The sequence below is a fragment of the Myotis nattereri genome (assembly GCF_964212035.1).
Source record: "Myotis nattereri genome assembly, chromosome: 3".
NCBI classification, from domain to species: domain Eukaryota; kingdom Metazoa; phylum Chordata; class Mammalia; order Chiroptera; family Vespertilionidae; genus Myotis; species Myotis nattereri.
Genome location: NC_138077.1, coordinates 178,256,257 through 178,520,527, shown reverse-complemented (window position 1 = coordinate 178,520,527; position 264,271 = coordinate 178,256,257). Strand labels below are relative to the sequence as shown.

Sequence of the window (264,271 nt, the reverse complement as noted above, 5' to 3'; positions counted from 1 at the left end):
TTGGGGCTTCCAGCCCTGGAGGCTGCGGGGACCGCTCCTTAGCCGCCGGGCGCGGCTGCTTCCTTCCCCTTCTCCTTAGGTGGCGCCTTCGCGAGGGGCGGGCGAAGCGGTCACGCCTTGGGTTATCTTCCGAGGGGAGGGGTGGGTGGGCGCCCCACGGCCCTGGCTAAATCGCCCTGCAGCTGGGGGATTACGGGCCTGGCTAGCGATCTTCCCCGTTTCCCAGTCTGCGGACGGCGGTGGGGAGGGCTGAAGGGGGAAGAATGATGGAGGAAATAGCTATTGTAAAGCGTCTAGCGCCCACTCTGTGCCGGGCTGTGTTGCAGGCCCTGGGGTAGGGTGGTGAGCAAAGGAGATGGTCCTGCCTTCATGGAGCAGCCAGTGCTGAGGAGCGGCGACTGTTGCCGGCAAAAGCCTAAATATGGTGCCATTTACACCTCGTCTCTTCTGAAATTGTAAGAAGTGTCAGAGGTTTTTATTTTAGAAGCCAGTTTACCAGGTGTGGCAACTGGCGCCACGCAGCTATCCACTTCCTTCTTTTACCTTTGCTGTAACATGCACTCCTAGGAGGTCCCCTGGGGCCACTCTCCCTCCATCCAGTGGCTTTGCTCAAGCTGGCACCTCTGGAATGCCGTTCCCACCCCCTTCACAGACCTGACGTCACACATCCCCAAGGCAGCTCAGGGCCGCTTTTAACATTACGCTTTTCGTCACTTCCTTCCCCTCCAAGGTGCCGCTAAAATAGTGCATCTGTGTCATGCGTGACTCACAATTTTTTGGTCTCTACCTGTTTCTCACCTTCACAAACTGAGCTTTAGAACAATCAATGTCTGATTCACTTTTATATTTCCAGTTTCCAGCATAATGCTTGGTGCATAATAGACACCCCAGTGTTTGTTGACCAAAGAATGAATGAAGAATGTAGGCAGAGGCTCACATACTCAGTAATGATCAAAGTCCAAATTGTGAGAGGTTGTTTGCATTGGGCTTGGCATGTGACTAAACTGTGATGTACTTTTTAAAAAAAATGATTTTAGAGAGACAGAGAAATATTGATTTTTTCCACTTTTTTATGCATTCATTGGTTGATTCTTCTATACGCTCTGACTAGGGATCAAACCCACAGCCTTGGCACATTGGGATGATGCTCTAACCCAGGGGTGGGCAAACTTTTTTTTTTAATAATTTTTTTAAAAATATATTTTATTGATTTTTTACAGAGAGGAAGGGAGAGAGATAGAGAGTTAGAAACATCGATGAGAGAGAAACATCGATCAGCTGCCTCCTGCACATCTCCTACTGGGGATGTGCCCGCAACCCAGGTACATGCCCTTGACCGGAATCAAACCTGGGACCTTTCAGTCCGCAGGCCGACGCTCTATCCGCTGAGCCAAACCGGTTTCGGCGGTGGGCAAACTTTTTGACTCGAGGGCCACAATGGGTTCTTAAACTGGACCGGAGGGCCAGAACAAAAGCATGGATGGAGTGTTTGTGTGAACTAATATAAATTCAAAGTAAACATCATTACATAAAAGGGTATGGTCTTTTTCTTCGGCCCGCGGGCCGTAGTTTGCCCACGGCTGCTCTAACCAACTGAACTACTGGGGCAGGGTCAAATTTTGATGTATTTTAAGTGTGAAACACAGTGGATTTCAAAATCCACTTAGTACAAAAAAAGAGAATGCAAAATATCTCTAATTATTATTTGGATTGCGTGTGAAGTGATAACATTTTGATATATTAGGTTAAGGAAAATATAGTATTAAAATTGATTTCACTTGCTTTATTTACCTTTTTATACTTTTTTTAAAATCCTCACCCAAGGATATTTTTCCATTAATTTTTAGAGAAAGTGGAAGAGAAAGGGAAAGACAGAGAGAAACATCCATGTGAGAGAAACACGTCGATTGGTTGCCTCCTGCATGCGTCCTGACCAGGACCTGGGCCAAGGAGGATCCTGCAACCGAGGTACATGCCCTTGACTGGAATCAAACCCGTGACCCTTCAGTTTGCAGACTCTATCCTCTGAGCCAAACCAGCTAGGGCTATTTACTTTTTAAATGTGGCTACTAAAAAAAATTTAAAATTTCAGATTTGTTTACATCATTTCTATAGCAGCTCCAATCAAGAGGACGTATGTGATTGGAGTAAGAGGTGAGGCACTGTGAAATGCCTTTCCTCTGGTTCTGTCAGAATTCAAATGTTGGAACTGTTAGGGCTTTGCTTTGCAAGCTCAGCCATCCTGAGTATTACTGGGGAATGAGGTAACCTGGAGAGTAAAGTTCAACCTAAAAATTAACATTGGACCAAAGTGTTCAGTGTCTTGTAGGAGAAACAAGAGGAATGACTGGTAATCAGAAGAGCTTCACACTTGGAAAGAGAAAGAGGAAGCCCTAGGAAGAACACAAGACTGATCTTTAGGGGACAACTCACCAAAAAGAAAAGGAATTAAAAAATACTCAGAACAATTGTTTATGCAGCATGAATGTTCTTATTCTCCCTTCCTGCCTACTCTATTCTTCTCTCGCCACAAACTCCAACCATTTGGGTGGCTATTATCTGGGCAAGACAAACAGTTACCATGAGTTGGGCCAGTTAATTCCTTTTATTTTTAACATACAGTAAAGTTGTTTATCTTCGTGTACAGTGTATGAATGTTAGCACATGTAAGGGTTCTTTTAACCACTAACACAATGAGGATACAGAATAGTCCCATCCCCCAAAAAACTCCCTCCCCAACCCCTTTGTAGTCATACCCTTGACTCAGAGTTGCTACTCATTGCCTCAATGACATCTTGGCAGACACAGTTCTTCCCGTCCTCTGCTTACTCTGTGTTGCCCAGATTAGCTTTTCTGGTGATGGCCAGAGTGGCCACCATTCTGGTGTTCCATCAGATATAGCAACATTCAGCAGAAGACGGAGACTCTGTTTAGATGGAAAGTAACTGTATCCACAGCACACTGATTCAGTGATTAGTGATGTGCAGAAATTGTGCAAAGTAATGGGGATATAGTAGTGAACTAGATACAGTCCTTGCCATGACAGATAATTGTGGGACATCTAGACAAATCAACAGGTAATGATAAATCAATGTGTTCAGTACTCTGAGAAGAAATTATTGGGTACTATGAAAGCACATGAAGACACACACACACACGGGAAGTCTTCTGAGAGTAATTGATTACTAAGCAGAGTCACTATAGGATGAATAGGAGTTAGTCAGGTGAAGGATTTGGGTTTAAAGGAGTCAGAACATGCCAGGAGAGGAATACTATGTGTGAAAGCCCAGAAGAGTGTGAGGGGATGTGGTATTTGGGAACTGAAAGGAATTTATACTGTACAGTATATACAATGGGCACTGTACAGGAAAGCACAGAGAAGAAAGTAAAAAAAACAACCAAAAACCTCAAATTTCATCATCCAGACATAACTGAACTTCACATATTCATGAGCATCCTTCTAAACCTGTCTATAGATGTACACACATATACATATATAATTTTATAAAACAAGATCGACTCAAATTGAGCTTTACAATTTACCTTTTAGAAAGTTAACCAGCCCTACCTGCTTTGGCTCAGTGGATAGAGTGTCGGCCGGGGGACTGAAGAGTCCCAGCTTTGAATCCAGTCAAGGGCACGTGCACAGGCTGCATGCTCAATCCCCAGTAGGGGGCGTGCAGGAGGCAGCCAATCAATGATTCTCATCATTGATGTTTCTATCTCTCTCCCTCTCCCTCTCTCTGAAATCAATAAAAAAAATAAAAATAAAAGCTCTAAAAATAAATAAATAAAAAGTTAACCATATGCTATTGACACTTTTGGATTCATTTTTTGTTTTGTTTTTTTGTTTGTTTGTTATTGTATTCCAATGTATCAATGTATATTTGTGTGAGTATATATAGGAGTTTGTGTATGAATACAGGTGTTTGTGTATATGTGTGTGCATGCATGTGTAGCTTAATTTATTCAATTAGTCCTCTACTGAAGGACATTTAAATTGTTTTCAAAGTTTTATGATGACGAGCAAAAGTTCCAGTGAATTTTCATTATCATACATGCAGGGTGTCCCCAAAAATGTATACACATTTTGAATAATTATTAATTCCAATGGGTTAAATCTGAAAAATAAAGAAACATCAATTGAGCTATCAACTGTTAAAGTGTTTTTCTGGGGTGTTTCTCAGCACCTAGAATGGTTCAGGAATGTGGAGAAAGGCTGTGAGTAAATTAATAAAGAGACTTGACATGAAATATAAATTTGGAAGGCATTTTGGGGAGCCACAGGAGACCTAGCTTTAGTAACCAAGTTCTCTCCATCTCTGGACCCCTAGCTCTTTATTATCACAAATTGCCCTAAAGCAAAGCAGATATACATATCAAAGGTAAGGTTTGGTATACAGTAGGCATCGCCAAGTTGGGGGAAACTGCCTTAGGCTGTCAGGCAGCAGGTAAAAATATATGCAAATCTTTAGGTTTGGGGAAATGCTTTCAGCTATTCCAGCAAGCAACAATATCATTAAGCCCTGCTGAATATAGAAGCCCATCAACCTTTTGAGGACTTCTTGCATTTTATTATGCCCTGCTGGAATTAGCTTCCAACAGTGTTTATACATTTTTTTTTTTGGCACACCCTATATTTTTGAACTTACAATTTTTTTTTCAATTGTTTTCGATTTTTTAAAAATATATTTTTAATTTCATAGATGAAGGGAGAGGGAGAGAGAAATAGAAACATCAATGATGAGACAGAATTATTGAATGACTGCCTCCTGCACATCCCCTACTGGATATAAAACCCACAACCCGGGCATATGCCCTTGACCCGAGTCAAACCTGGGACCTTTCAGTCCGAGGCCGACGCTCTATCCATTGAGCCAAACTGGCTAGGGCTCTTGTTTTCAATTTTTAAAATATTTTTATTTTTGTTGATTTCAGAGAGAAAGGGAGAGGGAGATAGAAACATCAATAATCAGAGAATCATTGATCGGCTGCCTCCTGCACGCCCCACACCGGGGATGAGCCCGCAACCTGAGCATACTAGTATGCCTTGACCGGGAATCCAACTGTGAACTAAGCCACGCTGACAGGCTTCAATTTCTTTTCTTATTTTAAAATCTATTGCCAAACCACAAGATATACAAACAGCAATCTCCGCACGTCCTTACTAACAGTATGGTGTCTCGCGTTTGTTCAGACAGTAGGACTTTCAGACACAGTGGCTGGCTACGCCATTTGGCCTCTCCGCATCTCCCACAGCACACGTGGAAGTAGTTTGCTGAAGACCAGCCAGCCACCACTCTCCTTTGCCAGCTGCTACAATGTCTAGTTCTCAGTGCTTTCTAGAGAGGAAAGATTGAAGCTGATGTTTCAGACTGACCAGTCTTGGCAAACGAGAGGCAGTCAGCAGAAATCGGGGGAGGAGCCATTTCTATCGCTGGCCTTGTTTTCACACTTCACTATGGTTCCCAAGGGCAGTTCTTGCAGCTCCTTTTGGCTACAGCCTCCTTTGTGCTCGGGTCAGCCACAAACTTTCTGACCAATGTTCTCATTCATTAAAAAAAATCAATGAATTAACCACTGAATATCCATTGCACAGAGTGATCATAAAGCCCCCACGCGTCAGCTTGTGACCCATAATTTATTTGTTTTAATATTTTTAACCTCTGCCTGCCTTGTGCCCAGCACATGGCCAGTGTCCCAAAGTCAACTGGTCCCCAGCTTGATTCTTTTTTCTTCTAATTTTTAAAAAATTGAATTGAGAGAGAGAGAGAGAGAGAGAGAGAGAGAGAGAGAGAGAGGCACCAATTTTTAACAAAATATATTTTATTTATTTTTTTACAGAGAGGGATAGAGTTAGAAACATCGATGAGAAAAATATCAATAAGCTGCCTCCTGCACCCTCCTACTGGGTATGTGCCCGCAACCAAGGTACATGCCCTTGACTGGAATCGAACCTGGGACCCTTGAGTCCCCAGACCGACACTCTATCCACTGAGCCAAACCGGTTAGGGTGAAGCACCAATTTTTTGTTCCACTTATTTATACATTCATTGGTTGATTCTTGTATCTGCCCTGACCGGGAATCAAGCCTACACCCTTGGTGTATTGGGATGATGCTCTAACTAACTGAGCTACCCGGCCAGGGCCCCAGCTTGATTCTTGAATCAGAATAACTTCAGTTTCTTCTAACAAAATCAGAATATCCCTTAAAGAATACTATTGGGAAATAAGCATCACATACAAGCAATAACATCTATATGCCTTCATTTGTTTAATGATCAAAAGTCTTTCCAGCAGCTCACTGTTAAAAACCCCAGGGAAGCCGAGTAGAGGGAAGATTAGCAGTACCAATCTCATTCTGATAGTTCTGGTTTGAAGCCCAGCTCTTTCATATATTAATCTTGGCAAGTTACCTAATTGTTCTAGATAAGTTCTGGCTTGCGGTAAGTTTCCAGTGACTATTATCTACCATTACCATTTCTCAACAGAATGGGGCAAATGTCCCTGATCATTTACTAAGCCTATGCCCTCGTTCCCTGGCCGAGATAAAGGGTTCCTAAGTCACAGACTACTGACTTAAATTGATGTGTAAAATCAAACCACTGACTTAATAAGCCTGGTGGTCTGACATTCGGAGGTGGTGGGTGGAGGAACAAGTTGCCACACAGAGAAGGGACAGCTGATGGGTGAGAGGGAACTGCAGAGGCAGCAGGGTGGCTACACAGCAACAGAAAAGCAGCCTGGGTCCGTTCACTGAGGGACAAAGTGTCCTCTCTCAGTGGCCTGCCAGAGGGCATGGTTGTGGGTTTGACAGCTCTTTATAGTAATAGATGTGTATAATGATCATTAGAAGCATCAATAAAAAGTCGAATATGTCTGAGTAAGCTGTTCAGCCAGGCAACGGGGTGTGTAATGTCTTTTTAAAAGACACCTGAGCTTAATTAACTTTGGAAGAGAAACCACTTAGTCTAAACTCTTTCCGGCCCAGGAGCAGCATGTTCTCCAGTTAAGAAGTATATGGTCCAAAAGGATGTTTAAAAATCAAGGACCATTCTAGGGCCAACTTGTTATTTTGTCATGTAAAGAAACCAAGAAACAAACCAACAAAAGAACCACCACCTACTGTCATTATCTTTCCAAAAAAGAAGGGGAATTTCAATGTCAGAAAAAGTCTGAAGGTCACAGTCTTGGCATAAAGGGCAACCCTTCGAGCTGAGAGCATGAGGCACTGAGAAACACTGGGAGCGTTCCACAGCTTTTCTGACTGTGTTGTGACTTTGGGGAGCATGGTTGTGGACCAACCAAACGGGCCTGGAGTTCAGAAAGTGCTGCACTCTAAAGCTGTGGTTCTCAAAGTGCGGGCACCGGGCCAGCCCCAGCAGCAGCTCGAGAACTGGTTGGAGATGCAAACTCTCAGCCCCGCTGCCCCCCAAGCAAGCATTCTGGATGTGATCCCAGCAACCTGTGTTTTAACAAGTCCTCGCGTGATTCTGACACACCCAGGGCTGAGAGCCACTGCTGTAAATTGTCCCTTCTAGACGGATTGCACCCACCTTTTCTGGAAAACCGCCAGTGGCAGGATTCCGCCACCTTGCAAAGAAGGCTGTTCCCATGTGAGCCACCACAGTGGCTGAGTTTGCAGGGGGTTAGAAACTCCTAGACTAGGCTCCTTGGTCCTGTTCTCTCCCCTTGAGAACATAGAATGAGGCCTCTCATTCTATCCAATCTCACGTGACAACACTGTATGCGTCTGATGGTGACTATTAAGCCCGGCCACTGCTCTGACTGGCTCCCTGGTGCCTTGTTCTCTAGTTCTCTTGTCAGCCTGATCACCCTCATCTGGAAGCTTATTATTATTATTACTAGGGGCCCGGTGCACGAAATTCGTGCACTGGGTGTGTGTATGGGGGGGGGGGAGTGTCCCTCAGCCCAGCCTGCCCCCTCTCACATACTGGGAGCCCTCAGGCGTTGACCCCCATCACCCTCTGATCACCTGATCGGCCCCTTGCCCAGGCCTGACGCCTCCGCCAGAGGTGTCAGGCTTGGACAGGGGACCCCCATCTCCCCCCGATCACTGGCTCTGGCCCCCGCCCAGGCCTGAGGCATCTGGCCCAGGAATCATGCCTGGGCAGGGGACCCCCATCTCCCTCTGATCGCTTGCTCCACCCCCCGCCCAAGCCTGATGCCTCTGACCCAGGCTTCAGGCCTGGGCAAGGGGACCATCATATCCCCCCAATCCCCGGCTCCGCCCCCCACCCAGGCCTGATGCCTCGGCCAGAGGAGTTGACCCTCAGCACCCTCCGATCACCAATCACCGGATCGGCCCCTTGACCAGGCCTGAGGCCTCCGGCAGAGGTGTCAGGCCTGGGCAGGGGACCCCCAGCTCCCCACGGTTGCAGGCTCCGCCCCTCCCCAGGCCTAACGCCTCTGGCCTAGGCGTCCGGCCCGGGGCAGCGGGGACCTGCAGTGGCAGCGGGGACCCGCAGCTGCAGTGGCCCCTTGATCGTGGGCTCCGCTTTAGGCCCAGGCAAGGGACCCCTAGCTCCTGGGACTGCCAGCTTCGACCGTGCCCAGCTCCCATCGCTGGCTCCACCCCTACTTCCTGCTATCACTGGCCAGGGCGGCAAAGGCGCCTGATTCTCCGATCATGGCTGGGGGGCAGGGCAAAGGCGGCCCCAGGGCCGCCTTTGCCCTGCCCCCCAGATCTTAGCTCCCCCCTGGGTTTCCGATCACTTTCAGTGGCAGGGGGCTTCTTCCTGCTTTCCCTTTCGCCTCCCTGCATTGTGCCTACATATGCAAATTAGCCGCCATCTTGTTGGCAGTTAACTGCCAATCATAGTTGGCAGTTAACTGCCAATCATAGTTGGCAGTTAATTTGCATATAGCCCTGATTAGCCAATGAAAAGGGTATCGTCGTACGCCAATTACCATTTTTCTCTTTTATTAGTGTAGATTATTATTATTATTACTAGTGGCCTGGTGCATGAAATTCATGCATGGGAGGGTGTCCCTCAGCCCGGCTTGCACCCTCTCCAATCTGGGACCCCTCGGGGGATGTCCGACTGCCAGTTTAGGCCTGTCCCACAGGATTCGGGCCTAAACCGTGAGTCAGACATCCCTCTCTCAATCCAGGACTGCTGGCTCTTAACAGCTCACCTGCCTGCCTGCCTGATCTCCCCTAACCACTCTGCCTGCCAGCCTGATCACCCCTAAATGCCCCCCCGCTGGCCTGACTGCCCCCAACTGCCCCCCCCCACTGGCCTGCTCGCCCCCAACTGTCTCCCCCTTCCCCCCGCCGGCCTGCTCACCCACAACTGTCCCTCCCTGCCGGCCTGATCACCCCTACCCGCCTCTGCCTCGGCCCCACCACCATGACTTTGTCCAGAAGGATGTCTGGAAGGTCTCCTGGTCTAATTAGCACATTACCCTTTTATTAGTATAGATTATTATAATCATCATCAACTACCATTTACTGACTACTTGTGACTATCTGCCACACACTGCCTGGTATATTCCTTTTCCCCCTTTTTTAATCTCAACAACTCTGGGAAGTTGGTCTGCTACCTACATTTTACAGTATGGAAATAAGTTCAGGGAGGTCAAGTAACATCCAATATCACTCAGTTTGTAAGTAGCTGAGCCAGGATTCCACACTCAGTTCTGGGTCACTCCAGGTCTCATGCTATTTCCACTATTCCAGGCTGCCCTTAAATTTCCATCAAAGTCTTATTAAGTTAGGAGAGGCTGAGCCAGGAAGAGATGGTCATGAGTGCTATTTCTCTCAAGAAATAGCAACATGTGGGAAGAGCGTGGACTCTAGAGTTAAGAAATCGGGGTTCAGTTCCATAGTCTGCAGTTACTAAGTATACGACCTTGGATGTGTTTCCTATTCTCTCTGAGCCTCAATGTCCTTGTCTGTACAATGGGGATAATAACAGCCTCCACCTCATAGGGCCTTAATGAACAGTAATGAATTAGTGCTGATAAAGCACTTAGCAAAGTGCCCGGTACATAGTGCTCGGTAAGTATCTCTGTTATTATTACCAAATAGTTGTACTTAGCAGTTATATAATTATAACATAGAGGAGCTATATACAGACACAGGTGCGTTACAGCAATATAAATCAGTGTCTCCTTTCCAGCTCCACTCCGCCCCGAGCTATTTCTGAACCTGGACTATCTCAGGTACTTCTTAACCAGTTCTCTGTCTCCAGCTTCTGACATATGCAAGCCAGCCTACACGTGCTAAAAAATTAATCCTGCTAAAGTTCAACTCTAATTATGGTGTCATCTCCCTGCTAAAGCACCATCTTCAAATGAGGTTCAAGTTTCTCTTCCTTCATGGACTCTGGTTCCAGCTGAAGCCAGTTACGCCTTTCTTCACACATGGAGTTCCTCCTGTATTGTCTCTGTCCACAATGGCCACCGTCTCCACCTTACCCTCCATGGCTCTCTGTCAAGCTTTTTCAATGACCCAGTGCTATATTTCTCTCATGAAACATTTCCTACAACTTCCAAGGAGACTGGGCAACTTCTGGCCTTTATTTCCTGAATAATTATTTTTGAAGTCACTTGGCCTTTATTTAATTTAATTTATTTTTTATATATTTTTATTGATTTCAGAGGGAAGGGGAGAGCGAGAAAGAGATAGAAATATCAATAATGAGAGAGAATCATGGATTGGCTGCCTACTGCACATTTCCTATGGGGATCGAGCCATAATCTGGGCATGCGCCATGACCTGAGAATGGAACCGGCGACTTTTTGTTCATAGGCTGATGCTCAACCACTGCACCACACCAGTCAGGCTGGCCTTTATTTATTTATTTTTTCCTTAATATTACTTTGTGCAAGTGTTCTGCTCTACATGCATTCTTTTTTTTTAAATTAAATCTTTTATTGTTCAGATTATTACAGTTGTTCCTCTTTTTTCCCCCATAGCTCCCCTCCACCCGATTCCCACCCCACCCTCTGCCCTTACCCCCACCCCCCACCACCACCACCACTGTCCTCATCCATAGGTGTACTATTTTTGTCCAGTCTCTTCCCGCACCCCCCACACCCCTTTCCCCCCTGAGAATAGTCAGTCCACTCCCTTTCTATGCCCCTGATTCTATTATATTCACCAGTTTATTCTGTTCATCAGATTATGTATTCACTTGATTTTTAGATTCACTTGTTGATAGATGTGTATTTGTTGTTCATATTTTGTATCTTTACCTTTTTCATCTTCTTCTTCTTAAAGGATACCTTTCAGCATTTCATATAATCCTGGTTTGGTGGTGATGAACTCCTTTAGCTTTTCCTTATCTGTGAAGCTCTTTATCTGACCTTCAATTCTGAATGATAGCTTTGCTGGGTAAAGTAATCTTGGTTGTAGGTTCTTGCTATTCATCACTTTGAATATTTCTTGCCACTCCCTTCTGGCCTGCATAGTTTCTGATGATAAATCAGCTGACAATCGTATGGGTACTCCCTTGTAGGTAACTAACTGTTTTTCTCTTGCTGCTTTTAAGATTTCTCTTTGTCTTTTGCTCTTGGCATTTTAATTATGATGTGTCTTGGTGTGGTCCTCTTTGGATTCCTTTTGTTTGGGGTTCTCTGCACTTCCTGGACTTTTAAGTCTATTTCTTTCACAAGGTAGGGGAAGTCTTCTGTTATTATTTCTTCAAATAGGTTTTCAATATCTTGCTCTCTCTCTTCTTCTGGCACCCCCATAATTCAGATGTTGGCACCCATGAAGTTGTCCCAGAGGCTCCTTACACTATCTTCATATTTTTGGATTCTTTTTTCTTTTTGTTTTTCCGGTTGGGTGTTTTTTGCTTCTTCGTATTTCAAATCTTTGACTTGATTCTTGCGATCCTCTAGTCTGCTGTTGGAACTCTGTATAATATTCTTTATTTCAGTCAGTGTATGCTTAATTTCTAGTTGGCCCTTTTTCATAACCTCGAGGGTCTCACTAGATTTCTTGAGGGTCTCACTAAATTTATCGGCGGTTTCTAGAAAATTCTTGAAAAACCTTGTAAGTGTGGTTTTGAACTCTATATCCAGTAGTTTGCTTTCCTCCATTTCTGTCATTTGTGACCTGTTTCTTTGTCTCTGCATTTTGGCTGCTTTCCTGTGTTGATAGAGTGGCTTTCTGTGCTAGGTGTCCTTTAGGGCCCAATGGCTCAGCCTCCCCAATTACCTGAGGTGGACACTCTTGGTGCACCCCTTTGTGGGCTTTGTGCACAGTCTTGTTGTAGTTAAGCCTTGACTGTTGTACATATCACTGGGAGGAACTGACCTCCAGGCCAATTGGCTGTGAGAATCAGCTATGTCTGCAGTGGGAGAACTTCTGTGCTGGAGACACCCTTCTGGGGCAAGACTTGCTTCAGTGGGGCTTTGGTGCTCACTGAGTCTGCCCCCTGAGTGTGTTCCTTACAGATCTGAGGAGTTGTAATCTGGATGGTCCCACTCTGACCACTGGGTACACTGGCTCTTGGATCTCTAAGGAGGTGCTAATTTAGCCTCTGCCTGAGGCTACCCAGCAGGAGCTATGGAGAGATCTGCAGATTCCTCTTCTTTGTTTGGGGTTTGGAGGTGCCCAGATGAGGCCCAGCTGTGAAGCAATGCAAGCTGGTGTGGGGCCTTGGGCCTTCTTTTGGAAGTTCTGGGTCTCTCTGACCCAGCTGCAGTTTGTTAGGTAATATTCAGATTGCAAAGGGCCAAGCCTTTCATATGCAAAAGCCTCTGTGCACAGCTTGGGTGGGGCAGGGTCTCTGGGGATCAACAGAGCGGAGCAAGCAGCTATGGCTGCTCCCCAGTCCTACCCTAAGAGGCCCGGCATCTCAGTGTCCTGGTAATCACTGCAAGCACCTCTGAGAGAAAGCCGTCCTCGAGTTCCGACCAATGCCAGACAGTTCATTTTCTCCCCGTATGAGTCTGGGTCCCCAGAGACTCACCCGGAACTGGAGTTCAGAGCAGTCAGGAGCTTGAGACTCCCTCCCAATTGAAAAAGACAACTGTGTCCTCAGTTGCCAGCCCTTTCCACGTGCACTTCTGTACCTCTGCACTTTACTTCCGCACCTCCTCTGAGTCTCAGTGTGCTTTTCTCTTTCCTTCTAGTTGTAGAATTTCCACTCAGCCAGCCTTCCTGTGGTTCTGGATGATGTCCGTTTTGTCTTTTAGTTGTATTTTTGAAGTGGTTGTGCGAGGCAGCAATTTCCAGTGTTTACCTATGCTGCCATCTTGGTTTTCTCTGGCCTTTATTTTTTGAATTATAATAGTATTAGGAAAATAACTTAGATTTTGCCACCAGATAGACCTGGGTTCAAATTCTGAGTCTTGCTCTTATTAGTGTATCATATCCCTGAGGTTCCCTTATATGGGAATTGGGGATAAAATCCCCTTCACGTGTGTCTATGAAGAACTGAAAGAGACTAGGAAACAGAAGTCCCCCAATTCCAGCGTCTGTTCCCTTCTCCCCGGCATGGGTACCGTGATTTATATCCCCTATTTGTTAAGAGCGGGAACTTCATCTTCATCATGTTGGTACCACCTGCAGTGCTTAGGACAATTCTTTATATACAGATGTTCAATACATACATGTTGAAATGAACTTTCTGCCTCTTACTAGCTAAGTGGCCTCAGTTTGCTTAACTTCTCTAAGTCAGTTTTCTTGTCCTTAAAATTAGTGACATTAAAATTAATCTTAATGTTTGTTCCAGCTAAGTCATTCTTTCGTTTATTCAACAAATATCAATTGAGCACCTATCATGTGTTAGCTGGTCTGCTAAGCGGTGCAGATGAAATGTAGATAGGTCAGATGTTCTGTAATTAGAACTTTGGTCCCAGAGCAGGAGTGTGGAATGGTACTGTTCCTTTTTTTTAAAAAACAATTTTAACTTCTAATTGATTGATGAGAGAGAGAGAGAGAGAGAGAAAGAAACATTGATTTGTTGTTCCACTTATTTGTGCATTCATTAGCTGATTCTTACATGTGCCCTGACTGGGGATGGAACCTGCAACTTTGGTGTGGGCGATGCTCTAACCAACCGAGGTGCCCGGCCAGGGCAGAATGGCACTGGTCTAATGTTGACATTGGAGAGGAATGCGTCTAGGCAGCCTGGGAGTGTTGGAGCTCCCAGGCATAAAATACACTGTCATCATCGATGGGAGCATTATTGTTTCCCTTGCTTGGTGCTTCATAGGAGGCTGCATATTAGTTGGGTACCAGGTTTTGTTTTGTTTTTTAAATTGATTTCAGAGAGAAAGGAAGAGGGAGAGAGAGATAAAAAATCAATGATGAGAGAGAATCATTGGTTGGCTGCCTCCTGCATGCTCCCCACTGGGGATCAAGCCTGCAACCTGGGCATGTGCCATGACTGGAAATTGAACTACAATTTCCTGGTTCATAGGTCGATGCTCAACAGCTGGGCAGGTTTGTGTTTTTTTAAAAACAGCTTTATTGAGATAAAATTTACATATCATAAAATGTGCCTGTTTAACGTGTACAATTCAATGTTCTTCAGTCTATTTACAGAATTGTGCAACCATCACCCTATCCATTGTAGAACATTTTGATCCCCCAAAGAAACTGGCTTGTTTATCTTTCTGACACAGGCCTTTGCCCAAGTTAAGCCCTACCTTTCTTCACCAGCCCAGTAATGTGCTCGGCTCACTGTGGAGATGGCAGGGTTGAGAAACTAGAGTGTGGAAATATAGCTTAGTGAGATCATGGATAATCACTTGATAAATCGGCTTAAACACACCACCACCAGCAGAGATCCCCAGCTCAGCTGCGTGATCGTGCTCAGCTGAAGGAACCTTCTGCACACACAGCTGTCCTATCAGCCCTGCTCAGCCAGCGCTCCCTGCTCTGTGTCAGCAGATTCCTCAAAGCAGCAGTCACCTAAGAGGGCGCCATCCCACCCTTCCTGTTTATCTGCATCTCCTCCCCCTATTCTCCTCCTTTGCCCCACCTCCCTCATCCAGACCATTGTCCTTCTCTGTCCTGTCTTCCACAAAGCCTTCCCCTGACCCTGCCTCCCTCACCATCCCCTCTCGCTTCTCTGTTTAGTCATGTTCCTTGGGCAGGTTGCTCAGACGTCTGCCCCTTCCCTCCCTCCTGTTACCTCAGCAAGCTCACTGGCTCCTATGCCCCTCTGCTAAACACCCAAGTCCAGACCACCAATGGCTTTAGAAGGGCCAGACCCAGAGGCCCTTTTCAGTCTTCTTTCCTGCCCTCTGGGTCACCTCCCTTCTCCAAGCCCTGTCCGCCTGGGCCTGTGACCCAGCACCCTCCTCCCACCCACAGAAGGGCCTTATTACAAAATGTGTGCTGCTTCCACTGAGAATCAGTTTTGGGGGTAAAGAGCGCAGTTGGAGAGCCGCCAGGGCACCGTGTGTGCACGGGGATAGGTCGCGGGTCTAGTCAGGTTCCAGGGGAGAATGAGAAGCACCTGGTGAATGGGACGGTTCATTGTCCATGAAAATGAGGTCAATGGGGGGCAATTTTCTGATGAAGTAAACATAGGGAGGGAGCCAGCCCCAAAGGCTTCTCGGAGGTTCAGAGTTTATGAGGAGCCTGGTGACTACAGAGGGGCCATCAGCTCACCAACGCCAGGACCCTCCACGTGCCAGGCCCAGGGCTGGGCACCGGGTGCAGACGGGTGGCACAGGCTTGTTGTTTGGAAGCGCACAGTACACGGAACCAATCCATTTGACTCCGAGGGACTTCTGGGTGCCGGGCCTGGGCTGGTGCTGAGGTTACAAAGTGAATTAAAGTCAGCTCTGCCCTCAAGAAAGCAGAATTTAATAAGGGGCAAATGAGACCAAAAGAACAGCAGGCATGCAAAGCGTAGAGGACACCCTGCTATTTAATGGCTTTGCTGCCCTGGCCAGTGTGGCTCATTGGTTAGAGCGTCATCCTGTGCACCAAACGGTGGTGGGTTCGATTCAGGGTCAGGGCACATGCCCTGGATTCAGGTCGGTGAGGAGCTAGGAGAATTCCTTGGCAAGTAGAGTGGGGAAACTGAGACAAGTAGCTGAACAAACTGGTGGAGCAATTTACAGCCAGATACAGAAGGTCACCATCCTAGAGATGACATCTAGGTCTCAGTTGTATTTCAGCTCCAGGCCCAGAAAAGCAGCAAACCCAGGTGGGCAACGCCAGGACCAGCTGCAATGACTAATGACCCTCTGCCCTGGCGTCGACCAGTCAGTAAAACCACGACCTGAAAGGCACACCTGGCAAACGGATGGTTATTCTGCTGAAACTCTCCCCTGAGACCTTCCCTAAAATTCCCGCCTATGAGAGAGAGATCAAAGCCCTCAAGACAAAGGACCCAGTGTGCCCTCTCTCTCTGGGGAGCATGCCCCTGCCTTTCCCTTTCCCCTCTTCTTCCCCCACAGGCATGTATCTCCTAAACTGTAAGGGACCCCACAAGATTTGCCACCAGGGGAGCAATGGGCAGCGGCAGCTCGTCCCAGGCTAAGCCCTGAACCTGTCTCCAAGTGAGTGCCTGGTGAGCTACAGCAGCCCCACCTCGGCCCGTTCCTTTCCTATAACGTTTTTAGAGAGCCAAAGCAGCCCAGCCCAGCTCTCCTGTGGCTTCTTCTATGCTAAGTCCTTTCTTGTTTCGCTGTTCCCAGCATTAAAACACGTGCTCTCAATCACCTGGGCTTGTTTTGTGAAATCTTTCCTGCACAAAGTCAAGAACCCACATACTGCCCTGGCCAGTTTGGCTCACTGGATAGAGTGTCGGCCTGGGGACTGAGGGGTCCCAGGTTCGATTCTGGTCAAGGGCATGTACCTTGGTTGTGGGCACATCCCCAGTAGGGGGTATGCAGGAGGCAGCTGATCAATGCTTCTCTCTCATCAATATTTCTAACTCTCTATCCCTCTCCTTTCCTCTCTGTAAAAAAATCAATAAAATAGGTATTAAAAATAAAAAAAGAACCCACATACTACCACTGGCCCTAGGCCAGTGGTCGGCAAACTGTGGCTGGGCAAACTGCGGCTCATGAGCCACATGCGGCTCTTTGGCCCCTTGAGTGTGGCTCTTCCACAAAATACCGACTTCTGCGCATGGGCCACGAAGTTTCCATTGCACTGTACGTGCGCACCCGCATGTGGTATTTTATGGAAGAGCCACACTCAAGGGGCCAAAGAGCCACATGTGGCTCATGAGCCATGGTTTGCCAACCACGGCCCTAGGCAGACCCTCTCAGGGCCAGGTTCCCTGTCTATAACACATACAACTGACCCCTCTGAGTCTGGGGACATCACCAGGCAGGGCTTTCCACATCTGAGGGTGATAGGGATCACGCTAGTGGTGGCATTGTTGGGGCAGGCCCCTGCCACATGGCCAAGTGCTGGCAGTGAGGGAAACAGAAGTGATTAAGGCAGGGCATGCACCCACAGGGACCTCACCTTCTGCTGCAGGCATCTCAACCGTCCGCCAAACGTAAAGCCCGGGGAGTGGGATATATGCAGATCTTGCCCTGGCCCAGTGGCTCAGTTGGTTGGAGTATCATCTCATGCACAGGAAGGTCACAGGTTTGATTCCTGGTCAGGGCACATGCCTTGGTTGTGGGTTTGACCCCAGTCCAGGCAAACGATTGATGTATTTCACAATGAATTCTCTCTCTCTCTCTCTCTCTCTCTCTCTCTCTCTCTCTCTCTCTCTCCCTTTCTAAAAATACATCCTATCTAATAAAAGAGTAACATGCAAATTGACCATCACTCCAACACACAAGATGGCCACCCCCATGTGGACACAAGAGGGCCACCACCAGATGGCCAGCAGGGGAGGGCAGTTAGGGGTGACCAGGCCTGAAAGGGAGGGCAGTTGGGGGTGATCAGGCCTGCAGGGGAGGGCATTTGGGGATACCAGGCTGGCAGGGGAGCAGTTAGGCATTGATCAGGCTGGCAGGGGAGTGGTTAGGGGCAATCAGGCAGTCAGGCAGGCGAGTGGTTGGGAGCCAACAGTCTTGGATTGTGAGAGGATCGGGCCTAAACGGGCAGTCGGACATCCCTCGAGGGGTCCCAGATTGGAGAGGGTGCAGGCTGGGCTGAGGGACACCCCTCCTCCCCCCCGTGCATGAATTTTGTGCACCGGGCCTCTAGTTAAAAAATAAAATCAATAATGCAGATCCTGACTCAGGAGTCTGGGAGGGACTGCAATTCTCATTTCTGACAAGCTCAGGGATACGATGCTGCTGGTCCTGGACATACTTTAAAGAGCAAAGCAAAGCGTGAGTGGATTTGTATTAAAGATCTTCTAGGTGCCACGCACTGGGCACTTTAAGAAATAACTTCTTTACATATTACTTTTGACATCCCTTTATATACCCATTTTGTACATTTTCCCTCTTTTGTCACCCCTCTCCTTAGTCATTATAGAGCTGGGAATTGGCCCTGGAGGGTTTCTGCAGAAAAATGTCCATTGCTCAGATTTCCCTCCTAGGAGGCTGACTCCGGTCATAGTGCAGAGAACCAGTGCAGGGGCCAGGAGTAGGGGTGGGGGGCCAGCGAGTGGCCTTTGAAGTTGTCCAGGGCAGAGCTGGTGGCTATGACTAGGGCAGTGATGGAAGGGAGAGAAGTTGAGAGGCGCTCACAATATATTGTTGTGGTAATTAGGGGTAAAACCGGGAAGGAGGGGAGACTCCAGGGGGATTCCCAGGATGGAAGTGGGTGCCATTGATGGGCATGTGAGACTGGGAGAGGGTGGGTGGGGCAGAGAGGGGAGAAGTGGCTCTGTCAGGAGCACAGGACAGGGCACCCCCAGGGATCAGGCTTTTGGGTCCACCAGGCAGCCAGCGCCCACCACAGAGCGTGGCACAGCACCTCACTAAGTGTGTGTGGAATGACTGAACACTGAACTGGGCCCCAAGAGGTGGCATAGCAGGAACCACCAGCTGGACAATTGACCCCATTGTGCCTGAGCGTGTCTGGACTGTGCCGGGGCCTCTGCCCTGGGTCATTAAAGACCATTTGTGCCTGGCTGGCGTTGCTCAGTGGTTGAGCATAGACCCAGGAACTAAGAGGCCACCAGTTCAATTCCAGGTCAGGGCACAGGCCGGGCTGCGGGCTCGATCCCCTGTAGGTGGTGTGCAGGAGGCAGGGATCGATGCTGTTTCTATCTCTCTAAAAATCAATACAAACATGTATTTTTAAAAACTATCATTTGTGACCTGTCTATGCCTGGCTGACTGGGCTCCTGGCTCCAGGGAGCAGCCGTGTGTCCTGGGAACCACAGTGTAATGTGTCCTCAGTTGTCCAAGCCCCGCAATTAGAGGTACGATGGCAGAGCTCACCACAAGGTGGCGCTCATAGGCTTTTTTTATTTTTAATTTTCATCCCCCATAACAGGATGCTTTTTGTGCTGCTCAATTTAGTCTTCACAAGTTGGGGGGCTGACTCCACGTGCTGTCACGGCCTGGGAAATACAGGCTAGCACCCCCAGACCAAAGTAAAGGTCCTGATTCAACAACTCAGTTTGAATGGCAGCCCCCAGAGGCTCAATAATGCAACTCGCACTGGCTGTGTGACTTCGGGCAAGTCATCTACTTCTCGGAACCCCGGCTTTCCTAAAATAAAATAATAGGGATAACAATCATTCCTCTCTCATCCAGTTGTTGGGGAAAGTAAGAGCAAATGGAAGCAGTGCTGTATTATGTTTTTCATCAGAGCCCCTGCAACCCAGCCCTGCACACCCACTTCCAACCGCTGTTTAGAGTCCCCATTGGCACCTGGCCCTGTGCTGGTGGCGGCTGGCCAGGGAGGCAAAGATGAGTGTGGGGCAGGGATGGCCTTGGGGGATGGATGACTCATGAAGATTGTGAGTGATGCCCTTGAGGTCTCACAGCCAGTGTGTGGACCCTGAGTGTCCTGACCACCAGCCTGAGGTGACAGGAATTCAGAACAGTGACTTCGGCTCTCCCAGGCAGAACGAGATTCCCTCTGATACCTTCCCAGTGCCTGTTAACACATTGGCATTAGGCTGGATGATCCTGGTGAGTGAAGCTCCGGCTCAAACTCCAACACAGGAATGTACAAGAAAGCAGCGTCAGATTGCTTCCAGACATGGCTTCCTGTAGGTCTGAGCCTTTGCAGAAACCATAATAGGAAAAAAAGAAAGACAACAAGCCATAATAAGATCATTGTCCACCGGAGACTCAAGGTCTCCGGATGGCGGATCACGTGACGCACTTTTCCTTGAATAAAATGCCCAGGAAGAGTTCCCCTCTGTGTAGACAGTGGGGTCTGCTTTCCCTTCTTGGGAAAGAGGCACCAAGTGAGCCTGGCTTTTCCTTGATGTCTGCTCTGTCAGGGAATGACAGGAAGTCAGATGTGGCTGTCACTACCAGCTCTTTGCAGGTACCTGATACCAGTGGCTCTTTCAGTCGCTTTTCAAGAAGGTCTACTCACCCAGAAGGGGAGCATTTTGGTGAGGAGCACAGACCCTGGAGCCAGACTGTGTGGGTTCAGATCTCAGCTCAACTACTTACTAGCTTGGGCAGGTGACTTACTAGCAACTTTACTGTAGCTCAGTTTGCCCATTTGTGAAGTGGGCTGCCATGGGAATTAAATGAGTTCATTGTGTAAAGTGCTCAGAACAGTGCCTGTCACGTGATAAGTGCTATGTAAGTGTGAACTATTCTGTGACTTCTTTCCCTGCATCGCCTTGCCTTGCCTTGTGTTGATGGGATGCAATAGTGAGCAAGGGACATGAATATTTATATTTATACTAGAGGCTCGGTGCACAAAATTCATGCACAGGGAGGTTGGGGGGAGTCCCTCAACCTGGCCTGCACCCTCTCCAATCTGGGACCCCTCAGGGGATGTCCGACTGCCTCTCGCAATCCGGGACTGCTGGCTCTTAACCGCTCACCTGCCTGCCTGATCGCCCCTAACTGCTCTGCCTGCCTGCCTGATGCACCTAACACCTCTGCCTGCCTGCCTGATTGCCCCTAACTGCTCCCCTACCAGCCTGGTCACCCCTAACTGCTCCCCTACTGGCCTGATAGCCTCTAAGCACCTCTGCCTTGCCCCGTACCTGGGACGCAGGTTTCCCTCCCTCTGGCCAGCTGCAGGCACCCAGGACCCAGGAAGGCTTTGCCCAGTCTGGCCGCAGCCACAGGGGACAGTGGGTGGGCAGCTTCACCCGGGCCACAGACACAGGTGCCTGGGACCATGGGGCGGGAGGCTTATCCCTCTCCCGGGCCACAGCCCCAGCCACTGCCACCTGGGACCAAGGGGTGGGCGGCTTGTCCCGCGCCACAGCCCCAGCTGCTGGTGCCCAGGACTATGGGCATGTGGCTTGCCCCTCTCCTGGGCCAGGCCACAGGCGCAGGCACAGCTGCAGCTGCAGGTGCCCGGGACTGCAGGGCATGTGGCTTGTCCCTCTCCCAGGCCGCAGGTACAGGCGCTGGCACCCAGGACCATGGGGTGGGCAGCTTGTCCCTTTCCCAGGCCACAGCCTGGCTCGTCCCCATTCCTCTCTCACGAGCTCATTTATGCCTGGCTGGTCCCTACTACTCTCTCCCTAGTGTTGGGTGTCTGAGCTGTTACGCATAATGGCGTGAGGGCATGATGACCATTTGCATCTTAGCTCTTTATTACATAGGACTAGAGGCCTGATGCACGAAATTCATGCAAGAGTAGGCCTTCCTTCTCCTGGCTGCTGGCACTGGCTTCCCTCTGGCACCTGGGACCCAGGCTTCCCTCACAGCCCTGGCTTCGTCCAGAAGGTCACCCAGTCTAATTAGCATATTATGCTTTTATTATTATAGATATTTTAAATATGTTTTTATTAATTTTAGAGAAAGGAGAGGGAGAAAGAGAGAGAAACATCAGTGATGAGAGAATCATTGGTTGGCTGCCTCCTATACACTCTCTACTGGAGATCAAGCCCACAACCCAGGCATGTGCCCTGATCGGGAATTGAACCCTGACCTCCTGGATCACAGGTCTACGCTCAACCTCTGAGCCACACTGGTCTGGCGGGACATGAACATTTATAAAGCAGCTTTATAGCTGAAGCATGGTAAGTGTATAATCAGTGACACTCTTAATAGCCATATAAAGCCGTACTCTCATTCTTATTTGACCCAGGAGGAAACAGAAGTTCATTGTGAGGAAGTGGCTAGTGCCCGGTCACCTCTGCTGCAGAGCAGCGACCACGTCCTCAGCCCCCAGGCCGGGCCCTCTCTGCTGTCCTCCCTAGCTTTTGCCCCAGTCGCCTAGGCCCTCAGCTGCCCCTCGGTGCCCCCTCACCCTAATCTGTGTGACTGGGAGTCAGGAACTGGGGTGTTAGAGTAAATAACACTGGCTGCTCTAACAAATGACCCTCAAATCTCAACACTTACCAACCTGGAGATTTCTCACTCCCGCCCAGTGGAATGCGGGTCAGATGTGGTGAGGCGTCTGCTCCACACAGTCGCTCGAGGACCCAGCGTCCTTTCATCGCGTGACCTTGCCACCCTCAGGGGCTCATCTGTGAAGCGAGATCTCCTGCCTCCAATGTCAGTGCTTTTCCCACGTCCAAAATTCTTCCAGTGCTACCATCTCAATTGGAGAAATTGAGGCCCCAGAGATGAATGGCATGGCCAGGGTTACTCTGCAGACGGAGGGCAATTTGGGAGGAAAATCAGAGTATTCGGGCCTGTCAGCAACTTTAGATATGGTCATGTGCCCCCCGTCTCCCCCATTTAATGTTGGGAAACCAGGCCCAGAAAGGGGAATGAGTGGCGACATTTCTTTCAGAGTCTGGCTGGTGTCCCCACCGGGGTGGGTGAAGTTGCCATTCACTGAGCAGTGACCACGGGAGTCAGAAGAGCTTGGGGGGTGAGAGAGGGGTGGGAGATGGTGATTTGGTCTGAACAGGCTGAGTGTGAGGTTTTTATGGGTTATCAGCCATTGGGTGAGTGGGCTGGAGTTGGGAGTGGATTGGCACAGGAGGCAGGAGTCGAGGCAGGAAACGGAGCTCTCCCCAAATCCTGGCAGAGCAGTGGATGACTCCAGAAGATCCCGCGACCTGTGAAGAAAGCACTGACTCTGAACAGAGTCCAGGATTCCTATTGGACTTGGATGGGAACTTGCCCATTAGCGAGTCCAATTCGGAAGAGGCGGAAGAAAGAGAACTACGCCCCAGCATAGCGTCCCACAGCTTGAAAGGACCCCACTCTTTACCAATGGGGAAACTGAAGCTGAGAGGTGGGAGAGACTTGGCCAAGGCCATAAGGCCCAGACCAGGCCTGCTGTGTGCCTGGCCAGCTCCTCCTACCACATTTCAGCATATTGAGAACAGCTCTGCACACGGACAGCCAGCTTGCAGTAGCTTTCCCAGGATCTCTGCAAGCAGCTGGCTCTTGCCCAGAAGCTGAGCCCTTTCATGTGTCTGCCTGAGCTCCCCGCGGTCACCCCTGGAGTCAAGGCTGTCGCCAGCCCTCCATCCACACACCTGCCCAGCTCTCAGTCCTTTGTCTCCGATGGCAGACGGGATTTCCTCCTCTCACTGCCTACAGCTCCCCCGCTCCACAGCTGCTGGCCCAGGCCCAGCCCTCCCAGAACAGAGGCCTCAGCATAACCTTGAACCATCTCCTCTGGGCAGAAATGGCCTCCCGAGGAAGCGGAGGCCTTGAGGTTCTAAAGCCTTTCTTCCCACAGAGGCAGTTCCCTTGCTTAGACCGTGAATGCAGAGGGCACAGCAGCTCCTGGCCTCTCCATGAACAGACTGTCTCCAGGCACCGAATTCCAGGAGCCTGCAGGCCACTGGAGAGGGGGGCACTGGAGCGGAGGGCCAAGGCCTTGCAAGGTTAGCTCAGGGGAACAGCACGTCCCTGGCGGATGCTGGAGCCTGAAAGTTCATCCTGGCACCCAGGTTAGTGCGACCCTGGGCCAGTGGGAATCTCAGGGGATGCTCCATAACCTCACTCACCCACCTTCAAGTCACGCTCACACATCTCTGTGAAGATACCAAAATCAAGTATTTATTGAGCACCTACTGTGTGTCAAGCCTCTTCTAGGCACTAGAATTTTTTTTGATAAAGCGATAAAACAAAGGTCCGTGCTCTGAAGAAACGACTACTTTGGGAGAGGAATGGGTAAGAGAGACCTCTGTACTAGTATGTTTACCCAGGGGCAGGACGTATAGGTGTCGGGTGGGCCTGAGTCTAAACCTGCTCTGGTCTCTGATCTTGGGTGGCTATTATAACTTCTCTGAGCCTCATGTGGAGATAAAAATGTCTACCTTATCCTCAGTTGGTTAAATATAGAGTGACTGTATAATCCAGCAAATCTGCTCTGAGGCTGTATTCCCAAGGGACATGAAGACATTATATCCATGCAAAAACCTGTACATGAATGTTCACAGCATCAGTATTCATAGTAGCCAAAAAGTAGAAACAACTCAAATGTTCATCAACTGATAAATGGATAAATAAAATGTGGTATGTCCTACGCTGGTTGGATGGCTCAGTTGGTTGGAGCATCATCCCATACACCAAAAAGTTGTGGGACCAATTCCTGGTCAGTGCACATATCTAGGTTGCAGGTTCAATCCCCAGTTGGGGCACATACGGGAGGCAACTGATTGACGTTTCTTTCTCATATCGCTGTTTGTTTTATTCTCTCTCGCTTGCTTCCTCTCTCTCTAAAAACCAATAAAAACATATCCTTGGGGTGAGGATTAAAAAATAATAATAAATAAAAAATGTGGTATGTCCATACAATGGAATATAATTCAGCAATAAAAAGGAATGAAGTACTGATACATGCTACAACATGGATGCGCCTTGAAACAGTATGCTAAGTGAAAGAAGCCAGATACAAAAGATCACATGTTATATATTTCCATTTATATGAAATGTCCAGAATAGGCAAACCTATAGAAACAGAAAGTAATCATTAGTAGTTGCCTAGGGCCAGGAGGAATGGAAGACCTAGATGGCTAAGGGGTGTGAGTTTCTTTTTGAGGGTAATGACAATGTTCTAAATTTATTATGGTGATGCATACACATCTCTGTGAAGATACCACAAGTCACTAAAGTGTGCATATAAATGCGTGAGTTTTATGGAACATGACTCGCATCTCAGTACAGCTGGAAAAAACCCTTCTACTATGTAGGGGTCTTTGAGAATTAAATGGCTTACCTAGCATAGTGTCCGACATTCGGTAGATAGCCGATGGATGCTAACTGTTCTCCTGTTGATAATCCTTAATAGGCTGATTTATACGAAAGCTTAACGGTGTGTCTGTTGTCAACATCAGAATGGCGCAGCCTTCGGCAGTCGGTGCTGTGGCTCCAGCAGATGCTCCTTCCTCACCCCCAGCCCCAGCCTTTTCGTTCCTGTTGAAATCCTGTCCGTATCACAACCCAGCTCAGAGGCTGCCTCGGCGAAGCCCCGTAGCAGTTTACCTCGAAGTCCCGGGGGATTCTCTGTAGTAGCCCCAACAACAGGCATTCAGAGGCCAGCTCTTGTCACGATCTGGCTTGTTCCAAATTCTTTGTGAGCATTCACCCCATGTGTCCTGCCCTGTGGGTCCAGCACGTCCCCTGGCACAGAGGGCATGGTCCTGTGGCTAGTGTTTACACACACATACTCTGTCTTCCCTGGCACAGCACCTGCGGAGGGTAGAATTCTCAGATAGCCCTCATGACCTTTGCCCTCTGGTTACATGGCAAGAGGAATTTTGTCCATGTAATTAAGATTACTAATCAGCTGACCTTAAGACAGAGAGATAGGTGGGCCTAGCCTGATCACAGGAGCCCTCTAAAAGCAGAGTTTTCTTCCACTGATAGCAGAAAATGCCGTCAGAGAGATTCACCCCTGGAGACAGATTTGACTTGAGGGAGGTTCTCCATTGCTGAGGTGGAGGGTCCATGGGCCAGCACCTGAGAGCGGGCCCTGGGAACTGAGAGCAGACACTGGGGGACAACCAGAAAGGAAACGGCGCCTCAGTCCTACAACCACGGGAATGGAATCCTGACAATAATCTGAATGAACTGGAAGCAGGATACTTCCCCAGAGCTTTTAGATCAGTGGTTCTCAGCCTTGGCTGCACATTAGAATCACCTGGGAATCTTTCTAAAATCCTGATTTCTGGGCCTCCTCCTCCGGAAATTCTGTTTCTTTGTTATGGGGTGGGGCCACAACATTAGTAATAAAGAAACAGGATTTCCAGAGGAGAAGGCCCAGAAATCAGGGTTTTAAAAAGATTCCCAGGTGATTCTAATGTGCAGCCAAGGTTGAGAACCACTGGTCTAGATAAAAGCCGGCCCAGCCCACACCTTGACTTGATTTTGGTCTTGTGAAACCCTAAGCAGGGAACTCAGCTGACCCACCTGGATTTCTGACCTATGGCACTATGAGGCAATAAGCACAGCTGACCCTTGCACAGCACAGTCTGAACTGCGTGGGTCCCCTTACATGCAGGTTTTTTCATCTTGTGAACAGACAACAAACGTATGGTGCCAATAAGTACAGTACACTACCCTACATGTATTTTTTCTTCCTTATGATTTTCTAAAGAACATTGTAGTTTCTCTGGCTTACTTTATTGTAAGATACAGTACATAATACATATAATACGCAAAATATGTGTGAATCGACTTTTTAGGTTGTTGGTAAGGCTTCTGGTCAACAGTAGGCTAAGTTTTGGGGGGAGTTAAAAGTTATTCCTTATTTTTTCAGGTTTTAACACTTTTTATTTGCATATTTTAAAACTGTGCATTCCAATAGTTAAAATCATTTTAACAACAAACAATAATGGCACTCTGATTAATCTGCATTTTGCAGCCTGCAGGACACCTGGGCCAGCTTGGTTTTTACTCTGGATTTCACTGTTGTCCCACCCAGCTCGTTCCTTCACCAACACACACAGTTCCCTTCCCCGCCAGCCAGCCAGGCAGAGGGGAGAGGCAGGCGCGGCCTTCGTTGTCAGTAGTTCTGATGTGAGAAGGGGCAGCACAGTCACTTAAACTGACCCAACCTCTGTGCAAAAGTTATTCCTGGATTTTCAACTATACCGGGCGTAGGGTCGACAGTCTTAATCCCCATGTTATTCAAATGACAATGGTGGGTGTTATATTAAACTAATAAGTTTATGATAATTTGTTATGAAGCAATAGAGAATTCATATGGCACCCGCCTGTAGAGAAAAGTTTTATCACCATTTTACAAGTGATGATGCGGCCACTTGCCCAGGATTGCACAGCCTGTCAGTGGCAGAGATGAGAGGCTAGGGTAGGGATCAGCAGACATGTTCTATAAAGGCACAGATAGCAAAGATTTTAGGCTTTATGGGCTATATCAGTGGTCGGCAAACTCATTAGTCAACAGAGCTAAATATCAACAGTACTTCTTCAAAATAGACTCGCCCAGGCCAAAAACCGACTTCTGCGCATGGGCCACGAAGTTTCAATCGCACTGTACGTGCGCCCGCACATGGCATTTTGTGGAAGAGCCACACTCAAGGGGCCAAAAAGCCGCATGTGGCTCGTGAGCCGCAATTTGCCGACCACGGGGCTATATGGTTTATGTCACAACTCCTTAATTCTAACATTGTAACACAAAAGTAATATGTAAAAAATGAGCTTGGCTGTGATCTAATAAGATGTTATTTATGGACATTAAAATTTGAATTTTGTAAAATTGTCATGTACTATGAAATATTCTTTGTGGCGGGCTGGCACGGCCATGGCATACTCAGCCCCACATTGGGCGCCTTATGTGCCGCGCCAGCTCAGCCAGGTTCAGTGAGCCCTATTGGGGGCGGTGAAGGATTGAGAAAAGACAGAGAAGAGAATGAAAGCTGGGTCTGGGTGGGACACTGCCCTCTCTGATGGAGGGAGACAGCGCCACGGACTGCAAGCCGTCTCTTTATTTTATAGCCAGATTTCACAAGGCAGAGTAAGGGCGTGGTCAAGATGTTTACAACATTCTCGTGGGTTTCCATCCTACTCAGTTACATGCACCTGAACTCTATCAAGCCCACATCACTCAGGCACATGGGGCCATGTGTTCGGACCATAGTTTCAAGCTTACAACTATAGCTGTTGGCTATGATTGTGCTGGGAGGGCTCTGCCCTCCAAGCTGGGACTTGCATGTGGCCATGAGAGGACTGTGTCCTCTCATTAGTCCGAGGCTTGAACCTGTCCAAACACTGTATCCGCTCTCCACAATTCTTCTGATTTTCTTCAACCATTAAAAAAATGTAAAAAATCCTTCCTAGTGAGTAGGCCACATGAAAACAGGCAGTGAGCCAGATTTGATCTGTGGGACATAGTCTGCCAGCCTGTTATACTTCAGGCAATTCACTTTCCTTTCCTGGGCCTATAAAAACAGAAGTCAGCCCAGCCAGCCTGGCTCAGTGGTTGAGCATCGAACTATGAACCAGGAGGTTAAAGTTTGATTTCCAGTCAGGGCACATACCTGGGTTGTGGCTCGATCCCCAGTCGGGGGTGTGCAGGAACCAGCCACACAAGGATTCTCTCTCAGCATTGATGTTTCTATCTCTCTCTCCCTCTCCCTTCCTCTCTGAAATCAATAAAAACATATTAAAAACAAAACAGCCCAGCCGGGTGTAGCTTGGCGGTAGAGCATCGACCTGGGAACCAGGAGGTCACTGGTTAGATTCCCGGTCAGGCCATATGCCCAGGTTGCAGGCTCGATCCCCAGTGGGGGGCATGCAGGAGGCAGCCAATCAATTATTCTCTCTCATCATTGATGTTTCTCTCTTTCTCCCTCTCCCTTCCTCTCTGAAATCAATAAAAATATAGATATTAAAAACAAACAAACAAAAACCCAGAAATCAAAAGAGACCAATGGTTTTCAAACCTGTTCTCCCCCTAGTCTCCAGCCCCTGGATACCATCCCCCTAAAAAAAACCTGACACAGAACTCTAGCATCAAAAACGGACCCAAAGGGCACATGCTCTGACTGGCTGGGACGGGGCCAGGGTCTCTGCCTGCTCCTGCCCCTCCCACCCTCTGCTCCTCCTCTGTCAGAGACATGCTGGGAGGTCTGGTTTAGAAGTGACATGGTAGAGTTTCTGAGACTTTTCTATGGCATTCGGGAACACAGGGCTGACTTTCCAGAATCTCCGAGTTATTGTCTCTTATTTCTTTATATCATACTACTGCCCAGTGCACAGATTCGTGCACATCGAAAGGACATTAATTAGAAGAGATATTTTAATATTGCTATTTGCCCTTTCTTTATAATAGAAGTGTCAACCAAATTCACAACCAACAATGACAGATGGAAACATACATGTGCGATTGGCACCAGCAAGAGCTTTATAGGTATCGTGCATGTGAGAGTCAACTTAGCCTTTTATATATATACTAGAGGCCCAGTGCACAAAAATTTGTGCACTCGGGAGGGGGAGGGGGGTTCCCTCAGCCCGGCCTGTGCCCTCTCGCAGTCTGGGACCCCTCGAGAGATAATGACCTGCTGGCTTAGGCCTGCTCCCGGGTGGCAGAGGGCAGGCCCAATCCCTAGGTGCAGTCCCTGGTAGGGCTCAGAGCAGGGCCGATTGGGGGGTTGGGGCACTGCCCCCTGTCACACTCAAGGCAGGGTCGATGGGGAGGTTGTGGCGCCACCCTCTGTCATGCACAGAGCAGGATCAATCAGGGGGTAGGGGAGCTCCCCCCTGTCACTCACAGAGCAGGGCCGATCAGGTGGTTGGGGAGCTCCCCCCTGTCACGCACAGAGCAGGGATGATAGGGGAGTTGGGGCACCGCCCCCTGTCACACACAGAGCAGGGCGGATCAGGGGGTTGGGGCGCCACCCTCTATCACCCACAGAACAGGGCTGATCAGGGGGTTGGGGCGCCGCCACTGTCACAGTCAGGGCAGGGCCGATGGGGAGGTTATGGCTCTACCCCACCCACAAGAGCAGGGCCCGTGGCGGGGGAGGGTTGGGGCACCGCCCTCTATCACCCACACAGCAGGGCCGATCAGGGGGTTGGGGCGCCGCCACTCTCACACTCAGGGCAGGGCCGATGGGGAGGTTATGGCTCTACCCCGTCACACACAGAGCAGGGCCCATGGGGGGGGGGTTGGGGTGCGGCACCCTGTCACACACAGAGCAGGGCCTGTCGGGGGGTGTGGGGGGGTTGGAGCGCTGCACCCTGTCACACACAGAGCCGCAGGGTGATCAGGGGGTTGGGGAGCTCCCCCCTATCAGGCACAGAGCAGGGCTGATCAGGGGGTTGGGACGCCTTTCCCTGTCACGAACAGAGCAGGGCGGATAGGGAGGTTGTGGCCCCGCCCCGTCACACACAGAGCCGCAGGGTGATCAGGGGGTTTGGGCGCTGCCCCCTGTCATGCTGATCCTGGTGCCGGGAGGCATAATGCACTTTTACTATATAGGATAGAGGCCTGGTGCACGGGTGGGGGCCGGCTGGTTTGCCCTGAAGAGTGTCCTGGATCAAAGTGGGGGTCCCCACTTGGGAGCCTGGCCAGCCTGGGTGAGGGGATGATGGCTGTTTGCAGCTGGTCACACACCCTTCAGGGTGGGGGTCCCCACTGGGGTGCTTGGCCAGTCTGGGTGAGGGGCTGAGGGCTGTTTTCAGGCTGGCAGGTGACTGAAGCTCCCAACTGCTCCTTTTTTTCTTTTTTTTTTATTCTGGGCCAGCTTTAGCTCTGGCTCCAGCTCTGAGGCCTCTGCTGCTGAAAGCAGGTATCTGGTTTGTTTGGGTTCTATAATCGAAACTCTGTATCAACTCCAGCTCTGAGATACCACTGGCTGAAAGCAGGTTTCTGGGGTTTTGTTTAGCGTCTATATTTGTAACAATGTTTCAAACTGCAAGCTCAGAGGCTGGCAAGGCAGGCAGGGAACGTTGGTTTCCTCTGTCACTGAAGCAAGCAAGCCTCATGTTAGCTTCAAGCTGCCTGGCTGCCGGCCACCATCTTGGCTGGCAGTTAATTTGCATATCTCCCTGATTTGCCAATGGCAAGGGTAGCAGATGTACGGCTAATTACCATGTTTCTCTTTTATTAGATAGGATATATATATATATTAGAGGCCTGGTGCATGAAATTTGTGCAGGGGGGGGGGGCGGTCCCCTCAGCCCAGCCTGCACCCTCTCCAATCCAGGACCCCTTGGGGAATGTCCAACTGCTGGTTTAGGCCCAATCCTGCAGAGATCAAGCCTAAACCGGCAGTCAGACATCTCTCTCACAATCCGGGAGCGCTGGCCCCTAACCCCTCTGCCTGCTGGCCTGATCGCCCCTAACTGCCCCCGCCCCTCGCTGCCAGCCTGATTGCCCCCTAATTGCTCCCCCACCAGCCTGATCGCCCCCTAACTGCTCCCCACTGCCGGCCTGATTGGCCTTAACTGCCTCTGCCTTGGCCCCTGCCACCGTAGCTTTGTCTGGAAGAATGTCCGGAAGATGTGCAGAAGATGTCATCTAATTAGCATATTACCCTTTTATTAGTATAGACTAGAGGCCTGGAGCATGAAATTCATGTGCGGGTATGATCCCTAGGCTTGGCCTGCAATCAGGGCCATCTTCCCCAGTTGCCTGCAGCTGGCCCCACCCCCCGCTGCCACCCACTCCTGGTCCCCCATTCGCCATTGGGTGATCAGTGCCTGACAGCTGGGTGAATGGACCAAGAAATGGTCAGTACGCCTCATAGTGACTGGTCCAGCGGTCGTTCTGGTCATTCTGCTGTTAGGGTCAATTTGCATATTACCCTTTTATTATATAGGCTAGAATAAACTTGCTTAATTAGACCTGCTTTCTGATGTAACTAAACTTTTTCCATCCCAGTGAAGCACCCCAACTTCTCTTTAAAGATATTCCCACCCTAGATCTTGACCAGCCTTGGCTGAAGAGCTGGCAGACCTTGAGATGCCCTCACTCCCTGAGTCTTCTTCCCTCCCTATGGGAATGAACTGTGCTCTTGGGCAGGGGACAAAACCACCCACCGCTATTGTATATCCCATGCTGTTCACGACTTATATTCATGGTGGTCCTACTACGTGCCAGCTTTGAGATGGCACAGTGAGGGTGGGGAGGGGGGGGAGGACATGAAGGACATGAGATGTCCATATGTGCCCTCAAGGTGCTGTCTATAGAGGAGCCAGACATGTAAGTGAATAACTAGAATGCAGTGAGATATGGGAAGATGTTCATGATGAATTCCGCGAAATGAAAATAAAAACTATTACAAAGGGCATGCCATATATGACCAGATTTTTGTAAAATGTGTACCCTTAGAAAAAGTTATATCACCATGTTACAGTAATTGGTTGTCTCTAGGATGTGGTCCTGCAAAAGGATGCTGGATCCCTGTCCTGGAGGCGGGGGGGGGGGGGGGGGGGGGGATGCTCTGCCAGGAAGATCATGGTTTCTCTCATTGCTTCTCTTCCACTTACAGATATAATAATAATAATAGCCAATATTACTAAGTACTTACTATAAGCTGATCACTGTTGCTAAGCACATTGTATAATAACTCAGTTAACCCTCATAACAACCATTAGAGGCCTGATACCAGTGCTTATTGCTTCTCCACATGTGGCCGTGGGCCCGAGAGGGTGGGGAGGTGGGGCAGGAGGGTGGGCAGAGCTTGTGCAGATGAGGCTGCATTTAGGGAAATGTTTTTCTCTCTTTACAGGGCTGGCAACTGTTCTTCACAGACTGTGAAGGGGGATATTCTGATAAGGGTCTGGAAGATTCAAAACGACATGGTTTTTGACACCTCCTCTCCCCACCCGACTCCCTACTCCTTACGTATTGACTGTGCGACTCTGGGCAAGGCACTTGTCTCCCAGCCTCAATGATTTCACTGAGTGATAATTTACAAGAAAAACAAATATAATATTGTACATCAACTGTAATTGAAAAATAAAATTATTTTAAAAAATGAAAACCAGCTGGCTGGTGATGTTTGTAACAAGTGGGTGCACCCCCTAGAAGCAAAAGCTGGTGACAATTTTCTCCTCTGAGTCTCCAACCTGGTGCCAGGGAATATCTGAGGCTGCTTGTTCAGAAAGGGTCTGCAGTATATCCAAGCCCGTGGGGCTCCCCAGAGAGCCCCCCCCCCCCCCACACACACACAAAAGGTGGGGAAGAGGAAGACGGAGCCAGGAGAACGAGCCAGATCCCTAGGTTCCAATCGGGACCTAGTCCCAGTGACCCTGGCCCTGCTGGGTCTGGCTGGGTCTTGAGCCAAGTCACACCCAGTCCATGCTCTGAGGGAGGTCACCACTGACTAAGGAGACTCTCAAATAGAGCCATTGTAATTTGAGAGTGCACCCTGCCAGCTCTGTGGGGACTCCCTGGCATGGGTGAGGGGACTCAGGCCCTGCCCTGTCCCTGCCTTATTAGAGCAGCAGGAAAAGACAAAACCAAAAACCCAGACAGACCTAGGCTGGCCTGGGAATCAGCTCCCTCTGACCCACATGAACTTGTCAAGGTTTAAGCAGCCTGTGACTTTGTTCAGGCTTTGCACCTGCTACTCCTCCAGCCTGGATGCTCTGCCCCATTCCCACCTTTCTAAGATAACTCCAGTGTCCTCCCATAGAAGAATGCACACACACGCACGCATGCACACACACACGCACAGCTGGTCCTCCCTCCAGACACCCCAAAAACCAGCCCACAAAAACTGCTGTTACCCTGCACTTGCTAGATGCCCAGTGCTTAACCTTAAGTGCTTAACTCATTCAGTCCTCACAGTTTTTAAAATAGATATATTTTTTATTCATTTCAGAGAGGAAGAGAGAAATGGAAACATCAACGATGAGAGAGAATCATTGATTGGCTGCCTCCTGAACACCCCACATTGGGGATCGAACCTGCAACGGGGCATGTGCCCTGATGGAACGTAACCTCCTGGTTCATAGATCACCGCTCAAACGCTGAGCCGGCGGGCCCACCCTCACAGATCTGAATCTCAGGCCTCCTTTTACACAGGAGGAAGGTTCAGAGAGGGGAGGTCTCCCATCAGGCGCCTGCTCTCAAGCCCCATTCTCCCAGGAGCTTGGGCAGGAGCAAGGGAAGCACCACACGCGGGCCTTTATTTCTGAGACTGACTTCCTCCAGGTGAGGTCTTGCGGGTCTCCCTTAGCGCCGGCTCTCAGACTGACCTCAGGGAGAAGAAAAATCCAGTTAAGCCAGTTGCCTAAACGTAGTTTTCGGTAGAGCACGTAGGCCTGCGACTTTCCCGCGTTGGGTCGCAGTCTCCCTTGCTGTAAAGTGGGAGTGAGAAGGGGGGAGGCGGGGAGCTCCGGAATCCTAGATCCCTCTCTGGCTGGGCATCGGTGGCTCTCAGAGCAGCCGTCTCCTTCCCAAGCCCTTTCTCCCCACTCCCCCGGGAGGGGGGGCGGTGGTACGTAGTGGGGGCAGGACAGCCCCGAGGCCAGACGATTCCCTGCTGTTCCAGGTGGTTCCGGGTAACAGCGGCCTCGGCGCTCCGGGTGCAGGAAAGCCGTAACCCTCGCCAGCCCCACTCGCGCTTTCGCTTTAAGGCCGGGCGGGGCGGCACCGGGAGCCGCCCCGGAGTCGCAGGAGCTGGTCCCGGAGTCTCCGCCAGCCCCGGCGGCCCGCACGGACGCGGATCCCAGGAAACGTGCGGCGGGCCCCGCCCAGAGCCCGAGCCCAGAGGGCAGGTCCGCAGTCGGCCGAGCCAGGGCCGGGGCCGGGCGGTCACCTCGCCGGTCCTGGGCGAGCCCCGCGGGGTAGCCGATGAGCTGCTGGTGCGCGCAGCCGGGGACCGCGCCTGCGGGTGAAGCCGGCTTGGCACCTGCGCTCGGGTGCAGGGGGGCGGCCGACCCGACGGACGCGGCTGCGGGTGGGAGACAGGCGAGATCCCGTGACGAGACTCGGACCCGACCTTAGCGCTTCTGCGCGGCGCCGGGAGGGGGGCTCGGGACCGTCGCCAGGGCCACCCCCTCCCGGCCGGCGCCCCCTGCACACCCGAGGGACTGGCTTCCAGGTGCTCGCCGCTCTCCATCCGACAGCCACCATGCCTCTGCCCCCCGGGTCCCCGCGCCTGGACCGCCCCTGACGCCCGCGCGCGATGGCTGCGCCCCAGGTGGGTACGAGCTTCCTGCTCCCGCTCCTTCGGGAGCATCCAGGCTCCGCTGACGCCCAACCCGTCGGGTCCCTTCCCCTCACCCTGACCGACCGCGGGGCCTTGCTGGGCAGTCTGCACCTCGGCTCTCCTCCGTGTGCTGCCTCGCTGAGCGGCCTCGGTTTAGGTGGAGATGGCTGGGCCACTTCTGGCTTAGACGACATGGTTCAGTTCTTTACAGCAAACTGGCACCTACAGTTCCCTTCTTGGTAGCAGGACAGCACGGTGTTATTGGGCCCATTTCACAGGGGAGGGAGGGGGGCATGGAGAAGCGAGGTAACCCGCCCAGGATCAGAGCAGGGCCATTCTCTGTCCAGCTCCCCTGGCCTCACCGTGCTTCACATACAGCTTGCCATCTTGCCACCTCATCTTCACAACTTACTCCTCCTCCCCGGGAGGTAGGAATTTGAGCTCAGAGACGTTGAGCTGCCTGATCAAGGTCGCAGAGCGGACAGATAGAATGGCCATAGTCAGCGGGGCCATCCATCAGATGCAAGGAAAGGCCCCCTCTGGCTGGTGGGAGGCGAGGGTGGCAGCAGCCGGGAGACTTCGGGGAAGATGAGGTGTTGGGCTGGGTCTTGAAGGGGAGGGGCTGTGGAATGAGGGCCCTGGATGGGGACAGAGGGCTCCCCAGTCTGGGAGAGCAACAGGTGTAGAGGCCCCCAGGTGGCAGGAGCTGGGATGTGTTTGTGTGTGGGAGGGTGAGGGAAAGGGAGGTGAGCGAGGGCGCCTGCCTGGCAGGCCGAGTGCCGGGATCAGGGCCTCTCTGGGGTTGGGGCTATTCCCCTCCAGGCAGGGAGTTCTTTCTTCCTCCCCCATCAAGGTACCATCTACACAAGTGTGAGAGGTTGTTACCGGGCCCTAGCGGGTCTGCCTAGGGCTGGCCAGCAGTGTGTGTGGGTTTGTTTTTTTTTTAAATACATTTTTATTGATTTCAGTGAGGAAAGGATAGGGAGAGAGAAAAAACCATTAATGATGAGAATCACTCATCATTGATCAGCTGCTTCCTGCATGCCCACTATTGGGGATAGAGCCTGCAACTTGGGTATGTGCCCTGACCCGGAATCGAACCATGACCTCCTGATTCATAGGTCGATGCTCAACCACTGAGCTACACTAGCCGGGCAGTGTGTGGGTTCTTGACCTTGTGCAGGAAAGATTTCGCAACCAGAGTCCAGGTGTTTGAGAGTCCTTTATGAGAGCTGGGTTCAGGGAAACACGGAAGGGCTTAGGATGGAAGAAGCCACAGGAGAGCCTGGGCGGTGCTGCTGTTGCTCACTGGAAAGTCCGAGAAAATGGGGCCTGGAGACAGGTTGCAAATCTCATGGGGACCCTTAGAAGTTAGGAGATGCACTCCTACAGGGGAAGAAGAGGAAAGGGAAAGGCGAGAGCTTACTCCAGGGAGGGGAGCACCGCTGGGTCCTTTGTTTTGAGGGTTTTTAAAGGCGGCGAATTTAGGGGCTGTCTTAGAGGAGATTTCAATAAAATACTCATCAGCTTTTCCACGACCTTCTAGGGTTGTGGTCTCTACTGATTGGTCAGCACCAGGGCCGGGTCATTAGTCATTACAGCTGGTCCGGGAGTTGCCCACCAAACACTGCTGTTTTTCTGGGCCTGGAGCTGAAATACAGTGGGGCCTTGACTTACGAGTGTCCCAACTAACGAGTTTTTTGAGATACCAGCTGTCTCTCTGCCGGTTTTTTGCATTGAATTGGCAGAGTAATTTGAGTTAACGAGCTCCATAACGAGCTCGGTCTCGGAACGAATTAAACTCGTAAGTCAAGGCCCCACTGTACTACTGAGGCCTACACACTTTCTCTAAGGAGGTGACCTTTTGTATCTGGCTGTAAATTGCTCGGCCAGTTCATGCAGCTATCTGCCTCAGTTTCCCTATTCTACTCGACAACCTCTACTTGCTGTCTGACTTTGTGGGGAGGGTAGTCAGGTTCTTTTCTTCCCCCATGAAAATGCCCGAGCTGGAGGCAGGAGGCAGTTGCCCCAAAGACAGATCCACAGGCAGAGAACTGCAGGTAATTTGCAAATGGCCCAGGGGGATTGGGGTATATTATAGATTCTCTCGTTACAAGTATAGATTCTGTCTCCTACATGTGCATGCACACTCATACACCCACACACTTTAAAAAATATATTTTTTTATTGATTTCACAGAGGAAGGGACAGGGAGAGAGACATAGAAACATCAATGACGAGAAAGAATCATTGACCAGCTGCCTCCTGCACACCCACCTCCACTGGGGACTGAGCCCGAAACCCAGGCATGTGCCCTGACCAGGAATCAAACTGTGACCTCCTGGTTCATAGGTCGACACTCAGCCACTGGGCCACATCGGCTGGACCACACACACTTTCTTTTTGATAACATGGGTGGATTTATTTCTTAACCCCACACAATTTAATATCATTTATTAATTATTTTTTTAATTGATGAGAAAGAGAAAGAGAGGTACCAATGTGAGAGAGAAACATTGATCGCTTGCCTCCTGTATGCACCCTGACCAGGGAGTGAACCCTCAACCTACGTATGTGCCCTGATTGGGAATCAAGCCTGCAGCCTTGGGGGCTCCAGCCAACTGAGCCACACGGCCAGGGCACCACACACACATTTTAAAACACATTTTGGTACATACTCTTTAAAAAAAAATTAATTTATTTTCTACTATAATTGACATACAGTATTACATTAGTTTCAGGTATACAAAATCGTTATTCAACATTTACCTACCTTACAGAGTGATCACCACAATAGCTAGTAACCATCTGCCACTGCACATAGTTTATTACGATGTTATTGACTCTATTCCCTATGTAGTAACAGGAAGTTTGCACTCCTCAAGCCCCTTCCCCTAACCCCCCCTCCCTCCACCCCTCTGGTGGGAACAGGCCCTTTTGAAAGCTGAAGCTTTACCTACTGTATCTTGAACATTGTGCACACCCCTCTGCTCCCCCAGGAGCATGCCTTGGGGTAGCTGCCCCCCAGGGCATTGTCTGATGTACCATGTCAGGCTGGGTAAACTCCCATTTGGAAGGTGTTTCTGGCCATTGAAGTCTCTCTGAGGTCTGTGAGTTCTCTGCTTCTCTGACTCAGCTTTTGGGAGGGGAGTTCTCCTCGCAGCCTTCTGGAGCACCTGCTCCTTGTACAGATGAGGCAGCAGGCCCAGAGCAGTGGAGAGGCTCAGCCCAGGGCGCAGCCGGTGAGCGGCAGTGTGGGGACCAGAGCCAGGCCTCTGCTTCATGGCTGGGTGCTGAAGCAGCTGGGATCCTCTGTCCTCCCTCACCCAGCTCTTCCAGCTGTGAGCAGGCTTTTCACACAACAAATATTTGGCCAGCAACACATTCCCCCTCGTTTAAGGGAATTTCTTCAACAAATCTTTATTTAGCAGCTATTATGTGCTAGGCGTTGGGGGATGGAGCAGTGAACAGGGCCAATGTGGACAGCGAAGGAGAAGTTAATCACGGGCAGGTAAGAACTGTGGCCCAATAAGGCCCAGGGGATTGGGTATTTAAAGTGTCACCGGCAAAGGTTTCTTGGGTGGGGCTGAGCTGAGCCTTGAGGGGAGATAATGGGCAGTTACCAGGAAGAGAACAGCATGTACAATGCCTTTGGGGACCACACAGACGCATGTTTTAGCTTAGCCCCAGTGTTTTTTTTTCCTGTGCATTTTTGTGGTTTTTTTTCCTGTGCATTTTTTCTTTACCTAGTTGAGATAACACTATTTGGGTAATTAGTTGAAAAAAGTAAGATCTCAAAAACATTTCCCTCCTGTTGTTAAACATTTGTGCTGAGCTTGATTTTTTAAAATAAGTCATTAGTAGTCCATCTAGAGCAGTGGTTCGCAACCTTCTGGCCCTTTAAATACAGATGCTCATGTTGTGACCCAACCATAAAATTATTTTCGTTGCTACTTCATAACTGTAATGTTGCTACTGTTATGAATGGTAATGTAAATACCTGATATGCAGGATGGTCTTAGGCAACCCCTATGAAAGGGTCATTCGATCGCCAAAAGGGTCGCAACCCAAGGTTGAGAACCGCTGATCTAGAGGTTGTGCCATGGTTTACTCACCATTTCCCTAGAGTTGGACATTTTGGCTCTTTCCAAATTAGGATCATTATAAATAAGGCCACAGTGGGCAGTTTTGTGCACAATTTTGCGTCAGATCATGCATTTTACCTCCAGACGTCTCAGCGCCCTCCTTCGCGCTCGCTCCTTTCCTGTCCTGCAGTGCGTGTCTTCCTCTGTCAGGTGGAGGCGACACTGTCGACCTCTGGGGATTGTGACTGGGTGAAGTGAGGCACGTGTAGCCAGCCAGCCCGGTCCTGGCAGGCCTGATGGAGCCCAGGGGTGTTCCTCTTCTCCCTCCCAGCCTGTGGAGTCTTATACCCACTGGGCAGATGAGGCCTCTGAGGCCTGGAGGGGCCCAGAGCAAACAGCGTCACGCTTACTGAACTCCTGCTCGATCCCAGGCGTGGTGCTAGCAACTTCAGACACATTCACTGTGACCTTCAGAACAGCCCCGCAAAGTTAGGAGCATCATCTCCCTTACACGGATGAGGACGCTGAGGCACAGAGAACCCCAATGACCTCTCCAAGGCGGCCCAGTGACCTCAGGTGGAGGAGAACTAAAACCCAGGTTCCCAGCACTTGGCAGGCTGCTTACATGCCCGTTTCTCCTCTTTCTTTCTGCATGTCCAGAACTGTGACAGGGGCCGAGTGGCCTCCACCCTCCGCTACTGTGTGTCGGTCAGCGGCACAGTGTTTCTGATCGCCGGGACGCTCTGCTTCGCGTGGTGGAGTGAAGGGGATAAGGGTGTTCAACCCAGCCAGCCGGCCCCACCCACTGGGTACCCTGCGCCTGAGGCCCCCAGGTCCCTGCTCAGGTCCATCAGCTTCATCTGCTTTGGGGCAGGCGGCTTGCTGCTGCTCCTTGGCCTGCTGTGGTCCATCAAGGCCAGTGCCTGGGGGTCACCCAGAAGTGACCCATATCACCTCTCCAGAGACCTGTACTACCTCACTGTGGAGCCGTTGGAGAAGGAGAGCTGCAGGTTAGCGGGGAATGGTGGGGGCCAAAGGTTGGGGCCATCGGTGGGGCACCATTCTGTCACATGCATTTGCTCAGCAAACTCTCATGGGGTTCCTCCTCAGGACCAGGCTTTGTCTATGCCTTGGGGACTTGAAGGCTGATCAGCACAGTCCTGGAAGAGTTTAAAGCCCCATGACAGAGGTAGAGTGGCTCCCCACGGAGTAGTTAGAGCTGTGAGAGAGGCATAGACGCAGTCCTGTGGAGATATGGGGAAATCCAGGAAGGCTTCCTGGAAGAGTGGAAAGCTGAGCTCAGCATGGTATGGGGCAGAGTAGCACAGTGGTTAAGAGCCCAGGCGCAGGCGTCAGACTGACTGGGACCCTCTCCTGGTTCTACTAACTCAGTGGTCAGCAAACTGCAGCCCCTCGAGTGTGGCTCTTCCACAAAATACCATGTGCGGGCGTGCACATATAGTGCGACTGAAACTTCGTGGCCACACTCAAGGGGCCAAAGAGCCGCATGTGGCTCGCGAGCCGCAGTTTGCCGACCACTGTACTAACTAGCAGTAGGACTTTAAGTAGATCATGCAACCCCACTGAGCCTCAACCTCATCTGAAATAAAACAGGAATAATAACAGCAGCAATAATAGCAAACACCTGTATAGTATTGACATGGGCCAGACACTGTTCTATGTGCTATTCATGTATTTACTCTTTTAATCCTTATAGCACTCCTCTGAAGTAGGTACAGTTATTTACTCCATTTATAGATGGGAAACGGGGGCACCACGATGTTACTAGTAAGTAACTTGCCCAAGGACACCCAGATAGTGTCTGTCAGGGCCAGGACTTGGACCCAGAGTCTGTGCTGTTACCCATTCCCTAGCTCAGGGGACACAGGGAGAATTAAATGAGATGATGTGTACGTAGAACTTAGCCCAGTGCCTGGCGTACAGTAGGTGCACAGTAAATGTCAACTTTTCCTCAAGAGGCTAAGGTGGCGAGAGGCAGGTTAGGCAGGCAGAAGAGCATGTACAAAGGCTCAGGGGAGGGTGGGGGTGGGCAGAGACAAAAATCTTGCACTAGACAACATTTCTCAAGCTTCATTTTCATTTTTACTCCCTCTTAGGAGACTCTTGAGGCATTCTTTTCTCAATCCTCCCCTGTGAAGTTTAAATACCACAGTTACATTATATACTAGAGGCCCGGTGCACAAATTCGTGCATGGGTGGGGTCACTCAGCCTGGCTGGTGATTGAGGCCTATCAGGGGGGCCGTCTGGCAGCGGGGAGGGACTGTGGGAGGTTGGCGGACAGGGGAGGCGGGGAGAGAGAGAGGTTGGCTGTGGGAGCGCACTGACCACCAAGGGGCAGCTCCTGTGTTGAGCGTCTGCTCCCTGGTGGTCAGTGCGTGTCATAGCGACTGGTCAACCGGTCATTCCAGTTGTTAAGTCGCTTAGGCTTTTATACATATAGATGTGTTTATGTTCTGTATGTATATCTGTGCTTTATATCACCAATACCAAGAGCCAATGTTTGCCTGGTTGAGTAAGTGAATTATGCCTGCACTTATTATGTATTTATTCATTCGACCAAGTATTGGGTGTACATGTCAGGGGCCTGCGTACATCTTCTCCAGCCCTCTTTCCCCTGCAAAGTAAGAACTGGTGCCCTGTCCGGCCGACAAGGCTCAGTGGTTGAGCGTCGACCTATGAATCAGGAGGTCACGGTTTGATTCCCAGTCAGGGCATATCCCCGGGTTGCAGGCCCAATCCCCAGTGTGAGGCGTGCAGGAGGTAGCTGGTCAATGATTCTCTCTCATCATTGATATTTCCATCTCTCTCTCTTCCTCTCCCTTCCTCTCTGAAATCAATACAAATATATTTAAAAAGGGGTGGGGGTGGGGGGGAATGCATGCTGAGTTAAGGAATGTAACAGATTCTTCCCACTGCTGGCTTGTGAATCCTTGAGGTCAGAGACAATGGAGTATTTAACAGGGCCACTTAGTCCAATGGCTGGGCCTTGGTTTGACCTGACTGTTAGACGGGCAGGGCCTCGGGAGCTCTCCAGCCAAACTCTTCACTTTTTGGATGAGAACCTGGTTGCAGAGAGACCGGTGACTGGTCACACCACAAGTTAGTGGTCAGCTGGAACCAGGCAAGGCCTCAGGGCCCTCTGGCCCGGAGCCTGGCCCTCCCCACCCAGGGTGGCCTGAGTGTAGGGGTGGATGTTGTCTGTACACACAGCCATGTTGGCCCAACAGGGCCCGGGCCACAGCTGCAGGTGCGGCCACCCGGCCTTCACTCCCAGCCGGGCCAGGGAGGAGGCCCTCCCAGGAGGCCGCGGAGTGCTCCAGGTTGGAGACCCGTCTTAGATTCAGAACTGGGTGGCTGGAGGTCAGGGAGCTGCTGTTGTTCATGCCCTGCCACCTGGGAGGCCAGCATCTGGCCCCCAGCGGGAGGTCACCCTATGGCTCCTGTCCCAGGCACCTCACTCTCTGAAGATAAACCCAGGTCAGAGAGGCCTTCTGGGCTCATGGCTTAGCCAGGTTTTTTCCTCTCTTGGACCTCATTCTCCATTTATTTTTCTACTTGTTATTTCACACATTTAACAATATTTACCGAGTACTGTGTGGTGGGCCCTATGCAGGGCACTGAAAACGCCACACGGGACAAAACAGATAAAACTCCTGCCCTCTGGGGGTGCCCATCTTACGTGTTAGCCCCTAACTAGGGTGGCTAGACAGGATGCACCCCAGGGCCACCCCCCTCAGTGAGCACAGCAGAGAACCCTTGGTCCTATTCAGACAGGAGGGTTGCAGTCTCTGCCCTTTTCTTTGACAAGCTGTGTGTCCTTGGGCATGTTACTTAGACTCTCCGAGCTGTGTCTAATTCCTCATCTGTCAGCTGCGGGCAGCAGACCTTTTCCCTAGGAGTGTGGTAGGTTCAGAGGAGATGACAAGTGGGGAAGTGTGTACACTTTCAAGTTCGTGCACACATTACCTTTTGCTGCCATTAGGATGCTTTATAGTTTACAGTGGATGCTGTGCCCACTAACTGATTTGAGTCTTAACTGCTCATAAGTGGAGCAGCTTATGAGGTAAGTGTAAGGATTAGGCCCATTTTACAAATGAGAAAGCTGAGGTTTGGAGAGATTAGGCGCTGGGTGGGGAGAGGTGTGATAGATGGAGTTGGCTGAGTTTTGCAGCCAGACAGAGCTGGGGCTTTGCTGTCCGGTTGATGTGTGACTTTCACTTATCTGTGCAATGGCTGAGAGATGTTACCACCCAGGGTTGTCATGAATGTGAAATAGATTAGAGGGCGTAAGTGCCCGGCAGGTAGTATTTCATCTCTTTTCCTACCATGTTTGCCTGACTCAGCTGAGGGCGGGGACCTGGCGCCAGGCCAGGTCTTTGGCCCCAACCAGACTCCAGAGAGTGGTGAGCCCAGCCCCGTGGAGCTCCCTGTGCATGGGACCCTAGTGGCAGCCAGCCCCACGCCCCTGCAGGGTGCCACATCCAGAGCACCATGGACAGAGCCTCCTCCGCAGTGTGTGCTATGGCCACCCCGCATGGACACTTGGCCTTGGGTGGGCCCAGCTGGCCCAGTGGGTGGCATGAGGGCCACTCCAGTCTGCCCTCTAAGCATACTTCCTGCTGCAGGTTCACCTCACCTATGCCCTTCCCTGCCCACGGTTAGCTGCTGGGGTGGCCCCACACATACCCAATGCCTGTGTCATGTCCTCAGGCTTGGAGAATTGGGGCGCGGCAGAGGTGTGGCTGAGAAGTGACCAAGGCAGGAGAGGTGGGGCGCTGGAAGCCTTCTTACCTCCATTTTTTCTGAGTGTTGTCAAAGCTTTGTCCATTTTTCTCTGCCTTGAATCTGTAAAATGAAAATCGTCCCCCCCATTTTACAGATAAGGAGAAAGAGGCTCAGAGAGGGTTGTGAACACAGCCTAGGTCACACAGCAATAGAACCTGGCTTGCCTGCCTCCAGGAGCAATGATCTTCGCCTACCCTCACCTGCAAAGGATGCTCAGAGTGCAGAGAAGGATGAGGTCTCTTATTCGCTTCCTCTGCTGCGAGGCTCCCGGGCTGGCTCAGAGGAGGAGGGTCTGTGAGAAGTTTGGAAGAGCACTGGATGGGGAATCCCAGCTTTGCCTCCCGGCTGGGCCCTCCATCACACTGCCTGCTTCATGGCCTGTCTGTGGCTGGAGCAGCAAGCCTGCCTCCCCGTGGGCCACTCTGAGGGCTGCATTGGGCTTGGGCTGAGAAGACACGTTGCCCAGAGACACGCCATGTCCCCAGCGGGTGATGGGTGCTCACATGAGGGGCATTCGCAGGTCCCAGCTTGGAACCTCCTAACCCCTGGAGCGAAGTCCCCTCCACTTCCTCTTCTGTCCTCTGGGCCAGCCTCTGCCATCGGCCACTCCTTTGTCTAGATAGGCAGGTCCACTGTGTGGACTGAACGGCTTCCGCACCCGCTGCAAACTGGTGACCCTGGGCGAGTGACAGCCTTCCTGCGGGAGATCTGGGGTGAGCTTTGCTCCCCATACCCCTTCCTCAAGGAGACCTTTGAGACTTGGTGGCTGGCGGCCATTTACAGAGCATGTGCCAAGCGGTTCTGTGGGAGAGGGGCCATTACTGTCCCCATTTACGGAGGGGAAACTGAGGCCCAGATTAATGGAGTTACTGACCCTGGTGGCCCACCAGGAATGTGTCAGAACAGGGAGTTGAACCAGCCAGTGCCCAGACTCACAGCCAGGCCTCGAGTGACTGAGGTGGGAAGGGACTTTCAGGATCACCTAGTCAGCCCCTGTATCTGACAGTATCGTCCCCAAAGCAGACGCAGGCCTAGGATCATTGACACTCCCCCCCACCCCCCCACCCCGCCTCCATAGTCCTCAGGGGGGAAGGGAAAGGGACTCCCCAGAGGTGACCCACTGGGGCCCTCTGAGGGCTGGTTCATTCCCATCGGCACTTGTGTGGCTGGGGGTCTGTTCTTGGAATCCAGCTGCAGAGCCTGGTTGGAGGAGCCTTGGGACTCGGTCTCTGCCTCTCGTCCCTGCCCGGTGGGTCATTTCAGGGATTGGAGGCCGGTCTCAGGAAAGCCAGGCTGCTCGGACCGGCGTGGCTGACTGTATCTCCGGGGTGGCCAAGCAGAGGTACTCCCTCGGCGCACGGACCACATCAGGGCCTCAGGCGTCCAGGCGGGCACGAGAGCTGAGGTCTCCCATCCTGCTCTGAGCATCCACAGCTCTGGCTCTTGTGAGAGATATGACAGCCGATCGGGTGTGGCTCAGTGGTTGAGCGGCGACCCAGAAACCAAGAGGTCACTGGTTTGATTCCCAGTCAGGACATATGCCCGGGTTGTGGGCTTGATCCCCAGTAGGGGGCGTGCAGGAGGCAGCTGATTGATATTTCTCTCTCATCATTGATGTTTCTCTCTCTCTCTCTCCCTCTCCCTTCCTCTCTGAAATCAATAAAAGTATGTTTAAAAAAAGAGCTATGACAGTAAGCCAGGAGCCCTTCTGCCTGTGGACTATCACTCAGTCTTTCAACAAACACCCCCAGGCATCTGCCCTTAGCTCCATGACCCTCAAAGTCAGTCCCTGCCCTAGAGGATAACCAGGTGGCGTCTGTGTGGGGGCAGGAGAGCACTGTGGGCGCCCAGAGCACTATGGGAGCATTGCTGGGGGAGCTAGCAGTCAGGAAAGCTTTCCGGAGGAGTCCCGGGGCAAGTGGGGACGAGCAGCAGGGAAGGGTGAGGCGGGTGAGGATTCTCCCTACCGAGAGCTGCAGAGGCCTGGTGAGCACGTGGGGGAGGCAGGGTGGGTGGGATGGACAGCTGAGGTTGGCAGAGCAGCTCATGCCAAGCTCCAGGTGTGTCCATGGGGTCCCGGGGGACTCGCAAAGAAATTGGCCCAAGGTAGGGCCCTCCGTCTCTCTCCCTGGCACGCAGTGGCTTTGCTCCTGCCCCTGCTAACAGCCTCTGTTCTCCTGTCCCTCCAGGACCCCAGAGCTGGTTGCCATCCCCACTTATGAAGAGGCCATGCACTGCCCACTGGTTGAGGGCCCCCTGGCACCACCTGCGTACCCCACGGAGGACGACCTGCCGTGCAGCGCCTCCGGGGCTGCCCTGCTTGGGGGCCAGCCCGCCTCGCCTCCGCCCAGCTACAAGAGCGTCATCCCTGCTGCTGCTGTCATCCCTGGAGAGACAGTACCAGCTGGTTCAGACCACAGTGGGAGGAAGGGAAAGGCCCCTCGCAGGCCCTGAGTGCAGAGACAATGCATGAGCTGCGTCTGGTGTCTGGCACGGTGCCTGGCTCACAGCAGGCGCTCCATGGACGCTTGCCTCTCCGTGCTGTTTTATTCGTCTGTTGCTGTGTAACAAGAGGCTTAAAGTAAATCCATTTCATTATCTCTCCCGACTCTATGGGCTGCCTGGGCCCCGCTGGTGGTTCTTCTGCCCCATGTGATGTGTGTGGGGCTGCAGTCTCGGGGGCCCGGCTGGGCCAGAGCGCCCAAGAGGGTGCACTCCTCCGGCCGGCGGGTAGAGCTGGCCGTCAGCTGGGAGAGTTTATTGTGCAGCTGAGAAAAGTGGGGCCCTGAGGCAGAGCCAGGACTGGCCAAGGTCACACTGAGTTTATAACCAAAAGGACATGGACTCTGCATTCAGGCCACTGTGCTGGTTCCCCCATGGACCAGCCGAGTGACCTTAGACAGTGGCTTTTCCTCTTTCTGCCTCAGTGTGCTCATCCATAAATGGGAATTGGGAATTACAGTGGCATCACCTTTGGCCTCAGCTCAGCTGAGAGGATTGAACCAGATGATAGCGGCTGACATGAAAGCTCACACTAACGCAGCTCACACATAGCTCAGTGCTAATGCATCTAATAGATGCAGATGTCTCAGCCCAGTGGCAGGTGTCTATGGTGAATGTAGTGATTGTCAGAGTTGTTCACAGAGGTAAGCCCCACCCGCTCCATCAGAGGCAAATTCAGCTGCTGCTCCCATATCTCCTGTGACGGGGCCGGTTACCTCCCCTCTCTTTCTGTCCAGCTACAGCATTCATCCCTACATCTCTGTACCACCCCCTTCACAGACAAGAAGGCCAGCTTAGAGAGGTTAAGTAACCTTTCCAGGGTCACACAGCAAGCAGGGACTCCGAGTCCTGGGGCTCAGCTGCATATTCACTGAGGGCAGACTGTATGCTGGGCTGCCCTCTGCCCTGGTTTTACATCCTCAAGCTTTGCTCTGCTGCAGGTGGTGTTCCCATTTAACAGGCCTGGAAACTGAGCCTAAGGGAGGTAAAATCACAGAGAATAAAGGCAGAGCCAGACCTTGAGCTGCTCTCTCTCCCTCTCTCTCCCTCTCTTTCTCTCTCTTTACACACACACACACACACACACACACACACACACACACACCATATGCATCCCAAGGAAACGGGTGGGGATTTATCTCTCTCTCTGAAATTCCTAAAGGGTTAATAGGATCCCAGCTGGGAAGCAGAGCCCAGCCTCCCTCCTACCCCAAAGTGAGGCCTCTCCCCCAGGCAGGTGAGTTAATGAGTTGCAGGTTGGCCAGGAGGCCCCTTTGCCTGGTGGGAGCTGGAAGGCGGAGGGCGGGGTGGGCTGGAAGACTGGAAAGCCCTTTTCTGCTTTTCTCTCTGTACCAACTCACCTGCGAGAGGCCCCAGCAGGGGCAGTGACTTGCTCAAGGTCACCAGCACCTTGGAGGGTGAGTCAGAGCCATGGAGCCAGTCTCCTGTCAGGCAAGCCACCCGACCCTTCTGAGCTGCAGTGGCCTCGCTGTGAACTGGGGACCCTTGTGCTCCCTGGCAGGGCATGGGGTGGAGAAGCCCTGTGAGGCCGCGTCTGCCATTCCACAGCCCTCAGTAGGCACCAGTTTGCTTCCTGGTTTCTCTCCTCCTGGGCCCGTCTTCACCACTCCTGTTGGTGTGCTCACCACTCAGAGGCCACATCCGGTGCTTGCCACGAGGCCTGGGATGTCAGGGACCCTCAGAGCTTAGGCCTGTCCCCCACGTTCCCTCAGCTTGCCCTTCGGGTTGGCGGGTGACCCTGACCCCTGCAGCTCTCCACCCCAAATCAGTCAGAAATTTCCCAGCTGTAAATTTCCACACCACCCGCCCCCCCCCCCCCAGCAACTAATTAGTTCCAAAAATTGTTCTCTGTAGCTTTGTCCCCCTAAGTTTCTGCCAGAGCCTGGCAGTCGCCCCTCACTACTGCCATCTCTTCTTGCTTCTTCTGACCTGATCTCAAAACCAGAGGATTGTTGTAAAATCAAAGTCTGATCTGTCAGTCCACTGCACACCCCGTTTAGAGGCGCTCTGTTGACTCCTGAGAAAGATGTTGGAGACCTTCGCATGACCCCAGGAGGTTCCAGCCTGTGCTTCCTTTCTAGCATCCCTCTCCCCTGGAAATGACGCCCATCCCTCCATTCCCAAATACGAATCCAGAGCCTACCCTGTCCCAGCCCCCGAGGATACTACAGTGAACAAAGTCCCCATCTGGACACTCGAGTTCTAGGTGAGGGGAGACAGACAAGAGAAGTAAGTGATGTATATAGTATGAATGATGGCAATGAGTTCTATAGAGAACAGGATGGCTGGGGAGGACAGGGAGCACCTGGGGAGCTGGTGCTATCACCCCAGGAAAGACCTCACTGGAAAGCTGACATTTGGATAAAGACTTGAAGCAGGTGAGGGAGGGAGCCGTCACAGATCTGGAGGAAGAGCATTGCAGGCAGCAGGAACAGCAAGCGCCGTTTACCCTCCCTAGGGTGCCTGTGCCTTCCATGGAGAGCACGGAGCCAGAGTGGCTGGAGGGAGGGAGAGGGGAGGCATGGCAGAAGATGGGCTGGGCGGCATGGGCCAACTGTATAAGCTCTTCTAGGCCATTTGAGGTCTTTGGCTTCACACTGCTAAGACAGAAAGTCATTCCAGGGTTCTCTGAGCAGGAGTGACAAGGTCTGACCTGGCATTCTGATCGGAACAAGATTTCAGGGGGCATGGGTAAGAGCAGAGAGCACTTAGGGGACAGAGATGCGGGGGCTCAGACCAGGAGATGAGCAGTAGTGGGGGGAGAGAAGTGATTGGATTCTTATAAGTTGGAGGTAGAGCCAACAGGATGTAGGTGTGAGAGGGGAGGTGAGGCTGTAGCCAGGATATGTAGGCACTGGCCCGGAGAACAGGAGAAGGATGGAGTTGACCTGGGAGGAGTAGGTCTGGGGAGGGAGGCGAGGAGCCTGCAGTGTAGGGCAAGTGTGTGCATAGCATTTGGAGTTGTATCTCCAGCCCTGGTCAGTGCTTACTTGCCCTGGGCTTTTGCACATGCTGCTCTCTGTCTGAACTGCTTTTATTGCCCTGACAGAACTGCAGCTGACTCCTCAAGGATCCCTTGTGTGACTCTCCCCCTTCATTCCTCACCCCAACCTCCAGTCTCTCCCCCCCCCCTCCTTGGTGCACATGGTGGACCTCAAGCGTATCTCAGAGCCCTTACCATATTTTATCCCAGAAGGAAGGACCAGTGCCATCACTCGCTGAAACCCCGCGTGTGTCAGAGTGCCTCATACCTGAGCGTCCTGCACAGAGCAGGTGCTCAACAAGAGACTGAGGGGGCTGGTTTGAATCCTGGCTCTACTATTGACAGGTTCTGAGACCTTGAGACGCTCGCCTTTCCTCCATGAACCTCAGCATCCGCGTCTGTCCATGGGTGTGATCTCTCCCCTCCCTGCTTCTGAGGATATTGTGAGGATCTTAAATTCCGACAGAAAGGAAACAGTGGTGAGCGCGCCCCCTGCTGGAAGAGGACAGACTCCTCAACCTCTCCTCCCCCACGTTGCAGGGGAGGGCGGTGAAGGTCAGAGGCCACAGGGAGGGGAATGGGAACCAGGGGTGGGTAACCCAGCGCTGTCACAGCACCATGCACACCTGTTTGCCCCATGTGCCTCTCACATCGGCTCTGCGGAAGAGGTTAGAGTAGACCATTTAGCTGAGCGCCTACTTGGCCCAGAGCTTCTCACTCCTCACATTTAAATTTTTTTTAAAGAGGAGATAAGAAGGAGAAAGGAGGCGGGGTCGTAGAGAGGAAAGGAAAGGTGGGGAGCGGAGGAGAGTGCTCTGGTGACGGGGAGGCCTCTCGGGAATGGTTAAGGACCAGATCCATCTATATTGGGGCTGCGGGTGTGGGTCCCGGTCTCTGCTCAGCCACAAACTCAGTTTGGGGAGATCTTGGCCAGTCCCTTCTCCTCCCCGGCCTCAGTTTCCTCGCCTGTGAAACGGGCATAATAACTCCTCTCCTGCTTCCCTCTCCAGGGCGGGTGGAAGGACAGGGGCATGAGCCAAAGGGTGTGAAAGCGCCTTGTTGAGAGCATGCTACACCGCCACAAGGGGGCGCGAGAGGCTCCTGCTGGACCGGGACCACAGAGATGCGTTCCCATCGCCCCTGAAGCCAGGGCCAGAGAGCGCAGGCTGGGCCCCTCTGGACCTGGGGTGCTCGCTGCTTCCCTTCCCCGGTCCTCTCTGTGAGATCATGATAACAGTGTTTCTTAGGTGGGTCCTGCCCTACTGATAAGCACACATTTTCTCCTCCATTAGGTCCTGCACAATAACAATACCACCCTCAGTCCTCACTCAGGTGACAAAACTAAAGCCAAGCCAGGCCAGTGTGGCTCAGTGGCTGAGCACTGGCCCATGAACCAGGAGGTCACTGGTTCGATTCCAGTCAGGACACATGCCTGGGTTGCAGACTCAATCCCCAGTATGGGGCATGCAGGAGACAGCCGATCAATGATGTTTCTATCTCTCTATTCCTCTCCCTTCCTCTCTCTCTAAAAATCAATAAAAACAGATATTTAAAAAACTAAAGCCAAGAGTGGAGCCACCATCTCGGGCAATCAGACCTGGACATGACCTGGTGGATCTCAGCCCTTCTCGGAGATCCTCGGCAACCTTTCCCGGGAGGCTCTCCTGAGCTCTGCGACAGGGGCCTCCTCTGCAAACTGCAGGGCGCACACCCGCTGGGATCTCAGAGCGGATGAAGGAGAAACCGCTGCTGGGAAAGGTGTGCGTGGGCAGAACAGCAGGCAGAGGGTCTGGTGTGAGTGTAGGTATGGCGTCTGGAAGCACAGCTCTTATTGGGGAGAAGGGGGACGGTGATGACAACAAGTAGAAAATCTCCAACCTACTAAGCCAGGACGCCAAATAGAAGCAAGGATCCCACATTAGCAATCACACTCTGTACAAACGACAAGGTAACGTTTCCTTTTAGAGACACTGACAGTCCTCATTTTCCTACAATCCTGTAAGGGAATTTGGTTTTTCCCAGCAGTCTCTCTCCAGAACTGGAATCCCACCATTACAATGTCCTTCTTAGAACTAAGGCATCTTCCTAGATTAGAAGGCAAGGGAATTGCTGTCAGTCATTCACACCCTACAAGGGCATCCAGGCACCTGAGCCTTTCTGGGAGCCGCTCACAGAGGAATCCGGGGAGGCCAGGCTAGCAGACAGCTCTGTCCTGGGAGATGCTGTAATTAGCCCCATTTTACAGAGGAGGAAAACGGAGGCACAGGGAAGTCACTTGATCAAAGTCACACTTCCCCAGGGTAGAGGACCCAGAACCCAAGCCCAGGCAATGTGCCTGCCCCCGGAGCCCGAACGTTTAGCCCTCCTGCTACAGTGAGGGAGTATCCCAGGGTGGCTAGGGGCATGGCCTCTGGATTCGAATCCCGGCTGCTGTGCCTTTTCTAGCTGTGTCACCCTGGCAATGACTTGTCTGTGCACCGGTGTCCTCATAAAGTCTGTGCCTCACGGGGTTCCCCTTCAGTGGGTACTATGTAACATGGTTAGGACCGTGCCACGCACGCAGCCACCATCTGTAAATATGGGCCACTGTTCCTGACCTCAGAGGGGCACATGACCTTGAAGAGTCCAGAATGCCTCCGGATTCTAAAATGCCAGCCTGTGGGATCCTGGAACCTCCCAGTGGCATTCTGATGTGTTCGGGCTGGGCACCGGACCCGCCTTCCCAGGACTGGACGGTGTGGGCCGCCTGTCCACCCAGCTCAGCCCCACGCAGGCAAATGAGGTGATGTCAAAGCCCTGGCCGGGGCCCAGCTCCTGGAACCACCCCTCTCCCTCCCGGCTTCTCCCTCACTCGGAGCCACACACACACTCCTGCTGGGCCCAGAGGGAAGGTGAAGGAGTGAAGGTGGTGGTGGTGCCGGGCCCATTGAAGCGTAGCTGTCGCCTGGAGAACTGTGGCCCGGGAGCTGCGGCGGAACCTGAGGGACCTGCCCCCTCTGCAGCCCTAAGTCCGGGTTTGCAGTGATCCCGGAGCCTCATCCCTCCGGGTGTGAGGAGCGTGGGTGTCCACGCAGGATCGCGGGCACCCCTCGGCGGGCAGCGAGCAGACCGCGGCCTGGCAGGGCGGCCATGGCAGACGAGAAGACCTTCCGCATCGGCTTCATTGTGCTGGGCCTCTTCCTGCTGGCCCTGGGCACGTTCCTCATGAGCCACGACCGGCCCCAGGTCTACGGCACCTTCTACGCCATGGGCAGCGTCATGGTGGTCGGGGGCGTCATCTGGAGCATGTGCCAGTGCTACCCCAAGGTAGGCGGTGGTGGGGGCAGGTCAGCTGGGGGCCAGGGGCCAGAGGGCACGGCTGAGCCTCTATCCCAGGCATCATGCCCATCTTTGAATCTTCTTTTCATACGCCTGCTGTGCACTCCCTTTCTCTCCACTCACCCATCATCTGTCCGTCCATCCATCCCTCTCTGATCATAAGGATTGATCAGAAGCCCCCCTGGATCTGGAGCCCTGACCTAGGCCCATGAGGAGACACAGTGAAACCCAACACACAGTCATCCATGTGCTTGGAACCAAAGTCAATGAGCGATTGCCGCCTGCCAGGCAGTCCTGCATTCACGGTGCAGCGTGGGCCTCCTGGGAGCCTTCTGTCCCTCTGTAGTTCCATTTTACAGTGCAGCCCAAGGCTCGGAAAGGTGAGGTCCCACCGCTCCCCAGGGTCACACTTTGGAGCTCAGATGTGTGTGACTTGAGGCTACCGCTGCGTCCCAGGGCTGCTGAGAGCGCTGGGGGTCCGGCATAGCCTGATGCCATGGGGTGGTTAGCGCTCTGTCCTTTAGTCACAGTGCCCTCCCAGCCTTGCGAGTGACTTAGCGATGGGGAGGGCATTGGTGTGGGAGTCCGGGTTCTAGTTCCAGCTCTGTCCGAAACTCTCTGTGTGACCTTTGTCACTTTCTTACATTTGCAGAATGGAGCTCCAAACTCCTGTTCCTCCCAGCTCAGAGAGTTATTCTGAACAGAGAAGAGATGGGACATGGGAACGTTTTATAAACTGTAGGGCATTCTATTTAGGCGAACGGCCGCCACCCTTACTGTTATCGTTCCTCCCAACAACCCTGTAGGGTGAGCATGTCAGGAGTTGTAAGCCTTTAGTGCTCAGAGAGGTTGTGCGGCTTTTCTGAGGTCACACAGCTGGTCAGACAGACCCAAGGAGACAAGAAGAGGAGCATGGATTCTAACTTGCTCTGCCTCTAACTGCTTGGGAGACTTTGGTCAAGTCCCTCCCCTCTGTGAGCCTCAGCTTCTTCATTTGTACAATACATGAGTCAGGAATGGGGGTGGGGAAGGGGGTGCATCTAAGGGCCCTGCTGGTCCAGGCATCTAGGGCCCTAGGCCCCAGGCAGCCCCCACCACCTGCAGTCTCCTCCTCACCTCCCACTTGGGTGGCTGTGCTGGGGGGTGTCCAGGGGAGGAGGCAGGAGGGAGGAGGCTCCTGGGGGACTGGGCCTGGCTCTCCCCAGCCCTGCCCCCTCCACGGGCCAGCCCCAGGCTGTCAGAATGTTTGGTGCTGGGGCGGTCCTGGCTGGTTTGCAGTCATTTTCTCAGCAGTTTACAGTCAACTCGCCTTTGTCTGTGCAATGCCCTGAGCACAGGTCACCGGGAGAAGAGGGACTTGGGGCCCGAGCCACCTTCATAACCAGCTCCATCCTCCTGCTCCCCCCCATGATGAGCTGGACCCTGGGGACAGCTGGGGCGCAGAGGGTAGCGTCCTTGCTGCCCTCTCCCCCTTTACCAGAGGTGGCTCTGGGGTAGTGGGCAGTGACTGGTGGCAGCGGCTGAGGGAGGGGGAGAGGGAATATTGCTGTGTATTAATGAGTAACTGTTGATAGGTCCACGTGTTCCTTGCTGTGGAGGCAGCAGTGTGGGGTGGAAACACGGTTTAGTGTCCAACAGGCCCAGATTCAAATCCCGCCTCCCTCCCGCCCCACTTCTGTGACCTTGTCAGAGGGAGTCTCCCTGCCTCCCGAGCCAAGCCGGAGGGACCAGTGGGTCCTGTATGTAGGGGACCCAGCCTCACACCTGCCACACCTGGTTCAACGCATTATTCTCAGGATTGGTGTGTGTGGCCTTGGGCGGTCTCTGTGTGTGTGCAGGTGTGGGTTTGTGTGGGTGTTGGATCCGGCACATGAAGGGAGGGAGGGAGGGAAGTGTGATGTAAACCAGACATGGACGCCAGGGGGGAGGGGGACTGTCTCCAACACTGGCTCCTAGGTGCCTGAGCTGTCAAACCCTCAACCAATGCTGGTGCCCATCCTCCCCTCAGGATGCTCCCTTGCCTGATAAATGGGCATTTCTAGATTAAAAGAAATATAAATATAAGGGACTGTGCTACCGCAATTAAGATATGGGGGTTAGAGGTAGCCAATACCGGCATGAATTAAGCTGTCCCTCTCTGTGAGGGGCTGGGGGACTCACAGGGAAGACAGTTTTCTGCCTGATGGGGAGGGAGTGGGCTTCCCAGAGAAGATGAGCTGGGCTTTGTGGGCTGAGTAGAAGTTCACCAGGCAGAGAAGATGGGAAAGACATTCCAGGCAGAAGGAACAATGTGATCAAATACAGGAGGAGAAAGAGCAAGGCGTGGGGCGGGGGGGAGGGGGGGGCAGGCAGCATGGCTACAGGGGGTGGGGTGGGTGATGGAGGAACGCAAGGAGGAGAGGGAATGGGGCTCAGCTCTGCAGGGCCCGTGATGCCACGCTAAGGAATGCGGACCTTGCCCTTCAATTGATGGGACAAGGGAGGGCCGGGATCAGCTTTGTAGTTGAGAAAGTTATCAGGCCGACATGGGGCGGAGGAAGGTCCAGGGACAGCCAGACCAATGGGGTGGCTCCTTCTCTGGCCCAGGTGAGAGATGATGATCTCCTGGACCCAGGCAGGGTTTGAACCCAAGACTAGGAACCAAGAAGACATTTCTACTTCATCAAATGCATATAGTACCTGCTGTGCTGGACATGGCGCTGGACTTCCATCGAGGTTGTCTCACTGAATTTCTCAGCCGGGCTTGAGAGAGGAGGAGAAATCAGGGAGAGTCTAGTAGGTGCGTCAGTGTTAGCTGAGATGGGGCAGGGAGCTGAGAAAAGGGGGGGGGGGATTGGCAGGAAATGCAGTCCTCTCCCTGTCCAGCTTCTGCCTGTGCCCATGGGTCCCCCCTCCCTACTCCTCCCTGTTCAGCTGGAGCCCAGGCCCAGGCCCCGATGGGTGGTTGATAGATCTGCCCTCTCCATGGGCCTCCCTCCTTCCCTCTGCTCCCTCCTTTTGGGGATGGCTCTGCCTAAACACAGATCTGTCTGCACTCTCGGCTGAGAATGCCTCCCGGGCTCTCATTGGTTCTGGCTAAAGACTGAACTCCTTCATCTACTGTTCTGGGCTTTTCATGGTCTGATCTCCCCTCCCTACTCCCTAGCTTCAGCTCTGCGTGTCCCCCTCTCTTAAAAGGACTTGTGTTCTAAGATGCTCCAGTCTTTCCCTCTCCTTCAGGCTTTTCACAATGATGATGGTGATGATGATGGTGATGATGATGGTGATGGTGATGGTGATGGTGATGGTGATGGTGATGGTGATGGTGATAATGATGGTGATGGCGGTGATGATGATGGTAATGATGATGATGATGGTAATGATGATGGTGATGATATGATGATGATGATGATTATGATGATGGAAGTGATGATGGTAAGTGTGATGGTGATGATGATGGTGATAATGATGGTGATGGTATGATGATGATGGTGATAATATGATGATGATGTTGATGGAGGTGATGATGGTGGTAGTGGTGGTGATGATGATGGTGATGGTGGTGGTGATGGTGATAATGATAATGACGGTGATGGTATGGTGATGATGATGATGTTAATGGAAGTCATGATGGTAATGGTGATGGTGATAATGATAATGGTGATGGTGATGATGGTGGTGACGATGATGATGGTAATTACTATAAAGAGGAAGATGGTGACTGGGTCATGAGATATTGAGGCAGAGGAAGGGGCAGCTTCTTCAGAGTACAGAGCCAGCTGCCAGATATGGACCAAGTGCCAGGCACATTCTGAGCACTGGATGAGGACCTGATAAATGACAAGATGTGAGCAACTCTAGGGCAGGGACGTTTGTCCCATTCACTCCCTGCTGACCCCTCGGGCCTATAAGAGCGCTTGGCACACAGCAGGTGCTCAATACTTGTTGGGTGAATGTAGAGCCAGGTGGGAGCAGGAGCCCAGGGTTCCATCCGCCCATTGTTGCTGGCCATGAGCAGACCCCTCTCCTGTGAAAAGGGGAAGCCTTCCCCGGTGGGCCTCTCTCCCCGGGCATGTGGGGAGGTTAGGCCATGCTCTGGGGGGAGCAGCGGCCAAGGGCATGGGTGGGCAGCTGCAGAGAAGCCATCTCCCCTTTGCCCTGCAGATCGCCTTTGTCCCTGCTGACTCTGAATTCCAAGGCGTCCTGTCCCCAAAGCCGCTGGGCTTGCTGGAGAACGGACTCACTGCCGAGATGAAGAGGTAGGTGCTGGGCCCTCTGTGCTTGGGAGGGGGGAGGAGGGAGGAGCAGTGAGCAAGTCTCCCCTTAGGGAGGAGAGTGAGGGAGTGGGGTGGAGGGTGGACAGTGTCTCCTCCCCTGGCTCCAGGCCTTCCCACTCTACTAAGAGCAGACTTTTAGAAATCATGGATTGTTCTGAACTCTCAATTCCGTGAGGCAAGCATTATCATTCTGATGAGGAAATGGAGGGTCAGGACTTTATCCTGTCTTTCAATGAACTAGTGGCAGACCAAAATCAAAGTCAGGTTTGACCCTAAGTCCCAAAGAGCTGTAAGGGGCATGAGGATGGCCCCGGCACAGCCCAGGGCTCTGCCACTGTCCACCGTGTGACTTTGGGAAAGTGATATGCCTCTCTTTGCCCCTCTGTAAAATGGGGATATTAATGGTACCTTCTTCCAGGGGGTTCCGTGAGATAATAATATAAGCAAAGTGCTAAGAACAGAACCTGGTGCATGGTAGGCCCTTGGTAAGTGTTTGTCATCATTAGTAAGAAGAGTCTCCCTTGCATCACAGGTGACTCAGACATGCTGCCCCCACCTCCTCCTTCAGTCCTCACAGGAACCCTGTGATGGGGAGCGGAGGGGTGTCCAGCCTTTCATACAGACGTGGAAACTGAGGCTCAAGAAGTGTAAGCACAAGCCTCAAACCCACAGGCAGTCGGTGACAGATCACACCAGCCCTGCTTTTGTCTCTGAAGGCGGCAAGCCGTGGCTCGCCAGGACATGGCAGGGAGCCCATCAGCCTGGGAGAGACGGGGGACCGGCCGCCCCTTCCGGCCCCCGGAGGCTGTAACTCCGTGCTCAGGAGTCCTGGTGCAGATCCAGGGTCCGGCTGGGCTCTTGAACGCTCCCTGCTTTGCTGGGGGAAGGAAGTCCAGGTGGCATTTTATGTTCTGACACAGAGCCACCAAAAGTTCTGGGGAATGAGATGACAGACCCTGGGTGGGCATGGGGCCAGCCTCAGGACCGGTCGCATGGGGAGAGCAGCTGTGACAGAGCCCAGGCTCGTGCTGCCCTGAGTTCCGGGCTCCTTCCCGTCCCTTCTCAGCCGTGGGACCCTGGCAAGGGACCTAGTCTGTGCGTTTCACTGTCTGGAGGGACTGTAGGGAGCAGCAGGAAACACGATGTCTGAGCCCCAGCACCAAGCCCGCTAGTCTCCGTGCCTCAGTTTCCCTCAATACCTCCCAGAGTTAGGGAGAGGATCGGATGAGCTGTCTGACAGAGCCCGGCAGGCAGAGAGCAGCTAAGGACTGCTGCTATGTCCTCATTGGAAAAACGAGAATGATTATTCTGCTTAAAGGTGTTCAGAATAATCATCCTCATTTTCCCAGCGAGGACACAGCATAGCCTGTTGAACCCAGTCACCTCCGTCCACGGGACTGGTCTTCCTTTTGCGGTTGCTCCTGGGGGCTAACTTCGGAGATTCGGGGTGAAAGGAGCCCTGGGCTGAGGGGCCGAGCTCTGCCACCTCCCTGCCCTGCTGGGCCTCAGGCTCCCCATCCATGCACGAGGCACATGATGGCCCCGAGGGCCTCTTGGAGATCAGGGAGGACCAGGTGGCCAGAGCAGGGGGGCCGGGGGACAGCTCTGATGTCTGCCGAATGAATCCTTGCCCACCTGCCTGTTCTCTCTCCTGCCGTCTGCCGTGCCCCCAACTAGCCCCCAGCCCCCCTACGTCAGGCTGTGGGAGGAAGCCGCCTATGACCAGAGCCTGCCCGACTTCAGCCACTTCCGGATGAAGGTCCTGGGCTACAGCGAGGATCCCCGCCCCCTGCTGGCCCCTGAGCTGGGGCGGCAGCAGCTGGAAGCTGGTGACAGAGGGGAAGGTGGCCCCCGCGATGCTCAGGCCTGGATGGAGGCTGCTGTGGTCGTCCACAGGGGCTCGGATGAGGACGAGGGAGAAAGAAACCCAGCTCAGAGCAGTCCCCGGTGAGTGTGCAGAGCGCAGGAGTGGGGATGCTGCCCACTTCCGGGGTGAGGAGCGGGATGTGGGCCATGAGGGGTGGTTGGGTACATATGGGAGTCGAGAGGGCAGTGGGGGTGGGGCACCCAGAGGACGGCAGGTGTAGCAGATGCATGAATCTGGGCTTAGACGGGTCTGGGTTCAAATCCCAGCAGCACTGCTATATAACCTTGGCAAGTTTCTCACCCTCCCGAGCCTCAGTTTCCCCACATGGGAATAATCCCTCCCACCTCTGAGGGGCGTTGTGGAGATGGAACAGTGCACTTAAGGGTCAGCATACCATAGACCTCTGCACTGCCTGAATGCTTGCCCTGTGTGGCGGGGGGCATGGAGCCGGAGGACCTGAGTTCAAATCCAGACCCTGCCCCTGATATGCGCGTGACCTCGGGCAGGTCACTCCCCACCCCACCCCGCCCCTGGGTGTTTATGAATTGGGTTCCTTATTCATCCATGTATTTACTCCTCCTACCACTGTTCCTGGGCACCTGCTCCCTGCCAGGCCTGATGGCCCCCACCCTGCAGGAGCTCTTGGTCCAATGGGGGAGGGAGCAGAGGGGGACACCTAGTGAGCTGGGGCTGAGGGCCCAGAGGAGGGCCCTGAGTGACTGGGGAAGTGGAGGAATGGCCTGGTTTGGATGACATGATGACGGCTCATTTCTTGAGCACCTGCTAGGTGCCAGGCATTGTGCAAAGTGCTTTGAACACACGACCTGCTGTAAACCCCAGAGACCCCAGAGGGGTGAATACTCTTATTTCCTCCACCTTACAGGGGAGGAAACTGAGGCCCAACCAGGTGGGCTCACCTGCCCTGGCTTGCAGCCAGTGGCGGAGGTTTCGACCCAGGCAATCTGACTCAAGCTGCCCTTGCTCTCTCTGGCTTTGTCCCTGCAGCGTCCCAGTCTCTCCCCAGGGTCCTGCACCTTTGGCTTCCTTCCAAGATGAAATGGATGTGGGCTCCAGTGAGGGCGGCAGCCCCAACCCGTCTCCGCCTGAGCGGGAGGAGCCTGGCCCCCCGCCAGGGGAGCCCTGGGCCTGCAGGTGCCAGCTGGACCGCTTCCATGACTTCGCTCTGATCGATGCCCCCACGTCGGAGGACACACCTCCAGCGGGACAGTGGCGGGGCGCAGCCCTCCCCAGCTACTGGCAGCGGTCCCCGAGGACGAAGGAGGAGGACGAGGCTTCCGACTCAGGTGCAGAGGAGCCGGAGCAGGAGGAGGAGGACTTGTACTATGGGCTGCCGGACAGCCCTGGGGACCCCCTCCCAGACAAGGAACTGGGCTTTGAGCCCGATGCCCAGGGCTTAGATGGAACTGCCCCTGGGTGCTAGCCTGGCACAGCCACTAGCCCTGTGTGACTTCACAGGGCCTCAATTTCCCTCTCTGCAAAAGGGGGTTCCTGGAGGTTCAGATGAGACAGTGGGTCCTGCAGCACCTGGAGGACTGTAAAGGAACACGCAGGGAAGGGGCGATGGTTTTCGATGGATCATGGCCACTCCGTTGTTATTTTGGGGGGTTAGGGCTTTAAGGTGAATGTGATTCACTTAGACAATCGGCAGCAGCTGGGACCTCGGAGCCTTCTCTGCCCCGAGAGCTGCCTCTGAACAGGCGCCCCCTTGGGGCTACGCTGGCTCTCCGATCCCCGGTGAAGGCCTCTCAGGGTGCCCGTTCCTGCTGAGTCTTTAGTCTGCCTGGTACGCCACGTGATCCGCCTTCACCCAGGGCTAACCGCGTGTGCCCCCACGTCCCTCCTGTGGCTCCTGTTTTATGGGATCCAAAACCTTCCATGGCTGACCTCTGCTGACCTCCCAACTTACTCCCCCACCAGGCCATGCCACACCCTCTGCTCCTCAACCCCAAGGCCGTGTCCTACCACACACACACACACACACACACACACACACACATGCACACGCACATGTACATACATGTGCGCTGCTACCCATGCCCTTCTCTGCCACCTCTCTGCCAGGAAGCCCTTTGGTCCCTCGTCTGCCTAGCAAACTTGTGCTCATCCTTCAAACCCTCGCACAGATATCCCTCCTCTGAAAGCCTTTCCTGCTATCACCGCCTCTGGGGACAGCGTAGTCCTGGCTCCTTCGCGCCACCTTCGGGTCTTGTACGCTCATCACTGGACCATGGCTGCTCGAGGCCAGTGCCCTTGCTTGACTTACATGGTACCTCCTGTGCCGAGTCAGTGCTCACTGAGGGGTAGGAACTGACCAGAGCCCAGGAAGCTTTGCAGAGTACGTCCTCTCCCCGACTTCCCTAACTCTTAGACTCCCGCCCCTTTACTCTCTGGCGTTCAAACTTCCAAATGGCCTGCATAGGAGTCACAGAGCCAGGCAAAAAGCCCCCTGAGTAACCCACGCCCTACAGAATACATATGCAAAGGTTTAGGACTGTGGGTTGGAATGAAACTTCCTGGCTTAATTCAATTTGATTCAGGTGGCATTTACTGAGCATCTACTATGTGCCAGACACTAAGCCAGGATCTTTAGGGAGAAAGAGACATGAACTGATAGCAGTTCTTGCCCTCAAAGGACTCACAGTCTAGTGAGCTTGGTTCTTGTAAGTTAGGGACAGAGTGCAGAGCAGGGGCCGAGGGGGGAGCAGAGAAATTAAAACATTGGCACAGCAGAGTGACATGGGGCCAGCGAGTGTGCGGCAAGTAGCTCAGCTGCTTCAGCGGCCCCTGAAGATGCCACTGTTTTATAGCAGCAGCATGGCGGTAGGGCAGAGCAATGCTATTAGCACGCTGAGCTCGGCCATGTCCCCCAGAGTCCCCGCACAGGGACCCTGAGATGCTTCAGAGGAAGGGGCAGTGGCACTACCTCAAACCAGGCCCACGGACTTAGAGCTTGCACTCGGGCCTCCTGGGCCAGGGAGACCTCCTCCTGGGCTGGGCCTCTGCGTCAGGGCTGGGGGACCCACAGTGGGAAAGGGACGCCCTCTGTGCTGGGTCAGATGGGCACAGCCCCTTCTACCTCCCCCGCCCCCCCCCCCCCGGCTTCTTTCTGGATCATTGTACCTCCAGTATAAAAGCCTGGGCAGTGAAAGGCATATTGGGCACCTCCCTGTGCCATAGCGGGTGTTCCCAGCCATGACCTGGGCCGGCTGGGCGAGGTGGAGTGTGTTTCTGTGCTCTGTTTACTACGGTGGGGAGGGTGACCTGCACCAGCACGGATGGCTAAATAAAACTGTTTGCAACATTTAAAAGGGTCACTTTCATTCACCTGCACATTCTTTTATGTAAAACCACCCGTTCCCCTCTGGCCAGGATAAATGAGGCATCATGCCTGGCGGGCACCGTGGGCGCCCTCTGGAAAGTGTACACCAAACACAGCGGGGTGGCCATGTGGGACGCTGTGTGCTGTGGAACTCGCGTGGCCCGTGTCCCTGAGTCACCATGGGGGGCATTCGCCAGGCCTTACCAGAGAGCCAAGAGCCTCTCCTGTGAGGCGACCAGCAGAGAGATGCCAACCCCATCCTAGGAAGTGGCGCCGAGGGCGTGGGGCAGCGGACAGAGATGGCAAGACTTGGGTTTGGGCTGCAGTCCCGGCTCCCCCGCCACCTTGCTGTGCGATGGGGAGGCACCATGCCTGGTCTGCCCAGGACAGTCCTGTGATGCCCGCGTTGTTATTAGAGGGGCCCCTTCACTCTTACCCCATCTGGATCCGCTCCATCTTCGCCCGACTCTGTGACCTCCGGCAAGTCAGCCGCCTTTGTGGGCCTCCGGTTCCTCATGTGCACAGAGCGGGCGTGGGCCCTGTCTTTGACCTTGGCACGGGTTCGGCGGTAGGGGTGTCTGACGGAACCCATCTGCCAAGGCCTGCAGGAGCCCACCACGAGCTCTCCTGTGGCTCATAGTTGGGTCGAGACGCAGTGCAGTGAGGACACCCCGTGGGGGCCTCTCTGTGGGGGGTGTGAGGAAGGACGTGTGGGATTTGGGCTGGTGCGAGGTGATCGGGGGTGTGAGGAAGTGGGGCTCTGCTCCGGACCGGGTACTGTCGGGAAGCAGGGCTAGTTCTGTGGTGCGGCACCCGATGCATCTCCTCTCGAAGGGGAGGACCAGCCCGAGCCGAAGCTGTAAGTGGCGCGGAGCAGCGGCTCCTCCAGCCAGGACCGGGGATGTGCGGTCACTGCTGTGGCTGTGACAACGCTCATGCTGCCTGTGCTGGGCTGCAGCTGCCGAGGGGCCTTGAGCATCACGGTCCCAGAGTGGCCTTGTCTGAAGCTGACGTTCTGTGAACTTCTCACAGTCAGCAGAGCAGCAAGGCCTCTCTGAGGGCCGGCTCCTGGAGGCCAGGCTGCTCCTCAGGCCTCTCTGCTGGGCGGGTCCTCTGGCTGGTGGCTGAGGAGGCGGGGAGTTAACTGTGCTGTGCATTTTAATTTGAGAAGAAGGGTCGGCAGCTTTTGAAAGTTTGAAGAGCAGCGCTGCAGGGGGCTCTGCTCCCCTCTCCTCTGACCGTTTCAAGCTCTGAGGCCCATGTATTCCGCCTGAGATCCCACCCCTGTGCCTGCTCCCTTGGCCTTGCTGCCTTCCAGTCCCTCTAGCTGGCGGATTAATAGGGGGTGAGGAGGGTGGGGGAAGGGGAGGTCTTCCTGCAGGTCCCCAGGAGGGCGGGGCACAGCAGGGCTGGAGGGGCCGTCGCAGTGAACCCCGGATTCCAACTTTCAGCCCCAGGCTCCAGGTCTGTGTACCATGGCAGGAATTCCTGCTCTTTTCACCCTCCGGTGAGGTCAGAGGGACTTTGGAAGTTTCCACTCGGGGAGGAAAAGGCCCTGGAGACATGGAGGGGTGGCCCCTGCCCTTAACTGGGCAAGAGAGTGGTCCTGGGGCGGGAGCTTGGGTTCCCGCCGACTGCTTGCCGTGACCTTGGGCATGCCACAGCCCTTCTGGACCTGTCCCTGTCCCTGTCCCCGGCGATTAGGTGGAGGTGGACGAGGTTCCACTTCTCCTCCCGGCTGAAGGGAGGCAGCCTGGGCGACAGGACGGAGCTCTAGGTTTCTGTAAAAGGAGGACTTGGTAACACTGAGAGCTGCCCAAAGAGCATCATGGTTCAGAGAGAGAGAGAGAGAGAGAGAGAGAGAGAGAGAGAGAGAGAGAGAGAGAGAGAGCTCACACAGGAAAAGGATTGTAGCCACATAAAAGATCTGTGACTCCATAAAAGAAACAAAAGAGCCCTGGCCAGATGGCTTAGTTGGTTGGAGCCTCGTTCCAGACACCAAAAGGTTGTCGGTTTGATCCCAGTCAGGGCATGCACGGGAGGCAACCGATGTTTCTCTCTCTCTCTCCTCTGATTTTTCTTTCTCTAAAATCCGTAAGAAAACATATCCTTGGGTAAGAATTAAAGCAAACAAACAAACAAACAAAAATGAAAACATGGTCAACCTCAGATATAATCAAAGGAATGCAAATTAAAACCAGACACCAGGTTTCACCCGTGGCACTGGCCACACTTTATAAAGATGACAGTAACAGGTGGCAGAATGGGGAGAAGCAGGGCTCTGTCTGACATTGCTTTGGGGAACAGAAGTGATCCAAGTGTTGGGGGGTAATAGGGCAGCGTGCGGTTAGTGCCCCCACATGTAGAAACTTCTCTAAGGAAACAATCAGCCAAGATGTACCTCCAGAAGGCGTTTACTGTGGCCTTGTTCACGATGGGTCCACCAGAGGGATAATCCAAACAGCCAGCAGCAGGAGATGGACTAACGAACGCCCCTGCTATGCCAGGGAATGGTGCACGGCCATTAAAACGATGACTCTCCTCATTTCTTTTTTTTTTTTTTTTTTTTTTTAATATATTTTATTGAATTTTTACAGAGAGGAAGGGAGAGGGATAGAGAGTTAGAAACATCGATGAGAGAGACACATCAATCAGCTGCCTCCTGCACACCCCCCACCGGGGATGTGCCCACAACCCAGGTACATACCCTTGACCGGAATCGAACCTGGGACCTCTCAGTCCGCAGGCCAATGCTCTATCCACTGAGCCAAACCGGCCAGGGCGACTCTCCTCATTTCTTGATGTGGGAAGACGTTTATGATATGCAATTAATACAAAGAGAGATTATAAAGTAGGATGCAGCAAACACTATTAATTCCCTCATTCCTTGATGATGACGTGCCCGCTCCCAGGTCGTAAATTAGGATTGGCCCGAAGCCAGTGACCCCAACCCGGCTCGCCGCGGCCAGGCTGGCCAGTGAGACCTGAGGAGAAATTTGTTGGGGTCACTTCTGAAGAAAAAAGCAGAAGGGATTAGTTTTGCTGGCCTTGCATACAGACTCGGTGGCTGCAGCTGTCTTGGAACCTTGAGGAAAATGCCGAGTTTCGCACAGATTTGGGGCCTGTGAACTCATGAACCAAAGTCAGCAAACACTGGTCTTCTAGCTCCGGGAGAAAGTTTAGCCCCTGTTTGTTTACATTCAGAAAATAAAAATGATTCTGCTTTTTATTATTTTTTTTAATAAGCAAAATATTGGGCGCCAGGAAGTCGCTCCCTGCACTCAGGGAGCCTGAGGGAAGCCGTTGGCCACCTGTGGGCAGGCGGGAGCAGACTCAGACAGCAACGGAGGCTGGGCTTGACCCACCCAGGTCCCCTCCAAACACTGTGATTCCAACTGAGGAAGGAGGCGGGCAGACATCCCAGGGAAACTCGGAAACTCGGCTTTGCTAGAAGAGGTGGGACTCCCCCTCCACAGTCCTCTCCCTCCCACCCCCTCCCACAGCCCGAAGGCTCTGCCTCTCCCTCTGGGCTTTGAGGCTGGAACCCCTGACCTTGGCATGCCCCTCCGCTGCCAGGACGCCCCCCTGACCGTGGCATGCCCCTCCGCTCCCAGGATTTCCCCTGACCTTGGCATGCCCCTCCGCTGCCAGGATTTCCCCTGACCTTGGCATGCCCCTCCGCTCCCAGGATGCCCCCTGACCTTGGCATGCCCCTCCGCTCCCAGGATGCCCCCTGACCTTGGCATGCCCCTCCGCTCCCAGGATGCCCCCTGACCTTGGCATGCCCCTCCGCTCCCAGGATTTCCCCTGACCTTGGCATGCCCCTCCGCTGCCAGGATTTCCCCTGACCTTGGCATGCCCCTCCGCTCCCAGGATGCCCCCTGACCTTGGCATGCCCCTCCGCTCCCAGGATGCCCCCTGACCTTGGCATGCCCCTCAGCTCCCAGGATGCCCCCTGACCTTGGCATGCCCCTCCGCTGCCAGGATTTCCCCTGACCTTGGCATGCGCCTCCACTCCCAGGATTTCCCCTGACCTTGGCATGCCCCTCAGCTCCCAGGACGCGGGGCCTCACACCCTGAGGTCAGGCCTCCCGGCCTTTACCTTCAGTCGCTCTGCCAAGCTGGTTCTCAGGGCAGATGACCAGATGACCGGAGGAAGGGCTGCGTGCGTGCGCCAGGATGATCTGGGGGTGCGGGCCTCAGGCCCCAGGACAGCGGGCAGCTGCAGGGTCTGCAGGTGGCGCTGACGGTTGGGCAGCACCTGTATTGGCCGTAAACACAGGTTTATAACAAGCAACGCTGCCATCTCTTCTCACAACAAACCCGGGATTACCTCCGTGAAAGTGACCCTGGGGAAGCCGAGGAGAGGGAAGAAGGCGGCAGGGAACGGAGGGGCAATGACTCCAGGACAGTGCTGACTCTCACCAGGCAGCGGCCCCGCCCCCGCGCTGAGGGGACACAGGCTGTCACAGTCAGAATCCTCCCGGGTGCCGGGTGCCGGGTGCCGTTCTTAGCCACTGGCACGTTAGCTGATCTGATGTTCGCCGGTGGCAGTGCCACCAGACAGGACCAGAGAAGCATGGCCTGGGAGGAGCGGGCAGAGGCAGCACCAGGACAGGACCCCTTAAGGGGTGGGGAGCCTGGGCATCACCGTGGTCCATGCCAGCGCTCACTCCCGTGAGGAACCTGGGGATCGCTATGTCACCCCTTCCTGTGCCTTTAGAGCAGGGAGGCCGGTCTGGGCAGCTTGCTGTCCCCAGTGACTCCAGTTTCTTGTCTCTCTCCCTTTCCTGCCTCCTCCTCCCTTGGGCCTCCTCTCTGAATGATGATGCCCAAGCCATCTGCCTGAGCGTCGGTTTTCCCATAGAAATAACAGGTGCCAGTCAATGCCGCCCACCCCCTCCCAGGGAGCACCTTTGCTCTTCCCTGCCTGGGGTAGGGGTCCAGACCCTGCCCTTATTCTTTTTTATTTTTATTGATTTCAGAGAGGAAGGGAGAGGGAGAGATAGAAACATCAATGATGAGAGAATCATTGATCGACTGCCTCCTGTGTGCCCCCTACTAGGGATTGAGCCCGCAACCCAGGCATGTGCCCTTGACCAGTATCGAACCCAGGACCCTTCAGTCCGAAGACCGACGCTCTATCCATTGAGCCAAACCACCTAGGGCAAGACCCTGCCCTTATTCTCTGTGGGCTCTACTCCCGCCTCAGCTTCCTCATCCTTACAACGGGACAGCAGCCCCGGCTGCCCGCCTCACAGGGCTGGTGTGAGGCCTGGGAACGCGGTTAGGGAGGCTATGGCTGGGCTGGGTCCCAGGGCTTCTGGCCCTTCTCCCAAGCTCAGATGGCTGCCTTCCCTGCACCATTAACACCCTGACCAGGAAGTGGTGGAAATATTTCGGCCATAGGTGAGGCCCAGCGACCCTGCAAGCTGCCAATGGCACATTCCTCCTGGTTGCCACCCACACCTGCCGGGGGCCCTGAGGCTGCTGCCGGATTCTTTCCTTGCACCCTAGACCTCGGGGCACTTCGTGCAAATTGGGTGCATGCCTTTGGGGTCTTTGGATCCAAGCTTCCAGCGTGGTGATGCCATTGGGTGTTTGTGTGGAGTGTGGCTGCCATCTGACCCCTTACGCTCCCGTCCTTCCTCTCCCTGCATGCGCGAGTCTCTCCCATTGCTTGTGCTCTGAGAACGTAAAGCATTTTCAGAACTGTCCTCTCATTTGGTCCCACATCTCCTTGGAAAGGCCAGAATTACTGTCACCATTTTACTGATGAGGCTTAGAGAGGGGTAGGGACTTGCCCAGGGTCACACCATGGGTTCAGTGGCAGAGCTGGGATTAGAACTGTGTTCTGGATCCCAGTCCCAGGTCCTGTCTCATCTGCTGCCCAGGCCTGTCTGTCCTGGGAGTACTTCCTGGAGGAGGCGACTCGGTGGCAGGTTCCAAGGATGTGTTATCAGGTGAAGATGCTGGGAAGGGCACTCGAGAAGGGAATAGCATGTGAGGAGCTTGGGCCCGGGTGCCTGGTGGCTGCAGAGTGGAGTTGGGCATTGACTAGTCCAAGCAGTGCCCCATTTGCATGGGCTAAGTCTGCGGCTCCCCACTTTGGACTGTCCCAGCACCTCCCGGAGCTTATGAGGTGCGATTCCTAGATTTCAGGCCAGTAGGAGGCCTCTGCGCTTCTCACAGGCCGGTTCCCCACCCCCACCCCACAGCTCTGCTGCAGGGGGTCCCGGGCCACTCTGGGAGAAACACAGCAGGACTGAGGAGGTGGTCAGGGTGGTGGGGTTGGCGGAGGTGTGGCCTGAGCCCCAGCAGTAGCCGTAGGAGCTGGACCTTCCCCCACACCCCGACGCGTAGCACTCCACCCACTTCCCTTCTCTTTTTTAACTTTTTTTTTTTAACCCTCACCTGAGGATATTTTTTCCATTGCTTTTCAGCGAGAGTGGAAGGAAGGGAGGGAGGGAGGGAGGGAGGGAGGGAGGGAGACATCTACAGTTGTCCTGGAAAGTGCCCTGACTGGGGGGTGGGGAACAAACTGCAACGCAGGCACATGCCCAGGGAATCGAATCTGAGACCCTTTAGTGCCTGGGGCCGATGCCCTCACTACTGAACAACACTGGCCAGAGGGACCCCCCTTCCCTTTTCAGTTTTCTCCCCAATTCCTGTTACCAGCTCACATGCTGCAAACTTGACTTGTTCATATGCTTTACTGTACGATGTGAGGGCTGGTGAAGGCTGGAGTTTGCTTATTTTGATGTTACCCAGTGTCTGGAAGTGGACCCAGCACATGGGAGACGGCAATGGGGACTTTTGTTCTGCTTTATCTTCATTTTTAGGGTGGAAGAGAGCTGAGTGTGCTCAGAGGCTGGCAGGAGAAGGGGACAGCGGGCTTCGGTGGGTATAGACAGAATGTCCATGAACAGTTCCTGGAGGAAGCTGGGGGAGAGGCCGGGCCCTCAGCCTGTTGGACGTCCCCTCCCTCTAAGCTGGCAGGGAGAGAGCAGGTGCCTGGTGGACAGGCAAAGCCTGAGGTGGGTGCCATTGGCCTCCACTTTCTCCATGAAGTGGCACAGGCCACGGGCCCTGGGAAGAGAGGCTGTGGGTGGGGCGGGTCTGGAGTAAGTCCTGAGTGGGGCCATGGGAGTGGCTCCTGAGTGGGGCCCGTGGGGCTGGTGAAAGCTGGTGCTCTGGTCATGACCCTCTCTTGTTCAGAACCTCCCAGGAGCCCTACCCACCGGGAGGGGGCTCAAGAGACAGAAACCAGCCTCCCCCCTAACATCCCAGCTGCGCCATCACTACTTCCTGGACGTGTCACACAGTACAGCTGTGCCATAAATCCGGAATTGCTTCCTGCCTGGATCCAGGGCCCATCAACTGGGCTCCCACCGCACGTTCCCTTCCTTCCTTCCTTGTATGATCACCTCTGCCCCCTTCACCATAAAGACTGGTGCCCTTACAGCCTCCCTGTCTGCTCTCCAAGGACAGGGCAGGGTCTCATTTGTCCCAGAAGGAGGGCAGGCCACCGGTGACTGCTGGGCTCTGTCTGGTCTGGATGGTTAGAATCTGGGTTCTCAGGCCATGCACTGGGTGCCCTCTGCTGGCCCAGCTGGGCATGGCCCCGGCGCCCGAGCTGCTGGAAACTCCTGGGAGAGGCCTTGTTCCCTGGGCCCATCTCCTCGTTCCTTCCTTTCTCCCCGAAACCCTCACTGTCCTCAACGTCCCAGTCTATCTTCGGAAATACCTTTGTCTTCAAACACCTCTCAGAATATTCCTTTCCCTTCTTGCTCCCAGTCTCCCGTCCCCCAAGCACACTTCTTCCTTACTGCCTGCCTCCCACAGCCCTGCACTGGGGCCAAGGTGCCGTAGGGCCTCCCCGCTCCTCACTGCCTCTTGCAGGTCCCTGTCCTTCTGTCTCCATAGGTTCTCAATGTGGAAGCCCCCACCCTCAGGTTACAGCCCCTGTGCACGGGAGGCCTATAGCCACGGTCACTTTCTCCTGCTCCGCGCTCTGCACTCCCATTTCCTCCACCTCCAAAGACCTTGCCTCCACTCTTCTCAGCCCCATCCCGCCCCCCACGCATCATACTCTTGACCTGTTGCCGCCTGTAGCTGAATCTCCTCCAGAACCACGATTTCAAACACCCACTTCCCTTTTTCCAACCCATTCCCACACCCCAACTCCCACATTCTTCATCAGCACCTACCACACCTACACTGAGGGTGCTGCCTTCACCTCCGGCTCTTGCTCACCTCCCCACACGTCTCACCTCTTCCCACCTGACTCCTGGGTGCAGCCTGGTGCCCACCCCTCGCCCCTGCCCTCGAGGTCCCTGCCCACTGTTATCCTGCTCCACTGGGAGAAGCCTAGCCGCTCACACCCGCCTGCCCGCCCGCTCTGCTCGGCACCGGGGAGTCACGCATGCTGGCCAGTCTCACCGGAGGCTGTCTACAAACCCACGCTTTTCCCGAGCCCCTTGCTCTTCTCGGCTTACTTCAGTCTTGATTATTTTACAGGCGAGGAAATGGAAACACAGAGGAGACTGAGTGACCTGCCCCTGGAGCCCCTGCCCCTAACCCCCAAAGATGAGGCTATCCTGTCTACTCCTTTCTCCTCAAACCTCTGAAACCTCCCCCATCCTGCCTTCCAGCGGATGCCTTGCTTCATATTTCAATGTGAGTTAGAGAATTAAGAGCCTCCAGCCGCTCCCGCTCCACATCCACGCGGCGAGACAATGAGACTTCGGTTCTTGAAGGAAAGACTTCAGTCAAGAGACAAGTGTAGGAAAGCAAGCAAGGACTTACTGGCCGCAGCAAAAACACACTTAGGACAGTGAAACCAGGGAGGGCTTAGACAGGGGTGGGCAAACCTTTTGACTCGAGGGCCACAATGGGTTCTTAAACTGGACCGGAGGGCCGGAACAAAAGCATGGATGGAGTGTTTGTGTGAACTAATATAAATTCAAAGTAAACATCATTACATAAAAGGGTACGGTCTTTTATTTCAATAGTTTTATTCATTTCAAATGGGCCGGATCCGGCCCACGGGCCGTAGTTTGCCCACGGCTGGGAGAAGCAACAGGAGAAGCAACTAGGCTGGGCGGCTGTGGCTCACTGGGAAGTCAGAGAAAAGGGGGCCTTAGAGACAGGTTCAGGGGTGAGCCTGGGATGAGCTGCTGCCGCCCATTGCTCCCCTGGTTGCAAGTTTCATGGGGTCCCTCTGAGGGAAGAAGGGGGATGGGAACGGCACTGGCGTGCCCCCCTGGGGGAGAGCGTAGGCTGGGTCCTTCATCCTGAGAGTATTTATCTTGCTCCTGCAGGTGGCAATCGTAGGGGAGGGTCCAATAGCATATTCACCAGCTTTCCCAGCTGTGCTCCCTCAGGGTCCTGATCGCCACTGATTTGATTGGTCACACAGGGCAGCGGGTCATTAGTTATTGCAGCTGGTCCTGGCATCGCCCACCTGGTTCTGCTGTTTTTCTGGGCCCGGAGCTGAAATACAGCTGAGGCCTAGGTGTTACTATTTTTGTTGTTGTTAATCCTCACCCCAGGAGATTTTTCACTGATTTTTTTGAGAGAGTGGTAGGGGCAGAGGGAGGAAGAAAAAGAGGGAGGAAGGGAGAGAGAGAGGGAGAAACATCATTGTGAGAGAGACACATCGAATGGTTGCCTCCAGCACATGCCCCCACTGGAGCGGGGATAGAACCTGCAACCAGGTGTGTGCCTTTGACCGGGTATTGAACCTGCGACCCTTCCGTGCACTGGCTACCACTGAGCAACACTGTCCAGGATGAGTTATCTTTAGGGAGGAAAAGGTTAGGGAAGGAAAGGTTACGTGGGGGTGGGGGTGGGGGGCGAGGTCCTTATTTTCCCCGTTTTGCCCCTTGCTAGGCACCCAGGGCTTTGTGCCCCGGGGAGTTTCTGTGCCTGGCCCATCGTCCTTGCTCTGCTCATGTCTGTCTAACTGCCAATAGCACAGCTACCTGCACTCGGCCCCCCTCCACCTCCACCTGTTGTGAGGATGAAGTGTCTGGGCCCATCGCAGGGCCAAACCCTCCACATATGCACCAGACAGCATCCCTCTCGCCTTCCGAGACAGTCTCCCCTCCTGCAGCTTTCCTCTCCCCACTGCGCCGTCCCGTCACCCCCAGGCTTGCTCTAGGTCCGAGTCTAGGATCCCTCATCAAGGGGACACTCTCTTGGCCTCAGGCTCCCTCTGGACACAACCCATTATCTTTGCTCCCTTTATAGGAACATTTCTGTCTCCTTGCTGGCCATCTTCAGTTCCTCTTCCTGCATTCTCTCTGGAACGCCCTTCAACCAGACCTTCCCGTGGTCTCTCCGTTGCTAAATCTGATCCCCGGGCCCCGTCCTTGGACCCGCTAGGTCAGTGTCCACCCGCTCCTTACGTGGCCTGTGGCCACAGGTGACGCAGTTGGTTACCTCCTCCTCCTGGTCACGCGCCCTTGGTGGCCTCCGGGTCATCAGCTTTGCATATCATCCATATGCTGACCACGCCCAGCCCAGCGTCTCCCTGGTGCGGCATCAGGTCTGGTGAATGGCTCAAACAGGCGACCAAGCCCCGCAGCTGCCCACTGAGCATCTCCTGGCCGCACCTCCCCGGCCCAGTAAATGGCGACCCTGCCTTCCATCCACCTAGGGCAGTGGTTCTCAACTTTGGCTGCACATTAGGATCACCTGGGAATCTTTAAAATCCTGATTTCTGGGCCTCATCTTCCGGAAATTCTGTTTCTTTGTTACTAATGTTGTGGCCCCACTCCAAAACAAAGAAACAGAATTTCCGGAGGAGGAGGCCCGGAAATCAGGATTTTAAAAAGATTCCCAGGTGATTCTAATGTGCAGCCAAGGCTGAGAACCACTGACCTAGGACAAAACTTTGAACCTCCACCCGTCTCTTTCTCTCATGTCCCACATCTAAATTGTCAGGAAATGCAATAGGCTCTACTTTCAAAGTTTGTCCAGAATCCAACCCCTCTCACTGCCCCGGCCTCCCTGGGTCATCCCTGGCTCAGTCTCGGATGGTTTGTCTGCTCCTGCCTTCTATTTTCTAAATAGCAGGATCTGAGTCCCAGGCGGCCCCCTGTCCCCTCCAAGCTGCTCCCTCCGTCTCTGGGCAGGTGCATCTGCTGTTCCCTGTCTGGGGTGCTCTTCCTCCCTCCTCCATGTCCACATTCGATCTCCTCCCCCTTTTGCTTATCTCCCCAGCGCCAGCCGCCATCTCAGGCACTGCATGTGAGAGTCATTGTGAGCTGGAGGGCTGCACGGGGCAGGGATTGTGTCTGATTCACGGCTGTCACCCAGTACTTGGCAATTAATTAGATCAGACATTAAGTATACATGTCAGGCTCTGGCCTGGTGTTGGGCACCCCAGCAGGGTCCCTGACTGAGCCGAGTTCCCAGTCCCAGGGGGGAGACAGACACATTGCCTGACAGTGAGATTTGCAGGTGGCCATTTATATGTGTCACCTCCGATGCAGCCCTTGCTGTATTTGGTAGGAAATGCACTCACTCAGAGAGCTGCAGCCCCGCTTCCCCCTTCTCTACCCCGGGACCCACTAGCTGGCCCAGGTCATGTGCATGGGAAGGGGTCAGGGCCCGATGCTGTGGTCCCAGGTCTTGGCTGAGCTTTGAAATGGTTCCCCCTCCCCTCTCCCTCAGTCCTCCTCAGCCCGGGCCCAGGGGACAGAGGATACCTCTACTTCTCTGCAGCTGTGGCTCTGGCACTCGATGTGGGGTGCCCTGTGTGGGAGAACTTGATCCCTGCCTGGATCAACCTCTCCCCAAACCTGAGCTGAGTGGGAGGCTGAGCGCAGCAGGGCTGCAGGGGCTGGGCTCCCCTCCCCGATGGACTCCCTGCAGGGATGCACCCCGCCATTAATGCGGACAAGCTGTGCACAGTATCCAGTCAGCTGCTCCCAAGATGCCAATGCTTGTGGGCGGAGCTATCTTTTATTGAGCCCCTGGTTAGTCTTGCACAGAAGAGGAAGCGATGCTCCCACGGGCAGGGAAGCAGGCACTTGACGGCAGGAAGTGTCTGTCAGTCAGGAGGAATGAGCATGAAAGGTGGAGATGACCCCTCACCTCCTGCCCACTTTGGAGAAGCCCCTCTGCTCTCCCTGATTAACGGAGGATGTTTCCCACACCTCTGGGGGTGCAGGGTGGGTGGTAAGCACTGATGGGGTGATGCTTGCCCAGCATTTCAAAATGTCCAAAGTGCCTCTCTGCCCACGCGGTCACTGGGTTTCAGGGCAGCCTTGACAAAGGCAGGGCTGATCTACCCGTTGGATAGATGAGAATATTGAAGCCACAAAAACAAGCCCATGCCAGCTGCCAAGAGACCTTGGTTCAAGTCCTTCCTCTTTTTCTAGAGATCTCCATCCGTGCGGTGTCTCCATCGGCCCCTGGTCCTGCCCTGAGGACTTGCCTCCTAGAAGATAGCTTTTGTTGATAAAATTTCTAGCTCTCCTAACCACACCTTGTGCCCCCAGCAGAAGCATGTGCGATCCTCCAGGGGCTGGAGGTGTTTCCCAGGTGATCGCAGGCCATATCTGTTACTCCCAGCGGCCCTCACCTGCTCTGGTCCAGGCTTTGCTGTCCGCCAGCATCTGCCTCTAGGGAGACGTCATCCCAGGGCTGACTTTGTTTGAGTTTGCAGTGGAGGGTCATGTGGTCCCCACACCTTTTCACCCACTCCTCCCACCCACCCTGCACAGTATTTATTGCCTCCCCCACTTTAGGTAGGAAGAAATTGGGAGGCACTCTCAATGGCCAGGACATGAAGTGGTGCCAGGATATAAACTCAGATTTGGCTGTCCAGCCTTTTTACTGTACCAGGCTGGGCACCCAGCTTTGTAGATGACATTGAGGCTCGGAACGGGGAACACAGATCTGAGGTAGCACTGAGCGAGGGCAGGGCACTGGGCGACCGGCACTGGCCAGATCCACAGGGACGCTGTGGAGAGCCCTCTGAGGCTGGACGCGGAGGGCAGCTCTCCCTCCTTGAGCTCCCACGCCCACCAAGCAACAAACCAGCGTGCATTTATTTTCTTGGTCTCTGTTGTAATCAGCTGTTTTACAGCAAGAAGCTTTTCTAGACCTCTGTTTGGCTTTGGTAACTTGAAGATATTTATTCTGGGTTTTGTAGCATTTTTTTAAAAATATATTTTATTGATTTTTCAGAGAGGAAGGGAGAGGGACAGAGAGCCAGAAACATCGATGAGAGAGAAACATCGATCAGCCGCCTCCTGCACACCTCCTACTGGGGATGTGCCCGCAACCGAGGTATGTGCCCTTGACCGGAATCGAACCTGGGATCTTTCAGTCCGCAGGCCAACGCTCTATCCACTGAGCCAAACCGGTTTGGCATGTAGCATTTTTATTATATGGTGACTTTAAAAAATGAAAGCAACTTTTGACATGATGCTTGCCTGAATTTGCCTGTTAAGGATGAGGCCTTGCTTGTGGAATGGTTGAGTGAATCAAGCATTTGATGAGTACTTGAATTTTATGCCTGTCCTACGGTTAAACCTGTGTCTTCCCACAACTTCCCTGAGTCCCCCAGCAGCTGCCCCCAAGATGTCGATGCTTGGTAACGTGCCCGATAGCGTTCTAGATGCCCTGTCCGTATGCACCCCTGAGCCCTGGGTTCCCCGTGTCCTTCTCATTCTCCGCTCCCCAGCACCTGGCAGTCAGTGTACATGGGATAAGTTAGTTGTATGAGTGCCTGATGCTTGTGTAACGAGTTGTACTATGTCCATGATCACTTTTTATGATTAGAAATTAAGAACAGTCTCAGAACTTTCCAGTTGTCAAAGGAGAATCATCCCATTCAATGTGGAACCTACCGTGCCTCCCCTCTCCACAAGTTGGTGAGTATAAGTGGACTTGAACAAGGCCTACCTCTAAAGAGTCCCTACCATCCTATATAATAGAGGTAATATGCAAATTAACCCTCACACCCTCACAAGATGGCTGCCTATGACCAGGCCGGCAGAGGGGTTAGTGAGGGACAACCAAACAATTGAACAGCAGGCTGCGTGGGGCAACCAGGCTGGTGGGGGCGGCCGTGAAGGGTGACCAGGCTGGCGGCGGGGGGTGGGGGGGGAGCAGTTGGGGGCAACCAGGCTGGTTGGGGGGGGGCAATTAGGGACAACCAGGCCGGCAGAGGGGGGGCAGCTGGGGGTGACCAGGCCGGCAGGGGAGCGATTAGGAGTCAGCGGTACAGGATTGTGAGAGGGATCCCGGATTGGAGAGGGTGCAGTCTGGGCTGAGGGGACCATCCCCCACTCCCATGCATGAACTTCGTGCACTGGGCCTCTAGTAAATAAGGGAATCTGCCTGCAAAGGAAAAATCCTCCCAAACTAGTTTCTGACAATTCACATCATGGAAAGTATTTGAGAGCTGTCAGATGCCAATGGCCTGGGTGCCAGGAAAGAACTTTATCTCCGGTGTTGGTAGCTCTTTCTGTTGTGTAGAGAGCCCCCCACCCCCCTAGATGGCACAGAACCAAGTGCCAGTTGGCTGGGTAGTTACACCCTGACAGCCTGAGATCACAGAAGGAAACGGTTGGTTCTTGCAGATGTAGGCAGCGGGGAGCACTGGGCGTGGCCACAGAAGAGGAAGATCTGGAGCAGCCAACACCCAGGAGAGGGGAACATGTGTGCAAACACGGGGCTTTAGGAGTGAGACAGACTGTGGGTCCAGCAGGAAACCCGCTTGACCAAGGACATTTCTGCTGGGACCACCTGAGACCTGAAAGCTATGGGGAGACGTCTGTCAGCCTCAGCCCAAGTTCAGCATGCTTCCCCAAGCTTTCAGAACCCTAAAGTGGCCAGAGGAGAGAGGCCAAGGCTTAGAAAAGCTTGGGCTCCCTCCCGATTCCTTCACTCCCCCATGATGCCAGAGTGGACCTACTCACACTGCCAGGAGAAAGTACGGAAGGAATCGCGGCAGTTTACACCAGGCCCCTGCCCTCCCCGCGTTCTCTGACATGCGCAGAAAGAGGCCAGTGAGACTCCAGCTCTCCATTTTTGAAAAATTTATTTTATACCCTTAGAAGCTAAGAACTCTGCCACTCATGAGCCACACTTAGAAGATTCTTCCCTGTTCATCTACTTCCTTTTGAAATTTATAAACAAGATCCTGTACACAGGAGGTAGCAGAGGACAATTCCAGTCTGCTGGTTCCAGCTCAGAAGGTAACTGCACACACCTCAATGTTAGCAGGGGGTGAGGGGGGCAAGACAGGGCAATTGCCAGGACATGGCCTCCAGGTCCTACCACTCGTCCTTGCTGCCAGGGACCTTGAGGGAAGCCACGGGCATCCCACTGGGATGCTCATCTGTTTTCCTCCCAGAATGCCTCTGGTGTGACGCAGCATCAACAGTGGGCCTCGCCAGGGGAGCTTCTTGAGGACACACAGCATTGAGTCAGTTGTGCAATTCCTACTTTTTGAAAGATTTATAAAAACGTCTTCATCCAAAAAAGTTGGCAATAAAAACGACAACTCTTCCAAGGTAGCCTGTCACATTGTCGCTTTGTTGTATATTAAAAAAGTCATCAGCAGGTTTGCAGGCTGCAGCCGTTGGCAATCAAGTGGTTACTGGCTACGTGAAGGGGCAGTCATTGCAGCAACAAGAGCAAAATTAACAGAGCGTGTGACATGATCTTGATGCGGTCCTGACGAAGCTTTACAGTGAGGACAGCAGGTGCTGGGGTGCGGAAGGCGTTGTTTCCATAGGAAATAAGGGACTAGAAGTGGCGATTTCACTCCTGAATTTGGGCTCCTGAGTGCAGCTGCCGGCGATGATGTCACCACACATCTCACCACCGGCATGTCAATGTCATGTCCCACAGTCTTTCTGTGAGGATGGCGGTGGAGAAGGGGGAGGGCAGGGTAAGGAAGACAGTAGGGTATGGAACAGTCACATACTCAAAATCAGTTTTAAAACATCACATTCAAAATTGCAAGAACATCAGAACCATATAAAACTGCCTCTGACCATTTTTCTGAGGGCACAGTTCTTTTTTTTTTTTTTTAATATATTTCTTTATTGATTTCAGAGAGGAAGGGAGGAGAGAGAGATAGAAACATCAATAATGAGAGAGAATCACAGATTGGCTGCCTCCTGCACACCCCCTACTGGGGATCGAGCCCGCAACCCAGGTATGTGCCCTTGGCTGGAATCGAACCTGGGACACTTCAGTCTGCAGGCTGTCAGTCCGCAGGCTGACGCTCTATCTACTGAGCCAAGCCAGCCATGTGAGGGCACAGTTCTGCTCTTAAAAGCCGGCTCCTCCATCTACCGGCTGTCAGCAGCAGCTTTAGGCAGGTGCAGGGTCACACACTGGCCTGGCTGCACAGTACCTCCGTCGGCCACAGTGCCATGACTGGGGCTGACAGTGCAGAGTGAAGAGCTGACTGTCCAGCCACGTGTCACATGATGCAGAAGCCACCAAAGGCACTTGGGGCTGGACACACCTCTCTGACTTGGCAAATCTAACAGCGGCAACCTGGCGCTTCCTAAGGCTCCCCTAGTTCTGCGCATGGTGAGTTGAAAACAAGGTAGAACATGTAACTAAAGGCAAAACAGGGTTGGAAAATCTGTGTAGCAACTCAAAATACAAAATGTACAAAATATATAGAATGTTAAATATGCAACCCCACCCTGGGACAAAGGAGCTGGCACCCAAATGTTGTTAAACTTGGGAATTCCAACTAAATGATGCTTATTCAACTGCTTCCTAGTTATTTCTGGGAAAATAAAACCTGCTCCTATCTTTTCAGTGTTAATCACTCAAGCTGAAGAGAAACAAAGTCTCAAATTCCTTGTCTGCATTAAAATGATTAGAATCTCACAAAGATTCCTCAATTCAAATATTTAACTTCATATACAACCAGTACCCAGGGTTTCAGTAACTGTTTTAATCCAAAGCAAATAAATGATTGCAGATCACATGATTTAAGACTAGTTTATTCAATATGTCTCCAAGCATTAAAAAGATGATTTCATGAAGTTAAACTCAATAAAATTATACCTTAAAGTGCTTCTTATTTTGCTGTTTTTAAATTTTATTTTGGGAATAACTTACGATTTCTTTAGTGACTGATGTCAAGAATGTGCCCTGGGGAACAGAACTTCAATTATATCAGGAAAAAGGCCTTGAATAGCTTAATAACCTCCCAATTTTCAATCCTGGTAACATTTCATCAAGATCCAAGTTTAAGCCCAGGGCTCTCTCATCCAAACCCATCTGCAATTCTGTACAAATAGGGAGACATATTAAATACAAAGGTCTGTGTAAACTGAATTCTTTACTATTTTACAATGAAAAGAATTTTATCACATATCTTTACATAACCTTAAATTTGATATCCCTAATCAATGTTACTACAAGATTAAAAATTTGCCCCACACAGCTAAAGGCAGATTTCTTTAAAAAAATAAAAATAAAAACGAAAAGAATTTCTTCTATAGTATCGTAGAGAAAGCCACAGCTTTACCCTCACTCACTGTTGTATGTTCATGTAACAAAAGTCTTGTCACAGTTTATTTCGTAAAATCGCCACAGAAATGTTAACCCACATGCGGATCTGCCTCGGGGCAGCTGATCCACAGGCCGGCGCTCTCCCCCTCAAAAGAGCCCCACTCCTGGCCACAGCGCTTTCCTCACACACGCTCCTCAGGCCGTGGCAGGCTCTTCCTGCCCACTTCCAGGTTCTTCTAAAGGGTTCAAGGTGCGATTCTGGTTTCAAACAGGTGCTAAGCATCCAGTAACTGCGATGTGACTCCCCATCGTGTGCTGGACACGCTCCTCTAGGGATCCACGTCGTCAAGGTCACTTCTTAACTCGCCAATCATCATAGGCGATTCTGAACCCTTACAGGAAGAAAAGGAAATTCACCCATTGAGAAGTTAGAGAAAAGGTTATTTTATGCTGACTGTGTTCTGTAGTTTAAACATGTCCTCATTTAACAACGTAATGTTTACCAAAGGGCAATACAACAAAGCTATAACACCTTATATTTGCAGCAGATTATGCAAAACTTAAATTTCTATGTTCTCATGTGGTCACTGAAACAAGCCAGCGCCTAGCCCAGCCGCAATGCTGCCACACAATGGCGCAGACAGCTCCTATTAGAACTCTGCGGACCTGTGGGCTGAACCAGGGAGAGGCACTACAGCCCCGACATCCAGGGCCAGAAACTGTGCCTATTGGTCAAAGATGGCTCTAGGTCACGCCTGGGCCTGAATTCTGCCCCTCACCAATCCTGTGGCCTCTGGTTTAAACAGGGTGGAGAAAAAGTAGGTTTACAGTTGTGAATATGCAAAAGTTTACTCTTGTATTATTTATTATTATATTCCACAGGAACTGTAAACCTACTGTCGCCCACCCTGTACACTAAGGGTTCTGAATGGTAACCATGTATGCGTCTTGAGACTGATCTAGCTGGGGCTGGGGGTGGGAGAAGCAGGGAGTCTCCCTGCAGAGGGGCGTGTACGCTGAGGGGGAGTCAGACAGGGGTGAGTAGGGGTGGAAGGAAGAAGTACACTTGATAAACAGAAAGGCCATTGTATCTAGAACTCAGAAAATGAGAGGGAGAGGAAAGCAGGGGCCAAATCAAGGAGGACTGCTGAGGATCCGGCCTCCACCCTAACAGCAGTGGAAGGCTGCTGAACGGTTCGGTGAAGGCAGGAGAGACTCAAGAGTGGCGACAGGCAGATTTTTACAGAGACCCAGGAGTCTAAGGTGCTTACACGACAGAACAGATGGATGAGGTCTTTCAAAGGTCAATGACAAAGTGTGAAAATGCCTGCAGCTTGAGCCGCCCTGTACGCAGGGGCTGTGTGTGAGTAAGGAGGCGGAGCAGGACCAGCTGTGGGCGGGGCTGGGTGTTTGCATTTGGCACTTGGAAGAACCACGGCCAGGGCTGTGGGCAGGGGCAAGAGGACAGAACTGAGGGACATTTCCTGGTGGCCCGGAAGAGGCTGACATGGAGGAGGCTGAGAAAGAAACACCCGAAAAGCTGGCAGAGGACTCAGATGGCGGTGCCATGGAAGCCACAGGAGAGTGGTTTAGAAAGGAAGACCTGGTCAGTGGCACCAGATACTGCTCCGTGGTCAGCTCAGATGAGGACTGGAAATGGAGGCTGCTTGTCACCCCAGCTGCTGAGCAGGGAGAGGCTCAAGAGTGAGTGAGAGATTAGAAATTACAGGTAGTTAAGTTTTGACTATTTTTTTGAGAAGAGAGGCTACAGAGAAGAGGAAAAGGGCAGGGATAAAAGGGAAGAGGAGAGTTCTTTCAAAAGGATGGGAGACAAGTGTATCGGAACACCACTGGGAGGGATCTGCGGAGAGGAAGAGGTTTAAGATACCAAAGACAGAGAAAAAGACAGAATACAGGGTTTCTGGCAAAATGGCAGGGTGGGGAGCCCTCCCCGTGACAGAGGACAGGGGCTCGAGGGGCTGTGAGGCTAGGAGCGGCAGCTGCAGGAGCTCCTGTCTGATAGCTTTTTTTTCCTCTGCAATAAGGTAGGCGAGCCTCAGTTTCCCTTCGGTAAAATCAGGCTAACAGTGACCTCACAAGACTGTCAATGAGGATCCAAGAGCTTAAAAAGAAAAAAGACTCTACAACATCCACAGGGTTCATTTAATGAGGCCTCTGCCAAACCCTGTTATGGAGCTACAAGGGGACTGCCCTTCTGGAAGGTCAGAGTGGAGGGAAGAACAGACATGTCATCACATTCACACCTGCTCCATTATTCTGCACACAGATGTTAAATAAACATTTCATTCCCTTTTTACTATAGTAATTAGTATTAGAAATGTTGTTGGTTTTTAAAGTCAGCGTACAATTGTTCTTTGACTCCCCAATAAGTAGGTAGATTTCAATGGCATGAGGCCCCTCCTCTCAAGGGTCCACGCTTCCTGGAGGCTGGTGAAAGCAAAGGCTGGAGGCGATGTTCTCAGCCGGCAGTGAGGCCGACAAGCTGGAACGAATCCGCTGTGGCCTCCTTAGAACAGCCAGCCACACACTGAGGTCAAAGCCTGGCATGCCTCCCACATGGTAGCACTGCTCCTCCCTGTGGGCACTGGGAGTGGGTCCTGCGCAGAGAGCACTGAGGATGGAGCTGGGGCTCCTTTGCTCTTGTTTATGAAATTGGTTTTGGGCAACTCCAGAGCGGGCGCTGCCCTTCCACATGGGGACACCATCATACCTGCTGTAGGTGCCTGTCTCCGTTCTCATTCGCAGGGCTGCTCTCCGACCCATTGCTGCTCCCTGACTGTTCTTTCTCATTCAGCAAAGCGGTGGCATACGCTAGTGTGTCCTTCGGGGTTCAAACAGAAGGAAAGGTCAGGGAGTGGGGAGTGGCAGCGACATTGCCAAGGAAGACTACCCTTCATTTTGACCTTTAGAGGCACCAGGAGCCTTAAGGGTGGTGTCTTCATGGCAGCCCCCAGAGCACCCCTCAACTTCTGGGCCATGTGGGGGCTGGACTGACCCACCCATATGGCTTTTCTTCTATAATTTGTGAACTGCACACCAATGTGTTATCTTTTCATAGAAATTCAATCATTTCTTTTGCCCCTTCTCATTTTCAACCTATACCTCCTCTTTCTCTGAGGCTGCTGTTTCTGAGAAACATACTAGAAATCCTACCTAAGGGACTTCAAGCCGCACAAAATCAGAGGACAACCCTCACCTGAGCTGAAATCGTCCGCTGAAAGGTCTTTCCAGTTGATGTTTCATTAGAGACATTGCTTTGCGGTGTCCAATAATGTTCTGACATCTGAGACAGGAGGTCAGAAATGCATCAGAGGTGACAAACAAGCCCACACGAACCCACGATTTCTACCATTAGATAGCAGAATATAAAGCACCTACAGTAGTATATATGTCTACCCAGCCCTTCTATCACATCAGGAGAGTCTTTCCTGGAAAATTTCACTTGCACTCTCAAGAGCTCGTAAAATTCTACTTCTTACACAATCTTCCCCACTTTCTCACCTATAAAGCTAAGACGCATGTATTAAGACGCAAATTTAAAGCATAAAAATAGGTATCAACGGTACTAAAAAAGGTTTGAAGACTGAAAATACTTTGAGACCTGTTTCAAATTAAGTTTGAGAGTCTTCCCTGACAAGACGTGCTCCTACTATTCCTACGTCAGAACCAGAAGGCTCACAATGCATTACCTTCTTCTGCAGCCACTGCACAGCCCAGCTCCAGTGGTGGGAGTTCTCCTTGAAGTACTCTTTGGCAGCAGGACACCTGGCCATTGGAGATTTCTATTAGCCAAATGCTTTCTTTGCAGAGGTACTTATTTAATTTGCAGCACCCTTTTTATTTTGAAACACAAATGCTACTTTCACTAAAGTTCAGTGGTCTTTATACAAAAAGAAATGAAAGGTAAGTATGTAGTGAAAAGTCTCATCTATCTCTAACTCATCTACTCAGTTCTATTAAAATTCAAAATTGAAGAATGAAAAATAAAACCCCCACAGCAAATAGGGCATTTAATAAATGACCTCTTGCTAGAATCAAATTAATCTTAAATATTTGTGACCTGAATAAGGAAGCATATTATATTTAAACATGATCTTATAGCCACCCTCTCTTTTTCTATTTTTATCTGACTTTCTGGGAAGCTGTCCTTCGTATTTGAAGATAGTGCTGATGGTGATGTTGCCACTAGTGAGTGTATATAAAACAGATGTGTGAAGGATATGAAAGTATACATAGACACTGGAATCTGGACTGTCTGCTGGCAGCAGATATACTATGTGGCCCCAACACTACTTGGAAATGCCATTCCTAGGCAAGTACTTAACGATAACATGCTGCCAATATCAAGCCTAATTAATGAACGCACAATTGTGGCTGGATGATTGCCATCTCTTTCCACAATGCTATGTCATATGGAAACGTATGTTCATGCATTATTTCAGTGAGGTTCTCATTAATATCTGTTTAGGATGCTCAAATACAGCAGATTAAGCCAAACAGATTTCTCATTCTTATTTTGGTAAAAGTTCGGGGACAGCAATACCCATGCCTAAGAATCAGCAAAAATCTGGAGGAAAATAAAGTAAGCTATGAAGAGGGCTCCATCAGGTAAGACTCAGAGATGGCAGTGGAGTCTGCTCAATACCCCTGGTCATCTTGCAGTTACTCTGATCTTTTGTTTGCTCTTGTACTAAGTAGGGAACTAATGTAGCAAACCACTAAGGTCGCTTGTAACATCGAGAACCTTTGCATTTCGAGTCTACTGACAGATGAATGGATAAGCACAATGTGGTCTATCCACACAATGAAATATTTAGCCTCAAGAAGGGGGAAAATTCTGACATGCTACAACACGGATAAATCCTTGAGGACATCATGCTAAGTGTCAAAAGGACAAATACTGGATGATTCCACTTATATGAGGTACCCATAGTAGTCAAATTCATAGAGAAAGTAGAATGATGTTTTCCAGGGGCCAGAGGGTGGAAGAATGGGGAGTTACTGTTTAATGTTTAATGGATATCGAGTTTCAGTTTGGGAAGGAAGATTAAAAAGCTCTGAAGATGGGATAGTGGTGTTTGTTGCACAACAATGTGAATGTACTTAGTGCCACTGAACTTAACCTAAAAATGGTTAAAATGGTAACTTTTATGTTACGTACATTTTACCACAACTAAAGCAAAAAGAAAAGAACCTTTGCTTGAAGCAGACAGCCTAGCTCTGACAGCACCTGTGACGTGGGACATACAACAGTCCGTAACCTCACAGCTATTGCAAAGACTAATGAGAATACAGGCAAAGTATTTAGCACTGTGTCTGAATTAAGTGTAAGCAACTCTAATAGGATTCTGTCTCGAGAGACTGTTAGGAAAGTGGGGACCTAGAGCTGAAAGAGCTATAGCTACACTACGAAAGCCTCTCGAATGGAGGCTCACCCACCTTGATTCCCACCTTTCCTGCACAAGCATTGTGTGTTAGCTTTTTCTCTCGGGTTCTGTAAGGTCTGTTCCTCTTTTAACACATTGCGTACCACACAGAAATCTCTAAGACATACGCCAGGGACCGCACGTTTTTGGGCAAACTGCACGTTATTTAAATCACCATAATGCACTTTAGGTGTTATTTTTCAATAATTATAACATTTTTATGTACAAAAACAATTAAACAATTAAAGCTCCTAGTACTTTTTTAATGTATGGTACTGCATAAAACATTTTCCTCTATGAAGAGGGACCAAACAAAATTTACATAAGTATCTAGATTCGCTCCTTTTTCCATGGGTGTGAAAAACGAGAACACTCGTGAGCGGTCCGTAACAGATGGCGCGAAACACGAGAAAACTCCTGAGCGGTACGAAACGTGTTAACACTTCCCTTAACATCTCTCTGAGATCACCTGCATAGGTTTCTGTGCCATCCAAGCAATCACGCCCTGACTGAGGCACACTCTCCAGGTACTAACACAAGGCAGGTTTTTTTCTGGTCATATTTGACTTGTAACCACTTCCTCTTTTCATTTTTGAATCAATACTTACTTTTGAGCAAGAGTTACCAGAAATTTGACACACTGGTAGCAGCGACTGCTGTCCACATGATTACTGTGGTGCATCAGAGCTGAAGGGAGAGAAGAGAATATTTGAACAATGAACCACTAAAATGAAAATGGGTCTCCTGTTCTGAAAACTTACAACAATCTACTCTGACAAACAGATAAAGACCTAAATTAAAAGCATGGTGCTGACTCAAGAGGATCCCCTAAATTCTAAAGGGTAGAAATACTAAGTAGTATTCAAGAAACATACGTGGTGGCGCAAGTTTGACTTTTAGGAGAAACAGATGGAGCTAAGATTTATATTGGCTGATTATTCACCTAGAGACCTCCAAGCTTTTCCGCCCACCACTCTGCTGACAGAGAGTAGTTAGAACACCGTTAGTGTGATAAATGGAAACTTACCGTCTTAGTTCAGTTCACCAAAGAGTCCCTGCTCTGGGCTTTGGGGATTGAAAGATGAATAATACCTGGCCCCGCTCCAGGGGAGTGTACCCCTGGTCTGGGAGTTCAGAGCCTGGGTGGAAGCTCTGAGTAGAGTCCACCATCCAAGGGGTGGTCTAGAGCGTTGCAGCCACAGAACTTTTTAAACTTACGTTTCTTTTCTAAAATAAAGGAAGCCCTAAATCTTTTCTTAATACATAACCAGAATGTGAAATGACTCCGATTAACTGGAAATACAGGTGGATGGTGGGAGTTGGAGAAGACTATTTTTAACCAAACCTTTTCTAAGAAATTGCTCACTAAAGCTACTTCAGCCTTCTCAAAAGAAGAACTCTGCCCAAAACCTTTTATGAACAGTCAATAGAAATTTGGATGCATTTATACCATAGGCGAAAAACAATCACATTTCCTGAGTTTGACAACATCCTGAGCCTGAGGTTTTAGTTTTCCACTCCAATGGCTATAGGGTGGAATGAAAGTTTCTTGCCTTGGAAAGTGCCTTAAACTTGTTGAAAAGTCACAGCACCCTTGACTCTCTCCTAACCCAGTAAGGACCCCAAGTTGCACTTTACTGACTAAAGGTAGGAGAGTGTCTAGGATGATCAGGTCACTGGTTTTAATTCTCACGACCAAAATGAGGGAACCCAATGCCTTAATCAGACTTCTGTTGGATTCCTCACTGATGTATGCCAGGGACGCGGGGTTGGTGTGGGAGATGGACTGGGGAGGCAGGAGGCAGACCCATTAGGGAGGAGACTGGCTATCTGCACATTCACTGCTGACACTTCCCGTTAAGGCTGGGCATACTTGCCTAGTAGTCCATTTTCTGTCTCAAACACAAATTTGACTCGCTCTACTTGTATGGGATCTTCAATGACCTGTGAGAGGAAGGAAACAAGTTGGTAAATGAAAGAAGAACTTAGGTTATAGCCACTGGTGCCTCTTTTTTAAAAAATAATTCAATGGGTTCTAACTTAACAAAACCCAATACAAATATCATGTCACTGCCATATATCTCAACATCTTCCATTTTAAACTACAGATAAAAAGCTACTGAGTAATATCTGAAGATCCATTTATTTCTTATCAATGTGCTCTTACCGACACCTACCGTTCTCTGTGGGTTATAAGGACGTACATTTCATGATCCTGAGGGTGAGAGGTTTACAGTTTAACCTGTTTACCAAACTGTGTCAGTTTTGCTACAACACAGGCTCTGCAAGTCCACAGGCGGGAACTGTCTTACTGTCACTGTGCATCTAGTGCAGTGGTTCTCAACCTTCTGGCCCTTTAAATACAGTTCCTCATGTTGTGAGCCAACCATAAAATTATTTTCGTTGTTACTTCATAACTGTAATGTTGCTACTGTTATGAATTGTAATGTAAATATCTGATATGCAGGATGGTCTTAGGCGAACCCTGTGAAAGGGTCTTTCGACTGCCAAAGGGGTCGCGACCCACAGGTTGAGAACCGCTGGTCTAGTGCCTCACACCCGATTGTGCACAGTGCAGCCAACTCGACAGGTCTGTTGCTGAGCAGATGAACAATATGCAGCCCTGCTTCTGAGGAGCAAACCTTCCAAAGTTTGTAAAAGCACCAGGAGAAAGGACCAGGCTTTCTATAAATGGCATTCATGGTGTAATTCCTTATTTGGAAGCACTGATTAAATGCCTACCCTGTGCCAAGGCCCACAGGCCTACACCAAGTCTTAGGGACCTAAAGGGAACCCTGTCCTCCTCCCTCTCTTTAAGGAGCTTCTGGGCTAGTCTTTCTCACTAGCTCACAACCAGTCCCCAAATTCTACTGATTTTCTTTCCAAAACGTCTCTTGACATGTCCTTTGTCCCCTTCGACGCTGGTCTTGCCTCAGCACAGGCCTTGTTATTTCACACTCAGATTACTGTCATACACTTCTGTGTAAGTCTTCCAACACTGACCCTGCTTCCTCCTTCAGTCCATCCTTCAAAGCAACTGCCAAGGGCATCTTTCTAAAACATAAATAAGGCCACAGAACTTTCCTGCTTAAAACCTGTCCATGGCGCCCGTCACTGACAGCAGAGGTTGCAAACTTCAATGTCTAGAGGCTAGGATGACAAGAAATGAGCAAAATGGGCAAAGTAAGAGACAATAAGGAGCAGCGAGGGCAGCAGGGAACTGGAGGTCCTGTGCTCCAGCAAAGAGGGCAGGCTGCTGCTGCTCTAGGTGATGGTGGCCTGCAGGACATGGGACCAATGTGGCCAGGTTAGCGGCTTTCTCAAGATAGGCTGTATCTAGAAATCAGAAAACAAAACCACATGGGCCATATAAAACAGGCAAATGGACAGGACGTGCTCCCAGGCTGCAGCGTGCAGCCACTACCTATAGAAAGAGGTCCCCTCACTGGTCCCTGAGCCTTGCATGCTCTGGTTTGGGCTTCTTTCCCATGCCCCACTCAGCTCCACTCCTAGTCACACACCTCCTTCCAGCTCACTGAGCAATCAATCCAGGGGTCTGGTGGGGGGAAGGGGCTAACTGCATGGCTCAGATCCTGGCTTTGTGATTTATCAGAGGTTGGTCTTAGGCAAATCACTCCACTTCTCCAAGTTCTAATTTCTAATGTGATACGGTACTTTGTTGATTATAACTGAATTTCCCCCATTTTTTATATATCCAAAATTGAGATGTACCCTACAGTCAATTACACTTCAGTTTCATGGCTTGTAAAAATATTTCTAGTAGTATAAAGACAATCAAGGGTACCTCAGATATGAGTGAAATATAGAGCCAGCAATTTCCCTGAGGTTACTGTGAGGTTAAACAAGGTAATACTTGTGCTTAGCACAGCCCCCTAGCCACAGCAGAGCCATCCACTGCTCCTCTGCTCTCTGTACGACAACTGCTTGTGTACTTGTCTAGCTCCCTCACGAAACCACGAGCCCCTATAAGGTAAGGTTTTATTACCGCTCACCTGTAAATCAGTATTGCACAAAAAAAGACTGATATGAGGAGGATTTAGTAAGTGCAGGATAAGAATGGAAAAACAATACAAGGACAGGCAACTTTTAATTTATAAACAATGCTGGCTAACACATGCCTAAATACAAGTAAATCAGAACATGTATGACTTACCAATATCTCATGCAGTAGTTGGAAGGTATTCTTTAACTCGTGGGGTGGAGCTGTTTCTAGTTGGTTCTGAAATGTTTTTAAAAAGAAAATTCCAGTAAGTCTTCAGCAGAAAGCACATTGGTGTGTCAGTCAACAATGTCAGACTCAGCCCTAGTTCCACCACTATCTGGCTAACCTTGGCCAAGTCAATTCTTCTCTTTGGGGGCCTCAGTTTCCCCAAGTGCTAAATCTGGGAACTGAAACAAACCACCTCCTCTGTGGTCCTCCCAGCTGCAACGCTCCGTGGTTAGGAAGGAGAGAGGAGGAAGAGCAGAAAGAAGAGAATGTAAAGTCACTAAAGAGGTCCCCATTTTAATTTCATTGATACATATCCTATTTTGTTTTCCAGAATATGCTGCTGTTGCTATGAGAATGCAAATGAGTATGCTCTGAGATAAGTATGCTGAGTGGAGTATGGAAGAAAATCTGGTTATGAAACAGAAAAACCTGCCAAGACAGACCTGTGAAGAAAGCAAGATTCAGAGACTCATTCCTGTGTGCATTTTAACAGCCTCACACAGATACGTGGATGGGGCTTAGGACCCTGCATCACCACACCACACTTCCCGGTGTCAGGGCTGGCATGAAGTGAGCATCTCTCTCCATGCCTCACGGACTCCCCACCACCTGTGAGGTCAAGTCACACTCCCACTGTGAGAGGAGAAAACTGCCTGAAGTCACAATCAGTGAACATTAAAGGGAGGAATGCAGTCACCTCTGATAGGTCTGCACAGAACAGGCTCAGGGCAGAACATTTTCATAAGAGTCTGAAGACATAACCCACTAACCAACCACCTGCTACTTGTCAGCACTACCTGTATAACTATTATAAATCCTGGTGCAGGTAACAGGGTGTTGCAGAAATTCTGTGGGCAGAAACAATACACATGGTATGAATTTACAGAAAGAGCCTGGAAGGACCCATACCAATGTGGCATATTGGTACCTGGGGTGGGGAGGAGAGGGGCAAGAGTGGTTGGTGTTGTCGGAGAATGCAGCCATGTATTATTCATGTTATTAAAGATTAATAACTAATAAAAATGATCTGTGTAGGCTTACAGGTTTTTCTAGTAATCCCTAGAAAGGCAGTAAACAATATGATTAAGAGCACAGCCCTGGAGCCAGACTGCCCACATTCAAATTCCCACTCTGCCACTTACTAGTTGAGACCCTGGGCAAGTTACTTACTCTGTGCCTCAGTTTCTCGAACCATAAAATGCTGACAATAGTATCTGCCTGATAGGACTACTTGAGAATTAAGTGAGCTACATATGTACTCTGCTTGGAACAGTGCTTTGGCATCCAGTAAGTGCCACAGCGGTAGCAGTAATTAGCATACTGACCAGAGCTTCATAAGGAACTGTATCACCTTTTTAGTTGAGAAAACCCTACTTCTGATTTTTAAAATGGGGAGGGCATTTAATATAAAATTGGAAAACATTTACATAGTAATGGTCACACAGCATTATTAACTATTAAGTATTATTCTTAACAGTTAAAAACTGAACTGAACGCAAATGTGTTGCAGGTAAGAGAATGGTCAGGTCAATCATGGTAATGAGAGGATGAAAGATGATACCCACAGATACATTTTAGTAATATGGAAAATATTTATAATGTTAAGCAAAAACCCCCCACAAAATCATAAAGACACTAAAATCCCAGTTATGTTAAAATACATGTGTAGAAAATAAAAGGGAAATGTAAGGGAATGTTCATGGTGATTGTCAGTGAATGATGGGATATCGAGTTCTTTTCCTTTTTTTAAGTCCTCACTGGAGGTTTTTTCCCCCACTGATTTTTAGAAGTATAGAAGGGAGGAGAGACAGAGAGAAACATCGATGTGAGAGACAGACTGATTGGCTGCCTCCTGCACTCGCCCTGCCTGGGGCCAGGGATTGAGCCTGCAACCGAGATACAAACCTATGACCCTGAAGGTCTGAGGGCCGATGCTCTAACCACTGAACAAACTGGCCAGGGCTGAGTTGTTTCCTTAAATGAGCCTACATTATTTTTATGATTAGGAAAACCAATGACGGTATTAGAAGCAGCATGCTAACTGGGAGTGAAGGCCACCAGCCGTCACCAGGCCAGCGGAGCCCTACCTTAATGAAGTGCAGCATAGTGAAGGAGAAGTGCTCGTTGCAGAAGCAGCAGTACACCACCATCTCCATGAGCGCCAGGAGCGAACCCGTCAGCTCACGCAGAGCAAACATCACCTGGTGCGAGGGATGAAAGGAGAAGCGCTCCTGTCAGCTAACTGTCAATAGGTTCTGGCTTTGACTGAAACAGACTCAGATTTAATATCATCAACACTGCCTCAAAATAGGGCTGCTTTCACTGCTAGAGCTCCATGGATAGATTTCAGGGTGTTTAGGTCTGCCTGACATTTAACACAATTTTGTGCAAATGTGCACCTTTTTCCTGAGTCACTTTCATCAGATTTTCAAAGGTAAATGCCCTCTCAAATGAAAGTAAATACTGATAGATTCCCAAAATACACAATGTTCAATTTAAAAAAGATATATAGCATAGCACTGTTAATGTAGTTACAAAACCAGTATGACACATGGATTCATATCTATGTAAATCAAGTTACGGAAGGAATGGAAGATTACATTCTCAAGAGGAGGCAGCTCTGAGTGGAAGGGGAGGTGATGGGACTGCAGGCAGGCCACACAGAGTGCTGTGAGCACCCCACTTCCATATTCCTGAGGTTTAAAACACGTATGTGCCTCAGAGCTGTAGTATTTCAGGATCGGGGACACATATGAGACTGGGAACAAAACCTCTGATATTAAACTGAATAATTGTGATTGGTGAGGTGCCATTTACCTACTGGGACCTAGAGGGGTAGTTGGGCCGAACCTGGAGGTCCAAGTCCATTTGAGAGACTGAAAAAAGGACTAATAACATTCTCTTCAACCGATTATTTCCTTCTGACATATACATAGGAAGAAAAATTAATGTGAAAGAATAATTTCTTCTCCTAACAATACCCTTTTTTATCAAAATATAACTAATAACAAATAACAAAAGGTGTTTTTCCTCAATGGGAGAAATAAAGAGAAAAATGGCTTTAGGAGAACAAGGACATACCTCTAACAGGTAAGGTTTTCCTTCAGACAAGAACAACAAGGCTTCTACTTCCTCGTGGAGGGGCAGCAGAGGGCTTGAAGGAGCAATGCTGATAGGTGGCCGTTGTTTAAATACCCCAGGAGCTTCAGGAGACCAGAGAAACAAAGCCTGTCTCACTTGATGCTATTTCATGAAACAAGACACCTACAACGCAAAGCCATTCATTCCCGCAAGCTTCACACACACAGCTGCTGAGTACTCACAACATGCTCTCAGTCCGGGGAGGAAGCCAGACTTGGAGACAGGAGAAATGTTTACCTTCTTATTTCAATGTCTGCCTAAGTTGTAGGTGTGACTAGTAAGCTCTCTAGACAATCTTTCAAAGAAGTAAAAATATAAATCGTATGTGGAAAAAATGACCAATGTGACTCTGAATAGACACTGGACAAGACCCTTGTGTTTCTCAAACACCACCTATGCTAAGCAGAATTGACCCACATGGAAGGAGTTATTCCTTTTGCTAGAAAAACAAGAACTCACACTATTTTCTTAGACAAACCTATCTCAACTCAAGTTTAGGCAGCTTTGTCTTTTTAGATGAATGAGTCAGATTTAGGAAGCAAACTCTACCTCAAACCATCCAAGTGCTCCCCAAGTCCCTTTAGAGCAGTGGTTCTCAACCTTCCTAATGCCGCGACCCTTTAATACAGTTCCTCATGTTGTGGTGACCCCCAATTTCATTGTTACAAATTGAACATAATTAAAGAATGTGATTAATCACAAAAACAATATGTAATTATATATGTGTTTTCTGATGGTCTTAGGCGACCCCTGTGAAAGGGTTGTTCGACCCCCAAAGGGGTCGTGACCCACAGGTTGAGAACTGCTGCATTAGAGGGTCAATAAACATTGCTGGATCAGAGTGATGGACTGTGATTTTTATCTCGTTTCTGGTGTTCAGATCTTACTGGTCATACAACACTGAAACCCAACCACAGCCTCTGGGTCAGAGGCTTGCATTCACACACTGGCTGCTACTCCACTTACTGGCTGTGGACTTGTGCAGTTACTACACCCTCTGTATCTTAGTTCCTCATTTATAGAAGGGGTAATATCCCTCTCACAGGTTTGCTGAGGGGATTATAAACACAACTGATGAACTAAAAGGACTATGGACAGGCACAGCACACAGAAAACACTGAATATTTTTCAGTGGCTTTGGATAACTATATAGGACAATTTGCGTCTCTGCTCTATTAAATGAGGACTGAACTACTGCATATAGGTGACCAAGTAGTAAATGTTACCAGCTACATCATATATTCAAATGCATTTCAATGACTTAATGTACAGCTGAAATAAATTCCTTTGTTTTTACAAAGTACTTTAATACTTATCTCATTAATCCTCAATATACTTGTGGGGTTATATTTTTAGTATTTCCATTTTGTACTGAGAATCAGAGGGCCAGATGGCCTGGGCAAGTTCACACAGCTAGGAAACTAACCCACACAAAGGCAATTTTATCACTACATCAGTTGTGCCAATTATGGTAATGAATGAACTCCGAATTGGTCTTTGATTCTAAAGGCTTTTTAAAACTTACATACCCCTGTCCCCAAATAAATGATTTACTTTCCCTTGTGACAAACTAGTAAAATAAAGTGAAGTTTAACAGGAATTAAAACAATATCAAATAGCCAAATGAGGAACAAATAATACCCATTTAATTGCTAACATTACCCTCGATGCACTACTGACAAATTCAGTATCATTTCATTTTTCCGATGAACTAAAGATATGTTAAGCTCACCAACATTCCTCTGGGAAGAGACATCTGAATACAAAACAAGTAATGCCACTGTGTTGTGAAGATTCCCAAATTCTCGTGCTTGTGCGGAACTCCATCGCCGTATCTGTGGTCAGAGAACATGAAGTGGACGTTTGTGTTTTGATTAGAAATAACATGGCGAGGGAGGGAAAAGACTGCTGGTTCATGATAATTTGGGTCACAATTATTTCTCAATATTTGATAGCAAAAGAGGTCAAAGTACAAAAAGCCATAGGTTTTGAGGTAGCTTAACAGTGTTTTCCCCTCAGACACATTAACTCACATTCTGAAATGAACCCATTCGTGTATTCGAAGTTAGGTATTGAGTGCTCACTATGTGCCAGGCAATTTCCCTGTGCCTCAGTGTAATGGGGAAAACCCATGAGGCTGGTGGCCTGGGGGCCCAGCCCTCTTGCCCCCCGACCCCCGCCCCACCCCCCCCTCCGCATTTACTATGCTGTGTGGGTGTGGGAGCATTATGGTAACACTGCCCAACCTCTTGGTGTAATGGTGGAGATAACCTACCTGCTCTGGCCACTCAAGGCTGTGAAAACCAAATGAAACCTTAAAAGTGAAAATGTTTTCAATGCTATGGGATCCATAAATGCAAAACAATAGGAGTCCCTGAAGTCGAAGAGCTTGAGTGAAAAATGCAGATTGTAAATTTTAACGTGATATCCTTACACTGAGCAGGCTATGGGGCCAGAGCGAGAGAAGCACGGTGGAGACTGGAACCTGAGGAGGCCGGAGCAGCATGTCTGTCCCCCCTTATAAAGGAACGAAAACTCCTATGCGATCCGTTCCATTCAGGGGACACCGGAACTGGGTCTGAATCCCACTCCACAACACTTTAGCTCGGTGACCTTGAACAAGTCACTGAACTTGTCTGTGCTGTAATTCTCGCCTGAGAATGAGGATGAAAACTGCCTAGTTTATTGAACTGTATCAGTGACATGGCATATCAAAGGACCAGTTGTGTCTAGTATATAACAGGAGCTCTATATAAATAGCATTCATCATTACTGCACCTTCATTTTAAATCTATCAAACAAAAGAAATATAATGAATGGGAGAAACACACCAATATAGAAACTTCAACAGGAGAGCCATTTTTCACATATACCTAACTCGATTATTACAAAACAAGCTCCCTCCATTTTCTGAATATGAGCAGTAGTAAACCTGCAGCAGGATATAACAGTGTATAACAGTACAATTTCACATTTGAACTCTGGCCTTGTTATCAGCATTCCAGAAGTGACTGCCACCCGAACAGCCTTGCTGGCAGCACTAGACTTGCAGGGTTTTGAATCCCCCCCCATCAGGACCCATCTTTGCTGCTATACTTCATATTTTAATTGATACTCTAGTTAGTCATTTCCATGGGTTGTTATTATTAGGGAATTCTGAGAAAAGCTGTAAAAATAATTGAACTATAAAGAATTTTAAAGTCGATATAGTATTAGTACCTGGACTCTTATGAGATTAAAAATATTTATCACCTACACAGAGAAGTAAAGTGACTACAAAACCATGGCTACCGAGGGGGCTGGCAAGAAGCATTACCTGATTGTTCTGGCGACTGGCCCCCAGGAGAAAGCTGATCATGTGTCGCAGAGCTGAATGCCGCAGGAGGAGGTCTCCAGCCCTAATACCTTGCTGTCACAAGATATTGAGAACGACAAATTATATTCCTATCCAGACAAAAATCAGTTTTAAAAACAGTTAAATGAGAAGTTTTAAGAAGTCTTAAAATGCTATAATCTATAATAATCTATAATAATAAAAGCATAATATGCTAATTAGACCAGACGTCCTTCTGGATGAAGCCGGGGTTGTGAGGGAGGCCGGGTCCGGGTGCCTGCCTGTGGCAGGAGGGAAGCCTGGGTCCTAGGTGTCAGAGGGAAGCCGGTGCTGGCAGTGGGGGGAAGAAAGGCCTACTCTTGCACCAATTTCGTGCAACAGGCCTCTAGTTTACATATAAAAATATTTGTTAAAAACCTAATTAAAAACACTCTTTTGAGTTCCAATAGCCTCACATTGCTTCACAAAGGCTACAGAATATATAATTAGATACTAGTTTTAATGCAGACGTTTGCTGTCAATGAGTGTACACCTACCTGTATCCAACTTCCTGCAAGTAATATAATCCCTGAATTAAGATTTTAAAGAATAAACAGCCATAAGACCGTATCATATAAATTCAATATTGACCAGTCTGTATTTTTCCATGTATAAAATTCCTTTAGACTATAAATTTTCTGTTATGAAAATATATTAGAAAAAAATCATTTACCTTTTGTACAAAAGTGTTGAACAGGAAAAAGTACTGAGCACAGTTTTTACAATTTTCTGGGACATCTTTATCCAACAGAGCAAGTAGTACCTCCAGTAACTGGTGAAGGCTTTTTAACTGGTCAGAGGAAAGATGAGATTACATAAAGAAAAACCATGTAAGACAGACATTTGCAACAGGATTAATTTGAAGTAAGTCACCAGAAGAACAAAAGGAAAATCTGGTTGATAGAATCCAGTCTCAGATTCAGATGGATTTATGCTTTGGAGAGCAAAAACAGAATGATTCAATTTTACCTGCTAGGGGAAGAGTGGTACTATAGAAATACTTCAAAGGAATGCCTAGTTTTGTCTCCTAGATTTCAGAGTCAAGGGCGTGATTTTACTGCCTAATGGGCACATTTTCGGTAGATCCAATTTCTCTGTCTCTTAGAAAAAGGGTGGGGGTGCTTAGAGGAAACCTATTTCTGAGTCCCTCCCTCCACTACGCTACTTCTTTACATAATCACAGATGCAAAGAATAAAAACACAGACACAGGCATAGGGGCTAGAAACCAAGCCAATGGAGCAGATGGAGAGCACAGCCTGACAGAATGACAACGGCAATATCCACTCAACTGGGAACTTACTTGAAAGCCCGCTGACGCCTCATGGAAAGCTTTGAAAAACATTTTATTTATTTAGAAACCATTTTGGTTATCACATTGCTTCTTCTTTCCCTCCCACCCAACTGCTTTTGGACAAGTTCCTAGAAATTCATCTGTGATCTGAGAATGAAGACCAAGCTTACTCTTACTATTCCTGTTGATTTATTTCCTCTGAAGATGGTGTCCAGAGACTTTTAAAATACTCCCAACCATCCTGTCACATCAGTATAAGTACAATAAAATCTAGCATTTACATAGCACTTAACTTTCAAAGTACTTTCCAATACAGAGTGGATGGCAAGAGGCACCATTTCCATTATGAGGGAAAAACTGACATAAAATGCATCAGCTGGATCTGGATATTCAATAGAATTTACTGAGGCAAACGCTTCCATGTTTACGCCCTGCACCACCACTCCTTCCCTTCCTACCACCCGCAGTCCTGCCTCCAGAGGTCACTGGGGCGATGGTGTGGCCTGAACCCATCTGTAGGGAGACTGCACTAACTCTATCGGTATCTTTTGTCTAGGTTGGTGCACGGGAGGAAGGAGAATGAGAAGGTCCTCATGCTAAATGTCTTACAAAACTTCCACAGAGTATTTCAGAGCAATGGTCTCCAAACTGTCCTAAGCAACTCCCAATGATCTAGTTTATATGTTCTGCACTCAGGTAAGGTTTTGTTTGGAAAATGGTTCTGCTGTTTAAGCTGATTGAAAACCAATGCCTTAGAGTAAACCTCAACTTCCTTATAAATCCTGAATTGAGAGACAGTCTTCTGGGCCCTTCCTAACGGGCATATTCGACCTCTTTGTTCATTCTGGACTGAGCAAAGCTCCCTGGGTCAGGCAATGTTGAAGGAACCAAGTGCTTGGGTGCCAGGCACTGTATCTGGATTAAAAATCTCCCTTACAGAACACGCTCAAGGTTGCATCACAAAGTTAACAACTGTATTTGAAACAGCAATTTTTAGAATCTGCATTTAGTTCATTGAGACACACTGCCTCCAGCCAATGTTTAAGGAGCCAATTAGTTTTGAAAATAACATTTTTCAAAGTTTTCCATGTAGTGTCAGCTGTTTGAAACAGCAAACTTGGGATGTAACTGCTGTATTTGCTAGCACTTAACAGATTGAATAATCAGACTTACAACATATGTCATTTATTTCCCTAGGTCTTAAAATCTTTGGGGATTGAGGATGGTAATAAATACCCTGGCTTGTTTTGGCATGTGTAGAATTTTGAACCAGAAAATATGTTACAGAAAATCGGGTTAGAAAAAGAAGAAATCCAGAGGAACAAAACAGATTAGGGAATAATGAAAACCAATGAAGGGACTATTTTGGCCAATAACCCTGAACGAATGGCAGTATTTGGTTTGGTTGCCAATTGTAGGTTTAGGTCATAAAAACAGCTCATGAGGAAAGAGACAAAGCCAGGGGTGGCCCAAAATGTCTAAGGATCTAGACGAGAGCCTCTAGACTCAGGTTAGCCTCAGTGCAGAGATCAAATACAAACTATTGAGAGAAGACTTTGAAAAGAGAGTGTTCTAGAGAGAAAATTCTGAAGCAGACCAAAGCAGACCTCAGTTCTTGGCCTACCTTGGTTTTTGGGGTATGAGGAGGAAAAGTCAGAATGCCTTCTACTTGGCATTCATCACAAAGTCAGTTCACAGAGGGTACATTTTATGTGGAGAAATTACCAGCTTGCAATCCTAGGTTCTCTTTCTTATTATGGCCATTTTATACTTTTGGTAAAAACAGAATGTATAAATAGAAATTTAAACATGAGGCTGACCTTGTCCTGATAAAACAAGGCACTGTCCAGGGTTTTCTCCAGAATGGTGGCCACAGCGACTCGCACTTCTCTCACATTGCACTCCAGCAAGAATATCCTAAAATATAGAAGTGTGGTGTAAAAAAGCAAAACAGAACTCTGTAAGTCAACCTTCCCAACATGAGTCCCACTTGCAATCCAAGAAACAAAATTACTCCAAGATGTTAGTTCAGGTCTTCTGAGAGCTTTGGTACAGCTCGTGGCCACTGTGGAGGAGGAAGGCCAAACAGGAAAGCAAGACCCCTGAACACAGAACAGTGAAGCCCTTCCTTCTTCTTCCTCTCTTCCCCCAAAATGAGTATCTGTATAAATATAAATTGAACACTGAACAAATAATCTAAAATTTTATGAATTCTGTTCATTCAGGAGCAGCTCTCCTGGAACCTCTTCAGTTTCTCAGAATGAGATACTAAAGCTTGGAGCCAAGATAGCACCCCTGGAGCCCCCTGTGCACCAGACTGTGGGTCCCTGAAGAAAGGGCCTTGTATTTTGGGTTTTAGGATGTGGCTACCTGTGAGCACTTGGCCATCTGCACACATGCTCTCCTTGCATTCTCCTTGAATACCCTGAGTCTAGTCTAACAGAGATGGTTTGGAAAGAATGATTTTGAAGTGACCCAAATAATTTCCTCACTGCTTCACTGGTGAAGAAAGTTTAAAATCAATTCCAATCAGAAATATAATTTCAAGTTGAAATAAAAAGAGTTACAAGAAATGTCAGCTCCCAATCACTGGAAGAAACACAAATTTCTTTTAATTAAAAATCTTGACACTTACTTTATCAATTCTCGTCCTTCAGAACCAATAAAATATTCAACTAGCCACTGACAAGCATCAAAACTTTTTGAAAGTAATGCTTCAATCGTGGCAATCCATTCTTCAGTGTCAACCCTTTAAAAAAAACAAAGAATATTAGGAGTACAGTCCCTGCCAATAACCCCATGGAGTATCACTCCATTGTAACATTCTTTAGAACTTTTTTGGACAGTGAGTAGGAGTTAAATACTCAGTGACTGTAACTAACATGGCTCCATCACCCGCGAAGCCAGTGCTTCGCAGTCTTGGGTATTTTGTGTGACTTATCCTGCCCCCACCCCCCACCCCATAAAAGAAAAAAAACTTCAATTGCCAAAAAAAAAAAAGCCTGAACATTTTGTTTTGCTTAATTGACATTCACAAAATGCCTACATTCTATGCTTTTATATGTTAAGTAACCAAACAATTCCTTAGTCAATCCTATGCCAGACATGACAAGAAACATTTCTTCTTTTTCAATCAAATAATAAAGCCTGGTATTTAATATAGTTTTTATTATTACACATAAAAATGAAATGTCATTATATTTGTTATCATCTCAAGAGTTTCTTGATTGCAAAATCTTTCTAGAAACCTCTCCATACTTGTGCTAGAGAGAGGAGCTTGAGAATGTCCATGGTCTTCTGTTAACTGGCCTCCCCACCCTGAGTCTCCCCTTCTTGCTCCAGGTACATCCTACAAACTAACCCAACTATTCTCCATCCTTCAGTTTCTCAACCACCATTAACTCAGAGCCTGTAAGGTGTCAGGCACCTTACCAGGTGCTAAAGATAAAAACCAATGGGACTAACATGCAATCAGAGCTGAGCTTCTATGGCATGCCTCTGAACTCACTGACCCCGTTTAGGAACGCCCCCCCCCGCATCGCCCACTGAACAAAGGCCACTCCCTTCTCTGGCACTCAGTGAGCTCATCCAAACCCAACATTCGTCTCACCTCAGTAAGTTCCTTAAATGCACGAGTAAAACACGTCATTCATAGTTCTTTAAGCAAGTCTTATCCATTACTCAGGTTTTTCCCTTCCACCAAGAATAATAACTATCTCCATACTTTTGCCTTTCAAATCATCTGAGAACACAACTGTCTTTAATACCAACCCCATCCCACATCTGGGTATGATTCTGCCCAGTTTCCAAAGTTGTACAGCATTTATGCCTTGTATCACAGTTACTGCTCTGTTGAATCTATTTTTTTCTACTAGATTAGAAATTCCTTATAGATAGAAGCCATTAATCATCTGAGTACAGTTGGTAGTTTCCAACTATTTAAAACAATGTTTTAAAAAGCTGAATTCAGAAATTTAGCTTTAATTGATTTAATTAGTGCTTTTTGCCATGACAATCAAAACATTTCACTTCTTACCTGAGTTTTTTCTTTGTCCGTAGATAAGTTTGAAAAAGGAATTGAATGGCAAGCTGTAGGCTTACCTTTGCCATGCAAGGATAGCATGGATGCTTTAATTTAGTCTGAGTGGGGGAGAAAAACAGAGAGGATACTTTTTCTTAGAAGTTTTATAGATTATTACACATTGTATGAACTAAATGACACATGATAAAATTCAGTACTAATAAGAAAAATCTAGCCAGCCATTATAGAAAATGTTCCAGTTAAACTTTAAGAAAGGTTAAGAAAGACAACTTTATTTTTTTAAGTCCTCTCAAAAGTCTTTATTTATATTAAAAAAATTTTTTTTTGTTGATTTCAAGAGGAAGAGAGTGGGAGATAGAAATATCAAGGATGAGAGAGAATCATGGATCAGGTGCCCCCCCACATGCCCCTTACTGGGGATCGCGCCTGCAAATAAGGCATGTGCCTTGACCAGGAATCAAACCATGACCTCCTCGTTCATAGGTTGACACTCAACCACTGAGCCATACCAGTCGGGCAAAATAGAGTCTTTGGACCACAAGATGTTAAGTAATCTATCAAAAGACTGATAAAGTTTTCCTCTTATTAGCAAATTATAATCATGGTACTCAAGAAAGAGAAATACTTGGAAGTGCTAGTAATGTCTAATTACAAATTAGGAATAATTAATCTCCACAAAGCCCAATATCCAATGATATTACCTAATAGCTACTCTTAGAGTCATCATAAAATTCAAATAGCACTTTAAAAGCCAGTATGTGGAAACCCACACCCATCTACAACTTGCATGACATATTACAAATACTGCCTATATTTTAATATAACTCAATAAGTTACACATTTGTGAGAATATTTTGCATTTCATCTAAAGGTTAACAACTGAGAGTGAACATGAGTCACTGAACATTTTAGCTGAAAGTTGTTTAATTATAATTCTTTCTTACTTTAGTAACAATCCATTTGTTACTAAATCCAGTTCTGAATTTTAATCCTATCTCTGAGACACTAGCAGGTCATTTTGCCTTTTCTGAGCCTAATTTTTTCCATCTGAGAAATGGGAAAAATAGTACTTACAGCATTCAATGATGCTAAAGACAACACAAAACTGAAATAATCACTACTGTACACATCTCTATTCTTCATAAACTTGAGGTTTTCATCTCGCACCATCTACAAAAGAAAATTAGCAATTGTTTTAAAGAAACGGTAAAATATTCAACATGTAAAAGACATTTTTAGTGATATGTTCGGTAAGAAGGATTTGTAACTCTACTCTCAAGCTCTGAATTTTTTTAAAGAGAGGAAAATCTTCATATAAGAAGTTGTAAAAAGATTAATTACTATTCATTAAATGAAATCCTTTTGGAAAATTTAGGAAAACCACCATGTGAAGGACAAGTGAAGTCTAACCTATTATTCTGGGTAGGAAGGAACAAACACAGCTTTCCCAAGTAGACTCCATATTCTTCTTAAATTCTCTGCTGTCGCTACTCAGCTCCTGTTTACTTAGTTTAGAAAGTCTGAACTGGTAGTTAGACAGTTCTGAATTTTAATCCTATCTCTGAGACACTAGCAGGTCATTTTGCCTTTTCTGAGCCTAATTTTTTCCATCTGAGAAATGGGAAGAAAACCTTCCATACCACAAGAATGTTTTAAGAATTATGGATTTGTTTTAAAGTGTGTAGCATAGAGTAGGTATTCAACAATTAATGGTCATCACTGACATATTAGTGTTACCCCAAAAAAGTTATAAACTTTAACTTATTTTTCTCTCCAGCTACAAGATAATTTTAGCTATGTGGTTTTTGTTTTTTTTTTTGTTTTTTTGTTTTTTTTTTACTGCCCATGCCTTCTATTTATTTATCTTTGGCATCCTATAGCCACATGGGAAGTGGTGATGGCGGGGTCAATCTTGAGTTTGTAGCCACCTTTATGACCTGATATGAAAGATTTGTGACACACGAGGGTAAGAAGATGTTGCACTAGAGATACAGCTAAGTCCACAAGATGACCAGCTGGAGTTCTTCTGGACCTACGAGACGGATTTAACACTATCTGAATTTTCTCTCTAAGAATTATACAGTTCTTACCTGATATATTCGAACAGGCATTTTCTCCACAAACAGTCCTTTCTTCTCTCCTTTTTTAACCAGTTTGGTTAGAATAGAGAGCCGGTCATTGTTAGGCCTATGGGGCCTAGGGGATGACTGAGGTGAAATTTCTGGTGAAGAAGGTGCTGATCTAAGAGACAGAATCAGAAAACTGACTAAAGTGGCGATTGTTTTAGTAGTTCCTCAAACCTAACAAACCTACAAAATCTGGGTACTGGATTTAAAAATAAATTGTATACTCCCCTAATTCAATAATTTAAACTCAAATTCACAGAGAATACAATAAAAAAAACTTCCTGACTGAAGTGCTTACTATGCTTGAATATAAAGTTTATTCAATACATGCTGGAATGAAAAAAATATCACTTCTAATAAAATAATTTATACACATTTTTCTAAAAACAAAATAACTTTTTGCCAAGGGAACAATGACCAGGTAGCAATAAGAAGAAAAGGGATAGAGCAGTTTAGTTATTTTTTTAGAATTTCTCTCTAGCTTAGCAAATTACACTTAAATACCAAACAGTATAAAGATCACAATATCCCCTACTGAATTCACACAATTACACAGAAAATAAACTCACAGAGAGAGATCCTCAGCTTCCTGCCGCACAACGCTGACTCGACTTTTCTTTGGTAAGACTGGGGAGTTCTGATCAGATACCCGTTGGTAGAAGAGCATATAGGCATTCCAGTATCTTCGGCGAACATCAGTATATGGATTTGCTTTATAACAAGACATTAAGAAAGAAGCAAGTAAATAAAAGTTTTCTTGTCTTAATCTAAAACAAAGGACCCATAAATCCAGCAAGTAACTACTTAGTGAATTTGTTAAATGCAAAGTGTAGGTAAAATGTGTGTTTTTTTAGAGCACTGCTTAGAATTACTTGGAGGGTGATATAGAGGGGCAGTGAGTAAAAGAGTTGTATGGTAACACAGTAAGGGAAAGAAGGTAAATATTCCAGGCAAGTCTCAATTTAATAAAAAAGCAAGTAACATCCTAAATAAAGAGGCAATATGCAAATTAACCCTCACACATCTCAAGATGGCTGCGCCCACAGCAGAGGCGGGGTTCCTGTAATGAGCAATCAGCAGGGACCTGAGGCTGCGTGGTGCTGGACTGGGGCGGGGGACCTCAGGCTGCGCCCCCTGCCCGGCAGGGCTTGATGGGGGATCTCAGGCTGCACCCCTGGCCTGGCGCCGGGCCAGGGGACCTGAGGCTGCGCCGCCTGCCTGGAAGGGCTTGACGGGGGTGGGGCTGGCCAAGTCTGAATCTCGCTCAATGGGGGTGGGGCCGGCCAGGTCTGGGTCTTGCATGATTTCGAGGTGTGCACGGGTAGGTGGGAACTTGACTCTGGGTCCTGTGGCGTGCCCCAGACTCTGACAGGAGGAAGATTTTCATATACATTTTACTAACTTTTTTTTATCTCTGACATTTCTGTTATAAAAAAAGGGCAAATAGCAATATTAAAATATTTCCTCTAATTAATTCCCTTTCAATGTGCACGAATTTCATGTACCGGGCCATTAGTCTATACTAATAAAAAGGTAATATGCTAATTAGTCCAATGTCCTTCTGGACAGTTAGGGGGAGACCAGGCCGGCAGGGGGGCAGATAGGGGGCAACCAGGCCGGCAGAGGACCAGTTAGGGGGTGACCAGGCTGGCAGGGGGGCAGTTAGGGGGTGATCAGACCAGCAAGCAGAGGCAGTTAGGGGTGATCAGGCAGGCAGGTGAGTGGTTAGGAGCCAGTGGTCCCAGATTGCAAAAGGAATGTCCGACTGATGACATCCCCCAAAGCGTGCGGGCCGGGCTGAGGGACCCCTCCACCTTGTGCGCAAATTTCGTGCACCAGGCCTCTAGTTTAAAAAATAAGTTCTGTGGCATAGGATGGGATTATAATTGGCCTCGCTTAATCATTTATGTATAGAATGGTCAAATCTACGTAAATTTTGGTACCAAAGGCTACCTAATTAAAGGCTACCAACATTAGATGCACAACCACTATGGTATGGTATCAAAATCTAATACAGTGAATCTAATATAAGTAGAAATTTTAAAATGCTCCCAGAATATTTCAAAACCAGATTTCAGAAATGGTAAGGTCTCTGCAAAATGTTTTTTCTTTAAATAGCAAATTCTGACTGAATTTTGTGACATATTTTGGCTCATACATTTTAAAAAAATACATATTTAATTGATTTTTCACAGAGAGGAAGGGAGAGGGACAGAGAGTTAGAAACATCGTTGAGAGGGAAACATTGATCAGCTGCCTCCTACACACCTCCCACTGCGGATGTGCCTGCAACCAATGCACATGCCCTTTGACCGGAATCGAACCTGGGACCCTTCAATCCATAGGCCAATGCTCTATCCACTGAGCCAAACCGGCCAGGGCTGGCTCATACATTTTCTAAGGGTGGGGTTGTGGAAAGACTCCTTTGCATATTAAGTGTGGCTTTAAAAGCACAGGTGCTAGAAATGTCATCTTTAATTAATCATACCTCTATAGAAGTGAAAAGGAAACCTGAAAATTATTTGTTTTAAAATATATTTTTATTGATTTCAGAGGAAGGAGAGGGAGAGACAGAAACATCAATGATGAGAAACATTGATTGGCTGCCTCTTACACGTCCCCTACTGGGGATTGAGCCCACAACCTGAGCATGTGCCTTTGACCGGAATCAAACCCGGGACCATTCCGTTTGCAGGCTGACCCTTTCTCCCCTGAGCCAAACTGGCTAGGGCAGAAACCTGAAAATTTTAGTGGATAACTACTTCTTTTGAAACTATTTTTAAGGTTGGAATTCTCTTTGATATTCATTTTACTTACACCTCCACCCCATATTTCTCCAAGGCTGTTTTAAGAAATTATTAAAAAAAATTTTTTTGTAAGCAGTTTGAACATTTTTACTCTGGCTATCAAAGAGCTCATGGACCTATATAAAGTAGTGGTGTGTAAAAAGAGTGAAATCTCTTCTATTTTTATGTAAATAAAACTGCTTTCCAACTTGATAGAAAATCCTAACTCAAAAAAAAAAAAAAGGAGAAATTTATGGAAAATATCCATTTGTAAATACTTACTTTGATCATAAACTTTTGGTCTATATTCTCCTCCAAAGCATTCATATTCCAGGGTCTCATCATTTAGGTCAAATTCTTCTATAACGGTGTCATTAAATTTATACCACTTTCCTTTTCCACATCCCCTAGAGCCCACAGAAAAAATAAACATTATAATAAAAAACAAATATCCCATCTCCAGTATTTATTTCTTTGTATTGTCTATAAATATAGCAGGCGATTACCATTTGAAAATACCTAAGAAAAATATAGCAAGTTATTCTAATTTCTAAAACAACTTTGCAAATTGAAGCATAAAGACGGTTACAATTTTAAAAATGCAATATTAAATAAGACCAAAGAACAATGCAAAGCTTCTTTGTATAATAATGGTAAGTGTGGGTGATAAAGTAGGGCAGGGGGAGCAGAGGACAGATATACAGGAGGGCAGGGGAGTGGAGGATAGATATACAGGAGGGCAGGGAAGTGGAGGAGAGATATACAGGAGGGCAGGGGGGTGGAGGACAGATACACAGGAGGGCAGGGGAGTGGAGGATAGATATACAGGAGGGCAAGGGAGTGGAGGATAGATATACAGGAGGGCAGGAGGGTGGAGGACAGATATACAGGAGGGCAGGGGGGTGGAGGAGAGATATACAGGAGGGCAGGGGGGTGGAGGACAGATACACAGGAGGGCAGGGAAGTGGAGGAGAGATATACAGGAGGGCAGGGGGGTGGAGGAGAGATATACAGGAGGGCAGGAGAGTGGAGGATAGATATACAGGAGGGCAGGGAAGTGGAGGAGAGATATACAGGAGGGCAGGGGGTGGAGGAGAGATATACAGGAGGGCAGGGGAGTGGAGGATAGATATACAGGAGGGCAGGAGAGTGGAGGACAGATATACAGGAGGGCAGGAGAGTGGAGGACAGATATACAGGAGGGCAAGGGGGTGGAGGAGAGATGTACAGGAGGGTAGCGGAGTGGAGGAGAGATACTGGAAGAACAGAGAGGGACTCTTGGGAGAACCCCTTACCGCCTATCCTTAATGAAGGAATAGTAGTGGCCCGCATGTGCCTGCCCACTGTGTACGATGACACCGACAAGTTCATAGTTTTCTGTGAGGGCAACTTTCTTTCGTGGAGACCCTCCACCTCCCTGATCCATATTTCGCCCATTTTCACCAACTTCAGAAGATGAATCTTGGCGAGCCATTCCTGAAACTGTGTACGGCTCCATGTTTAACATCCAGGGAAACTATTAAAAAAAAGCAAAGGAGCACATTCATGTTGATTAGTAACGTAAACTGCCATACCCAATTAAGTCAGACACAAAGAAGGGGATGAGTGTTTCCTACTGTAAGCTAGGACTACCTCTCCAATTTAAGTGCAAAACCTCCAAATGGCTCACAATCTGGGAGCGTACAAGTGACCTCTCCTTGAGCGTTAAGGAAAGCATCTGACGTCATAGCTGACACCAGGTGCCTCTGCACATGAGGGTCACTGTTCATGGTCACACACAGTTCCACTGGCAGCAGCTGATCAGACGAGGGCTATGTACTCCTCAGAATGCTGAGGCTATAGCCTTTCACACTTTACATGAAATTTGAAAATATTAAAAGAAAATGATAAAAAGTGAGCGAGGCAGTAACGGTTATAAAAAAGTTACCTTTATCTGTTCATCATATTTAATGGAGCGTCCACTTTCCCAGTCAAATCCGAATCTCATTAGGTGAATGACCAAGACACTAGGTAAAGACTTAATACAGGTCCTTTTGACTGTTATTCTCTAAAGAAAAGCAAAACCCAATTAGCTCCTTGGAGAAAATAAAACAGCCAAGTAAATAATACAAAGGTCATAGGTTTCTCCTTACCACCTGTGTAAACACAAGGGATGACACAATCTAACGGAAGTAACAACAGAGCTTAAAAGTGATCTTAGATAAAGTACATGGAATAAAAGATTAAGTGAGTTTTATAAAAAGGGCACGTGAAATACCTTTTCTTTACACTTTTCACAGTAATAGGCATTACTTCCCTCTAGAACTTCTCCTCTAACAAACTGGTCCAAAGAAATTTCCAAACTCTGACAGGAAGTAACTCCTAGATTGAGAGCCATGAAAGCTTCCTCTCGCTCATATCTGATTAGGAAATAACAGAAAAACCATGATCAACAACGAAATTTGAAAAGCTTTAAAGTATCATAATACCTGAGATTAAACACAAAACTATTCACAATCAGTGAAATTAACCATAACTTTCCTCATCCTTTAAAAAGTACACTACCAAATTAAAATAACCAATTTGACAATTCAGAATTGCTTAAAATTATGAATTTCAACAAAGAAATTGAAAGCAAAGAAATCTAATTCAATAAACACTTATAGATGCACTGAGAGAGATATGTGCAAGTCTCTCAACAAATGCAAAGTTCATAACCTACTAGAAGAATCACTTAATTATAATAATCATTTTTTAAAATATATTTTTTATTGATTTTTTACAGAGAGGGAGAGGGATAGAGAGTTAGAAACATCAATGAGAGAGAAACATTGATGAGAGAGAAACATCGATCACCTGCCTTCTGCATACCCCCTACTGGGGATGTGCCCGCAACCGACGTACATGCCCTTGACCAGAATTGAACCTGGGACCCTTCAGTCCGCAGACCAACGCTCTATCCACTGATCCAAACCGGATAGGGCTATAATAATCATTTTTTAATGTTAATGATATCTTCACTAACCTGTGAGGACAGTCTTTACAGATTTTCTGATCAGAATAGATGCCTTGAAAAGTATTCTTAAAAATTTGGTCTCTTCCCATTTTCTGTTGGAATAAAAAGTTCATATATTTTCAGTTGATACACCTAGAATTTATAGGTTGTTTACACAGAATTTTATTTAGAACAAACTAAGCTAAAGCACAGATGTCAATGCAACCACCAAAATAAAAGAAGTCATCTTGGCAGTTTAATCTGGGAACTAATGAAAGGATTATAACCCATCAGACCCACTGCTACGAGTGATCAGAAAAGGCGGAGGAGAGAGGTCAGTCAGAGTTGCTGACAGGCCAGCACTCTCCAAGACCAATTCCTTCTTCCCATGCCTCACTCACAAGGCAGTACCGACTCTCCACAATCTTTTCTTTTCCTTTGCAGACAATGCTATAAATTTAGAAAAAGTGCCTACCGCTGAGAAGAGAGGCACATGCTGGCAGTAATGGGAGGCTGTCTGTAACTTAGAAGGCAGTACCACTTAGGAAGTCTGTCACATGTTTAAAACTCTGGGTTTAAACATCACCACAAACAACTTTTAATCTAGTCCTTTTGTTCCCTTTGCCAAAGCGAGACAGCTCTGCATGGGGCCACCAGTGCTTACAGCACTTCTCTGAGGCCAGGTTACTTTAATGCATGCAGGTAAGAGTAGGCAGATACAAATGATTATTATTATGGAGTGTAGACTGAGAATCACATACTTTATCAAGTGTTAAATGAAATAAGAAGAAATGTATAATTTTAGTGATCTGTATATGTTTTGATGTTCAAACCCAGAAGAAATGATATATAGTTGTTGTATGCAAGATGATCAATTTCTGACTTGTCAGTTTCACAGCAGTCCCAAATCCTAAACCACTGCTCTTATACTAGTTTGAGGGGTTAGAGGGAAAATAAAACTTTGTCTACCTTGAGATATTCATCCATCTGATCAATGAGGCTAGTGAAGAACTCATATGCATCCTGTTGTTCTCTCACATAAAGTTCTTTGTTCCACATTTTGAAAATCTACGTAACAAGAATTAAATGTCATTAAAGGAAAAGTAGCAACTTCTGAATATGATAGAAAAAGGATGTCAAAGAGCACTTAATGCTTCTGAAAACTAAGTTCACTGTTAGGATGCAAACGTTTTTACTGAAGTGAGATGAGCTTGTGTTCAGCCACTCATGCTTTTCTCTGGTCCCTTTACCATCCTAACAAGTCTATGAAACCACAGGATGAGAGCCAAGGCCATGAACAGAGAGCTTCTCTCTTACAAACTAACCCACTTATGGGGGAAAGTACAAGCTACTCCTCCCGTGAAACATAGAAAAGCAATGTTATAAAAGAATGTTCTTTATTTAGAGGCATTAGTGAAATTGGCATAGGTTCTGAGGAATGAGTTGAACAAATACTTGAAGGAGCTAAAATAAGAATCATGAGAAATATCCAAAGTAATTACGATGAGCAAATCCATAGAAATTACAAATGACTATTCTAATAACTTGAAATCAAGGACCAATTTAAAGAATGGTATAGACAGCTCTTCTGTAGGTTCTGGCAATGGGATTAATCTAGAATTAATAAAGACAAGAGACAACTATCACTAGAGAAAGAATGTAGCCAAATTCCAAATATTCAACATCTTTAAATCTAGAGTTACTAGTGAAATACCTTCCAAAAGTTCTCAGGTACATAATACTGCAGCTTGCTTTCCATCAAATGCCCAAACAGAGACTGCACTTGGTAGAATACACTATCATCTGGATTGTCAGTGTCGTCATCCACTGAAAGTAACGCCTGAAAAGACACGAAGTATAAAGTTAGAAATACTTAACTGTTTTACAGATAACCTTGACTTATGTACGTGGGAGTCCATACACTATTCTTTTAGAATGCTACGTGTTTGAATGTGACTGTAAAAATATTTCTAAAATACTAAAAATGTTAGCAACTTAAATAACTTAGGAGTTCAAATATCACATGTGAATTAGGTCAAACCCATCTGTCAAACAGGCAACATATTACTGCAGCAGATGTATAAAAATGTGCGACTACTCTAGCATTATTTCAGGAGCCACTGAAGAATACTTAAGTATTCTAATTTTAGTAACCCCCAAATTGCACTATATGAATGTGGAGCAATTTTCAGGCAATGTACACATTACTTATCACACCAAACAGGCAAGAGGAAGGAAATCACCTCAGGGAGACCAGGCTGCATGTACAGCTGCTGGAAGACGGCGTTCATGTAACATGTGGCGCCACCATTCCTCAGACCCACAAACCCTGCACTGGACCTGCTGTCCACCGGGGGGAGGTACTAGGAAGGAGAGGAGGAGAAACAGGAGAGAATTAGTGTCTGCTATCAGCACACGTCCTTATAGCTCTAATATAAGGGGGAAAGAGATAAACTCAGATTTATCCATCCAGCGTACTGTGAGTCAAGCTAGCAAAACCTGTGTTCATGAAGTAGCTCTGCAAATGCTGACATAATTATAAGTATACTATCATCTCAATGTTTCTTTTTAGTTCATAAAGTACACAGCATATAAGCCAGAAACTATGCCAGGATACGAGAGAGAGCTCAAATGTACCCTGATCTCAAAGGAGCTCACAATCTAGTAGGGTAGATAGGCATTGATCAAGTAAATATACTAATACATATTTACAAATTGAGGCGATACTCTGAAAAAAAGGATTAGGGTTCTATGAAGTGTTTACTCTGAAGAATCCTGATCAGGCCAGTCTAGATGGCCAAGGAAAGCACATATTCCTTCCCTTCCTTTCTGAGAAGGGAACACTCTTCTACTCAACTTCCTCTAATAAGCACACAATTAAATAAACAGGTAAATGCCTTAGCATTTTACGTAAAGATGTTTGTAATAATGTAGATCCCAGTGCAGCGCTTTTCTATGCACAAATAATCAAGAAAGGGCATCTTGGATAAAGTTCACCATGGCACTTCTCCAAGTGGAAAGGTACTGTAATGACATTCTCTTAAATGTTGTTACAGCTGAGTCTCTCGATTCTAATGCCATGACCAGACCCACGTTATCTGCAAATACCAAGCATCTGTATCCATGTAATACCTAACCAACTGACAGGACCCTGTCGATCTTCTGAATGGAAAGGAACATATTACATACGTTTTATTAACATTCAACATACACTTAGAGCAGGGTGATTTCTAAGATCTAATTACCACTGTAATTTGCTTGTAGTCCAAAGCATAGATTAAAAAAAAAAAAAGTTTAAAAATAAGAAAAATTGGTTTATAACAGTGCTAAAAATATATTTATATAAGGCATTTTTCATTATGCTGCTATAATTCCTGATTTATGAAAATAATAAAATTTCCATTTTAATCTGATTACATACATGTAAAACCATGCATCACATTTTACTCTGCAAGTGCCATTTTCTCTATTTAGAACGCCTGTTTCCACTTCCTTTCCTGCCTACACTGTATGTTTCATAACACTCAGTTCAAGTGACTGTGATGTTAGTGGAGAATATACAAGCAGCTATACAAGTGCCCTACCACTCCTGGTCCGATACTCCAGGGCACCACAACTTGCTTCCCTCTTGCAATCCCAACATATAATGTGCTGCTCCAGGGCTCCATAGGTTTGCCCACAGCTGGACTGACCTTGCCATCTTGCTTCAATGGGCTCACAGTCTTTAAGGCTCTATTTTAAATTTCACGTTTTCTAAGAAGCCTTCCAAAACACCACCACCTGGTAGTAAAGTGTCTCTCTGTTAGCAGAGTTTTCCACACATACCTCTATCTTAAATTTGATCCCATTATATTGAAATTACCTGCTTATGGATCTGTCTCTTCCATTATACACTGATCTTGAGGGCTGGGATCAATCTTTAGTTTTGAGCTCCAAAAGCCCAACACACCTCTTGGCAAATAGTAAACTCAATCAATCTTAGTTGAATTTAACTGAACAAAGACTGCAGTGTGACAGAGCCAATGCTTATTTGTCTCTAGTGTCTTGCCAAGCATAAACGTACTCAAGAAATAGGTTGAAATGCTACTTTTTACTGAGAGTAATTATTAACCGACTTGAAAATGTATCCTCTTTGATTAATTAAAAGGGTACCATTAAGTAATACATCATAGACTCTAGTTGACTTGAGTATATAAACATGATAAGTAAAAGAGTAATCCTGACTTTCTTTGTGATTAGAAAAATGAAAACATAGTTTTAAAAATTCTATGTTTAGGAGACCACTCTAAAAAAATTAAGTGCACCAAGGTCTAGAAAACGTACATCAAACTCCTTGGTAAGAGCAGGGTCCGGTTGATGATGCATGGAAAGTAGCTCTTTTGTAATAATTTGAAGATTTGGAAGTGAGCTATCAGCCAACATTACAAGGACTTCATAGGCTGCCAATCGGCTATTCACTGTACTACACCTAAAAACAAAAGACACAAGTCAATTAGTCCAAGTCAATTTTTGCAATGAAAGTACAAGAGCTGTAATTCCCCAAAGAGTTAGGTTAAGTCAGGTCTGCTGGCAGAACTCTAGAAATCTAGTGGGAGTGCTGACTTAACAAAGGCGGAGGCCATGAGTACTGGAGGGATGAATATGGTTTAGAGCTAAATATCTTCGTGGTCTGATGAAGAAGTAGCAAAATCTGTCAGGTATGATTCCAGAGTATTCTTATCTATGGGATATAACAGTAAAAAGAGAGGATAGTCTGAAAATTTTATCAAAATCACAACATGGAAATAACTATTTTTCAATTAAAGTAGATAGCAAGAAAGGTTTCTGTAGATATCATCCTGAAATTCAAATATCTAAAGGGCAGAAAAAGAAAGCTATGGAAATCAGAATAGATGCCCATAAACATTTTATATGTGCCTACAGCTAAAATATTTTTCAAGGACACTAATCAACTTTCTATTTTGCAGAAAAAAATGGAGACAAAAATACATAATTTTCTCAATCAATATGTTTAGACTGCTCACCTTTAATGATTATAACTTTGGGGATCAATAGTAATTTCTCACTATCACCTATGCCAACCTTGCAATACTATGATCACAGGTTAGGAAGGATACACAGAAAAGAGGACATACATCCATAAGCAGGTACTGTGGAACACTCTATTAATAGAGAGACACTTTTCTTTTCAGGTGGAGTGTAGAAGAAAGAAACACTTAGGAAGTGGAGTGTAGAAGATGTGCTCAAGAGGGGGCGGTGAGGCTTTCAGATCAGCACTGAGCCAGCCACTGAGGCACGGACTTCTGGGTTGCAAAGGACAAGAATGAATAGGAGGTACCACATACACAGGCTAAATATTAAGAAGTTCTTTTGCTGTTAGTGTGATATGAAAATGGCATTACTGTGAAAGAGTTTCTGTGTATTTTAATCTCTTTCTGGCTTTATGATTCAGGAAAATGCTGGGAGTAATGGGGATAAATGAACACCATTCGGTGCACTGAGGAGAGATGAAACAAAATGTTTCCTTTTCTATTCAAGGCACTATATATTATTTAAAAAATAACTCCTTGTGGATGAAGGCTTTACTTTTAATAAAGTGAGAACTCACGAATAAAAATTTCTGTAAAATTAAAAATTTATTTTCTCTGTTCACTAAAAATTAATGTACTCATATATTTCTACTGCTTTCAGAAAAGATTCCCATGGAGTTAGTACCAATCTTCTAGAACAGGTTGGGACAGGACTAAGGTTTGGAGTCACTCCAATCTGAGGGACATTCCAAGAGTCCTAATGAAGGCTTCTTACCTAAAACAGATTATGCTAATAAGGGATCTCTAAGTGGAGAAATATTCCCACATAGGATTCCTTTAGGGTTCCATAAAATATTGCTTATTATGCCTTGCCCATTTTATTAACCACTGAATTATGTAGGAATTTTTTCCACTGGATAAATGCCAAATCTTCAGTTTCCTCAGGATTACTCAAATAACTCTGATTTTCATGAGAATAGAACAAAGTTAGATTCAGAGCAAATAACCTCCTATCTTTAAGAGTATCCCTGAAGGGTCCCAGGTTCGATTCCAGTCAGGGGTATGTACCTTGGTTGCGGGCACATCCCCAGTGGGGGGTGTGCAGGAGGCAGCTGATTGATGTTTCTCTCTCACTGATGTTTCTAACTCTCTATCCCTCTCCCTTCCTCTCTGTAAAAAATCAATAAAAATATATTTAAAAAAAAAGAGTATAAACACCACCCATATAGGGTTAGTATTACAAAAGGATCTTCTACATTTCTACCCACAGAAATTAATATGAAAGTTGATTCCAAAATTACCACTGTAACCTATCACAAACAGTTTTAATCATCAGGAACAGTCACTACTCAGCAAACCTCGAGGTTCATGCACTAAAGCACCTATACTTTTCTTCTAGAAGAAACCCTCTACACTCAGAACCTGAACCTACTGACTTTCACTTTGGACTAAATTCTGACAAATTCAGTTTCTCTTGGAATTTGTTACTGACCAAATTAACCATGTTATTACTTATTCTCTTCCGATGGAAACAATGGTACCAGCATACTTGCTCAGCACGTGCTGTGTGCCAGGCAGGCTTTATCCTAAGTCTCTTTACATGCATTTCTTTGTATAGTGGATAAGATCTTATAAGCTATGCACACTCACAAGATAAAAGACAAACTCCAAGTTAAGAAAATCTTTTTGGACTAATGTTTTGAATTAGAATTTTTACCAAAACTGAACACAACGTGCATTTTCCATACTTTGGATGAAAGTCCTGTTGACTGATGGCGGCACTGCCAGCTGGAGAATGACTATTTAAAATAATTCTAGAAGCTCGGAAAAGGAAGTCATCTAACAATGGTTTAATGAGTGATGAACCTGGAATAGAGCATAATATTCATGGTGAGGATGAACACATATTTTAATTCAAAGATCCTGTCTTGCACTTCATATCAAAGGCAAAGGCACCTAAGCCACTCAATAGCAGGGCATTCAATTTAGTTTAATGCTTAATTTTTGGCAGAGCTCTTGGTGTAGAGGGGTGGGGATGGCTGGTAGGGTCAGGGTACAGGATATAAAGATAGACAAACGAGGGTACCTTCCTTTATGAACTTATAACAGAGTGAAAGGAGTCGAACTTTCATTTTAGAAACACAAATGCCAAGAACACCACAAGATAGATGGTTTGACTAAATAATTCTAACTTTGGGTATAGGGAATCTACTTAAAGGGTTTTGAAACTTTTAAAATCTTGCCTTCATTAGGTAAAAATAATCTGCCCTTCTCACCCTGGTTTAGAATCACTCTTTTCTATGTATCCCCAGTTGCTAAAAAGATTTTTTTGTAGAGCTTAGTTTGTGTGATAAATGTGGTAATTAATGTTTTGATTTGTTTTCTGAATATAATTATAATACTTAATATATTTGTACAAATTACATATGTAACTCAGGAGACTCATCCATCTTCTAGGGGTAGTGGTTGGGGGCTGCCTCCCTAGAAGAAAATTACTCTTAAAAGAAGTAAGGTATACAACAGATTATATTTTATAAAGTACTCAACAGCAAAAATAGAAAAACCTACTTTGAATTATAATTTTTACTTGGTATTAAGTTATGTGATCCAACTCTTTTGAACACTATAAAATTCCCTATATAGTTTAGTGACACCGGTAAAATATACCTTAAATTCGTTAGGCATTAAGCCAGACAATCTCCTATTGTCTGAAGGGCCAATTTTCTATGCAACACTTAGCACCTATCTTATTTTCCCAATTACACACAATACTATGGCAGGAACTGAAAATGAGCTATTCTGTCACATGACAAGATGAAGCAATAATTACCAAGCATTTCTTTTTCTGCCCCACAGAGTGAAAGAAGGGTCTTAATGAGCCGTAAGTGTCCTGCCAATAAGATGTTGTCTGCTTCACTGGTCTCACATTCAGCTGTGCGATTAGGTTCAAAGTTATCCAGCCAAGTAATCTCATCTTCAAGCATGGTAGCTGGGCTGATTCTTAACTGCTCCATTTCTGAAGCTAAGGGAAAAAAAATCAATTTCTTAAAGAGAAGTATTTCCCTTTATGGAGTCAAAATCCTGAATTAAAGTAGGCAGAGAGATGTCCCAAACTTTCACTTCGTCAAACTCAAAAAACAAACAAGCCCTGTCATTAATAAATCTCAGGCTATAGCTGCTACCCACAGGACTATGACAGCTCACGCATGTTCCTTCCTTCCTTCACTCACTCTCAGTCATAAACCAAACACATGCTGAGTGCTTCTTCTGTGCAGGTCACTGTGTTACAAGCTGGGGATATAAGATGAAGGAGACAATCCTTGTTTAAAATAAGCTCCTTTGTTGGGAAGGAAAGATGGAAGGGTATGAGGAGAGCCAATGCTCCCACAGTGTTACCTACGCCTATAGGGGGCAGAGTTCTGCAAAGGAGAGAGGTCAACAGCACAGTAGCAGAGTTCAGGATTCCAAACTCCAGAGAACTGCTCATATGAAGCATATTTCACTTCCCCTCCAAAAAGGATTTAAAACAAGATTCCATATTGGAAATTGGGATTGGGTAGGAGAGGAGTGATTATGCTCTACTTTCCCTGCACTATAAGCCACAGCAAGCAGGGTCACGGATGAGGAGGTAAAAAGGGATATGTCAGGGTCAGCCAAAGCTGGACCGGCACCAGATACGAATCCTGTCTACTTCTGTCACTCACTTCTATTACTATCAACACATCTCAATAGACATTTCCTCTTTCTTTCAATAATCAACTTCTGAAAAATGATCAGAATAGACCATACTAGAAAGACTTCTTAATAGCTCTGTATCAGTTTAATTAAAGTATAAGCGCCTTTGACAATTTTTAAAATCAACAGATTTTCTCAGCATATAATAGTTGGATACATAATAGAAAACTGGCATATGGGGTTTACATGCTATTTTCAGGAAAATAAAATTCAACCTCAAATGATAGTTATAATCTCACTTATATCTTGATACATTAAGTCAGAATTAGAAATGCCCATTTGGCTTTCTTTTCTCCTTCCCACCCCCTCGAATTTACTCCCCCCATACAAATCAAAGTTAGACATTTACTTACTTGTCAGATCATCTAATAATTGGCACCTCAGGTCAAAATATTCCATACACTGAGACAACAGTCTAAAAAACAGATTTCAATTATTAAAAAGAGGCTGATTTCAAAATAAAAATAATTTTCTTTATTATAAGAAGTTCATAAAAACAATTGTATGACTTTTCCTAGCATAAAATAACTACTTTTACATTAATTCAACTTCATTATTTTAGCAAGAGGCACATTAATAATTTTACCGTTACAGATACACATAGGAGTTGTGAAGTATGCTGAGCTGAGACTGACACTGAGAAGACATGAGCAGTGTGACCTTTACACAGTGATCTGGCTTGAATTGTTTCAGGCTCTTACCAACCAGGTTAGGGGGAGGTGGGAGATGGAGGTGAGAACTGGGGGTGACAGAGAAGCCTTGGTATTATTTTAACTCTCCAGTCCTGAATTGGGAAAAACACTGAAATGCCCTCTTTCAGACACAAATGCTAGAAGAGGAGAGGAGAGATTCTTCTGTCATCTCCATAATCCACAGTGGACTTTATGGGAGCAGTACCCAACTCATTATTCTTTCTGTATAATGTGAGCTTTCTCATCTTTATCACGTACCTCTGATTGACTCCTCTCATAATACTAGTTGGAGACCAGAGAGGCAGCTGAGCTGTGAGAATCACACCTAGAAGAAACTGATTTGGCTTCTGTACATCTGGATGAGTTGAAGTATCTGTCTGACTAAGAGTATACAGCTGATCACAGGCAACACGGCGGATCTGGAATTAGTGGCAAAGAACATCCATCATCCACTTAAAAGATTGCTTCAAAAATGGTTCTCCTTCAAAGTCTACACTTTGAAGGATACTCTAAGAGTCCGAGTATTTCAATATTAATGGTAAAGTTTACACTGAATAAACTAGGATTAAAAACAAGTGTGTTCTGGGAACTGATTTCCGAAACCATTCTATTATTCTATTCTAATCAATAGATTTATAACTTAATATAAATGAAAATAAGGAAAGTTAATTTTCAAGGTCATGTCAGACAATCAGAATTATAAAATCTAGTGAAAGTTCATGGCTTGAAGTTGGTCTTGATTTTGACCAACATGTTGATGCTTAATGCCAGCTGTCCTTGCCAGCTATGGGTGTTGAACACTGGCTGTAATATTTTGTTTGTAATAAATAAAAATTAATTTTAGAACTAGTCTCCTAACCTTTTGAGGGATATGGAATAGAAAGGAGGGCAGGCAGTCCAAACGGTCATTTTGTATGTCCGAGAGGACAAGATGTCATTCCTTCTGTATTCTCTGCAATGTTATAGGTATCCAGAGAGCCAAAGACAGAAGAGGACCAAAGGGGTTTTTTTATGAAGTAATGTAAACAATCCTTACCTCAGCACTTGGCGATCCAAGCAGAATATCAATGATAAAATCAGCAACACAGGGCAAGTTATAGAAAGATGCTAATGATAAGAATAAGGAAAATTGGGAGCAGGGGGGAAAATTAAGTTAGGAAATACATTTTCAAAATTTCAAAAATTCTGAATAATTTCTTAAGCTTAACTATAACAGAAATTCATCTCTTCTACATGGAATCAAATTCAAAACCTTTGACAACTGCCTCCATGCCTGTGAGCAGGACCATCTCGGTCATCTTTGCACCTTCACATTTTAGTACAATGCCTTGCACATACCAGTCACAGAATAAATACGTCTTGTGTTGATCAACTACCAATACTTGTGAACTATAAAATATACCCTACCACAAACTTAAATAATGATAAAGAAAACTGAAGAGAAGTTATAATATTTTTCATTTTTATTTGAAAATACCTCTAGAATTAAACAATTATAGGAAAACTTAACTAAGTACTATGGCCTGTGTTCAAAAGTATGTCATGACTCACACTTCTCAAATATAAACCTTCAAAAGCATTCTTGTCAAAGTAAATACTTTTGAATACTATTGCAACGTGACAAATCTCTAACCTTTTCTATATGTTTATATTATAAAATGAACTTAGGTGTTACAGTAAATACATAATGATCACATCTATATAACAGGCAGCCTAAATCAGTAATAACAGTGAAGAATAGAGCCCATATGTATTGGCACAATTTTTAAAAGTGAAACTTTAAGACTTTATTCCTGAATAAATAAATATTTATTGAGGGCCTACTATACACTGGACAGTGCTGGAGACTGAGTAGGGAACAAAATGGACAAGAATCTGTCCTGATGGAGCTTACAGCCTAGTTGCGGAGGGGGTGATGACAACATGACAAGTAAATCAATTGTATTATTTGTTATAAAATGATAACTGACACAGCAAAAAATAAGGTGCAGGTTTTAGGTAGTGCTGGAGCTTGAGGGGAGTGTTGTGGTTTCTTTAAAAGGTGGTCAGAGAATGTCTCACTGAAAAAGTAACGTTAAGCAAGGACTTGTAGGAAATGAGGAAGAGAGAGCAATGTAGACAGATGGCCGAAGAAGATACCAGAAAGAGGGAGCAGCCAGTGCAAGGGCCCTGAGGCAGGAATGTGCGAGGGTGGTTGAAGCAGTCACAGTAGGTGAGGAGAGCTGCAGAAGGTGAAGGCACACAGGTATCAGATTGTGTCTGGCCTCGAAGGCCTTACTGAAGATTTCGCTTTTACTCAGTGTGAACTGAGAAGCCACTGCAAGGTTTTAAACAGAAGAGTGATAGGATCTAACTTACATTTAAGAAGGTCCACTCTGCTTACTGTGTGGAGAATAAACTGCAAGGGTAGAAGCAGGGAGATTAGTTAGGGTCCAATGGCTGTGATCCAAGCAAGAGATGATGGCAGATCAGAGGGTAATAATAGTGAAGAGGTAGAATCTAGATATAGTTTAAAGGAGGATGTGCCAACAGCTTAGAAGTGGGGTGTGAAAAAAAAATTGAGGATGACTCCAAGGTTTTGGCCAGAGCAAGACTGCTAAATAATTAAGTTGGGAAAACACTCGGCTGATATAGGCCAGATCAATAGTTCAGTTGTGTATATGCTAAGTCTAGAAAGCCTATTTGAGATCCAAGTGGAAATGTCAGGGGTGTAGTCCAGGTTGGAGACCCAAATTTAGGTATCAGCATATAGTAGAAATTGAAAGCTGTGAAAATGGATGAGACCGCAGTGATGTAGGACCGAGCCCTGGAATGTTTTAACACAAAAAGTTTGATTCATAACAGCCCCACTTTGCTAAAGTCAACAATAAAATTAAAAGGGCAAATCTTAAATTACATAATTTTTAAGTGAAGTCATTACTGATATATAATTCTAATTCTATAGTTTATGAACTATAATTTGGGTTGTTTTAATTCCCCAACTAGACAGTAAGCTCCTGGAGGGCAAACATACTGCTTTTTATAGCACTCACTACGGAACCTTATATATAGAAGGTGCTCAGTAAATGCTTGCTCAAAATCTCACTACTCTAGCACTTTACTTACCTGTTCCACATGCAAGTGTGTCCCTCTTCATTTCTATAACATGACCTTGTATCTATAAAGGTTCGTAAATAATTCCCAACAGAAACCCCTTTCCCTAAAGGAGAGGAATCCCAAGCAAGCCTCCTGCATACCCAGCTGTTGGCTCCGAAGCTGTAGGCAGGTAACCAGGAGAGACAGAGCCTCGCCAGCAATCAGGGAGTCTTTGGTGGACACGGACTGCTGGCGCACACAGATGCCTGCGTGCAGGGCAACTGGCTCTCCTTCACTTCCAGAGCTGCAATTGCTTCCTGGAGAGGGGCAAGCAGAAGGTTACTATGGTCCCATAGGACCAGTGGATCTTCTCATAGCCTTTTAATGTGTTCCCCAGACTCCTCAAGTGAAATTAAATAGTCCAAGAAGACACTTCGGTCTAAGAAATAAGAGAGACTTAATCACTTTACATGACCCTGACTGATTTATACGTAGTTTATGGGGCAAAACTAATTTCAGGTGACAGAACAGTGCAATTCTGGAGCCATTAGAAAGTCTTCCTTGGATGTTAAAAACACTCCTTATTGTGATGCAGATGGGTTACAATATGTAAAAATCGTGTTAATATTTCTGCACTTTATTATATATGTCACACATTAAAATTTTTTTTCAATACTGAGGTATACACAAACTCATAGACTGAACAGGGAAACCAAATGAAGCTGAAAAGTAAAGCTACTTATAAAGGTCTAATAGAAATAAGTGGCTGAACCAAGAAAATGACTTTTCCATGTAGGAATCCTAGATGAATTTTTATTACAGCCACAGTTACTGGCCTCATGACATTTTACATTGAGCAAGATAAAAACTGTTTGATTTGGTGTCCCCACTGTTTTTTTTTCTTAAATAAAGTATGACATACATATAGGAATGTGCAACCTATACAGAGATGATTCTTATAGCTATTTCTTGCCCAATGCTCTAATTACTTTATCCTTTTTAATCAGTACCTGAACTGCTGAGCCTGTTTCGAATTCCAGCAGGAAACAGAGAATTACTTTCTTTTATTGGTTGGCTACTCCCAACAAGGTCAAGTCGTCCTGCAGCAGCAGCCCACGACAGTCTCATGAAACAAGCCACAGTGGAAGTAAAATCATTTACTTCCATTGTCTACAGAAGGATGGAAAGAGTGTTTGTTACGAGAAAAGGCAGTACTGGAACACAATCCACTGGCTTCTATGACCTACTAGTCTCAGTTTGTGAGATTCTTTCCCTCCAAGATCACCTAGAGCAGTGGTCAGCAAACTCATTAGTCAACAGAGCCAAATATCAACAGTACGACGATTAAAATTTCTTTTGAGAGCCAAATTTTTTAAACTTAAACTATATAGGTAGGTACATTGCTATTAACTTAATTAGGGTACTCCTAAGGCTTAGGAAGAGCCATACCCAAGGGGCCAAAAAACCGCATGTGGCTTGCGAGCCGCAGTTTGCCGACCACGGACTTAGAGGACCACCTTTTTAATGCTTCCATGCTGTTCAAAGACTTTCAATATCTCTCTGCTACCTGTAAACAAGGACTATGATCTCCATGCTCTGGCTTTAAATTACCTGGCAACAGTTTTGTTTTCACCATTTCCCCCCTGCCCCACAATGCATTTTTGCCTGTGTGAACTGCCGTGTGATCCCCCTCCCCACCCCGAACCGCCCCCAATAAGGCTCTGGTTTTCTCTAACTTTGCTCACGCCCTCCATTTTTTTTGAACGACTTTCCTCTCTCCAACTCTCCATACTTAGCTCTACATATCTAATCCTAATCTATTCTTCAAGGCCTACCTTAAATGCCACCTCCCACATAAAATCATCCATGATGGCCACAGGTGAAGGTAATTATTCCACTTCCTCTGAAGGTCTATAGAATGTTTTGTCTTTGTAGTTTTCTTATAACACTTGACATTTTCCACCTTGAATTATAGTATTTCCACATAAGTGGTCTCTTTCTTACCATAAATTCCTTTAAGCTAATATTCATGTTAATATTCAATACTAGAGGCCTAGTGCACAACATTTGTGCACTGGGGGTGGAGGGGGGGGGGGCGTCCCTCAGCCCAGCCTGTGCCCTTTAGCAGTCTGGGAGCGCTTGGCACAGATGGATGTCTGACTGATAGCTTAGGCCCACTCCCCGCAGTCAGTGCATGTCATAGCGACCTGTCATTCCGAAATTCGGTCAATTTGCATATTACCCTTTAATATATAGGATATCCGAATGGTCCCGCCCCTCAACCAGTCGTTTCTAAACAGGAGGTACTTACTAATTCTTGAATACACAAATCACTTACTTGTATTGCAACTCGTGCAGCAGGAATGATTTCCTCCACCCTAATAGAAGACCTATCAGACACTGACAACTGTCGGTAGGACGACTTTTCTGGGGTACCACATAGGGACATCTGCCTGCTGGTCTGCCGGCTAACGTTTCGGAATGGGCGAGAAGAAAGTGCCTCTATACCATCTTTGGCAATGTCTTCATCTAATAACGTGGGCATTGTTTGTCCAACAAGTAAAAATCTTAAAAGGAAATAAAAAGGCAGACTTATTCAAACTCATTTCATACTACTTAAAATGACTGAATTGGTGAGAAAAGTAGAGTCGAGTCTTGCCTTTTGAGACTAACACAACATATTGACATACCTTGCGAGTTGTAGACAGATAGAATAAACTCCCTGCCTTGTTTCATAGTCGACTTCTGATGGGATGGAGTCCCTCTGCATGACATTTACAACCAAACTTCAAAAAACAGAAAGAAGACAGGATATTAAAGACTTCTATTGCTTTTTTTTTTTTTTTTAATATATTTTATTGATTTTTTACAGAGAGGAAGGGAGAGAGATAGAGAGTTAGAAACATCGATGAGAGAGAAACATCGATCAGCTGCCTCCTGCACATCCCCCACTGGGGAAGTGCCTGCAACCCAGGTACATGCCCTTGACCAGAATCGAACCTGGGATCTTTCAGTCCGCAGGCCGACGCTCTATCCGCTGAGCCAAACCGGCTTTGGCGAGACTTCTGTTTCTTTCATAAGAAAATTTCTGTAATTTAATTGCTAATAAATGTTATCCATCACTCAAAATTCCTACAAGAGCCTTACATATAAAATGAACCATATATATCTTTATCCCAATGACTTCTTATGATACCTATAACCCTTCTCATCCATTTAGAATTAGACTCCTTGTTAAGTCAAAGAAGGATCTCCAACATGGAATGTTTGCATAGTTATAGTTACCTTCTTGCTAACTGGCCTGAGTTTACTAATGTGAACTAACAATTCAAAAATATATCCAGAATTGGTGTATTCAATAAGCTTGTTTTTTCATGGCCACTCCAATCTATATTACTGCAGAAGCTTCCCAACTGTTCTTCCTGCTTCCATTCTTTTTTTTTTTTAAATATATTTTTATTGAGTTTTTACAGAGAGGAAGGGAGAGGGATAGAGAGTTAGAAACATCGATGAGAGAAAAACATCTATCAGCTGCTTCCTGCACACCCCCTACTAGGGATGTGCCTGCCACGAAGGTACATGCCCTTGACTGGAATCAAACCTGGGACCTTTCAGTCCACAGGCCGATGCTCTCTCTATCCACTGAGCAAAAACAGTTAGGGCTTCCTGCTTACATTCTTAATGCTCCACCTCCAAAATCTAGTCTCAAAAGATCAACCAGAGAGATCCTTTCAAGATTAAGTCAGATCATGACACTCCTCCTCTGTACAAATCCTCCAATGGTTTCCTATTTCCTACAGAAAAAAAGGCAATTTTCACAGTAGCCTATAAAATCCTACATAACCTGACCTATGTCTATAATCTCACGTCCCCTCTGCTGCCTGCCTCACTGCCCCAAACACATCAGGTGGGTTCCACTAAGGTGGCTGCTCCTGTAGACAGCTTTCCCTAGGAGATCATGGTCTCACTCTATACCTCCATCATGTCTGTAAAATGTCACCCCATCAAGTAAAGCTTTCCCTGACCATTCCCTCCATCCCCTCTTGTCTTATTTTTCTCTGCAGCTCTTATAACCACCTGACATACACTGTTACTTTTACTTCTGCCTTTATTATCTCTTTCCCCCTCTTGACAGTAAGCTTCATGAGGATATGGGTTTTGGTCTAATCTATTTGCCACTCTGTTCATTGCTTAGAAAACTGCCTGGCATATAAGTTAACTGACATACAAGAATAAACCAGAAGTAAAATGCCTTTATTACCATAGCTCTGTAATTGGCCGAATAAACTGAATTAAATTGTTGTAAGAACATCTCTACAATATTGAACAAAGAATAAAACTATATGTGCACTAGGCCTTCCACATGCTTTGGAATTCCTTCAGCTCTCTTTAGTTCTCCCCTTTATCTCTCCATGGTCTCACCCAACTTTTCTTCCCCTCAGGGCCTCCGAACAGAACTTTAACTATCTTCAAGTTGGTTTTCACTCCTGGAAGAAATTGCATGCCTACTTCTTCCTAATGCAAATCTTTCAACTGCAGAACACAGTCCCTCAATTGATCAACCCCTTTTCATCTTTGTCTCTTTTTCATCAGTCCCTTCTGGTCTGCCTACAAAGAGAATCAAGTCTTCTACAAGTTAAAACCAAAACAAAAAAGGCAACTTTTCTCTTATCCTTCCCATCAAAGTACTGTCACCCCCTTTAGGTCACACATTGTAAAGCAGAGACATCCGCATACAGATTCTACTTCCTAGACTTATCCCTGCCACTCAGCTCTACCAACTGCTTATGCCCCAATGGCTGCAATTACACTGATGGCTCTCCCAAATCTCTAGTGCCATTCTCCACATCTCTCAAGAGCATCCTATCCAAACCATCCACTACACATGACTCACAGGGACCTCATATGCAATCAAATTAATTTCTCTTGACTTCCTCGGTTTCTTCCATCTCCTTCCATGTTTATTTCCCATAAGGACTAGAGAGTCACCATTTATCCTCTTTCTCAAGCAGCTATCATAGGGTCAATCTATAAATGTTCCTACCGTAGTCATATATCTAGTCATAAAGACTTGCCTATTTTACCACATAAATGTCATTCTACCACCGCCCTAAATTTAGAACCTGTTGTCTCTTCTCTCGAGCACTGTCACAGCTCTTAACAGTTCTCCCTGAACTTAGGTCTTTTCTACTTCCATTCTTCTCCAATGCAGCCAGAGTAACTGTTCTAGGTAATTCCTGGTTTATAAACTTCCTGTTTTTTCATGGTCTACAATACAATGTTGGGATTCCTCAATGTGACTCTTCTTTACGTATTTCTCTCCCTTATCCTTGGCATTAGCCTCACCTGGCAACTATATTCCCAAGAGGGGCTATGTACTTCAGTGCTTCATTCATTCCCTGCCCCCGACCTCTGGCTCAGAGTGCCCCTGCCCTCCTTGTTTACCTAGGGAATGACCACACTGACTACTGGTTTCACAACTCCCAACTCAAATGTCACTTTCAGTGAAGCATTTCCTAATCTTATAACCCCAACCAAATTTAGTCAATTTAACCACTAGTTTCTTTCATAACCTCCACTCCACTAAAGTGATTTTTATAAGCTTTTGTATTAATAGTTGTAATAACTGTTAAACCATGAGCCTCTTAAGGGCAGGGATAATACCTAATTTATCTTTGCAGCCTCAGAACTAATGCCTTCCACAACATGGACTACTGGGAATCAAATTCACCTTAGCATAAATGGATGTGGGAATTAAGAGAAACCAATTTAGCCTCTTCACCTTTCCTCTTCCTGAGAATCCCCGCTACCAGAGCAGAAAGAGACATGCTTCTCTAAGTTTTTTAAATAATCAAAAATCATAAAATAAAATATTCCAAAGGCTGAGACATCATTCCTTCTTATTAAAACTCTCATAATGCTTCACATAATACCTTGTAGGAATAAGCAAGGCTTGGCAAGAGAAGTTAATAAAAAGAATAGAATTATTTTCTGCAATTCATGTAACATTATACTGGGACACTAACCTCAAACCTCCTGCTTTGAGGAAGTTCTCACAGAAGGATTTTGCACAGTTTCTTGCCATGTCATCATCAGCTGTTGGCATAAGTTTGGAGCTTAGAACCTTGAAATAGATAAGCACAATTAATCATCCCAACATTTCCAGCAGAAATTATTCCTTTACTAAATAATCACACAGGCCGAAACCGGTTTGGCTCAGTGGATAGAGTGTCGGCCTGCGGACTGAAAGGTCCCAGGTTCGATTCCGGTCAAGGGCATGTACCTGGGTTGCGGGCACATCCCCAGTAGGAGATGTGCAGGAGGCAGCTGATCGATGTTTCTCTCCCATCGATGTTTCTAACTCTCTATCTCTCTCTCCCTTCCTCTCTATAAAAAATCAATAAAATATATTTAAAAAAAAATAATCACACAATTCAAGTCACAATTTCTTTAAATGCTGCATGCCATTTTCCCACCCAGAAGTATAAGGAGGCTGATGTTTCACAAATAAATAATCACATTTTCCAAGTTCTATTTACTTAGCAAGAAAAACCTGTTTTGAAGAAAGCTGATGTGCTCTTTTCATAAAACCAGCAAATGTGAATGTCTCTGTCTCTCAGGCTTAGATAAGAATAGATGATATGCTAGATATGTTATTTAAAAAGTATGTAAGTTAAGCCTGGCTGGTGTAGTTCAGTGGTTGAGCATCGACCTATGAACCGGGAGGTCATGGGTTCAATTCCTGGTCAGGACACATGCCTGGGTTGTGGGCTCGATCCCCAGTGTGGCAACCGATCAATGATTCTCTCTTATCATTGATGTTTCTATCTCTCTCTCCCTCTTCCTTTCCCTCTCCCTTCCTCTCTGAAATCAATAAAAAAAAATTCGTATTTTTTAAAAAAGTATGTAAGTTTTATAAAACAGCCCATTTACTAAAAGTGCTAGATGAGTCCCCACTAATGATTCTAACTTGTTCCTACTTATTGAGCATCTAGGTATAAGATGAGGTACTTAACATGCATTATCTCATCTCACTATGCATGGCATATGTACAGTATTTAATTTTATAGGTAAAGACTGTGACCTGAGAGGTTTAGTGACCTCCCATCCAAGGTCACATGGTTAGAATTTAAATCCAGATGTATCTCACTTTAATATCCATGGCCCTTTTTTAACACTCTTATACCTACCTAAAGAAAAGCTTAACTGAATATTTTGGTATGACAAGAGAATTATTTCACAGAAATAATCTCAGGCATGTAAGTTTTCTTTTTGCCTCAGTTTTCTCATCAGCTAAATTGGGATAATAATTACCTTTACCAGAGGATTGTTTGGATTAAATAAGATAATGCAAGCTTAAGGTGCTTAGCATAAGCACAAGGCACAAAGCATAAAGAGCTGGCTTATTTAATTATTATAATTTAAAATTTTAAATAAAGACTCATTGTCTCAATTTCTTCAAGGGTTTAAACTAGATGTAATTCAAGATCCTTTCCTATTCTAAAAAAAATAATCTGCTCCTATGAACCTATGGGGTTCTATGAGCTTAGATTTTTAGTGTGAGATTTTTTATTTTTAAAATGCTTTCCTCCTGAGTTGCTCTTTGGGAAACAGTTTCATCAGCCCTGATTCATGAGCCTTACATAGGAAAATGGAAACCCTCTGTGACTCTAATTCTTCTATGAGAGAGTGCTGACAGCCACGTGCACACACTCCCCATGCTTAATGGATAATAATTCAGTGAAAATAAAATGTTTCTCCAAATCAATGGGTATTTGGAAGATCCACTAAGAAGTTTCTTAGTAGGCAAACATAAGTTAAAGGTCAAAATGGGAGGAATTGAATCTTTCTAATAGTAAAGATAACTGCTTTTGGGAGTGTTATGTTTTCCAAATGTTTTGTGTTGTCTAAAGCAAAAGAAAACCTACCAAAGGAATCCCAGTTAACAGAAGTCCTAAAATTGTACTGGAGGCATTTTGTACTGAGTCCTCTGGCTCTAAGATACTGCCATCTAGGTAGCTGAAAGACAAGCTAGACCCACTGTTGGGCCATTTTGCTTTTCTAGGTGCGCTCAAATGTGTGTGTTAAGATTTATACCTTAACTTTTGAGACAATCATTTGAAAGCAAAAGACAAATCTGGCAGCAGTGGAAAGTTCAAAATTTATAGGCTTAAACTGGCCAAGAATTTCTAAGCAATTTTCTGTTTTGGGATAGTCTACCTATTTTAAATGCCCACATCAAATAAAGGTATGCTTTATTTTTTAAATATTCACTAAGTATTTTCTACTTTTGAATCCAACACATCTTTTGACAAGAGTAATTATTTTAAGGCAAATATGAAATGTTACCACAGTTTGAACATATAAGCAACAAGTAGACCATAAAATGAATCAATCTAATTATATACTCCAAATTAGACTGTCAGATGAAATAAAACTTGGAAAAAATGTCCAACCAGGTACCCATTAGTAATTATGGCCTTTATCATCACTCAAAATCTACTCAACATTAATTTGATAATTAAGGCTGCTTAGGTAGTGCTATGGATTCTTTAATAACGAACTGCCTGGATATAATTTCCTAGGTCAAGCAAGATCATCTAGGGCTTTATTTTCTCCAGACCTAACATGCACAAGGGTCCGATCGCTGACCCTCCAGGAGCAGGACTGTTTCCAACTGGTCCCCTGGTCACTCTCCCACATCGCTTTGTTAATGCTTGGCTTTCAAGACTCAGCATATCCAGCCTCTTCCTATGTCTTACTCATAAGACCTGGGAGCGAATATCTTGTCTTTCCAACTCTGACCCCCTAACTATCACAATAACTTGTAGATGGTAAGTAATTAGTAAATGTTTACTGAACTAAATCTGCTTGTTTAAAGCCACTTTGGAGGAGGAGGGTAATAAAAATATTCTTTTGCTCAAATTCTTCTAACGGTTTTTTTTATAACCTTGAAATAATCATGTTAACATGTCTTCTGACAAATTCCTCATAAAGCTGCATTAATGTAAACAATTACAACAGTTTTTTTTTTTTAAATATATTTTATTGATTTTTTTTTTAATATATTTTATTGATTTTTAACAGAGAGGAAAGGAGAGAGATAGAGAGTCAGAAACATCGATGAGAGAGAAACATCAATCAGCTGCCTCCTGCACATCTCCCACTGGGGATGTGCCCGCAACCCAGGTACATGCCCTTGACCGGAATCGAACCTGGGACCTTTCAGTCCGCAGTCCGATGCTCTATCCACTGAGCCAAACCGGTTTCGGCTATTGATTTTTTACAGAGAGAAAGGGAGAGGGATAGAGAGTTAGAAACATCGATGAAAGAGAAACATCGACCAGCTGCCTCCTGCACACCTCCCACTGGGGATGTGCCCGCAACCCAGGTACATGCCCTTGACCGGAATCGAACCTGGGACCCTTCAGTCTGCAGGCCAATGCTCTATCCACTGAGCCAAACCGGTTTGGCTACAACAGTTTTTTAAAAAGAAGATACATTTAATAGCAAGAAGGCTCAGGATTAATAACTGGCATTATAGATAATCACAGAACTTCTAGAGGAAGGTAAAGACACATTTTAATAGATAAAGCTTCCTAATTATTTATTTAGATGCTATTTTGCAAGTATAACAATGCACATACGCATATACTGAAAAAAGTTGACATTTACAAAGGCAAAAACCAAAATATTCCAATTTATATTCTATTTTGTACTTTTTAAAAACTAAGTTTTAACAGAGTAAACCTGTTAACGTGTTTCTGTCGTCAGAAAGCATGATTCTACAAACCAAAATGAAATGCAAAGAAATAGGTTTCTTACTTCTAAGTTGTAAAGCACTCGAAAGGTGGACATTCCTGGAGCAAAAGATCGAAAGAGACTCTCTAGAATTGAGCTGGCGCTTGGCTGGTGCTGCTGCTTTGAAGAGAGGGATGGAGATTTTGAAGACTGAGAGCTTGTTTCAGACAGCAATGTTTTCTAAGTTAAGAGAATGAAAAAGAGAATGTATGTATTAAAAGCACAAATTAAAAAGAAACAGATATCTGTATACATTCTGATAGTCTTTTCCTTTTAAATAGAATCCACACCAATGATATTTTCTAAAACTTAATCTCATAAAACCACATGAGCTCTACAGTTATTAATTAGACACCAAATTCTATCTCACAAACTATACATGCTCAACAGCATGACAATCCTATTTTAAACAACATCAACAAGGTCATCTTAATTTGTTTTGTGTTTTTAAAACTTGTACCTCTAAATACTGATAATGAAGTTATAAGATTGCAAAAGTGGTAGTTTTGAGAATTTTTTGAACTAGTACTAGTGATATGTTTTATTACATTAGCTCTCTTCTCCCTCAAGCTAGTATATAAGCCAAATATGACAAGATTAAGTTGTCTAAATGTCAACCCCTTAAATATAAAATTCATAACTTAATTCTAACAACTTTGTTATAAATTAATTTATTCTGAGAACATAAACAATGTTATGGATTAAACACAATTTCAATATATACATAATGGAACGATATCCTAAAAACTAAATAAAATGAATTTTACGTATCAACAGTGAGAAACTGAAAAGATAACCAAATCACAATCAGGGAGGCATCATGAGAGAAGAATCGGAGCCAGAGTCTAAGCCTGGTACTCCATTCTCTCTGGGTTTTGGTTTCCTAACATATATCATGAAGGTAGAAGTAGATGATATGAAAGACTCTTCTGGTTTTAAAATCTCACATAATTTTTCACTCCATTTTGATACTTTAAAAGCCAACATGAAGTTCTGATTTCCATTTACAGAGAAAGTATTTTTCAAAAGAAGAAAAATCATTAAGAAAAAGGTATCAAATGATGTAGTGTGATTTGGTGTTGTATTTTCACTGAATCATGATATAAAATTCCATGACAGTTAATTAACCCCCCTAGATACCCATACCTTTCTTCCTAAAGAATCCAGTTGGTCAAGGGCTTCCTGAATGGCTGGATCAGTGGGTATTAAGAGCAGAAGCTTTCGTACTCGTAGAGTTATCCTGAAATTTTTCAAATTTGAAATTTTTTCAGATAAATCACAGTTTCAATAACAGAGTCATTTAGAATTAGATGTAAAGTAAATCCATTTCAAGGGAAAAGTTTCTTGGTTCCCTATATTTATATTTACCTTGGCTCCTCTAGATTGGCAAGCTGGTAAAGCATGTCAAATACATTACACACAAGTGCCATCACAACACCAGGAAGGGATTTCTCCTGAGGGAAAAAAGGCAAATATAAAACAAATTTACAAAAGAATTATCTTTTTTTAATCAAACGTACAATACAAATATTAGTTCTGAAACCTGATCACTGGGAAAATGGAGGGAGCACAGTGACCATCCGCATGAAGCGCACATGGGAACAGTTGGAGATCTCCCACCTTCTGGTGTGCTTACTACCTGGGCTCTCCTCTCATACCCACCTGCTGGTGGGGGCTCAGGTGCCCAATGGTAGGCAGAAGAAGAGAGATAAAACAAAGGTAGGTGTAATTACTAGAATGGAGAGTGGGTACCACTGAAAGCTGACCAAGAGCTCATCAGGAGGAAACAAGCCAATGAGTGACTTAAAAGCAAAATGAAAGTCATATTAGAGGCCTGGTGCACGAAATTGGCGCACGGAGGGTGGTGTCCCTCAGCCCGACCTGCACCCTCTCCAATCTGGGTCCCCTCGGGGGATGTCTGACTGCAGGTTTAGGCCTAATCCCTAAACCGGCAGTCTGACACCTCTCTCACAATCCAGGACTGCTAGCTCCTAACCGCTCCCCTGCCGGCCTGATGCCCCCAAACTGCTCTCCCCTGTCGGCTTGATGGCCCCCAACTGCCCTCCCCTGTCAGCTTGATGGCTCACAGCTGCCCTGCCCTGCCGCCTGATCGCCCCTAACCGCCTCTGCCTTGGCCCCTACAACCGTGGCTTTGTCCAGAAGGAAGTCTGACATCTGGAAGATAGCTGGTCACCCGGTCTAATTAGCATATTACCATTTTATGAGTATAGATATATACACAAACACATATGCTCACACACAATACATAGATATATGTGTAATCTAAGTGATTTTTCTAAAGGTAAGAAAAGAATATACATGTACAGAAGAGACTCAGATGTGATTAAAGGAATAAGAAATTAGACATCCCCAAAATGTATTTATATAGGTGAAGATTTTTAATAATTCAGAATATGAAATAACGTATTAAACTTGAAGATGCTACATACACTATTTCTGTTGTTAATTAACTGTCATAATACCATTTCTGAATGAAATTTCTTTCTTAAATTCTTGCTATATATAAATACTGTCTAGTTATTTTTTTAAAAAATCCACAGTACTAATACTAACCCTGAAGGATTCTTTGACATCTATAGCAAGATTATGCTAAGTTAAAAACATACAATCACACAAAGACCTGAAAGCCAAGTGAAGAAAATATTTCAAGGGGAAGTGATCACATGTACCAACTCCGCTGAAAGGTCAAGAAGATGAAGATTGAGAGGCCGAAGTAAGAGATAACCTTGAAAAGAGCATAAAAAGAGGATGGCAAAAGAATTCAAAGAACTCTTTCACCAAGAAGCTTTGCTAATCTGGGAAGGAGAGAATAGGGCAGGAACTGAAGGTGAAACTGGGGGAAGAGTTTTTTTTTTAAGGTGATAGAAATAACACAGCATGTGTGACTGCTAATAGGAAAATCAATGACTCAATGCAGAGAGGTGGATGAGAGGAGCAGCAGAAGTGGCCAGACAGAATGCTTCAGGACTCAGAAGAGTCTGTGGTCCAGAAGATTGATAAATTATGTATCTCCTCCCAATGATGCCCAGTGCTTCCCAGGGATACATTTCTGAAGAGTCAGGATTTGTCTGAGAGGAAAGGACACAATCATCCAAATCTATATGGGCTGAAGACAAAGATATTAAAATCCTGTTTTAAAAAAGAAATGATTTATCACTCAATACCTGCTCCATGGCATATGATGAACTAAAAACTCCACTGCTGCTGCTGCTGGAGCTGGTGGAGGAATCTGCGGAGCTCCCGGATGGGGTTCCGCTGCCAGAAGTCTTCACCGTAAGCATCTGTTCATCAGAAAAGCCCAGCTGGTGGAGTAACTTTTGATCTTTATTTACTGTCAGCTGCAAAAAGAGGTTTCTTAATTACTGAGAGGAAAAGAGGATAGTAGTCGTATCAGGCTAAAGGGCCACAGTTTATTTAAACCTACCAGACTATCATTTGTAAATATCTGTATATTATCCACAGGACAGCACAACTGCTTGGCTATCTTCCACCGGACACTCCCTATGGTTTCATTACTGTGAGCCTGTAAAATAAAATTAAACTGTTGTAATGCATTTATTCGTTCATGCTCAGATGTTAGTGAGCATCTACCATGTACTGAGCACTGTTCTAAAAGCCAAGAACAGCAAAAAACCAAAGACAAGAATCCCTGCCCTTGAGAGGCTTCCCTTGTGCTGTAAGTAAAAGTTCTATTCCCTCCTCCAACCCCCTCATCACACATGGAATAAAATCTCAAGTCCTTCTTCCACAGCAGGTCTTCCATTCTTTCTTTCCTTTTCTCACTGTCATTCCAGCCACCTTGCTTGTCATGAACAAGCCAAGCAAACCCCCACCTCAGGGCCTGTGCATCTGCTGCCATTTGTTTGGAATGTCCTTCTCCAGAAAAGGCTTGCTCTGTCACCTCATCCAGTTCTGTGTTCAGATGCCACCACCTCAGACCTTCCATGCCCACCTCTATATAAAGTGTGATTATCTCTATAGTGATCACATAGTGTTCTGCCATAACCATCACCTCTACCAGCTTATTCTCCGTTATTTTTAACTAGAAGCCCAGTGCACGAAATTCATGCACAGGGGGAGGGTGTGTGCGTGCGTGTGCGTGTGCGTGTGTGTGTGTCTCAACTCGGCCTGCACCCTCTCCAACCTGGGGCCCCTTGGGGGATGTCCAGGACCGCTCACCTGCCTGCCTGCCTGATCACCCCTAATCACTCTGCCTGCCTGCCTAATACCCCTAACTGCTCCCTTGCCTGCCTGATTGCCCTTAATCTCCTTTGCCTACCTGATCACCCCTAACCTCTCTGCCTGCTGGCCTTATCACCTCCAACCACCTCTGCCTGACAGCCTAATTGCCCCTAACTGCTCCCCTGCTGGCCTGATCGCCTCTAACTGCTCCCCTGCCTGCCTGATCACCCCTAACCACCTCTACCTGCCGGCCTGATCGCCCCTAACCACCTCTGTCTGCCGATCTGGTCGCCCCTAACTGCCCTCCCCTGCCAGCCTGGTCACCCCTAACTGCCCTCCTCAGCTGGCATGGTCACCACTAACCACCTCTCCTCAGCCCCCGCCACTGTGCCTTTGTCCAAAAGGACGTCTGGGAGATGTCTGGTCTAATTAGCATATTACCCTTTTATTAGTATAGATGATACTCACCACCACCTGATATTGTATTATGTATTTGCCTATATGTCTGTTTACACCCCATCAGTTCCCTTTCATTTCAGGTCTTTATTCTAAATTTGTTTACCAGCTTTTAGAATAATCACTCATAACATCTTTATCAATAGTGTTGTGAAAGTAAGACAATATGAAAATGGCCACAAAGCTTAATGTAAACCCACCTCTACAGTAAAGGTATCTTTGGTAGACTCATAAGTAACATTAAGCGTTAGAAGATGTCCATGAAATGAGGCACCATGAGGTAGAATAGTTCGTAGAACAGAGTAAAAATCCTTGAAAAAGATAATAAATCAAGTTAGATTCACAGTGCCACTGTTAAACATCTCAAAAATACATACTAACACATTGAGTCTAATAATGGGATGATTCAGTTGCTTTAGAAAAAAAGAGAGGCTTACCTCTATAGTGATCACATAACGTTCTGCCAGAAGCAGCAATCTCTCAATGATTACAAGTTTAGTGGATCTATAGATTAGAAAAAATTTTAAACATATTTGAAATGAATTGCTGATTTGAGCTCAATTCCAGTCTGTTTCACCCAAACCCCAATCAACAGGTAGCAGTCATTGGTCAAAGACTGAAATTTGCAAAGACGAAACTTCCCTTTCATCCAAGGAGAAGGTAACGCAAGCAGTCCACAACTGCAGTGCACAGATGGCATAAGGGAGGAGAAGACTGACCCTCCCACATTTCCTTTCCTTTCCTGTTCTTTTCTTTCTTCTTTTTTAAACAGTTGTTCCATAAATAGAGGACCTGGGTCTCCCCTGGGTATCCAGGCCCATTTGTCCATCAATCCACCAAGAATAAAAAATCAGTGAGCTTGACTCTCATTATTTTACAACTAAAATATGCTACATAATTCCGTAAACACAAGGAATCAAAGTTCTAAACTGCCTGAAAATTAGAAGACAAATGCAAACCAGGAAGTATTCTACAAGTAAGAGTTGCTATTTGGTTTTTAAAAATAATGTTTATTTTCAATTATAATTGATGTACTATATTGTATTAGTTTCAAATGTACAACCCAGTGATTAGACATTTATATCACTTACAAAGTGATCATCCTGATAAATCTAGTATCCATCCAACACTACATATTTATTATTATACTAGAGGCCCGATGCACGAAAATTCGTGCAAGAGTAGGCCTTTCTTCCCCTGGCTGCCGGCACTGGCTTCCCTCTGGCATCCGGGACCCAGGCTGCTTCCCTCTTCCGGCCACCTGCAGGCACCCGGAACCTGCGCTGGCTTCCCTCCGGCCTGGCTTCTTCAGGAAGGATGTCCGAATGACGTCCGTCTAGTAATCTTTTATTATTATAGATTATTAACTATATTTCCTATGCTTTACTTTATAGTCCATGAATATTCTATAAGTATCAAATTGCACTTCTTGATCCCTTCACCCCTTTCACTCATTTCCCTAACCCCCTTCCCATCTAGCAACCATAAAAATGTTCTCTGTATCCATGAGTTTGTTTCTATTCTGCTTGTTTATTGTTTTTTAGATTTCATATATTGGTGAAATGTTATGGTATTGTCTTTCTCTGTCTGACTTATTTCACTCAACACAATGCCCTCTAGGTTCATCCATGTTGTTGTAGATGGCAAGATTTCATTCTTTTTTTTTTTTTTTTTATAGCTGAGTAGTATTCCATGATGTATACACACCACCTTTTCTTTATCCACTCATCTACTGATAGACACTTAGGTTACAATTTGTTTGAATTAGGCTAAGAATGAGGAGAAAAGGAAGAATAAACAATTATTCATCTGTGAACATTCTGTATAGTTCAAACTTAAAATACAAGAATTTGTAATCTAAGGGTTTTCAAAGTACTTAAGAAATCAACACATAGGAGACATAACCATCTCTGGGACAGAAAACACACAGCAAGGGAGCATGGAGTTCTAACAGACTCTGAAAATGAGACCTGAGGTCTCTTTTAGTCAGACTTATGAACTCCTTATCATGTGAAATATAGTCGGCCCTCCATATCTGTGGGTTTAGCATTGTGGATTCAACCAACTGTGGATCAAAACACCTTGAAAAAACAAAATCCCAGACAGTTCCAAAATGCAAAATTTGAATTTGCCATGAACTGAACACTACCCTGAATCCACACAAATGAAGTGATGTGTAGGTATACCCTGCTGTAGCCTACATGCAAACATAAATTAATGCAAATACTACATCATCTATCTATATAAAAGCATAAGTGACTGTTGCAACCGAATGGCTGACCGAATAGGCTGCACGGAGCGACCAGGCCAGTAGGGGGCGGTTAGTGAGGGCCGACCAAACAACTGAGCATCAGGCTGTGTGGGGCAACCAGGTCGGCAGGGGGGGCAGTGAGGGGCGATCAGGCAGGCAGGGAGGCGGTTAGGAGCCAGCAGTCCAGGATTGTGAGAGGGATGTCAGACTGCTGGTTTAGGCCTGATCCTGGCAGTCAGACATCCCCCGAGGGGTCCCGGATTGGAGAGGGTGCCTTGAATACCAAGGGATGATCTGATAGGACTGACTCCAATATCCAGCACTTACATAGTCACAGCTCCATAACTTTACTGAAGAGAATGCTACATGTGTTCACACTGAGAGATGAAAAATCCAATTGCCTTTAAGTATTTGCTATTCCAGAAAGTCTACTTCAAATAGGTATATTTCTAAAACTGAAAAGAGGTACTGCTGTTTTCTAATACTTGATTAGCAGTATTGGAAATTTTACTTGAAAAGAGTTGGTTAAATAACATATTAACAGTTCTGTTAAATACATTTAACAGAGTTCTGAATTCTTTCAGTCTATAAGCAGGAACCAGATTTGATATTCAGATGGAAAATCTTTAGGAAATATCTAAGTGCTATAAGTGCATTGTTGAGTGCACTGTTTTAATTATGCTCAATAATGAATTAACCGCAGACATCACCATAGCACACTGAAAGCTGAGAGAACAGCTCCTCCCCCTTGAGCTGGAACAATTATGGTCACTAAAAAGTTCTTTCAAAACTGGTAAAATAATATAAAAACAATGTCCTGGTTCAAATGCAACACTGATATTATACATTCTTATTAACTGTTTTTAAAGTTTATAATAAAAATATTTAAAAATTATGTGGTTTTGCTCTGTAGTCAAATATGAAATGATTTACAGTAAAAATCATTTAGTAAAAAGGAAAAAACACACTTATGAACCCCAATATTTCATATAAGCATTTCTATTCTGGTTTGTCAGACAAATGAATCATTGAGAATCTAGGTCATATAGATGGACTACAATTTATAAACATATAATTAGAAATTCTCAATGCACATTCTTAGTGAAAGTCTATTTATGAGATACTTCTAAACATGTGGGAATGCAAAAGCCATGTAATGTGTTCTTATCATGAGTTCAATAATCACTTTCTGCCATTTAAAAAAGAGGTTCTAGAGGGTTGAGTATTATTGGCTGCCTTCACATTAATAAAACATCACTATACAATACTCATTTTTAAAAAGATAAAGAGTGTGAGCAAGGATATTGTTTTGATTCCATTTCTAAATAAAATGAAAAGGAATATACCCAACTGTAAATTAAAATACATATACACATTCCAGGAGTTGAGAGAGACTGTATGAGTACCCATCACTAGAGGGCAGCAGAGTGAGGTGCAGAGACCTTCTATGAGCTCTTGCCAAGGTTTCCTGGGAATCACTGATTTGGTGCTGCTTACCAGTAATGGAAGACTCATAAAGCCTCACAAAAATGTTCTAGTTGTTTCAATCTCATGTTTCTAAATATTTATCTATTCTACTTACTATATCAAAAAAACTGGAACAAATACTGAATTCAGATTTCACTGATTGAAATCTCTAAACACAGCAATGTGATTAAGAGACAATGTCAGTTCCGTTTTAACACAAATATTTGGGGATGAAGTTCCCATAAAACATTATTTTAAAAAATTATTTTAAGTAAATAGTATTTTAACTGTGAATATATTATAATGTACACTTTTAATTAATCATCATCTTCCACTTCATTTTGCTTATGCTATGAATGCTTTGGATTTGATTATTCAAGGAGAAAATTTGTAAGATGTCTAAGTAAGTAAATATTTAAAACGTTAAAAAATTACTCTTCTTCTAATTAATGGATCTTTATTCCATCATAATAGAGAAATTACTCACTACACAGTTTTAAAAAGTTAAATGAATAAAAAACCCACAAAGAAACCTTGTCTACTAGGTAGAGGAGTAGAAGCAGAGTAATATTTGGGTGGTTATGATAATGACCTACAAATCTTCAAGAGATACAAATTTGGGGATATATAATGGAAAACATAATCTCCCAGGACATGACTGTTTGCAAAGTTTTGAAATAAAATGAAGAAATCAACAATTGAGAGATCTCCATAGGAGGGGAAAAAAATGTATCAATTATTTTTTAAACTGTAGCCCTGTGCATGAATCCGTGTGCGAGTAGCTTGCTGCCGCTTGCCTCAGCTGGCCACCCCACCCACCGCCACTGGTAGCTCTCTACCACTCTTAGCTCGCTGCCCCGCCCCCTTCTGTAGCTCTCCACCACTTGTAGATGGGTTGTGATGTTACGGCGTCTACACACACATACACACACACACACACACACACAGATAGTGTATTTGTTGTAACTTCTGCAATCACTTACCTATATGGAGACTGAACTGATGTTGCTACAGTTGGCATGGCAGTTGCTGTAAGCATTTTTGTTGCTCTGGTCACAGCATGTGTTAGAGTGGGGCCGCCAAGTGCTGAACTGGCTGCCTGTGAAATAAGAAATAATCATTCTAGATCAGGATTTCTCAGCCTCAGATCAATTGGCATTTTGGGCTGGAAACTTCTCTGTTGTGGAAGACTGTCTCAGGTATTGTAGGATATTTAGCAGGATATATATCCCTGACCTCTACCAGCAGGTGCCAGTAGGATTCTTCAAAATGTGACAACTAAAAAGGTCTCCTGACACTGCCACATGAACTGTGGGAGGCAAAATAACTCCCAGTTGAGAACTATTTTATGTATGTTAATACATGGTACCTCATTTAGAGGTATTTTTTAAATATATTTTTGATTTCAGAGAGGAAGGGAGGAGAGATAGAAACATCAATGATGAGAATCATTGATCGGCTGACTCCTGCTCACCCCCTACAGGGATTGAGCCCCCAACCTGGGCATATGCCCTGACCAGGAATTGAACCATGACTTCTGTTTCACAGGTTGACACTCAACCACTGACTCACACCGGGCAGGCTAAATGTTTTTTATGATGACCTATCTGGATGGAAGTCATGACTTGGGAAATCCTACACATATTCTAGCACATACTCATCACCAAAATGTTTAACTTATTAACATTTGGGGGAAGTAGCACTTTATATTTTTGGAATACTCTTTATTGGATATAAAAAACAAGCACAGATTAAGAAAGAAGATGAATGTTCAATGTTTTAACTTACCATGCTCGAAATAAGGCATTACATGTGAAATGAATTACACAGCAGGCTTTCTAGGGGGAAAGACAACCAACAACACCTACTAATGAGTGTCCTGGTATGGCCTTTAATAGCATTTATAATATAAACTAGGTGAAACATGGGAAGCATGGAAAAAGAAGAAAGTGCTTGTATAAAAGTCCTGAACCAAAAAGTAAAAAGGAGGAAAAGAATCCATTGGAAATGTGGAGTGGAGCAGACCCGAAGACAGAAAACAGGTTCCTATACCCTCAGAGGGAGGTGGGTAAAGCAGGGAAGAGGGTGGTGGAGGAAGAAGAAGAAATGTCCTATAGACACTTGTAGTGGGGGCATCAAGGCAAGCATCTGCTCCCTGCATTACAATATGGCTGGTTCACAGATTCTTCAACAGGATCCAGCCACAAATAGCAACTACATACATGATCTCAAAATATAAAATTATAAAAGGAAAGAAAAAGAAAGCATTTATTTAAAAAACAGGTTAAATAAAATTTGCTACTCACTTCTAATCTTGTATAGCAATCAGCAATGAATTTCTTATGCAATGATACAGAATCCTAAAAGTAAGAGGTATATGGAAATTAAACTTAGTCTGGCATTTAGGTGTAATCATTAAGGACAAATGTCAACATAAAGAAGTCAATTTTTAGGCATGCTAACTTATAAATAAAAGTAAATACAATCTTCTGCCCTTTTGTGTTTGACTACCTTCTTCCTGTAGATACCCACCTTCTTTAACCTAGGATTTAGATTAATGTAACTATAGTTTATGATTAACTGAATAGCTTCATTTGCAATTTCTTCATCAGGTGATTCCATGGCTATTTTCCAAATGAAATCCATTCCTATCAATTCCAGCTTTTCTACATACTGTTCAAAAGAAAAAAAAAAATAGTACACCAAGGTCACAAAATTATAATTATTTTTTGTTACACTGTAAGTTCACACCTCTTTAGTTCAATATGAATTAAGGCTGTAAAAATCTAACTATATGAGAACACCACTGTACCAATATGGAACTTAAAACAAAAGATAACCAACCACAGAAACACTGGGCCATGCCCAAGGGAACCAGAGTAGATGTGAAGAAGATTTTTTCCACATACACCTACACCCATACTAGACATCTACCCAACTGAACTACTGATGCAGAACTAGCAAAGCGTGAGATGGGTGCCATCCTCAGGAGCTTTTTTTCAGAAGAAAATGAAGTCAAGCTAGAAGTAGTTAATACTCCTTGGAGCTCAATTCAGACTTCCCAAGGGCTTAAAAGGTCTTGTAAAAATTCTTACCATCCAGGAAACCAGGTCAAGAAATGTTCTTAGAAAAGAGAGTTACTTTTTGCCTTTCTTTTAAAAGGGGTATATATATATATATATATATATATATATATATATATATATATACACACACAGCTGTACACATTCTATAGATCATTTTCCTGCTTCATTGTCTGCTCCTAAATTTTTCTCCCCAAGTCCTTGCCACTGCAATCTCAGAACTGAAGACTTTGTTACTTTGTTAGGAATATGCGGGTTGATGGGTCTGAGGAGTTGGAAGTGTAGATGGAACTAACCTACTCTACACTGACCTAGCCTCAGGAAGCCACTGGCAGCCCCGGGTCAGTAAGAAGCAGAGGGATCTAAGAGGTCAGTTGTCATCAATGCAGAAAACAGCAGACAAAGGATACCCAGTCTTTTAAAAAACTTCATGTTTCACTATGTTTATAACATGTTTTTGCTAAATATAAAATTTTACCAGATTATTTAAATTATTCAGATTCGAGAATAATGTACTTACCAACTGAGCTCCTTGTCTTTTCAATCGATGATCACAGAGATTCACATTTTCAAAAAAAGTCTTAAATAAGTTAAAACCTGAAATTAGAGAATGTCAAATAAATTCCTGTACTGTAAGCAAAGACTCAAAAGCATATCAAGGACTGAAACTAAAATACTCAGGACAAAACATAGGCACAAATTTTTAAGACCTTGGATTAGGCAATGGTTTCTTAGATATGGTCCCCCAAAGTACAAGTAACCAAAGAAAAAACAGATACACTGGACTAAATCAAAATTAAAAACTTTTGTACTTAAAAGGACTGTCAAGAAAGTAAAAAGACAACCCATAGAATGGGACAAAATATTTGGAAATCATATTTCTGACAAGGAGCTGGTATGCAGAATATATAAGGAACTCTTACAACTCAACAACAAAAAAAAGACAAATAACCTAATTAAAAAATGGGCAATAGATTTGAATAGGCATTTCTCCAAATATATACAAATGGCTGGTAAACACATGAAGAGTCAATCTCATTAGTCTTCAGGGAAATGCAAATCAATACCATGCGATACCACTTCATACCCACTAGGATGGCTAAAATAAAAAATATAGACATTAACAAGTACTGGTGAGGAAGCAGAGAAATTGAAATTCTCACACATTGCTGGTGGGATTATAAAATAGTGCAGCCACACTGCAAAAGTTTGGTAGTTCCTCAAATATTAATTTTCTGATATAGCAATTCCATCCTGGGTATATATGCTCAAGAGAAATAAAAACCTCTTGTCCACACAAAACTTGTACATGAATATTTGTAGCAGCATGATTAATAGCCAGAGAGTGTTAACAACCCAAATGTCCATCAACTGATGAATGGATAAACAAAATGTGGTATAGGTTCACAATGGAGTATTATTTGGCCTAACTGGAATGAAGTACATGCAACAACTAACCTGGGGTGAACCTTGAAATTATCATGCCTCAGCATAATGAAAAATGCCAGACCCATATTGTACAATTCCACTTATATGAAATGTTTAGATTAGGAGAGTCCATAAAGACAGAAACTAGATTAGAGACTGGGGGTAGGGATGAACGGGGAGTGACTGCTAAAAGGTACAGAATTTCCTTTGATGATGAAAATGTTCTGAGATTAAAAAGTGGTGAAGGTTGCACAACTTTGTGCATATACTAAAAGCCACTGATTTTACACTTTTAAAAAGTGAACTTTATGGTATATAAATTATATATCAATAAAAAATTTCAGTTAAAATAAACACCCAAAAGGAAGATTTCTATACTTTGAGAAATTTTGACTTTAAATGAATCCTTTTTGTTCTAAGTAACTTCATAAAAAGACAATTTTGGCAATTTGAGTTATCAGGCCATATGATTTAAAAAACTAATTATAAGATAACATTTATACAGAAAAGAATTTATCATGTGACAGGAACAAAACTGTACACAAACAGAATTATAAAGGCAGTGCTTATTAAAAATACATTTCATTTTCAAAATGTGTATAAATATTTAAGTATGTATACATTTTTTGTGGGGCACCCTGTATAAACATAAACATATTCCATACTGCTTGGTTGCTTCTGGAAAGTTGGCTTAGAAGGGAAGAATACAATTTTTTAAAGAACTGAAAAAATGATTCTGTGTTTTTTCCTACCATTCATAGTGATTTCATATGATTCCAATTTAAGAATCTTCTCCTTGAAGAGCTGCTGCTGAACATCACTCTCAAGGTCATGTTGCCCTTTTGTAAACCATTCAAAACACATCTGTGGATCAAGACAAATATTACCCTACAACTAAAATCCACTCCAGAAAAATACATATTCCAAATTGGGACAGTAAAGATAAATTAGTTGTAATTCTTCAAAAATTTATATTGCCCAAATACCACTCAAAATGGAAATGCTTAGAACTCTGGACTAAATAAAGCATTAAGTTACTAGCAAGCTTTCCCACAGATAATGTATATATTCCCACTTTTCTTAGAATTTTATACTTGAGTTTTTCCACAAACATTTATTAAGAAGCCAGGCATTGTGCTAGGCACTATCACATACTTAGTCTTTTCAACAATCCTATCAAGTAGTTAATATTATTCCATAAAATGAGAAGAAGAAACAGCGATTCACTGCTAGTAAATGTCAAAACAGGTGTTGAGCTCCTGGTTTAATGTATTTTCCGCTGTTTAATTATAGTTCTAAAATCTGTCTAGGCCTTCATTCTTCTTTGATGTTTCTGGGGTAAAATGTCATTAAACGAACTCAGCTTTCTATTTGTAACTTAAAATTAGTTTCATGTGACAGGAACTAAAACACACTAAAAGATATAACTTTGTCCACAATACCATCTTCTTACCTCTCTATCTAATTCACAAACATCCTGGCCAGTCACAAGACACTCCCAGATTTCCTTGGCACGATTCCAACCCAAATACAGAGTAGCTTCTTGCAAGAAAAATGCCAGAAATTTTAGATGGGCTTCTAAATACTGCAAAAAGAAATAATAATTATTGAACTCCAGGCATTCATAACTAAAAGCAAAATTTAAAAAACAAAATAAAACTTTAAAAAACAGTTCTATCTAATGCTTTTCCATATAATTTATGGTAAATGTGAGAAATCTGTTTACAAGCTGACAGTACAACATAGTAGAAGCTACTTCAAGTCTATTAAAAATTCAGTTGACTTTAGATAATAAAATATGGTTTCAGCAATCTCAAAAAGTAAAACATCATAAACTCACAACCAGTCAGTTAAGATTTTTTTTCCCTAACTTAAAAAAATACTACTACTAATCAATTGATTTGAAAACAAAAACAACTATCTACAGAATTGACAATTAGTATTTCATGTCAAAGTCAAAGAAAAGATGTCTATTTTTATTACTTTATCATAATGCAGTTCTTAGCGCAAAAAGTCCAAATGAACATTGTAAATCTTGAAATAAAAGCACAGTGCCAATACCCACCTCCCGGTAAGTGTATCGGCCATCCACTAGTGTTGAACCAGTCAAGCCTCCAGGTCCAGCCATGGCTGCTGCAAGCCGATGACAAGCTATCAAACTTCCCGTTACCAATTTCACTATTTCAAAATTTTTCTTCAAGTCTTGAATAATGCTCTTGGCAAAAACAACCAAAAACAAAAATGGTATGAAAATTTAGTTATTTTATCATTTTAATACAAACTTCTGTTAGCAAGTAATCCTAGGTGAGTGATAGCAAACATGATTTCTTCACTCACATTTCTTACATGAAAGTAAATAAAATCAATCTGGTATGTACACTTACTAGGGAATTAATAAACTCCTCTGCTAAATTTTGCTTCTAAAAAATATTATTTTTCTTTTATAAAGAACTCTTTCAACAAAACTATCCAGATTTTTCTTCTCAAGTCTATTACATTGAGGAAGTTCTAGCTCCATAGTCACACTAATTTTTTTGTAATATAAAGTAAACCTTTGAGTCTTTTCAAGCAAATTTCTAAAATACCATTCTAACTTTTAAAAACTGGCCTAATGATGTTAATATATAGGTAATAAAAGGAAGTAAAAATGAGTGAAGGATACATAAAAAGAAAAGCTCCATAGAAATGAAAGCAGAATGATGTTTAAACTCAAAATTATTAAATAATACAAATGAATTACATTAATAACCATAAAATGTAAAATAGTGACAAGACTCAGCAATCTTATTCATGTTTTGTTATTATAAAAAGTTAAGAAACAACTGTATGATAATCAGACTTGGCTATACTATACTCTTACCTTGTCTTGCTTTTGATAGGTTTGTTTTATGAATGAACGGGTGATTTCATGGAGCTGACGCAAAGCTGGTACCACCCATACAAACTGGGGATTGTTAAGCTGAGATGACTAGAGTTAAAAAGAAGTTACATAAATTAAATTTAAAAATAAATGGCAGACAAAACTTATTAGCTATAAAAAATGTCCAAGTCAATTAGGCTTCACTATTGCACATTCTATTATTTTTCTCCTCACATTGCTCATTTATAGCTTATATCATGCATTCATAATTCAGTCTTCAGCTTCTTATTCTGCATGCAATTTCCTAAGGCCAAGAACTGCAAACAGGAGTGGATGTGAAGTGACAGCAAATGTACAGGGGTACGTCAGCAAAAAACAGACAACAAGGAATTAGCAACTTCAAAGGATAGATTAAGTAGCATAGGCTGCTAGGACATGTTGAGATAATAAAATAAATTGATGGCAAAAGCTTATCTTGGATAAGACAGAACTGGCTGATAAGTAAAATGGTATAAAAACATAGTTTTCTATAATTATACGATTAAGATACCAATGATATGATCAAGATACTGATAGTGGTCTAAATATTAAAGGAAATATTCACAATCTGCTTGTATTTCCTAGTTTAAACAATTTTATCAGAGATAGTTCTATTTATATTAATTACTATAGCCACTTTATACTTATACTTTATATTTTTCAAAACACTTTTAAAGGTATTATTTTTGAAACGGGTACAGACAATCCAGATTTTCATAATACATATCTGAAAAGTCTGAAGTTCTATCTTTAAAAAGAGAATTGCTTTTTAATAAATAGTATCTTCAAACTATGAGATTTCATTATAAAGTTTATAAGAATATTAGGTTAAACACTAAAATCAACTGATCAATTAAATCCAAGAAACTAAGTAAAAGTTTAAGTCCTGAATATTTACTTTACAGGCTAATTTTTTTTAAGCTTTGCTTCTTCAAGTCTTTCTATAACATGAAGAGCCCTATGGGGGGGAAAAACTTTTGATGTCCTTTGTAGAAAAACATCCTACTACTGAATATGTAAATAAGAGAGCTCTATTGCCAAAACAATTGGCTTTCCTAGAAACTAGCCAATCAATCAACCAATACCATATTTCCTGGATTCTAAGATACAAGTTTTATAAATTTCAACAAGTTCTGAAATTGATGCTTCTTACAACTATGTCAAAAGAAACTTAGCCTCTAAACATAGGAGTAAGTTTTGATACAGTTGTCCTTACTTGAGTATGTGCAAATTTAGCTGTATAGAAAGTTATCTGTTCCTCTACCTCTCCGTTTATTTATCACTTGGTATAGGAAACACCAACCAATGAAGGTTTCTTAACTTTAAATGTTACAAAAAGATTACACGATAATGTAAAACTGACTACCGTGTCATGTCCACAATTCAATTAAAAGCAAAGAAAACTGCTAGTGGTCTCAGAATAAAGCATTTTCCAAAGCCAGGAGAATTTTGTGTGACAGACTCATACCCTGTGAAGGGCTGTACCACTCAGCACTAAAGGCCTCTCTGTCCAAAGGTGTACCTTAATTCAAGAGAAGTTGTTTAGCGTGTAGTATACACAATTTAATGAAGTAAAAAAGCAGCTTGAATTTTATGAGAAAGGACAAGGACACAAAACTCCATACTCTTCAACATGCCTCAAAATTATACAGTCAATCTTAAAGATTTCAAAGAGGTCAAAACCACGATTATAGCTAAGGAAAAGTAGTGTGCCACAGTGAAGCTGTACATACTGGTCAAAAGGAAGCTGAGGCAAACTCTGAATCTAAACAAATGTATGATAAAAGTGAAATGTAGTTTCTCTTTTACTTCTTTATAAACTTATTAACTCTTGCATCTTAGAATCAGAGAAATAAAGTATATACAGGATGGGGAAAAGTAGGTCTACAGTTGTAATGAAAATAACACAATAATTAATAACATAAGAATATGTTTTGTGTACTCATAAGTGTAAGCCTACTTTTGCCATACTCTGTATTAAAGGCCAAATTTGCAAGACTAGCTAGAATATTTCTAAAATATAGAAGTTGAAAAATGGCAGTTTAGGCTAATTCTTAGGCCTAAAATAAACTGAGACCTTCTAAGAGGATTACAAACATAAGGACATAAAATTAGCAAATAATTAATATATTAAAAAGTATTATGACCAATTAAGTCAATTAGGATTAGAATACTTTTGACATTAAAAATTATTCTTTGAAGGTAGCGCATTATCAAATAAATTTAAAAAAACACACAAAAAGATAAAACTAGAATTTAAAAAGTATTTCTGATATGACCTTTCTAAAGTTTAGCAAACAGGACAGATATTATTTATTCTATCATATCTATGACGTTATGTTGCTAAGTTACAAGAAAAATTTAAGTTACTCTTCTCCACTTATAAAAGAGGCAAAGATTATGGTGAACATTAAAATAAACATACCTGATAATATCTAATGAGGGAGCTGAGCTTCATAAGTGGGAGTTAACTAGTTTGGCCTGCAAATCTATGCCTAGATCCCTCTTTTCACTGCTGTGAAGTGACCAGTTAGTCTCCCAGTGTTTCTAGTGATGAGGACCTCAGGAGGCAGTGTTCTACTTCAGGCTATTCTCACTAAAGTTTATTGATCTATCATACTGAAACATGCCTTCCCATAACTTCTTTGAAGCCATAAAAGTAAAGTTGAATAAAACTTCTCTGTAACAATCCTCCCAGTATCTACAGAAAGCTTTCATATTCTTTCTAGAGTTCTCTCTTCTCAAAGCTGAAGATCCCCACTTGCTCATTTGTCTTATTTATCCAGACCTTGCAATTTATCTAGAATTAAAGTAGAAGTTTTTACATGAGAGAACATTTTTTAAAAAGTATTTCCCCCTGTCCTAACCACATCACTATGAGACTGTACTGAGGACATCTTGCTACATTTACTTTCAGTTACGTGTTTTGGCAAATAGAGGCCACTCAACTATGGGCAACACTTTTAGTGTATTTGAAGGGTGAAGGGGAGGAAGTAAGAGGAAGGGGAGCAACATTTACTGAAAGGCTGCCAGGCATTGAACTAGGAGGCCTTGAGATAATGACTTAAGGAATATGCAAATATCACTAATTAAGTAAAAATGGTTTTTTTTTGGTTTAGTAATTTTTTTGGATGAGTACATTTAAACTTTTTAATTGAAGGAAAAAAGAAGTGAAATAAGATGGAGAGGGTTGGGGTAGACAGTGGAAGGTATAAAGGAAGCAAAAGAAAGAGGACCAAGGAAGCCAAGGGTATCCTGGCAGAATCTACAGAAAAATAAAGTTAAGAAATAAAGGTCAGAATTTCTGAACACAACAGTGGAACTTGGGAATTTTAAGAGTGTCAAAAGCAGGGGCAAAGGGAACCAGTTGGGGAAATAGGTAGCTGAGGGGAGGGGGAGGAAGAGGTGGGTGGTCTTGTCTTACCCTTTGCTTAGTTTCTGTGGAGCCTGGCAGGGAGACATAATCCCCAGTCAGCCCACCTTGCTGCCTGGCAGGAAAGGGCATAGCACAGAAAACACCTTTAGTGGCAGGATATACATCGCCCCGCCTGGGTCATGTCCAGGGGCTTAGATCTTCCCACTGCCCCCCTTCAGCCACGTGCACTTTAAAAGAACATCTGTAAAAGCACTTAGTCAACTGAAAAGTGCCATATAAATGCAAGATATTATTATTTGGAATAAAATAATGATACATCAGGATTTCTTTACTGGGAGCAGTGGGAAATAAAAGGAAGAATATTCTTTTCAAGACTCACAAAATAACTCCAAAATTCTCCCTATTACTTTTTGAGTTTTGTCATGAAACAACAGACATGAATGAAGTGACTGCAAAGAGAAGCAATAAAGATGTAGTGAAGCTACTGGCTGGAAGAGCTAAGTAGTGCTTAGCTGTAATGAGGAAGGAACAGAGATCAGGAAGGTATTTTCTGGGTTTAAAAGTCATTTTCCTGGAGGGGGAAGAAGTCCCTTCAGCTTTAACCTTCATTTTCTATAAAGAAATATACATGTTACTAAGAAGAAAAGACCATTTTTTTATGGATATCCTTTTCCTCTTACTATTATTAGTGAAGGACCTAAAACTTCTTACGTAACTCTGGATTAGTTTCAATCATAAAGACAGAGGCTGCTAAATTATCTGAAAGGCTGAGCTGAGAAAACTGGAAACATTCCAATTGTATCTGAGTAGGAAGAGAGCAATGCTGTTGAATTAAAGAAGTAATTCCTCATAACCAGAGCACCACCAGCCCGTTTGTGAATAACTTTTAAACAATCTCTGAAGCTAGACAATATGCAAAAAATTCACTTGATGAAATTCCAATGTCAGAAATATAAAACACCAAGTTTTTAAATGCCCCCAACTAAACTTTAGGACCAAATATAAATAAGACAATAAAAGCCCACTGAATCACCAAAACCTCTTAATAAGAACTAAGAATCTCCTAGTATACCAATGACAATCAACAGTAGTCAAGATCTTTAAAGAAATACTTCTTAGTGAAAGCTAAGAAAAATGATTTACCAACAAAATTACTAAGCCATTAACTATTTACCAAAACCTTTTATGTTAACAGTGAAATGAAATCCCTCTGGCTGCTAGGCTTACGTTTGGTCCGGGCAACCTCAGGGCCTCCGTAGGAGGAGGACACTGCTCCTATGACCAGGGCCATTGCAACACCGGGTGTGTGTCCAGTGAGCGGCCACTGTGATCAGCCCTCTCAGAGGAGAGACTAGACATCTGAGGACAGGAGCAACAGGAGAGCAGCAATGACCACTGCTTCCTCTGCTAACTACCCTTTTAAAGGACAGTCCAGAGTCCACTGGAACCTGAGGCCAGAGCCCTGCAGGGTAGGGCTTGTACAGAGCCAGTCCCTCTTGCAGTCACTGCCCAAACCTACCTTCTAAAATGGAGTCCCAGCAGCAGACACTCACCCATTCACTGTTTGTCTAAGGAGGTACTTTAGGAACACATCTAAATCAAGCACCTAAAAAAATGACCGTGTGCCAGCACTGAAGGAAATTTCTCACTTTCTCTCTCTCCTTCTTACTCTATAAATGTTCCTCCATGGGAGAAAAATGGTCATATTTACTTAGAATCCACTGTACTTATTTAAGCTGTCCACACTTTGGAATTAATTTTAAAAATTTTAAAAAATTTTAAAAAGTTGAAGCTCTTTTAATTTTATGAAAATAACATAATAAAACTACTCTGAATCTGATTCTGGATATTCCCTCCTCCCCCCGAGAATCAATAACTCAAGCTGTAAATAATAAAGCACAGGTCATAAATATTTAAATAGCGATTTGTATTGCACATTAGTCTAAGAAATACTAAAACACATTATTTTTAAATTATAATACAATTTATTTTTTAAAATTATTAAATTAGTATACCTTTTAGTTGGTTCCATCTGCAAATTCTTACCTTGAATCCATCCTTCTTTTTTTCCAAACCTGACCATTCTCCAGGCTGAAAAATTGTTTTAAGAAAAATATAAGTGACTTGGTAAAGTAGTTATAATGTCCCAATCTTGGATTCTAAAGGTAAAAGCTTCCAGAAGACATTTAGTTTAAATTATATAATAGAGGAGGAAAATTATCTGACTCTAATTCTCAGACAGAACTATTGTTCTGACAAAACCAGATCAAACATAAAACCAACCCTTTTAATATCTTCTATGCACTTGATGATGTAGCTCCTCTTGATCGCTTCTTTCACTGCATACGCGTCACTAAGGATTGTCAGGTGTTCATCCAAAGCTTGCTGAATGAGGCTGCTGGGCAGTGTTGGAAGATGAGCCAGTTCCCAGAGTACATCTAACACCTACAATAATACTCATATGATAAGCCAGCCAATACACAAGGAAACTGCTTTAAGTATTTGTAGATAGAAAAATCCACTGGATTTCCCTGCCTTTCCAGAAGTGGTCTCAAAGCGAGCTTCCCGGCCTATCCGTCCAATCAGGCTCAATAGCTTCTGTCTTACTCTATCACTCTCGGTCTCCCAGCTCTGTAAAACAGAAAGACAAGAATCAGTACACTACACAGTGTCATCAAACTGGCAAAATGCAAAACTTAAAATTTGAACTAAAAATGTTTAATAAAGTAAAAAGAGTACATTTAAACACTACTAATTTGGGGGGGGCAAACCTCAAAATAAGCTTATTTTAGAAAAACGTGAAAGGATATTTGATTGGCACATACCTTCTGAATGAGAACAAACAAATGGTTGAGCTGATCTGAATTAAACTTGACAGCTGCAGCAGCAATAATAGTATGAATATTCTCGATCACAGTAGATGATTGTCCTGACTAGAAAGGAGACATTGGGAGAAAGTTAGGTCTTGGAACTTGGAAAAAAACAAGTCTTCTCCCTGGTAGTTTATAGAAGCAAAAGAGTCTAATCAGCATTCACTTCCATGATAATACTGGCAAGACTATGAAGCAAACATTATTAATGGTTACCAGTTGGTCTTGTTTAAATTTCTAGCAGCATTAAATCTTTAATTACTTTACAAGACAATCATTCTCACTTTTCATAAATGAGCTTGATTGCCTCAGTTGAAGAGTTTTATCTGCCTCATTTTTAATTTTGCTCATAGATATTTTATGACTTCAATGAATATTTATTTATTCCATGAGCAGTTAGTCTCTGCTTCAGGGATGTAGACCCCATTGTTGACCTTATGTTGAAATTCACTTTATAGCCTCAATCACAATTCTGTCATGCCTCACTATTCACTATGTGAGAGCTTTGAAAAGTAGGAGGGCTTTTAAATATTCAATTACACAACAACTAGAGGCCCGATGCACAAAATTCGTGCAAGAATAGGCCTTCCTTCCCCCTGCTGCCGACACCAGCTTCCCTCTGGCACCCAGGACCCGGGCTTCCCTCCGTCCTGGCTTCATCCAGAAGGTCATCCAGAAGGATGTCAGATCTAATTAGCTATTACACTTTTATTATTATAGAAGATTTGCTCAGTATCTACTAAACACACACTTCCTGAATGTAGCAGGGATAAATAAAATATATATCATGGTCTCTAATCCTCAATCTGTGTGAATTCAAAACTTACAAAACAAAATTATGACCATATTCAAGTAAGGTCAAGACATGGGAAATAAAATTCAGGTTTTTTTTTTTTTTCAGTCTTACACCTAAACTTTCTATAGTCTGTTATGTAATGCCAGCCAGGCTGGGAGCCTGAAAATGACATTTCCTCTGCCAGCTGTGCTCCCATTATGTTCTAGCAATGTGAGGCACTCCTGGGAGATGAGCAGGCAGGAGGAAGAAAAAAGTGTATCTGGTTTGTGCTTGGGGACTGGATGCAGGTGCTGACATTTGTGGCAGCAGGGATTCCGGAGCCCTGGTGGCGGTATCGCCTCTTTGACAGTTTAGCACGTGCAGTGAAATAACCTCCCAAAACAGCTTCCCTTCCTTGGACTTAATATCCCTTTTCATGTTTTGTTGTTCCAACATTTATACTTCCCTTTTTGTTCTTCTGTCCTAGCAATATCTTTGCAAACAATGCCCTATATTCAATTCCCTCTGAGATACCTAGCACGGTTTCTGTTTCCTGACTGGATTCTGACTGATACAGTAGAGATAGCCAAGGTGAGCTCCAGGTTTCATTTTGGCTTAGCAACTAGATGAAGAATACTACCATTACTGAAGTAGACTGGAAAATTACTAGGCTTGGCCATGTTGAATTTGAGATGCCTATGAGATAACACAGGTAAAGGTGTAACAGGTATTTAGGTATACTGCCCGGGAGCTCTAAGAAGAGGTGTGAATTGGAGATATACTAGTAATTCTGAGAGTCAGCAGCATCCAAATGTAGTGGAAGTCATGGGGGGGGGGGGGGGTGTAGATGAAATTGACTAGTGCAGGATTATATAATGAAAAAGGGCTAAAGACTAAGACTTGAAAAAAACTCATATTCACAAGGTAGAAGACATAAGTTAGTAAATGAGACTTAAGAAGGAATGCCAGAAAAGTAGGGGAATGGACTATTAACAAAGTGAAGGAAAAAGGAATGAAGGGTATAACTGATTCTGTCACAGATGCTGAGAGTTTTGGTAAGATGAGATCTATAAACTCAATATGACTACTATCCTCATTTAATAGAATTAAATGGGAAAACTGTATTAATGAATACTGAAAAGAAATATAGTAAAAAGAAGACTGGAATGATAAACAAGACATACCTATTCCTAGCTCTGCCACTAACTGCTACACAGCCTGCAGTAAGGCTTTTCATTTTTCAATCTGAGAAATGAGAAGACTAGACTAGATCAGTAAGTAGCTTTACACCTTTTGAGTAGAAGAATCCTTTTTACATATACAATCTTAATAGCAATTCTATTTTTTTAAAAAAATATAGTTTTATTGACTTCAGAGAGGAAGGGAGAAGGAGTGAGGGCTAGAAACATCAATGATAAGAGAGAATTATTGATCAGCTGCCTCCTGCACACCCTTATAGGGGATTGAGCCCATAACCCCAGGCATGTGTTCTACAGGGTTCAATTCTGGAACTGAACTGTGACCTCCTGGTTCATAGGTCGATGCTCAACCACTGAGCACACTGGCCGGCCTTAATAGCAACTCTAAACTGTACAGATTTCAGTAGAGTTGCTCTGGTTAAAGCAAGATTGAAGTTCCATTTTCCTGCTTACTCTCCATTCTCTTCCTTTTCATTATTATAAAAATGTCAGGTGAAAGCAAAAATAACTCTAATTAACTTACCTGTATCTTCCAAATTTTAGTGAGTTCATCTAAAGATAATTTACTGCCCAAGAGTTCAATAATTCCCTTTATACGATCACAGTACTGCGCTTGGTCTATGTTGCCTAAGAGAAGAAACAGCAGAGGGGCAGGCAGGTACAGTGAACACTGACTTTGTAAATATGATTCTAGTAATTCAAAGCAATATTAACTTTCTATAAGATTATTCAAAGGCTAATCAAAGCAACAATTTCATAGCCTTTTTTATACAAAAATATTATTTATAATTATGTATGAGGTAATATTATTTTAAAAGCAACTTACCTTCCAGTGCAATTGAAAGAACTGAGTTTTCAACTAGCCAATCTAACAATCTGTCTGTATCTATAGCATTCTTCACAGATTTGGATAAAGTGCTATCTTCTATTAGTTTGGTTACCTAAAAACAAATAAACAAAACACACCAGGATTATTGACGGAAAGTAATGCAAATATGCATAATCAAAATCTTCACATATATACATATCCTGTGACTTTTATAGTGTTACAATATGGTCTGACAAGTAGCTAAAATATATCAAAGGCCAGTTATCAGACAAAACAGATTACTTGTGATATCTTTTTTAAAAAGTATGGAGCCATTCTCATGGCTCAGACTTCCTGGGCCACTCTTGACTGCCTCAGGGATAAGCATCTGACCCAAATTTTAATCAAGGCATGTCCTCCAAATTCTATACTTGGGACCGAAGAGCAAGTACTAGTCCCTCCAGGGTGCTCCTACCATATGAAGGATGTTACTCTGCCGGTAGAGGAACAACAAAACCAACAAGCTCAGAAAAGCAGAATTAAGACTTCGAAAGAGTCTTGGATGCAGTCAGGTCTTGAATTCTAATTGTTCTTGTTGCCCACATGTCTTCCTGCCCCTTACATGGTTTGGCTAGTCAATTCTTTGTTCATATGAAACAGCCCAGCCTTCTTCCACTAAATTTCTCTATGGCCTAGGACAGCGGTCGCCAACCTTTCAGACCTCACAGACCACCAGCAGTCTGCAGACGACCAGTTGGCGACCGCTGGCCTAGGATGATTTAAGATGAGCTTATTTCACTTGCAGCTAAGAATCTTAGTTAATACAAAACTGAAGGAAAAAGATTGGAATTATTATAACTCAACTCTATTGGTTCCATCTGTCACTCACCAAAATCAACTATGTAAACACATTTGAAATATAATAAAAGGAATTGTACCCATAGGCTAAAAAATAAATCTCAAACTGTGTATGTCAAGAAATTATGTTCTAGGAAATATCACGAAAGCATCAAATATTTCAAACATTTCAGAGAACAAATTTTTAATATAATCTAAAAAAGTCACGTTATTAACATAATTAGAGGCCTGTGCCCTCTCGCAATCTGGGACCCCTTGGGGGATGTCAGACTGCTGGTTTCAGCCCGATCCCTGCAGGCCAGGCCGAGGGACCCCACCAGTGCATGAATCTGTGCACTGGGCCAGTTTCAACCTGATCTCTGCAGGCCACGCCAAGGTACCCTACCAGTGCATGGATGCACCAAACCTCTAGTATGCATGTAAGATCTTTGGTTAATCTCTTCTCACCCTCCCCCTTCCCTCTGAGATTCAGTCTGTTCCATGTTTCCATGCCTGTGCCTTAAGTGTCTGCCCCCTGGTGGTCAGTGCACCTCATAGCTACTGGTCAAATGGTCGAACAGTCCGCTGGTCGCTTAGGCTTTTATATACATAGATTATAAACATACACACCATTTCACATATAATCACATCCCTTTTTTGTATGATTACAAGAAATTGTTCATTTCCCAACATTTTTATATAATAACCGTAAGTTTTGGCAGAACTTAAAGTGTCTGTGCTTTAAGTCTTCTAGAAACAAATGAAAAACTTACTTCTTTGAGGGAATTCATTTTAGCGCTAAAATGGGGTGATTTCAGCATGCGCAGTAGGATGTCTAATCGAAGGTCGTCCACTACGGTCACCAGTTCTGGTTGGAAGCGCATGCAAAGTAACTTGATGGCAGACAAAAGCTCGGGGATACTAACCAATCTCTTTTATGAAAAACACATACACACACACAAAAACAAAAAAGGAAACATGAAAACATTTTTATCCCAATTCTTACACACACAGGAAATACAGGACATTTTCAATAACAATGGTCTGTGCTATCTGATACTCCACATGGTCAATCAGCTGCATTTTGCTTCTCAACATGGGTGAGCAATGGAAAGGAAAGGATCCTGTGAGAAATTCAAGGCAGACAAATAAATCATGTTGTTGCATATTTAACTGCTTTAAACAAATTTGGATAAACTTTTAGTACTGAATTATTTTAAAGCTTCTTCATTGCTATACAAATTACATTAAAATCAACATGTTAGTAAAATTCTGAATGTCGTCACTGAGAACCCTATATTTATTCTATTGACTGAGATAGCACCAACCATTTATGCTTCAGAAGCAGAATTTTTCAATTAGAAAATGTATAATTAATTTGATATGAGTTGTACAGAACCAGAATCCAAAGAACAATGGAGTGTGAACTGAGCCCCAAGTCCTGGCTCTGCTTCCATGGACCAATAGGCACTGGGGCCTGTCTGCTGGAGACAGCACTTACCTTGTCTTTGAGGTCCTTTTCCTCCACACTCCGCACATCCTGGATTGTAGTAAGGATGACCGGGTCTAGCATAGGCTACAGAAAAAAAGTACTACCTTAATAAAAAGTCCTGAATCTGTCCTAAAATTAGAGAGGAGATACTTCTTCATTCACCTTCCACAAAGGAGACAGTGCAATTCTAGTAGCAGAGCTAACACTACCTTGCTAATACCATTCCAAGAAAACCTTTAACTGCATTTATGCCTCAGCTTCTTTAATAGCAGAGGGGGGAATCCCTGTAATTACGACCTTATAACAGTAACTTTAAAGAGCAACCAAAGACATATGGACTTTTAAAAATTAAGCACGAATATGTATTAATTTTGTAATAAAGTAAATATTTTGCATTTGATTTTAAAAAATGAATATAAGCACAGAGCACAAAATATATGCTATTATATGCACTACTTTTGCTTGCTGATATAAATGAGGCCCATAGATGAGACTCACACAACACATTACTCCAGGATGGTAGCATAATCAGACAACTAACTGTAAACAGTATGTGGGAAGTAGTCAAATACTAGCTAAATCTAAATGATCACTTCCATCTAAGTAAAATAATTTTTAAAACTTATCTGGTGATGAAAGAAGATGAACAATATTTGGCTGTGAAAGCTAAGAAGACATTAGCAATGAGTTAAAATGACATCAGGCAATTAACCAAATAGAATTTTTAATGTTGGTTGTACAGTGAGGACTGAGGGCTGTTAGGGTAAAGTCAAGGCACACTGTTCTTGTCAGCACGTGCCAGCCCTGCTTCTCACTGTAACTCTGTGAGATAAGCATGATTAGCATCACCATTTTACAGATAAGGAAGTCAAGGCACAGAAGTTACATCAAAATCGCACAAGTAACAAATGGTAGAAACAACTATTAATTTATGGCAAGTAACATGGTATGACTATGGCATGAATTTAAGGTTGGGTAGTTCAATATAATAAAATAAAGATGAAGTTAAATATCCTTTGGTTGGAAAGTCATCTACTTTTTTACTCTTTTTCAAGTAATCCTATACTTGTATATAAAACCTGAAATTTCTAAAGAACTTAGTATTAACTAGCAGCTGGAATATTTATGATGAATCTCTTTCCACGGAGCACTGCATGCATTTAAAAATCCAATCTTGGCTTTGTTACTAAAAAGCCAATTATTAAATTATTAATTCTTGTTAAATTATTAAATATTCAAATCACTTTGCCTCTTTGTGTCTTAGTGTTTCAGTTACAAAATTAATGGTTACAGTTACATGCTTACTAAGTTGAAAGAATACTAGATGTTTATCAAGAGCTTAATACCCAGAATGAAAAAATCCTGTCATTCTATTTCATTTGAAAATCTTGCAGTATTACTTTGACATCTAAAGAAGACATCAACACTGGAAATAGCAGAAATTTCCAGAACCTACTAAAAAAATTGTATCTCCCTTGTTAAAATGGCCCTAAGTAAATCATGTTTTAGAAAGAAGGAATTGTGGATAGAAAACATTGCCCTCAAAGGACACGGCGCTTTTAAATTTACAGTGATTTTAAAAAATCTCTAACAGTTACCAGTTTCACATACTTATTTATAAATAAAATAATAAATGGAGGTATTTCAGTGTGATATTTTATTCAGTAAAGCTTGTTAACTGAAATGGAAAGGAAATGAGAGTATAATAGGCCTTAAGCACTACAAAACCGAACACTCACAGCTTTGAGTATTCTATGATCTGTTGACTTACAACATGCAGAGACAGGAAATCAGACAAGATATACTATCAAGCTGTTATTCGGTAGTGAGAGATTCAGCTAGTAAGTTAGTCTAGTGGGTTGTTCAACATTGATCTAATTTAATACATAATGGTACTGAACCTTAAAAATCCTGTGAAGGGAGTGGGATTTATGCAGCCTTTTTACAGACAAGGAAATGAAGAAAAATATATGCTGTTATATATATAAACTAGAGGCCTGGTGCACAAAATTTGTGCACATGGAGGGGGGCGGGTCCCTCAGCCCGAACTGCACCTTCTCGAACCTCCTCGAACCTCCATGGAGCAGGCCTGAGCCATCAGTCGGACATCCTTAGTGCTGCTGTGGAGGCGGGAGTGGCTTCCATCACCGCTGCTGCGCTAGCCAGCCATGAGCCCAGCTTCTGGCTGAGCAGCGCTCCCCCTGTGGGAGCGTACTGACCACCAGGGGACAGCTCCTGCATTGAGCATCTGCCCCATGGTTGTCAGTGTGTGTCGTAGCAACCGGTCGTTTCTGCTGTTCTGTCGATTTGCATATTAGCCTTTTGTTATATAGGATAATGTCATATTATGGACGAGGCCTCTAATTCAATTTTTTTTAGGTAAAGGGAGGGGAAGAATTTTCACTTGAGCCTGAAGCTAAAATTGCCCTTAGCTCAAAAATCTGCATACCACTGAGACACATCTTGATGAGGCTCATTCTGAACCCATACACTGTTCTATTATGTGTATAAGTATTGGGAGCTATCTTATCTCTTTAGTGAAAGGAACCTTTTGTTATGTTACAATGACTAACTTTATCTCATGAGTTGTGTTTTGGCTTCAAGCCTGCAAGTATTCATGCAGCAACTTCAGCGCTTCTGGTTCAATATTTACCTGGCATATCTTTTATTTTATTTTCTCTAAATCTTTCTAGATTTTTATGTATTAGATAGGAATAGCCCATGGACACAAACAGTAGTCTGGCTAAGGCCTGGAAGGGGTGGGTGCAGGGTGGAGGAGATCAATGGGGGGAAAAAAACTAAAACAAAGGGACATCTGTAATACTTTCAACAATAAAGATACATTTTAAATAAAGAAAAATATCTTAGTTGAAAAGTTTTATGTGAAATAATATAATTGCTCTACACTGTACTTTATATTCTCAACTCCTCTCAAAGAGATATTAATTGACCCTATGTCACTTAATATTAATTGACCCCATGTTCAATGACTGCAGGACTGACTTCCACCACACCGACCCAGCACTGATTGCCATGGGGCTGCGATCAGACCCTGCTTTTTTCTCCCGATCTATTCCAGGCCGAGGGTTCCGACTCAGTGAAACCCGGGTCAGTCTTTGCATCGTGCAAGTGGAATCACTAAGGCCTATTTGAGAGTTGCCAAGGCTGGGAGCGTGATCTTGGAATAGTTAAAAACACGTTCGTGAAGGGATGCTAAGGGTTCTCATCAAAAAGCCCACACGTGTCTGTGCTCCACCAACAGGGTTGCTTTAACACAGAAGCCTCCATCCGCAAGCCCACCGGCTCCAGGAGCGGGCGGGAGGTTGAAAGTGGCTGTGGGTAGAGGAGGCCGGTGCCAGGCAACTTGGCAGGTGTCGTCAAAGGCTTGGCTGTCTGAGCCCCAAGCGCTGGGAGACAGGCTCTGACGTCACCACCGCGCAGAGGATTTGACAGCAGCGGCTTCAGAGCTTGTTGCTATTTTGTTTTATTTATATCTCCTTTTCCCTTTAAACCTCTAGGTTGCCTTTGTTGGAGAGAGGAGCAGCCTTTGCAGCCTCTTCGGTGGAGAGCAGGCCTTCGATCTGGGTTCACACGTAGCCAGACAGAGTCGTTTAGAAACATGTGTGGGTCTTGCATTATTTGCTCTGTTACCGATAAAGAGGGTTTTAGATTCTGGCACGTAAATATGTTTCCTGCTTATCCACGATGGCAGGCCAAGCGCAGCCACAGTTCTTCACTCCTTTGCAGGCCTCCGTCCAAGGGCGGCGGTGCAGGCACTTCACATAGGGAGGGGGACTGAGAGCAGGAGGGGCAGCCATGCTTTTCCCAGACCTGCTATCTCAGTCCCCATCTTCCTGCTCTGGGTCTGTAGGGTCTTCCTTTTGAGGCGGATTCAGGCATCTGGGGGACATGTTTATCACATGCTGTTTTCCGTGTGGGTGGTCAACAGGGGGGTGTTCCTGAATCAGGCTTCCTTCGGCATTGCAGTGAGGGGGGAGGGGAGACAGCATGAAGGTGCAAACACAACTCATGGGGACTTCTCGCTGAGCACCTTCTGTATACCTTCCTTACACCTGGTGGGCGTCTTCCCTCAGAAAGGGCGCTCCCTATGTCTTCGACCAGTAGGCGTGTGTGTGTGTGTGTGTGTGTGGGGGGGGGGGGGGGGGGGGTGCGGATGAGGCTGGTTGGCTGCTGCAGTGCCCTCATAGCCAGTGTCAGCGGGTGGGGCAGAGTACCTGGGACCCTGGATTCCCTCTGGGGTTTGCAGAATCGCCCCCGCTCACCTGAAGCACCTAAAATAGTCGGGGTGCCCACTGCTCAGAGGCTCCTGTGAGCTCATGGAGGTGGGCCCTTGGTCATCGGTTTTTATTTTTTTACTACATTTCTTCCGTGTACAGTGATCACACTTCATCTGGAGCAGGGTAGGCTCAAGTGACCTTGTGGAGCGTCTAGGGCGGGGAAGCAGCCGCAGTGCCATGGTTGTCAGTGCCTGCAGCTCCGGACCACCCCACTTCGTTTTAAACGCAAACCCGCCTTGGACAGGCCTTCAAAGTCTTTTTTCCTTCTGTCTGCTCACATTCAAGTGCTGGCAGTGCTGGTCCCTTGGTGCCTGGCCTGTCCTCTTCAGATTCAACCTGCAGGACTACTAAGGGAGCCAGTCCAAGGGAGGGGAAGCAGCCTCAGTGCTGATTGTGGTCACGGGCTGCAGGCAAGGCGGCACCTCCGATCACGATCACTGGCTGGGGGGTGGGCAAAGGGGGCCCCGGTTCTCCAATCCAGGGCTGAGGGGGCAGGGCAAAGGCGGCCCTCAGGGCTCTTGCCTACTGCCTGGGTTTCCAATCACTGTTCTTCCGTCCTTCCCCTTTCGCCTCCTATCATTGTGCCTATATATGCAAATTAACCACCATCTTTCTTGGCAGTTAATTTGCATATCGCCCTGATTAGCCAATGGGAAGCGTAGTGAAGGTATGGTCAATTACCCTTTTTGTCTTTTATTAGATTAGATTACATTTATAAAATGATAAATTAAAAAGGAAAGTAATCTCAAATGTTAGAGGTCTCCTAGACCTTAAATTATTAATCATTTAAAATTTTTCTTCTGCTGATATTTCCACTAGAAGTTACTCTGAATTAGGTACAATTCTGGACAAACCTGATAAAAAGATAATTACTGTTTGTATGTCTTAGATCACTTTCTGAAGTAAATGTAAATGGCCCAAACTTACCTGAACCACTGAGGAATTGAGGTACTCTGCACACACCCCTAAGGGCTGCACCAATGCTGAGACTGCCTGAAAAAAGACAGTGAAGGTTAGAAATAAATGTAAGTGGGAGCTTTTCCTTCAACATTAAACAAATTCCTTTCACTATGTCAGAGAAAATTTTAAATAGAAGTTTTATCAAGTCACAAATGAATAACTAGGCCAACTAAACTCTTGGGTAGAAAGAATTGATATAAATATGTCAATCCATTTAAATTATTATACAAAGTTAATGTAATTTAAATAACAGCATGCCAATAAAACTTTTTTGGAGGACTAGCTGAAATGATTCTGAAGTTCATGTTATACAATACTGAAAATTTCTATTTGAAAAAGGAGAAAAGGGGAGAACGGTTGGGGAAGGAGTGAAATGTGCCATTAACAAAAAAATATTTAAGGCTTCCATGAAGAACACTATAAAAGTATACTGAAATATATACAAGAAGGCTCAAATAAATGAGGAGATACTGTGTTCTTACATGAAAAGGATTAGTAGTACTATCTATAAATTTAACACAATCTCAATGGGATTTTCTGCAGGAGAACCTACCATTTTGATTATATTCAGAAGAGTAAAAATATGAGAATGATAAATAAAACTGTAAAGTATAAAGTGAAATGAGTGTTTTTATAACCCTAAGATGGGAAGAACATTCCCCAAGCAAGTTATGAAACTTTTAAGCCATTAAGAAAAATAATGACTACATAAAATTTTGAAGCTTCTATGTAGCCAGCAATAAAAATGAAAAGAGAAGCAAAAGACCGAAAGAAAAAAAATCTACAAACACACAAAATAAACATGGCTTGGATAAGCTTACTATAAAAAGAATTCCTGAAATTTATCAAAACAAAAAACCAAAAGAGACCTACATAACTGGGTCAAGTTAAAGAAGAAATAGAAACAGCCAATAATTGTATGATGAAATGCTCAAATTCACAGAAAATTGGAATATTACAAATTAAATAAAATATCATTTCCTATCCATCATATTGAAAAATTAAAGATTGAAAATAATCAGCACTAATAAAAGGATTAGGAAATGACTTTGTGAGGAAGAGATTTAGCACTAGCAATTATAATTTTAAGATGTATGTAAGTCTCTAACCCAGAAATCCCGTTTTCCAGAAACCTATCCTTCAAAAATGGTCGCATATACAAATAAAGACAAATTTACATGGAACACTCTCCACAATAGCAAAAACTTAGAAATAATCCAATGCTCATTAATAGATGATTGCATCATGGTACAACTTCTGTAGGAATACAGAGGAGCCATTAAAAACACTGATAGTACTAACCTGGAAAGATGTCCATGATATAATGTTAAATGAAAAAATGCTACTAGGCATAGCTTGATTATAATTTATTCTTAAAGAGAGAAAGAACAAGTAGAGATGTATTTTATGTAAATTTAGAAAAAACTCAGAAAGGCTAAGCCTAAAATGGTAACCATTTTCTAGGAGGTAGGTATATTTGTGTGGTGGGGACAGAGTGCAAGAAAGGCAAATTTCACTTCTTATTCTGAACAGATATTAATTTTAACTGATGGACTGTGAATGGTCTCCCTCCCCCAGTATTTTTCAAATTCAAAATATTTAATGTGAGTGTAAATGTTAATGTAAAATGAAACATTAAATTGTACTCCATTTATCATATGGCCTAAATTTATTCTGGGACATAGTCACCTTCTTAACTGGTCCGAAATCAGGCATTTATTGTGAAATTTTCATCATACTTTTTAAGAGTCTCAATTTTGGAATCTCTTTCTCCTAGGCCTGAATTTTACCATCCCTCAAAACAACCTAAACAATATAATTCTACATCAACTGCAACACACAACACAGTTGTTGTAAAAAATGGTCTGAACTGAGGAAAAAATCTTGGAAAAATCTTTAACCTCAAGACATTTGAAAATAATGACAATAAGCTCAGATCCCTATATATCTATCTTTAACCAATTTTCATCCAAGTAGGGTAGAAATTTTGGCTGCTCTGTATTTTTTTTTAATCCTCACCTAAGACCATGCTTTTATTGATTTTAGGGAAAGAGAAAGGGGAAGGGAAGAAGAGAAACATTGGCTGCCTCCTGCACATGCCCCAACTGGGGATGGAACACACAACCTGGACATGTGTCCTGACCGGGAATCAAACCTGAGACCTTTCAGTGTACAGGACAAAGCTCCAACCAACTGAGCCATGCCAGCCAGGGCTGTGTTAACCTTTTTAAAAAAATGAAGTTAAATTTCTGATATCAGCTGAATAAAACCCTCTATCTTAATAGGTTTGTTTTATTTTTGCTTTTTAAAATCACTACCTATTATCTTCCTGGTCAACAGTCATTTCTAACATAGTTTATTCAATGGGGATAAAACAACAGCCCAACAACCTAGCTAATGCTCAGGGAAGGTGGAAGAGGCTTCCTGATCAGGGTCAGTGGAAGTACTTGTGATCTGGCAGACATCTGATCTTTAAGGACAAACAGTGCGTAGCAAGCAAGGGTCAGTCTATTACCAACCATAACATCAGTCTTTTTCCTTGACTGTTATGTCCCTCATGCAAAGATTAGTCATGGTCCCACAGAAATAACTGTTACTCTAACCACAATTTGCATCACGTAGGCATATAATTTTACATATAATTTTCTGCTCTGATCTATTTACAGTAGCTAGCACAGTGTCTTATACATGGAAAGTACGTAAGTGTTTGTTTTTTAAATCCTCATCTGAGGATATTTTTTCCATTGATTTTCAGAGAGAGTGGAAGGGAGGGGAGAGGAGGAGAGAGAGAAAGGAAAACATCGATGTGTGAGAGAGAGACATCAATTAGATGCCTCCCTCACAAACCCCTACAGGGGCTAGGGAACCCATAACCAAGGTACGTGCCCTTGACTAGGAATCGAATCTGTGACCCTCTAACCATTGAGCAAAACTGGCAAGGGCTACATAAGTTGTTTTTAATTGAATGACTAATTACCTAGAGAACAGAATAAAGTGCTCTCAGCTATGAACAGGTCAGCAGTCTGTGCAAAATTAAAGATTAAATTATTTCCCTAACCACAAGGTTAAATTTTTTTGAGAAAATGAAGTTGACATGAAAAGATAATGGTGTTGCACCTGAAGGATGATTCTCAGCTCCTTTTACAGCCCTCTGTTATCTATGCATCGCTGTAACACCAAAAAGCTTACTATACAACCTTAAAGTATTTTATTTGTGCCTGATTCTATGAAATAAATTGATTTAACTGAGGCATAAAATTGTTATGTACACAAAATACTTGCCACATATACCAATTGTCCTTAAATAACAAGAAAATTGCATGTAGCCATCACAAATTAAGAGAAAAATACCATATGTAAAGGGCAACTAATGAAATAACACCCTATATTGAAATTTGGTTGTTATGAATAAGAGTAAGCATTTCTATGGTTATCAAAACCATGGAAGCTGGCTCTGTAAAGACTATATTATACTGTAACATTTAATTTATGTGACCAGGTCATGTCCCTTGGTTACATAACAACACAAATATAAAGTGAACTTCCATATCAGGCACATGTAGGGGCTTAACTTACCCCAAGTTCTATATCTTCTGAACGGAGCTTAGCTTGAATTGCTGCAAATCCACCCAATTCTCCAAACTGGAAAGAAGGTACAAGTTCATTTTAAAATGCCACACATTAATATTTTAAGCAAGGAATTAAGGCTAATGTTCTACTCTATCAATGCACTCTATGCCCGTGACACACTCACTGCAGGAGATGTGCTGAGTCCTAAGGCTGGTGTCCACCTGGATAAACATCATGCATAAAAAAGAGGAAGGGACTATAAAACCTGTCTCCCTAGGAAAAAATTCTGATTATTCTCTCTAGTTGTCATCTACTTAATATACTAAATTCCCGGAAATTTTATTAGAACATGAAAAGTAAGTCATTAATAAAAGCTGTATACCTTGTTTACCAAATCCACAACCCATCCATGAGGTTCCTGTGAGAAAAGAAAATAGAAATTGAGATGGCAATATAAAAAGTTCCGATGAACTCTTATATTTCTTTTATTCTAAAAAATACTGGATAAACATGTATTAAAATCTGAAAAATATTTTGAAAGGCTCTGACATAACTATATATAATTTTAGAAGTCTCTAAGTCTATATTATAACGGTACCTATTTGTTTGTTATAAGTAATTTTTTGTTTTTGTATTTCTTCCACTATGCTTTAAGCTATGAATCATGTTTTATTACTCCTTACATTAAGAAAAATGGCCTTTTAATTTATATCTCCAAAACACAGAATAATGTCAGACACAGTATATGGTCAATAAATGATTGAACATTTACTTCTGAACCTCTACTTCTGATAAAGAACCTCTATTCTGCTAAAGCAATGGACAGGTTTTTATCCACTAACTTGACTTCTTTCAACTGTTTCTTAACAACCAGTTGTTTGATCAAGGGATTGTTTAAATTATGTTCTCCTTGTGGATATAACGCTATTCACACATTGTAGGACTTGGAAGATATAAAGATACTGGTTCTGTACTTGAAAACAAAACTGTTAATGCTTATGGAGTTTAAAAGAAAATTATACATGAAACTACTAAATTATTTTTTCTAGGTATAATTAGTCAATTCAAATGATTTCAAATAAGGAACTGGGATAGCTATTAAACTGGGGTTCTGATAATTCAGTAAACAGGGAGGGCACTGATGTTATGCAGTCATTTCTTATTTCACTCAACATCACTTCAAGTCCATAAAATTCTTCATGATGTTAGATAACATCTATGGAAAAATATAGAATATCTAAAAAAAAAAAGAAAGGTCAGCAATTTTGTGAGTCATACGGAATATTTGTCATTTTTCATAGACTGTTTTAACTCTTCTGTGTAAACTGTTACTTTTACAGTACAGAAACCTTTTTCAATACATTTCTCAATAAAAGATGAAACAAAATTATGTTTACCTTTTGGAAAGTAGATACAGGTGAGATAGCAAACATATTTCCCTCTCCGAACACTTCTGCCCAATTCCTTTGAGACACTTTCATTCTGTTTTTAAAATGGTATTCATTATCAGGATTGAAAGCCTAGATTCAAAGAGAACATAGAAACATTATTATTATTTATTTCTAGAGCAACACATATTAGCATTAGAAAAGATAAAAATACAGCCTTGGGCTCCTTTATTAACGGAATCTTACAAGTATCCTCACAAAGCATACTCTTTAGCTGATGTCCTGTTCAACATTTGCTGTGAGGGAAGAGAAGGAGGTAACAGGCTGATTCAAGCAAGGGGATATCAATGCTCAAGATATCCTAGGGCTGCCACAGGCAGAGCTGAGCAGAAAGGCAGTGAAGACAGAAGTTAGGAGGGTAAACAAGAGCATTCCTTCTTCAAGCACTACTATTGCTGGTCAGGAAAAAAGGCCAGAAAGCAAACTACATGAACACCCTATGTGAAAGTATTTATGTCGTAAATAACCAGGGAGACATAAGGAAAGATATTTAATCATTCTAAGAACTGAAAAAAACTACTAAAATTAGAAAGGAATTTCTTTAAAAGTGAAAACAGAATGGTTGCTCTGCTTTCAAAATAAAAAGCAAGGATCCTAACAGCTAAGTTAATATCTTTAATGATGATATAGTCACTCATTAAGTACAAGTCATTGGATAGTAGGTATGTTAAACAAAATATAAAACAAAGCACTTCATATTTTGGAGATACTATACCATTGTAAGCACACCCAGGAGACCAATGGGAATTGGATCTTGTTTTATTCTCTCTGCAACCAGTTCTATTAAGAGCATCAACATGTTGTAGATCCCTTCATGAATTTCAGTACCCCACTTGTGAACAGCACTTGATGTTAGGAGCTACAAAAACATGAAGGACACTTTAGAGTCTAATTTGAAAAGGAAAAAAGTCAACAGTTTATTAGTTCAGTCTCAAACAATCAAGAGATTATTAGCATAATACGTTTTATGCAGATGATTTATTTTAAAAGACCCATAGCTGTACCAGTTTTTTAATCCACTCATCTGCTGGGAAGGCAGAGGAGGTTGGGGGGAAGAGGGAGAGATCAACCAAAGGACTTGTACACATGCATATAAGCATAACCAATGAATACAGACATGAGGGGGGTGAGGGGATGGGATAGGGACACATATGTAATACCTTAATCAATAAAGAAAATTAAAAAATAATAATAAACATTTTAAAAAAGACCCATAGCTGTAGTCCATCTACTCATTCATGTATTTCAGTCAACACTGAGTTTTGCTGTTGAACTTTAATTCCCTTACATCAGCGGTTCTCAACCTGTGGGTCGCGACCCTTTTGGCAGTCAAATGACCCTTTCACAGGGGTCGCCTAAGACCATCCTGCATATCAGATATTTACATTACGATTCATAACAGTAGCAACATTACACTTATGAAGTAGCAACGAAAATAATTTTATGATTGGGTCACAACATGAGGAACTGTATTTAAAAGGCCAGAAGGTTGAGAACCACTGCCTTATATTAAAGAAGTTAGTTAAAAAAAGTTTAATTTGCTCCTGTACTTTTCAACATTACTAGAAAAAGTTAAGTGGCTTAGAGCAAATAGATCAACTCCTGATACTGTGTTTTCTCGCTGTGTGGCCTTGGACAAATGTACCAAAGTTTTCAAAGGCTCAGTTAGTTCTCTCATCTCTAAAGAGGAAAGTTCCTACCAACTTTACACAGATGTTATGATTATCAAAGGATGTAACTAATGTGAAAGTATTTTACAAATTGTGAGGTATTATTATTAATTTAGCTTGGAGATAACCATTAACCAATATTCCTGGAGTCTAAGAAATGAATTTCATATTTCATGGATTCTAATGTACACATTCTTTTTATGATTGTTTATATCTCAGAAACAGGACTGCATCTTCCCACCTGCTGACCAGATTACAACAGGATTCTGAATGTGAAAAAATATTTAGAAATACCTTACCAGTTTATTTTGCTTTTTGGTTTGTATAAAAGTAATATTCAACTTTAAAAAATGTTTAAGTAAATCAAAATAGCTCTAAGTGATAAGGCACTGCAATATTGTTTATTTTGTAGCTCTTTTTCTTAAATATAAGCATAACATATAAAACAATGGTGCATCTTATACTCAGCATCTTACATTTGTTAAAAAGAGGGAACAGGCACACAGATGAATCTAAAATCATCATTAATGAATTTCCCCAATCCTCAGTATTCTATTCCATGAGGGAGTCTAATTCAGAAACAATGGCTAGAAGAGGGAATGAGAACTCAAAGGATTCAGCTTATTAAAATAATGGTAAACTGACACAGTGATTTCATGTTTGCATAAGATTTCCCTTCAGAGAGAAAATACAGTGCAATAAAAATTTAATCGTGGCCACATTAAGAAGCTCTTAACAAAAGCAGCCTAAGAGAGCTCAAACTTCTTTAGCTGCAGAGGAAAAGAAAACCTCAGTTCCAGATTTTTGACATTCCAATTAGTTGCACTATTTGCTCAAATGAGCAATAATCATAAGACCGATTTTTATATAAACCAAGGAGTGTTTTTTTGCTTGCCTATATAGTCTTCTTATATTTAAAAGTTAAAGCAGCAGAGATTAACATTTGAGAAGCTTCATAGTGACAATAACAAAAAAAAGTAGGTGGATTAAGCACTATTCTCTCTGTTGCCATCTCACGTATTCAGTTTTTAATTGGAAAATGAAGTTCTGTCTTCCAGAAGAGATGGGGAGGGACAGGCAGGCCCTGGTGGGGAAGATGCATACCTGTGCACTATGGCTACACCTACATTTTTCCCCATGCCTCAATATACTAGTAAAGAATCCAGGCTGGCCTGAAGGAGTAAGGTGAAGAAAACAGAAATGACAACCAAGCTCCTTTTGTGCATCTTATTCATACAGTGCTTATTAATTACTTATACCCTTCTAAAAAATTTGAGGCAGCTTATAAGAAAACCCTAGAGAAGTGGGTTAGAAGGAGAGTCATCATACCAGAAAACACAGCTAAGGAAACCAAGACCAATTATATAAAACACTCCGAGTTTCCCGGCAGCCAAGTCTAAAGGCACACAGAATTCTGTAGCTCTTCCGATTTAATAAAGGAAAGCATGCCTTAGTGATGGGAGGAGAATCTTTTTTAAAGTTCTAAACACTAAAGAAATTTAACAGGCATTTTTACATAAACAACCATGAACAATACAACGCAGGGTGCCCTTGTGCTCACAGTTTTACAGAGAAACCCCCAAACAACCCCCTGATCATTTGTTATACTAGTACCAACAGCTGAGGGCATAATATAAAACAGTCCTCTGAAGCATCTCTGTATAGAATTAGAGTATTATATTCCAAAAATGCAACTTGCTAGGAATTGACAGGGCTCTCTGGATCTGGAGATCATCAACCTAAAGGTCCTTTCCTTACGCTAATAAATCCTTTCCATAACTTTGCATTTTTCTGTCTCTGTAAATGTAGGCATGTATTATACTAGAGGCCCGATGCACAAAATTCGTGCAAGGGGCTCGGCCCTCGCAGCTGAGGCAGCTTGCCTCTGTGGCTTGCCTCGGCCCTCACAGCCCTGGCTTCATCCAGAAGGACGTTGGGAGGGTCTTTTGGCTGTCTGGTTTAATTAGCATATTACACTTTTATTATTATAGATGTCTCACAGTTTGTTACAATACTACCCTGATTCTTACAAGAATTTTTAAAAACTTAAAATAATTTTAAACTACAAATTGGTCGATGAATTCATCCAAAATGAAGATAAATTCTCATTGCAAATAATCCCTAACTGAATGACAATTTTATTTATTTATTTTTTAAATATATTTTTACTGATTTCAGAGAGGAAGGGGGAGGTAGAGAGATAGAAACATCAATGATGAGAATCATTGATTGGCTGCCTCTTGCACCCCCCCATACTGGGGATCAAGTTCACAACCCAGGCATGTGCCCTTGACCAGAATCAAACCTGGGACCCCTCAGTCCACAGGCTGATGCTCTATCCACTGAGCAAAACCAGCTAGGGCCGAATGACAATTTTAAAGATTTCTTCCCTTTTTCAAAGACGAAGCTATTTTTTGTTCCTATAATTAATTTTGTTATTTTTTAAGTCGTGAATCAAAGGAGATTCTATCTGTCAAGATGCAGATGAGAATAATAGTTTGCATATGAACAGTTTATTTCACTGGGTTTAAACTTTACCCATCTGTAGTTGTAGTGATTTACTTGCATGAGACAAAAATGGTTGTCAAAACCCAGAAGTACCAGACAGCAGGAGACTCGTTTATTCTTTTTTAAAAAAATATATTTTTATTGATTTCAGAGAGGAAGGGAGAGGGAGATATAGAAACATGAATGATGAGAATCATTGATCAGCTGCCTCTTGCTCTTCCCCCCACCAGGGATCAAGCTCACAACCCAGGCATGTGCCCTTGAACAGAATCAAACCCGGGACCTTTAGTCCACAGGCCAACGCTCTATCCACTGAGACAAACAGCTAGGGCTCATTTATTCTTTCAACAAAGATTTACTAAATCTTTTCTTTGAGCTCAGCACTGGCTACACGCTGGGGAAAACTACAGTGTCTATGACATTGCCCCGGTTCTTGTGGGAATTCAGGACTCATCCTGAAAAGGGAATCTTCCTTCCTTGAGTTAGAAAAACAAGTCCTGTGGTCTCCTATTATCACTCTATCCCACACACATGCTGTCATCCGCATGTCATTCTGCCAGCAAGAATACTCAATTCAGTCAAACTTTCTGTAGTTTAAAACATCTGCTTCTACCTCAGTAAAATAAGTATAAAATGGCTTGTATTCTGATAAATATTATCTTCCTAAGTGCCACAATCCTTAGTTTAGTAAGATGTCTAATTTCCTAGTATAATATTTTAACCTTAACAATTAAATAGCAGAAGTGATAGTCAACCAAAGACATGTGCAAGCAAATAAATACAAAAGAAGCAAATCATTTATAAGCCCCAAATTTACAGCTACTTTTTTCATATTAGAGGATTCCTCAGTTGAACAAGATTCATAAACTGGTCTCACACATAAAAAACTAAAACAAAAAGCCTGTTCAACTTCAACCCCAGCACAAAATAAATCAGCTGAGCACATATTTCTTACCTTTTTAAATGCTTCAGGCATACACCTATCCATAAATCTTTTACAATTCTCATCAGACTCAGAAAGACCTAAGTAAAATAAATGAAAAAATATGCCTTAGATTTTTAAGTAGTTTGTAGAGACCATATGTACCATTTCAAATTCATACACCTGGAACTATTTATGATAGAAACCTTGATTCTTAAGGGATTATTAAAAGCAGAATGTATACATTCTGATGAAGGAACAGGCTGAGAAACAATCACAGTATTTATTTATTAGTACCACAATATATTTATTTTTACTTATTATTAATATACACTTGTTAAATAGTATAATAAATAAATATTAATTAGAACTGAAATGGTTGAACTTATGTTTCCATGTCAGAGTAACTTCAAATGACCCGATTAAATCGTAATATGTAAAAACCCAGGGTCCGTAAGCCCTACCGAAGGCTCAACTGAACACCAGAAGTCAGTCCTGTAGTCAGTGCTGGGTTGCTGTGGTGACCCAGCACTAACTGCTGCGGGTGTGGGCGCAGCGACCCAGCACTGACTGCCGAGGAGGCTGTGGATCAGGCCCAGAGAGAGAGGCAGGGTCTGATCCGCAGCCTCCATGGCAGCTGTTGATCAGCCCTTGCCTCTCCTTCTCTCCAGGCTTCACCAGTAGCCGTGTCTCTCTCTTTTTCTCTGGGTCTCCGCAGGGGCTACTGATCAGCCTCACCTCTCTCATCAGGCCCAGAGATAGGCCAGAGATGCTGACTGGCATAGAAACAGACCAATCAGAACCAAATCTGGGTGAACTGTGAGGAGCCAATGGCTGCCTAGGAGGCAGAGCTTTTGACGCTGACTGGCATAGAAACCGACCAATCAGAACCAAGTTGGCTGTCACGGAAGGGCCATTGGGGGCGAGATCAGGCTGGCAGGAGAGGGTAGTTGGGGGCAAGATCAGGCTGCCAGGGGAGGGCAGTTGGGGACAACCAGGCTGGCAAGGGAGGGCAGTTGGGGGCAATATCAAGCTGGCAAAGGAGGGCAGTTGGGGGTGAGATCAGGCTGGCAGGGGAGGGCAGTTAGGGGTGATCAGGCAGTCAGAGGCAGTTGGGGGCAAGATTAGGCAGGCAGTCAGGCAGGCAGGCAGGCAGAGGCAGTTAGGGACGTGCACTGGGCCACTTGTAACTAATAAAACCAAACACTAACTACTTACCATTACTTTCCTAAACAGCTCTATAAAATATAAATATTCTCAATAAATGCCAAAAATCACTCTTCTTCCTTAAAACAAACTGATTAACTGTGTAACAAAATGCACAGAATGGTGCCTGGCACACAGTAAGTGATAACTTGCTAAGTGAATGCATGCTGAACACATTTTCTTTTTTCGGAACCACTGCCTATCACAGTATCTACATCCTAATAGGCACTTAATAAATGTTGCTGCTGAAAAGCCAGTAATAAACGTACCAGAAAATTGCCCATTAGGATTAAATCTAATCCTGTGAAAACATTTCCTACCTACTAATGTGCCTCATATTTAATCATGGTGGTAAACTATGCACACTTTTAATAAGGAGGAAAAAACACACATAACAGTGGCCCAATTCTTACTTTACAATTGAATTCAATATGAAAAAGAAATTATTTTCTCTTTAAAACATACTATAGAAGCTTCCTTATATTGACACCCGTTCTTCCAACTTAGTGTTATTTTATTACTCTACTAGTTTAATATTTGTAAAGCACTTAAGATAGTGCCAAACATGTAAGTACAAAATGTCTGTTAAATAAATATTACCTTCTCTTAAAAAAATAAAAAGCCAATGAATTGGGACTTTTAAAGTGCTCCAAGCTTCTGTGGAAAAGTTAATTTCAATTTATAAGTTTTTTCAATTACATTTTAAAGAATCTTACACTCTATTGGAGCTGGATGAAAACAGTTGATTTAATTCAAAGCTTTAAATATTCCACAGGGGATAAGCAAAGAATAGAGTAAATGTTCTAAGATTATAAAGTCAGGTCTCTTAGTAAAAAACAAAAAAATCTGCTCATGAGTTCTGAAGTCTGAAAACTTACCAAGTCTTGCAAGGTAGGTAGACGCCAACAAGCATTTTCCTAGTGATTCTTCTCTCTTGTAAGGGATGGACCAATGATCAGTCAAAACACGGCTTTCCAGTTCATATAAGTTTGTTGTAGGGAATTCAATTCCTTCCCCTGAGCAGTTTCCATTTTCATCATTCTTCTGACAAATAGGGATTATGGTAAAAAAAAAAAACCAACAGTGACTACTTTAAATTTTTTTTATTTAACACTGAGCAGATGCTTAATCAATAGAAGCTAATAAATAATACCAATAGTGTAGATTCCAAATTTCTTTCTCATAACTTGAATTTAATGATAAGAGTTCAGTGGTGACAGTAACAGCTATCGTGGGAGAGTATGGAAACCCTACTGATGTCGTGTCAGGAGTGAGTCAGTGGTGAGGAATGGAGGCAGCAGGTATCTCTGGAGAAATTTATCAAAATTGACCAAGACTATGTAGTCTCAAACTTTATTAGAGTGGCCTTCTTACTCCCCCTCAGAAGGCAAGCTCATCTCATTCTTCAAAGATGAACCTTCTCATTATAAAATAGCAAACCTACCTTCACCTGCAGCCATCCTATTCTCCCCATTTTTGTTGTTTTGTTTTGTTTTTCTTCACTAGAAGGATTAATTTCTTCTGCCTGCTCCCTCTTCTGGATATGCTAGATCCGTTCCCCTCACCTCCCAGGACAGCACACTCCCCTGTTCTCCTTTGGTGGATCTGGCTGGTTCCATTCTATCTCCCCTTCTGGTACAACCTCCCCTTCCTGGCCATCAAGTATTGGAGTTTCTCAAACCTCAATGCTATTTCTCAAACCTCTGGCTCTTCTCATTATACTCCAGAGAATGGCACATCTGTTTAGCAGCACAGCCAGAAACCAGGACTCATCCTCTTTTTTTGTTGATAATTTCAAGATTTTTTAAATTGAATTTATTGGGGTGCCATTGGTTAATAAGACTATGTTTCAGGTGTACAATTCTATAATACATCATCTGTATATTATATTGTGTGTTCACCACCCCAAGTCAAGCCTCCTATCACTATTTATCCCCCCTTTTCTCTCTTCTACCTCCCCTCAATTCCCCTTTCCCTCTGATGATCACCATAGGTCTGTACCTATGAGTTGTCTTTTTCTTTGCCTAATCCCTTCATCTTTCCCACCAAGTACCCCAATCCCACTCCCATCTGACAGCTATCAGTCTGTTCTCTGTATTTATGAGTCTGTTTCTATTCTGTTTGTTAAGTTTATTTTGTTAGGTTCCACACACAAGTAGAATCATATGGTATTTGTATTTCTCTGACTGGCTTATTTCAATTAGCATAATACTCCCCAGGTCCATCCATGCTGTTGCAATAGGTAAGATTTCCTCTTTCATAGCTAAGAACCAGGGACTCATTCTTAAAACCCGTGCTCCCATCTTCACCCCCAAAGACCAGGATTAGACCTAAACTTCTCTCAAATCTATACTTCTGTACAGCTCCGCCGAGATGCCACCATTCCTCCAATACTCTTTCAGAGAAGCCTTTCCAGAATTTCCAAACTACATATGTCAAACTCCTTTAAACCAGTGAGTTTCAACCTTTTTCATCTCATGGCACACACAAACTAATTACTAAAACTCTGCAGCACACCAAAAAATACATTATATATTTTGCCAATCTGACTTAAGTAAACCAAAGGCATAATTTTCATTCATTCACACGGGCGGCTATTGTTGTGTTGGTTATTGTTATTTTTAAATTTGACAGTCTACAGGAAAAGAGGTCAGTGGCTCTGACTACATACTCAAGGTATTGCACGCTTTAAAATTCTGGCGGCATATGCTGTGGCACACCGGTTGAAATTGCTGCTTTCAACCCTTATTAGAGTTAGGGACTCACCCATAGTGGTAGAGACCTGGAAGGGGTTCTAAGGGAAGTACTCTCACAGGGTGATTTATATACAGTAGGTCCTCGGGTTACGTTGGAGATCTATTCCTACAATGCGACATAACGCGATTTTCGCCATAAGTCGGAACCCACCTACAGAAGCACCTACATCACTCACATGGAGCACACACACAGCAGCAATGAAGTGAAACAGTAAAAAAATTTAAAAGATAACAATTCCTGACCTTTACTTGTGGTAAATAAATAAAACATAAAGGACACATGTACATACGTCGAAATGACGAAGCTTTTTTTTAAATAAATACTGTAAATGGGAAATGGCAATGTAACTCAAGGACTGCCTGCATATAAAACCCTAATCGACTGAAGAGCGGAACAACCAGTCACTATGTGCGCTGACTACCAGGAGGTGCATGCAGAACATAGAGGCATTGTCAGCTGTGGCGGGATAGTGGAGCAGGTGAGCAGGGGCACCGTCGCTGTCATCAGGGCGAGCCTCTGGTGGTTACTGAAAATTCTTTACTCCCACACGCCACGATCCCGCCCAGCGCTCACACCTGATGCCGGTGTTGGCCCCACTCGCACCCACTGCTGGTGCTGAAGCTGCCACTTGCACCCGCTGCCAGCACCCGGCCCCAATCGCTCGACACCATCAGCAAGTGCAAGCAGCAGCTGCTGGCCCCGGTTGCCCCTCAGGCCTTCTCTACCTCACCCTGCTCCTGAGGGGCGACTGGGGTCAGCAGCCGCCTCTTGCACCCACTGCCAGTGCCAGGCCACTCACAACCACTGACGGCGCTGGCTCCGCTCACACCCTTTGCTGGCACTGGCCCCAATCGTTTTGTGCCATCAGCGGGTACGAGCGGGGCCGACGCTGTCAGTGTGTGGGAGCGGTGGTGGCAGGAGCAGGGCAGCCGGCAGACATGGGACTGGGGGCTGCTGCAGGAAGGGCCAGGCCGGGGCACAGAGGATGGGCCAACACCCGCCTCTGTGCCTACCACAGCTTTGCGGCCCACAGTTCAAGGTGCACGAATTCGTGCACTGAGCCCCTAGTCCAGTGATGGCGAACCTTTTGAGCTCGGCGTGTCAGCATTTTGAAAAACCCTAACTTAACTCTGGTGCCATGTCACATATAGAAATTTTTTGATATTTGCAATCATAGTAAAACAAAGACTTATATTTTTGATATTTATTTTATATATTTAAATGCCATTTAACAAAGAAAAATCAACCCAAAAAATGAGTTCATAGGTTCACCATCACTGCCCTAGTCTGACCATAAATTCCTAACCAGGTAATTCACGGTGGGTGGTCATATAACTTTTTTCCCCTTTTATTGATTAAGGTATTACATATGTGTCTTTATCCTCCCATTGCCCTCCCCCTATCTCCCACTCATGCCCTCACCCCCCTGGTGTCTGTGTCCATTGGTTAGGCTTACATGCATGCATACAAGTCCTTTGGTTGATCTCTTCCCCTTACCCCCACCCTCCCCACCTTCACTCTGAGGTTTGACGGTCTGATCGATGCTTCTCTGTCTCTGGATCTGTTTTGTTCATCAGTTTATGTTGTTCATTATTTTCCATAAATAAGTGACATCATGTGATATTTATCTTTCTCTGACTGGCTTACTTCACTTAGCATAATGCTCTCCAGTTCCATCCATGCTTTTACAAATAGTAAGAAGTCCTTTTTTACCACAGCGTAGTATTCCATTGTGTATATATACCAGTTTTTCAATCCATTCATCTGCTGATGGGCACTTAGGCTGTTTCCAAATCTTAGCTATGGTAAATTGTGCTGCTATGAACATAGGGGTGCATATATCCTTTCTGATTGGTGTTTCTAATTTCTTGGGATATATTCCTAGAAGTGGGATCACTGAGTGGCATATACTGGGTGTACCGGTTAATAATGCAGATTTTTTTCAATAGATGGAGTTACACATATTTGATATATATGCAATTTGATATGTATGCTATTTTGTTATATTGACAGCAAGCTTCAAAACTTCATATTTCAAATTTGCTGAAGGTGTTAACATCATAGATATTTTTACGCTTAAAAATGTCGAATTTCATGCCCCAAAAAGAGCATTTACGGGAAGTTTTAATTCATTAATTTATTTTGAAGAAAAAGTTATTGTATACTTCGGGAAGCTTATGGTGAACATGCTCCATCTCAAGATACTTGTGAACGCTGGCTTAAACACTTTAAAAGTGATGATTTCCATGTGAAAGACAAAGAACGTCCAGGTCAACTGAAAAAGTTGAACAGCAACAATTACAAGCATTATTGGATGAATATGCATGTCAAACTCAAAAACAACTTGCAGAAAGACTAAACGTTGCTCCACAAACAATTTCCGATCATTTACAAGCAATGGGAAAGATTTTAAAGGAAGGAAAATGGGTGCCACATCAACTGAATGAAAGACAAATGGAAAACCGAAAAGTCATCAGTGAAATGTTGCTTCAACGGCACAGAGTCTTTTTGGCATCGAATTGTGACTGGCGATGAAAAGTGGATTTATTTTGAGAATCCCAAATGCACAGAATCATGGATTGATCCAGGTCAACCGTCAACATCGACTGCAAGGCCAAATCGCTTCAGAAAGTAGACAATGCTCTGCATTTGGTGGGATCAGGAAGGTATGGTGTATTATGAGCTTCTAAAACCAGGTGAAACCATTAAAACTGATCGCTACCGACAACAAATAATCAATTAGAACCACACTTTGATTGTGAAACGACCAGAATGTTCCAGAAGACACAGCAAAGTAATTTTGCTTCATGATGCACCATCACACACTTCAAAACCAGTTAAAGACACATTAAAAGATCTTGCCTGGGAAGTATTAACCCACCCAGACCTTGTTCCTTCAGATTACCACTTGTTCTGATGGATGGCACGTGTACTTTCTGAGCAGCACTTCAAAACGTACGAAGAAGTGGAAAATGGGGGTCTCTGAATGGTTTGCCTCAAAACAAGAAAAGTTCTCTTGGGACAATTTCCACAAATTACCTGAAAGATGGGGAAATGTGTAGCTAGCGATGGACATTACTTTGAATAAAGCACTTCTGATGTTTCTCTTGAAATTATCGTGTTTTCTTTGATTTCAAAATCTGCCATTATTAACCGGTATACCTAGTATATCCACTGACACAGGAAGTAGACTAGTGGTTGCCAGAGGATGGGAAAAGGGAGAAAAGGAGAGTGACGGTTAATAAAGATAAGGTTTCTTTTTGTGGTGATGAAATATTCTAAAATTAAAGAGTGGTGAGGCTGCAAAACTCTGCGAATGCACACTTTGATTAAAGGGTGAACTCTGGTATGTGACTGATAGCTCAATAAAGCAATTATTTAAAAAAATGGGTTAGTTAAAGTAAGTTTGATGATTATAGTAACTAAACAAAGATTAATATATAAACATATTTAAGAATTTCAGACAAGAGCAGGCACATCCAAGTGGTATGGCCATTATATATATCTAAGCATCTCAAAACAGAGAGTTGTACCTAATGATTTATAGTAAAAATGATACATATGTCCATAAGACAGTTTTAAAGAATCAATTTAAAAAGCAATATATTTAAGACCTAAAAGGTGCAAAATCTCATGCTGTTAACATTCTTGGTCTTGAAAAAAGGAGGGAACAGACATGATGTATATACCAAGGTTAACGAATGATACAGAGCAGCATTACACCTGAGGAAGGTGCTGGCAATACAGAGACAGGGATCACCCAAGAGGAGGAAACAGTGACATGAACCCATATTTAGGGTGGCTTAATATTTTGAGTCATCACCGTGAGTAGAGCCTGTCCTTGGCAAAAATTACATATTGAGCAAGAGAAAACATGCAAAGCAGCTCAGAATCGTTCTATTACAAAATAGCTCCCAGGAGACATAAGCTGTCGTCGGGTTTTTAATATGAACTCTGGAATGTAATATACTATTTTCTCATTCGACACCAAATTCAAATGGATACCCAAGTAACCACTAATGATTTCTGATTCAAAATTTATTAGAAAAACATTTATCAAAAGCTCGCTACGTTCCAGACAAGGTGCCTTAACACTGGGAACAAAGATAAGGACCCAGACCCAATTCTTGTCTTTAAAGAGGACAATGTGAACATAGAGAAGGGGGGAATCCAAGCCAGACTACAGCTGCTGTGCACACAATTAAAGAAGTGTAAAGAAAAGAATATTTAAGGCAGAAAGTTTGAGAGCATATTATTTCAAAACCAGTATACTTTATTTTTCAAGTATGTGAAGTAATAAACCTCAATGTTTTCAGCCTTTCTGACTACTTGAGGCAATATCTTTACTTTTCATTATGATATTCCATCAATGTCATTTAAAAATTTTAAATACTTAATTTCTAAAAAATGTTTTATAATATTAATGTAAATTCAGCAATTGTTAGAGACCATAATGCAATCACTAAGGCAGAAGAGAAGTTCATAAACAACTCTTGAATATCACTTTTAACCTGAAATATTTCTATTAACACTGAATCTCCTGTATTTGATCATCCAAAAAAAGTAAGAGATGAGCTTATGCAGGGATTTTCAACTCTTTTCATCTCATGGCACACACAATTCTGCAGCACATCAGAAAATATTTTTTTGCTGATCTGACACAAAAAAAATTTGTTTTATTTTTTACTCATTCATACTGGACGGCTACTGTTGTGCTGGCTATTGTCTTTTTTTTTTTTACTTGACAATCTCAGAGAAAAGAGATCAGTACCCCTGACTAAATAGTCAGGTACTTGCATGTTTTATATTTTTTTGTGGCACCCTGGTTGAAAACTGCTGAGCTAATGCATTAATTTATGATTTCCTAATTAACCAGTTTAGGATTTAAATCCAAACAGTTAACATTGTTGGATACATAAGTTAGGCTACTTCTTAAATATGTAATCATATGCCCATAGATACAAATGAAAACGTAAACAAGGCCTCTGTAACTTCCATGACACTTAATAGCGTCAGAAACATACTAGGAATTCAAATAGTTGTGATTGTCATGCCTTCATCTACTTGGCAAACTATTCAGAATAAGGCTTACTATTTACTTACTTGAAAGGACAAGTTAGGACTTTTAATAGTTGGAAATGAAGTTTTTCATAGAATTAATAAATGCTGTAATTGTAAAGTCTGAATTTACCCCCTCCCCCTCAAGTTTAGCACAAATCTTTAGATTTATCATGTAGATTATTTTGGCAAAAATATCTTTCTGCATGATACCTTTTATATTTATAATTAGGCACGTTCACATATGTCACTACTCATATCTAAAACTTGCCAGATTGAAAAATGCAGATGAACCAATGTATACAGGCAATATTTTAACTGCAGGTTGAATATACAAAACAATGTAATATTCTTAACCCTTACAAATGAGCTTTAAAATATCATCACATAGGCTTTTCAGTAATAACTTTAATATTTATTAGAAAACTACCTTCATTGAGTTTCAAAAAAGAAAACAAACCCTTTGCTCTTGAACTCAACAAGGATATATTATTAAAATGTAAGTCTTCACTCAGTGGAGAGAGAGTTAGCTCATGGAACTGAAGGGTCACAGGCTTGATTCCAGTCAAGGTACCTTGGTTGCAGGATCGATACTTGGCCCTGGTCAGGGGTGCATGTGGGAAGCAACTAATCGATGTGTCTCTCTCACATCAACTTTTCTGTCTCTCCCCTTCCCTTTTACACCCTCTAAAAATCAATGGAAAAATATCCTCAGGTGAGAATTAACAACAAAAATATAAGCCTTCTTTGTTTAAAGAAGCAAAACCTACTAGAGTGGATACTGCCTGTTAGTTTAGAGATAAGTTCCTGTCTGCCCATTTACTCAACAGATACAGATAAAGAAAATTATCCAGCTTAACGGGTAAGAGACTGCCAATGCTACTTAAAGATTATTTTAATACTAAATTCAATTGTTGAACTATTTTATTAGCCAGCAATGTACTCAAGAGCTTCTAAATGTCTGATTAATGTACAGAAAAGTGGAAATGCCAAATTGATTTCTCCATGATGATTTTAAATGGGTTTGTCTATTATCTTAAATAAACAATTGGTACCATATATATCAAGTGCATAAGAGAAAATATGAAAACATGAACATTTAATTCCAAGTCATTCATTTATAATTTTTATTTTTTTTAAAAAATATATTTTATTGATTTTTTACAGAGAGGAAGGGAAAGGGATAGAGAGTTAGAAACATCGATGAGAGAGAAACATCGATCAGCTGCCTCCTGCATACCCCCTACTGGGGATGTGCCCGCAACCAAGGTACATGCCCTTGATTGGAATCGAACCCGGGACCCTTCAGTCCGCAGGCTGACACTCTATCCACTGAGCCAAACCGGTTAGGGCAATATAATTTTTATTCTTAAAATTCAGTCTTATTAAATGTTTTTCAAAGCGTTCAGAGATAGTTATATGTATATCTGCTATTCCTTGTGATATTTCAGATTAGACAAAATGATTCCTAAAATACTCTTCCTGGAAAAAGGAGACAGGGACAAGTGTGGGTAGACAGTCCTCAAGTTACTAATACACAGTGTCTCAAGTCTACAAATTGTTTTCTTGGAATACATATTCATTCCATGTTATACATAGTAGAAGAATTCTTACCTTTTCTATGAAGGCTGATACTTCTTGTAGTCCCTTTCATAATCCTTGGTGGCTATTCATTTATTATGGAAACAATGTTTTCATGAGAAGTTGTCTTATAATTCAAAGGTGATATCTTACATATAAAATTTAACCTTTCAGTTAGATGGAAAGTTTGGCACTTACAAATCATTAATGCCAGGAACAAAACATAGCTGAATTGGACCTTCAGTTTCAACAACAGGAAGGAAAGCGATGGTAAAGAGGATTTGATATATTCAGGTGAGAGAAAAAGCAGTGAGTGGCAATAGGAGAATGAATGTATCTACTGAGTACTTAGCTACTATGTATCAGGAGTTGTGCCAAACCCCATGAGGCAAGTATTATCATCTTCATTTTTTAAATGGGCAAACCATGCGCAAGTAAGACAAGTCACTCAGAATAAGGTGTATATCTTATGATCTCCTGCCTAAAACCAGCAGTCATTCATGTGTTCAGAATGGGATGAGAATTCAAGACAAGGTTTCTTTAAATCTCAGGTTCTAGAATAAGCACACTTATTCCAATTTCTCCTAAAATTAGTAGAATGGCACAGCCCCAAAAAGCACCACTCCAGAATGGAGGTAAAACGTTCTCATAAAAACAAACAAATAAAAAACTTAGATTTGGGATTAAAGGACTAATTACCAATTAAAACTTCTTTTTTGTCCAAAGCACTAGTATTTCTTAATCCACTGATATGCCTAAAATTCTAAATAAGTGGTAATGTAGCATGAACAATTATCTTTTATTCCTAACAATTTTGCTGAAATTTCTTTGACTATATATTCCTATATGACAGATCTAAATGTTGATTCTGTCACCATCGGTTGTTAGCTGTGACCCTGAATAAGCTTCTTAAACTATCCATGTACCTTGGTTTTCTCAACAACAACAAAAATACAAATAGTGTTTACTTGCAGGATTATGATGCAGATAAGAGCTAATCCATGTAGGGGGCCAACTACAACAAACAGGCACCATCATAAACAGCAGCTCAGACTTCTCTTCAAGCTTCAGATAAGCGTTTCTGTCTCCCCGTCTGACTCTTCAACGTTGGTGTCCTAAAGGCACTTACATTTATCATATCTACACAGAACTCAGTGTTCAGCTTCAAATTTGTTTCTTCTCTAATATTCCTAATCTCAGAAACTGTGTTTCATCTTCCCAACCCGTTGGTCACCATTCCAAATGATTCTACCTCAAAAAATTGCCCCCAAGTCTTTCCAAGGCAACCACTGCCTTAGTTGAGGTCCTAGCTGTATGTTGCTTAGATTTCTCTCTGCTATACTCTTGTAACTGTCATCCCTGCCCCCACATTCCCATTCTATCCCACTTGTGTGCCTCTTCCAAAATGCCAGAGTAATCTTCCTTTAAAACTAAAAAAACTAAACCAAAAAAAGAAATCTGATCCCATTTCTTACTTGTTCAGAAATCTCCATTAGCACCCAGCTGCCCACAGGTGCCTAGAAAATAAAAGCAAGTTTCCTGCACTGGCATGCAAGGCTCTTCACCACCTGTGATAGTATTTGGAGATGGCACTTTGGGGAGGTGATTAAATCAGGGGAGCTCTGCTCTTATAAAAGAGATCACAGAGAGCTTCCTTGTTCCTACCAGCAAGTGAGGTAATAGTGAGAAGACGGCCATCAATGAACCAGAAGTGAGTCCTCACTAGATGCTGAATCTTGACCTTGGATTTCTTAGCCTGCAGAACTATGAGAAATAATTTTGTGTTCTTTATAAGCCTTCCATCTACGGTATTTTTTTTTATAGCACTCCAAACAAACTGAGACTTTCTTCAAACCCAGTTTAAATATCACCTCTTCAACAAAATTTTCAAGATTCCTCCTTGGAAAATAAGATATTCTGTCCTCTATTTTTATAAAGAATTCTTATTCAGTATTTTCCTTTGGCTGAGAATCTATCCTATATAATAAAAGGTTAATATGCAAATTGTCCACTCAACCAAGAGTTTGACCTGGAGTTTGACCAGGAGGCGGGGACAGCCAGCCAACTGCCCGCGGCCCCTCCCCCTGGCCTGCCTGGCCCAATTGGCCCTGATGGAGGCAGGCTGGCTGGACCCCACCCATGCACGAATTCGTGCACTGGGCCTCTAGTCCTATCTAATAAAAGAGAAACATGGTAATTAGCGTACGACTGCTACCCTTCCCATTGGCTAATCACGGCGATATGCAAATTAACTTCCAGCCAAGATGGCGGCTGGCAGCCAGGCAGCTTGAAACTAACATGAGGCTTGCTTGCTTCAGTGACGGAGGAAACCAATGTTCCCCGCCTGCCTTGCCGGCCTCTGAGCCTGCAGTTTAAAACATTGTAACAAATATAGAAGCTAAACAAAACCCCAGAAACCTGCTTTCAGCGAGCCGGGATCTCAGAGCTGGAGTTATACATTGTTTCAATTATAGAACCCAAACAAACCAGATACCTGTTTTCAGCAGCAGAGGCCTCAGAGCTGGGGCCAGAGCTAAAGCTGGCCCAGAATAAAAAAGAAAAAAAAAAAAAAAGGAGCAGTTGGGAGCTTCAGTCACCCACCAGCCGAAAACAGCCCTCAGCCCCTCACCCAGACTGGCCAGGCACCCCAGTGGGGACCCCCACCCTGAAGGGTGAGTGACCAGCTGCAAACAGCCATCATCCCCTCACCCAGGCTGGCCAGGCACCCTAGTGGGGGCCCCCACCCTGGTCCAGGACACCCTTCAGGGCAAACCAGCCAGCCCCACCCATGCACCAAGCCTCTATCCTGTATAGTAAAAGGGTAATATGCCTCCCAGCACTGGGATCAGTGGAGCCGCGAGGCCTCCCAGCACCGGGATCAGCATGACAGGGGGCAGCGCCCCAACCCCCGGATTGGCCCTGCTCTGTGCGTGACAGGGGGTGGCGCCGCAACCTCCCCATCGACCCTGCCTTGAGTGTAACGGGGCAGTGCCCCAACCTCCCAATCGGCCCTACCCTGAGCATGACTGAGGGTGGCATCGCAATCTCCCAATCCGCCCTGCTCTGTGAATGACAGGAGGCGGTGCCCCAACTCCCCAATTGGCCCTGCTCTGAGCCCGAGCAGGGGCTGCACCTAGGGATTGGGCCTGCCCTCTGCCACCTGGGAGCAGGCCTAAGCCAGCAGGGCATTATATCCCGAGGGGTCCCAGACTGCAAGAGGGCACAGGCCAGGCTGAGGGACCCCCCTTCCCTCCCGAGTGCACAAATTTTTGTGCACCGGGCCTCTAGTATATATAAAAGCCTAAGTGACTGGATGACTGAATGATTGGTCAACCGGTCGCTATGACACACACTGATCAGCAGGTGGCAGATACTCAACACAGGAGTTGCCCCCCGATGGTCAGTGCACTCCCGAGAGCCATCAGCTGACCTACGGGTGCCAAACACAGGGCTCATGGCTGGCCACCACAGCCCGGAGACCACAGTGGAGCGGCAGCAAGACTACCGAGAGGTTGCAGGCACAGCGGGGCCAGGATGAGCAGGAGTGGCAGGCGGCTTTGGATTGCCTGTTTTGGCCTGATCCCCGCAGGCCACGCTGAGGGACCCCACCAGTGCACGAATCCGGGCCTCTAGTATATTAATGAAGAAACACATTCTGCTACTGATGCTTGAACACTTCCTATAACAAATGATAAATAAGAGCTTACAATTTCTTGTAATGAGCACGTTATAACAGAGTGCTGTGAAAGTATATAAGAAGTGGAACCCATGGAATATTATCCAACCTTAAAAAGAAAGGAAATCTTACCCTGGCCCGGTGGCTCAGTTGGTTGGAGCGTCATCCTGTGCACCTAAAGACTGCAGTTTCGATTCTGGGTCAGGGCACATACCCAGGTTGGGGCCCATCTGGGAGGCAACTATCAATGTTTATCTCTCTCTCCCTCCCCCTCTCTCTTCTCTCTCTAAAAATCAACAAGCCTATCCTTGGACGAGGATTAAAGGAAAGGAAAGGAAAGGAAAGGAAAGGAAAGGAAAGGAAAGGAAAGAAGGAAGGAAGGAAGGAAGGAAGGGAGGGAGGGAGGGAGGAAGGGAGGGAGGGAGGAAGGAAATCTTGTCACATGCTACAACATGGATGAACCTTGAGGATATTATGCTAAGTGAAATAAGTCAGTCACAAAATGACAATACTGTTATATTCCACTTACATGAGGTATCTAAAGTAGTCAAATTCACAGAAACAAAGTAGAATGATGGTTAGCAGGTGTAAAAGGGCAGTTTTAATATGAGTTTCAGTGTTGCAGGATGAAAAAGTTCTGGGATCTGTTTTGCAATTATGTAAATACTAGAGGCCCAGTGCATGAAATTCCTGCATGGGTAGGGTCCCTAGGCCTGGCCAGCGATCAGGGCCAGTCAGGTTCCCCGCCTCCCCGCCTCCCCCTTCCTTCGCTCCCTCAGCGCCCCACTGCCACTGCCTGTCCGTCATGTTCTGTGCCACCCCCTGGTGGTCAGCACATGTCACAGCGAGCAATCGGGCTCCCAGCCTCCTGGTTGAACTCCTGAGGGGACAATCTGCATATTAGCCTTATATTATATAGGATGCCTTACACTACTAAACTGTACACTCAAAAATGGTTATGATGGTAAATTTTGTTATGTTTTGTAAAATAATTTTAAAAAATAAGAAGGTGACTCAGCATAATCATGGTGAAAGATTGCCTATAAATGAAATGACATTTAAAGTAAGGCATAAGTAAGCATCTACCTTCTTTACCATAACTTTGAATCCATGGTTAATCCTTAGTCTACATCTTACCTACTCCATCAGCAACATCTAAAACAGCTGCCCACTCTCTTCTGCGGGAAACATGTCCTTCACTTGGCTTCCAGGACAGAGCCTGGTTCCTCTCACCTTCACTAACCACTGCTCAATCTCCTTTGCTGGTTCCTCACCATCACCTCAGTCTCTAAACACTGAAGAACCTTGGGGCCCAGTCCTCAGACCTCTTCTTTACACATATGCACTCCCTTGTGGTCTCACTGAGTAGAATTTAATGCAGTGTTTCTCAACTTTGTTTTCATTATGGCTCCTTCAAGGAGCCTTTTAAATATTTTTATTTTCTCAATCATCCCATATCTATTAATTAAATACTAAATAAGATTGTACTGGGTAGGACTGACTTTTGGAGCAAACCATTGTAATGTCTAAGATTTTTTCCACCCTCTCCCCCCAAGAACCAATGCCCCCTTTGGAGTGCTATTGTCCCTGTTGACAATGCATAGTCTAATGCTTTAAATACCATCTCTAAGCTGAAGGCCCTCACATTTATCTCTTCTCTTTTCCCTAGGCTCCACACACCTATCCAATTCCTTCTTTAAATATCTTCATTGGGATATTTAATAGTCTTCTTAAATGAACATGTCCAAAAACAAACTCCAGACTTTCCAACCAGACTGTGTCACCTCCCTGTTCAGAATCCTCATTATAGTTGCCTACTAGGCCCTAGAGAGGAGCTGCCTCTCCTTCATCTTTGACCTCATCTCCCACTCTTCCATTTATTCACTAAGTTCCAGCCATATTGGCCTCTCTGCTGCTCCTCAACATGGCAGCCATGCTCCTACCCATGGCGTTTGCACTACGTGTGCTCCATCCAGTTAGCACCAGAGTCAGCAAAGTGCATACAGCCCATGGCCTCTTTTACTGGAAAGCAGGTGCGCTTACTGGGTTAAGTAGTCTATTGCTGCTTTTGCACTACAATAGCAGAGTCAAAGAGCTGCAACAGAGACTATATGGCCTGCAAAGCCTGAAATATTTAGTATCTGGCCTTTCTGCTTTGTATTTTTCTATAACACTTATCACCTGACATTCTATGTTTTACTTATTTACCTCGGTTACTGTCTGTTTCCCCTGACTTAAAATATAAGCTCCACAGGGCAGAATTTTCGTTTGTTTGTTGCATTAGCACCAAGGGGTACCAGATTGGAGAGGGTGCAGGCTGGGCAGGCCTCTAGTGTGTCTCTCACATCGATGTTTCTCTCTCTGTCGCCCCTCTCACTCCTATTCTCTCTAAAAAAATCAATGGGAAAAAAATATCCTTGGGTGAGGATTAACAACAACAAAAAAGGTTATTCTGCACCAATTTTTACTTATAGGAATAAAACTCCACTGAAAGCACTTTTGTGATTCTCTTTTAAAAGATACTTCATGTTCTTTCTAGCAATATTTTCTAATTCAGCTTAATCCTTATAGCCCTAAAATAATTCATTAGGCTTAACAAAAAGGTTCAAAGGGAAGAAGTAGATTATGAAGGTGATGAGAATGAAAGGGAAAGAAAGCAAGGCACTGTGTGTGCGTGCGCGTGTGTAAAGAACAAAACATTGAGGAAAGATAGCTTTAAGTCCCACCATTACCTGTGTGATTTTAGACCAAGGTTTCTTAACCTTGGCACTATTGACATGTTAGGCTGCACGATTCTCTGCTGAGGGGGCCGTTCGAGCACTGCAAGATGTTTAGCAGCATCCCTGCCCTCTACACACTAGTGCCAGTAGGACCCTCCAATTGTGACAACTGGAAAGTTCTCCAGACATTGCCAAATGTCTCCTGGGAGCAAAATCACCCCTGCTTGAGAGCCACTGTCTTACATAAGACTTAAATATCCTCATACTTCAGTTTCATCTATAAGTGAAAACGTCAACCTTTAGATCCAAGATCCCTTTTGGCTCTAAAAATGATAAATTTCTATAAAAGATCTGAATAAAGATGAGAGAAAGTAGTCATATTAATGAGGAAGGAACAAGGTATGTCATGAAAGAAGTTAATATTTTTGTTCAGTTTTCCTTATTACCTGGATAACATAACTTCCTAGTATAGATTAAATGATTCAGTTATATAATCTTTTAAAAATAAGAAAATTGGGTTGTTTTAAAAAATGTATCAAAAGACTAAAAAAGTAAAGACCCTTCTAGAATCTACATTAAAGGGGCATGATAATCACTTTCAGTGCATAATCTTGACTCAATCTTAGATTAATTTTTAAAATGTCTATAAAGGATATTTTTGGTAAAGGTGGGAAACTCTGAATATGGACAAAATAATAGGGAATGTTAAATGCATCACTGTTAAATTCTTCTGGCAAGATAACAGTACTGTAGGTCTATAGGAGAATATCTTTGTCCTTAGGAGATTCATACTGAAGTGTTAGGAGTCAAATGCCATGATGTTTGCAACTTATTTTCAAAGGGTTAAAAAAAAAAGTGTGTGTGTGTGTGTAGTTATACATCTTAGAGACGGAGGAGAGAGAAAGCAAATATGACAAGATGCTTGCAAATGTTGAATTAAGGTGAAGAGCATGCAAGTATTCTTTGTACTATTCTTTCAACTTTTCCGTTAGTTGGTAATTGTTCAAGATAAAAACAATAAAAACACATCTAGTGTACATATCAAATTATGTCCACATTGGCTTTTCAGTTGACCATAGCACACACACCTTTTCCAGCACTTTAGTAAGTACTTTATCCAATATTCCCCACTCTGTCAGAATCTCCTGGAATGGTCAGAGGCCCTGTTGGGGACAAGCTATTCTGAACAAACAATCCAAGTGATTCTGATCTAGTGCTGGCCATCCCTTCCCAACCTTCAGTACCACTGTAATAGGGTATGAACTTCTAAAACCAAGGCTGTGTCTTAGCAATCAGAAGCCAGACCACAGCTGAAGGCATTCAATAAATATTTGTTCAGTGTTAAACAAATGGTTCCCACACTACTGTTTCTTTCCTCCTCCTACTTCCTCTCTGCACTTTTTTTTCTTTTTTCTTTTTAAACACTGGGGTAAGAAAGGGTAAAAAAATGAACAATGCCTCAGTAGCTTTAAGCCAAAATAAATTCGGATTAATGATAACATCATTAATCATTATTAGAGTAATAAATAGGACAACCCAAAACAAAAAACAACTCTAAAAATCAGTTTACTGTTTTAATTGTACTGTAGCATCATGCATTCTCTTTCTTCCCCAGAAATGACAATCTCTACAAATAATCTCCTTACTAAGATATAGCTCAACTATGCCATGTAATAAAGCTGTATTAAAAACAGAAAGGCAAACAGTCTTACCAAAGGCTAAAAAAAAACTGTTAGTTTTAGCATCTATTATGTTCTTTCCTGTGAGTAATAGTTTTTTATGTGAGCTACGGAAACAAACTTATCAAGCAAAGGGAGTGCTACCAAATACCAAAGCTCAGATTTAAAGTGTTATGTCCAAAATTGTGCCCATTATAAAGACACTAGAGGCCTGGTGCACAAAATCCATGCACAGGTAGGGTCCCTGGTCGGTGATCAGGGCCGATCAGAGCCTTCCTTCCCCCAGCTGTGTGCTGCCGGCCAGGGCCTTCCTTCATTCCATGCCGCCTCCTGGTGGTCAGCACACATCATTGCGAGTGGTCGAACTCCTGGTCAGTTAAACTCCAGAGGGGACAATTTGCGTATTAGCCTTTTATTATATGGGGCTGTCAACAATTAAAAAAAAAAGTTCCTTCCCACAAACTGTAAAACAGGTAAAAACCATGGCAGAAATCTGTTATAAGACTTAAGCAAAATATATGTTACCTACAAGCTATGGTATAGATTATTTTAGGCAAAATTGGCTTTACAAGACTATCTGTAATCCTTGAATGGAGGAAAATGTATTCCAAATGGTAATGCAAATAAAGATTTTTCAAATCAGACTGTTTCATTTAATTTAGCACCTGCTATGTCAAGGGTTACCCTGGACTTTATGGGAAATACAGAAGAGCAGACTCTGTCCTCAAAAACCTGAAATTCAGTCTGGGTGACAAATAAATGAATAATCCCAATACAATAATTCTAAGACAGAGATATGTAGGGTTTCTATTCCAACTTAAGAAAGGACTTTTAAGTAAGAGGGGTACAATGAATGGGAAGAAGTGTAATGCAAGGTACCAAGCTCTAACAGAAAGCCATTAGCAAACCTGATTAACATACTTGTGGTATGTTAGCATCTGGAGTCTCATGGGACTTGCTAGACTGAAATAAAGGGGCTGCTATTCATGACCTCTCTCTGCCAACAGGAAGCCTGTGTTCAATCTACTCTGTGAAGAAAGGATCAAGTTGATGTCACACAGCTAGTGCTATGGACCAACTCATACTCTAATGTGGCAAGAAAAGGGGAAAGGAGGATAAGGAGGATGTGCCAGGTAGGAGAAAAAGCATATACACAGGCAAGGAGTCATAAAAGGACTTGACATATTTTAAGCCTAATTTTTCTTAAGGTATCCTCTAAGCCAGGGGTGGGCAAACCTTTTGACTCGAGGGCCACAATGGGTTCTTAAACTGGACCGGAGGGCCGGAACAAAAGCATGGATGGAGTGTTTGTGTGAACTAATATAAATTCAAAGTAAACATCATTACATAAAAGGGTACGGTCTTTTTTTTCAATAGTTTTATTCATTTCAAACGGGCCGGATCCGGCCCGCGGGCCGTAGTTTGCCCACGGCTGCTCTAAGCGCTAGTCATATACCCTACATAAGTCCTGTTTTCATTAAAATATATAATCTAAGACAAGTGTTATGTTTTTAGCATCTTAACACCATTCCAAGGTATCAATGAAAATGTTTAATTTCAAAGCTGCAAGTGTATAATACATCCCAGTTGTACTTATGATAAACACTATATGTGACAGAACAAAAAGGCAATTTTAAGGAAGTAAAAGATACACACCTGAAACAGACAAATGAGGTCATATACTATTTCAAAAGATTTATACACTGACTATTAAACTTATTTTTAAGTACCCAATACCCATGTGCAACCAGGGATAGACTTAGGCAGGAGCTCGCTAATCCTTGTCAGGTTTACTAGGATACTAAGTAGACAGACACAACCTTCCCTTCCTCAACCAGAACCAACTTTTATAAACTTACTAGCGGCCTGGTGCAAAAAAATTTGTGCACTCGGGGGTAGGGGGTCCCTCAGCCTGGCCCTCTCGCAGTATGGGACCCCCCCCCCCGGGGTGACCACTTGCTGGCTTAGGCCTGCTCCCCGGGAGATTGGGCCTAAGATGGCAATCAGACATCCCTCTGGCATCCCGGCAGCTCTCGAGGGATGTCCATTTGCCAGCGGGGAGCAGACCTAAGCTGCAGTCAGACATCCTTAGCGCTGCTGAGGAGGCAGGAGAGGCTCCCACCACCACTGCTGTACTGGCAGGCATCAGCCTGGCTTGTGGCTGAGCAGAGATCCCCCCTGTGAAAGTGCACTGACCACCAGAGGGCAGTTCCTGCATTGAGCGTCTGCCCCCTGGTGGTCAGTGTGTGTCATAGTGACCAGTCATTCCCAGTCTTTCTGCTGTTAGGGTCAGTTTGCATATTACCCTTTTACTATATAGAATAGAGGCCTGGTGCACGGGTGGGGGCCGGCTAGTTTGCCCTGAAGGGTATCCCGGATCAGGGTGGGGGTCCCGCTTGGGTGCCTGGCCAGCCTGGGTGAGGAGCTGGTGGCTGTTTGCAGCTGGTCGCACCCCCTTCAGGGTGGGGGTCCCCACTGGGGTGCCTGGCCAGCCTGGATGACAGGCTGATGGCTGTTTGCAGTTGGTCACACCCCCTTCAGGGTATGGGTCCCGCTGGGGTGTCTGGCCAGCCTGGATGACGGGCTGATGGCTGTTTGCAGCTGGTCACACCCACTTCAGGGTAGGGGTCCCCACTGGGGTGCCTGGCCAGTCTGGGTGAGGGGCTGAGGGCCGTTTTCAGGCTGGCGGGTGACTGAAGCTCCCAGCCTCTTTTTTTTTTCTTTCTTTTTTTATTCTGGGATTTATTTACCGTCTATAGCTGTCACTGGAACTGAGAGCCGGCTCCAGCTCTGAGGCTCGGCTCCAGCTCTGAGGCCTTGGCTGGCTGAAAGCAGGTATCTGGGTTTGTTTAGCTTCTATAAATTGAAACTCTGTTACCGTCACTGGCGCTCTAAGCTCTGAGCCCAGTGCCAGCTGAAAGCAGGTACCTGGGGTTTGTTTAGCTACTATAATTGCAACATTGTTGCATCCGGAGCTCAGAGCTGGGCCGCGCAGGCGGGGAACCTTGGCTTCCTCCATCACTGGGGCAACCAAGCCTCATGTTTGCTTCAGCTGCGTGGCTGCCGGCCACCATCTTTGTTGGCAGTTAATTTGCATATCTCGCTGATTAGCCAATGGGAAGGGTAGCGAAGTTACGGTTAATGACCATGTTTCTCTATTATTAGCTAGGATTAGTAAATGTTAACTTTAAAAAATGCTGACTGGGAAATCAAAATAAACATCTTTTGGGGGGGATGGCGGGGAGAGATAAATCAAATGTCAATTCTGTCGTGCTAACCCAAACTAATATCTAACAAAGGAAATGGTGACAAAATACAGCAAATTTGTGAGGAAGGATGATATATGGTATTAAAGATGACCTACAGAAAAAGACTTCCTCATGTCAGAAAGACAGTGTGGTAAAGTATACAAAATACATCTTGTGAGGCAGAAGGCTGGTTCCCTCCCTGATTTTGCTAATGATCCAAGAGGTCGTCTCCCTAAATTGACAAGATTTAATACCATTAAGATCCCCAAGGTCCCTTTCAGCTCTTCAATTTTAATCCTTAAATTCAGAACTTTTAATTTTGTTTATTGGAATAGGAAGAGTGAAAGGTAGGAAATATTCTCTGTTCTACAGAGTATTTTTGTTTTATGGAGTGGATCTTGTTAAGTACTCTTGATTTTTTTCTCCCATAGTATAATCACTACGAACTGGGTGAATCCAAAGTAACTCTATACTGATTTTGATCTTCGAGTCTAATAAAAATGCTTGGAATTCCTTTACCACAGATAAGTTTTATTCTCCAACCATAAAACCCTCAAAGTAATGAAAAACAAACAGGACTTTCTTGTTATTCTCTACAGATATCAGTATATCACAAACAAACTGCCAATTGTTATGGTTCAATTTTTTTTATTTTAATATATGTATGTATAGATATCTTTGCCTGGCATACTTTCAACACTGATTATACAGATCACTCAAGAGATACTTGACATTTTCTCAAAAATAAATGATATACAGAATGACCTATTGCTACTGCAACTTACCAAAACATTTCAAGTTAAGCATACATCATGAGAAATAAATCTAACAAAATGAAAATTACTAACATTTCCAAAGTATTATTTTACCAAAGACAGTCTACTCCAACATGAAACTGACCACAAGAAAAAACACCCCAAAATACTAATAATAAGCTAATATAACCTAAGGATTTCTAATGTTACTAATCCCAGGCAGGTTTTCATTTACAGTCACTACTATTTCCACCATCATTTTATTTCTAAAATTGACATTCCTCTAGCTTTAAAACAGCTTTTTGTATTATCAATAACCACGAGAGATTTTTTAGCCTAAAATAAGACTAGTTCTTAGAGCAATTTCTCTTTTCTGGAAAAAATGTAAACATTAATAATTTTAAAACAAAAAACAATGACATTTAACTGAAATAATTAGCACCATTCTTAACGGAGATACTAGTTGAAAGAATCATCAACCTATTAATATTAAACATCCAACAGGTAAATAAATACAAATTCTGTACATTTCATAGCACTAAGGAAATATTTTGAAAAATAAATCCCTTGGTTTATGGCAATGGATACCACTACAGATCAAATTCCATCACAAAAAATTCTTGAGGCACTAATCAAATGATTTTGATAGATAGATTTAAGCTTTCATATTTAACCCTCAACTCTTCAAGGCCTCTAGTTTCTGAATTACAATTTATTAGACTCAGAGCATAAGAAAAGAAATCCACCAGCCTTTAAAAATAAAAACCTATTAAACGAATGGTTGTTTTGTTAAATGGCCCACGAACTGTTTTTGTTGCTGTGACATTTTTAGTTTAATGTCTGTTTTTATCACCAGAATTTGATTTTTATTACTATTTAATATAAATCTAGAGTTTTTAAAATTTATATTCCATTTAATAAAAAACCCAGAAATAGTATCCCGCCCTCTTAAAAATAGACATGAAACATTATATAAAAGACAGAGTCAAGTGAGTAGAAAGCTTCTTGAAAACAACAGATAAAACTGGGTCTAGAGCAGGGGTGGGCAACCCCTGGCACGCGTGCCAAATATGGCACGCCAGTAACTTTTGCTGGCACGAGAAACCCTCTCTTATAATCTTCCATTTACAATTTTTTTCTTAATATCGACTTTTTAATTTTTCAGATAAATTCAGTGTAGGTGTATCTTAGATAAATAATTTTACATAACAAGTTATCTTAAAGACCATAGATATGGATTGACGAGAGAGGAGAAGAGCAATTTCTATGCCTCTGCCTTAACTCTCCCTGCCTTCCGAGATCCGACCAGTGTTTTGGTTTCACCCACATACGCTTGTGAATCTTTGTTCTCAGTGATGAATTTTGTTAAGTCTCGTAATAGGAGTAGCCTGACGGATGAAAGTAGTAGCTCGTGTATATCTCTGAAGGTCACGAAATATAAACCTGATGTAAAATCTCTGTCATCAGTTATGCAGCAGCAAAAGTCCCACTGATAATATCAAACAGAGTCATAAAGTTTTCTGTTGGACTATCAGTGTACACGTATACATTAAAAAATAAATGTATTTTTCATCATCATATACTGTGTTTTTGTCGCTCAAATGAATTTTATTATTTCTTCAAGGTTCTTCACATACGTACACTTAAGAAATATCAAGTAGGCGTAACATGTTCTCAAAAAATTAGGGTTGGCACGCAGAAGAATTTTGAGTCAGAGATTTTGCTGGTTTTGGCACGCACTCACAAAAAGGTTGCCCACCCCGGGTCTAGAGCCTACCAACAACCCAACCATCATGACACTGCCACAGGCCATAGGCTACAGAGGGGACGAGGGAAAGCTGTGGGCCAGGTGTGCACTTCGCTTCCACCCCTTTGGCAAATCAACACTATGCTCAAAGCTGTCTTTAAAATACAGTCACAGACCTTTGAGAGTACTGAAAAACTGTCAGGTAACCTAAACGCGAATGCATCTGAGTCATAAGTGACACTATTCTAAAAACAATTAATACAAAATGCTATGAGATACTATGTGAGAACTGGGGGGAACATGCAGAAAAGGAGGACAGGAAAAACAACTAAATAGAAATTCTATTAAAGCTTAAACTGTGACTCAAATTTGAAAAGTCCTGCTGAGTCGCATCTTCCCAGCCAATTTTCTTACAAGGGGAACTAATTAGAAACTAATATTCTAAATAAAATATTTCTAACCAAACACGTTAAACTTAAGTGAAAGCATATCAAATAGTATCAATCGAATTTCACAACACAAATAACTGGCTAAGTTACTACAGAAAAGCAACTTGTGTGCTGGAACAATGAAACTTATCTCTGGAAGTGAGAAGACTTTGGTGGGCACCTAAAATGTTATTTCTCTTTAAGAAAAAAAAAAATCTTCAAGTCATCCCTAGAAAAAGATTACACAATCTTTCCATTTCAATTTCTGGAAAGATTATCAGAATAAAATTTTGACTCAATTGTGTTAGTTCTTTTCTTCAGAACACTTAAAAAATAAACCAAACCTACAGTTATTTGCTTCACTAACTAACTTAAGGGTAATTTCTAAAACAAGTAGATTCCATTTCCCTCTCCCTCCCACCCATACAGAAATAAAAATATGTAAGCCACCAGTGTTGGAAACCAGTCTTCTCAGTGTTGGATAGAGAAATGGACTGATAAACATATAATAAAAAACAAAACGGTTATAAAATACCATCCCAAAACTCATCACAGATTATCAACAATAAACCCTAACGTTATCTACTAATAAAAGCATAAGAAAAAAATTTATAAATCAATTGTGATTAATAAATGTTTCCATACTGAATAATAAACAATCCTATAATAATGAGAAAAACAAATGTAAAAAACCCCAAAAACTCCCTTCAAGGAGGTGAGATAAAACATTTACTCATTTGAAAATGAAGCCCAATTTTCTTAGTAGTGCCTCTGCCTTCTAGTATCCTCAGAATTTTCCAAACCTGAAGCTACTTCTTTATGTGCCCAACTTCCTTCTCTTTCATTTTTTTAAAAAACTAAAATCTTGGTAAAATGTGTTACACATTTCTAACCTTTCTTAAACAGAGCATATTGGAACCATTTTTTGAATGTGGCACCATTAAAAACAGCCTCTCGGGGTCATGAAGCACAGAAAACTGTTTCATATTGCTCTATACAAATTGGCTGGCCTGTTTTGTTTGAGTCCGCTTTTAAGGTTTTCCTATCCCCTTTTACCATTGAGCTGCTTCCTATCCCCACTTCTACCATCAAATGTGCATGCCTCTAACAGCTCATCACCTGATGTTTGGACTACTACAAAACCCTTCTAATTTGCTTTTTTAAAAAAATATATTTTATTGATTTTTTACAGAGAGGAAGGGAGAAGGATAGAGAGTTAGAAACATCGATGAGAGAGAAACATCGATCAACTGCCTCCTGCACACCCCCAACCGGGGATGTGCCTGCAGCCAAGGTACATGCCCTAGACTGGGATCGAACCCAGGACCCTTGAGTCCGCAAGCTGACGCTCTATCTATCCACTGAGCCAAACAGGTCAGGGCCTAATTTGCTATTTTTAATATGATAGGAAATCTAGTATCAAAACTTATTTGAACTATAGTTTTTTTTTAAGTTACAATACAAATGAGTGAAAAGTATGAGCTTAGTGCATTAAATGTATGGAGGTATTTTGAAATTGTTTAATCTTATATTTAAGTTGCATTAAAGTTGAAACTGTTCCCTCAATTTGTTAAAACATTACAACATTTACTTTTCTAATATTGTAATTGGCTTCAAATTCTAAGTTAATAGCATTATTGTGTTGTATATAGCTGTACTACCTACAATGATTTCACTAGAACTACACACTCAATGACACATAAAAGGTACTTCCTTCATGCCTAATTACATTCATTCTAATAACATATGGCGAGGTAATAACAAGGTAAGAATCTATTAGATGAACTCACAAACCTAATTCCCAAAGGAGATACATATATACTATAAAAAACTTTTATTTAAAAAATTGGGCTATCTTTTAGACTCCTTATTTTTATTTCATCTACTTTCAACTGATGATGGGTTATATATTCAAATCACTAATAATGAACTAAAATTTAGTTGATATTTACTCCACACTTAAATGTACTAGGGTTGTATATTTTAGGGGAAAGAAACATAAATTTTAATATAAACCTTAATATGAATATTGATGGTATTATAATTTTAATTCATTTACAACTACCACTTACTAAGGGGTAGGGGGAGAGGCAGAAATGAGGTAAGTTAAGGAACTACAAATTAATGTGATTTTTATTTTTGTGATTATAGCACAACCAGCTTTGGGGCTCTTAAAAAACAAAGAAGCAATGAAATCTTGCAAACACTTTTGACAAAATAACTCCAGAAGGAATGTACACATTAAAACAAAAACAAAACAAAGAGTTCACAATATTGCTAGACAACAGTATTAAATGTCACTTCTAAGAACATTATCACAGAAAGGTATTTCTAGCTGTTAACGGAAATCTCCTTGAAAAAGCATTTTAGTATTTTCTAAAGACAAATAAGGAGACTTAATAATAAATGAGATACATTTCACAGTTGTTAAATTTTATAAGATGCCCACAACAGTACCTGGTTCTGATTTTTACTGGTCCCTTTAACAGGATCACAAATCTTAAAGGACCAACTTTCCCAGCTCTGTGAAGAGCAGAACCGTGGGCATGCCTTTAGCAGTGGCCAGAGGGGTTTGTATCACCCACATAAGAAAGAGTAAAGAACTCTGACAGTGGGAGTGTTAAATATCTGAATAAATTATTTAGAGCAGTTGTGAGATCTCACTCTCTTTAATATTAGAACAGGCTCTCACCAGCATTGGAAAGGTTCTGAAGAAATGCTATTCAAAATCAAAACTGGATAGCTTCTTGAAGTTCCTTCCACACTCAAAAAACTAAGAATTATACATACATCTACGTCCAACGCCACTAGTAACACCAAACACAACTTTTCTGCAAAGCAATACCTTTACTTAATTAGAGGAAATTAAAAAGGTGGCTTCCTGTTAAGTTTTGTGTTCTGCTAGGTAGCTGGACCTTCTTTATCTGCATTCTCCTGGCTTCCATGGAACCAGAAGTAAACTGCATTTACTTTCCAAAATTTAATTTTTAAACCAAATCCTAATTATAGCATGGACCCAAATTACTAAACTCATTTCCCTAATGAGCTACATGACCTTGGGAAGTTACTTCTTGTAAAATGAGAGGCCTTGCCCTAAGATCAACTAGAATGCAACCTTCATGTTCTGTTCTGCACCGTACTCCCAGCCCAAGTATAGGGAAGGCATTAATGAGATCATTACCAAAGTACAAATATAAAATAAATGTAATCATTTTTCTTTTAAAAACAATTAGATTTTAATCTGTGTATTAGGTTTTAACCTATATATTCCCAAACATTTTTAAGAGGACAATGAAACTAAAATTTCCTATTCAATAAATAAAGTTTTATATAATTTAAAATAAAGTATTCATAAAACAGGTAAATCATACAAGAACCGACAAACTTCACCCAGTTTGTTACACTTCCCTTTTCTTCATCCCCTTTAACCCATTACTATATCTTGTCTCTTTCTTTGAAACAAAAATAGCTGGTAGAGAGAACATGCACTGGATTTGCAGTGAGAAGGCCTGAGTTCCAGTCTTATCTCTTTCATTAACTGGCTCTGTAGGGCCAAGCCACTTCCCCTTTGGGGACTGCAAGACTGCATTTGTAAAACAAGATAGCTAAACTAATTATTAATTTCTAAAGTCTTCTGCTTTAAAAATCTGTAATTCTCCTTTTATTCTAATTACTATTCTATTCCTAATGCCTTGATTCAGTGCTTGTCACCTCATTCCCAGACTTGTACAGTAGCCCCCTATGTATTTCCTTATTTTTCCTTCTTATCCTAAAACTAGAGGCCTGGTGCACGAATTCATGCACCAGTGGGGTCCCTTGGCCTGGCCTGCAGGATCAGGCCCACAATGGCTCTCCAACATCCTGAGGGGTCCTGGACTGCGAGAGGGCGCAGGCCAGGCTGAGGGACCCCACTGGTGCAAGATCGGGGCCCAGGGAGGGATGCAGGAGGGCTCCAGGGAGTGTCTAGCCCAGGGGTGGGCAAACTTTTTGACTCGAGGGCCACAATGGGTTCTTAAACTGGACCGGAGGGACGGAACAAAAGCATGGATGGAGTGTTTGTGTGAACTAATATAAATTCAAAGTAAACATCATTACATAAAAGGGTACAGTCTTTTTTTTTTTTAGTTTTATTCATTTCTTGCCCACGGCTGGTCTAGCCCATCTCGCTCAGTCTGGATTGGCCAGACCCTAGCAGCAAGATAACCTACCAGTCAGAGCATCTTCCCCCTGGTGGTCAGTGCATGTCATAGCAAGCAGTTGAGCAGCCTTAGCATATCATTAGCATATTACACTTTGATTGGTTGAATGGCCAACCGGACAACCAGACACTTAGCATATTAGTCTTTTATTATATAGGATGAATTCAATCCTAAAACAATGAGTTAAGCAGAGTGAAAAACACAGTCTTTAAAGTCAGAGACCCAGGTTTAAATTAAGACTCTGCCACTAACTAACCAAATCTCTAAGATGGTGATATTATTAACTACCTCACTAAGGATTAAATAAACTGTATACAAAGTACCTAACACAATGCCTGACATGTTGAAATACTCAACAACAATTAGCAACTTTCACTATTCTCCAAGATCAAAAGTTTGTTTCTCACTATAGCAAGGGTGACCAATAAGCTGCACAGGTGGCATGCAAGAAGACTTATAAGAGGCAAAAACTGGGTTAAACACCCTCACCAGGCTCCTGTGTCTGCTTGTATTCTGCCAATATGCTTCTGGGTAAAGCAGCCTCAGCCACCAGCTCCTTGTGAATTCTCAAAATTAAATGGTGCAGCCTCCCCAGGATAAAGACAGTTCAAGAGGAAATGAAAACTGGACACAACTCCTCAAAAAGACATAGATCCTCTTGGTTTTACCTGAAAGCAAACTCCTGCCTATCATCCTGTGAAAAGCCAGTTCCAATATTTTGTACTTAAATGTACAGGTAATACAGGTAATGTTAAAATACCATCAAGCATTGTAATTTAACTTGGTTTTTCAATCACAGGAAATTAAAATGTGACAAAAGAAAAAAAAGAATAAAATTTCTCACAAAATGAGGATTTTCTCAGAGCTTTGTAGGGTTACACAAATGCCTCAGCAAAAGCAATGGCTTTCTTTTTTATTTCAAAAGTGGGTCAAAGTGGAAGGAACAAGAAGAGGAGTAATGGGGGTTTGCTTGCAAAGAGAAGCTCATTTCTTATAAAGTGACTTAAGGAGAGTTAATTAATGATACGTAATTTTTAAAAAATTTCCAAACTAGGAATAACAATCTTACTGCCATACATTAGTCGATGATACAGCTGAGTTACTGGGTAACACAGGGCACTCAATCAAGTGTATAGAAGTCTGGAAACCAAAGAAATCTTGAAAGAAATTTGTTTTTTTGAAGTGCCTTCTCTCCCAAGCTACTTCAGTCCAAGCAATTGCTGCAAAAGCATGTAATTAAAAGAATATAACACTATTTAGGGAAAAATCCTGCAGAAAGCTTAGCTTCATTAAGAATTATCCAAAAAAAAAAAAAAAAAAGAATTATCCAAATTTCTGTATCTACTTAAGAACACAAACCACCAATTGAAAATGTGTTCTTCTGTGATCAGGCCCACCAGCTCTGCTGGACCCAACGAACTGACCGAAATTCCTGCCCCCAGCTGCCATGCTGCCTCCGGTTCATCATCTTTTTAAACAGCAGTTAAAGTTCATCCACACACACCCCCCCACACACCCCCCCCCCATGTTCTTTGCTCACATCCCAAATTCAGCAGTCCTAATTTTCTCTACCCAGACTTGAGATTTATCATCAAAGCCATTCGCCTCCATGACTTTCCTCCTCCACTGCCATTTATCTCCTCTGCACACAGTCCCTTTCCCAGGCCAGTTCCCCCTCATTTACGACCTTATCTGTGGCCAGGACTCTCCTCACCCAGACTTGGTTCCAGCTTCATCCTCCCGTTCCAGTCCCCACCGCTGCCAGCCCCGGCCTCGGCCCCCTCACCTCGCAGGCCAATCCCCACCGTGGTTAACACCCGACCTTATCCACGCCTGTCCCCCCGCCCCAGACCTTATTGCAGCTGTGCCCCCCCACCCCCCCGCCCCGACCCCCCGCCGTATACCAAGTCCTGCCACCCGGCCCGGCCCAGCCCCTCTTCGTGTTCGATCCTGCCCCATCTTCCTCTTTTGGGTCCTCGACTAAATAAACCCCAAAGCCCACTCCTCCCCGCAGCGATCCTCCCTGCGCCCGGCACAGGGCCACTCGGGCTGGCCCGTCACACCTCCCGTCCCATCTGAGCCGGGTGCGCCTCCCATTCATTCACGGGAACCGGGTCCCGGAACCTCAGGCCCGACCCTGGCCTCCGAGCACCCACTTCTGGCGACCGAGACGCCGTCCTCACCGGCCAGGCTGCCGGGTGCGCTCCCCGTCTCCGAGGCCCACCCGCCCCCCGGGCCGGCTCCGTGGGCGCGCTCAGCCCCGCCGCCTGGAGACCCCTCCTCGCCTTCCCGCGCCACCCGGCTCCGCACCCCGAGCCCCATCCAGCCCCTCTTCTCGGGGCCCCTCCTCTCGGGGCCCCTCTCCCCACGGGACTCCAGCGCGGGGACCTCCGCCCCCGACGAGCCCAGTGCTCCCCCTCTCCGGGTCTGCGTCCCACCCCGACTCCCGCCGCCCCGTGGGGTGTGTCCCCTCCGCCCGCCGGCCGCACCGCGGGGTCACGGCTCCCCGGCTCACCTCGGCGTCCACCACCTCGTGGTAGGCGGGCGGGGGGTCGAAGCCGCCGCCGCCTCCGGTGCTGCCGCCGCGGGTGGGGCCGCCGTCCCCGCCGCCGTCGCCGCGCGGGCCCCCGCCGGGCCCGGGGCCGGGGCCGCCGCCGCTGTCCATGGGCTCGTAGCCGCCGTAGTCCAGGCCCGGCCGCTCGTTGGTGAGCAGCGCCACGGCCTCGTTGATGTCGTTCTTGGCCAGGCGCAGGGCCTTGCGGATGGCGGCGGGGTCCGAGAAGCCCATGCACAGCAGCGTGGTCATGTGCTGCTCCTCCTCCGACTCCATGGCGCGGGCCTCCGGGCGGCGCCGGCCGGCGGGCGACGGAGCGGCCTCGGCGCCGTCCCCGCGCCCCGGGGGGCCTCTGCGCTCCCGGCCTGCGCCCTCCGCGGCCGCCGGGCCGGGCTGGGTGCGGGCGTGCGCGCCGCGAGCCGAGCGAGGGCGGTGGGGCGCTCAGGCGCGGCGGCCGGGCCCAGCCCTGCGCGCCGCCATGTTGGCCTCCGCCTCCCCTCCCCTCCCGTCCCCTCCCCCGCCGCCGCCGCCCGCGCCTCCGCCTCCGCCTCCGCCTCCGCCCGCGGGGCCGCGCCTCCGCTCCCGGAAGTGGCCCCAGGCTCGGGGTTCACGGGAAAGGTTGGAGGTGATTTTTTTTTTTTTTTGCTTAAAGGAGCGAAGGGAGGGGCCGCGCCGAAAAGCGTCTCTACGGGGAAAGGGTTGCTGCGAGGGAGGGTCCTCCGTCGTCGCCGCGCCGCGCGCCCATGTCTCCAGCCACAGTCTCCCCGGCAGCCGGAGCGCCCGCCGAGCCGCGAGCTGAGGACCCGGGGGCCGCGGCTGCCCCCGCCTCGCCCCCGCACCGCCGGAGCCCCCGCTGGACACCGCGTCCTGAACGCCATTCACCCGCCGCGACCTCCAGCCCCGCCTGGCACGCCTGGTGCAGGGGAATCCACCTGCCCCGCTGCTGACATACACCCCACGGCGGCATGCCCGGACCCGCGCGCGGCGCGTCCACCCGCCCGAGCTGAAATGTACCCCCGTAACTGACCCAAGCCCCTCCATCTCTCCGAAATCACCCCAAGCCGCTTGAAATGAAATCCCACCCTTCACTGAGTTTCCCATCCAACACTGAGTGGCCACCAAACCCGAATGCACGCCCCCCCCCCCCCCCCCCCCGAGAGCCTGAAGTGCCTGCTACAGCCTTAACCCTCGCCCTCGGTGCTGTCCAGGAAACCCGCAGCCCCCTCCCCAGCCGCAGCCTGCCCGCACCGATGCTGGCCGCCCTCCAGGCGCAGCAGCCCTGGGCTCAGCGGTCCCTCCACTGCCGCCCTCCGAGTCCTGGAGCAATCCTCTCCCCATCGCGCTATTTGCTTGCTCTCGCCACCGTTAGCATTGGAGCTCAAGGGCCCTGTCCCCAGCCCCTTGACTCCACCATCTAAGGCTAAGCTCTGGCCCTTGCTATACCCGTCACCCCCCCCCCCCCCCAAATTTCCTTTAATTCATGCTAATCCTAGGTTCCTTTCTTACCCTCTCCCAAAGTCATGATGCCTTTTCCTTATCTCACTACTACTTGCTAATTTAGTTAATCTCACCAGCTAACCTTTTTTTTTTTTTTTAAATCCCATCAAACCCCTCCTATTGCCAACCCAGCAGTCACTAAAATCTCCACTATCCCAAATCTTAAATGAGTAGCAGTACTGAGAAATTTTCTCTCTTAGCAGCTTTTCCCCTGGACCATGAGCCCTTCTTGCTTGGTACTTGCTACCCATGTTTATAAACACCAGCGATTTGATTTAGAGGGTGAACTTCTCTCTGTTTACATTTAGATGAAGTAACTGTATTCATTGTACTGATTAAAGGTTGGGTTATAGACCAAAGACTAGGCTTAATATTCAAAGGGAGTATAAAGTCTCTTAGTTTCTACATGAAAATAAATTATTCTTCTTACATTTCTGGACAACAACAAAAAACCTAGGAAGGAAGAATGCCTATAATTGGATCAGGTCACAGCATTTATATTGGAGTGAAATTTTACTGTGTCATCAAGTTTTAGGTACTCAATGACGTTTTAAACATTTATCTGTGGCACATGAAGAGCAAAGGTAATCTAAATCAACCCAAGCAGCCTGTCGTAGAGTACATGCCAAGGCATTTAATGTACTCAACAAATAGGTACTGAGTCTGGAGCAGGTGCCAGATACTGTTCTTGGCAGTGGTAATGCAAACAGAAAACAAAGCAGACAAAATTTGATGATGGCAAAGTGGTGGCATTCAGTTTTGTCAAATGAAAAGTTAATTAAGTGACCAAATTAAGAAATGAGCTGCAAGGGGAGAGGAAGGAACAAGTAAAGAAAAAATTGTTTGCCACTAAAATTCAAAATAGAACCCAAGGGATAATGAGACAGAGCCGACCAATTCAGATGGCACATAAAAAGACTCATCAACAGTGGCAGGTTTATAGAACATGACAGAGGAAGCTGTGCTGAGCTGAGAAGAGGAAGCAGAGAAGGAAGCAGAGAAAAACAAACTCCGTGATAAAAATTGGAAAGGAGCCACCAAGGCTACAAAAAACAAGGAAGGCCATTTGTGAACTGGATGCTGGAGTGACTAAAAAGCCAGAGTGTCATTTGAGGATACAAGTAGAATAATCACACTTTTTTGCATGTAAGAAAGCAAGTATAAACACTCTGGGATTGGGATAGCAGGGGAGGGGAATATGGTATGACTATTTATACTTTCACTTACATTTTCTAATTTATTTTTTGCTTTGTATTTATCTTCATTGCAGCAAAATCTTGAAAATGTTAAGAGAACAAAGAAAGTAAAGCATAGCCAATTCACATGTACCCTTCCCTAGAAGCTTCTAGAAGAGAAAAAAAATAGCTAGGTCTACAAGAGAGGTGTGATGGACTGTCTTGAAGATAAGATATGAGGATTTTCTAATATTAATAAATAATTTTAAAAATATTGAGTGTTCTTTTAAAATATATTTTATTGATTTTTTTTTTTTTTTTTTTTTTTTTTACAGAGAGGAAGGGAGAGGGACAGAGAGTTAGAAACATTGATGTGCCCGCAACCAAGGTACATGCCCTTGACTGGAATTGAACCTGGGGCCCTTTAGTCCGCAGGCCGACACTTTATCCACTGAGCCAAACCAGTCAGGGATGTTTTGTTTTGTTTTTTGAGCCAGGCTGAAGACTAGGGAGACAACTGTGAGCAAGACATACATGATTTCTGCCCTTTTAGAACTGACAGTCTTTACAGGGAGATACACAAATAAGCAGTAATCATAAAGTGTGATAGGTACTTTGATAGGGATATTTCAGGATATAAGGAGAAAATTTCTTGCCCTCTGTGGTATAAATTACCCTGTCTACGAATTCTGGAAAGTTTCCAAGAGGAAATGATATTTAAACTATAACCTGACAGAAAGTAGGAAACCCAGGAAAAGGCATATGAGATGAGGGGAGTGAGTACCAAAGAATAGGAACAGCATACACAGAGACCCTGAAGTGGGGGAGAGGAAAGCAGTTTAGAGGAATGAATAGCCAGTGAAGTATGGCTTGAGTGTAGAGTACTAGAGAGGTAGTCGTGAGAAAGGAATCTAGAAAGGTAGAGATCAGATCTGAGGTGGGCACTTAAACTGTGATAAGAAGTTTGAACTTTATTCTGAGGGAATGGGAAGCCACTGAAACATTTCTATAGAGGAGAGAGGTGATCGTATTTAAATTTTAGTTTGACCTAGTGAGTGTAGAGAATGGTCTGGAGGGGAGGAAGAATAAAGGTGGAGAATCCAGTTAGGAGACAAGACCAATCAGCCTCCCTAGGTAATCACTTTGAAATGAAGAATTGAGTATTTTCTAAGTAAAAATAAATCAGACAGAGAAAGGCATAACATATGAGTTCACTTACATGTGGAATCTATAAAACAAAACAAATGAACAAACAAAGAAAAACAGACCCATAGATATAGAGACTAATCTGATAGTTGCCAAAGAGGCTGGGTAGGGGATAGAGGAAAAAAGAAATAAGCTTCTTTGTTTAAAGCATTTTATTTTGAAGTGATTCAGACAAGTAGAAAAACATTATTAATAATATCCTCCCCCCACCCCGAAAAAAAAGAATTGAGTTTTGTTTTTTTTGTTGTTTGTTTTGTTTTGTTTTTGGGCTAAACTATACTTTTATTTCTCTGGTTGCAATTGGAAATATATTTAATGACATCAATAGAACAAATCCAGTGGAGTTTTGTTTTCTTATCCAATCTACAATATTTTGTCTTTTTTTTTTCTTGGTTTCTGGCCATTTTACTGCAATGTGTTTAGGGTTGGTTTTCTTTTTACTTATCTTTAATGGAGCTTGTAAAGTTTCTTGAATATGCGACTTGAAATCTTCATTAGCTTGGAAAATCCTTGGCCATTATTTCTTTACATATTAACCCTTTGAGTGCCAACCAATGTCCTAGGAACTATGCTAAAATTGCCAAGGCATTTTTGCTGATTTTACAGCAGTTTAGGAAAAAAATTATGAATCGCAAGTAAATGAAGTTACATATTCAATATCTTCCACAAAATCATCATCTTCACAGCAAGAATTAACACATTTAGCAATATCATCATCACTAAAAAAAAAGCAGACTTAGAACTGGACACTGCAGGAGGAGTGCGATTGCGCTCCCTGGCACTCTAGGGGTTAACTAGAGGCTCAGTGCATGACATTTGTGCATTGGGGGCGGTTGGGGTCCCTCAACCTGGCCAGTGCCCTCTTGCAGTCTGGGACCCCTTGAGGGAATGTCTGCCTGCAGCGGAGGCAGGAGAGGCTCCTGCCTCTGCCGCTGCACTTGCCAGCTGTGAGTCTGGCTTCTGGCTGAGCAGCGCTCCCTCTGTGGGAGCGCACTGACCGCCAGGAGGCAGCTCCTGCATTGAGCATCTGCCACCTGGTGGTCAGTACACATCATAGTGACCAGTAGTTCCACCATTTGGTCGATTTGCATATTAGGCTTTTATTATATAGGATTCTATTTTATTCTCTCTCCTCTCCATTTGGGACTTCTATGTGAATGTGAGGCTCTTCTCACTGAGTCATATCTGACTCTTATGCTTGTTTATTTTTTTAGTCTTTTGACTGTGCTGAAGTTTGGATTTTTTCTGTTCTGGCTTACAGTTCACAAATTCTGTTTTTAGCTACATCTTATCTGCTGTTAAGTCTGTCTGTTGACTTCTTAGTTTCAGCTATTGCATATTTATGCTCCATAATTTCACTCTAATTCTAAAACTTCCACATGTGTGCTGAAACTCTTTATCTTGTCATTTAATTTATTGAGCATATTAACCAGTTATTTTATAATCTGTGTCTGATAACTTCTCTATCTGGATCTCTTGTGGTTGTGTTTCTATTGTCTGATTTTTCTCTTGACTCCCAGTCAAATCTTATATTTTTGTAAGCATAATTTTTTAAAAAATTCTGGGCATTGTATATTGTTTAAAAACTATATAGATGACCTGAGGTTCTAGATGATGTTGTCTTCCTTACAAGATGATTTATTTTAGCTTCTGGTGGAAAATTGGGAGTAGGGATGATGAGCAAATTAATCCAATAAAGGATTAAGTTTCTTTTGAAACAATACCTCAGTTTTTGTAAGGCGTGGTCTATGTTTGGTGTACCCTTACTCCTAGCATTCTTTAGGGTGCCAACATTTATTTATTTGTTTGTTTTATTTATTTGTTTATTTATTTGTTTGTTTGCTATATTTCAAACCATCCCAATACATGTGGCTTAAAACAACAATGACATATTATTTTTCATAATTCTCTAGGTTGACTGGACAGTTCTGCTCCATTTGTTGTTGAGATGCATTCACCTAAGAGCTTGGCTGGGGGTATTTTGGTGCTCTTCCACATGACCTCTCTCTCCACATAATAGCCCATCTTCCAGGACTTCTTCATGGGACCTAACTCTACATTTGGATAATCTGGATTTCCTTAAGGATGGAGGTTGGGTTCCAAGAAGAATTCCAAAAGTACAAAACCTCATGGATGCGTGCTTATCAAATCTCTCTTTGTGTACTTTTATTGTGGTACTATTGATAAAAACAAATCACATGGCCAAGCCTAAAGCCAATGTAAAGAGTGACCACTGGGAGGCATAAATACTGGGAGGTATGGTTCATTGCGGGGTCACCAATGTAACAGATTACCATACCAAATGAAAGCTTGGGGTGTTTACCATGGTACCTCCTCTTTAGTGGCCTTTGATCTCCATTTTTTTTCCATCTCAGTTCCCTAAGGCTACCCAAAGCTCTCCTTAGCCTCTTGCCCTCTTGGTTGCTAAGAATCAGCGAATGCAGCAAAGGGAAAGGCAGTGCTAAACAATGGGCTAGCCTCTTTGTACCTTCTTGTTCTCCTTGGAACTTGGCCCTTCAAGTTCTTGCTTGAAGAGAACTTGAAACTTTCAAATTTGTTTAAAAAGTTTCCAGTGCCTTCAAACAGATATTTCTTCTGTTCTGCCCAGCTTGTCTAGTTGTTCTCAGTAAGAGGGATGGTCTTAAACAAGCAGAGCTATCCTTGCTGGAATCAGAAATCCCATAGAAGGGAAGAAGATGGAGAGTATTTTGAGATAGGGGTAAAAGGCGTAGACCTTGACAGAGAAGAAGATTTTGCAAAACTAGGAAGAGGTTAGTATTTTGCAGATTCCGGAATGCCCTGCTGCCTCACAGTGCCTCAGGAAATAGAAAGAGGTCAAAGAGAAATGACTGCCTGGGCCCCCAGGATTTCCAGCTTTCACAAAATCCCCCAATCTCTAGCAGGTAAGAGAAGTAGCAAACAACCTTCACTCAGAGGACCTTAGCCTGTGCAGGCTCAGACTGTGATCTTTTCAGTGTTAACTAGTACAGACCAAGTCAGAGAGCCCTTCCTGGTGTTCTAGACTGCAGAAGACCATGCAACTTGTATAAATCTCTCCTGTTGCAGGGGAGGGAACCCTAATTATAATGAAAATGTTCTCACATTGATTGTGGTGATAGTTGCACACATGAACATTATAATTTGACATCTCAATACTTTCACAAATGAGGGTTGAGGTGAGATTTAATTTGTTTCAAAAATAAAGTAAAATGATATTTAATGCACCAGATTTTTATGGATGCGAAGCCATATCCATCATATATGTTAAAAAATAATAAAAATAACCACCAGAAAATTGGCATCAACAGCTATACCAATTTGTGTGTGTGTGTGTGTGTGTGTGTGTGTGTGTTTGGGGGGGGTTTAAATAGCTTTATTGAGATGTAATTCATATACCATACAGTTCACCCATTTAAAGTGTACAGTGGTTTTTAGTATATTCATAGATATGTGTAACTATCACCACAGTCATTTTTAGAACATCTTTATCATTAAGAAAGAATGCCCATACATTTTAACTATCCCTCTTCTTTCTCCTCATTCCCCCCAGTGCTGAGCAAACTACCACTAATCGACTTTCTGTCTCTGTAGCTTTTCCTATTCTAGAAACTTCATGTAAGTGGAATCTTATAATATGTGGTCTTTTTTTTGTCTGGCTTCTTTTACTTAGTATACTATTTTCAAGCTTTGTCCATGTTGTGTAAAATGTATCAGTACTTTATTCCATTTTATGGCTGAATAATATTTTATTATATGGACATACCACATTTTGCTTACCCATTAATAATGGATATTTGAGTTGTTACTACCATTTGAGTATTGTGAACAATGCTACTATAACCATTTATGTGAATTTTTTGGTGTGGACATCAATTTTAACCTCTTGGATATACTAGTATACCTAAGAGTGGAACTGTTGGGTGTAATGTCAACTCTATGTTTAACTTTTTGAGGAACTGCCAAATTGTTTTCAAAGTAGCCTAGCCATTTTACATTCCCACCAGCAGTATATGAGTGCTCTGATTTCTCCACATCTTCTCTAATATTTATTATAATATTACTTATATTTATTATAAGCTGATGTTTTGATTATAGCCGTCCTAGTGGGTGTGAAGTGGTATCTTCTGGTTTTGATTTCCCTGCTAATGATGTTAAGCATCTGTTTATGTGCTTATTGGTCAATTGTATATCTTCTTTGGAGAAATGTCTATTCAAGTCCTTTGTTCCTTTTTGAATTGAGTTATGCTTTTATTAAGTTGTAAGAGTTCTTTTATATTCTAGGTCCAAGTTCTTTACTAGGTGTATGATTTGCGAATATTTTCTCCTATTCTGTGTGTTATATTTTCACATTTTGGTAGTGTTCTTTGAAACATAAAAGTTTTACATTTTGATGAAGTCCAATTAATCTTTTTTTCCTTTTGTTGCTAGTGCTTTTGGTGTTATATCAAAGACATCATTGCCAAATCCAAGGCCATGAGGTTTTTCAACTGTTTTCTTCAAAGAATTTTATTGTTCTAGCTCTTACATTTAGGTTTTTGATCCATTTTGAGTTAATTTTTGTGCATGGTGTGAGGTAATTTTATTCTTTTGCATTTGGCTATCCAGTCATTCCAATACTATTTTTGAAAAGACTATTCTTTCCCCCATTGAATGGTCTTGCACCCAATGTCAAAAATCAAGTAAACATAGGTTTACCTCTGAAATTTCAATTCTATTCCAATGACCTATTTGTCTACCTTTATGCATATACCACACCCTTTTGATTACTGTTCCTTTGTAGTAAGTTTTAAAATAAAGTGTGAGTCCTCCAACTTTGTTCTTTTCAAGATTGCTTTGACCATTGTGTGTCCCTTTAATCATATATATATATATATATATATATATATATATATATATATCAGCTTGTCAGTTTCTACAAGGAAATCATCTGAGATTCTGATAGGGATAGCATTGAATCTGTAGACAAATTTGTGGAGCATAGCCATTTAAAAAATATTAAGTCTTTCGATCCATGAACATGGGATGCTTTTCCATTTATTTAGAGCTTTAACTTCTTTCAGCTGTATTTTGTAATTTTCAAAGTACAAGTCTTATACTTAATTTGCTAAATTTATTCCTAAATATTTTACTCTTTTGATGCTACTAAAAATGGAGTTTTCTTTTTTAAAAAATAATTTATTTTTTATTTTATTTATTATTTATTTACTTATTTGTGGAGGGGGGGGAAGGAGAGGGAGAGAGAAACATGGATGTGAGAGTGAGATATTGATTAGCTGCCTCTTGCATGTTCCCTACTGGGGACTGAGGCCACAAACTTTTGGTGCATGGGATGTTGCCCAACCAACTGAGCCATACTGGCCAGGGCTGAGGTTGAATTGTTTGCTTGAAAACGAATTTTATTTCCATACAATTGAATTTTATACATTGATCTTGTAACCTATAACTTCCTTAAACTTGCTTATTAAATCTAATGTTCTTTTAGTGTATTTCTTAGGACTTTCTATATATAAGACCACATTACCTGTGAATAGAGGTTGTTTTACTTTTTTCTTTCCAATCGGGATGTCTTCTGTTTATTTTTCTTGCCTAATTGCCCTGGTTAGAAACTCTAATACTGTGTTGAATAGAGGTAACAATGGTAGCCATCTTTGTCTTATTCCCAATCTTTGGAAGAAAGCCTCTAATATTTCACCATCAAGTATGATGTTCCTGTGGGTTTTTCATGTATGGATTTTATTATGTTGAGATAGTTCCCTTTTATTTGTAGTTTGTTGAGTGTTTTATCATGAAAGGGTGTTGGATTTTTGTCAAATGATTTTTCTTCATCTATTTTGATCATGTAGTTTTGGTTTTTATTCTACTGACATGGTGTATTGCTTCAATTGCTTTTCAGCTGTTAAACCAACTTGCATTCTGGGATAAACTGCACTTGGTCATGGTACCTAATACTTTATATGTGTTACTGGCTTCACTTTGCTAATATTTTGTTTAAAATACAGTAGTAATATTGGAGAAAGAGAGCAATTATTTCTTTTAAACATATTTTATTGATTTTTTACAGAGAGAAAGAGAGAGGGGATAGAGAGTTAGAAACATCGATGAGAGAAAAACATCGATCAGCTGCTTCCTGCACATCTCCCACTGGGAATGTGCCCACAACCAAGGTACATGCCCTTGACCAGAATTGAACCCGGGGCCTTTCAGTCTGCAGGCCGACGCTCCATCCACTGAGCCAAACCGTTTAGGGTGAGAGCAATTATTTTTAGAAGAATCCAGTTTCTAATTATTTACTGGAAAAAAAAAAAAAAAACCTTACCTAATAATAGACAAACATGTAAATTGACAGTACCTTCACTACGTCAACCAGCCAATCAGGAGAATATGCAAATGAACCTAACAAAGATGGCAGTTAATTTGCATATGTAGGCTCCAAGCGGTGGCGTGAAGCCTGACAGCCCTGGGGCTGGAGCAGTGCCACCGGCCCCAGGGCTGTGAGGCTTTGCTGTGCCGCCGACCCTGGGGCCATGAGGCTTTGCTGCACTGCTGGCCCTGGGGCCGGCTCCGGCTGGAGCCCGGCCAGAGTGAAGGCCTGGGTGTCGGGTGCCGGAGGAAAACTGGTGCCAGTAGCCGGGGAAAGGAAGGGCTATTGCATGAATCTCTTTGTGCAACAGGCCTCTAGTATCAGTATAAAAATAGAGGAAAGGCTAGAAGAAAGAAGAAGAAAATGTAATTTTTAAATCTGAGTTTCCTCCCACCCCTTAGTAAAGAGAATGTATTGCCAAATGGGGAGTCATTTAAAAGTTAATTGGGTCCTAGCTGATCTGGCTCAGTGGATACATATCCAACATGCAGGAAGGGGAATCACATTGGCCTACAGACTGAAGGGTCCCAGGTTCAATTCTGGTCAAGAGCACATGCCCAGGTTGCAGGCTCTATCCCCAGTAGGGGGTGTACAGGAGGCAGCCGATCAATGATTCTCTCTCATCATTGATGTTTCTATCTTTATCTCCCTCTCCCTTCCTCTCTGAAATCTATAAAAATATATTTTAAAAAAAGTTAATTGGACTTGATGATCAAGGAAGAGGAAAGACTCCTATTTTTTAAGGTTGGATGATCTGAAGTCAGGGTATGACTAGAAAAGAAGATGATAACTTTGGCCTTAGATGAATTGACATTTAACTAGAAAGTTTGTAGACTTTCCTAATCATATCATATGCATGCAATTGGAAATAAAAACAGTTAAAGCTGATAAACATTTACAAGAAAAGGACACTGGGACTATTTAATTTGGGAAATGAAAATATTTTACAAAAAGAACTAGATGAAAGGACTCATTTACTTCTCTGATGACCTGACCTTTAACTCACCACACTCACCTATACATGAAACCACATGCAAGTTGGAGAAAGCAAAATTCACTCTGGAAGAAGCACCCCCCCAGGCACATGCTCCCATTTTTACCCCACTGCTCCTCATTTTCATTCCCTGCTCCTGGGTAGCTAGCTAGTTCCATATTCAAGCTAGTTCCATATTGCTTTTAATCTGCTTGTGGCCTCTTGACTATAGTAACATGTGATTCCCCTTCCTGCATGTGGATATGTTTATCCCTGGTGTTTCAGATTTCAGCAATCTCATTATCCTATATAATAAAAGGGTAATATGCAAATTGACCAAAGAGCAGAACGACTGGTAGCTATGACGCGCACTGACCACCAGGGGCAGACGCTCAACACAGTGCTAAGGATGTCCAACTGTGAGGAGTGGGCCTAAACTGTCAGTCAGATATCCCCTGAGGTCTCCTGGACTGTGAAAGGGTGCAGGCCAGGCTGAGGGACCAAGGGACCAAGGGACTGGGGGACCCTCCCCTTGCCCTCCAGTGTATGAATGTCATGCACTGGGCCTCTAGTTTCTAATAAAAGGCTTCCTCTGCCAGCCCACTCACACAGAACCCTCCTGCTCAGTCTGACTCCAGAGGCTCTTCCAGGAGATAGAGATTTGGGCCATTTATTTTAATTATATTAGCAGGCTTATATTCTCCAAAGCCACATTTTATAAGGAATATATAGTCATAATGTAACAGCTTATAATTCTCTGATTAATTGAAAATTCTAATAAGGAATATGTTTATCTTGATAGCAATGTTGAAAGTCAGTTGTTGAAAATAGGAAGGTGGACTCCTCTGTCTTTAGCTGACAAATCAGGATTTGAGGCTTTCCGTTCCCTCGCTTCAGTTTTATCCCAACATTGTTTAGAAGTCTGTTTCATTCCCCTGATGTTGACTCACCAGGCGGGATTAATTTTCCAGGGTGTTGTGCTAATTATAGGGTAGTGGAGCTAATGGACTCAATCAAAATGGCAACAAATGAAAAAGGAGCAGAACACTCGGGTTCTGCTGGGTGCAGAACCTATTTATAACTTCACAATTGTATGATGACTATTCATCAGTAAGTATTGCAGTGACCCTCAATTTTCAAGGGCATCGCCCATCATTTTCTAGTTAATCTTTTCCCATCCTCTACTTGTTTTATATGAAGGGAGGAGCTGATGAATTACCTGCCTGAAGTCATGTCTGTGGTAAAGCCAATAAATACTACACTTTAAACATTGTGAATAATAATAAAAAATAACGTATTTGTGGAGTGCTTTGCAGTTTTCAAAAATCTTCTCCTTTGCCATTTTATTTACTGGTATACTTAAAGGTCCCCTGTTGTTTAGTTGAAAATAACAGAAGAGAAGAGGGCTTGGTCCCCAGCTGTCTTGCTTAAATTTGAACTGAATAAGGAAGTAAAGAACCCAGAGTTGCTCAGGAGTTAGAGTCTGAATTGTTTGATCTTTACTCTCTACCTCTTTCTGTTAGGTTTTCTTGGCTTTTGAGGTTCCATCGGGCAGGTGTTCAGTCAGTTTTGTTTTATGAGGATTTCATTTTGTTCCATCTAAACCTAAAATGTATGAACTCAAAGTTGAGATCACCCAGAGATTGCTTATGCTAGAATATTGGAATAAAACCTTAAAAAAGCAGAGCTAGTTCTAGTGACTGATGTTCCTTGCATGTCCCCCATGTCCCCTCTCTTTCCCCCACTCAACAGCCTGGACCTTTCCTGGCCTTCTTAGGCTCAGAGTATCTGCACACTCTACATGCAATCTTCCTAGAGCCTTTCATAACCCCATAAGCACAGACTTGTACAGCTGGGTGAGTTTTTGAAGGTTGTGGAATCTAACATCATCCACTTACAGATGAAGAAGCTGAGTGATTTTCCAAGTTCCACGGCTAGTAATAGTCAGAACTGGGCTGAAAACCACTGGGATATGGTAGAAAAGCAACTGAATGGTGACAGATGAGCTCTCCCTGAAGCAGTGTTTGCCACAGTAATAGTTGCTGAATTAGCCACATAGAGAGCAGCCCCCAAAATGTGTGCAGAGATGTTCCTTGGCCAGGGGGTCTGTGGTCATATTACTTGGTCCAGTTGGGAATTCATGAGGCAAATTAGGTGATTGGAGACTGCAAAGTCCCTTGGGAAAGAATTTTGTTTAACCAAGTACTTCTCAGATCATTTCATCTCTTTTTCAACTCAGAAAAAACTCAGTCACAGCCTGTATAATTAGTGTTCCTTGGAACATATTGAAGAACAAATAAAAGTACCTGTTGAAATGGGGCAGTCACAAGCAGGGTGAGAGCTTACCACTAGGTTCTTTGATACATGTTATTTTATCTTCACAAAACGTCCAGAGTAAGTATTACTATCCTTACTTACAGATGAGCTCAAGGCTCTGTTTCATGTGACAGACAATATTCAAACTTGCTTAGGTGTAAAGGTGTGCTTATCAGTTCACATAACATTGAAACCAGGAAGGTTCCCTTTTTCCTACTTCTGCTTCCCTCTGTTTGCCAAGTCTAGTCATTCCGTCCACAGACAGATGTCCTCACAAGAATGGGGTCATGGCTGTACACAGCTTAGGTGCATGCCCTGACCACTGCAGCCAGAGAGGAAAGGATGTTTGCCCTTTGAGAGCACAACGTTGCAAGTTGCTGGAGAAGGAGTCTGTTGGCCAGCAGGGGTCCTGTGCTCTTCTGCTGCCTATCTCTTTGGCTAAGAAAATGGGTACTGCAATTGGTTTAGACTGAGTCTCGTGCCCTCTGCTATGGACAAGGAAGATATGTTTTCAAAAAAGAAGATCAGAAAGAGACTCAGATGAAACAAGTCAGTCGGAAATTAACCTCTCTCAGCTCACATAGCCAGTAAATGGCAGAACTGAGATTTCAACCCATGTCTGTCTGACCCCAAAGCATATATATATATATATATATATATATATATATATATACATATATATATATATATATATATATATATATATATATATATATAATCTTCTTCTATATCATATTGCTTCAATAAGATACAATCTCCACTCTTAAGGAAGAAATAGTCTGGTTGGAAAGATGCATATCCCTGTAGTAAGAGTGGTGAGAGATATGTGTGCAGTGGACATTCAGAGAATGGAGAGATCGTATCATGATCGTATCATAATCTTCAGAGACAGGCTCCTAATTCTTTTGGATCATGGGCACCTTTGAAGATCAAGGAACCCTGTGAACTCCTTATCCCCCAAACACACACACACACACACACACACACACACACACACACACACACACACATTTTTGCATGCATTTCTAAGCATACATTTTAAAGGTATTCATAGTTCTCCAAGGTACTTAAGAATTTGACTTAAGAATTACTGCTTTGAAAATGTACTTTTCTAGAAGAAGCAGTTCAAAAGATTTGGCTTTGCTGTAAAATATTGGTATTGCCAGCAGCAAACTTATCAACCTCAGATTTGGGTCTTTCAGTATTAGCTAGGAGGGCTCAGGAAGCCCAAGTCAGAGCCATGTAGACAGAAAAAAGGCTCAGAAAATAGTGTGCTCCGTGGAATAAACTTTGGGACACATTAATAAACAAATGTACTAGTTAAAAGGAGGCAATTGCAAGGAGGGATGGGAGCTGTTCTTTGAAGGTAACTACTATTTTCATCAAAAAGAATAGAATTATAACCATCTAGTCTGACAATGAAGAAACATGGAAAGGACAAAGAGATTTACCCAAGGACATACAACTAACTGCAGACTGTCTTAACGGAACTAACCAGGATTCACTTGGTGCTTTTGTCTAGTGCTCTTTCTTCATTCCATGTCACCACATAGTAATACCATAAATAGGGAAGAGGATGAATATAAATAGTAGCATTCATGTATTGTAAGACTCATCTCACTTCGTTATAACTTGTTTTAACTGTTTTCTTTTCTCCACCACATTGTAAACTCCATGAGAGCAGGACCTGTGTCTGCTTAATAATTCACTGGTACATCCCCAGCACCTAGCTCATAGTAGACACTCAATAACACCTCCCTCCTCTGAATGACTGAGGAATGACTGAACAGCAGGAATTCCACTGCTCAAGACAGAATACACCCTCTGCCGGCACCCTGCCCTTGCTTTTCTCTCTCGGCACTGTCTGCAGCTTAGCAGTCACTCTGACTCATACCAGGGAGACCGCCACCTTCCATACATAACGAAGGCCCAGGAACTTCTAACTTCTGGTTGACTGGTTGATTGGGCCCTGGAAGAGGAGTTCTTTTCTCCATTTCCGTCTGGACTCTCATTGGGAAACACAGGCTTCTGGCCTGCCCACAAGAGGTTCAGCACACACACAGAAAGCACCACTTCCCCCTCCTCCAGAGTGGATGCCACCACCCAGCCCCAAGGGACACAAACCTTCTCTTAATATCTTCGAAACCTAGGCCAACTTTGATAAAAGGGAGTATTCCTGGTGTTTGTTATTCAGACCAAGTGTCCTTATGCCCTTGCCAGGAGGTAGGTATGGATGCAATGCTATGACTGCTAGTATAGTTAGTAGACTGTCTAATTTACCCAAAAGGAATGTCTATGTGATGTACCTTTAATTTACTAAAGATGGACAAGTGTTCAAACCTTTGCATGTTTACACTGAAATTAAATTTTCAAGGTCCACATAGCTGCAGCTATCAAATCTTCCCTTAAAACATGAAGTATGACTAGCTGTGATAAATTATACATTTTTACAAACGCCATCTCTCGTAGTGTTGTTATGAAACTTAAAGATAAGGAAGTGTGGAAACCACCCAGCACCATGCTTGGTATCTCAGTTGCCTTTCCCCTTATTCCCTTTCCAGCTGTTAGGGTAATGGAAGCCAGAACAGTGTGTATGCGCTAGGGCTGGTTTTGGCTGTAAATAACAGAGAATTAAACATAAGAACTTAAGGAAATAGCCCTTTCCTGCACACAACATTAAGTCTAACAGAATCTGCTGGGTTATTTAAATCTGGGGGCCTATTAAACCCATGGTCAAGAGATCTTCATTTCTCTTGGCCTTTTCCTCATGCATATTGCCCTCAAAAGGGGTGCTGTAGCTCCAACATCCTATTCATATCTGAGACAGTAAGGAAGGGTAAGAGGCCCATCTAGTCCTTTTATCAGGAAAGCAAAAAGCGTTTCCAGACCACTATCTATCTCCTCCTGTCTCACTGGGCACTCACCCTCGAGGGAAGCTGAGAAAAACGAGTGCTTAGCTTCTCCAGCCTTTACAGTAGAGGCAGACACCTGTGGAATGACTTGGTCATGCATGAGTCTTTGGTCGACTACCTTAAAGTAGTGCCACACTGAAGCTTTCACTACGACCCTCGGCCCTTGACTGTTCTGCAGAGCTGGGAAAGGGAGTTAGGTGTCACTTAGCAAGATTCAACTTTGCTTTCTCCTCTCTGTCTAACTAAACACACAATTTAACATAGTTGAATCTCATCTGAAACATATATGGGTCTACTTAGCTGCATAGGCAGTGGGGTGATGGAGCTGGCGTCTACCATCTCCCGAGAGCCAATTTTTAAATTTTTAGGAATATTGTGAGCCAGCTAGCTGATAGATATAGTCATATTAAAATTGAATTATATGAATTTATATTTAAATAAGTTACATTGGAAAAGTTAAATACTTAAAACTCATTACTTCCTCACATTTCACAGCATTTTATTACTAACTATTCTCTTGGGTTTATTTATTTCTACTGTATCTGTCCATGGTATTTAAAAAATGTGTTACTGTGCATTTCTTCCCATCTCTGTGTTTAGTAACAGCATGTTGATAGTTTAAATTGGCTCTGGTAGGAGTATTGGCAAATGCCACAATTTTTTTTTGAGAGCGAGGCAGTTGTTAAATATTTACCAGCACACCACTATGCAGAGAGGATGGAAATGTATGTACATTTGAGTTAAGTAGGTAGGCATTTCAAAACAATTTTCAGAGCCCTTTGAGAGATAAAACACACAAAGAGATGGTTTCTTGTGTTTTAAACCAATATAGTAAAAATGCATTCAATAGGTTGCTTTCTTTTTGCAGGGATGCAAAGAAAGTGTAATTTCCTCAGCTCTTGATACTTAAGAGTCATCCCCAGACAATACTGTTCTCTTTCATAGCCACTATAATCAGTAATAAGCACTCACTACAATTGGTTAGATTCTGAGTTTAACCAGGCAACATCAAAGATGGTCTCTATTTTCAAGGGGCTTGTGATTAAACTGGAAAAACAAAAAAGGAGAGAGCAGTCTATTCTGGAAGTTTTATACATTCTTTTCATAGTACTTATCTTGGTTTATATATTTATACTAGAGGCCCGGTGCATGGGATTCATGCACTGGTGGGGGGGCATGACCTGTGGGAATCGGCCCGCTGTGGAAGTGCAGCTCATCCCAGTCTGCTGAGCAGCTGTGGACCCTCCCTCTGAGCCGCTGCTCCCTGGTTTGGATCTTTTGTGGAGCCAGAGCACTCGCCTCTCCAGGGGACCCAATCGGGGCCGGGCCCAGGGACAATAGCACTGAGAGGCAGCAGAGTAGGCCTTAGTCCTGCAGCAGCCATGAGCCCACGTCCTAGCCTCCAAGGTCAGCTCTGGGAGCCCAGCGGCAGCGCTGTGTGGCCTGTGGGTGTCTGGAGGAGGCAGCAGGAAGCAAGGAGGAGGAGCCTGGTGCAAGGAGGCAACGATTGCAGCCCGGGTTCCTGCCCATTGGCCTGGAGTTCGCAGCAGGAGCAGCCACTCATCCTGGTCAGCTGAGCAGCACTGATGACCGGGGGCAGCTCCTGTGTTGCGTGTCTGCCCCCTAGTGGTCAGTGCACATCATGGCAACTGGTTGACTGGTCATTCTGGCCATTCTGCCATATGGTCGCTGGGCTTTTATTATATAGGATACCTATAACTAGATACTAGTATATACGTATATACTAGAGGCCTGGTGCATGAATTCGTGCATGGGTGGTGTCCCTCAGCCTGGCTGGCAATTGGGGCCATTGGGGCCGTCTTGCCCAGTTCCGATCGGGGCTGATCCTGGGGGAGGGACTGTGGGAGGTTGGCTGGCCCAGGCCGCAGGAGATCCGCTGTGGGGGTGCATTGACCACCAGGGGGCAGCTCCTGCATTGAGTGTCTGCTCCCTGGTGGTCAGTGTGCATCATAGTGACTGGCCAACCATTCGCTTAGGCTTTTATATATGTAGATAATGTACATATGTAATATGTAAATGTCTTATGTGTATATACACAAATACATATAACACACACACAAACACACACACACACATTCTTGTGTGAACCTTTGTTTAATTATGTGTCCTTCACTAGGCTATAAGTTTCTTTAGGGAAGGCAACTGCATTTCTTTTGCTTGCAGCTGCATTCCTGTATCTATATAGTGCCTGGAAGATAGTAGGCACTCAATTAATGCTTGTTGAATGCATAGATGAATAATGAATGAAATGAAAGGGGTAGAATGGACAATAAGAGCTGTGAGGTGAGATGAAAGAACAGTTACCAATGACTAGAGGTTGGAAAAGCTTTAAGGAGGTGCTAGGACTTGAGTAGAATCTTGAAGAAAGGGTAGGACATAAATGAGGTATGGCTTGCTAATAATAACTGCCGGTGTGATTGTACAATAGCCATTCTAGAAAATAGCAGTTTCTTTTAAAAACTAGGAAAGCACTTACCATACAGTGCAGCAATTGCACTTCTGGGCATTTATTCCAGAGAAATGAACATTCATAATACTTCCCAAAACTGGAAACAACCCAGATGTTCTTCAATGAGTGATAGCTGGTACATCCGTACTACAGAATACTACTCTACAATAAAAAGGAAAAAATAATCGACACAGGCAACCATTGGATGGTTCTGAAAGTAATTACACTTAGTGAAAAAAAAACCAATTTCAAATGATTACATGCGATATGATTCTATTTACACCATATTCTTGAAATGTTGTAATTGTAGAAATGGAAAACAGATTAGTAGTTATCAGGGGTTCAGGCTTGTGGGGAGGGAGGAGGATTGGCTACATTACACTGTGGTGGTGGTTATGCAAAGCCACACATATTATAAAATTGCCATGAACTATAGATCCATACATGCACACACAAGTGAGTATATATATAACTGGTGAACCCTGGATGAGCTCTGGGGATCTTATCAATCAATGTCAGTGGTATGGTGTTGATATGGTACTATAATAATGAAAGATGCTAACATTGAATGAGGGCAGGTAAAAGGTTTGTGAGACCTGTCTGTACATTTCTGTGCAACTTCCTGTGATTGTATAATTATTTCAAAATGAAAAAAATTAATGCATAAATCAGATCTTTTACAAATAGTAGAAGATTTCTCATCACAGTTAGAAGAAAATCCAAGTACCTTACTTTATGTCATTTGCTCTTTGCCTATCTCTCTGACCTCACCTCTCTCTCTATCTTATTAATTAAGCGGAAGCCACACAAATCTCCCCTTGTATGCGTTGTGCTCTTTCTCACCTCTGAGATGTGTCACTTGCTGTTTCCTTCCTGAAAAGCTGCTCACATATCTCGTCCGCATGTCTCATCATCATTCAGCCTCGCCTCAAAGACCCTTCCTCAGAGAAGCTTCCCTTTCCCCCTTGTCTAAAGCATCCCCCTCTATTCGGTTACCTCCATGTCATCACTCAGTTCACCTTCTTCCTAGCACCAGCCAACATTTGAATTTACCTTTCATCCTTGTTCATCAGCTATCTCCCTCTAACAGTGGTTCTCAACCTTGGCTGCACATTAGAATCACCTGGGAATCTTTTTAAAATCCTGATTTCTGGGCCTCATCCTCCGGAAATTCTGTTTCTTTGTTACTAATGTTGTCGCCCCACACCATAACAAAGAAACAGAATTTCTGGAGGATGAGGCCCAGAAATCAGGATTTTAAAAAGATTCCCAGGTGATTCTAATGTGCAGCCAAAGTTGAGAACCACGGCTCTAGAAGAATGTAAACTACTAGCACTGGGACTGCACTGTCTTATTCATAGCATTATCTCTAGTGGCTTAGACAGTGCCTGGTGCTCGACTCCAAGGGAACCCCCACCCCTCCATACACTCACAATAAGTAGCATCTCTCTTCCCCCTTAGGGTTCTGAACAATTTCAAGAAATATAATAAAAGGGTAAAGACAGAGTGAAACTATCACCTTTATTACTGACAGGGGCTATTTGGAAGTGCAGCCAGGCAATGGAATCCTAACTGGTTGTGGACTTAGGCGGCCTTACCCACTGGGTCCCAGTCAGCTCTGCACTGGGTTGGCCCCTCCTTCTCCAACACCTGGAACACAGGTGCAGGCCAAATATTTTGTGAATTAAAGAGGGAAGAAATAAAGGCTGTGGTGAATTCCTGAGTCCTCTTTCATATTAGGTTTGGGAAGGAGGCACAGAGATAGGCCTGCTGATCCAAGGGTCCAGGGCTCAGCTGAGAAACATGGTGCGGAAGGTTAGAGATGCAGGGAGGAGCCAGCCTGCAGAGACTCTCAAATGCCAGGCCACGGTGAAGCTGGGGGTGGTCACACACCTTTTTACACACCTCCACCTGCTCACTCACCTCGGTGCTATTTTCATCATTTGGGAGAGGTGTGAGTGATTACTTTTTCTATGACTAAGTTCACTTTGGTACTCAACACAGGCACACTATTAAGCAATCTATCAGCCTAATAGAGTTTTTGTCTTTACCACAATTCTCTTGTTTTGAAAATAATAACAGCAACATCTAACAAGCCTACTTGTCAGCCATGTTCATCAGAAGGAGAGTTGAAAAATAGAAGAAAATCTGTGAGTTACAAATCACCACAGCATTTCCTTTAATGGAAAAATGAAAGTTTTCGGGAGACAAATAGATATGATGTCTGGAGCAGTCTGGCTATAGCCATGAATAAAAGACAAAGAAAGGTAATTGTCAGCAAAATCAGAGGAAAGGAATACGGGTTAGGTGGAATAGGTGATAAACAAAAGTATGAGGGATAAGCAGCACCCCTAACTCTAGCAATCTTAAAAAAGAAAACCTTTAAGCTAAAATGCTGTCTCTCTTCCGAACCACCTCCACAACCAAATGATCATACTGACCCATTGTTGCTGAACACATACATCGAGCTTTCTCTTCGCTGTTTCCCTAATCTATATATATCAGGTTAAGCCCACCTGCATGCCCTGCTTTGTCAACTGCTTCAGTGTGTGTGTGTGTGTGTGTGTGTGTGTGTGTGTGTGTGTGTGTGACAGAGAGAGAGAGAGAGAGAGAGGAGGCTGGGAGAATAGAAGACAGAGAGGTTGCTATATGGAAACCAGATACACTGTCTTGGCATCATTGTAGGCTTCTGAAGAGCCGTCACAGCCACACACTGCTTGGTGCACTTGTTTTTCTCCTTGCTCTCCTGTGGAAGAGTCCCAGAGCCCCAGAGTAGCACGAAGGGAGGGAAAGAAAAGCCAGCCCCAGATTTTCACTTACTTCAGAATTTTACTTAATGCCTATTTATAGAAACCAATTCACTGAAAATTCACAGACTGCTCCGTGATAGTCAATGCTGCTTAGTGTTGCATAAAAAAAGCCCCCAAACTAAATCAACTAACATTTGAAAAGGTCTTTTAGTCTGAAATTTACTCACACTGGTGAAAGACACAAGGACAGCCTATAACCCACAAGAAAATATTTTGAGACAGATTTTGAGAATCCAAAATCTTCCTACCTCGGTCAGGTAGGAAAATGGAACATTGGTTGGCAGGTATTTAATCTCTTCTCATGTATTTTTATTGTTGGACTCTTATTGCCATATACTCACCCTGTTGCCCCTTTCATTAGGGGAACAATGTCTGCCAGGGTTGTGGCAGGAAGCACACTCAGTCACATAGAAATGGGAAGAGAATTGGAAGAAGGGAGATTTACAGAGGTGAGGGCAGGGTAACGAAAACACGGGGCAGTTGAGGCCTCCCAGGACTAGCCACAGGGGGAAGTTTCTGCCACCCTTCAGGCCCCGTGGGAGCTGGATTTGCGAAGGAGGGCTCCTGGCTGGGGCTGAGGTCATAGAGCGACAAACCATTACCAGAACCATGTGCAGAGCACAGAGTGATGGGGGAAACATGTTGACCTCATACTCCTCTGGCCTTTGATCTCCCACCAGTGCCTCCCACTAGCCAAATCCAAGACACCCAGGACAAGGGAGCCCAAGGGATATGGCCCACAGCAGCTAGCTCTTTGGGATACAGCATTCAGGAGCACCACAAGCATACCTGGGGGCAGCAAAATGCCAATTAATATCAGTGCCCCCGCTGTTCCAGGTGAAAGAAAAATTTGATTCAGCAGATTCCCTCTGGATAGCACCATTCAGGAGAGTAATTTTTTTTTAAATTAAGATTTTGGAATTTATTAAAGGACATTTTTTTTTTTGGGTTCAAATACACTTTAGATTAAGATTTAAACATGTAAAAATATTGTTAAAGAATAAAACATATTTTCTGCATTGTGTAAAATATTTTTTTATTGAAAATCATGTGATATTTTACAAGAAGTTCTGTAACAATTATGTTTCCGGTTGAAAGTAAACATTCCAGGAGTTTAGTTTAGAAAATGTAATCTTTTAAATTTCAGACTCACATTCCCAGTATTTTCATAACCTCACACACATTTTGATAAAATACTGATCACCACTTTATATCCACAAAGGCAAATAATACATGAGAATAGAATAATTTTCAGTAATTATTTTAAATACCTGTATGCCTTAAAAAGTGGGAGAGAAACTTTGTGAGTTTTTCTTCTTCTCATAAAGAGTGATGAAATTATCCGGTCCTGGGCTGCACCAGGAATGAAAGAGGAAGAGGAGATGACATACTGTAGGCTGACCTCCAAGGGCAGCAGGAGGTCCAGAGTGCAAGCAACTGGATCAGGCCTGCTCCTGCCAAAACATTGCTCCATTTTGCAAGGAATTCAGGCAAAGTTTGATTTAAGAGGCCTGGGTTCTCTGAGAAATTGTCTTGGCCACAAAAGAGCTGACTTAGTTCATCAGGTTGCCCATCCTTGAGGACAAGCTTTGTGGCATCTTTCTCCCGGGTTGCCCCAGGCAGAGCCTGCCACCCTTCAGGCCCCGTGGGAGCTGGATTTGCGAAGGAGGGCTCCTGGCTGGGGCTGAGGTCATAGAGCGACAAACCATTACCAGAACCATGTGCAGAGCGCAGAGTGATGGGGGGAAACATGTTGACACAAATGATTCTCACTAAAATTAATGATGGCCTCCAAGTTGCTTGAGCCACTTGGCAACGTTTCAATCCTCCGTTTACTCGACCTCTCAGCAACGTTTGAGCCTATAGACACCAGCTTCCTTCCTAACTTGGCATTGGTGAAACATTCTCCTGGTTTTCCTCCTCCTTCTACAGTTACTCCTTCTGAGTAATGTTGCTGGATTACCCTCCTCTATCTGATCTTTAAATATTATAATTCCTAAAGGCTTCGTCCTAAGCCTTTTTCTTTTTCCTCTGTACGCTCTCCCCAAGTGAGCTCATCTGTGCTCATGGCTTCAATGATTATCTACGTATATCTTTAGCCCAATGTTCTCTCTTGAGAGTCATATCCATATATCTTGACATTTTCCATTGCAATGTCTAAAAGGCACCTAAAACGTTATTTAAAACCAAATGCATGGTGTCCCATCTCAAATCTGGCCTTTCTGCAGTGTCTACTCTGGAGGATAACTCCAATATCTATTCAGAAATGTAGCATAATTCTTAACATTCAATATTCCAAACACCAATCCCTGTTGATTTTACCAGATCTTTCCAGTCTGATCATAGCTCTTCTTTCCAGCGTAATATCCTAACTCTAAGTTGCCATCACTTCTCCCTTGAATTATGGCAATGGCCTGCTACTTTGTTTGCATATATTCACTCTTCCCTCTTCTTCAATTCATTCTCCATAGGACAGCCACAGCCATCTTTTCAAAATCCAGCTGACTATGTCACTTCCCTGCTTAAAATCATTCAGTGGCTGCCTGCTGCCCTGAGCAAAATCCTTAAGACAGATGGACGCTTAATGACTCGGCTCTGCCCTCCCACATTTTAGCCCAGCTCTTTTCCTTCTTCCCCTTGCTGGACACATTGGCTTTCCTTCAGTTGTTCCTACTTTTGTGCTTCTGCTTCAGGACCTAGAATTCTCCTTCCCCTCTTTTCATCAAATCAGCTTAATCGACTTCAGTTCAAATGGTACCTTCTCAGAGGGTTGTTCTTGAACTCTAGAGAAGGCCCTCAGTTATGTGCTGTCATAACAGCCTATACTTTTCTTTTTTAGCTATTGCCATAGTTTGTGATTATATGCTTATTTGATTGTAATTATATGGTTATTTGATTCACATCTGTCTTTCCCTCAATGCTGTAATATTCATGATATACAAATCCATTTCTGTTTTCCTCACTCAATGCCTAGTGCTGTGTAGTGTCAGGCACACAGTAGGTATGGGAGGGGGTGAGAGGATGGATGAAAAAGGTGGGGGAATTAAGAAGCTACAAAAACGTTATGGGGATGTAAAGCACAGCATAGGGAATAAAGTCAATAATACTGTAATAACTCTGCTTGGTGCCAGGTGGGGATCACTTTGTAAATTATATAATTGTCTAACCACTATGCTGTACATCTGAAACAGATATAAAATAATATGAATGTCAGCTGTAATTGTAAAATAATTTTTAAAAATTTCATCTAAAAAATATTTTTTTAGAAGAAAGAAGCCTAAAGAGACTTTGTAACCTGAAAAGGCCCAGAGGGAACGTGACTGAAGGTAGTAGGCTATGACATTTGGAAGGACTTGGGAAAGATTGGGAAAATCTGTGGGTGGGCCATGACAGTGTTGACTCCTGGGTAGGAGAGAATGGCAAGGCCGTGCCAGGACAGAGGTCACAGACACCCTCTCTGTGCTGCTGCAGGTGGTGCCATGTCGGGGAAAGTGCACTACACTGTGTCAGGGCACCTGCTTTCGAGGCCTAGGCTTGCTGTGAATGAGCTGTGTGTTTTCCCCTCTCATTCATAATTTCATCTGTCAGATAACAGGCTTGGATTATTATAGCAGTCAGGGTTCTTAGTTGCAAAAAACAAATATTGCCTCTGGGCAATTTAAACAAAAAATGAACTGATGGGAAGTGTTTTGGCTGGCTCACAGGATTACCAGGAAGCCGGAAGAACCAAACTTAGAGAACTGGCAAGAACAAGTAAGATGGCACAAAGACCCGGGCCAGAACCTCAGCAGGGCCACATTCCCTCGAGGCCACCGCAGCCACTGTGCCATTGAATGCTGAGTGCCACAGCTCCCGCCCCTGCTAGGAGTGGGCACTGGACACTCCCGTTGGCACCACTGGCCGTGCTGCCCTTAAAAACTGGATGTTGCTGCCTTTGCTGCGATCCTTGGAAAGAATTCTTCACTCTGCCTGCTTCTCTGCATCATCGACTTCTGACTCAAAAACCTGAGCAGATGCATCTGACACCCCCAGCTGAGTCCTCTGTTAGAGCCCTAGCTGCCAGGGGAAACTGGAAGAGCAGAGGGAGGCAGGCTCTGTTGACCAACAACACTCTTAAAATGGAGAGTTTCCCCAGTGGAGAAATCAGAGGGTTCAGATACTGGGCAGCCAATCAACCTCAGATGTCAGTAGTAAGCAATCTCCAAGGGCCCTTTAGTGCTGGCAAGCCATGTGTCCACCAGCAAAATGGGAACTGGTACAGTTACCACCTCAGCCCCCTTTCCGTGAACACCGCACCTTACAAAAGCCACAACATCATCGCTTTGCCACAGACACTCTGCTTGTATTACAAGTCCTTCTTTCCAGGTACTCTGGAGACATACGTGGCATGTCCTTGCATTACATGTTAATTTGAGCCACTGAAGCCAGCCTGTTTTTTCTGGCTCCACAGCCCTAAAAATAGGGCATTATTGAATGGCCTAATAACCTGTTCAGAGCCCTCAGAGTGCAGCAGGCCCCTGGGTTGATTCATAATTTTAGCGGGCAGATGCTCTTTCTATCGGAATATCTATTTTTAAACTTGCCAAATGTCAATTCTCTCTCAATCGCTGATTCTCATTCTCACAAACATGCTGGTGTGTTTATTTTTATTTTTATTTTTTTCCTGGCAGACCTCACGCTGCAATGTAAAAGGCATGCTTCAGTCATTAATGGGTCTTTTTGGTCAGAAGTAATACTGATTTTCTTGTCCATACTTTCTTATTTTTATTTGAGAGCTAAGAATATCGGTGAGAAAGGAATTCTTGAGGTAAGGGGTCCAGGATCTTGGAGTGATTTGTGTCCCTTCTTTTGGTGCAGTTTCCACCATTATCTGCTTCCGTAGGCAAGTAGCTTGCATTTAAAGTAACCAAGCTGTAGGGGCGAAGCAAGTGTTATAACATCATTCAGTGTGAATAGCTGATTCCGGCTTAATTTGCTACTACTCCAAGGTCACATAGAGGTGTGAACATAAAGTAATGTGACTGATGCTTTAAAAACCACCGAGATCTTACATATCTGAGTGAATGTGAAACTTCTCAAAGAGCCCCCCTTGGAAGGCACTGTATTTTATCTGACAATATCCTTTTGCTCAAAGCACTTTTTGGAATACGTTGTTCAGAACTCCCTTCCCAGGTGCGGATCGGGCCCTGGAATGTCCTCCGTGCTGGCAGCCCTATGTGCTTGGGGAGCATGGGGTGTAGCTCAGGAAAAGATGCTGGCCCCCTCTCAGCTGACCTGAGTTTTGAAGTAAGACATTTGAGTTCAGATCCCTTCTCTCCCACTTACAAGCTCAGTCAAGCTGCTCAATGCCTCAGAACATCACACTCTTTGTGTATAAAATGCAGGAAACCCCACCTTCCCCTTGTGGGATAGTTGTGAAGATTAAACGTATTTCATGTGTACAGAGTTCTGGCACCTGGTAAAAATTCAGTAAGTGCTAATACCCTCCCCTACTCTACAATTCTTCTAACACACTCTGTCCTGGCCACAGGAAGCTGCTTTGCTCTTTTGTTTTTAAGTCCTCTACATTTTTACTGATGTTCTTGATCGTGTTGCCCCTCCCATCTTTACTCGCCCTTTCCTTATCTCTGTATGTCCAAATCCTATTTCTCCTTTAAGGTCTGGCTCAAATAAAAATAATACTCGTGAGCAGAGAGTTTAAGCAAATTGCTCAAGGTTTCATAACTTTTATGTAATGGGTGAGCCAGACCCTGGACCAGGCCATCAGAGGCTAGTGTCTATACTCAACAAGCAGCGGTTCTCAACCTGTGGGTCGCGACCCCTTTGGGGGTTGAATGACCCTTTCACAGGGGTCGCCTAAGACCATCGGAAAACACATATATAATTACATATTGTTTTTGTGATTAATCACTATGCTTTAATTATGTTCAATTTGTAACAATGAAAATACATCCTGCATATCAGATATTTACATTACGATTCATAACAGTAGCAAAATTACAGTGATGAAGTAGCAATGAAAATAATTTTATGGTTGGGGGTCACCACAACATGAAGAACTGTATTAAAGGGTCGCGGCATTGCATGCTCTACAGCTAGCATGTCAAACTCATAGCCCACGGGCCGCATGCGGCCCACAACAAATATTTTTGCAGCCCAACCAATATAACAGTATGTAAGAAAAGATTTATTTTTATTATTATTTAAAGTATTACATATGTCTCCTTTTCCCCCAATTGACCCCCCCGCCACTCCCGCCCCCCAAGATGAGCCCCCACCGCCCCAGTGTCCATGTTCATAGGTTATGCTAATATGCATGCATACAAGTCCTTTGGTTGATCTCTTACCCCCCACTCCCCTGCCTTCTCTCTGAGGTTAGTCGGTCCATTCAGTGTGTAAGAAACATTTTAATAAAATTTTCGTAACTTCATGTTTACAATATCCTGTTATACAAAATTATTAATAATGAACTACAATGTTTGCTAATGACTGATTACTAAGTTGAAGCTTTTGTTTTTTTGCAGCCCACATAAACTTAAACCTTGTTTATTTGGCCCGTGTTAGCCTTTGAGTTTGATATGCTTGCTCTATGGTGTCTCAACTATAGCATTAGGCTACATTATACCTACATGTATACAAGCTTCTTCCACCTTCTTCTTTTTTTTGTTAATCCTCACCTGAGGATATTTTTCCATTGATCTTTTAGACAGAGTGAAAGAGAAGAGGGAAAGACAGAGAGAGACATTGATATGAGAGAAAAACATCGATTGGTTGCCTCCTGCATGCGCCGGGACCAGGATCAGGGCCTGGGCCAGGGAGGAGCCTGCAACCAAGACACGTGCCATTGACTGGGATTGAACCCAGGACCGTTTGATCTGCAGGCTGATATTCTATCTGCTGAACCAAACCAGCTAGGGTGCTTCTTGACCTTATTCATGAAGCTTTCCAGATTCTTCACGTGGAAATACCCTCTTCTGCCTTTGAATTCTATATACTCCATTTGCAAAATTTTTCTAATGACACATGATCTTTCCACGATATTATGATCATTTGGTTAGTAGTCTTATTGCCTTGCTAAACTGAACACTGAATACATGTCATTTACCCCATATTGGTTTTCTTAGTCTCTTGCCTAATTTTTGTAGGTGCTTAAGAATATTTGTCAAGTGAATTGTTTAAAATTGAAATGTTAAAATTGTTTAAAAATGCAAATCTGATTATGACTCTCCTCTGCATAAAATGTTCTATTTACTTTCAGATAAAAACTAAAATCCTCAGCATAGCCGGAAGGTCCTACGTGACGAATCCCTCACCACACTAGCCTCACCGCGCACCACTCTCCTCTGAGCTCTCTGCTGTTCAGCTAGTAGGGATTTCTGTCCACTCTTCTATCCACCTCACACTCTCGGAACCTTTTCACTAGCTTTTACTCTACCGGAAAGGCTGGGCTCTAGTTCCCCCCCTTGATCTCGGCTCTGTCATGACCATTCTGAACTGCCTTATTACATTGCCTCATTGTGGGCCTGTGGGGGAAGCACCCCTTTGCCCTGCTTGGGAATGGATGTGTTACATGCTGGCCAGGCCTGCCTGGCCCTGTGAGAGGGCACCCACCTGGTGGCCCTGGCTCTGCCCCTACTCTCCCTGCAGGAAAGCCAGTTTATTGACACTTGGGGATTTAGGCCTGGCCTCTGCAGGGGTTTCTGGGGCAACAAAAGCTGCTTGTCCAACCCAGCTCTTCCAGTCACGGAGAAGGCGAGCTCTGACTTCATGCCAGAGATTGATCCTGGCAGTGGCATTTCCTGAAGGGAATTGTACCCTTCATCTCCCCTTGGTTCCTGACTGCCAGCAGGCCTGGCTCCAAGCCATCTTGGCAAAGAGGAGTTTTTGTAGCCTGATTGGTTTAATTATGTTTTCTTCCCAAATTCCTATCCTGGGGCAGAAATAGTCTCCAAACAGCTTTTGTTTCATGGGGGATAGGATGGGGAAACCATGCAGGGGAGGAAAAAGATTAGTACAAGGACACCTCCACTGGAATAGGTTTGCTTCTCATTTTATAATCATGTTATTTTTATAACTAGAGGCCTGATGCATGAAGATTCGTGTAAGAATAGGCCTTCCTTCCCCTGGCTGCTGGCACCGGCTTCCCTCTAGCACCCAGGACCCGGGCTGCTTTGCTCCAGCCGCCTCCAGGCATCTGGGACCGAGGTTGATTTGCTCCGGCCGCTGCTGCCACCCATCGGGGGCGTGCTCTGAGCCGAGCCGCATCGCGGCCCCACCCCTAGTGTGTGTCCACTGGGCTGGGGCTGCATGCAGTCCTCTCCCGCCCATCTGTGCACACAGCTCCTCCTGAGCAGTCGTGACGCCCGGCTAATTTGCATATTACCAATATATATATAAAATAGGTCACATATATTAAACATTTACTAGGTCCCAGATTCTGTACTAGAAAATTGTACATAAATTAGCTCACTTAATTTTCTTAATTATAGCACTTTGAGTAAGATTCGTGTATTCTTCCCACTTTATAGATTAGAAAGTTGAGTCTTGAGGAGGTTAAGAAACTTGCCCAATGTCAATAAATAGCAGAGATGGGCTTATAGCTGAAGATAGGGGAGTCCTTGCTGAAATGTTTGCCTTGGGAATGAGAATATCAAACCACACTCCGGTTTCCTATGCAGGGATCCAGTAAAGAGTAATTAGCAAAGTAGCAGCTTCTACAGGGATCCAAGCATGACCCAGGCTATTCTCCAAGTGCCCACGTGTCAATGATGACTTTTTAGATGCTTATTCCAGTTCGCTCGGATGCAACCTGCTGTAAAGGAGAGACCATGGGCTTTGGAGTTGTGAACTCAGCCTCTTCTTTTTGTGCAGGGAATACAGCTTACATAACCTCACTGTGACTCATTTTTCTAATCCTTGAAGTGGTGGTTGTGACTCATAATTCATAGGGCTGTGAATATTGGGTCAGAAACATAATCTGCTTGTACCTGGCAGGTAGATAGTGATAAACAAATGGCAGCTATTTATATGGCACTGCTATAAAGGGAAGCCCCAAGTATTATTGCTAGTCTCCCTCCCATATTTTATTATTAGCTGTTAAATTCTACTGTTAACATTTGCGCTAAGGTGTGCTATCTCTGGGAGGCCCAATTAAAAAAGTTTCCTTAAAGGGAAACACAGTAAACTAGCATCAATCTAAATGATTGTCCTAATTCATGGTTAAGCTATTTATTGTGCAAGCTGGAAAGTAAAATAACTTGTAAAAAAAACTTAACCCAGTAACATTAACAACAGCTGCCTCCACTTAATTAGGATCTATTATGGGTTGGATGTCTTTTATTTTATTGTTATGCCTGGTGACTATGCTGTGGGATGGTATTATTATCACTTGATTTATGAGGCTTAGGAAGAGATTAAGCACCATGTCGGAGGCCACCTGAGCGTAAGTGGTTGGGGAAAGACTTCAAGTATAGCTTAACGTCAATAACCAGACTTTCACCATTAGGCCTCTCTATACTTTGGGTCTGGCCATCCCACTTTTGGGAAAAAATCCTAAGTAAATAAAGCAAAGAAGGTCAGTCATTGAAACAAAAACCAAAAAATATTTATGGCTTATATTCATCACAGAGCCATATGCTCCCAACTTGGAAGGGAGAGAGGTACCACCCCTGAGCAATGTACCAGACTCCAAAAGATGAATATGAGAATTGTGTCAAGAGAGAACATCTGAAACCATATTTAGTAAAAAGGATGGAATGCAAAATAGAACCTGAAGAGTATATATATATATATATATATGTATATATATATATATGTATATATATATATATATGTTTCTCAAAGTTAGAGAAAACGAATTCATGTCTACCAATAAGCATCAGAAGTGTCTTTACAGTTATGCAAATGATAGTATATGACGCTTCTTTATATTTTTGGGCAGAGCAGTTTAAATATTGTATTTATTTTAAAAGAAAGAAAGAATATTGAACCAAGTTTTTAACAAAAGGAGATAGATTTTTTTAAAAACAAAACAAAACATCCACACAAAAAAACCTAGATTTAAATGGTAAAATCCTCGAGGGACATTTGGTCCACACCCAAATGTTCTGCCCACGATGTTTGGGCAGGACCCAGTGTCTGCTAATCGGTAAAACTAGCTTCTGGAAAACACTAACACAAAGGATCATTACTATCTTGAGAGAGATTTACTTACTACAGTGTTTCCTCACCTGGAATTTGAGGACTCATAGCCATAGAGGGGCTCCAAATCTGCGCTATAATTCACAAAGCATGATGGAAATTGTGTATTTTACCTGCGTGTTAATTGACTTGGCAATGGTTAAAGATATAAGAGCTTGGGCTCTGTTATCAGATCACCCGAGCCTGGATCCCAGCTTTGTGACCTACTTGCTAAGTGATACTGGGCAAGCTAATTTCTTCTGCTTTCTTGTCTGGAAGGTGTGGTTAATAAAAACGCCTGCCTCAGTGGGTCGCTGCCAGGCACATGGTGAGATCTCTGTACACATTAGCTATTCTTAAACTAGAAAGCTTCTTTGCTTTGACCGGAAGTTGTATCCGTTCAGCAGTAATTCTGGTATCTTAAGCAAATCTGCAGTCTTGGTTGACAATTGTACAAGTTTCTGGTTGCCAAAATATGGGAAAATTGATGAACTGTGAGTAATTGTAGTTCGGTCAATAATATCTTTTCAAAATATGGGTGCGAGGAGAAAGAGAGGAGAGAAGTGACAAGGATCCTTGGTGATGAAATCTCAGGACGGCACGCAAGATAGATACATGTTGATAAGGACAAGGAGAAGGGGAGGCCTAGCAGAGTGCAGAGGTGGAAGCGGCAGCCACCACAGGCTTCCACTAGAATCACAGAGAGGGCCACGTTTTGTTGAGGCCTGACCCTTCCTGAAGACAGATTGTTGTCCTCTGGTCTCTAGGCTGTAGTTGGATTGTGGATTGTGACACCTGAGTCCAAACCAGGACCTGCAGAGGTGAAAATGTGTTTCAGAATGGGATTGTGCAACTTTGATACCAGCTGCGGCTCTCCAGCCCTGGAAAGTGTGGGTAACCTTGACCTAAGCTTGAATTACATGATCTATGACATTACAAGACCTCCATATGCTTTCTCTCTGGTTCTGACCTCTTCCTCTACTTACTGCTTTTTACTAGCCCAAGTCAATGCAGAGGCAAAGCCCAGCCCTTCCATCAAAGTCCAGAAACAATCCACACACACTGATCTTTTCATAAACTCAGCACTGTGTACTGAAAATGGCCAGGGGCAGATGCTACAGCTTAGAGTGACATCCTAGAGACACAGAGCCTTCTGTCTCCGCCCAGTTTCATTTTCTCAATTTTTCTCGTTTCTTTCTGGCCCACATATACATTCTCTTCCATCTCACATGAGACAGACAAACCAACCCCAACCCTAGCACTTAGCATTGTATTTTGCCAACAGAGATTAGGTTTACTCATCTTAAGAGGAATTTCAATCACCATGTTTTCTCCTTCACATTACAGTTGTGAGTACTAGGCCAATACAGCACTGTGACCATCATGTTATGTAAAAGGAGTGCTTATAAAAATAGGTAATTATAAAAAAGTGCAAAAATGCTTATAAACAGGGGTCTATCAGTAGAGTTTTGCCAAATTAGAATCCTACTGTTGGCAAAGAGCTGGGACTAATGGTAAGACGGTGGGGAGCCATTGAAGAATCTTAGTAGGAGATGTATGCCATTAGACTTAAGAAGATCACTCTAGTAGCCCTAGGAGACGTGACAGGAGGGAGGCAAAAGTGGATGCAAGGAAACCACAGGCAGGAGACAGGAGTACCATGATAAGGCATTATCGTTGGCAGTGGAATGAATGGGGAAATGGATTCAGGAGGTTGAGTTCTCAGAAGTCAGTGGCCAATAAATGTGGGAAGTCAGGGAGAAGGTCAAGAATGAGGTGACCCACTTGGCCTGGTCCTTCTGGAATGTTACCAGTTCTAAAACACAGCCCTATGCCCTGGGAACCTCCTTAGCCCAAGGAACTTGGGATGGTTGGCATCTCCTTGGGAGAGGAGAGTTTGGCACTGGCAGTTATTGAGAGAAGGACACAGCAGGAGGTTAGTGGATGATACAATGGAAGGGGAGGTAGTGTTTGGTGATAATGGAATCTTGAATATCATGTATTTGAGATGCTTGTGGGATATTCAAGTCAAGATAACAGCCTGGTGGTCAGATAAAATGTCAAAGCAGGGAGAAAAGCTTGATAATAATAAACCAGCAATCACAACCACCACCTAACAAAACACCATTCTAAACACATTGCATTTTTGGTCTCATTTAATCCTCACAGAAACCTTATGAGGTGGGAATTTTTAAAAAAATATATTTTTATTTATTTCAGAGAGGAAGGGAGAGGAAGGGAGAGAGAGAAACCTCAATGATGAGAGAGAATCATTGATTGGCTGTCCCTTACACACTCTATACTGGATCAAATCCGCAACTTGGCATGTGCCCTGACCGGGAATCGAACCATGACCTACTGGTTCATAGGTCAATGCTCAACCACTGAGCCACACTGGCCAGGCTGAGGTGGGAATTATTAATCCCCATTTAACAGTTGAGGAAAATAAGGCACAGAGAAGATAAAAAAAAACCTGTTCAAGGTCAAAAGTAAAAACGCTAGTTAGCGGGGGAAAACGTCTCTAGTTAACGATGTTCTTTAAAATATCCTATATAATAAATGGGTAATATGCAAATAGACCGAACGGCAGAACAATCAAACAACCAATCAAAGCATAATATGCTAATAATATGCTAAGGCTGCTCAACCGCTCCCTATGAAGTGCCCTGACCACCAGGGGGCAGATGCTCTGACTGGTAGGTTAGCTTGCTGCTGTGGTCTGGCCTATTGGGACTGAGTGAGATGGGTCGGACACGCCCTGGAGCCTTCCTGAGGTCTCTCCCCAGCCTGATCACGCACTGGTGGGGTCCCTCAGCCTGGCCTGCACCCTCTCTCAATCTGGAACCCCTCGGGGGATGTTGGAGAGCCAGTTTCAGCCTGATCCCACAGGCCACTCCCCTTTGGAGGGAGCCAGATGCAGGGCTCATGGTTGGTAAGCGCTGCTGTGGCAGTGCAAGCCTCTCCCAATTGATCGTGGCAGGCACAGTGGGGCTGGGATGAGCAGGAGCCACAGGTAGGAGCTGCAGGCAGTATTGGACTGTGGGTTTCAGCCGGATCCCTGCAGGCCACTCAGAGGGACCCATCTGTGCATGAATTTGTGCACCGGGTCTCTAGTATTTTATAATAGAAAAACATCGGAAACACTCAAAGTAAGAGGCAAATAGGTAGGTAAGTTAAGGTATACTTACACAACTGAATGAATGATCAATACAAACAGTGGCAAATCACAGCTGTGGCCTGTCTGGAGCTTCTTGCTTAGCGGAAGAGACAGGCAGGGATGAAGTTTTGCTGAAATGCACTAAATGGATTGGTAGTGGTCCATACAGCAGGATGCTCAGGCAGAGAGGAGCTCCACTTAGCATGGCAGTCGAGGGGCGTAGGCTGCCACACAGGCTTCCTGAAGGAAAAGGCAGCTGAACCAAGAGAGAAGGCAGGAGAGGAAGGCTGTAGAAGAGAAAGCCATCTGCATTGGCAACGACAGTCAGGCAAGAAATAGCCTAGTGTGCACAGGAAACTCCAAGCATGTGGATGACCAGAAGAGCAAGTCTGAGGTAGGGAGCAGGGGCTGCGGAGGCCAGGGAGGAGGCAGGGACTAGGCAAGGACCACTCTGACCTGCTCAGGCCTCTGGGTCACTGACGCCTGAATGAAGGGTTTTTAAGCAAGCGTGCATTTTGTTGGTTGGCTTGTTTTTAGGATGGGAGGAACTTGAGCAAGTGTATAGGCGTGTTGAAAATAGAGGTGAGAGCAAGACTGAATGCTGGAGAGAATACGGTGTATATCTCAAGGGCTTGGGCCTCGAGGGAGCAGGAGCTGATGGGATAAGAAGGAAGAGAGCTCAGGAAAGAAGAAGCATCTAGGTGCAGACGTAAATTCTCTTGCAATAGGAGAGAAAGCTCAGGGGTGCACTCATTGTTGCCTCTGTTTTCTCAAAACAGTTGTTCAAAGAATGTGTGTTAGAGGCTAGGCAATGCTGGGAATAAGAGGGAGAGCCAACTACAAGTTAGCAAAAGGCTATCAAACTCCAGGTCAGCTGACGGGGTGCCCACAAACCAGTCTGCCTGTGCCATTTCTCCAGCAGAGCTAGGCAGTGGGTGCAGGACCCAAGAAGGCCCATTGAGGCAGGTGAGGGAGGAGCGCGAGGTGGTGAGGGGGTGGAGAGGAGCCTCTTCAGGCCAACCAGCCCTGGGCTGAGCTTGGGGAGCAAGGAAGGAAGAGAAAGGGGGCTGCTAGATTAGGAGATCATGGGGGAATCAATGGCAAAGGACTTATGGTTAGGCCCATATTTCCCCCGTACCAGAATGGCCTGCAATGGCATTACTACCATAAGCAATTTTCCTTTTCTGGGCCTGTTTTCCTGTCTGAACAGTTACATAATCACTAGGCGATTCTCCAGTTCTAACTGTGTATGATTGTGCAAGTGTGTCCCAGCCTCTTGGGCCTCTGGGTGAGACGTTTTCAGTACCTTCTGTATTGGAGTTGCTGAGCTGGAATGAATAATTTTCTGCTCAGAAGGAGCTAACCGTAGGGTTGGCAATGAGATGTGAGATTTCAGTGCACCAGGACCATGGGCCAAGCAATGGTTCCGGTTGCCGTTGGCCAAAAGTTCACATTCAGGTTACTTTGCCGCAGGGGTCTCAGTAAATATTAACCAACATACTGGATGACCTTGGACAAGCTTCTGAAACCACTCACCACTTGCTTTACTCAACCATCAAGGAAAAGCGAGTAGTTACACACTCAGAGTGACCACACACACAAAAACAACAACCATGACTCAGAATGATTGGGGGAACAGAGGTACAAACAGAAATGTTTATTCCTGAAAAAGTCGATGCCGGAGGTTGGGCTCCCTGGAAGCAGAGTCTGAGATGAGAAGTGGAGAGAGGGAAGTGGCCCAGGGCAGGGGGGAGACTGAGCAGGGGCACGGGCCCCAGACTACTCCAGGGGGTGGGGGTGGGAGAGAGGAAAGGGAGGAGGGGGAGGGAAGCTCTGTAGCACAGATTGTGCCACAGGGTTAGTCTCATAGAAGAGGAAGGGAGTGGGCCTTTTGTGTCCAAGTGCCGGTAGTTATTGGCCGAGGTTTGTGAACAGGTGGAGTGGAGGAGGGAATGATGCTGTCTCTCTGGTGAGTGTGTTCTTGTTTGGTCCAGGGCAATTCTGTCTAGAAGAGGGAGGCAGAAGTTAGTCAGTGATACCCACGTACACTGGGTAGGAAAAGAGGCACCAGCAGAAGCCCCTATTTCCACCCTAGAAATAATGAACAGAAGTTGTATCTTCAGGTCTAGGGAGGATGGAAATAATGTATAGGTAGTTAAAAAAAAGAAAGAAAGAAAGAAAGAAAGAAAGAAATGGTAGCCCTGCCACCCATAAAGAATTAAAAGACTTGAAGGTCACAGACATCAATACATGAATATTACTCACCATCCTGGTGACAAAGCATTAGAGCTGCTCTCACCCCTCCCAATTGTATTTATTAAATTTCCCACTGCCAACAAAGAATTTACATCCTTAATATATAAAGAACTCCTACAAATCAATAAAAATGAAGACCCTGATTGTTACATAGGTAAAGGATATTAACCAACAATCCACTGAGAGGGAAATATAAACAGCTAACAGACATTTAAAAAATCATTCAGCTTTACTGATCATCAAAGAAACACAAAGGAAAGTAATATATACATTTTTATGTATCAAATTACAAAGACTTTAAAATTAGAGCACATAAAGCCAGCAGGAATAGATATTCTCTACACAGCTGGTGGGCATGTAGATTAGCCCAGCTATTCTTAGAAAATAATTTTATAGTATGTTTCAAGATTTAGAAATGTTTGCACTCTTTGATTTGTGCTTCTGAGAATTAGCTGGGCTAATTTAAATGATTATATAAAGAATAGAGAAATTGCTATGCACTTTGTGCTGAGTACATTGATATGATTTATTTCATTTAATCTATACAATTTCCTTATGAGGTGAGTACTTTCACAAAGTCTCTTTGTAAAGAAGAAACTGCGGCTTAAGGAAGTGAAGTAAAGCTTACTGTGAAGAATTGGAATTATCTGACTGGTGTGTGGGCCCTTAATAACTTATTCTATGGACTCACTAAAGCAAGGGTCCAAAAAGAAGGTGAAAAGTTAGCCTTTTTGCAAAAATAATTAAATTGGGCAAACTTGTTTCTCGCTCCACTGATCAGAGAACCTCAGCAGCATTCGCATTTCTAATTAAGTCAGACGGATTTAATTAGGGTTCCTGGGGCTACCACCTCATCCTTTGGAAAATTTTGTGATGAGTTTTACATAAAAAACATAAAACAATCCTAGGCTCCTTTGTGCAAAATGGTGAAGCCAGCAACTGAGTTTGGCATCTTTTTGGGTTGGGGTAGCAGTTATAAATAGGGGTTTATAACAACAACCCATTACTAGAGCAGGCAATTGCATATATTTGTTTACTTGTCTCTCTCCCAAAACTGTGATTCCATAATGGCAGGGGTCATGTCTGTCTCATTCATTGAAATAACCTTAGAAGGTGAGATGGACTACAGGCAGGCATCCAGCTGTGCCTGCCAAGCTCTCAGGTGCAGACAGGAAGATGTGGCACACGGAAGGTCATTACTGTGGTGTTGTTGGCATCTGGAGAACATTTGGAATGGCATCTGGGTTGTTTCTGATTTTTGACTATTACAAGTAAATCTGCTAAAAAACATGTGTATATAGGTTTTTACGTGAGTACAAATTTTCACTTTTCTAGAATAACTGCCGAGGCATGCTACTCCTGGTTCATATGATAGTTTCATGTTTAATATTTAAAGAAACAGCTAACCTGTTTTCCAGAGTGGATGTACTATTTTACATTCTGACTGACATTGTGTGAAGTGAGCCAGTTTCCCCAAGTCCTTACCAGCATTTGGTGTTATCACTATTTTTTATTTTAGCCATTCACATAGATTTGAAGAAATAGCTCACTGTGCTTTTAATTTGCATCTCATGGCTAATGATGTTCAGTGTCTTTTCATATGCTTATTTATATTTTCACATGCTTATTATATCTTCTATGAAATATTCAGTGAAGTATTTCTACATATCTTTTTGCCACTTTCTAATTGAATTGTTTATTTTTTATTTTAACTTGGATGTTTGAGCATTGTTTGTATATTCTAGCCGTTTGTGAGATATGTGGTTCAAACATTTTCTCTCGTTCTGTACTTTGTCCTTTCATCTTCTTCACAGGGTCTTTCACAAAGCAGAAGTTTTTAAAATTGATAAGGTATATTTATGCATTTTTTCTTTTATGAATCTTGAAGATTTTCTCCTATATTCCCTACCCCAAGTTTTACAGCTTAACGTTTTACATTAAAATCTGCAATCTCCTTATGAGTTAGTTTTTGTATAAAATTTTTGAGACTTGGTTCGGGATTCATTCCCCCCGCCCCCACCTTTGGATGTTTAATTACTCCAGCATCATGTGTTGAAAAGACTGTTTTTTCTCCATGGATGACTTTGGCATTTGGGTGTATTTATATGCGTCTATTTTTGGGTTCTCTATTTTGTTCCATTGATCTATGTGTCTATCCCTCTGCCAATACCACACAGTCTTGATTATTGTAGCTATAAAATACGTCTCAAAGCAGGTAGTCTAATTCCTCCCATATTATTCTAGTTTTAAAAAATTTAGTTTTTCTAGTTCCTTTGCTTTTCCATACAAATGTTAGAATTAAGTTTCTCTAAGTTTACAAAAAGTCTCAAATAAGAGTCATATTAAATCTATAGATCAATTTGTGAAGAACTGACATCTATATTTATGTTTTTCAATCCATGAACACTGTGTCTTTCATTAGTTTTCTTTGATCATCATTTTTTAATGATCAGAATGCAAGTCTTAGGCATGTTTTGTTAGATTTAAACCTAAATGTTTCCTTTTTTGAGTGATTATAAATAGAATTATATTTTAAACTTGATAGTTTATACAAATATATATGATTTTTGTATATTTTCTTATGTTTTATGACCTTCCTGAACTCACATTTTAGTTCTAGTTTTAAAAATTCTTTTGGGGATTCCTTGAGATTTTCTACATAGACAATTATGTCATCTGTGAATGGCAGTAGTTTTGCTTCTTGCTTTTCTAGCTATAAGCCTTTTATTTCCTCCCCTGCCCCCGCCCCCGCCCCGCCCTTATTGCACTGGCTAAAACTTTTAGCATGATCCTATATAATAAAATCCTAACATGCTAAGTGTCCGGTTGTCTGTTCAACCAATCAAAGCATAATATGCTAATAATGATATGCTAAGGCCACTCAACCACTCGCTATGACGTGCACTGACCACCAAGGGGCAGATGCTCCGACCAATGGGTTAGTTTGGTGCTAGGGTCCGCCCAATCGGGACTGAGCAAGAAGGGCCAGACATGCCCTGGAGCCCTTCCGTGGTTCCTCCGTGATTGGCCAACCTCCCGTGTCCCTCTCCAGTCCCTCCCCACTGTGCAGCAGTGGGGTCCCTTGGCCTGGCCTGCACCCTCTCGCAATCCGGTACCCTTTGGGGGATGTCGGAAAGCCAGTTTTGGCCTGATCCCACAGGCCAGGCCGAGTGACCCCACTGGTGCACAAATTCATGCACTAGGCCTCTAGTGTTGAATAAGAGTGGTAAGAGTGGGCATCCTTTCACCATTAAGTATAATGTTAGCTGCAGGTTTTTTAAGTTGCTCTTATTATGAAATTTTCTTCATTCCTAGTTTTCTGAGAGGGTATTTTTTGTTTTGTTTTTTATCATGAAGGAATGTTGAATTTTGTCAAAATATTTTTTTTCTTGATTGATATGATCATGTGATTTTTCTTCTTTAGTGTTGGGGGCCAGATGTAAGCTGGCAAGGTCCTTGCACCTGCAGGGGCTAGCAAGGCTGGGACCCTTACCCACACAGTTTTCCCAGACTTGTGTGGATGGCGATTATCAGTAGAATGGGAGTAACATTTGTAGAATGAGAACAGCCTTTCATAGCTTGCCAAGAAGTCTATAACTATTTACTGAGATATGCTGTACTGAGAACTTGTCCTTCTGCTGTATCTCTCCCTTAGAGATTAAGAGGAACAAAGGATATATTCCTCTTGACAGACCTCCGATTCAGTGTGTTGTGTATAAATAGGATTGTATAGCTAATAAACTCGCTTCAGTTCATCAAGAGAACTGGGGTCCTCCCGACCCTGCTTTCCTGTCTTTCTTTCTTTTCTCAATTCCCACCTCCCTGCCTCAGCCCGGCTCAACCCTGTCAGGCTGGCCCTGGCAGTGTAGAACTACTGTTAATTCTTCTTTATACATTTGTTAGAATTGTCCAGTGAAAACATCTGGGTTTGGATACTTGCTTTTGGAGAGTTTAAAATATATACAATTTCATTAGTAGATAAAATTTTGGAGACTAAAAATATTGATGGTTGTTAAAAATTCAGGGGCAGGAAGGGAAGGACAAATAGGTAGAGCACAGAGAGATTTTAGGGAGTGAAACTATTCTGATACTACTAGTATAGTGGTGAATACATATCATTATATATTTGTCAAAACCCACTGAATGTATAACACTAAAATGAACCTTCATATAAACTATAGGCTTTAGGTGATAATGATGGGTTGATGTAAGTTCATCAATTGCAACATATGTACTACTACGATGGGGAATATTGATGAGGGGGGTGGGGTAAGTCGTGGGGGTTGGGGGTGGGCAGGGGTATACGTGAACTCTGTACTTTCTGTTAAATTTTGCTGTAAACCTATAAATGCTCTAAAAAATAGTCTATTAAAAACAACAACAAACGAATCCTGAGTCTGTGTGGTTGAAAAATGAGTGCCCTAACACCATTGTTACAATCACTAGTGTTCAGTTCACAAGCTCACATTGTGCCTATATTCAACTGTTCACACATAGACTCCCCGGGTCTTCATTCTGTGGGCATCCCTGGACTCACTCAAGTTTGATCTGCTATTCCTAGTACCTCCTTCTCCTCATGGCTTAGTAGGTTTTGAACTTAGAAACTAGACAACCTCTCTAAGCCTCATTTTCCTCACCCATAGACAAAGGGGAATATCGTAAGATTATGATGTAAGGTACTCAGAGTGCTGCCTGGCACAGGTAGGATTTTTTCCTGTCCTTCCTCCTCTCCTGATCCTGTTGTTCAGGGTGGCCAACTGGAAAGGCAGCCCTTTCAGAATAAGAAGTAAGGAGATGGGGTGAGGGAGAGTGGAGAGTGATGACCTCCAGTGACCTTCACATAATGGCCGAGCTAGACAGCGCCCTTTCCCATGACTGATGTACATCACAAGATACTAGTATGTTTCTGGGTTCCCTTGAGGGTAAGGATGGGAACAGGGAGCACATAGGGTTATGCGGGGGAGGGATGTTGTTTTTCAACTGATACTTGTGACTTCATTTCCGATTCTCACAGGCGACCTGAATGCCCATTGCACCAGGCAGGGAGAGCTGCCCAGATCTGACACTAACCCCTTGTAGAAGTGGCTGGCAGGCCCACAGGCGAAGAGGGGATGCCTGCAGGCCAGAGGAGGCTAGATGAATTTATCGCCTGTGAATGAGGTGCGATTGGCAGCCTTTGAGACAAACTCCCTCTTTGTCCCTGAGCTGTACCTCCCAGACAGGGGCAGTGCCAACTTTCTTCATTCCATTCCGTCCACAGTCTCGGGCCCAGCTCAGCTGTGAGAAGAGGTACAGAGGCTCCATGTTTTAAGCCCTAAAAGGGATCAGTTAATGTGTGTCGCTAAGACCTATAAGCAAGCAGCGTGCACTGCTGGAGTTCTGGAGCTGAGTTGCCAAGACAGCAGTTTTCAAACACTTTTGACTACAGCCTACAGTGAGAAATCAACTTTGCATCATGATCCAGTGACACACACAGGCACATTCATGTATGCTCTTTAAAAAAAAGAAAAAAAAATATTGATTTCAGAGAGAAAGGGAGAGAGAGAGAAGAGAGAGAGAGAGAGAGAGAGAGAGAGAGAGAGAGAGAGAGAAAGAGAGAGATCAATGATGAGAGGGAATCATTGATCAGATGCCTCCTGCACACCCCACATTGGGGATCGAGTTGCTGCAACCCGGGCATGTGCCCTGACAGGAAATCGAACCCTGACTTCCCGATTCATAGGTCAATGCTCAACAACTGAGCCACGCTGGCCGGGCTCATGTAGGCTCGTGTATGCTCATAAACATAATTTGCACATTTGAAAAAAGGAAATAAAACAGACTAGGCACTATCAGAGTGTGGTAAAGATAAACATTGCTTTGTGAAATGTTTGTTTCTGTGTATGTGTGTATGCGCATGCGTGTGTGTTGGGTCATAAATTGTATTTCTGATGTGGATTGAGTAACAGATTGAGAAACACTTGTCTAGATGTCCACTACCCCCAACTATATATATATATATACATATATATATATAAATTAAATCTTTATTGTTCAGATTATTATAGTTGTTCCTCTTTTTTCCCCCATAGCTCTCCTCCACCCAGTTCCCACCCCACCCTCTGCCCTTACCCCTCCCACTGTCCTCATCCATAGGTGTACGATTTTTGTCTAGTCTCTTCCTGCACCTGCACACCCCTTTCCCCCCAAGTATTGTCAGTCCACTCCCTCTCTATGCCCCTGGTTCTATTATATTCACCAGTTTACTCTGTTCATCAGATTTTTTATTCACTTGATTTTTAGATTCACTTGTTGATAGATATGTATTTGCTGTTGATAATTTTTATCTTTACCTTTTTCTTCTTCCTTTTCTTAAAGAATACCTCTCAGCATTACATATAATACTGGTTTGGTGGTGATGAACTCCTTTAGCTTTTTCTTATCTGTGAAGCTCTTTATCTGACCTTCAATTCGGAATGATAGCTTTGCTGGATAAAGTAATCTTGGTTGTAGGTTCTTGCTATTCATTACTTTGAATATTTCTTGCCACTCCCTTCTGGCCTGCATAGTTTCTGTTGAAAAATCAGCTGACACTCGTATGGGTACTCCCTTGTAGGTAACTGACTATCTTTCTCTTGCTGCTTTTAAGATTCTCTCTTTGTCTTTTGCTCTTGGCATTTTAATTATGATGTGTCTTGGTGTGGTCCTCTTTGGATTCCTTTTGTTTGGGGTTCTCTGCGCTTCCTGGACTTGTAAGTCTATTTCTTTCACCAGGTAGGGGAAGTTTTCTGTCATTATTTCTTCAAATAGGTTTTCAATATCTTGCCCTCTCTCTTCTTCTGGTACCCCTATAATTCGGATGTTGGTGTGCTTGAAGTTGTCCCAGAGGCTCCTTACACTATCTTCATATTTTTCGATTCTATTTTCTTTTTGCTTTTCTGGTTGGGTATTTTTTGCTTCTTCATATTTCAAATCTATGTCTTGATTCTTGGGATCCTCTTGTCTGCTGTTGGATCTCTGTATATTATTCTTTATTTAGTCAGTGTATGCTTAATTTCTAGTGGGTCTTTTTTCATATCCTCCAGGGTCTCACTAAATTTATCAGCGGTTTCTAGAAAATTTTTGACAAACCTTATAACCGTGGTTTTGAACTCTATATCCAGTAGTTTGCTTTCTTCCATTTCTGTCATTTGTGACCTGTTTCTTTGTCTCTGCATTTTTTATGCTTCCCTGTATTGGTAGAGTGGCTTTGTGTGCTAGGTGTCCTGTAGGGCCCAGTGGCTCAGCCTCCCCAATTACCTGAGGTGGACACTCTTGGTGCACCCCTTTGTGGGCTTTGTGCACAGTCTTGTTGTAGTTAAGCCTTGATTGTTGTAGGTATCACTGGGAGGAATTGACCTCCAGGCCAATTGGCTGTGAGAATCAGCTGTGTCTACAGTGGGAGAACTTCTGTGCTAAAGACACCCTCTGGGGCAAGATTGCTTCAGTGTGGCTTTGGTGCTCACTGAGTCTGCCCTCTGAGTGTGTCCCTTATGGATCTGAGAAGTTGTAATCTGGATGGTCCCACTCTGACCACTGGGTACACTGGCTCTTGGATCTAAGGAGGTGCTAATTTAGCCTCTGCCTGAGGCTACAGGGGTTACGAAGAGGTCTGCAGATTCCCCTTCCTTGTTTGGGGTTTGGAGGTGCCCAGATGAGCCCCAGCTGTGAAGCAATACAAGCTGTTGTGGGGCCTTGGGCCTTCTCTTGGAAGTTCTGGGTCTATCTGGCCCAGCTGCAGTTTGTTAGGTAATTTTCAGATTGCAAAGAGCCAGGGCATTCATATGCAAAGGCTCTGCTGCAACTTGGGTGGGGCAGGGTCTCAGGGAATCAACAGGGCGAAGCAAACAGCTATGGCTGATCCTCAGCCCTGCCCTAAGGGGCCCCGCATCTCAGTGTCCTGGTAATTGCTGCAAGCACCTCTGAGAGAAAACCCCCCTCGAGTTCCGAGTTCTGCCTGCTGCCAGACAGTCCAGTTTCTCCCCGTATGAGTATGGGTCCCTAGAGACTTCCCGGAACTGGAGTTCAGAGCAGTCAGGGGCTTGTGACTCCCTCCCAATTCAAAAAGACAGCCGCACCCTCAGTTGCCAGCCCTTGCTGCATGCGCCTCCGTACCTCTGCACTGTACTTCCGCACCTCCTCTGAGTCTCAGTGTGCTTTTCTCTTTCCTTCTAGTTGTAGAATTTCCACTCAGCCAGCCTTCATGTAGTTCTGGATGATGTCTGTTTTGTCTTTTAGTTGTATTTTTGAAGTTGTTGTGGGAGGCAGCAATATCCGGTGTTTACCTATGCTGCCATCTTGGTTTCTCTACCCACAACTATATATTACATCTCCAGCTTGGAATGTGACAAAATGTTAGCACATTAAAGATTGCTGCAGTAAAGGAATCTGTTGAACTTTGCTGGTCAAGTGTGTTGGATTTGAGGGAAAGGGGTTCCCCTGAATGCCCATGTCATGGAACTAATATTTCATAGAACACAGACCTGGACAGACTTTGAAAAGTTCTCCAGAATTTCCTGAGGGGTTTCAGTGACAGGGTGGTGGGGAGGCTGCTTTAAACGAATGGAGCCACTAGATCTATTATACTAGTATTGCTGGTTCCCATGTAAGATTTATTTGGGAAAAGATTTCCTGCTAAAAATGTTCTGAAAACTATAATTTTAACCCAACTCTCTCATTTATGACCTGGGAAACTGAAGCCCAAAGAAGGAAGTGACTGACCCAAGGTCACCCAGTAAGGTCATGTTAGAGCATGAACTCAGTTCTTAACTGTGAACCCTTGACCCCACCTCCAGGGTCAGTAAACACTTTAGTGCAGGGAGCATAGGAGGTCAGAGGCGTGGCATAAAAGGGCCTGGCCTTGTCCCTTGTCCCCTGCTCTGTTGCCGACCTCTTGAGAATGGTCTAACTTCTCTGTATTTGTGCTTTCTCATCTGTAAGATGGTAAATAAAATTGACATAATTTATGATGCTTCTTTGAAAAGGCAGATATTGTATAATAAATATAAGAAACTGATTTCTTTTTTCTAAGCCTCAGAAAGGAGATCCTTTAGTTCCAGCTAAGAAGTTCACTACCCTATTGCATTGCAATTTAATGAAAACTTTTTCCTATGTTCAATTCTAAGAAAAGTTGCTGATTGCTATATTAGAGAGAGAGAGAGAGAGAGAGAGAGAGAGATTAGCAAGACTGTTTAGAAATCCCTCTTTTTTTTTTTTCAGCTAAAACCCTATTCTTGTTTTCCTAGAAGTGACACTGCCTAGACTGCATTCAAACCAGCAAAGAATATCTGTTCCTCATCCACAGAGATTTGAAGTCAAGATGTGTTACACCCGACAGTGTCTGTCTGTAGAAGAACTTCTCCGTCGGCTTCAGGTGAACAGTCACATGCCTGAATGTTGTGGGACTGCTGGGCCTCCAGATCTGCTCTCCATCCCAGAAGCTGACTTCTGGGACTTTCTCCTTGCCTTTTGTTTTCAGTTGAGTTTGGTTCAGCGAGAACCATTGGCAGGAGCTGAGGGCGAGGGGAGTGGGTCTGGAGAGTGTACTCCCTCGGCTCCCCCGTCTGAGAGCCACAGCCCCAGTGAGGTCATGTTAGAGCACGAACTCAGTTCTTAACTGTGAACCCTTGACCCCACCTCCAGGGTCAAGAGGCCCAGTCAGGAGGCCGGTCCTTGCGGCCTGCTTTGTCTCTGGGTTCTGCTAACCACTCTCTCTGCCTTTGGCCCGGGTGCAAATGTCCCCACAGGTACTGACCCACTGTTCTTTGTGGTTTCTCCACTCCCTGGTGATACTTTTGTAATTCCTTTATTAACACTCCCCAGGTCGCCCAATTTGAGTGAGATATCTGACTTCTGCTGGGACTTCGAATTATATGCTGTTTCATATACATTTGCTCAATATAGTGCCTGTTTCTTTGCCTTTTTTTCCATTTAGTGTCAAGACTCACATTTTCTTTCTTATGCATCTGTTGTGTCAAGAGGCAGCAATGAGCAGGGCTTATTCACCCTAGGGTGCTTTAAACGCTGATGTCTGAGCCCCACCTGGAGAGTCTGACCACTGGGTCTCGGTGGGACCCGGCGCTGCATTACCAGAAACTTCACACAGAACCACCGATGCAGGGAAGCAGGTCTGGCTCTGCAGTGTGTTTCTGTGACAGCATAGGCGAGTCCTCTCTGGGCTCAGTGCCCCATCTGTAACCTGAGTGTGTGTTCATACATGTATGTGTATGTATGTGTACGTGTGCGTGCATGTGTGTGTGTGTGTGTGTGTATGTGTAAGTGTGTTGATCCCTGGCTCCCTGACTCTGGATCTTATCATTGGTGTCCCTAATGCTGGTAGAAGGAGGATTTTGGTTCTGGCCATATGCACCACTGCCCTCTTGTGGACATGAACACAGCTGTGACTGTAGCTAAAATGTTGCTTCCTGGCCCCTGAAGCATGTTCTTTGTCATCTACTGTCAGCACTGAATGGGGCTTCAATAGGTGGTTTAATCAAATGTACCAGTAGACAGGCTGCTCTAACCATCAGAAGATGGCCATCTCCCTTTCCCTGACATCTTTTAGGCGAGATCTGCTCTTAGCTCCTGTGTATTCTTGAGGTCATTGATTTGTTTACATAATGAGGGAAAGGGGTAGATTAATTGTTTTGCAGAATAACCATAATTAAAAGTAAGTCAGAGCATGTAGGAAAAAAATGAAAAGACCACAAATGAGCCCATAGGAGGCAGAGCCGGCAGAGCAGAGTGGCTGGGTCCTGCGGACAAGGGAGTACAGTGTTTGTGTCCAGCTGAACTAATGGGAATGCTCCCCCTGCCCTCCCCCGAGACACCCCCACCCCCATCCTACCCTGACACCTTTTCTAAACTGCCACCTGCTGGAAATTCCCTTCTCTGCCTGTAGCCTAGTTTTGCCCCATCTCTGCGCCACTCTCAGTTCCTTCTTCTGAGCACCCTCCCGGCCTCTTTGCTACCATACAGCTGCTCCTCTGTTCCCTTTCACTGAAAATCTGGCCCTTTCACAAAAACGATGGTAGCAACCTGTTAGCTGTTTTTCATCAATTGATGTGATATATTGTGCATCAATTATATGTATGTTTTATATCATATTATTGTTATTGTTAGGGATGATGTGAGAGAATATTGTGCAAAATTGTTTATACTGAACAATTTTTATTATTTTGATAGGGAAGATATAAAAGGATAAAGTTGTTCCTAAAAAGTAGATGTATTTTGACCTTTAAATTTATGTTAAACAATTTTTTGTGCCATATTCAGACAACTTTTAATGGTGATTGTGGGTCACCCATGATCTCTACCACCATTCCTGTGCAGCCATGATCTGGGTGAGTCCATTCACTCATTCAGTGGTGGTTTTCTTGAGCACCTACTCCATGTCAGGAACTTTTCCAGGTTCTGGAGAGACAGCAAGGAACAAAACCATCTCATTTCTCATCAAGCCGAGATTCTAATGGGAGGTGAATGTATAGGTAGGATCTGATGGGCTGGCTCTTACTTTATTTGCTTTAACAGTTCCTTCTCGAGTTTTTGAACTGAGAACAAGCCCCCAAACTCCTTGTCTTTCATTGTCTTCAACATGTGATCTCTTTCAGGCCAATTTTTGGGAATACTTTGTTATTCATCAACAACTTCTGATGACTGAGTTCCATTAACCATTCACAACCTGGTAACTTTTCTAGTAGTTGAAGCCACGGTAGAAAGAGGAGGAACAGCCACTTTCCAGGCTTGTATTAGTTCTGGGGGTAGGGGTGAGGGTGGGGGTGCTGGCTCTTGAGCAAGACTGTGAGGGTAATTTGAGCTGTTCCAGGCCATATAGCCAGGGGTCCACAGACTCCAGAACTGGTCCAGATTCTGGTTTTGCCACATATATATTTGCACGGCTTTGAGCAGGTCACTTAACTTTTCTGAAGTTTTCATTCTCTGCTGGCTCCCACCCCTATCTCCCATAGAATGAGGTGATAATAATCACTCAAGGGGCTTGGAGTAATCATTAAATGAGATTATATATACTGTATGTGTGTCTACATATATAGTGGTTAGTATACTGAGTGCCTGGCACAAAGCTCAATAAATGGCAGCAGTTATAACTAAGAAAAATTTAGTGTTTGTTTCCTGCCTCCCAGCTTTATTGAGGAATCATTGAAATAATAAAAATTGTACTGTAGGTGTACAACATGATGTTTTGATATATGCATGCATTGTGAAATGATTACTAAATTAAGCTAGTTAGCATATCTGTCACCTCACATAGCTACTATTTTTATTTTTTTAAAAAAAGATTGATACCATTCTATCTATGAATTCTGTGTACTAAGGATTTTCTTTTTTTAAAAAAATATTTTTATTAATTTCAGAGAGGAAGGGAGAGGGAGTTAGAACATCAATGATGAGAAAGAATCATTGATTGGCTGCCTCCTGCATACCCCTCCACTGGGGATGGAGCCCACAACTTGGGCATGTGCCCTTGACCGGAATCGAACCTGGGACACTTCAGTCCAAAGGCTGATGCTCTACCCACTGAGCAAAACCAGCTAAGCTCACAGCTACTATTTTTACGTGTGTATAGTGAGAACAGTTTAGAGTTACCTTCTTGGCAAATTTCAAGTATTTAATACATTGTTATTTACTATAGTCACCATGCTGTACAAGAGGTCTCCAGAATATATTCATCTTTTAACTGAAAGTTTGTGCCCTTTGACCGATATCTCCCCATTTGCCCTTCGGCCAGCTCCTGGTTACCACCACCTTACTCTCTGTTACTATGAATTTGACTATTTTAGATTCCACATATAAGTGAGATCCTGAAGTATTTGTCAGTTTCTTAACTTTCACATATTATGAGGACTTACAATAACTAGATTAATTGCACTGTCATCAGAGGACATATTCCATATATTTTGACAATTGTTAAGACAAGGGAAGTACAGGTTGATTCTGGTGCATATAGCAGAGACACCTGACAGTCTAGGCAGGCTTCCTGGAGGAGGATACTTACAAGCATAGTAAAGATGAGTAGGATACAGGTAGAGAAGGTGTGTATGCCATGCGTGTGTGCGTGCCAGGGGGTAGTTGCTGAAGGATCTGAGTCTTATGGGAGAGACCCTTAAGGGGGCAGGACAGATTAATGTAACGTAGTAAATGTTATAATGCAGGGGAAGCACTGGGACTTCAGGAGCATGACAAAGTTAATGAATCTGTTTCATGAAGTTATGGATATGTAAAGCTAAAAGGTATGTTGCAATGGTTAAGCTCTTTGGAATCAGCCCTGGGTTTCAATCCTCTTTTGCTTCTTCGTAATTTCAGCTTGGGCTAAACTTCTTTAAGTCTCAGTTTTTTAAATCTATACCATGGCGCTAAAAAACTCCTTGCCTGGCAGGATCAACATGAAGTTATCTGAGACACATCAGATACAATCAAACAATTAGCAAAAGGCAGGTGTCAGGGCTCTGTTAGTGGGAGTGGTTTTAATCCCTGGGTGTGATTGGGTGTCTGGCTCACAAAGGAACTCTTAGGTCACAACATCCAGGAAGCAACAGGGGGAGAGAACAAGAATAGCCAGGAGCCCTGAGCAGAAGGAGCCTGTGAGCATGGCAGGCCGTAGCTGAGGCAGAGAGAGCCCAGCAAGCTGGTGACTGCTTAAAAGCCACATACATGCACTGAGCACCTGGTCTGGAAAATTTGGACCCTCCTACCAGTTCTGCATTGGCTCATCCAATGAACCTGGCCTCCCTGAGTCTCAGTTTCCTTAAATGAAAATGTAGAGGGAGTTTGCATGGCACATTGGATCTCCAACCCCCTGCTCAGTGGAGAAGCAGATTGAGAAGAATTCAGAAGCTCTGTCCACATGCAGTAGGAAAGGGCATTCAGATCAGCTATTTCTGCCCTGAGGAACGGGGTGGCAGAGATGGGTCATGCATTTTCTGTCCCTGGCACTTGCTAGGAACTCCTAAGTGCTTTATGTACATTATATCATTTAACTCTCTTAACAACTCTGTAAGGCAGGAGCTCTTATTGCCTTCATTTTACAGACGAGGAATCGGGCACAGAGAGGTTAAGTAATTTGCTTTACATCACACAGTTAGTTGTGACCAACATGTCTTCCAGCTCTCACAGTCTATCTAGACTGGAAGCTATTTGAGAGGTGGAGCTCTGTCATATTTATTTTTAAAAACCCAGGGCCTAGTAGCCTTTCAGACCATATTAATTGCTATGCTGAACTCAGGGGTTTTAGTTGAACAGACTTAACTTGTGGGGTTAAGCTGCTTGTGTCTGGGTCCAGGCTTAGATCATCTGCATCTCAATCTCTGAGGTTAGGGCCGGGGCATCCATGCCTCCTGATTCTGAGGCACAGCAAAGCTGAACCCATTGGGCTAAATATTCTGCTTCTTTCACCAACTGCTAGTACCTTCTTTCCCTCTTTCTGTTTCTGGGCACTGGGGGGTGCTGTTGGATAGTCTAAAAACCAGTATTTCCCTCAACCCAGGAATGACATTTCTTCCCCCTCCCCTGCAATTTTTTTGGTGTATCTCCTCTCAAGAACTGGGCGGAGAACTTTCCTAGGTGGACAATGGCCTGAGCTAACCTTTCGAATGTTAACCATCGATGTTTAAGTAGGTAGATGTATAAAGTGTCTGGTGAGTCTGCAGTTTCATTTTGTTTCCAGCCTTCCTCCAGGAGCTGTTAGTCTGTGTTCAGGAAGAAGAGGTTTGCAAGGATCCATGTGGGGTGTGGTAGGAATAATGGGTCCCCACAGGTGTCCACATCCTCATCCCCAGAACTTGTGACTATGTTACCTTACATGGAAAGGGGACTTTGCAGATGTGATTAAATAGGGAGACTGTACTGGATTATCCTGGTGGACTCACGGTCATCAGAAGGGTCGTTAAAAACTGGAAGAAGGAGCAGAAGGTTAGACCAGAAATGAAGATGTGAGGATGGAAGTGGGAGCCAGAGTCAGATGCATTGGAAGGTTCCTCAAGTCATGGAGGAAGGCAGCTTGCAGAAGCTGGGAGTGGGTTTTCCCCCAGAGCTTCCAAAAGGAACACAGCCACACTGATGCCTTGATTCTACCTATTTTGGACGTCTGACCTCCAGATCTGTAAGATAATAATGCGTGTTGTTTTAACCTCTAGTCTGTGGTAATTTGTTACAGCAGCAACATAAAACTAGCACATGAAGAATACCTGAGGCACTCCCTATGGCAAACATTACTGCTTGGCTACCTAATGACTATTCCTAACACCCTCCTCTCTTGCCCTTTCCCCAAGTGCTCATACTCCCAGACTCCTCTGTACTCAGGGATGACCATGCAACCTAGTGAATCCTAAGGAAAAGTCAGGGGGGACATCCTCTCTCCCTGAAAGAAGGAGAGGAGTACTCACAGAGAGCTCTCTTTCACTGTCTCAGCCACTTGTGGGGTTTCTCACTTTGGAAACACACTGTGAGGGTGTGGTGTTTGGAGCTGCAGCAGCCATCTTGGGGTCATGAGGTGAAAGTATGCATCACCCCCTCAACCGCCCTTAGGATTTGAAACCACTCTGAGGTCAGCCCAATGCATGCTAACAGTCTTGCTTCACCTTCCAAGATATGTCCTCAATCACTTTTTCAGGAGTCACAGTTTCCTCAAGAGAAACATATACATCAATAAACAGTTATTGAATTCTCCAGGCTGAGCACGGGGACAAAGATGTGACTGAGGCAGTCACGCTCTAGAGGAGCTCACAGTGTATTAATAAGATCTTCTTTGGTTGTAAGTGCCAGAAACCCAACTGTGCAGTAGTGCTGTGAGCATTAAATGAGGCCAGAAATAAATCCAAGATACCTAGCATGGTGCTTATTATGTGTTAGTCCACTACAATTACCAGTGGACTTTCAATTTAGAAAGCTCTTTCACATGTTTTTGACTTTAATCTTTACATTCATGAAGATCCTGAGAATAATCCTATATAATAAAAGGGTATTATGCAAATCGATCAATTGGCAGAATGACCGGTTGCTATGACATGCACTGAGCAGGCAGGCAGGTGAGTGGTTAGGGGCAATTAGACAGGCAGGCAGGCAGAGCGGTTAGGGATGATCAGGCAGGCAGGTAGGCAGGCAGGCAAGTGGTTAGGAGCCAGCGGTCCCGGATTGCGAGAGGGATGTCCAACTGCCAGTTTAGGATTGGGTCTAAACTGGCAGTCGGACATCCCCCAAGGATCCTGGGTTGCAAGTGCCAGGCTGAGGGACCTCTCCCCCATGCATGAATTTTGTGCACTGGATTTCTAGTCCTGTATAATAAAAAGGTTAATATGCAAATCGACCGAAAGAGTGACCGGTTGTTATGATGTACACTGACCACCAGTGGGCAGACACTCAATGCAGGAGCTGCCCCCTGGTGGTCAGTGTGCTCCTACAGGAGGAGCGCTGCTCAGCCAGAAGCCGGACTCATGGCTGGCGAGCGCAGTGGCGGTGGCAGGAGCCTCTCTGGCCTCCCTGGCAGCATTAAGTATGTCTAGAACCATAGGGTCTAATCCCAGCTATGATACTGTGTAGCATTAAACAAACTGGCCAATCTTTCTGTGTTTATGGATTCATCTGCTTCCCCTAAATATCTCCCCCTTTCTCAAAGAATATGTGCAGGTCAAACAAGAAATGCCAGCCAAGAAGGTTAAAATGAAAGAAACTCTGTGGCCTAGAACATGTATAGAACATTTACCAACAGGTGGCTTGAGTTGGTAAATTGGCCTCTTAGTGTGTTTCAAGGCTGTGCACTGGAGAGGAAAGAAGAATGGCTAGATTTGCACTTTGGAAGAAATAAAACAGAAGAAGCAATGCTTTGACCTGTCAGGTCACAGAACTCTGGCTTCTTTTTTATACATGTAACCGGGCATTTGAAAGAATCCCATTTCTCATGGGCATTTGGCCCTTTGCACTAAGGTGGGTTGCTCTCAGGTTTTCAAGTAACCATAAGTTCTTTTTGGAGGGAGAGCTGTGACTCAAGCAGATGTGGGAAGTCTGCCTGGCTCTGTAGGCCAACAGTCATGTCCTATGGCCCTGGGATATGTAAGCAGTTTGTAAACTAAATTACCTTGCAGATGAGTAGAACTCCCATTGTCTGAACTACAACAAAAATGATATCTGTACTTTTCAGAGAGGGCCTGGGGCAAGAGTAGGAATCCTTGGAAATTCTGCTTCTCAGGACAGTGAGCTGGAGTGGCCTGGATAATTGAATCAGTTCACTGGGTTTTCTAATGGAAACATAATAGACCATAAATGCAGAACTGGATCATAAGAAAGTATGCTTTTATGGTTTAGTATTACTTTTGCCCTTCAGGTTAATAGTTGTGTGTGTGTGTGTGTGTGTGTGTGTGTGTGTGTGTGTTTTAACACTATGGTGTTTCAGAGTTTACCAACTCCTTTTACATATATAACTGTGATGACTTTCCACAGCAAGTGGACAGGGGTGTTTTCCCTAATTTAGGGAAGAGGAAACAGAAGTCCAGAGAGGCAAGTGACTGGTGGAAGGTCAGGCAGCGAATCACTGGAAAGTCTGGGACTTGAGCTGGGATCTTTGGGTGCTGCACCCAGCAGTGTTTCTATCTCACCGTGGCGGCCGTTGCAGGATGACTGTGGTTTCTTGGGGCCCTGAGGGAGAAGTGGAGGTCAGTGCCAGGGGAGAGATGTGTGGTTGGACCAGCTGGAGATGTTGAACTTGGGGTGGGCTTGTGTTGGTGGAGGGCTGTGAAGGCAAGATTTTGGACACCAAGAACACAGCACAGCCAGGAGATTGGTCTGGGGTCGGTGGCTAATTTTTGCATTTTTACTCTGGGTCAGGCAATGTGTTAAGGGCTTTATGTGCATCACCTCCTTTAATTTGTGACCAACACTATTATTTTTAAAATACGGAACCCAAGTCCGGGAGGCTGGACCCCTTGCCCAGAGTCATATAGCTTAGAAAGGGATGGAGCCCAGTTAAAAAAAATCTGATGTGTCAGCTCTGAGGCCCGTGCGTCTGACCAGCATGTGACGCCAGAGCTGTGAGTCCGGGAGGTGTAGTATTGGGAAATAAACTTGTAAAAGTGGTCTGGGCCAGTTGGGGAGGCTCTGAGGCGCCAGTTTAAGGAGCTCTGGGCATTGTCTTGTGGGCAGCGGGGAGCCACCCGATGGGAAAGGAGAGCAGAAGTCTGCCTTCCTTCCTGAGTAAAATGGAAATTTACTCATAAGTTAAGTGGGCACAGGCATGGCGATTGCTTTGGTGCCATTTCCAGGGCTCTCATGCTGTTTCCTCCCCTCTGAGAAGGGTACACCGTTCCCACTGCACCCTTCCAGTTTATTTTAAAAATAAAATAAAAATCATTTAAGAGCCTCTTTTGGCTTTATAAATTCTGGAGCCATTCTTGCCGAGCACTTGGCGAGGGTCCTGCGAGGATGTGTATGGACAGCCTTGGGCCCGGCCAACTTTTGCATCTCTCTCTGGCTAGCGTCCTCTGTAAAGCTGTTTCCTGGGGAATGCACTCTGTGGCACCCTCATTCTACTTCATATGCCCCTAAATAAGCCTTGTGGGTTTAAAGGCTCCACAGGACCTCTCTGGAGAGAAGAGTGTTGTGAAACACAAACGCAAATGGCGTTCATGCATTTCTAGCTCATCAGTCATGCTGACTTCCCCACTGCCTGTCTAGGCGGCCGTCACTGATGCTGCAGGGGCCTGGCTGACTCCTCACTGGCTTCACACATCAGCTGCGAGGGACGCTGGGAGCTAGCCTGGGCCCTTCATGCAGGAGTGATGTGGTATGACGTGTGTGATGGAACGGGAGTGACCTGGTTGAGATATGCCTGGATGTATCCTCCATGGTATAGATGTGGCTTCATATCTGTGGTTCTCCTACCCCCGTAAGATATAGGAGATCATAGCTGTATATTACTTTATACTTTATAAGGAGCGTATATGTACATGAGCTTATTAAAGTCTCACCTAGCCACCCTGGGAAATAAAAGATACTATCTGAAACTTAAAGGGCAGAGCACTGAGCCTTAGAGACTGTGCTGTGGGCAAATCTCAGTGTACTACCCTCCTTCTTCCCCCTACAAATGTGTAATTGTGTGAAACTGGATTTTTTTTTTTAAAATATATTTTATTGATTTTTTACAGAGAGGAAGGGAGAGAGATAGAGAGTTAGAAACATCGATGAGAGAGAAACATCGATCAGCAGCCTCCTGCACATCTCCCACTGGGGATATGCCCGCAACCCAGGTACATGCCCTTGACCGGAATCGAACCTGGGACCCTTCAGTCCACAGGCCGATGCTCTATCCACTGAGCCAAACCGGTTTCGGCAAAACTGGATTTTAAAGACGAGCAAGTTAGGTGTGAGGGAGAGCAGTCTTTAGGACTCCCCAGGCTGCTGCTTAGCAGAGGGGCTGTATGCTGGTTATGTCTTTTGTCCTTCCAGCTCTAATCTCTTCTCTACCTTGCTCTGTGCCCTGGGAAGTTGACCCTAACAGGCTGCTTCTATGGGTTCCATTGCCCTCTGGCTTCTGGTTGGGTTCAGCCAATGGTTGGTACTGGTAGGAGATTGGGGTGGGAGGAAGGTGACGTCACAGGGCGTTCTTCCAGCCAAGAGACCATGAGTTGCCGAAGTTCGAGGCAGCTGAGTTGTTGTAACCCCAGGGCACTGCATTACTCCTGTTGGTGTCCTTCAACTCTGCTCCCATCTTTAAGAAGAGTCCCTTTATTCACTCCGTACCCCAGTACAGATTTAGTGCTCTATCCATGTCTGCTGGGAACTCACACAGTTCACCACACAGGTAGTGAACGGCCTTGAAAAGGTTGTCTGTCACACGCATTAAAGAGGGCATTGAGTGTAAATGCCTGCTATTGGGATGGGCTGTGTCTCTCTGGGCACTCACTGGTGGATTTGAATCATCTCCCGTTAGCCTCTTTCTCCTCCAGTCCCTGCCCAGTTGGGAATTTTCCATATAGTAAAATTTCCAGATAACGAGATATCCACTTTAAGTGCTCTGAATCTGGAGAGAGTGACTCAGGGGCAAGTTCGTGTTTAATCTGGTGCCAGTGGTGCCTGCTTTGTGCCTCATGTCCAGTGGGGGCCATGGTGGTGCCAGTGACGGTATCCAGGGTCCAGAATTGGTGGCAGCGGTGCCCTCTTCAGATCATTCCTGCCACAACAAAAGCCCTGGTTGGCAAGAGGGTTTAATTTAGAGCCCGTTCCATTCTGTACAAGTGCTAATGTTTGTGGATGTCTTTGGAAAGTGGATGTGATGACTATCATAGCAAACCCTGGCCAAAGCAGAGAAACGAGAAAACTCTTGGAAAGTCCTGGGTCTGCTGCAGCGCTGCTCTGATTTCCAGATCAGAACTGGTGTTATCTCCATTTCTTTAAGGGAGCCGGCAGTTAATCCTGCAGCTCTATGCTCTGATCAGAATCTGTCATTTGCTATCTGGCAGATTGCTGAAAAATAAGGCCCCTGGTGGATTATTTCCCCTAAGTCCACATTGCTTGCAATGGGACCTCACACGCGCGTCTCAAGGGGTGGGGTCCGTTTTCCCACTCTCTGGGATCTAGGTTGCATGTGTGGCTTGCTTTGATCTATAGAATGCAGCAGAATTGACATCCTGAGGTTTAAAAAGCAGTTTGAAAAGGCTTTTGCTTTCATTCAGAGGGAAACATTTTCATGCAAGAAGTCCAGAGTATCCACACAGAGAGAGAGAGGCCACGAGGGGGAAACAGAATCCACATGGAGTAGAGAGGAGTGGTCCCCCTGAGTCCTGCCTAAATTCCCCATCCTCAGAATTAGGAGCTAAAAAAATGGTTGTCATTTCATGCCACTAAGATTTGGGGTGGTTTATTGAGCAGGAATAGATATGACGTACTATTGTGTTCAGTTTTAGTTGACATGCAGGTGATGGGGTTGAAAACCACAAATTCACAAATATTGAACAAATACTTTTCCAGTAAATACTTTGTGCATTGTCATATATTGGAAAGAGTCTGGTCTTGGATCTGGGTTTGGACACTGACCCTGTGTGTGATCTTCCTGACACGAGTTTCCAGGCTGGTGAGACAAATGCAGAGTCATGTGCCTTATAGGAGGCTAGAGGCCCAGCGCACAAAATCATGCGTTGGTAGATTGCTGCCGCTCACCGCCCCACCCCGCCACCTCGAGCCACCACTGTGAGCTGCAAGCCATGAGCTAACCCCCCCACCCCCGCCCCCGCTGCTGTGAGCCAACGCTCATGGGCCTGGGGGGGAGGGACCAAGAGGTAGTCAATGCACCTCATGATGATGGTGACTGGTCGAGTGGTCATT

At 44.4% G+C, this 264,271-nt stretch overlaps 3 protein-coding genes across 3 annotated transcripts; 2 read left to right on the top strand and 1 right to left on the bottom strand.

Moving 5' to 3' along the window:
* Positions 1-35,030: 35,030 nt before the first annotated feature.
* TMEM61 (transmembrane protein 61) lies at positions 35,031-46,546 on the top strand (the record flags this gene model as incomplete). The annotated part of the gene is made up of 3 exons (XM_081086064.1): positions 35,031-35,045; positions 39,800-40,149; positions 46,136-46,546. The coding sequence occupies 3 exons, from the start codon at positions 35,031-35,033 to the stop codon at positions 46,398-46,400; spliced, it is 630 nt and encodes a 209-aa protein (XP_080942190.1). The 3' UTR covers positions 46,401-46,546.
* A 6,035-nt stretch (positions 46,547-52,581) lies between these two features.
* On the top strand, positions 52,582-60,334 carry BSND (barttin CLCNK type accessory subunit beta; the record flags this gene model as incomplete). The annotated part of the gene is made up of 4 exons (XM_081086063.1): positions 52,582-52,758; positions 56,914-57,008; positions 58,704-58,973; positions 59,899-60,334. The coding sequence occupies 4 exons, from the start codon at positions 52,582-52,584 to the stop codon at positions 60,332-60,334; spliced, it is 978 nt and encodes a 325-aa protein (XP_080942189.1).
* Positions 60,335-77,280: 16,946 nt separating this feature from the next.
* On the bottom strand, positions 77,281-205,893 carry USP24 (ubiquitin specific peptidase 24; the record flags this gene model as incomplete). Its single annotated transcript, XM_081088466.1, has 68 exons — positions 77,281-80,136; positions 82,476-82,586; positions 82,962-83,048; positions 83,455-83,530; positions 85,800-85,878; positions 87,069-87,135; positions 89,366-89,431; positions 91,510-91,623; positions 92,504-92,625; positions 94,296-94,398; positions 95,880-95,972; positions 96,610-96,726; positions 99,049-99,145; positions 99,864-99,977; positions 101,265-101,368; positions 102,345-102,440; positions 103,361-103,511; positions 103,966-104,107; positions 106,465-106,589; positions 107,478-107,698; positions 108,110-108,229; positions 108,440-108,581; positions 109,187-109,269; positions 110,126-110,224; positions 110,871-110,996; positions 111,400-111,519; positions 113,480-113,624; positions 115,935-116,052; positions 117,017-117,208; positions 118,275-118,336; positions 118,872-119,032; positions 119,650-119,720; positions 121,850-122,005; positions 122,699-122,858; positions 124,027-124,255; positions 124,379-124,474; positions 127,715-127,812; positions 131,514-131,669; positions 132,636-132,729; positions 132,858-132,943; positions 134,675-134,848; positions 134,935-135,033; positions 136,349-136,459; positions 136,586-136,652; positions 140,850-140,965; positions 142,173-142,226; positions 142,399-142,539; positions 143,470-143,546; positions 145,130-145,241; positions 145,831-145,962; positions 146,443-146,592; positions 147,238-147,345; positions 152,699-152,743; positions 152,936-153,097; positions 153,188-153,283; positions 153,478-153,585; positions 156,020-156,123; positions 156,323-156,437; positions 157,915-158,073; positions 158,643-158,717; positions 163,859-163,924; positions 167,468-167,533; positions 167,844-167,879; positions 168,859-168,981; positions 169,625-169,768; positions 174,043-174,110; positions 176,094-176,259; positions 205,579-205,893. The coding sequence occupies 68 exons, from the start codon at positions 205,891-205,893 to the stop codon at positions 80,074-80,076; spliced, it is 7,851 nt and encodes a 2,616-aa protein (XP_080944592.1). The 3' UTR covers positions 77,281-80,073.
* Between the last annotated feature and the right edge of the window lie 58,378 nt (positions 205,894-264,271).